Source organism: Diplodia corticola (genome assembly GCF_001883845.1).
Source record: "Diplodia corticola strain CBS 112549 chromosome Unknown scaffold37, whole genome shotgun sequence".
NCBI classification, from domain to species: domain Eukaryota; kingdom Fungi; phylum Ascomycota; class Dothideomycetes; order Botryosphaeriales; family Botryosphaeriaceae; genus Diplodia; species Diplodia corticola.
This window is the reverse complement of record NW_017971516.1, coordinates 136,091-372,543: the sequence shown is the minus strand read 5'-3', so window position 1 is coordinate 372,543 and position 236,453 is coordinate 136,091. Positions and strand designations below refer to the sequence as shown.

At 57.8% G+C, this 236,453-nt stretch overlaps 65 protein-coding genes across 65 annotated transcripts; 34 read left to right on the top strand and 31 right to left on the bottom strand.

Annotated features, from left to right (window-relative positions):
* Positions 1-475: 475 nt before the first annotated feature.
* Positions 476-1,576, top strand: BKCO1_37000112 (uroporphyrinogen-3 synthase; the record flags this gene model as incomplete). Its single annotated transcript, XM_020274989.1, has 1 exon — positions 476-1,576. The coding sequence occupies one exon, from the start codon at positions 476-478 to the stop codon at positions 1,574-1,576; it is 1,101 nt and encodes a 366-aa protein (XP_020128790.1).
* A 679-nt stretch (positions 1,577-2,255) lies between these two features.
* BKCO1_37000111 (uncharacterized protein) lies at positions 2,256-3,612 on the top strand (the record flags this gene model as incomplete). Its single annotated transcript, XM_020274988.1, has 3 exons — positions 2,256-2,631; positions 2,685-3,267; positions 3,321-3,612. 3 exons carry the CDS (start codon positions 2,256-2,258, stop codon positions 3,610-3,612), a joined length of 1,251 nt encoding a protein of 416 aa, XP_020128789.1.
* Positions 3,613-4,993: 1,381 nt separating this feature from the next.
* BKCO1_37000110 (uncharacterized protein) lies at positions 4,994-6,216 on the top strand (the record flags this gene model as incomplete). Its single annotated transcript, XM_020274987.1, has 4 exons — positions 4,994-5,076; positions 5,130-5,592; positions 5,650-5,844; positions 5,902-6,216. 4 exons carry the CDS (start codon positions 4,994-4,996, stop codon positions 6,214-6,216), a joined length of 1,056 nt encoding a protein of 351 aa, XP_020128788.1.
* Positions 6,217-11,452: 5,236 nt separating this feature from the next.
* On the bottom strand, positions 11,453-15,668 carry BKCO1_37000109 (nuclear migration protein; the record flags this gene model as incomplete). Its single annotated transcript, XM_020274985.1, has 2 exons — positions 11,453-12,447; positions 12,494-15,668. 2 exons carry the CDS (start codon positions 15,666-15,668, stop codon positions 11,453-11,455), a joined length of 4,170 nt encoding a protein of 1,389 aa, XP_020128886.1.
* A 2,576-nt stretch (positions 15,669-18,244) lies between these two features.
* On the top strand, positions 18,245-19,671 carry BKCO1_37000108 (tpr repeat protein; the record flags this gene model as incomplete). Its single annotated transcript, XM_020274984.1, has 2 exons — positions 18,245-18,866; positions 18,959-19,671. The coding sequence occupies 2 exons, from the start codon at positions 18,245-18,247 to the stop codon at positions 19,669-19,671; spliced, it is 1,335 nt and encodes a 444-aa protein (XP_020128887.1).
* Positions 19,672-22,410: 2,739 nt separating this feature from the next.
* Positions 22,411-23,765, bottom strand: BKCO1_37000107 (dna-binding protein; the record flags this gene model as incomplete). Its single annotated transcript, XM_020274983.1, has 3 exons — positions 22,411-22,688; positions 22,745-22,811; positions 22,866-23,765. The coding sequence occupies 3 exons, from the start codon at positions 23,763-23,765 to the stop codon at positions 22,411-22,413; spliced, it is 1,245 nt and encodes a 414-aa protein (XP_020128892.1).
* Positions 23,766-24,814: 1,049 nt separating this feature from the next.
* On the top strand, positions 24,815-26,604 carry BKCO1_37000106 (serine hydroxymethyltransferase; the record flags this gene model as incomplete). Its single annotated transcript, XM_020274982.1, has 5 exons — positions 24,815-24,949; positions 25,003-25,059; positions 25,126-25,219; positions 25,270-25,407; positions 25,457-26,604. 5 exons carry the CDS (start codon positions 24,815-24,817, stop codon positions 26,602-26,604), a joined length of 1,572 nt encoding a protein of 523 aa, XP_020128893.1.
* Positions 26,605-27,846: 1,242 nt separating this feature from the next.
* On the bottom strand, positions 27,847-29,796 carry BKCO1_37000105 (uncharacterized protein; the record flags this gene model as incomplete). The annotated part of the gene is made up of 1 exon (XM_020274981.1): positions 27,847-29,796. One exon carries the CDS (start codon positions 29,794-29,796, stop codon positions 27,847-27,849), a length of 1,950 nt encoding a protein of 649 aa, XP_020128894.1.
* Positions 29,797-31,593: 1,797 nt separating this feature from the next.
* On the bottom strand, positions 31,594-32,727 carry BKCO1_37000104 (diaminopropionate ammonia-lyase; the record flags this gene model as incomplete). Its single annotated transcript, XM_020274980.1, has 1 exon — positions 31,594-32,727. The coding sequence occupies one exon, from the start codon at positions 32,725-32,727 to the stop codon at positions 31,594-31,596; it is 1,134 nt and encodes a 377-aa protein (XP_020128895.1).
* Positions 32,728-33,862: 1,135 nt separating this feature from the next.
* BKCO1_37000103 (low temperature essential 1) lies at positions 33,863-39,303 on the top strand (the record flags this gene model as incomplete). Its single annotated transcript, XM_020274979.1, has 2 exons — positions 33,863-34,164; positions 34,275-39,303. The coding sequence occupies 2 exons, from the start codon at positions 33,863-33,865 to the stop codon at positions 39,301-39,303; spliced, it is 5,331 nt and encodes a 1,776-aa protein (XP_020128888.1).
* Positions 39,304-40,616: 1,313 nt separating this feature from the next.
* BKCO1_37000102 (flavin-binding monooxygenase-like family protein) lies at positions 40,617-42,259 on the bottom strand (the record flags this gene model as incomplete). Its single annotated transcript, XM_020274978.1, has 3 exons — positions 40,617-41,444; positions 41,502-41,951; positions 42,005-42,259. The coding sequence occupies 3 exons, from the start codon at positions 42,257-42,259 to the stop codon at positions 40,617-40,619; spliced, it is 1,533 nt and encodes a 510-aa protein (XP_020128889.1).
* Positions 42,260-42,621: 362 nt separating this feature from the next.
* Positions 42,622-44,759, top strand: BKCO1_37000101 (cop9 signalosome complex subunit 12; the record flags this gene model as incomplete). The annotated part of the gene is made up of 2 exons (XM_020274977.1): positions 42,622-43,370; positions 43,427-44,759. 2 exons carry the CDS (start codon positions 42,622-42,624, stop codon positions 44,757-44,759), a joined length of 2,082 nt encoding a protein of 693 aa, XP_020128890.1.
* A 715-nt stretch (positions 44,760-45,474) lies between these two features.
* BKCO1_37000100 (protein bli-3) lies at positions 45,475-46,216 on the top strand (the record flags this gene model as incomplete). The annotated part of the gene is made up of 3 exons (XM_020274976.1): positions 45,475-45,669; positions 45,742-46,144; positions 46,197-46,216. The coding sequence occupies 3 exons, from the start codon at positions 45,475-45,477 to the stop codon at positions 46,214-46,216; spliced, it is 618 nt and encodes a 205-aa protein (XP_020128891.1).
* A 1,272-nt stretch (positions 46,217-47,488) lies between these two features.
* On the top strand, positions 47,489-49,595 carry BKCO1_3700099 (sh3 domain protein; the record flags this gene model as incomplete). The annotated part of the gene is made up of 2 exons (XM_020275198.1): positions 47,489-48,943; positions 49,002-49,595. The coding sequence occupies 2 exons, from the start codon at positions 47,489-47,491 to the stop codon at positions 49,593-49,595; spliced, it is 2,049 nt and encodes a 682-aa protein (XP_020128733.1).
* A 4,902-nt stretch (positions 49,596-54,497) lies between these two features.
* Positions 54,498-56,761, top strand: BKCO1_3700098 (mitochondrial carrier protein; the record flags this gene model as incomplete). Its single annotated transcript, XM_020275197.1, has 5 exons — positions 54,498-54,539; positions 54,590-54,869; positions 55,387-55,762; positions 56,040-56,173; positions 56,295-56,761. 5 exons carry the CDS (start codon positions 54,498-54,500, stop codon positions 56,759-56,761), a joined length of 1,299 nt encoding a protein of 432 aa, XP_020128732.1.
* A 408-nt stretch (positions 56,762-57,169) lies between these two features.
* Positions 57,170-59,202, bottom strand: BKCO1_3700097 (rnp domain-containing protein; the record flags this gene model as incomplete). The annotated part of the gene is made up of 9 exons (XM_020275196.1): positions 57,170-57,303; positions 57,360-57,513; positions 57,564-58,018; positions 58,085-58,136; positions 58,207-58,380; positions 58,463-58,556; positions 58,609-58,616; positions 58,708-58,760; positions 58,821-59,202. 9 exons carry the CDS (start codon positions 59,200-59,202, stop codon positions 57,170-57,172), a joined length of 1,506 nt encoding a protein of 501 aa, XP_020128881.1.
* A 2,604-nt stretch (positions 59,203-61,806) lies between these two features.
* BKCO1_3700096 (mfs multidrug transporter) lies at positions 61,807-63,693 on the top strand (the record flags this gene model as incomplete). Its single annotated transcript, XM_020275195.1, has 4 exons — positions 61,807-62,308; positions 62,367-62,613; positions 62,667-63,023; positions 63,078-63,693. The coding sequence occupies 4 exons, from the start codon at positions 61,807-61,809 to the stop codon at positions 63,691-63,693; spliced, it is 1,722 nt and encodes a 573-aa protein (XP_020128880.1).
* A 1,721-nt stretch (positions 63,694-65,414) lies between these two features.
* BKCO1_3700095 (c6 transcription) lies at positions 65,415-67,749 on the top strand (the record flags this gene model as incomplete). The annotated part of the gene is made up of 2 exons (XM_020275194.1): positions 65,415-65,631; positions 65,696-67,749. The coding sequence occupies 2 exons, from the start codon at positions 65,415-65,417 to the stop codon at positions 67,747-67,749; spliced, it is 2,271 nt and encodes a 756-aa protein (XP_020128731.1).
* Positions 67,750-69,462: 1,713 nt separating this feature from the next.
* BKCO1_3700094 (succinyl-:3-ketoacid-coenzyme a transferase) lies at positions 69,463-71,247 on the top strand (the record flags this gene model as incomplete). Its single annotated transcript, XM_020275193.1, has 3 exons — positions 69,463-69,525; positions 69,622-70,980; positions 71,116-71,247. The coding sequence occupies 3 exons, from the start codon at positions 69,463-69,465 to the stop codon at positions 71,245-71,247; spliced, it is 1,554 nt and encodes a 517-aa protein (XP_020128730.1).
* Positions 71,248-71,486: 239 nt separating this feature from the next.
* On the top strand, positions 71,487-71,771 carry BKCO1_3700093 (uncharacterized protein; the record flags this gene model as incomplete). The annotated part of the gene is made up of 1 exon (XM_020275192.1): positions 71,487-71,771. The coding sequence occupies one exon, from the start codon at positions 71,487-71,489 to the stop codon at positions 71,769-71,771; it is 285 nt and encodes a 94-aa protein (XP_020128883.1).
* Positions 71,772-72,502: 731 nt separating this feature from the next.
* BKCO1_3700092 (uncharacterized protein) lies at positions 72,503-74,198 on the bottom strand (the record flags this gene model as incomplete). Its single annotated transcript, XM_020275191.1, has 3 exons — positions 72,503-72,984; positions 73,038-73,871; positions 73,922-74,198. The coding sequence occupies 3 exons, from the start codon at positions 74,196-74,198 to the stop codon at positions 72,503-72,505; spliced, it is 1,593 nt and encodes a 530-aa protein (XP_020128882.1).
* A 1,262-nt stretch (positions 74,199-75,460) lies between these two features.
* On the bottom strand, positions 75,461-77,794 carry BKCO1_3700091 (alcohol oxidase; the record flags this gene model as incomplete). The annotated part of the gene is made up of 7 exons (XM_020275190.1): positions 75,461-76,430; positions 76,490-76,670; positions 76,727-76,989; positions 77,040-77,220; positions 77,274-77,536; positions 77,594-77,683; positions 77,742-77,794. 7 exons carry the CDS (start codon positions 77,792-77,794, stop codon positions 75,461-75,463), a joined length of 2,001 nt encoding a protein of 666 aa, XP_020128885.1.
* A 3,935-nt stretch (positions 77,795-81,729) lies between these two features.
* On the top strand, positions 81,730-84,979 carry BKCO1_3700090 (ddhd domain-containing protein; the record flags this gene model as incomplete). The annotated part of the gene is made up of 3 exons (XM_020275189.1): positions 81,730-82,384; positions 82,438-84,760; positions 84,826-84,979. The coding sequence occupies 3 exons, from the start codon at positions 81,730-81,732 to the stop codon at positions 84,977-84,979; spliced, it is 3,132 nt and encodes a 1,043-aa protein (XP_020128884.1).
* A 1,069-nt stretch (positions 84,980-86,048) lies between these two features.
* On the bottom strand, positions 86,049-87,569 carry BKCO1_3700089 (alpha-mannosyltransferase; the record flags this gene model as incomplete). The annotated part of the gene is made up of 3 exons (XM_020275187.1): positions 86,049-86,304; positions 86,435-87,233; positions 87,320-87,569. The coding sequence occupies 3 exons, from the start codon at positions 87,567-87,569 to the stop codon at positions 86,049-86,051; spliced, it is 1,305 nt and encodes a 434-aa protein (XP_020128782.1).
* A 437-nt stretch (positions 87,570-88,006) lies between these two features.
* BKCO1_3700088 (glycosyltransferase family 22 protein) lies at positions 88,007-89,914 on the bottom strand (the record flags this gene model as incomplete). Its single annotated transcript, XM_020275186.1, has 4 exons — positions 88,007-88,267; positions 88,315-89,109; positions 89,163-89,829; positions 89,883-89,914. 4 exons carry the CDS (start codon positions 89,912-89,914, stop codon positions 88,007-88,009), a joined length of 1,755 nt encoding a protein of 584 aa, XP_020128783.1.
* A 202-nt stretch (positions 89,915-90,116) lies between these two features.
* BKCO1_3700087 (snornp assembly factor naf1) lies at positions 90,117-92,171 on the top strand (the record flags this gene model as incomplete). The annotated part of the gene is made up of 1 exon (XM_020275185.1): positions 90,117-92,171. The coding sequence occupies one exon, from the start codon at positions 90,117-90,119 to the stop codon at positions 92,169-92,171; it is 2,055 nt and encodes a 684-aa protein (XP_020128780.1).
* A 1,829-nt stretch (positions 92,172-94,000) lies between these two features.
* BKCO1_3700086 (uncharacterized protein) lies at positions 94,001-95,029 on the top strand (the record flags this gene model as incomplete). The annotated part of the gene is made up of 1 exon (XM_020275184.1): positions 94,001-95,029. The coding sequence occupies one exon, from the start codon at positions 94,001-94,003 to the stop codon at positions 95,027-95,029; it is 1,029 nt and encodes a 342-aa protein (XP_020128781.1).
* A 1,855-nt stretch (positions 95,030-96,884) lies between these two features.
* Positions 96,885-98,637, bottom strand: BKCO1_3700085 (fatty acid desaturase; the record flags this gene model as incomplete). The annotated part of the gene is made up of 2 exons (XM_020275183.1): positions 96,885-98,382; positions 98,444-98,637. The coding sequence occupies 2 exons, from the start codon at positions 98,635-98,637 to the stop codon at positions 96,885-96,887; spliced, it is 1,692 nt and encodes a 563-aa protein (XP_020128778.1).
* A 632-nt stretch (positions 98,638-99,269) lies between these two features.
* Positions 99,270-101,030, top strand: BKCO1_3700084 (phosphoglucomutase; the record flags this gene model as incomplete). The annotated part of the gene is made up of 1 exon (XM_020275182.1): positions 99,270-101,030. The coding sequence occupies one exon, from the start codon at positions 99,270-99,272 to the stop codon at positions 101,028-101,030; it is 1,761 nt and encodes a 586-aa protein (XP_020128779.1).
* Positions 101,031-104,147: 3,117 nt separating this feature from the next.
* Positions 104,148-105,475, bottom strand: BKCO1_3700083 (tyrosyl-trna synthetase; the record flags this gene model as incomplete). Its single annotated transcript, XM_020275181.1, has 2 exons — positions 104,148-104,729; positions 104,813-105,475. 2 exons carry the CDS (start codon positions 105,473-105,475, stop codon positions 104,148-104,150), a joined length of 1,245 nt encoding a protein of 414 aa, XP_020128776.1.
* An 880-nt stretch (positions 105,476-106,355) lies between these two features.
* On the bottom strand, positions 106,356-108,360 carry BKCO1_3700082 (cytochrome p450; the record flags this gene model as incomplete). Its single annotated transcript, XM_020275180.1, has 3 exons — positions 106,356-107,287; positions 107,344-107,478; positions 107,547-108,360. 3 exons carry the CDS (start codon positions 108,358-108,360, stop codon positions 106,356-106,358), a joined length of 1,881 nt encoding a protein of 626 aa, XP_020128777.1.
* Positions 108,361-112,324: 3,964 nt separating this feature from the next.
* On the top strand, positions 112,325-115,922 carry BKCO1_3700081 (c6 finger domain protein; the record flags this gene model as incomplete). The annotated part of the gene is made up of 7 exons (XM_020275179.1): positions 112,325-112,978; positions 113,037-113,146; positions 113,220-114,683; positions 114,739-114,891; positions 114,944-115,137; positions 115,187-115,634; positions 115,691-115,922. 7 exons carry the CDS (start codon positions 112,325-112,327, stop codon positions 115,920-115,922), a joined length of 3,255 nt encoding a protein of 1,084 aa, XP_020128774.1.
* A 6,180-nt stretch (positions 115,923-122,102) lies between these two features.
* BKCO1_3700080 (sphingomyelinase family protein) lies at positions 122,103-123,657 on the bottom strand (the record flags this gene model as incomplete). The annotated part of the gene is made up of 2 exons (XM_020275178.1): positions 122,103-123,167; positions 123,217-123,657. The coding sequence occupies 2 exons, from the start codon at positions 123,655-123,657 to the stop codon at positions 122,103-122,105; spliced, it is 1,506 nt and encodes a 501-aa protein (XP_020128775.1).
* A 200-nt stretch (positions 123,658-123,857) lies between these two features.
* BKCO1_3700079 (wd repeat protein) lies at positions 123,858-125,148 on the top strand (the record flags this gene model as incomplete). The annotated part of the gene is made up of 2 exons (XM_020275176.1): positions 123,858-124,618; positions 124,680-125,148. 2 exons carry the CDS (start codon positions 123,858-123,860, stop codon positions 125,146-125,148), a joined length of 1,230 nt encoding a protein of 409 aa, XP_020128897.1.
* Positions 125,149-125,700: 552 nt separating this feature from the next.
* On the bottom strand, positions 125,701-128,061 carry BKCO1_3700078 (uncharacterized protein; the record flags this gene model as incomplete). The annotated part of the gene is made up of 5 exons (XM_020275175.1): positions 125,701-126,447; positions 126,540-126,671; positions 126,763-127,427; positions 127,516-127,828; positions 127,888-128,061. 5 exons carry the CDS (start codon positions 128,059-128,061, stop codon positions 125,701-125,703), a joined length of 2,031 nt encoding a protein of 676 aa, XP_020128896.1.
* A 405-nt stretch (positions 128,062-128,466) lies between these two features.
* BKCO1_3700077 (u3 small nucleolar ribonucleoprotein imp3) lies at positions 128,467-129,083 on the bottom strand (the record flags this gene model as incomplete). Its single annotated transcript, XM_020275174.1, has 2 exons — positions 128,467-128,985; positions 129,039-129,083. The coding sequence occupies 2 exons, from the start codon at positions 129,081-129,083 to the stop codon at positions 128,467-128,469; spliced, it is 564 nt and encodes a 187-aa protein (XP_020128901.1).
* Positions 129,084-130,703: 1,620 nt separating this feature from the next.
* On the bottom strand, positions 130,704-131,769 carry BKCO1_3700076 (adp-ribosylation factor family protein; the record flags this gene model as incomplete). The annotated part of the gene is made up of 6 exons (XM_020275173.1): positions 130,704-130,977; positions 131,029-131,100; positions 131,229-131,291; positions 131,369-131,388; positions 131,475-131,547; positions 131,720-131,769. The coding sequence occupies 6 exons, from the start codon at positions 131,767-131,769 to the stop codon at positions 130,704-130,706; spliced, it is 552 nt and encodes a 183-aa protein (XP_020128900.1).
* A 645-nt stretch (positions 131,770-132,414) lies between these two features.
* On the top strand, positions 132,415-136,703 carry BKCO1_3700075 (dna-directed rna polymerase i subunit rpa2; the record flags this gene model as incomplete). The annotated part of the gene is made up of 8 exons (XM_020275172.1): positions 132,415-133,932; positions 133,988-134,017; positions 134,076-134,133; positions 134,461-134,998; positions 135,058-135,275; positions 135,329-135,817; positions 135,877-135,926; positions 135,984-136,703. The coding sequence occupies 8 exons, from the start codon at positions 132,415-132,417 to the stop codon at positions 136,701-136,703; spliced, it is 3,621 nt and encodes a 1,206-aa protein (XP_020128899.1).
* Positions 136,704-139,030: 2,327 nt separating this feature from the next.
* BKCO1_3700074 (uncharacterized protein) lies at positions 139,031-140,899 on the bottom strand (the record flags this gene model as incomplete). The annotated part of the gene is made up of 1 exon (XM_020275171.1): positions 139,031-140,899. The coding sequence occupies one exon, from the start codon at positions 140,897-140,899 to the stop codon at positions 139,031-139,033; it is 1,869 nt and encodes a 622-aa protein (XP_020128898.1).
* Positions 140,900-143,931: 3,032 nt separating this feature from the next.
* Positions 143,932-145,642, bottom strand: BKCO1_3700073 (vacuolar sorting-associated protein; the record flags this gene model as incomplete). The annotated part of the gene is made up of 2 exons (XM_020275170.1): positions 143,932-144,399; positions 144,479-145,642. The coding sequence occupies 2 exons, from the start codon at positions 145,640-145,642 to the stop codon at positions 143,932-143,934; spliced, it is 1,632 nt and encodes a 543-aa protein (XP_020128905.1).
* Positions 145,643-146,867: 1,225 nt separating this feature from the next.
* On the top strand, positions 146,868-148,477 carry BKCO1_3700072 (transcription factor tfiiic tau55-related protein; the record flags this gene model as incomplete). Its single annotated transcript, XM_020275169.1, has 3 exons — positions 146,868-146,936; positions 146,997-147,999; positions 148,158-148,477. The coding sequence occupies 3 exons, from the start codon at positions 146,868-146,870 to the stop codon at positions 148,475-148,477; spliced, it is 1,392 nt and encodes a 463-aa protein (XP_020128904.1).
* A 1,350-nt stretch (positions 148,478-149,827) lies between these two features.
* Positions 149,828-153,708, bottom strand: BKCO1_3700071 (coatomer protein subunit alpha; the record flags this gene model as incomplete). Its single annotated transcript, XM_020275168.1, has 5 exons — positions 149,828-151,194; positions 151,254-153,152; positions 153,208-153,527; positions 153,580-153,609; positions 153,662-153,708. 5 exons carry the CDS (start codon positions 153,706-153,708, stop codon positions 149,828-149,830), a joined length of 3,663 nt encoding a protein of 1,220 aa, XP_020128903.1.
* Positions 153,709-155,022: 1,314 nt separating this feature from the next.
* BKCO1_3700070 (e3 ubiquitin-protein ligase mgrn1-like) lies at positions 155,023-155,934 on the top strand (the record flags this gene model as incomplete). Its single annotated transcript, XM_020275167.1, has 1 exon — positions 155,023-155,934. The coding sequence occupies one exon, from the start codon at positions 155,023-155,025 to the stop codon at positions 155,932-155,934; it is 912 nt and encodes a 303-aa protein (XP_020128902.1).
* Positions 155,935-156,903: 969 nt separating this feature from the next.
* On the top strand, positions 156,904-157,713 carry BKCO1_3700069 (spherulin-1b precursor; the record flags this gene model as incomplete). Its single annotated transcript, XM_020275165.1, has 1 exon — positions 156,904-157,713. The coding sequence occupies one exon, from the start codon at positions 156,904-156,906 to the stop codon at positions 157,711-157,713; it is 810 nt and encodes a 269-aa protein (XP_020128794.1).
* Positions 157,714-158,396: 683 nt separating this feature from the next.
* On the top strand, positions 158,397-159,505 carry BKCO1_3700068 (prohibitin; the record flags this gene model as incomplete). Its single annotated transcript, XM_020275164.1, has 4 exons — positions 158,397-158,571; positions 158,626-158,694; positions 158,781-159,136; positions 159,188-159,505. The coding sequence occupies 4 exons, from the start codon at positions 158,397-158,399 to the stop codon at positions 159,503-159,505; spliced, it is 918 nt and encodes a 305-aa protein (XP_020128795.1).
* Positions 159,506-160,161: 656 nt separating this feature from the next.
* On the top strand, positions 160,162-161,688 carry BKCO1_3700067 (wd40 repeat-like protein; the record flags this gene model as incomplete). The annotated part of the gene is made up of 2 exons (XM_020275163.1): positions 160,162-160,370; positions 160,524-161,688. The coding sequence occupies 2 exons, from the start codon at positions 160,162-160,164 to the stop codon at positions 161,686-161,688; spliced, it is 1,374 nt and encodes a 457-aa protein (XP_020128796.1).
* Positions 161,689-163,107: 1,419 nt separating this feature from the next.
* BKCO1_3700066 (pre-mrna splicing factor) lies at positions 163,108-164,123 on the bottom strand (the record flags this gene model as incomplete). The annotated part of the gene is made up of 5 exons (XM_020275162.1): positions 163,108-163,160; positions 163,220-163,520; positions 163,570-163,669; positions 163,733-163,789; positions 164,038-164,123. 5 exons carry the CDS (start codon positions 164,121-164,123, stop codon positions 163,108-163,110), a joined length of 597 nt encoding a protein of 198 aa, XP_020128797.1.
* Positions 164,124-164,603: 480 nt separating this feature from the next.
* Positions 164,604-166,190, top strand: BKCO1_3700065 (nuclear polyadenylated rna-binding protein; the record flags this gene model as incomplete). The annotated part of the gene is made up of 2 exons (XM_020275161.1): positions 164,604-164,998; positions 165,059-166,190. The coding sequence occupies 2 exons, from the start codon at positions 164,604-164,606 to the stop codon at positions 166,188-166,190; spliced, it is 1,527 nt and encodes a 508-aa protein (XP_020128798.1).
* A 729-nt stretch (positions 166,191-166,919) lies between these two features.
* On the top strand, positions 166,920-168,855 carry BKCO1_3700064 (protoporphyrinogen oxidase; the record flags this gene model as incomplete). The annotated part of the gene is made up of 3 exons (XM_020275160.1): positions 166,920-167,291; positions 167,363-168,031; positions 168,085-168,855. The coding sequence occupies 3 exons, from the start codon at positions 166,920-166,922 to the stop codon at positions 168,853-168,855; spliced, it is 1,812 nt and encodes a 603-aa protein (XP_020128799.1).
* A 956-nt stretch (positions 168,856-169,811) lies between these two features.
* On the top strand, positions 169,812-170,670 carry BKCO1_3700063 (uncharacterized protein; the record flags this gene model as incomplete). Its single annotated transcript, XM_020275159.1, has 3 exons — positions 169,812-169,834; positions 169,981-170,089; positions 170,287-170,670. 3 exons carry the CDS (start codon positions 169,812-169,814, stop codon positions 170,668-170,670), a joined length of 516 nt encoding a protein of 171 aa, XP_020128800.1.
* Positions 170,671-172,125: 1,455 nt separating this feature from the next.
* Positions 172,126-174,349, bottom strand: BKCO1_3700062 (60s ribosomal protein l10; the record flags this gene model as incomplete). The annotated part of the gene is made up of 6 exons (XM_020275158.1): positions 172,126-172,367; positions 172,427-172,811; positions 172,974-172,995; positions 173,818-173,871; positions 173,977-174,058; positions 174,220-174,349. The coding sequence occupies 6 exons, from the start codon at positions 174,347-174,349 to the stop codon at positions 172,126-172,128; spliced, it is 915 nt and encodes a 304-aa protein (XP_020128801.1).
* Positions 174,350-174,975: 626 nt separating this feature from the next.
* On the top strand, positions 174,976-177,018 carry BKCO1_3700061 (m serotype precursor; the record flags this gene model as incomplete). Its single annotated transcript, XM_020275157.1, has 3 exons — positions 174,976-175,329; positions 175,391-175,700; positions 175,763-177,018. 3 exons carry the CDS (start codon positions 174,976-174,978, stop codon positions 177,016-177,018), a joined length of 1,920 nt encoding a protein of 639 aa, XP_020128802.1.
* A 2,591-nt stretch (positions 177,019-179,609) lies between these two features.
* Positions 179,610-181,302, bottom strand: BKCO1_3700060 (dihydrolipoamide dehydrogenase; the record flags this gene model as incomplete). The annotated part of the gene is made up of 4 exons (XM_020275156.1): positions 179,610-179,658; positions 179,716-180,284; positions 180,337-180,558; positions 180,607-181,302. 4 exons carry the CDS (start codon positions 181,300-181,302, stop codon positions 179,610-179,612), a joined length of 1,536 nt encoding a protein of 511 aa, XP_020128803.1.
* Positions 181,303-181,532: 230 nt separating this feature from the next.
* BKCO1_3700059 (nuclear protein) lies at positions 181,533-184,364 on the bottom strand (the record flags this gene model as incomplete). The annotated part of the gene is made up of 3 exons (XM_020275154.1): positions 181,533-181,838; positions 181,971-184,240; positions 184,304-184,364. The coding sequence occupies 3 exons, from the start codon at positions 184,362-184,364 to the stop codon at positions 181,533-181,535; spliced, it is 2,637 nt and encodes an 878-aa protein (XP_020128916.1).
* Positions 184,365-184,612: 248 nt separating this feature from the next.
* BKCO1_3700058 (signal recognition particle 14kd protein) lies at positions 184,613-185,209 on the top strand (the record flags this gene model as incomplete). The annotated part of the gene is made up of 3 exons (XM_020275153.1): positions 184,613-184,642; positions 184,716-184,794; positions 184,884-185,209. The coding sequence occupies 3 exons, from the start codon at positions 184,613-184,615 to the stop codon at positions 185,207-185,209; spliced, it is 435 nt and encodes a 144-aa protein (XP_020128915.1).
* Positions 185,210-187,140: 1,931 nt separating this feature from the next.
* On the bottom strand, positions 187,141-188,361 carry BKCO1_3700057 (uncharacterized protein; the record flags this gene model as incomplete). The annotated part of the gene is made up of 3 exons (XM_020275152.1): positions 187,141-187,417; positions 187,491-187,974; positions 188,076-188,361. 3 exons carry the CDS (start codon positions 188,359-188,361, stop codon positions 187,141-187,143), a joined length of 1,047 nt encoding a protein of 348 aa, XP_020128922.1.
* Positions 188,362-191,219: 2,858 nt separating this feature from the next.
* BKCO1_3700056 (alternative oxidase) lies at positions 191,220-192,339 on the top strand (the record flags this gene model as incomplete). The annotated part of the gene is made up of 2 exons (XM_020275151.1): positions 191,220-191,488; positions 191,553-192,339. 2 exons carry the CDS (start codon positions 191,220-191,222, stop codon positions 192,337-192,339), a joined length of 1,056 nt encoding a protein of 351 aa, XP_020128921.1.
* A 3,933-nt stretch (positions 192,340-196,272) lies between these two features.
* On the top strand, positions 196,273-197,386 carry BKCO1_3700055 (uncharacterized protein; the record flags this gene model as incomplete). The annotated part of the gene is made up of 4 exons (XM_020275150.1): positions 196,273-196,461; positions 196,524-196,872; positions 196,934-197,043; positions 197,123-197,386. 4 exons carry the CDS (start codon positions 196,273-196,275, stop codon positions 197,384-197,386), a joined length of 912 nt encoding a protein of 303 aa, XP_020128924.1.
* Positions 197,387-201,844: 4,458 nt separating this feature from the next.
* BKCO1_3700054 (sphingolipid long chain base-responsive protein pil1) lies at positions 201,845-203,144 on the bottom strand (the record flags this gene model as incomplete). The annotated part of the gene is made up of 3 exons (XM_020275149.1): positions 201,845-202,339; positions 202,397-202,522; positions 202,602-203,144. 3 exons carry the CDS (start codon positions 203,142-203,144, stop codon positions 201,845-201,847), a joined length of 1,164 nt encoding a protein of 387 aa, XP_020128923.1.
* Positions 203,145-203,851: 707 nt separating this feature from the next.
* BKCO1_3700053 (mrna splicing factor rna helicase) lies at positions 203,852-207,232 on the bottom strand (the record flags this gene model as incomplete). The annotated part of the gene is made up of 1 exon (XM_020275148.1): positions 203,852-207,232. The coding sequence occupies one exon, from the start codon at positions 207,230-207,232 to the stop codon at positions 203,852-203,854; it is 3,381 nt and encodes a 1,126-aa protein (XP_020128918.1).
* Positions 207,233-208,652: 1,420 nt separating this feature from the next.
* BKCO1_3700052 (ornithine decarboxylase antizyme) lies at positions 208,653-209,529 on the bottom strand (the record flags this gene model as incomplete). Its single annotated transcript, XM_020275147.1, has 2 exons — positions 208,653-209,381; positions 209,446-209,529. 2 exons carry the CDS (start codon positions 209,527-209,529, stop codon positions 208,653-208,655), a joined length of 813 nt encoding a protein of 270 aa, XP_020128917.1.
* A 971-nt stretch (positions 209,530-210,500) lies between these two features.
* Positions 210,501-213,476, bottom strand: BKCO1_3700051 (frequency clock protein; the record flags this gene model as incomplete). The annotated part of the gene is made up of 2 exons (XM_020275146.1): positions 210,501-213,142; positions 213,194-213,476. The coding sequence occupies 2 exons, from the start codon at positions 213,474-213,476 to the stop codon at positions 210,501-210,503; spliced, it is 2,925 nt and encodes a 974-aa protein (XP_020128920.1).
* An 8,550-nt stretch (positions 213,477-222,026) lies between these two features.
* BKCO1_3700050 (chromosome segregation atpase family protein) lies at positions 222,027-229,259 on the bottom strand (the record flags this gene model as incomplete). The annotated part of the gene is made up of 1 exon (XM_020275145.1): positions 222,027-229,259. The coding sequence occupies one exon, from the start codon at positions 229,257-229,259 to the stop codon at positions 222,027-222,029; it is 7,233 nt and encodes a 2,410-aa protein (XP_020128919.1).
* A 1,821-nt stretch (positions 229,260-231,080) lies between these two features.
* On the top strand, positions 231,081-231,818 carry BKCO1_3700049 (60s ribosomal protein l27; the record flags this gene model as incomplete). Its single annotated transcript, XM_020275143.1, has 4 exons — positions 231,081-231,087; positions 231,158-231,213; positions 231,383-231,719; positions 231,811-231,818. The coding sequence occupies 4 exons, from the start codon at positions 231,081-231,083 to the stop codon at positions 231,816-231,818; spliced, it is 408 nt and encodes a 135-aa protein (XP_020128848.1).
* A 2,145-nt stretch (positions 231,819-233,963) lies between these two features.
* BKCO1_3700048 (pathogenesis associated protein) lies at positions 233,964-234,559 on the bottom strand (the record flags this gene model as incomplete). Its single annotated transcript, XM_020275142.1, has 2 exons — positions 233,964-234,455; positions 234,509-234,559. 2 exons carry the CDS (start codon positions 234,557-234,559, stop codon positions 233,964-233,966), a joined length of 543 nt encoding a protein of 180 aa, XP_020128849.1.
* Positions 234,560-236,453: the final 1,894 nt, after the last annotated feature.

Sequence of the window (236,453 nt, the reverse complement as noted above, 5' to 3'; positions counted from 1 at the left end):
GCTACAAGAGGTCGGCTGCGAGAGGTCGGCTGCGAAAGGGCTACGAAAGGCCGGCTGCGAGAGGGCTACTACTAGAGGGTGCTATATTAGGTGTTATTAGAAGATTACGGGTAGTGTTACTTAACGACTATTCGTTCTTACCGAGCGTTCTACGCCAATTACCACTTAAGTGGGTCGGGGTGGTACGTTAAGGTTTTGAGGGTGGTACGTTATCGCTTCCCCAAGTCAGTCCTCTTGCGCGCGCGCGCGCGCGGACGGACCAGGGTTGCCCTGGCGGAATGACGCCCGCTGGCTGGCCGGGTGCTGCCGAGCCAGAGATCAGAGCTGAGCTGTGAGCACACCTTGGCGCTGGGGTTTGCTGCGGGTTTCTGCTTCCACTGTCATTGTCGCGCGGGGAGGTTTTCTCTCTTCTCTTCGTTTTCCCCGAGCTAGACAAGGAAGGTATGCCTCCGTCCCTCTTTTCTGTCCTTTCACCATGAGCGTTCCCTCGACTGCTACCGCCGCCGCCGCCGCCGCCGCCGCCGCCGCCGCAATCAATGCCGCGCCCTTGTCCGACCGCAAAATCCCCGTCGTGCTCCTCAAGACCAAATCCACGCCCACGGATGGCTACGAGGAGTTTTTCGCCGCCGCGGGCGACGGCCGCTACGACCCGGTCTTCGTGCCCGTCCTCGAACACCGCTTCCGGTCGGACGCGCTGAAGCAATTGCGCGCAGACATCGCGCACGGCGGCTTCACCGGCAGCGCGCCGCACGCCAAGTATGGCGCCATCATATTCACGTCGCAGCGCGCCGTCGAGGCCTTCACGCAGGTCGTGCAGGACCTGCAGCGCGAGAGCACCGCTCAGCAGCAGCAGCAGCAGCAGCAGCAGCAGCAGCAGCAGCACGACATGGATGCCCTGCTGCCGCCGACGCTGCCGCTCTACGTCGTCGGCCCCGCGACGGCCCGGGGCCTGCGCGCGCTGGGCCTGCAGTGCCCCATCCTCGGCGAGGAGAGCGGCACCGGCGAGGTCCTGGCGCAGATCATACTGGACGATTACAACGGCCGGATGCTCCAGCTCGGCGGCGGTGCGAATAAGCAAAGGGAAGGGCATGGCGGTAAAGATAACAAGCTGCCCGTTCTGTTTCTCGTCGGCGAGCAGCGCCGCGACATCATCCCAAAGACGCTGCAGGCGCCGGACCTCGTGCTGACGGGCCGCTACACGGCCGTCGATGAGGTCGTCGTCTACGAGACGGCGGAGATGCAGTCGTTTCGCCACGACTTTGCAGCCGTCGTTGAGGGAAATAGGCGCGTGGGCGCGGAGCAGCAGTGGGTCGTCGTGTTCTCGCCTACGGGCGGGAAGGCGATGTTGGAGACGTTGGGGAAGGGTGAGGCGGTGGCGGGGGGAAGCTCCGGGAAGATGGCTGCGCCTGCGCTGGAGGGTGAGGGGTTTAGGACGTGGATTGCGACCATCGGACCGACGACGAGAGATTATCTTCTGAAGTGCGGGTATGTACCTGATGTGTGCGCGAAGAAGCCGAGCCCGGAGGGTGTGGGCAATGGCATCGAGGACTTCATGCATGGATTTGCCGCCAATTGAAATCTAGGTGCGGTATGCGGTGGGAAGAACTTTCCCGGTGAGAGCGGTTCCTCATTGTGGTATGCAGGAGCGTTTCGCTCCGCAAAGTATATGCACCTCCTGACAGTCATGTTGTGGGTAATAAGATTGGACTAAAAAGTCAAGATATTCGCAGACAGGTTTAGGTTCGGTTACGCAAAATTTACGCTTTTACGGCATACTAGATACTTTAGAATTACAGTCAACTTCCTCAACATGATGGGCTGGAGTGGTTGAGGAGGCCGAGTGACATGAGTCGACTTGTGAGCGGGGATCGGATAAGCCAGCTACCATGCAGCCATTATAGCTGAGCATCTGGACTTCGTATAGACCCTCACGTGTGTCCATGGATCGAGGCTGGCTGGAACCAGCAGGCGCCCGAGACGCGGGGAGACGCGTTGCGATTGGATGACGTCAGTGACGCGCCAGAGCTAAAATGAGCGCGTCACGGTACAGCTCCTCTTCACACCTCCAACCACTCGTGCTCTCCCAGTCCTCTTCTAAAACCCTTACACCTTCGTCAATCTCATTGCCCCATCACAGTACAGCTTTCAGAAGCTTCAGTTCATCATTGCAACACAAGACCAAGAGGCAATTGAGCCCAGCAACTTTAGCATAGTTCAAATCTCCACTTCCTTGCACGTTACGAAGCTCTGTCGCTATGGTTTCCTCCACAAGGCAGTCTACTCGTCTCGCCGAGAAGGGTGAGAACGAGCCAACGGTCGAACAGGAACAGACTTCACCCAAGGGCACAAAGCGCAAGGCTGACGCCGCGTCGCCCAAAAAGGGCCGTGGCAGCAAGAAGGCTGAGCCGGAGAAAAAGCAAAAGACGCTGGAAGAAACAATCGAGGATGCCGGCGCTCCCGATGACGTCGACATGATTCAGGCTGGAAAGGCAGTCGAGACCACAAACAAGAACGCTGAGAGCAAGGGTGAGGAGGCGGCTCAGGATAGCAAGCAGGAAAGTACAGAGCAAGAATCTGCTCAAAAAGAGGATCAGAAGGTCGAAGAAATAGAGTCAAGCACCACAGACACGGGTAAGTTCACCCTAAGCGGTAGCGAAGCTGTCACAACCTGACAGCATCTCTAGGTGGTGCCGTCAAACACGACTCGGAGCGCGAGCAAAAGGTCCCGACCAACATTGTTGAAAAGGGCGTCATCTACTTCTTCACCCGCAAGCGTGTTGGCGTCGAAGACGCAGAGGGCCCTGAGGACTTGCAGCGGACATTCTTCGTCCTTCGGCCTATTCCCAAGGATGCCAAGCTTGGAGCAGGACCGATGGAAGACAGTGAGAATAACAGACTGTTCGCTCTTCCGAAGAAGGTGCTTCCGAAGAGCCACAGTGATAGGTTCATGGCATTCGTCGAGAAGGGCCAGACGACTATCAAGAGTCTTAAGGATACTTTCTTCGCCGGCTCCACTCACGAGACAAAGACGCAGGGGACTCGTGAGGTTCCGCAAGCCACTCCGATCGGTGAGGGTGTCTACGCGATTACGGAGGCCGGAAGAAGCTCCCACCTCGTCTACATGCTCACAATTCCGACCGAGATGGGTGAAGTTCAGACGGAGATGGGTCTTCGCAACCAGGGCAGCTTTGTCATGAGTGTCAAGAACCCGGCGAGGAAAGGTCCGGCCAGCGCTCGGCTTCCGCAGGGCCCTGACTTGCCAAAGGAGTGGGTGTTGCTTTCCGGGACTTTACGCGAATCGGCACTGACTCAGCTTGTAGAATGATTGATGAGTTCCGTGGCCTTGCGTGGGTTTCTGTGAAGCCGCAGTATCTGAACTACGATAATGTCCAGATCCTGCTCATTGGGGAGGGTGTGGATGACAATCTCGGACAGGCGGTCGAGCCCAGGTCTAAGGACCAGAAGGATGGTAGGGAAGAACCGCAGGAGGAGCTCGAGAAGCTGGAACACGAGGACGAGCTTCGGGTGGAGCATCTTCACGGCAACGACACGGTCTTCGATGACTTGAAGCTCAGCAAGAGCGAGTACCCCCAGGTTCCGACCACTTGGTAAATAACGAATTGCTCCAGCCACTCGATCATCTGGATGGAGCTGGAAGACGGCATTATGACCGACGGTTCGTATAGAAACAGCATATTCATGGAGGCTCGGATCCTGTTTGAGCGATCGGCGTTCAACAGCAGGATCCACACGGGTTGCTTTGGCTGGATGCATGTTCCCAGTCTGAGTATTTGTCAGGGATATGGCTACTCGCAGTCGGTAACCTCACGACAAATATGAAAAACGAAAAAAAAAAATCATTAGATTATTGTGTTGCATCCTGGTGGTCGGATTTCGGATAGCATGAAGTGTTGCCGTAGAAGGCAAGTGGGGAAGTTGCATTTTTTTTCATGTGACTTTTGGTTTCCTTTTTCGGACATGCGACCAGCACTCCCTGCTCCCACGGCAATCGATAAGTTGGGCGGCATGCAAGCTGATAGGCGGCGGGTCGAATGATCAACGGAAGCGTCCGCGTAATCAGCGCATGTGAACAGGTGCTTCGTGCTTGATGCTCTTGCGAGTTTCCCAATCGTTCGGAGGCTGCCAGGCTTGACGTCGGACTTAGCGGGACCGTACGAATGAGAGCACGGTCTAGACGCACGCCGGCCGTCCAGCTCCAAGGCATAAGCCGTTGCACGCATGCCCAAGGGCCCAAGGGTAGAGCTGCACTGCCAAGGATCGTGGCTCCCGTAGCCATCTGTGGTTCTCACACGAGGCGGAAGAGGGGGACGAATGGGAGCCGCATTCTGCCACAAGGCTGAATCCCTGGACCGTCTGTCGACTTTTGCTGGCTCAAAAAAGGGAGGCTGGGGCCAATCGGGCATGCTGGCGACGGCTCTTTTGAAGATCTTGCAGGGGTGACGTGGCAGGGGAGGCCGGTCGCAGGTGCGGACAGTCAGTCGCCATTGACACAGAGACAGTCGTGGGCCATGAGACATGCGGTTTCTCCACCGGCCTGGAGCGCACTATTGTCGCTGGGGATGGGTATCCGCATGCCTACGTCAGCCGGCAAGCAATAGATCGCCCGGCCAGACGGCGGGAATTCCGAGCTACGCGTTTAGGCACGCATGCCGACCCTGCGCTACGGACTTCTTTTTAACTGTTGAGACAGACACCGTCTTTCCTTGTCGCCGCCCTTTACCTGCCGCCTGCGCAGCCACCCGCGCCGTCTCTGGCCTACGCAGGTCCGTCCCTCCACCAGCTGACAGGCAGCTAGCTTTGTTTTTCTCCCAGCGGGCTGGGCCCAGCGCAGCGCAGCGAAAACCACTGGCCTCAGGCGACGCGCCCGCTACTCAGCACTAATAAATAAGCGGATCCCTCGTATCCCGCGCACGTGTTGGCTATATATATCTTTGAGCCCCGGGCGCGCGGCTGCTGGCGCATCGCTCCATCAATGTTCAAACCACAGACGAAGTCGGAGTGGGCCTTTCTGGGCACCGCTGCCGCTCAAGCCGGCGTGAACACCGCGCTCCAGCTGTCAGTCCGCCGCGATCGTCGTTTTCGCCTCCCTTTGCTCACCTCTCTTGCAGCTACGTCCTGGACCGCTACCTGCGCTGGGTGAATCCGAACGTCTATGAGGTCGCGCGGTCCTACACCATCCCAGTCACCTTTGCCATCTTCGTCTTCGGCGTCGTCTACCAGTTTTTGCTGTCGTGGGACTCGCTCACCAGCAAGAACAACATCCAGCTGTTTGCCCAGGCAATCTGTAATGTCTGCCTGTTCGCATCCGCCATCCTGCAGTACGAGCAGGTCCAGGATGTCGTCAAGACCCTGCCCCCGAACCATGACGGGAACAACAAGCCGCTCGTCAAGCTGGACGTCGACATATGGACCCAGATCCACCCCGCCCTGATCGCCTCCATCGCAGTCTTCGCCGCCTGCAGTCTGGCCATGTGTGGTCTGGCCTACAAGCTCCACAAGCAATTTGCCTGGGCGTTGTATAAGGACATCAACGCCGATACGAGTCTGAGGTCCCGTTATTTGATCTATCAGGTATGCTATCCCGACCGCTTGGCCGACTTTCATGCTCACACGGCCACACGGCCGCAGGTATTCCTGGTCATGCTGAAGCTGTCCTTCTACTTCCTTGTTTCGTTCGTCATCATTTACGGTTTCGTGAACGTGCACTACGAACAACCCGAATTCGCCCTCACCATGGCCGTCATTCCCATCGCCATGCTCCAGATCCTCCTCTCCGCCTACGCTGCCAGGAACGAAAACAGGTTTTGGATGCTGCTCACCGTCGTACGTTGCTCAACGCTCCACCCAGGAAAGAGGTTATTTGCTGACCCAACTTCGCAGCTGGTATACGCCGGAGGCGTCGCCTACATAGTCAGCAGGATCGTCCTCCTTCTCGGCAACGGCCTGCGTTCCAAGACCATCATGAAGGACGAGATGCTCTTCTTCGCCTTCGTTTCGCTGGTCCTCATCTCCTTCACCCTCGTCTCGTCCATCCTGACCATGATCAACTTCGGCCACGGCCTGAAGCCGCACCACCTCGGCCAGACGGCCAAGAAGGCCCCGCGCGACCCGGAAGATGCGTATCGGTTCGAAAGGCTGTCCCACACCGCTCCGCCCCCAGAGTTCCTCACCCCTCGCCGCTTCGCCTTGGATTGAAAACGGGGGTAAGTAGGCAGGGTTGCCCCCAACCAACGAGTCTATGGACCAATAAACCGCCCAGCACCAATACGTCTACGAACGCACCTTGGCCCCGAAGAACCTACGCGCCATTCCTCCGACTCGGACCTCGGTTCCTTCTCATCCGTATCTACAATCTTCTCCAAATCCGACCATCGTCCCTTTTCCACCTCTTAACGAGCAGCCTCGCCTCGTTTCCCTCTAGATCAAGACAACAATACAATGCTTTTTCAGCGGGAGAGAAACCCCATCTCCAACCACCCAGCCCCCAATTTGGTTGGCTGTTGTACGCTGTACGCATCACGGCGGCCCCTCGCGCGAAGGAAATCGATGGCACCCCACCCGACGGTCGAGGACGGAGAGCGGAGTTGATGATCATGGGTGTATGGCAGGCCGGTTTGGAGTTGTCATACGCGTGGCCGGTGATGAGGAGGGGGAGGGGCGAGGGAAGAAGAAAAAGTATGTGGAGACGTACAACTTGCCCGGATGTGGTTGCTTGAGAGGCTTGCGATGAGGATGTCAACGCCGCTGGAACGCTCCTGCCTTTGGTTTCCGGGGGTCTTGAGGGGTTTCGACTTCTCTGGCTCCTTGTAGATCTGAAGGGATCAGCGAGGTGAGACGAGGCTGGCCTTGATCATTGGAGAGGATTCGCCTGTTTGATGAGATGTTTTGTTGCTCTACGGTTGAGCCTGACAAGAACATCATTGGTCTTGACGTGGTGGAATACGCACATATATCGTATAGATAGAGATTGCATTTGGCTCTACAAGGCCTTGAAGCGGCTAATACAGCAGCACTTTACTTGTTCAGTTTGCATGCTGCCTTGTGAATAACCTTTCAAAAGAGTTGGGGGGAAAGTAGAAACCATAATAGGGAGATTACAACCCTCTCGACAAACCCGTGGCTGAGCATAATCACCAAAGATACGTATTACAGTATTCTTATGTTGGATGAGACGGTTCCGCATTGCTTGGTAGTGACGGCTCTGTCGGCTGAGAGAGTATACTGTGTCCCGATTAGCTAGTATATGCCCGGGTCCCTCAGAACTATCTTGTTACAATGATGACTTCCCGGCACTATGGTTAATCGAAGGTGCCATCAACCCGCTTTTTCAGAGGAACATGCATCAGGATCGATTCTTTGAGGATAACAGTAGTGCTAATTGCAATTTTCAACGCACTATTTCCGTGGTCATTCGCCCCAGTGAAGCGTACGGAGATCTTCGCTGTATCCGCAGCGTTCGCGACCCGCATACGTCGCCTTCGTCCAAGTTGGAACAGATGGTACAGCATGACACAGAGCGTACCTCGGCCAGATCCACTCGTAAGATCAAACTGGTATGAAGTGAAGGCTAATCTTTTTTACAAATGATGTCTAATCACTTTTCGCTCAGGCTCTCGGCCATCGGTCAGCGCGGCTCAATGTCCGGGAGGAACTGAACTTTCTCAAGAACCGGGCTCTTGCATAAAAGCAAGAGTTCGTGTGCTGCTGCCTGTCTACTGGATTTCAACCATAATCACTTTCCAATTCGACATACCCACTCCCCGTGTCTTCCCTCGACATGGGATATAAATAAAGACACCGACCTCATTTTCCTAGCTGCTTGAATGTTTCATAGTAGACATCTATCTCATGGGCTGGGTCCGAAGTACGATCATGGTGCAAATCCTCAAGTCAAAAGGAATACAAAAAGAAGTACCGCAAACGACTACAACAGGATATTTCTCTTTGACATTTCACCAAATCAACTATGCACAGCTTTCGAGGGTAATTAAATCTACAAACTAAAGATGTTGTAGATTTCTAAAGTCTTCTTCTACGTTTGGTCTTTGCTCCAACTTACCGTGAAAACAAAGTGGGTTTTGTCACGGATGGAACAAGGGTTATAAAACCTTCCGTTACTCAATGCTACCAACAACAGAATCTATAAATGCGAGATAATCCGTAAACACTCCGTAAAAGTGAAAGGTCTCGTGTGGGTTAAGGAGAGAGTCCCGGGCTGTAGTTGTCGAAGCTCGCGAATCCTTATTCCCAACCCTATCATGCGTTGGTTTAAGATCTTCATGAGAGATATTTAAGAATGATAGAATCGCCTGTAATATTTTGTGTGCCACCATCGCCAATATCGGTGGTGCTTGTAACGATTCGAACCTATCCGCTGTATCATCCCGCCGTGTATGCCTCTTGAAGTCTTGATCGATCTCCTGTAGCAAATTCAAGCCGGAAAATCGTCTAAACCTTGTCGCTCGAGACTCACTGAGTGATCGAAATCCAGCCTAGCACGCACACTACAGAAAAATAGAGACGATGAATATGAGTTTTTGCTAATTTTCAGCCCGAGGTTTCCGGACTCGAACCAGCATAATCTGGTCTGGTTGCAACGCTGGCGGCCGTTAGTGACCGCCCGCTCCGCGGCAAGGTTTAGCGCCGTGCATGTCATGAAGCAAGCCGTTCAAACTTAAACACCAGGCAAGCGTCTTGGCATAACCGAGACGGGACGTCGCAAAAGCCCCATGATAGTCCGTCACATTCCCTAAAGCGGTAAGCAACCATTCCATTGCCCTGCGCCCCCAGAAGCCGCTAAAAAAGTATCTATCTACCATCCTGGTTGACGATCCCACCGTTCTCTCGGCCCTCGGTAAGTAGATCTGCTTCTCGAGTCACTACAATCAAATACAAGCCACCAACGACAAGACAGTCCACTTTCCGCGATGAGCCCCTCTTGGGGCCCTTCATTCTCGAGCGCGTGGAGAATAGCGCAAGCGCAGCACTCACGCATACATCACGAGCAAGACCAGCAGCGCTATCTACAAATTAACCTCTAATCGCCCGACCGGCCCACGAAAAAGAGATGTGAAAATGGTACGCCAAAGAAATTTCCAATAGCGCATTGTCTGCTCCACTCTCGCATCGCTCCCTGTCGCCTTACGGAACAAAGCGAGAAGGAAAGAAAAAAAGCAAAAAAAGACGTTAGAAGGAATGAGCGAAAAAAAAAAAAAGGGAAGGAAGAGACAGTGCGTCAAAGGGGGCCCGGCCGGCCATGCATCATGTATGTTGGCACCCACCCGCGCCGCAGGGGGGCAAGCCACATAGACACACCATGGGCGGAGCATCCTCCGCTGCCAACGTTGTTTTCGGATGCTTCCAACCGTCAGTGCGCCTCAGCATCATCCTTCCAGCGGTCAACACCAAAACCCCGGGGCGCTACCTGTGTCCCTCCCTCCAACATTTCCCTCCCCCCCCCCTTTTTTTTTTTTAAATCCCTCGTCACCAATCCAATGCTAGATACTACCGCGGATCAATCCAACCGAGAACGGCGAGGCACAACAACAAACTTCTCCACCCTACGTGCGCGCGCAATTAAAGTGTGTTGGCGGCAACCCCCGTTATGATCAGCTCGGAAGTCGGATCGGAAGGAAAGGGTAGGTAGAGAGAGATACTAGTAAAAAAGCGGGAGGATCATCATCCTTCCCTTCCCTTCCCCCCACCCCCCCAATTTATTATCCTCCTCATATTTCACGGTGAATCGAGACTCGTATAAATAGGACAGGGCACCAAAGAGAAAAGGCACCGTGCGCGGGAGACAAGGTACCTACGCAGCATGCATGTATGCCAACAATACTCTAAAAGGCGCTCCGGTCCGGGCGACGTGATTGGGTGGTTCGTCGTCGGTGTCGTCCAACAAGTACCTACCTACCGCCTCAGCCCCCCCTTCCCCCCATCAGGCACAGCCACATGAGAGTGTGACGACGTGGATACGCGCGGAACGGACGCGGCAGATAGATTGGACGGGCTAACTGATTGCGTTCGCTGCTCCGTCCCCGCAAAATATGGTGTGTGAATCCTCCCCTTAGTGGCCCCCACCCCCTTGGTAGGCCTGAGCGTTCTCCTTTAACATGACATCAGGAAGGCCGGGGGAGGGCAGTGTGGCCGAAATGTGTATGTGTGACAATGTCTCGGATATTGCACCCCATCGTAGGCGCGATGAACGGTTGGCAAAGAAGAAAAAAGCTTTCGCGCGGCTGAGACATGCTGCCGCGGCGGCCCGTTGATGACGACGGCGAATTATTAAGGGTTCAAGAGAACGCGCAAGCGGTCGTTTGAACAATAGTATCATCATGAGAGACAGAAGCCCCTCCTTCTGGACTGTTGCGTATTCCAAATGCCGTAGCACTTCTATTCGGCGGGGTTTGGGGAGAGGAGGCTTTACACACAATGCACAAGACACTCGATAACCAGCCTCATATTCCCGTGTTCTCCGACCCCCAGCCAATCGTTCACCTAATCCCTGCCTTGGGCTCTGTTCCCCGTGCAATCCTTCCGGGGTTCTCCGCTTCCAGTATAGTTCCAAACCTCTGAATAGTAAAAAGAAATTTTTGTGTAAAGAAGCCAACGATAAGGGCCCTTAGGCCACCCCAAGCAAATCAGATAAAGATACAAGTATAGTCTCCGAGTGAGGAAGAAGATCCGCCCCTTAAAGAAACGACAGATAGGAACAAAGGCGCAGATCGAAGAATTAACACTAGACACTAATTGCCTGCTATATCGGTCTGATAAACATTGCGGGTATAGAACGGGCAAGTAAGAGTCGCGAGTAGATAGAAGCGAATTAAGCAAGATGTTCAGACGTATCTGGACAGATCGAATGAGGTTGGAACTGAGACGGCAGTGGTGGAAGGTGTCTGACAGATGAGACATTGAAAGAGCGTGAAGCGGCAAGAAGAAGAAAAATTGAGAAACCCGCCTTGTGGTCTTTTTTCGTTTTTTTGGAGGTGCAAGTTGTGCGATCCATATCGCCATGAAGTCGTCGCATACCGTAGGACAATTGCAGCCGTTTGGCCCCTATTGCAGCCGTCTACGGTCCAGACCAGAGATCAACACTGGTGAGCCGTTCCGAAACTGGGAAAAGAGAGAGAGAGAGAGAGAGAGAGAGAGACAAGATTGAGCGTCAATTGCATCACCGAGCGTCGTTTCAGAGCATTCGGTACGCATGGGATGATATATAGGAGAACATTTGCCGTAAATGAGAGTGGTATGCCGTAATGGTGGTGGAGCCGTCCGATTCATGTCGGTCGCCTGCTGCTGTCCCATTCCTGGATTGTGTAGGCAGTGTTGTTGTCTGCCGAAGTCTACTGTGTAGAGTGGAGTCCATGTAATGAAGATCCAAGACATCGTCGGACATTTCATTCTTTATCAGCCGCAAATAGACTTTTGTTTACTCAAAGCCCCTGAACAGATCGCTTCCGTGTTCGCTCGAGTACTTGCCACTCGCTTGGCTCGGGGCTCTGCTCGCCACGTCCGAACCCGTCATTCCGCTTTTCACGGAATATTGGCTGTTTTTGCGGTACTGTCGCGCAGCGGATTTCTCCCTGAAACTCGGCGCCAGTCCCGGGAACCCGCCACCTGGGATCTGGCTAAGGCTGAGGCGCGGCTCGACGAACGCCTCCATGCGCACCGTGCCTAAGGATGGATCGTAGAGCTCACGGCGCGTTCCGGCCGCTGTGGCCGCACTGCTGCTGGCTTCCGAAGTGCGACGGCTCGGGTTGTAGATGCTGCTTGGCACCGAGGGAGGAATGTTGGTACCTCCTGGCGAGTACAGATCGGACATGCCGACGCTGGAAGCTGCCGACGAGTATGAACCAGTGGGAATCGGCGGTGGCACAGCCGATGTCGAGTGCACGCTTTTCCCAGAGTACACGCTGTTCGCCGAAAAGCTACGCGTGAAAGGGTTGCCAGGAATAGGGGGCGGAATGGCGGCTTGTCTCGGAGATGTCATGCTCCTCTTGCGGCCGTGGCGATGTATGACCGGCGGGGTTGCGGCCTCAGAAACAGGCGACTGAGCGGCCTGGCCCTCGTATATCGGCTCTGCGCGGTTGACATAACCCTTCAACCCCCCTTGATTTTGTTTGGCGAGGCGGACGGAGTTCGTGATCGGGCGGCGGCCTAGAGCTGCGGTGGAGCGCTTGGTTTGCGGAGACTCCTCGGTAGGCGCGGCCGGAAGTTGGTTCAGGTCGGGGACGGCTTGCGAGGAGTGTGCGAGGAATGAGAGGGCGGTAAGCCACAAGTAATGGCGCTCAGCTGAAGTCGCGGTGAACTTCAGAGCTCGCGCAGGAGTTAGGATGAGGATGGATCGGTTAAAGATTGGCTGGGCGCCAACGCCCTTTGGTGCAGGAGTATCGTCCTTGACGTCGAGAACGGATTGGATTTGCACTGAAAAGTCAGTATGGACAAGTCAAGTCTTGCAACGGCCACTTACATTTCCGACCTGTCTTACCCATCAGAGCAGTACCAGAGGTGGGCTGTTTACTGCTCCACATGATAGCACGCTCATAGGGCGAGATCCAAACCCAGCGCTTGTGTCTGACGCTGCTTCCGCCGGTCCCATCATCCTTCCCGAACTCCGGTGTTACAGCATCAGCCACCCCAAAGGATTTGCGACCGCGAACATATTTCCAAAGCCACTCGCCCACCATCGCCCCCGCGATGGCGTCAACGACACTGACCGATTGGACAGAGCTCGCCGATTGGTTGCTGTTGACCGCAGAACTGACCGCCGTGCTGACGGCTGTGCTAACCGACGGGTGGCGGCCATGGTGTCGGGGTGCATATGCCTGGTACGGCGAAGTAACGCGATCCCGAGGCAGCGGCGGCGCATCCGCTGGCTCGTCTGGGGAAGTCAAAGAAGACTGGGGCGGAGGCGGGGATCTACTTCGTTGGCGACCGTCGCGGCGGATGACGGCTGCGGAGCGGACCTTGCGCAGGCTGTCTTGCCTGGCGTGTTGCTGCTGGCGCGAGCGCCGGTTCGTAAACATGTTGCTGCGTGGTGTCGGGCTGCTCGAGCCTTCGCTCTTGCTGAGCGGCGCCTTCCTGGAGCTTGATCTGGTCGGCACAGGGAACGGAGGCGGTTTAGGCTTCGAAAATGGGTTGCTGGAGCTGGCTTCTCCAGGCGCCGTCCGGTCGTGTGCGGTGATGCCACTCTGCAGCAGCGCGGAGCGACGCACGCTCGGCTGCTTGCGAATCGATCCAGCCCTGATGGGTTTTTCCACCTTGGCCGGCTTTTCGTAAGACGACCGTTTCTCGACCGAAGAGCGTTTTTCGTACGAGGACCGTTTGGAGTTGGGTTCCTTCTCCTCTGGCACTGGCGTGGGAGGCTTGTTGAACATGCGACCGTATTTGACTGCTCTGACCACCACTGCGTGACCGCTGTATCCCTCTTCATCGCTCGAGGCGTCTTGGTCGGCTGCAGCATCCTCATCGGAACTTTCTCCGTCAAAGCCAGCGAACAGGCTGCTGGTCCGGAATGGCCGCCTTATGCCGTCAGTGCTCTCCTGTGTGAGGGGACCATTATCGTTATTGCCAGGATATTTGTCTTGAGTGGCCTGGATGGACATGGTCCGCATTGATTTGAGCAACTCCTGTGTGGACGGATGCAAGGGAGATTTCCCTTTCTCTTCAAAGGGCCTAGCGAGCACGGGCTGAGCCTTCGGATCCTCCTTGATGGGCGTTCCTGGCTTCGAAGAGATAGCCGAAGGCAGCAGATGAGGTGGGAGTTTGGAAATCCGCTGCTCGATCAAGATAGGATCGGTCTGTACTTCGGAATCACGCATGTTGCTGGGTAACTCAGAAGTAGTCTGGGAACCAGCGCTCTTGGTATTGGGGGGAAGCACAGCATGTTTAGGAGAACCAGGAGTAGATCCTGGGGGGTGGATGGCGATTTGCGGAATGGGAATCGGCGCAGGAATTTCCGTCCGAGGCGGGGACTGGGGAGGCTCGACTATGACTTCAGGCACCGACGCTGGCTGAGGATCCACCCGCGATTCCGTCTGCGTAGACGTTGAAGCCATTCGCGGCGCATTAACGGAGGCTTCAGACTCAGTCGGGGACTGCGGAAGCACGACCGTTGGCGTTTCAGGCGGGCTCAACGGCTGGCTCAGGGTCTGACACGATGTTGAGACCATCAGTCCGGATTTTCGTTGAGTTGTCGCCAGCTCCTTCTCCCTCATAGCCTCGGAAGGAGGTGCAGAGACACGCTTCTTCCTCTGGTTCGCTTCGACATCCATAGCAGCCATAATATGACCACTGCTTCTTGCAGCCACGATCTGTTGCGCAGTTACTCTGGGAGACGGTGGAGGAGACGGTTGAACCCCGGTATCGACGTATTCGACGCGCCTCCGCTCAACCTTCACTACGTCATCCGGCTCAATCCTCGGCTCGAACTGTGGCGGGACAATAGTGTCGAAAGACTGCTGGTGCCTCGGGCGGTGGATTTCGGGAATGGTGTCGTCAAGACAGTAAGACATATCCCTATCGGGCTCGCTAGGTGTCGGCGTGGTCCTGTCCTTGTCCATCATTATGCCGAGCATCTTGCGCGCCTTTTCGTCAGGAACGGAAGATGCTCTGGCCTCCATCAGCTTGCGAGCGCGAATCTCGTGCTCGGTATAGTCTTCAGAATCGGTTTCCAGGTCTTCGAAATCTTCATCCTCTTCGTCAAAAGAAAGCTCGTCCGCAAGGCTAAGGCCGTTTGAGAGCTTTGCGTGTGCTTCAGAGCCAATGGTGAGGATTGATGCACGGTACCCACGAGGGCCGAAGCTTCGCACACTTCTTGCGCTACCGCTGCTCTGGTTTCGCCTGTGCCGGCCTTTCTTGGGTGAGGATTGGATGCTGGCTGTGTCACTCTCGTGTCCATTTGGCGCGTCCTTGGCACCGGCGAAGTCTCCCGGAGCTTGAGCCTCGACTGCTGCCTGTTGCGTTGCCAGCTCATCAAGCACAACTTTCAATCGAGTCTCAGTGACGTGGAGCCGACGTTCCAGAGATCGCTTGTCGTTGTCCCAGGCCTCTTTGTCCTTCTGCCAGAGGTCTTGTGTACGATCTGATGCGTCAACTTCACTCCTTGCCTTCTTCTGGGACGCTTCGAGTTTGCTTTTCAGATGTTCATTGTCGGACCTGATTTGATCTCGTTCCTTGACCAGCTCTTCGAGAGCGGAAAGCGTTCCAGACTCCAATTGCTGGATTTGGCGCTTGGCGACCCGGCTCTCCCTCAGACTGGTCGACAGCTTGTCATTGAGAAGCTCATTCTCCTCTTGTGTCGAGTGCAAGTTGGTCTCGAGATCCTCAATCACCCGGTGCTTGGAGTCGAGTTCTCGCCGTAAGTTGAGGATCTCGGCCACGAGGTTAGCTTGCAGAGTTGGTGTGAAGCGGCGAGGGTCCAACTGAGAGATGTTCTCATCATTTGCGGAGTCGCCCGAGGTGCAATCGGAAGCTGGCGGCGCCGGTGATGCCTGGGATGCGTCACCGAAGGATGAAGGGGTCCCGTGTCGAGAAGAGCGCCGTGACCTCGACGGCTGTGGAGTCATGAATGGAGTTTCGGTGGGCGTTGACAGCGAACGTGCGGCAGTTGAAGACTCCTGGTCGGAGAAGTATTCGGTCGCCATGACGACCACGGGGTCCTAACACTATCAAGACGACCACGCTCCTCTGTAGGTGAAATTTGAACTTTCCAAAGCTTTAACGAGCCTGAAACATGACTGCTCGCCAGGTTAGCACGGTCAACCCTATACCTCAGGGAGTCCCTGTGGATGAACAATGGCGCCTGCTTCACATACTTTTGCGAGCAAAGCTTATCTGTACAAAAAGCCCTTTCAATGCAAGATGAAACGGCGGGCAGCCAGGATTGAAATTTGCCGGATTGCGGGCGGCTCCTTGCCGTGGTAGACCGGACTCTTTTGAAGTGATATGGCGGCGTTTGCAGCAATGAGTGGAGAGACAGAAGCGCCAATCATGCAGAGCGGAAGTGAATGCTGTGCTACCTCGGGACTGTCAGCAGGCGCCACTGGCAGAGCGGAGATCGGCGGCGGGGTGAGTGGTGTGAGACTCGGCGGGAGAGTTGCACGCGTGAAGATGCGGCGCGGACTTGGTGGGACAGGGCGTACAAGTAACAATCCGTGGCTGTTGCGTACCTATGCGGGCAGACGAGGCTACTGGGCCGGAGCGACTAAACGAAGGGAAACACGCTAAGGACGGCAGTGCATTGGAGCAGGCGCGGAAAGGGACGTGGAGCAGAGGGTTGGCGAGGGAGTGTGACGCAGATGTGAAAGAGAGGGTCGTGCAGGCTTAAGGTCGGATGGCGGCGGCGTGGGAGCGTGAGGAGGACGGCGGGCATGACGGGCATGAGCGGGCTGATCCATGGCGGTTTATTGGGGGTTCCCGGGCGCAGCGCTGGCAGGGCAGGGGAGCTTGCTTCTCGCATCGGCGGACGTGCACGCGCGAATGGGGGGCGTGGCCGAATCGAAATTGCGGCGAGCAGCGCGGCACCCGGTAGGCTGAAGAGCAGTGAGTGAAGATTCCCGTCAGGGGCAGCCTAGCATCCGGCTGCCGCGCCGCCGCAGCACAAGGCAGACCAGCGCCGGACCCCGTCGCTAGCCCCACCAGCCTGGCGGGCGGCGGGCTGGGGGCTCTGCTGCCGCGGTCTAAGACACGGCCGACGGGGCGCGCCGCCGTTGGTGCCTTTCCCCTGTCGACGCGCTCCTCGCGCGCGGTGCTGTGGCGCGCCAGTATCGCGGTGCGTGGCGTGCGGCGAGCGGCGAGCGGGCGTGCGGGCGTGGTGCGTGACGCCGAGGCGATCGCCAGCCCGGCAGCGGAGACGGCGACGGCGATACGACTGCTGCGGTGCCTCTGGCCGAGCACCTGCAGCCGCAGCGCGTCCCAGCCGGCCGGGAGAGCTCGAGCGTTGAGATGGCCGATGCACCTCCGTCACAGTCACTATCAGATGCAAATGCCCTCGCTTGCCCTGCCGCATACTGCTGTCAGTAGCGACGCCGTATTTCCATGAGATTGCGCGCCCACCCGGCCTGCAGATCACGCCAAGTCGCCCGTCCAACCGCCGCTGTCGTGACGAAGCCCCGGCACGCCCGCACAGTCCAGACCTCTCCACGCCCGCCAGTCCTGCCTCCCCGCATTTGCGATGCGGCTGACAAGAACGAAATTGCTCTGTGTCACCATGAGACGCGCCATCTTGGCGCCGCAAGCACCTGGCTGCCGTCTCGCCAAGGCACAGATCCGCGGGCCCCAATTTGCTGTTGACAAATTCTCTAGTTGCTGCCCCGGCTGCGTCGTGGATGCCGTCCCTCCAAGAGCACCGCAAGCCAGCACCCGCGAGCCCGGCACCCGTGCTCTCGCGATCGACCGTAGCGTAATGCAGTGTGCGTTGGCGGGACTGCGACGCGGAGGGTATAACAAGAATCATATGGCCAAAGGGCGCCGGGTGCCTGGGCTGCTGGGAAGCCCTATCGGCATACGCGAGATAGCACGTCGCGCCTAATTTATGCCGCGCGCCCCGTTGGTGCGAGAGAGGCTATGCTGCACACACAATACAGCAATGCTCGAGAATGACGCGTTAGAGTGCCGTGGTCCGCCTCGAAAGCGCACCTCTTCCGGGCCCCTTCCGGGCCCCTTCCGAACCCCCCATGGTGTCTCCAGCAGTAGTGGCCCTTGGGCATCAGATGGATCCACCCGCGGCCCTAGCGGCAGGTTATCCGCTGAGAACGGCGTGACGACAGGGAGCGGCCGTCCAGATCTGTTTGCGCCGGTAGTGAATCCCTAGGGCTCTACCGTCGACGATCAGCCGGACTGACATTGGCACGAGGGAGGATCGAGCGTTGGGGGCATCCTAGGACGTTGTTATGCAGGGGCGGCTGGTGGGTGTTGAAGTCCGGAAAAAAGAAATAACAACGAGCCAATCTTTGCAGCAGGCGCCCTTCCCCGGTCGGATAGCTGCTTCCGGAATCCCTCGCGCGGCATCCGCCGCACAGTGTGACAGGGCCATGGGCGCCCGAGGCCGAAGTGCTATCGATAACGAAATTTCGTCCTCTGGCCCTCTCTGCCCCACCGGCTGCATCCCATCTCTGTCCCTCCTGCGCCTCGTCTGAGCCTGGAGCTGCTGCTGCTTCAGACTACCTTACCGCAATCCCTCGCGCCACCAAATCGCAGCCTTTCCCCCGAGACCGCTACCATGGGCAAGATCGAGGAGCTGCCCGACGACTTCGACGAATCACTCAACCTTAATGACCATGCCGTAAACCCGCCTCCCAAGCCTTCCGACCTTCCCAGTGGCCCCGGTCCAAGCGGAGTACCTTCGCTCGAATCCCTCCTCAACAATGCTACCCAAACCAAGGGCTCGTCTACGGCCGAGGAGCCTTCCGACGGAAAGGCGTCGGCTGCAAAGCCCCCGGCCATGACGGAGACCGCATCCAAGACTGCTGACGAGTTGCTGGCCGAGCTCAATCGCACGCCGCTTTTTATGACATCACTAGACGAGAGCGATGGGCAAGGCGGTGAGAATGCGGCTCTGGAAGGATTGAAGGCGCTCGCATACGAAGGAACCAAGGCTGAGGTCGCCGGTAATTTCCGTGAACAAGGAAATGAGTGCGCCCGCGCAAAGCAGTGGGTTGATGCACGGGAGTTCTATGACAAGGCTCTTGGCGTGCTCAAGGGTGTGGGGAAAGAGCTGAACGAGGATCCGGACATGGATCTTGCGGATGGACAGAAACTGGACCCGGACGAGGAGGCGCGGAAGGAAAGGCAGATCGAGGAAGCCTCTCTCGTCAACAAGGCGTTGTGCAACCTGGAGATGAGTATGTCGGCCCTGTTCGTGATCAAGCCAGCAAATCGATTGCCCCTCTATTGGTGGTACAAGTGACAACAGGCTGACTGCATCTCCGAACAGAGAACTACCGCTCTTGCATACAAAATTGCAAGGCAACTCTTCTTATCAACCCGTTGAATGTGAAGGCCTGGTACCGCAGCGCCACGGCTCTTCTTGCTTTGGACAAGATCCCGGAAGCCGAGGACTCATGTGAGCGTGGTCTGGCAATTGATGCCAGCAATGCCTCCCTCAAGACTCTCAAAAGCAAGATTGCAACACGCAAGAAGCATCTCAAGGAGACCGAACGGAAGCGCGAGGAGCGGGAGACTAAAAAGCGGAATGAGGAGAACGCACTTCAATTAGCCCTCAGAGCACGCAACATCAAGACACGGTCTACTGGCGCAGACCCAGACACTGGTGACGCGAAGATTGCGCTGACAGAGCCTCTGGACCCTTCATCGGTCCTTTCATTTCCCCTCATCCTTCTCTACCCGCTGGACGCACAGAGCGACTTCATTCAGGCGTGCGCCGAGACGGACAGCCTTGGCCAGCACCTCGAGTACATCCTGCCTGTGCCCTGGGACGCGAAGAGCGAATACACACATGCGGGTACTGAGTGCTACTTGGAGACGTCATCCGGTGGCCTGATCAAGGCGGGCAAGAAAGTTCCGCTGGGCAAGCTGTTGGCCGGGGGCACAGTGGAGATCTTGGACGGACTGGTCAAGGTGAATGTTGTGCCCAAAACCAGGGCGCAAGAGTGGATCGCAGAATTCAAGAAGAGAAAAGGTCTCTGAGATGGATAGCACAAATCAGTCCGATGACTCCGGCGAATGGGACAATTCATTTCGTGTTTCTGGGAGGAATGAGGCAATGACGTCCGGCTGAGAAAGCCGAATACAACCGCATCCAAGACGGCCGGCCAATTGCAAGCATCGGGCGGCAAGACATTCAACCACGTCCAAACAAGCCCTTCTCCACACGGTGTCCTGAAACAACGCATCACCATCTCCAAGTCCGCGCGCACCGCGCGCTCGAACCAATTATTCCCCACCGCTGAGGGACAAATCCGATTGCTAGGCTGGAGCTCCACCATGTCACAGACGTCACCCATTTTTTCTCCGCAATCCTGGTCTCAGATCATTCAGCCCAATCACTCCAACCCCCAGAATCACATCGACAAACGCATGCAGGGTCTCCACTTCATGTTCTCCTCCAGACCGTTCTGCCAACCAGCGAAGGCGTAACGACACCGCTCAGCACAACTTCCTAACAGGTGTAGGCGCGCGCGTGCGCAAAACGTGACGGCACCTCCCGCTTATCCCAATTACCACCCACAAGTACCGGTAACCGGTCAAAGCATCACACCATCATCGCCGCCATCCCACGTGCGCAGACCCTATTGCTACACTGATCTCCCACGTAACCTTCACCCACCAGCAACTGCCCCTTCTCCACAGTGAAATTTGCCGAAGCAGCCGGGCCGATTCCGCAATTCACACAGATCTGCCCTTCGACAGCCACGACTCCCAAAGGCCCAAGCGCATGCGCAAGAAATACCCCACCAGAGATCGGATGCTTCATCCGTGGGTCGCCAATAATTGAGATAGACAAAATCCACAAGGGCCACATGATTGGCCACTTCAACACACTCATCAACGATTACTCACCACCATCACCACCCATTTTCCCCACATATCGCCAACCACACCCCTGCCCAGCTGAACAAACAAATGACAAGGAAGAAATCTCGCCCGTATGTTCCGCGCCGAGCACGACTCAAGAAAAAAACAAGAGATTCACGTACGTGTCATTGCACGACCGAATACACAGTACCAACCAAACCATCGACCGCCCTTTACCATTTTCTCACTCGGCGCCTCGTCAACGCACGTGGCCGCCCAGACCAATCGATGAGCCCGACGCCTGTGAGCAGGCCCAAAAACCAACACCAAAATGACCGTGCCGCAAGCGTACAAAAACGGCCAATGCGCCTTCCAACCCATTTCCGAAAGAGGTAGGTGACATTTCAGCCACTTTTCCAACACCGGGCGCCGGGCCCACGGGCCAGCCCTAAGAAAGGGAGGAGCAAGAGCCGCAACGAGGACAGCGACGACGAGCACGGGGTAGTGTGAGCCTAGGTACATACAAGCCATGAATCAGCACCCTGAGAAAAAAAAAGAAAAAAGAATAAAAACAAGGCCAAAGCCAAAGCCAAAGCCAAAGCCGAACGTGCTTGGCCCGAACCCGGCGTCTTTTTTCGATAGTCCAAAAAAAGATGAATCGACGCCGTTATCTGTCATCAATCGTTAGCTAGCGACAGCCTTTTGCCTTGTTTTTTTTAGCCCTCTCGTTCATGGCAGGGCGGGCGGGCGCGGCCCTTCGCGCGCGCGCGCGAGGCGAGGCGGGGGGTGGGAGGAGGAGGAGGACCGAGGATCTCGGACATCATCGCATCATCACTCGACGCACGTCTAGTTCGCGATTCTGATGAGCTCTTTCGTCCGATTCGCGACGACGAGGAGAAGGCGCGCAGATCGATCGGGGGGGGGGGGGCTGCCGTCATGAGCGAGCGTGCCAAAAGTTGGAAGAAGAGTAGAGAAACGAAACAGATCTGGCCTTTTTTCACCTCCATCCCCCAAGTGTGCTGTGCGGCGCATATTCGTTTTGTAGAGCAGAATAGAAAAAGACGTAGCGTCGCTGTTCATCTCTCTCGCTTACATACTAATGTGTGACGTGGAGGAGCTATGTGGTTGAAGTTGGGCCCCTCTTTTTTGTTGTGCGGCGGCGACAGGGCTGACCGAGACGTTATAGTTGCGCTGTGTGTTATAAGTGGTGTTTCATCTGTGTGTACTGGCCTGGTGGTGTACCCCAGGTTTTGAGGTGCATGCAGCAGCCGCTTTATTCATTATCAGCAAGGCCTGTTCGATGTAGGAACGAGCGTAGAAATAGAATGCGTAGTGAGATTAACATGGCGCTCTGTAGACCGGCGATAGAATTTATAGAGGTTTCAACGCGACTGCAATCGATGTCAAAGAGGCTGATTGATCAAGTTATAGGACATATGGCCCATGGGTAGATTCTTGATTTTTCCGTTCAGTTGCTTAGCTGATCTTCGGACTCTAATGCTCATGTATATGGTTTGCTTTTGCTATTTTACAGTGCTTCTCTATTAATCATGCTGGAATTACTTGATCAGACTGTGTCAAAAAGCCATCCGGAATTGTGATATCGAACACAGGTACAACGCTTTCTCCATCTATAGAAAAACTTGTTTTTGAGAAAGGATGCCCGCAGCCAAAGCAATTCTGCTCTTTTTCTTTTACTTTTCCCGATTCTGTTGTGTGATTAATGTCCTTGTTCTTCTTTGTTCCACGCCGAAAGCATCGGACTGAAGATGCAAATGCAGAAATGCCAAGCTCCATGCTCGACAGTATGATGATAAAGGAACCGTGAGCCCCATCAAGTGAGAAAGGTTGCCACAACTACCGGGATTAAGTTGGGGGACTGGATTTTGCTGTCAAAGTATCCGAAGGTGGTCATTCCTTCTTGTAGATCTTGGTAGGGCGGACCATCGAGTCAAGGAGTGCTACCTTCACGAGATAGTCGACCTTTGAAGGATACCAGAGGTGTTCGGGCGGTTCAAAGCGAACCTCATCAGCCTTGATCTCCCTCAAGGCATCAAGAAAACGGTAATCTGTTCGACAGAGGCACTTTCGTCCGTAGAACGAAAGCTCGATATCTTTCAGTTTGCCATGCTTCGAAATCTGGCGAAAGCAGTTGATGATATGCTCATCACGGACAAAGCGACGTCCTTCTGTTATATCTTGTCAGCTTTGCTTGCTACTCAGCAGAGTCTCTGATCCATCTTACCATGGTCCAAGTAAGGAGCACTCGATGGGGACGCGTCAGTGAGTACAATCGAGATGGACCTAAGCAGCTTGATGCTGGTGAGTGAGATATCCAGGCTTACCTGGTCCAATGAACCACTTACAGATATGTTGGTAGGTCCAATTGAGTTGAGGAAGACTCTCATGTCTTGATAGCCGACCTCTCTCTCTTGAGCACTCCAGTAGGGTGCGCGGGAATGGGTGTTTCGTGAGAAGGCGAATCGGTTCTCGGAATAGAGAACACTGCGTCCTTCCTTGTATATCTGTTGGCAGGTTCGCAGCAAAGCTCCAGAGCGGCTAAAGTTCACGGGGCGTGAGAAGCTGACGTCCTCCTTGGTGACAAACAACAGACGGTATATCTGGTTTCGAAGCTCCGCCGGAAGATCAGCGAAGGTCTTCTTCGTGGGATCCTCGCGGGTATCGGAACCAAAGTATCCGCGTTGGCGAATGGATGTCTTGCGAGGGGCAACCGAGATAGTGTTTCCGGTGCTGAGCTTCGACGAATTCACACGGGCACTGGGCAGATGCTGGCGCTTGGCCGGGGGTTCTGACTGTCCGTTTATGAATAAGGCTCGGTCGATCTTCAGAGTCAGAGGACCACTGAAGCCTTTCGGAACGTTGACGGTCAAGTTGATAGAGCCGACCCCCTCATCGTCCAGTGAATGCGGAGTTGGCTCGCGCGATGGAACGTCGTCTGGGTAGAGTGGCAGCGGATCGACATCTGGCAATGGTGGAGAAGGAGTTCGCTTCCTCTTGGGGTGCTTTTTCTTGACGCCTTCCTCGTCCTCTGATCCAGATTCGCTGTCTAGGCCCTCGTCATCGATGACTTCAGTGGTGTCGAGGTACGAAGGGTCAAGCGACTTGCGGCCAGCATTGTCGCGAATGGGTCGTCCCGTGCGGGTGTTGTAGCGGACTTGAAGGTCACCATCACCAAGCTCTGAGCTCGGTTTCTGCGCGCTTGCCGGCTTGGAGGTCCTCGATTTCGGAGGCGCCTTGCGCGCCATGTCGCGAGACCCTAGAGCGCCGAGTGTCTTCGACACCGTGTATGCGGCTTGGTGGCAAGTGACGTAAGCTTGCAGGAGCGGGGTGCTGGTGACCCGTGTGCCTGTGGTGGCGTGGAGTGGAGGAAGAGGTTCAGAGAAGATCTGGCGGTTGGTTTTTCTCAGGGTCGCCGGACGGTGATGTAAGGCGAAGCTTGGTGGGAAAGAGCGACCCGTACCTAAACATGCACCTGCCGAACCAAACGGACAGAAGGGTCCAAACGAAGGGCCTCAGCGACACGTGCCCTAGACGCACATGCGCAATCCTCCGGCACCATTGTCGGACGCCACTCCCTCCAGTCATCACGAGGTTGTATACAAGCTCATGATCGAGCAATGGGCAGCCAAGCGGGTGTTGACAGGCAAGCATCACGTGCCTAGCTGCTACCTGTCAACAGCGTCGACAGTACTCACAAAACTTCGCCAGAGCCATAAAGAAATTAGAGAACTCGGGGAATAGATCGCTTTACCTATATACTTCTATACAAGCTCGGGCTACTCTGCGAACTTCCAACGAGCAGTGAAGCCGACAATTGCATCGGCTGCCACCTTCGAGCTCCTCGAAAGGCCGCACGCCCAAGCTAGACCGCCTCTTTGCCCCCCTTGAACATCTAGCGAGCGCTTTAGTGTATCGTTGAGGAAGAATGCCAACGCCGTCGAAGGGCATTTCATCACACAGGAATCCAATCAGAAAGTTTCAAATTGTTCCTCTAAGGTGGTGAGGTGGGCCCGGAACATCTCAACAGCACCCACGCCGCCGTGCTTGCGCGCGGCAGGTGAGGATGCGCTGCCATGAAGGCCAGCTCATCATCTTGGATTTAGTTGTGTGATGAAGAGGAAAGGAACGAGACGCGTGGCGCGACAGAGGAAAAAAAGGCTGCCTCGCGTGGGTTTCCCAATCCGGCCTAGCTCCTCTTCGGCGACTTCGGCGCATCGATCCATCACCTCACCACCGCGCCGAGATCATCCCAGCTTCTCCGCGCCCCATTGCTGAGTTCCCCAGGCTGGCAATGATGTCGTCTCTCCGCTACACCTGCCGGGCCTCGCGCGCCCTGCTGGCGACCACTGCCCGCCGGCCAATCCTCCAGAGATGCCTGCGGCCTCAAGTGGCGCGAGGCTACGCCGTCTCGCTGGACGACCAGCACAAGGTACGCCGCCGTCTTTCCTGTCGCGCGCGCCGGTTATGCTAATCTGCCCCCAGCTCCTCTCCTCGAACCTTGCCCAAGCCGATCCCGTCGTGTACGATATTGTAGAGAAGGTAATTGCGCCAATGCGCCCTCCGCTCTTGTTCGGCACATTGCTAACGTGCCGATGAAACTTGCAGGAGAAACGGCGGCAAAAGCACTTCATTAACCTGATCCCCTCGGAGAACTTCACCTCCCAGGCCGTCCTCGATGCTCTAGGAAGTGTTATGCAGAGTACGCATGTCGAATCCTCTTGCCGGAGCGAATGCTGAGCCGAACTGCAGACAAGTACTCGGAGGGTTACCCGGGTGCGCGTTACTACGGAGGAAACGAGTTCATTGATGAGGCGGAGAGATTATGCCAGCTGCGTGCTCTGCAGGCCTTCGGATTGAAGGAGAGCGAATGGGGCGTTAATGTCCAGCGTGCGTTGCTTGCGACCCTGATACCTGACATTTGACTCATCCGTTGCAGCTCTTTCCGGCTCGCCCGCCAACCTTTACGCATACTCTGCCCTCCTCAACGCACACGACCGAATCATGGGCCTTGATCTGCCCCACGGCGGTCATCTTTCCCACGGCTACCAGACTCCCACTAAAAAGATCTCGGCCATCTCGAAATACTTTGAGACTCTACCTTACAGGCTGAACGAGAAGACCGGCCTGATCGACTACGACAAGCTGGAAGAACTGGCTCTCCTTTACCGACCGAAGATCATCGTTGCCGGCACTTCCGCCTACAGCAGGCTACTCGATTACGAGCGCTTCAGGGCAATTGCCGACAAGGTTGGCGCCTACCTGCTTGCCGATATGGCCCACATCTCTGGCCTTGTCGCCGCTGGTGTCATCCCTTCTCCGTTCAACGAGTCCGACGTTGTGACGACCACTACTCACAAGTCTCTCCGTGGGCCTCGTGGTGCTATGATTTTCTACCGCAAGGGTACCCGTCGTGTGGACAAGAAGGGCGTTGAGGAGAAATGGGACTTGGAGGAGAAGATCAACGCATCGGTTTTCCCTGGACACCAGGGCGGTCCTCATAACCACACCATCACTGCGCTCGCTGTTGCTCTGCAACAGGCTCAGTCCAACGAGTTCAGGGACTACCAGAGGCAAGTTCTTTCCAACGCCAAGGCCCTGGCCGATAGACTAGGCAACTCCAAGGACAAGGGTGGCCTTGGCTACAACATCGTCTCTGGAGGTACCGACAACCACCTGGTCCTGATCGATTTGAAGGACCGTGGCGTCGACGGCGCCCGTGTCGAGCGTGTCCTTGAACTGGTTGGCGTTGCCAGCAACAAGAACACGGTTCCTGGTGACAAGTCGGCATTGAAGCCCGGCGGTCTTCGTATGGGTACCCCGGCCATGACCACTCGCGGCTTCACGCCCGATGACTTTGTCCGCGTCGCCGACATTGTGCACCGTGCGGTGACCATCACGCAGAAGCTGGACAAATCTGCAAAGGAGGCGGCAGAGTCCAAGGGCAGGAAGAACCCTGGCAGCGTCAATGCGTTCAGGGAACACGTTGGTGAGGGTGAGAACGTGACGGACATCATCCAGCTAAGGAAGGAGGTTGAGGATTGGGTTGGTACTTTCAGTCTTCCCTGGATCAAGAACGGCTCGTGAAGAGCACATGTATAGCGCAGCAATGAAGGGACAGCAACATTGGCCGGGCACGAAGTTTTCGTCCGTAAATATTACTTCATTCATCCATGGGGAGTTGAAGCATGCGTCTGAACGTAGTATTTGTGCCTATTCGTACTTCGCGTCCAGGCGCATGCTTCAGCTCCCCATGCTCTTTCACGATGTGTCCTATGCTTTAGCACGTCATCCCCCTACTATACCCGATATACATTGACTTTCACGCAGCGTGCTTACGACCCACCCTCCAGATTTGTCGCTAAGTCGCGTGCACAACAGCGAGTCAATCTTTTGCAGAATCTGGTGCCCGCATGCTCAAAAGGCGTGGTAGTAGCATCTCACAGCAGATTCCTTGCTCAGCGGTTCACACACGCAAGGGAGCAAACGCCAGAACCCAATCAAACGAGGCTTACGGTATCAGATGGTACATACCAGTCGCCAATGTCCTGCGGAGCACATCTGCAAGGGAAGTTCGGCTTGAGAGGAGGATCGCCAGTGCCACGGCTCCTCGAGTAAAGTTGGGAGGGCCAATCCGGGGCCAGTTTCCCCCTTGCACGCTGACGCAGGGGCCCGTGGGGGCGCCTTTGCGCGGCTGTACAACCTTAACACAACTACATGCTTTCGCTTTTCTCTCCCACCTTCCATCGCGCTAGAGCCCCTGAACGGGTTGCATGCAGTTCGGCCACGAGCCAGTAGTCTTTCATATCACGGTTGAGCATCGCGCCAGACCACACGATCAGTCGATGCGAGCGGGCGGCTAGGTAGGAAAAATGCGCGACCAATATCCTAAACCCCGCGCGTTCTTCTCCGCAGATTGCCCCGTCGGGAAGGCTCCCGACTTTCACTTGCCTGATGCGAGCAGCTGATCCTCCCTGCACGCACGTTGATAGGCCGCTACGGCGAGGGTGCCGACTCTGTTTACAACTTGACTGGACCGAAAGCCTGACCAATGGTTTTGTTCCATTGCTTTGCCGGGGTAGGTATGTACACCAGGAGCGAAGACTTTCAAGAATGAAGATATCTCATTCTTCTGCCTGCCAGCTGCATGAAGTACCCTTTAATGCAAGACCGCAGGTGTCTGGACCGCTAGACCAACAGCCCTATCCTGAAGCAATAAAAATCCAACCATGAATAACCTAACCATTCACGAAACAACCATAACGCCCCCGGTATGATGGAGCCACGCACTTGGAGTTGGCCGGCCTCTCATCAATCTGAACACCATGACTACTCCTCGCCGTGTTTGGCGAACCTGGCCATCCTCTTCTCCCTGACATGATCGAGCGATATGTCCACCGCCTCCATTGCTCTCGTTACTTCAGTCGCTGGGTCCATGATGGTGGATACGTCGTCGTCGTCGTCTTTCTCTTGTTCCTTCTCAACGACGCCTTCGAACGACCATGTCGCCGGGCGATCTGGTTCCGATTCTTCATCCTCGACAGTTGGCGGCGGAGGGTAAGCCCTGCGTTGAGCAGGTGTGTGTACCACATGCCTCCTGGATGCCGGGGTGGGATTCGAGTGAACCCGAGGACTGAAGTCGGCGTACGGCCCCTGAACTGCTCGATCTTCTTCGAAGTGGTTGGATTCCGAAACCAAAGGTGCAGTCCAGGCAGCCGTCTTCTTACCGCATCCAGCATCACAGTCAGAACCAACACCCCGTCCCTGGCGCCTATCCATCTGCCGACGAAGCCCCCAACCCTCAGCCACCCCTCCCCGCCCCGCCTCCCCCCTCACACCTCCTCGCCCCCCACCCTCAACAACAACCTCCTCCCGCTCCTCCCCACTCCCCCGCCCCATCCGCCTCCGCACCTCCTCCCGCCACGTCCCCAAACTCCTCCCCACCACCTCCCTCTGCACCTCCTCCTCCGCCCTCTTCCTTTCCCCCTCCGCCTCGGCCACCGACTCGCCCATCGCCCTCTCCAGCGCCGCGCGCTCCGCCTCCTCACACGCGCGCTCGCACTCATCCGCCGACTCCCGCATCGCCCTCTCCAGCGCCGCGCTCTCCGCCGCCTCCGCCGCCTCCGCGTACTCGCGGGCGCTGCGCTCGAGCGCCGAGCGCAGCTGTTTGGTTTCTTCTTCTTCTTCGTTTTCTTCAAAGGAGGAGGAGGAGGACTCGTTTTCTTCGTCGGCGCTATCACCGCCACCGCCGCGCAAGTGACACACGTTGTGTGGGGAGCGGTAACCTGAGAACTCGGAGGACGACGACGACGGCGGCGGCGGTGGCAACGGCGGCGATGGGGAGTAAGGGCGGAAGCTCGGCAGCGAGGGGTTCCGCGTCGCGCGCGCCGTGGGGTGCTGGCGGAAGCGGCGGCGAAGTGGTGGGTTGTGTCTGGGGGGCCGGGGCTCGCGCCCGAAGCGGCGGCCGGTCGTCGGGCGCTCTACGCGCACGAAGCCGTCGTCGTCCTCTTCGCCGCTCGGCTCCGTGCTGGGAGGTCCGTCGAAGTTGTCGGGGTGGCGGCGGTGGTGGTGGTGATGATGTTCTCGTTCGTCTTCTGCTATGGTGACGAGGGGACCGCCGCGGAATGGGGGAGGAGGAGGAGGTGGTGGCGGTGGGGGCATGCCGCTGTTCCATGCTTCTTCTTCTTCTTGTTGTTGGCGGTGAGCAGCAGCAGCAGCATAGCCGCTGGGGTACTCACCGAGCTGCTGCTGCTGCTGCCACTGCCGCTGCTCCAGAGAGCCGGGCAGTTGTTGCGCGATGGTGTCGATGAGCGGCCAGTCTATGCGCGCGCCGGGGACACCGGTCGGTATGGCAGGTCCAGAGTACGGGGTATCTTCGTGAGTGTGTTCGTCAGTGCCCAGGTACGGTGGGTTCACGGGCCCGGGCAGGATCGTTGGCGGGCGCGGCACGATTGGCGGTGGATAAACGGGAGTCGACGACAGCCCGGAGAGGAGGCGCTGATTGTGAAGGGTGGCGGGGTCAACTTCGTAGTCGTCTTCGACGTCGTTGTCGTGGGTGAGATTGTAGGGGGTGTTGTATGCGGCACGGTCGGCGTAGAAACAGGATTGGCAGGCGGCGCCGGGCATGTGTTGCTCGTAAAACATGTGGCGTGGCGGGCCGGGGGCGCAGACCCGGATGCCCCAGAGATGGGCAGCGTAGCACTGCTCAGTGCGCGTTCGGCGGGTGAGGTGCTCGGCCCGGCAGGCGTGGTCGACGACTGTCAGGATTGTGCGGCACATTGTGGTGGTTGGTTGTTGGAGAAATGGAGTGGTCAGTTGAAAGGTTTGGAGAGGCCCAAATCAGTTGGCGAGGATGGGGGAAGTTTTTGTGCCTGGGCGCCGATGGAGAAGTGGATTGGTTATGGCGCAATAGAAGAGTGTACGCAGAGAAGAGGGGTTTTGGGTTGAGGCAAGAACTTGAAGTGATGGGGATAAGATGCTCGTGTCTGCATATCACAGTTTGGTTGACAGTCGTTACGCAGATTCAAAGCTTCAGCTCGACCATTGTTCTAAGCCGATGCGTTGGCGAGCAGTAGGTGCGACACATGCTCGAATGGTAGTCACGGCGCTCTCACACTCTGCGACTTCCTATTCTGGTCATGAACAAAACAACAACAGCAAGATTCAACGCCTACACGAAAGCATACTCTTTGAGGGCCTTCTATTCATTTTCTATTATACTAATTCAATGGTGCCCCAGCGTTGGCAATGAGACACTCGCAAACACCCCGACTTGGGTGAGTGGGACCGAGCCCTGCAGCCCGACCGGCAGAGAGTTGTCTGTAAGAGCCCATACTGAGCAATCAGTCTAGCTGATTAGATAGCAAGACACCTCTTCCCGGTTCAAGCTCTGAATGTGGCGAATGTTAACCATTTCTCAGCACAATGCGGAGGGCAATAGCCCAGTCACCCTGAAGAAGTTGCGCACCAAAGACATTGTCATAACTCTCGCGTTCACAATGATTGCCTAGGCGTTGACAGTAGGGATTACAGAATAAGTGAGAAGGCGCTAGTTAACAACAGGACGTTTCAGATGTTGGACAAATTTTCCATTGAGATTTTTGCAACCGCCGTCCAATGTCACAGCGTCCACGATAAAAAATATCCACCCATCTTTAAATTGTAGGGAATGGTGTAGGTCGATCGACTGGAAATGACTGCCAAATGCACTTGTGAATGAGCGGGTATTTCATGTTTCCCACATATTAAGTAACTGGGATGGAGCTATGGTGATTGAAAAAGCATAGATTAATGACGCAAGCATTGACGTAAACTTGAATTGAAACTGAGGTGAACAGACACAACTGATGACGGCCAAAAGAACGGTCATTGCAAAGAGACCACCGAACAGCTGAAACATGTACGCAGTGGCCCGAGCCATCACCGACAAGGTTCAGAAGTGCTGAAGCCACGTATTTCCGTCATCTTATATTGCGGAGTTTCCCATGATGCACGCAGGGATAAAGTTAGTAAGATCTCGGAACCTCTGATCCGAGTTCGCTCATAATAACTACTGGTTAGAGTTTTGCTGTTTGAATTCGTATCGCACCGCCCACAACAGTAGCAAGAGTGGAGTAGGGACGTTGTTTGGACTATTCTGTCTGTTGCCTTGGAAATGATAACTTGGGCCACGCGAGCCTAGCGCACAACCTTCGACATCAAAATTGAGCAACTGACATTATAGTAGAACAGTATCACGTCGAAAGCCACGAGAGCTTGGGGGAATGAGGTCGTCTGATGTGATGTAATAAAAGTAGGAGGCATTCCAAATACGGGCAATCGCGACCTTGATATGGGCATGAAGCGTACGATAGCGTCTGGACCAAATCAACGTCTGGGCGATGGTTTCACCTTCCCCAATCTTGATGCAATATCACGCGAACCGAGTCCGTGTTGTGGCGGTACGTACGAAAAGGGGAAAAAAAGGCAAAGGCTTGCCGGAGAAGAAGAAATCTGGACCAACTAAATGGCTTTGCGTTTGGCGGCGAGACGCCGTTGAGCAATCTACTCAACGCAACCAACAGGACCCTGGGGGCTTCATTCGCCTGGGACATCATACGGCCTTGCGCCTTCGGTGCAAAAAAGCACAAGCACAGACCCGGAGCCCAGGCCAAGTGTGCTCTTGATGGTGGAGTCACCGCTCAGCTTACGCAGGGTCGCCAGGGGAGCGGCGCCGCAAGGCCCACCGGCGACTCCACCCGCGCGTAGAGTTTGAACTGCCTCATGGGCTTCCAAATCCGTCACCATCACACTTGCATCAACCCCGTTACGGAGGACCGGCCACGCCAATGATGAGACAGTTCCGCAGTTCATGCCACACATGATCGTGTCTGCCGTCTGGATGGGTACGATCTTGCCGGCTTTGAGACTGGTCTGCAGACACGCGGCTGTGGTGGGTTCGGTTGCTACAACAGTAGCGGAGGGCGTCTTGCTTTTGTAGTGCAGGGTAACCGCCTGCGCCCAGGAGCCTACGCCAACTGAGGCTATCGCGCACGTCGCATGACGGCCTGTAAGCTCAACGACTTGGCGGTCAGTTTCTCGGAGCATTGTATAATAGCCTTCGATTACCCAAGTTGGAATTGTCTCGTAGCCGGGCCATGAGGTGTCCATGACTAGGAGACCGTTGCTCTTCTCCGCTTCTTCCTGCGCGGCCCTGATCGACGCGTCGTAGTCGCCCTGCACCGCAGACACCTCGGCACCTTCGCTTCTGATGTTGTCGCGTGTGGCCTGATCCATGTTCTGAGGGACAAAGATGCGTGCCGGCACGCCGAGGTACCTTGCCATGCGTGCAACTGCCCTGCCCCAATTGCCGTCTGTGCAGGTGACGAAGCGAACGCCGTTGGCCCGGACGGCATCTCCAAGCTCTTCGAGTGGCACGCTGGATGGCAGCTTTGTGCGCGCAGCAGCGGCCCGATACACGGCCCAGGCGGCACCCAGAATCTTAAAGGCGGGCAGGCCGAACCGGTGCGACTCGTCCTTGATCAACACGTGGGCCAGTCCGAGCTCTCTGGCGACGTGTGGCAGAGACACAAGCGGCGTTTCACGGTACTCGGGCAGACGGCGATGGAACGATTCGACCTCGACGGGGTCAGCTGCAACGGGTGAGGTCCAGCTGCTCGCGGAGGGGTTCAGGTAGAGCCAATCGGCAGCAGGGGGGTTGTGCAGGGACATGGCTGGTATTCGTGCCCGAGGAAGTCTCGATGCGGGATCTGACAACGGCGGCCGGCGCGCGGACTCGCTGCTCGACGGCGCTGAGGGGCGGGAAGAGCTGCAGCTGCGCGTTTGGGGCGAGACGATCTGCAGTCCCCCCTTCTCGATGCCCAAACGCCTGGCCCAGCTCCCCCGCGAACGGCCCTTTGGCTAGCGGTGCACCGGTGGTGGGTGTGGGTTGGTCGCAGCGGCAGGAAGCGTGAGGCAGTGTGGCAGCGATGGGAGCAGATCTCGGGCAGCAGTGCTGCAGCCGGGGATCTCAGCGGGCTGGGTCCGGCAGAGCAGCGGTGGGTGATGGTTCGCGCTAGGGGCGATCACGGTGGCGCAAGGAAGAAAGACTTTGGAGGTGACGGGCGGCGGGCTTCTCGAAGGCTGCGGAAAGCCTATCGGCGCCGTCGCCTCCACACGTCGGTCCCAGGCGCGGCCGGCGATGGGCCCGGAAGCAGCAACTGGGCCGCGTCGCACCCATCGAGCCACGTGCGGCAGCGCGCGACGCGGCTGCTAGCCGTGTGGTGGCCTGGAGGGCTGGTGCGCTGGGGCGCTGGTGCGCAGGCTGGCGCTGCAGTCGTTGCTGGAGGGCGATATCAGGGCAGCCAGGCGAGTGCTCGCCGCAGGGAGGGCGCACGGACGCGGTGCATGATGCGTCGACGGCGTCTGTAGCTGCTAGTCCGTTCGTGCAGCCGTGCAGCCGTGCAGCTCTTGCAGCCGGCTCGATTGGGCGGCGGCGGGCTGGCCGGGGTTGCGGACAGGCTTCCACGCTTGCTTTCTCTCACGCACGCACGGCGAGCAGCCCTCCAGCTCCCGCCAGCGCTGCAGGCTCAACGTCCGCGCATGAACGTCGGCCAGATCTGCCGCGCCGTGCTGCCAGCGTAATTGCTCAATTACCGACTGGGCCAGGGCACGGTTCGTATATCTCATCTCGCGCTGGGCAAGCCACCGAACCACGCTCAACCTGGTCCAGACTTCCTTGACGTCGTCGGCCGTGCTTCTCTCTTCGCCCTCCCTCCTCGCCTCTCAGACAACCTTCCGGCGACATGCACGCCCGCTCAGCTCGTCGATAGCTGTCTCCGCCCCTCCTCGACGTGCTCCAGCATGCATGACGATGGCAACGTCCGCGCCAGCGCAGGACGCCGGCCCGCGGTGGCCGGGCCAACCAGCAGCAGCCCATATCCCAGCAGCGCAGAGGCCTCATAGCGCGAAACAGCGGCCGGCGGACTTCCGAAGGAACAGGCAGAACTCGCTGCAGCGCGCAAAGAACAGCACCGAGCAGCTGCGCGCCCGCACCCGTGGCGGCAGCAACAGCAGCACTGTGAGGACCGACGACGGCGCCCAGAGCCGCTCTGGCGGCGGCCGCTTCGCTGTGGGAAACGTCGGCAGCAACGGCCTCATCTACCTACGGTAACGACACACCCACCCTGGCGCCCGAGCAAGCGCCTCCGAATAATTTCTCTGCGCGAGTGAGGCGCCGCGCCGCGACGACTGCCAGCTAACCAATGTCCTCGCTTTAGGCCCGTCGCTCGCACAGGCACGCCGCGGACACGCCCACCGCCCGCGCCCTTCGTCTTCCCGCCCATCACTCCTCCCGACAGCCTTGCGCCCGATGCCCGCGTTCCTCGACGACCCAGCAATGGCTGGCACGACAGCGCTCCCTCTGGATCGCGCACTCCCACTCCAGCACGCACGCCCGCTCGCAGTCCCACCCCGGCGGTGAAGGCCAACGGCGTCACCAAGTCCACGTCGAAGGCCCGCCGCCCCTCGCACCACGCTCGCTCGCATTCCTTCTCCACCATCAATGACCACGCTCGCTCGCAGAGCATCGACTCGAACACGTTCAAGGTCGTCATTGACCGCCCCAAGACGTCGCGACCGCGGACCGCAGACACGTCGTCGTTCCCGGTTTTGGACGTTCCAATTCCCCACTACCGCCTAGGCAATCCCCGATTCAGCACCCAAGGCACCGCCATCCTGCGCAGCTCCGCCTACACTCGCACCTCCGCCACCGACGACTTTCGCTCTTCGCTCTTCTCCAACAAGCTCACCCCGACCCTCGGCACCCTGTTCCCCGCTCCAGGCCCGATGCTGAACCGGAACTCGCAGCGGTACTCCGACATCTCGTCGAGAACACGCTTCTACGACCGACCCATCACGTACATCGAGCCCTCGACCCAGGGCTCCTCGAGTCCCTTGACGCCCATCGTTCCGACGGTACCCATTTCTCCCAAGATTTACGATTCCTTCACGAAGAATGCCGATGAGCCCGCCGTCGTTCGATATGCTATAACCGGCGAAATAACCGCAGCGACCCCGGCTCGACTGATAGCTCATATCACATCCCCCAGCTTCCTGGACTATGAACTTCTGTCTGATTTCTTTCTAACCTTCCGATCTTACCTGACCACCGGCGATCTGGTAGCCTACTTGATAGCTCGCCTTCGATGGGCTGTAGAGCGCTCCGATGATTTTGGACGAATAGTCCGAGTACGCACCTTCGTTGCCCTCCGTCACTGGATTCTCAATTATTTTACCGAGGACTTCCTACCTTTCTTGAATCTCCGGGAACACTTCTGCAAGCTTGTCAACGACCTGTACCATGACCTGCAGATGCGCGAGGATGGAGGAGGTGGAGACTTGAAAATCATCGGGGAACTGAAAAAGTGCTGGAGGAGGACCTGTGCGCTCTTCTGGGACGATATAGAGGCAATCGGCAGGGATACACCGGATGAGGATATCCGTCCAGGCGGCCAGGCTGAACCGGAACCACCCGTGGAACCAGCGAGGCTGTCCGACCTTGCACCAGCAGCACCGGCCCCGGTCGAGACCCATTCCCCAGAACCAACGACTCCGCCAAGGAAGGTAAACCGATACGCTCAGCCTCCCCATGTGCACTCAATCTCTCCGCCCGGAAGGCCTTCGGAACGGACAAAGAGTTCTCGTCACGTCCCTCAGAGCTCAATGACAGCATCACCGGGGGGGATTCATGACAACAGTACCATACCACTCTCCCCCGCTAGCGAGTTTAGCATGCATGTCATGTCTTGCTCGATTCCACTGAAGTCTCTTTATCGCAACGAGAATGCGACAGAAATGCCTCTGTACCCTCACCCTGTACCTGTAGGCTCAGCCACCACCCCTTCCCTTCCGACCTCACAACGTCGACGGCCCATGCTTCATTGCCACAAGCGCAGTGGAAGTTTCTCGGATGCTCTAAGGGATCATCGAGCGCATTCGTCCATGTCGAGAGGACGTCCAGAATCGCAAGATTCAGCTACGAAACAGCTCACCCTTGAGCAGTTCCCTGGGAGCATCATCAGGGGTGCATTGTTCCAGCCAGACTCCCCATACATCAATTTGCGATCGACAGGTGAAATACGACCGATGAAGTCACACTTTGATCTTGTTCTCAACATATCCGGCACACCTCCCGCGACATCGAAATCGAACGTGGCGAATCCGGGAATGAAAAAAATACTCGGCAGCGTGCGGCGAGCGCTGAGTAGCAGGCAAGGTGGTGGATCGCAAGGCCAAAATCCGAGCGAGGCATCAAATCAGACCACGCAAAGAGACTCGCTGAGTACGACAACATTTACGCAAACAACCCACGGAGGCGTTCAGAAGAGGCGACAGATTCGGGCCAGACAGCAGACTCGTGTGGATCTACTTTCCCAGCGTGTTGCTGAGAGCTTCAACAAAGCCCTTGAGCTCGAGCTAGAGAAGGAAAGAAAAAACCGGGAAAGTGGAGTGTCCCCTCTTCATCGAAGCCCGGTGCGTCCCGTGAGCGCGTCCACCAGAGCGGATATGCATCCTGTGAGCGATGGCTCACGAGAGGCTCGTCCTGGCGTCGAGCGAGGTCTCAGCAAGGTTACCATGCGCAGCGGCTCAATCCTCATATTTGACGATACCGGGGCTCCTCCTCCTCCTCTTCCTCTGGTCATGTCTGGCGCCCTCCCTGCCGACGGTAGTGCAGTGTCTGAGCGATCTGTGGCGGCAGCTACCGACACTTCACGTCTTGATGATGCCGTCAGTCAGAGCGGCAACAAGCTCGGAAAGGACAGTTTGGAGGCTGATTCCCGGCGCGGTGAGCCGGTCGTCTCTCTTCCCCCGGTCACTATGCATCCCGACGTCATAATTCAGTCAGCGACCCCAACTGCGAATGCAGTCTCATTCTATCACGATGAAGACGAGTCTTATGAGACGGAAGCGGTACCCAGTCTGCGCCCGTCCTTACTCAGACACTCGAGGTCGATGTATACAGGCCACACACTTTCGGGATCACATTCTTTACGGAAATTTGCATCGTTTCAAAGTGGAATGACCAGACACAGGCCCGGGTACAGCATCGACTCCGACGCCATGACCAGATCGTCTGATAATGATCCATTTCATTTGGATCTTGCACCAGCCCCTGCCCCCGCACGCATGCTTCGTAGACGCCCTGGTGGAGATCTCCGTGGAGCTGCGAACTTGAACGAGCTGGGCCCCAACGATCGTCCTCGATCAACTGGTTCAGTTTCCAATTTCGCCCACTCGGTGACGAACTCTGTGGCATATCCTCCTCTTACAGCTGGCTGGAATGAACTTTGGAGCAATGCACCGGATCCTAATGAAAGCGCTGAAGAATATGAGCGGCGGCCTACCAGCAGGAAGTCTTTGTCACTCATTGGTACAGATTCTACACAGCCAGTGCTTAGGGCCTCTTTTGAGAGAGAAGTCGCACGCCTGGCTGCATTGCCTGATGACGATGACGATGACGGAGGCATTGAGGCTGCCTTGCTAAAGCTTGAGGGCCGGTATGAAAAGAAGAGCCCAGATCCATCGCCGCAGGCTGCGGAGTTTTATATTCCCCAAGGAGCTCCGGGTCGGTCCATGAAACGAGAGGACTCCCACGGGGGACAAGAGGATGCCTCGAGAGGTGTGGGACGCAAGACTCAGTCTACTGGATTACATCGGGAGCAAACGGTATCTGGCGCGTTCGTGGTGTCGCCGTCGTCTGAGCAGCACACATCTCCGACATTCATGCCAGACAGTTCCGTCCCGCAGTCCGAGTACTCGTATTCCGGTGTCCCCCTCCTCGATCGTGGACACAGTGACGTTGCTGCCGCTACGCGCCGAAAAATCAACGAACAGTCCATGGATTCTGCTCGCCCTGCCGCCTTATCGCCACAGGCGTGGCGCGCTGCCCAACTGGATCAACAAAATCCCTCGGCTGGCTCTTCAATAGAGCATATCGAGGAGACAGAAAGCATGCGCAGGATTCCACGTGGTTCAACGTTCCCCAGATCGCCGAAGTCCTCCAAGTCTCCAAACTCGGTGAAAACGCATCAGTCTTTCCTTCTGGACCCTGAAGAGGAATTTGATGACATCTCGTCGGACATCTCGACCAGCGTTCCAAACGACTCTAGGCGCGAGAGCCATGGAGTGAGGAGTTTCTTTGACGATCAGCCTGCGGACCTTGAGTTTGGAGATGAACTAGTCCCTCGTCCACTGCGCCATCCTCCTACGCCACCAACAAGTGACAACGTGCTGGATAGGACGATTCCGAACAACATGGACTCGACGGTTTTCCACAAGGGCCTCCCAACCCCGGGTCTGACGCCTCCTCTGCATGGCCTTCAGACAGTTCCGCTTTCTCAAAACGGTTTCCATCAAGTGCAAGACTTCCAGGCGAACCACCACAGCAAGAAATCAGATTCGCAGATTGATCCGAGCAAGCTAGAGTTGAACGATCGGCCTAGAAAGCAGTCAATTCCGGAGCGGGAGCGACACATCCCCTTCGTTCTGGCTTATGACTCTGAGACTCTTGCTGAGCAGTTGACCATTGTCGAGAAGGATGCGCTCGATGAGATCGATTGGAAGGAGTTGATCGAGCTGCGCTGGAAGCAATCTTCGCCTCAGATCCGTGACTGGGTGGAGTATTTGCGCACGCAAGAACCTCGCGGTGTTGACGTCGTCATTGCTCGCTTCAACATCATGGTCAAATGGGCGGTGTCCGAGATCGTACTCACGGAAGATCTGGAAGAGCGTGTACGATGCATTATCAAATACGTCCACATTGCCGACCACGCTCGTCGTCTGCGCAACTACGCCACGATGTACCAGCTCACAGTCGCACTTCTATCGGCTGACTGCGCACGTCTGACCAAAACCTGGGAACTTGTTCCGGCCGCAGAGCGTTCCACTCTTCGCGAGTTGGAGGGCTTGGTGCAGCCGGTGAAGAACTTTCACAACCTCCGCCTTGAGATGGAAACGATCAACCTCGATGATGGATGCATTCCGTTCATTGGAATCTACACGCGCGACTTGATCTATAACGCACAGAAGCCGGCGACTGTGGCCGCCGGAGAGAACGACAGCCGTGAGCCGCTTATCAACTTTGAGCGTCACCAGACTTCGGCTACGATTGTGAAGAACCTGTTACGACTGCTGGAGGCGAGCACCCATTACGATCTCAAGCCTCATTCGGACATTATCCCCAAGTGCGTCTGGATGGCCGCTCTGACGGATGAGGAGATTTCGACGCGGAGTCGCATGTTGGAGTGAACAACTCCGTTTCCATGTCCTACAGGTTGACCGAGAATTTCTCTTTTTTTCTCGTCTTATCTAACACCACATACGCCTCCATGCGTTGAGACATTTCCTAATCTGTCAACAACATACAGACCCAAAGTCTGTGGAGTTTTGGAAGGTGGAGGACAAACTTTCTCGTGTCCATCCACAATTACCGTTACGATTTGACGACCATATACCTCTTGGGGGACTTGCATTTAACCAACGGAGAGAGCGCATTTTGTGCATACGGATTTACATATTATTTCTTTCTCTCTCTCTCTCACTGTCTCTCCTTCCATACCGATCGGAAACGAGTCAACCCGCTCGTCCTGTCGTGCATGGCCGATAGACCGACCGATGCCACACACACCTCTCGCAGCATTCTCTATATCTCAATCTCGACATATATCTTCTCTTCATCATCATCGTAACATTCGCTGTATATACGATTGTAAATTCTTTTTTCTTTTCTGAAAGAGATTGGATTGTGTACATGTTGGGAAGGAAATTCAGGAACGAGTCAAAGGGAGTGGTAGATTTTTGGTGCGATGAATCGTGTGTTTTGGATGAAAGGGACACACACACCTAGGAGTTAGGTGGCTGTTTTGATGTTTTCCAGCTCTCTCTCTCCGTCTATCTCTTCGTGTGCGCTTTTAGGCGCGCATACACACACATGCACATGCACATACGCATACACGCCATTTGTTTAGCAGTAGGAAATGTGCGACGGATAAGGGATGGTTTGGGATGAAGGGGGAATGTGGGTCTGAGTTGGGTTTTTCTGTACACAGTCTCTCTCCCGTTTGGCTTTGTTTTGGTTTTTTTGCTGTTGGGTTGTTCGTCAAGGTATTGCAGCTATCTTCATGGATGGATGGGCATTGGAGCGGCGATTGTGTAATGCGTTCTACATATTTTTGGGATTTTGCAAGCAAGCGTGGTTGGGTGGTTACCTGGGTTGGTGGGACTCTTTGTTTTTTGGGATCCTGGGATTTGGGTATCTATCTTGCGAATTCAACTACGCATCTAGTTCGAACTGTTTCTGTTTGGCTCCTGAGTGATATCTTGAACATGGTAACGGACTGAGTGGACGACAGGAAGGTTGGTTTCCAAAAGGCAAGTCCCATTCATCTAAGGGTGTTGGCTTTGATATGTGTATGCTATCGGCTCGCTACCTGAGCGAGGATCATAAAGAGACAGGTATGTTTTCTTTTCATCCTTCAAATATTGCAGTGTCCATGTATTTTCCACTTCTGCATAACTGTTTTTTTTTTCAAGTCCGTTGGAAACTTTCGAATACCAGGTTGCTAATTCAAACTCGCCTTCATGCCCAACCCGTTCCTGACCTTGTCCTCCTGGCGCACGACGTGCAGCGGGACGGCCTTGCCGATGCCGAAGAGCACGAAGGCGGCCCATTTCCAGCGGAAGGGGTTGACGACGATGGTGAAGACGAACCAGTAGACGAGCTCGGAGTAGGTGAAGAAGTCGAAGGCGCCGGTGGGGGCGCGGGACTTGATCCAGCGGGTCATGTCGATCCAGCGCTTCATCCAGCGCTCCTGGGGGCGGGTGAGGGGGTCGACGAGGTACATGAGCAGGAAGCGCGTGTAGATGCCGATGTGGTAGTTGCCAACGGAGCCGATGGCGTTGACGTAGGTGCAGTTGTTGGCGCAGATGTCGACGTGGGCGGGAGGGAAGACCTGAAGGTACCAGTTCGGCGGGTCGTACGGCTCGTCGAAGCACTCGTCGGGCAGGAAGGAGAGGGACGGCCGCTGGAAGCCCGTCGCGAGGATGCAAATGTCGGCTTCGATGAGCTTTTCGCGGCCCGGTCCGCCCTTGGGCGTGCCTTGCGAGCGGTGGTTGAAGCGGATGCCGTTCTCTTCGAAGCCGACTATGTCGCCGCGGAGCCAGTCGGCCTTGCCGTCGCGGATGAGATCGAGGACTTCGTCGTTGACCATAGGGGTCTCCTCAAAGACACCCTTGCTGCCCTTGGGAGGGGACAGGTCTTTGAGGTCGCGGTAGAAGAGGAGACGGAGTAGGCTCTCGGGGATCCAGGAAAACATGGTTTCTTGACCGAAGATGTTAAAAGCCAGGAGGATGTCCACGATGGGGTTGCGAGGAATAATCCATTTCTCAGACTGTGTTCAGGTTAGCATCGAAGTACAGTCAAGTTTTGATCCCCAGTATTCACTTACCCTGGCAAGCACGTGTGTTATTTCGGCATTCTCGCCTGCGACAAACTCCAAAGCCTCGACGGCACTTGCTCCTCCGCCGATGACCAGGACCTTCTTGTCCTTGGCTTGCTTGCCGTCCAGATCGGAAGAGTGGTAGATTTCTCCCTTGAACTTCTCCTGGCCGGGGATGTGGGGCACCTTGGGGTCTCCGCAGGTTCCAACGGCGGCAATGACGCCGTCGAAGCGGCCATTTGACGTGTCGTTGATGACCCAGCGACCGTTATTGTCCTTGTAGACCTTGTCGACATGGGTGTTGAATTTGGTCCGCTTCTCCAGGCCGTACGTCTCCCAAAGCTCGGTGATCTGGCTGACAATCTGTTGACGGTCGGGATATCCGCCGCGCCACTTGACGGAGGGGTGAAAGCGGTACATAATGCTGTGGATCTGCAGGCCTGAGGTATTGTTTACTTTCTGGAAGCCGATTAGCTGGAGTTCAGGACGGTGGTAGGCATAGACGAGCTTACACTCCAGATTCCACCAAGACTCTTGCGGTCCCCGGCTTCAAAGATGGTACAGTCGAAGCCATGGCCAACGCAGTGGGATGCGGCGGAGACACCAGTCAGACCAGCACCAATGATGGCGATCTTAGGCCTGCTAAGTTCAGCGTTGGGCGGCGGGGGTGTCGGCGACAGAACTTTGTCAAGGACCCATTGCATAAGCTGGTAGATGAAGATGATGGGGTTGTGGATGAAGTACGAGAGAAGGCCCTGGAGATCCATTGCGGCGGGAGAGCTCTCGCTGAGCGGCTGAAGAAACTGCAATGGTAGCGGGGCCGTGACAAGCTTTTGAGGAGAAGCGCCGTGGCTTGACCTTGGGGGTTAATATGCCGACCCGGGTTGAATCCATGCTGAGCAACGTGCAGACCCGACGCGCTTGCGTCGCGGTGACGTAGCGATTAATGAGCGAGCCGGGCAACTGGAAGCGCGTCTTTTGCATGTGAAAGGGTGCGCTTCGGTTTGCTCCCACGGTCATCACAAGGGCAGCAAACAATGGCAACCGAGCAACAAAGACTGCCGTTCCGTCCGCATCGGCTTGCGGTCTCAGCGATTATGAAGTCGCCATTGCTCGAAAGCTCAACATCATGGCGAACGGTGGGCGCGGCGCGAGGGCCACCAGCGGGCGGCTGAAGATCGGCGGGCCGACGACAGAGCGCGGGCGCGTCAGACTCGCCGCAAACCGACCCTCGTCACCGCCCCAGTCTCCGCACCCCGGCACCACCAACCCTCAATTCGCGGCCTTCCTGCACGACGCCGGCGGAGACCCCGTCGAGGGATTCCTTGCCGTACTTGCTCAGAATCCCCATCTCACTCTCGACCGCGACGGGCTCCGTTCCGTCTTCAATAGCGTCTGGCAGGCCACCGCGCCGGACCATCCCTACGACTGGACCCTTCCTGCCCGCCTGCGCAACGACCTCTTCAAGAGCGTATTGTACCTGGAGACTGGCCAAGAACTTGACTCCGCCTCCATCAGCATGGCCATCACCCCTACCGTCGACCAATTCCTCGCCGAGATCGCCGCTATCCTGCAGGCCAAGGATGGCACGAAGCTGCAAGACTACCTGGTCTTCGAGCCAACCGGCGGCTCGTACCCACCCTTGTACACACAGATGATCATCGAGATCAGAGCGGCGTTTCCGAAGGGTACGGATGACGCGCTGGAGGAAAAGTGCCACCACGCACTTCCCGGCTTGCAGGAGCTCGACGACGGTTCTTCTTGGTCAGCGTTCGTTCGCTTCGTCGCCCAATACTTTGCCTTCTTGAGAGACCTCGACGTTGAGAACCTCTCAACAAAACAATTGGAAGCATACAACCTTCTGGCAGAATTAGCCGCGTGAGCCCGCATCGCCTCCGACAGGGGCCGGAGAATGGCTAACGGACATCTCCCAGAAAATGCAACAGCGCGTTAGCTCACCCATCCATGGGAATAGTCATTCTACCTACCGTCATAAATTGCGCTCGAATGCTGGCCGCGCTCGCAATCATCCTCGACAAGCGTCCGGATCTCATAGTCAATGTTCAACCACAAGGGGGTGACGATGGGGGAGAAAAGCAGACGCTGGGTGAAAAAGCCGTGGAGATTATAAGAAACGCCTTCGTCACCTGCTTGAACGATCGAACAGGGAACTTGTCTGGCGTCCGTGATGGCAGGCCCGATGGGAAGAGAGTGGGAATCTACAAGCTTGCCAACCTCTGTCTCAAGATTCTCTTCCAGGGCAGTAAATCTCGCAGCGCGGATACCATCTTCACCAACATCGACAACGCCTCCCCTCCTTTGGCCATATTCCCCTGGCCGGAGCGAGTAACCTATCTGTATTACCTGGGTCGCTTCCACTTTTCAAACAATCACTTTTACCGCGCTCAGCTGGCCCTCCAGTCTGCGTACGATCAGTGCAACCAGGAGCGCCTCAACCAGCGGCGCTTGATTCTCATTTATCTAGCTGCATCCAACATAATTCTTGGGCGCTTCCCCTCGCAACACCTATACCAGCAACCGGAAGCCGTTGGACTCCGGGAAAGGTTTGGACCAATATGCCGAGCAATCGTGAAGGGAGACCTTGCCAGATTCCGGACGCTGCTGGACGTCGAGAAGGGCGAGCACGTCGAATGGTTCCTTTTCCACCGCATCTTGTTCCAGCTGCGCAACCGTTGCGAAGTCCTGGTTTGGCGCTCTTTGGTGCGCCGGACGTTCCTCATCAATGGAGATCAGGGAGACCCAACGTCAAGGAAAGCACCCACGCTTGGTCTGCAGGATCTCGTTGTCTTGGCGCAGTTCCTGGAGAAAAAGGCGCTATCTCCAGAGGCAGCGACGTACCGTGGCCCGGCGCAAAGGCATCCCAATTGGGCGTTCTTTACGATGGAGCCGTCGAGGAGCCAACTCTACATGGATCCCGACTTCGAGGGCGCGGATGAGGTCGGGCCTGAGTTCGTGGCGCCGGATGTGGATGAGATCGAGAGCATCGTAGCCTCATTGATCGATCAAGGTCTGTTGGGAGGGTTCATCTCGCACAGGCAGCTGCGATTTGCGATTACTGGCGCAAAGCGAAAAGGTGCGTTGGCAGCGGGATTCCCCAAGCCATGGCATGTGATCAGGGCGAAGTTCAGCAACGAGGTTCCTGGTTGGAAGGCGGACGCACCGACAGCGCGGACGGGTGGGGCATTCAGTGCGGGGAGGGTCATCAATCTGAGCGGTGCGAGACCAGTGGGTGCGGCAGGGGCATAGCTGTTGGGCTTGAATCAAAGCAGCAATTGGAGGTTACAGATAGTTGGATGATACCCCGGATAGCACTTGACACATCAAAAGAAGGAATTTGGTCCGTCATCGAAGAACAACGTCATGCGGTGGCAGGGGAGTGATGATGCGGAATGCGCCCGCGGAGGCGAGCATCCCGGCTGCAGGTAAACACGATGAGCAGCTTCTGGACCCGCAGAACCCACCTGCCAAGCCGGGGTAGCGATCGAAGCGCAGCCGGGGCCCTGGCTGATCGTACGCAAGTCCCGCGATCCTATCAAATCGATGTCACAAGTGAGGGGCTTGCAGCGCCGCAATGGACTAAAGAAGGAAGGGGCCGTCGGATGTGGTGGGCATCCGCTGACGGCGAGTCTGGCGCATGTTCATGACGTCAGTATATCCGCACCACTACTAGGTAGGTATTCAAAGGCGGCGCCGCAGCTGTGTGAAAGCTACCCCTCCATCAAACCAATTCCTCGCCCTCACTGTAAGTCGTCCTGCTCCCTTCGCGACCATGTCTGGTGGCATGATGATGCGGCTCGACGCCATTGTCCTGCGGCAGGCGCGTTCGAGACTCTTTCCGAAACCGGCAATTTGTCAAGCAGCAGCACTCACGTCGCGTTACAGCAGCATTGCACCTCCCCGTACCTCAATCAAGCGAACACCTTACCTTCCAACACCTATCCAAAACATAATCACAGCCAACATGTCGACCTTCAGCAACGCCGACACCGGCAGCAAGACCGCCGACCCCTATGTCGCCAAGAATTTGCAGGAGCCTGACCTCAAGACCAAGGTCACGGATCTGCTTAATTTCGCCGACAAGCAGAAGTTCTGCATGATGACTACTGTCACACACAGCGGACTGCTGGCAAGCAGATGCATGGCCCTCGCCGGCAAGGTTGGTGGCAGTCCCATTCCAGCCTGCGTTCCCCTTGCGTCGAAATGATGTGCATGCTGACAGGGATCATAGGAGGCGAACGGTCTCGACCTTCTGTTCCACACAAACACTGAGTCGGGCAAGACGGACGACCTGAAAGACGATGCACACATCAATCTCTCGTTCCTGTCGTCGGCGGGCGAGTGGGCGTCGATCAGTGGCAATGCATCCATCGAGACGGACCGCGCAGTCGTCAAGAAGTACTACTCGGCCGGTCTGAAGGCGTGGCTCGGCGACCTCGGAGACGGCACCCACGACGGCGGCCCGGATGACCCGCGCATTGCTGTCATCCGAGTCAAGGCGGTGACGGCCCAGTACGCCATCTCCAGCAAGACGTCGGTCGGCCAGTTCGTGGAATTCGCCAAGGGCGTTGCCACGGGCGAGACGCCGGCAATCAACAAGCTGAGGAAGCTCGACGAGTCGGAGGTTCAGCAGTGTAAGTTAGGCCGTTGGCGTGATGAAGGAACGTTGTGGCTGACAAGGACCAGGGCGCACGAGTGGGCAGTAGAGGCGGAAAGGCCCGCAGGACGGAGACGATATGGCGATAGGGGGTGATATTGACAGGCGTGGAAGAACTATGGGCTTGTAATACTACTACCTTGGCATGGTCATGAGCAATGAACATTTCCTGCTTCGCATCGGCGACGATGACTGCGTTTGCTCGGTGCCCACGCGTAACTGACGGGCGGCTGGCCGGGGTCGTTTCGAAGTTTTATGACCTGGCCGAGGCGCAGAGGGCACGCGCTCTCAGCCCAGGCTCACGTGCTCATTCCATGCATCCACGGATCCTTCGTGCAGTTGTTGTGGTTGCCACGGCCCCGGGCGGGCACGCTGAAGGCATGGTAGCCGCAGCCACTCCCCTCATGCTAGCGAACAGAGTTGTTTCGGGTTGACTAGAAGTGCGGGCAAGGCTGAGCGGCGGGCGAGAGCGGTGCGAGCGCGCTCCTGCTCGCGGCCACAGCTCCGCTGGCCGGCTTCCGCGGCTCGAGCACAGCGCCCACGCCGATCTTTTTTGATTGCACCGGCCTGGTCGCGCATCATCGACCGCCACTCGCCGAGCAGGCTGCCGCTGCAATGACGCGGGACAGCCAATTGCGCAGGCCAGGCTGGCTCTGGCAGGCGGCTGCCCGGGTCCATTTATAGCGAAGCGACATCGTGCCGCGGCAGTGGTGGTACCTGGCGCGCCTATCGCAGCGGGCAGCGATGTGCAATCCCGCGAGTCCCATCCCCGAGCGGCGGGCTGGTCGCGACCAGGGCTGGCGGGTGCGCGCCAATCAGACGCTCGCCGTCCCTGGCGACCTCATTTCCAACCCCGGCGCCGCTTGGCCATAGCACCACCGCCTCCGCGCCCTGACCCCCATTACCACGCGTGCCGCCCATCTCACGCTGTGCGCCCTTCTTTCCTTCTTCTTCACCACCGTCGCCAAGCCTCGCGACCGTACGGTGCTTCCGCTCTCTTCGCCTCCGCGTGCGACCCGGCAGTCGACGTCCTTCTTTTATCGTCGGCAGGCCCTCACATTCACTCCCTCCGCACCCGCGCCGAACCCGCGCCCAAGCGCAGCGAGCGTCTCCCCAGCATTCCGCACCCACAACAGTCTGGACGACCTCGCATCCCTTCATTCCGACCCTGCCCGCTGCAGCTCTGCAGAAATACCCCGCCGCACGCAATCCCTGTCGTAGCCGTTTTCCGTCTCCGCAAAACGACCGTCGAGCCGACCCGCCTCCCTCGTCGCAGATAGAATATCTTAACCGCTAGACTACCATCGCGATTGTCGCAAGGATGCCGGCCCACCACTTCCACGCCCGCCATCCTCACCCCCAGCCGGACCACCCCGGCATGGAATTGGACGAGCGCGATGCCAGCCCCGAGCTGAAGACGGTCATCTCCGTCGTCTACTACACGGCGCCCAAGACCTTCGATGGCCCCGCCGTTTATGTCACCGACTCACCCAGCGAGGCTTCCGCTACTGAGGACTCCGTCAACGTTGCAGCGAACACTGCCGAAGCCACCAGCGCCACCAGCGACGAAGATGCAACCAGTACCAAGGCGACCGCTAAGAGCACCGGCACCACGCTTGCTACACAGACACGGGCGTCGGCCTCCAGGACCACTGAGGATGCCTCCAGCTCTGCCTCGTCCAGCTCTGCCTCGTCGCAGCTCACCTCTTCCGCCGGCATGTCAAGCTCGGCCTCAATCAAGATCTCCCAGGCCACCGCTTCCATCTCGTCTGTTGCTGCCGCCGCTGCCAGCGCCTCCAGCACCTCTTCGTCAAGTTCCTCTTCTGACAGCGGTGTTTCAAGCGGTGCCAAGGCCGGTATGGCTTTTGCAGTCATTTGCTTCATTGCGCTTGTCGCCTTCCTGGTATTCTTCTGGAGGAAGAGGCAGCAGGATCACAAGAAGGTTCAGCAGGCTGCTATGAACGAGAAGTACGATGAGAAGAGCGTCCCTCCGCAGGCCAGCAACCCCTTCAACGATCCTCCCATCTCGTTCCCTGTTGCCGCCTTGAAGAACGAGAGCAGGAACAGCACCAGCTCTGGAAGACCTGGCACTGCTGCATCCCGTGCACCCAGTGTCAAGGCCGTCAAGACTCCAGGCAACGCTCCCCGCCTGAGTCTGCGCCCGATGAGCCAGTTCAAGCCAATCTCCAAGGGCGAGGGTGATATTCTGGACACGCCTGTTGGTGTTAGCCCTTGGGAGAAGCGCGGTGCTGCCAATGCTGCCAACGATCCCAGCAATCCTTTCGGCAACCATGCCGAAGTCGATACTGCTACCGCTCGTGATGCCGTTGAACTCGGTCCCGAACTTGGTACCCCGACGACTCCGCTCACCCCGGCTCTTGAATTCCCCTTCCCGGCAACAGCCAAGATCGCGCCCACATCTGCTCCCACGTCTGCTCCCACTTCGGCTCCTACTTCGGCTCCCACGTCTGCGCCTACCTCGGCCCCGCCGCCGGCTCTTCGCTCAGTCATTCCGAAACCTATCAACACTACTTCTAACATGACTGACTCCACTGCGGCTGGTGGTGCCCAGGGCCCCAATCCTTTTGCTGACAAGGACGTTCCGATGTCCCCTGGTCCCGCTCCTACCGGTGCTCTCCCGGCTGCCCCTGGTGCCAATGGTAAAGCTTACGCTGTGCACCGCTGCCACATGGACTTCACGCCGTCTATGGCCGACGAACTTGGTGTCAAGAACGGTCAATTGGTCAGGATCATGCACGAGTACGACGATGGATGGGTAAGTTTCCCCCGACTAGGACAAGTTGCTACATATATTGATTTTACAATTTTCACAGGCTCTCTGCCAGAAGATGGATGGTTCCTCGCAGGGTGTCGTGCCGCGGTCCTGCTTGTCTAAGCAGTGCCTCAAGCCTCGTCCCGGTCCTCCCACTGGCAGTCCTCCCGGCGCTCGTGCTCGTGCCGCTTCTAATGCTAGCTCCATCAACGCTCCCGCCCATGGCCAGCCTCGTCCTCTGTCTCCTGCTACCGGTCGCAACTCTCCTGGTCCCCAGCGTCTGCCACCTCAAGGGCCTCCTCCGCAGAGTCCGCTCCCGCAGAGTCCCCCGCAGGGTCGCGCGCGCGCCGGAAGCAATGCCTCCTTCGCTGGTCAGCCCCGTCCGATGTCGCCCGCCGGTGGTCGCAACTCCCCTGGTCCTCGTGCCATGTCGCCCATGAACCCAACCGGTGCTCGTGAGAGGTCTCAGAGCAACGCTTCTTTCTCTGCACCTCGTCCTCAGTTCGCCCAGGATGCCAAGCGCCCTCGCTCGAGCTCTACCGGTGCGGCCGGCCGCGGAAACGCCCCTGGCCCGAGCCCTCTCGCCCCTGCCCCGGCTCCGGTTCTGGCTGTGGATACCCCTCAGCGCAAGCCCGTTCCCGGACAGGCCATGTGATTTGCGAAAACAGCACTCTAGCGATACCGTGAATTGAACTCACCCGATGCTAGGCAACTAGATGGGTGGTGGGGGTTGTACGCTTTCTTACGACGGTCACGGAGTCTGAGTTCATTATTGCTTTTACGTTTGCGCGCAATGCTGGACTGCGAATCAGCTGCCTCCTCGCTTGATGCTGCCTGTACAGCATCGTCGCCCACTTCACCCTCCTCTTACGATTATCATTTCCTTTATGCCTCATTTTCGATATCTGGTCCGACGACGAACAACGTGGCTTACGCATGGCGCTTCTAATGTCTTCGGCAGCATAGTCTCATTTCGACACAGGTTTGACCTGAAACATGGGATAACTTGGGTCGATCTGGCATGCTGCAGCGCGAGGTCATGCGTTTCTCGCCTTCGACGATTGGACCGTCCTGCTCTTTATTCCCCTGTGTCGATACCCCGGCACACAAACTCCATGACTGAGAAAGCCAACACCACCATCCAGTCAATGGACGAGGAGAAGGGAAACCACTCGACCGACAATTATCCAACAATCTTCTCCTCACAACATAACGTAAATAAGTGTATAATGTGTTTGCGGCAGCAGCAGACATTGGGAGGGTCACCTGAGCACTCTTTTTGAAAATTTTTTGCTTTCTATTTGCTAATTTCTTTCTCCTTGATCCTTGGAGTCTGCCATATCCAACTCAGACTCCATGCGGTCGACCCACTCTTTACTTTTCATGCACCTATTTAAACACGGATGTCTCGACAAGGGCCCGAGACTCTGACGATCCCAGCGGGTCGTTGCCAATCTCGACAGAGACAAGATTTTGTCTATTTTGATTCTCGTCTATTATCAACTCTCCGCACCGAGGTGCGGACAAGGCGAACATCGAGAAATATTTCTTCCTTTCTTCTTTTTAGAGGAGAACTCGGGGAAGCTGTGGTGGTATTAGGGGTGCAGGACTAGCCAAGATAGTTTTTTTTCTCTCCCTGCAGCTTTTCCCTCCCATTCGGGGGGTTTTTCCAATCACACAACCATCATCACCATGTCTTCCCCCCACCCCTTTCTTGCGAGCGTGCAAGCGAGCGACACTTTACTGGATTCAAAAGCGAAGTGGGAGGCTAGGGATTCTTGCATCTTTTGCAGAATTCTTCCTTTTTTTTGAGATTTAAACTTGATCCCCCCCCAACTGCGTTTCTTGTTTTCCTCGACTCCTAATTTTTTGCATAGAAAGCCCATGCGTCCGCACGTTCTCTCTTGATATCTCCAACAGGCCCGTGGCTTATCTACGGTGTACTGGAGATGAGAAGGGAGAAAGAAAATCTAAGCACGGGTGTCGTTTTCTTGCGCAGAACTTGTCGTGAATGGTCTTTGGTGATGTAACAGAAAACGCATGTGACCTGTGTCGATGGGTATTTTGGAGGCATAAACTTTGCGGGGATCATCATCACGGGTGCATGAATGATGAACGACATCTGTTACGGCGCTAGCATGGAACCTCCCTCCTCTCTCTCCTTCAATATTGCGTCACTGATGAACAACATGCAACTCCTGATTTTCCACCCGACCCACCGACCCCACCGCTTATGCTTATTCCAACCCAAGCTCATATACCTATTCGGGACTCGCCGAGCTCCCGGCTCCCAGCCACTACTATAGATGGAGCCTTTGCGTGAAAACAACAACGTCATCTTCTACTATTACGATACCTTGGTAACCCAACCACGTAGAACCTTTTTCTTTTTTTTTCCAGATCAAGGACGCTCAAGACATGCTTGTCTTACATAATCTCACGGTGAGGTGGCCGAGTTGGTTATGGCGCCAGGTTAAGGTGTACTCTTAACAACGATTCCTGGTGGGGCAACCCGCGCGAGTTCGAGTCTCGTCCTCATCATTATCTTTTTGTTTTTCCTTTTTTGTTTTGAGTCTACGTCTCTATTGCGGGTGGTGGAGGATGAGATCTTCTCCTTTTTTGTTTTTGGGATGCATGGACGCAGGGTTGGTTGGTCGGTTTGGCCGGCTCGTGGTGCTTTTGGATTGATTCTCTTTCTCAATAATATGTTTTTGTGTGCGTCTGCTGTTTTTTTCTTCTTTCTGGATTGGTTCAGCATCCCCTGGTTCCGTCGTCGGTTGGCTTCGTTGGGACAGGGGGGGAGGGGCGGGAAATGCTGTTTGGCTCCTAGATGGTAGAGAGAGGAGGGAAGACGAGAACGACCACGAGGGCACTGCAAATTGTGGTGCCATCATGGACGGTGATCAGGACTTCGGGGGGCCATTGATTCGCAGGCTCTGTGTGCAAGGGCGATATTGCCGGGGGTGTTGCCCAACAAAAGCTATCTGGAGGGAAACGGGTGATGTCAAGATAGGGACAAGAGCGATCCGTAGCGTCAATTGGGTCGATCTTTTCAAGCAGCTCGATGGTCTGGGGTGCTACATCCTTGTTTATCTCCTGTTCAACGCGTCGATTAGCATCTGATGCCAAGATGGCGATGCAAAAGTCAGGGCCATGCAGGGGAAAAAAACAGGAGGTGCGCGTGCTGCAATGCAGTGTTAGGTCGTGGAGGGGGGACGAGCTGGGAGGAGACGGCTCCGAGTCAGACTCAAGTAGGACCAAAGGGAATTGTGGTGTAAGGAATTAGATTAATTGATCTGCAGCTCGGGCACTTGTAGAATTGTTTTACTCTAAAGGCACCCACGGTAAATTTGGCAGTGAAGCATTAAGGTATTCGCCGCGCAAGTAACGAGAATAAGAGGATCGGACACCTAGCAAAGGTGGCAGAACGACAGCGTCGAGCGGCGTGGCGGATGGTACCCAGGGATACTTTTAATGCGGGGCGTCGCGAGGCATCATCGATCCATGTTCTGACGCACTGACGCCATCATGAATCCTTTGTGCCTCCATAGAGAGGATGGGCGGAGACTCTCCCGCTGCCTGTGTTTTGGTGGTGGGCCTTGGAGGGGCACGTCATGCATGATCGGGGAAGGCGCTCGGCTGCAGGGCCTCATCGGATTCGGCCGATGTGAAAAGGGTCAGCTGCATTGAAAATCCCGGCGGGTGGATGGAAGTGAGCTGTTCTCGCGGTCCTGAGAAATGGCATGCTGGCAGGCCCTTTCGGTGTGGTTGGCTCGATCACCATAAATGATCCGGAATGCGATGCCCCGCACCCCGGTCTGGGGGCTGTGCCCTGCGTCTGGAAACAGCAAAAGGAACGGCGTTCCGGTGCGTTGTCGCTGCAAATTTGACATGCTGTTATGTAGGGTCGTCATCTCCCGCAGCAAGATCAACAATGATGCAGAGGACTTGGCCATGCTCGGTTTAGCCACGCTATCCTACGTCACGGCTTAGAATTGTGGATTCCACCACGTTAACTCGGATAGTATCCGTAGATAAAAGAGGCGGGGCGTATGTAGCTCCAACCAGACAGCTGAATAAAGACGAGGCAAGAAGAATGAGGCGGGCGGCTATTGAACTTCATCAACCGCCTGCAAAATATTGAGAAACACGTCTCCCGTGATAGTAAGTGCGTGATCTATGCTACGGATAAATGGTCATAAAGACGCTCGAATAAAATCCACCGACGCGGTACATCCAGAACACGCAGCACGCATGCTTGAAACTCGACATGGCAAAAGAAATGCCAACTCATTGACGACGGGAAGCAGCCTGTTCCATCTGGCGGAGTAGGGTGAGGGTCTCGCATCCGCGGCACTGGGTACCAGAAACGGAGCTGACATGATCCTTGCGGCTTGCACAGTCGCGGTTATCTGATCCGGACGTGTTGACATGGTGGCAGGGCGTGGATGCAAAGCCATTCGGATGCGCCTTTCCACAGCATGCGTAGACGTAGTGTGTGAACCAGCACATCAACAGGGCACAGGGCAACAGGCAAGTCAACTTTGAGAATGATGTATTGTCGAAGACTGAATTGCTGCAGATTCTGCCTACTGAAAAGGGGAGAAGGGATACCAATCTAGCCGAGGACACTAGACTGACTGTTGAGAATCTGTCTGGGGGTTAGTTGTTAGAGCCTGGGGCATTCGCTTCGACGGGAACCAGCTTACTCGTACCGAGCTCTCTGCGTTCTTTGGGGATGGTGCTGTGTCAAAACTGCTGTCTTGAGTAAAGGGAAGAAATATGGCGGCCAAGTCTATTCTTTTATATGAGAGATGACGGTAAAAGTAATGCGTGTAGGCCCACAGCTAAGACAGCGCCGCAGTGGCACAGCTGCCCCAAAACCAGCGAGGCGGGTCCGATTTGCTTCCCTGACTTGTCGTATCGGCTAATTGGCTGGGCGTGGGAGCAGCGCCTCGGATTCGCCGAATGTATGGAAGAGGAGAAGAGTCCGTGGCGGTTCTCACTGCCTCCCTCCTCAGACAGCCTGGAAGATGGGAAGGCCGACGGATACGGGGGCTTGAGCTAGCGGAAGAGACATGCGCGCCAATCAGAAGAATGTCGCTAGCTCAAGGCGAGATGGATCGGAGACGTGTGTCAGCACAAGGTGTGAACATCTGTCATGGCCGGTCCATTGTAAACAGCGGGCCGTCCAGGGTCTGGGATAGCGGCAGATGACTAGAGACGCATTTCGCCGAGGATGAGTTCCGTGTTTTCGTATTCGAACGAGGCGCCTTGCTCTTTCCTAGAACAACTAGCCGCATGCCCGGGGTTGGACGGACTAGGAAAGGCCGAGTGGGAGACTTTGTTCTCTACACTACTACACACGCGCTTGTCCTGCCGCCCTGCGCTGGTCTTGCACAAGCACAAGCACGTTAGGCCGACGACATGGATAAAGAAGACCAAAATCGCACCCACCGCCAATCTCGACACACCCACGGTCGGAGCACCAGCCTGAGAGCTGCTCCGGCACAATGCACCAAAGTCTCCATGTTTCCCCCCGCAAGTCCAGTGTTCAATGGGGTTGGAGACGATGGGCCGGGATGGGCTCGGAGAAAAGGTACATCAGTCACGTGATGGTTGCCTTTCCCAGGAAAGCCTCGGTCCCAGGGCGGCGGCGCGGGCCAAGGCCACAAGGCTTTCGACGCATCCCGCCATCAGCCCGACTGCACGCCTGTACCACCACCACGTCCGACCATCACGACCACGCCCATGTCTGCCGACTTCTGGGCCGGCTATATCAGCGGTGCCGCTGGAATCATCATTGGCAATCCGTTGGACCTCGTCAAGACCCGGCTGCAAGCAGGTCCTGCAGCTGCCCAAGCCAGCATCAATGCCGCTCCAACCGTCGACGCCATCAATTGGCGCAATGCTGGAAATTACGTACGTGGTATGTATGCCCCTCTACACCGCCCGCTCCGCCGACTCTTGCCTTGGTTCTTTTTTCACCGCCTACACCAAACACTTGCCCGACCAATGACACGCTCCCGATTACATTCCTGCCCATGTCTGAGTATGCATGAACCACGGCGTTGGCTGCGCGTCACACAGCGCAAGCTACGCATTCAAACATGCATGCGCCACCAAGCATACACAATCAGGACTACAGCACCCCGCTACCCCTCCCCGAAGCTCTGTCGAGCCCTAGTATCACCATCATCAAAACCGCCACCTACAATCCATATACCCATGAGCAAAAAAAAGAAGAAAAAAAAGAACAAGACCCCAAACCGTCCACCACACACACACAGCCCCCCCAGAAGAGAAGCAAGACTGACCCCATCGACCAACCGCCGGTGGTGGTGGTGGTGGGGTCTCCTCTCCTCCCCCCTCCCCCATCCTCCCTCCTTCCCCACCACCCCCAAACCAACCCCATGCTGAAACGCCAAATCAATCACACAAAACAGGTGCCACCGCCCCGATCCTCGGCTACGGCGCCCTCAACGCCATCCTCTTCGTCTCCTACAACCGCACCCTCGCCCTCTTGGGCGATCAGCCCGACTCGTCGTCGCAACATCCGCGCACCAGCCTCGCCCGCGTCTTCTGGGCCGGCGCCGTCAGCGGCTTCGCCACCTTCGTCGTCAGCGCCCCGACCGAGCTGGTGAAGTGCCGCGCGCAGGTGTACGACGCGATGCCGGCGCGTGGTGGTAACGGCGGCAGTGGTGGTGGTGGTGTCAGTTCGTGGGCTGTTGCGAGGGAGACGTGGAGGGCCGAGGGGTTGAAGGGCTTCTACCACGGGGGTGTGGTGACGGGCGTGAGGGACGCGGTGGGTTATGCGTTTTAGTATGTGCACGAGTTTTTCTTTTTTTGGGAATTCCCGACTCCCCCGTTTTCTTTTCTTCTCTCTCCTTCCTTTCGTCCTTCTTCTTCCCTCTTACTCTTCGGAAACGGAGGAGGCCTGAGTAGGTATACAAGAAAAAAAAAAAGAGAGAGAGAGAGAGAGAGAGAGAGAGAGAGAGAGAGAGAGAGAGAGAGAGAAGAGGAACGAAGAACGAAGAAGCCCCTCCTAAGGCCAAAACCACTAACCACACGAACCTCTCTCCCTCTCCCGCTCAAACAGTTTCTGGTCCTATGAGCTGAGCAAACGCCTCATCACCTCCCCAGAGGAAGACACGCAGCGCCAAGCCGCCCTCAAGGTCCTTCTCTGCGGCGGCATCGCCGGCGTCGTGACTTGGGCTTCCATTTTCCCTCTAGGTGAGTGAGGCTGCCCTTTATATATATATATATATATATATATATAAATCACCCAACCGACCAACCAACCAACCCCACCAACCAACCAACTAACCACACACCCTCAAACCAAAACAAAAAGACGTCATCAAAACCCGCGTCCAAACCCAACAAGCCTGGACCCCGACCCCCCCTCGATCGAGCAACAACAACAACAATCCCCAATCCCCACTCCTGCCACGTACATCATCGTCATCAACATCATCGTCGTCGTCGTCGGAGCAGACCAGGCAGAGGCAGACCAGGCCGAGCCAGAGCCAGACACGAATGGGAGCGTGGGAAGTCGCCAAGCACGCCTACCGCACCGAAGGCGCCGCCGTCTTCTTCCGCGGCCTGGGCGTCTGCAGCGCGCGCGCCTTCGTCGTCAACGCCGTCCAGTGGGCCGTCTACGAGTGGGTCATGGCGCGCTTGATGATGATGAGGGGGGATGAGAACGAGAACGAGGGGGCTGCTGCTGCTGCTGCTGCTGCTGGGGCTGGGGCTGGGGCTGGGGCTGGGGCTGGGTTGCAATTGGCAGCAGCAGCCCGTCCTGGCAGTATGGCTGCTTAGCGATTGGAAAACGGACATCAAAGCTGGTTTGGGGGGGAGGGGGACCGAGAAATCGAAAGAGAGAAAAAAGCAGAGCATTAGACTAGACGAATCTTCACAGAGCTGTCAACCAAAGTAGAAACGCCTTTTTTGTTGTGATTAGCCTATGGAAAGGAGACGTTATCCTCAGTCTGAGTGGATGATACTACATGGAAACTTTTTTTTGAGTCGAAAATAGCCCGCACCAAGCAGATGGGTATGCTGCCTCTCAATTTCCACGGCCATAGTAAAGTCGTCTGAGGCCTTCGTGAAAGAAACCTTAATCGAAAAAGTCCTGGTCATTTGCCCGACCGTGCTGGCTGAACGCACGCCCGCAATGAAACTGAAAAGCCACCCGCAACCCTAAGCGATAGAACTAGTCCATACCGCTCACATGATCTGGTCCTGAGTGAGGCCCTGGGTCACCTCGGTCTCCATGGCGTCCGTGGGGCCCTGTAGGTTGGTGTACTTGACGAAAGAAAGGCCAAGAGGACGACCACCGTACTGGTAACCGGTGAACTTGGCTACGGGAGAGTCAATCTTCTGTTATACTAGGCCGAGGGGGGGTCCTGAATCTTACAGATAGCAGTCTCAGCGTTCTCAGCGGTGTCGAACTCAACCACGCCGGTGCCACGGGAACGGCCGTTCGGCTCGTACTGGATCTCCGCACGCTCGACCTTTCCGATGGTGGTGAAGAGTTCCACAAGGTCCTCGTTGCTAGTCGACCAGGGCAGCTGAAACAAATTAGTGACGAACCGCCATGACATGGAATTCGCCAACTTACGTTGCGGACGTAGATGACGTTGCTGCGCTCACCACCCGAGGTGGCGTAATCAGTGAACGGGTTGGGAGGGCCAGCGGGAATGGCCTGAGGGAATTCGCCGCCAGCAGCACCAGCACCAGCACCGGCACCGGCACCCATGCCGCCACCGTAGGGAGCACCGCCACCGAATCCGCCGCGGCCGCCATAGCCGAAACCACCCCTGGCGCCAAATCCGCCACGACCGAAACCGCCGCGGCCGCCAAATCCGCCACCAAAACCACCACGACCGTAGCCGGGCGGACCAGCGAAACGGTCCTCCTTCACCTCCAGAATGCGACCTTGCCAATCGTATCCGTTGAATTGCTGGATGGCGGTGCGCGCATCGTCGGGCGTCTCGAAAACGACAATGCCGGATCCCTTCATGCGGCCGTCGGGGGTCTGATGGACGTCGGCGCGGAGAACGGAACCTGCGTGAGCTGTTATTGCAGATGAGCGATAGCTCGTTGAACGAGGCCCAATGGCAGCATTGCTTCTGTACTCACCAGCCTGGCGGAACAGGTCCTTGAGATCCTGCCAGCCAACGTTGTACGGGAGCTAGTGACATGAGTCAACGAACCGATTCCTTGCGTACAGTTAGCAGAAAGCAAAGGTGGGGATAACATACGTTGGAGACGTAGAGCTGGCGTCCACCGCCTCCATAGCCTCCACCACCGCCGCCGGCGCCGGCGCCGGCACCGCCTCCGTAGGCATCAAAGCCGCCGCGGCCTCCGCCCATGGCTCCGTAGCCTCCACGACCGATCGAAGGAGGTGCGGTGAACCGGGGCTCAGCCTCACGGTCCTGTCGTTGCAGGTGATTTATTAGTGTCATACCGTTCTTGCGCAGGAAGAGTGGGATATCAGAAAAATTGTCATGAGCTTACCTCGCGCACGTAGACGAGACGGCCCATAAGGTTCTGGTTCGAAAGGGTCTGAACAGCCTGCTGGGCCTGCTCCCTGGTGGCGTATTCCACAATCCTAGGTGGATTAGCGCATGCTCGGCAGCCGGTGGTGTCGCAGTGTCGCTTACCCGCATCCCTACATCAACCCGAGGACACCGTCCCATCCGTCAATCCAATGTTCCAAAATAACCAGAGAAAACCAGAAAGACCAGCCATAGTCAGCCCACCTTCGACATTCCATTGGGAAGTAAAAGCACATCGGCGAACAGGACCTCTCCGGCTGCGGTGGTGATTTTGCGTTAGCGATGCACGAGGCTGGGGCGGGCGACGGCGCGCTTACCCTGTCTCATGAAGTCCTTGAGGTGATGCCACTTGACATCGTACGACAGGTTGCCGACGTAGACACGACGGTCCTGTTGGGAAGACTCGCGCAGAGATGCCATCATCTGTTCCTTTGCTACTGCCTTTTCCTCAGCGCTGCGAACCGGCGGCGCACCACGCGAAGCAGCGTATGAACCTGAATATCCACCAGCTGCAGAGGCAGCACCAGTCATAGGCGAGCGCGAGCGGCGATCGCTGCGGCGATAGTCGTCACGGCTGCGCGAGCGACTGCGCGGGGAGTAGGAGCGTCGGCTGCGGCGCGGGCTACGCGATCGGCGGCGCGGCGAGCGGGACCTTTCGCGCTGGTGGTTGGGGTAAGCGTCAGTAGTTGCGGCGTCCATGGTGCACGCGAGGCTTGTGTGGCGCTTTGTGTGCGTGCGATAGGCCGCCTGATGTGATCGGTTGGGTGCGCTTGATGGGGGTGCGTGTGTCGTGGGTGAGGCAGGAAGCTGCAGGGCAGGTCGCTCGCGCGCAACGGTCGGCTAGGGGAAGTTCCGTCACTCAACCGCGCGCGCGCCGTGGGCCGTGAGGGCGAAGTGGCCACAGCCAATTCCGACGACACGGTGTCCACGGTTTTGTTGGCGGCGCCGAGACTGCCTGCGAAGGGTGCAACGGTGCAAGGTGGCCTCGGCCGTCGACGATGTACCCTGATGGAGGGGAGGCGTTGGGCAAGCAGAGGGCAATGGGGGAGCACGACTTACCGTGGCAGGGCGGTAGGAATCGGAGGTGTCTGTTCGGGGCGCCGTGAGCAAGTCTGTCTCGCGGCAAGGCTTCGTGTGAAGAATTGGAAGGGTCTGCGGCGAGGAGGGAGACCGCGGGGGTTGAAAAGGCGCAGGCACAGGCAGGCTAACGAGACTTACCCATAATAGCGCTGGATGGATAAGGGCAATTGAATGGGAGCTGCAGCTGGGGGCAGGTATGACAGGGATTCGAGGATAGATTTGGCAAAGCAGCGACCAGTCGGATCGGACGTTCGACGTCAAGTGCGATCGAGCGGGCAGAGCAGAGCAGCTGAGCGTGCGGCAGGCGGGCAGGCGGGTCTCGGGAGCGCGTGGGCACGCGTTGCCTGCTTTTGCCTTGCAGTCACGGTCGAGGCTTGCTCTATCACGCCTGCCAATGGGGCGGAGCGTGCAGCAGCGACTCACGCAGAAAGCGACCGAAGCGGGCAAGAGCGCGTTGCGAGTACGGCGCCCGGGGATGCGGTCGAGGCTTGTCGCTGGGTTTTGCCGTGGGTACGCGATTTTGCACCTTGAAGGACGTGGACCGAAGTTGTCAGATGCTGCCGGTGCGGAGACGGCGACGATGCGACGTTGTCTCAGCCGCCGCGCGCGGGCCCAGCGGCCCAGCTCCAGCGCTGCGCAGGCCTGGCAATCTGCCCGCCCGCGCTGCTTCACGTTGAGGCCCGGCAACAACACGCCCCCGACGGTGGCAGCAGTGGCAGCAGCCTGTTCCCGCTGCCGCCCGCCCGCCGCCCGCCCGCGCCTGGCTAATGCGCGCAACACCTGATAAAGCAGCGCGATCGAGGCAGAGCTGACGGTACGCAGACCAGCCGGCTGGGCGGCCGTCGCACACTGTACAGACGCAGTCAACGCCAGCCAATCCCGCCATCACAGCCTCCTCCGCAGCGCAGCCGACGTCGCCAATATATGCCCGGACAAGGGCGGGCGAGCACCGTTCTGGAGCTCCGTCCAGCGCGCGCGCCTGGAGCCGTGAATCCTCGCGGCCGCGCAGACTCCTATGCCGCTTCCGTCCAAGGGACTGCTCGCATCCTTGCCCCCGGCGTGCGCCAGTACCCGTCGTCGCCGCAGCGGTTTGTGCGGCAATGCACGAACTCCACCCATCGGCTTGGCTGTGCGTATCATGAGCATCGTGGCCGCCGCCATGGCACAATCGCCGCCAGCTCGTGTCAGCGGGGGCCGACCTCGAGCTCTGCCCGCACGGCCGCCGGCGGCGCTCAAGCGCTCAAGCGGGCCTGGCTCCCGGATCCCCGCCGATCTGTCGTGAGGCAGGTGCTGCGTAGCGATGGCACAATGGCTGTGAGGTGACCCCCCGGACGGGCGTTTGTGCGCTGCCCAAGCGATCACATGCGGAACCGAAGGCTTTTATGCACAGCGGCAAGCGTGCATGGCGGTGCGGGTTGCGTTTGGCCAGACCCTATTCCCCGCGTTTTCCCTCGAGGTTCTTCAGGATCACTCATGATTGCACAACCTGCATTGCATGATATCAGCTTGACGCCCGCAGCAACGCGTGCTGCATGACTCGCCTGGGCCCTGCCCCAACGCCGCTCGCTCTTACATCAAAGTCCACCACGTCCACCGCGCCAGGAGCCCACACATTGCACGCGCTGCGCGCTTCCGCGTCTCCGGATCGGCCTGCTACGTCGCTACGTCTTCCTGCCGTGGCTAAGTCATGCGACAGCTCGACAATGGATGGGCGTGCTCAGTCGCCGGGGGCCGCAGGAAACTCGGCCGGGGTCCAAGGAAACATCTGCGACTGCGGAGACGGCTGGGATGGGGAAGCACTCAGCACCCACTGCCTGGAACGTCAGCCGAGCCACGGGGCGGGAGCTAGTAGGAGACTTGGTGCACGTCAGAGCCTGACTTGCGCCGGCCGTCGACTCTTTATCTCTGGGCTGCCATCCAAAACTCGGCGAAAGAGGCTTGGCACGGAGTACGCTCGGGGCCTTGCCACTGGCATGTCCTAGATCGGATCGTTCCTCTTTGCGCAAGTCCCTAAACGCAGCAAAATGTCTCAGGATCAGGGCCTTAAGATTTGTGGCTGCGTCAATTGTTGTCATACGGTCCCGAGAGAAAACCGGTAGCCCGTAGGGCTGTCCGAGCGAACCAGTGCTCTCTGCCCGCATATAAACAACCTTGACCGCTCCTGGGTTCCGTGAACTCAGCACAGATATTTCCAATCAGACTTCCCTAAGACGTCTCAGAATCATGGCAGATGCTGAGAGCAACCACAAGCGTGACTCGAGCTCCGACAGCTCGAGCACCAAGCTGGATGATACCCATGCCCAGGACTTCGCCCAAACGGGCTTCCAGCCCATCGCCATCAGTCACACCAGGACCACATCACACCCCACCGGAGAGGATCTTGTCAACCTTCCTTCCCGTACCTTGAGCCATGATGCCAACCTGGAAGAATACACCCAGGAGACCAATTCAGGACACATTCTCAAGACCGTCAAGTCCAACAAGACGGGAAACTTCGAGCGCTATGAGCTGGTTACGTGGAAGATCAACGACCCCGAGAACCCCAAGAACTGGAGCAAGGCGTACAAGTGGTGGTGCACCATGTGTGTCGCATTTACCTGTTTCGTCGTTGCATTGAACAGTTCGGTCATTACCGCCGATATTGAGGGTCCGGCAAAGGAGTTCGGTGCCTCGAGAGAAGTATCCCTCCTAGCTATCACCCTTTTCGTTGTCGGCTTCGGTATCGGTAAGCAGACCCCTTGCCCGGTAGATGATGGTGGCATGCTAACAGTGGACTACTGTAGGCCCCATGGCTTTCGCTCCCCTTAGTGAGGTCGTCGGCAGGAGGCCAATCTACGCCTCTACCTTGCTCGTTGCCTTCCTATTCGTTCTGCCCGGTGCTCTTTCGAAGAACATGGCAACTCTCCTTGTTGGCCGAGCCATCGACGGAATCGCCTTCAGCGCCCCCATGACCTTGGTCGGTGGTACACTTGCGGATCTGTGGAAGAATGAAGAGAGAGGTGTTCCGATGGCAGCCTTCAGTGCCGCACCGTACGTTGCACCATCCAGATCATGGAAATTAGCAAACTGACACCACTTGGTAGATTCGTTGGCCCCGCAATCGGCCCCTTGATTGGCGGTTTCCTTTCTGACAACCTCGGCTGGAGATGGCTATACTGGATTCAGTTGATCCTCTCCGGCGTAGCTTGGATCCTCATTACGTTCACTGTGCCCGAAACCTACACGCCCAGCCTGCTTTCCAAGCGTGCGAAGAAAATGAGGAAGGAGACTGGCGATGACAAATACGTCACTGAAGAGGATCTGGACAAGCGCTCGTTCACTGAACGCATGTCCATCTTCTTGCTCCGCCCATTCCAACTATTGTTCCTCGAGCCCATTGTGTTCTTCATCTCTCTCTACATGAGTGTCTTGTACGGATTACTGTACATGTTCTTCGTTGCGTAAGTCGTCCTCATTCAAACCAGGGCGAGCCACAGTCGCTAACCATTCTACAGATACCCAATCGTCTTCCAATCGGGCAAGGGCTACAGTGCGTCGACCACCGGTCTTATGTTCATTCCTCTTGCTATTGGTGTCATTGCTAGCGCTGTGTGCTCTCCGCTCGTCAACAAGCACTACCTCTATCTCTCCGCCAAGCACGACGGCAAGCCCCCGGCCGAGGCCCGCTTGTGGCCGATGATGATGTCTTGTTGGCTCATTCCAATTGGACTGTTCATCTTCGCCTGGACCTCGTATCCCCGCATCAGCTGGTGGGGCCCGGCAATGGGCGGCTTCCCCGTCGGCTTCGGTTTCATTTTCTTGTACAACGCCGCCAACAACTACCTCGTCGACTCGTACCAGCACCAAGCCGCCTCTGCGCTGGCTTCCAAGACTTTCATCCGGTCATTCTGGGGCGCGGCTGTCGTTCTGTTCACGGAACAGATGTACGACCGCCTAGGATACCAGTGGGCGTCGACGCTTCTGGCGTTCATCGGTCTCGCTTGCTGCGCTATCCCCTTTGTTTTCTTCTTCAAGGGCGCCGCCATCCGCCGCCATTCGAAGTTCGCGTACAGCGGAGACGACGCGGAAAACCAGAACGAGAAGGGTGCGGCCGTCGACATTGCTCATTAAACGATCCCCCCAAAGCCGCGAATTTCAACAACAATTTCCCCTACAACCTCTCAGCTGATTCTGCTTGTTTCCTTCGGTTTTTTGAAGTGACATCGGTTTCGGGAGCCGCAAAAATCGACCTCGTTTTTTTCCTTTGTTGGAAGAAGACATTTCTTCGAGCTGAGACAAAATAGACCCTAGACTTATACCACTAGACGGTGAGACCTTCAGACAAGGTTTGCATTGGCGCTGGCTGTCAAAAGATTGAGATATCAAAGGGGGCGTTCTTTCTCTCTTTTTTTTTCGGAGGGGGTTTGATCATATTTATGGATTTAATGATGGGCTTAAGATACCAGGCATTGGGCCGTTGAGATGATAAGGATAGGAGATATGCTGTATCAGATAATACGATTGATAAAGTTAGACCAGATGTGCTCGTCCGAAGACCGGTGATAGGGAAATTTGCTTTGATGCAAGCTGTATTGTTGCGAGATATTTCCGTGTCAGCTGGGTAGCTGAAGCTTCCGTCCGGGTGCTCTCGTACACATTTTCAACCCATACCTGCGGCCGTACGCCTGCTTCAACCGCGTACCGTGTAAGGAGCGCAACGTGCCCCGCAGAACAACATGTCAGGGTGAGGTGTTTTGCAACCCACTATGGTCAGGGGTTCAAGTGTCTCCCTAGCAAAGGAGTTTTGGGGGGTGCACAACGAAGTCAACGGGCGGGAGCTTGATGTTGCCGTGCAGTCCCTCGGGTAGGCCAAATGGATCCCGTTGTCCGGCAGCCAGGCTCGGCTCTCCTTTTATACGTGGGTGGTGGTCAATGAGCTGGTATCTACTGAGCGGGCGAGGCATGGCTGCGGGTCGAGCGGAACCGGGCACAACCCCCACAGCGGTGAGGATGCAATTGAAAGGAGGCGCGGTGCGGCTCCGATTCGCGAGGCAAAGCTCGATGCAAAAAGTGCGCATCACGCACTCGTGACAGAGAAGGCTTTTGAGGGTGGCCAAAAATGGAGATGAGCCATTAGACAGTGCGTGATTATGTGCACCATGCGTCCGGCAGCGGCCGGCAGCCAGCCGCGGGCGCCAGGAAGGGGTTCCGAGGGACGACTCGAGGCGGCTGCCGGGTCGGCATGTCATCATGGCATGGTAGATTAATGGCGCTGTAGGGCTGAGGATGACGGTGCGGCGGCGGCGAAGGCCAAGCTCTCCAAGCCGGACGCGATCGCCCGCCTCGGTGGCCAGCGTCGGCCGGTGCGCAGGACTCGAAGCTTCTGCCGCGGCCAGCGCATGGGAAATTTCTCTCGTTGGCGGCGGCGGGTCCGTGCCGGATGGGCGCCCGACGCTCGATGACGGCGCATCAAGCGAGGATTCATCAGCGACGCGCCCCTGCGCTATTTTGTCGCGCTGGCCGGCCGGGTGGCATCCTGGAATCCTGGAGCAGATCTGTGCCGGCACCGCGCGCGGCGGCCTCAGGCGCCCCGGCGTCGATTGCTGCGGGCGCGCACCAATCCGCGCGCGAAACGCGAGAGCTGGAATAAGTGGTTCCGGCCGTTGGTGTTCGTCCCGCGCGGGCAGCGGCTAGCAGCCAGTGACGAAAAGTCACGGCCTGCCGAGCTCCCATTACTCGCGCCTCTCTCTCGCATCACCCTGCCCGCCCGCTCATCAAGACCACCACCGGCTCTCTGCCTGCCGCCGAGTTGCAGCATGCCCGCCGCGCCCCGCTGATCCAGCCGCCGTCCAATGTTCAAGTCAGAGCCCGAGCCCGGCATGGAGTCGCAGAGCCCCAGCACCCAGCACTCGCAGTCGCAGTCGCAGTTCAATCCCGCCGAGGCGTCGCGCTCAGACGTCGACGAGATACTGCGCCGCAAGAGAAAGGCCCGCGAGTACAAGGCCTGCTACCCGTGCCGCCAGCGCAAGGTCAAGTGCGACCAGGCCGTTCCGTGCAAGACGTGCATCGGTACGCTCTCCGCCGCCTCTCCGCTGGCACCCCCGCCCAACGCCGGCATGCTAACTGTCTGCAGCAAGAGAGCATCCCGAGCTTTGCACCTACCACCCGCCTGCTGAGTCGCATCCACCCGCGAAGCGCATGAACCATGGCAGCCAGCCGCCCGAAGCGTCCAACGGCCTCGGCTCCGGCATCCAGTACAACGGCAATGGGACAGTCACCATCGGCCGCGAGGACTGGGAGCGCCTGTGCTCCAAGCTCAACACCGTCGAGCGCTCCCTAATCGACCTCAAGAGCACCATCAAGCAAGCTTCCGAGATCTCGCCTGAGCCGCTGCAGAATGGCCACCATCACCACCACCACGTCATCCCCGACTCCGCCGTGAGCACGCCCTCAAAGCAGCCTGATGGCCAACTCACCGCCCAGGGCATTCACACCACCAACAGCATCACCGGCCAGACGGTCCATCTGGGCAGCAGCTCTGTGCCTGCGTTGGTCATGTCCCTGGGCAAGGGCGAGGGCAGCAGCGCTCCCGTCCAGGAATTGCTCGGCAAGAACGTCCTCCCGCTCTTTGGTTTGGACAACGAATCCGCCACGTACCCGTTCGTTGATCTCTGGGGCTTGCCACATGGTTCGATGAACCGGATCTACGAGCTCTGCAACGCCCTCCCGAATGACTCGGACTGCTGGAACCTGCTCAAGTACCACAAGGAGACGGCCCACACCGTGTTCCCGGCCATCGCGGACATCGAGAAGCTCGAGTCCGAGTTGCTTCGATTTCTCATCGCTCGTGGGGGCTCGCAGACAAGCGAAGATGGTAGCATCAGTGGGGTCACGGAGCAGACTATTTTCGGAAAAGATCTCCATTGGGTTGGCTTGCTCTTCGCCGTCCTGGCCTCGGGCTGCCAGTGTTCAGCTCTACCGCGCAAGGAGCGCGAACTGACTTCACAGGTCTACATCTGCTGCAGCTTCGAGTGTCTCCGGATCACCAACTTTCTGTCTCATTCGAACCTGGAGACGATCCAGACGCTTCTGATTCTCGGCAATGTCATGTCGAACAACATGAATGCTGGCGTCGCCTGGTCGCTCCTCGGCCTGACCATTCGGCTGGCGCAGAGCCAAGGATTGCACCGGACCTGCCCATCGAATGCAACGGAGGAGATGAGGCTCACACGAAAGAAGATATGGTGGTCCGTATTGTGGCAGGACAGCTTACTCTCTATCACGTTTGACCGGGCATCTTCGATGGGCACCAGTGAGCCTGTTCCGTTAAGCCCCGAGTCTAGCCCAGGGAACCGACCGTACATGGAGTGCATGTATCGCCTCTGCAAGGTCGGACTCGACATTGTCAGCGAGCGAGCTCTGAGTCATACCCAACAGGAGACATTAGCAAGGATAGCACAACGACGACAAGAGATTCAGGAAATCATGTTCGATGCGGCCGACTATCTCCGCGACTCCCGCAAGTGCCGATCGATGCGGAACCAGCTCGAGCATTGGGCGCTGTACTTGCACATGTCCTACATTACGTCTGAACTGTGCCGGCCAGCATTAAGTCCTTCAGTGACTGAGCACGATTTGGCCCGGCCTTTGAGAAAAGCATGCATCGACAGCCTGGCCAACACGGTCGAGGCTTTTCTAGGCCTGCAGAACATGACGGTCTTTGCAAGCCGTTCGTGGGCTGCCGTGCACCGTTCCTTGAGCTGCGCCCTTCTCCTGGGCATACTCAAGGAGCCGGAGCGCAACGAGCGCGCCCGCATGCTTCTGGAGAAGTTGATCTCCGTCCTCACTGACATAACGTCCAAGGTCGACCCAACCGAACTGTCCACTCCCGTGACCCGCTCGATGATTGCGCTCAGGAAGCTGCTGAACCTGCAGGACGCGAGGATGCAGCAGCAGGTGGCCAACAGTTCGTCGTCGCAGAGCATAATCCCCAACACGGCAACAGCGTCAAGCACACCGAACATGACGGGCTATAGCATTGACGACATCAACGGCGCATTGATCGGCGATGACGCGATGTTCGGGGTGGGTCAAAGCCCGTTGATGGCGGACTTGGACAGCGAGGCGAGCCCTTACGCGCTGATGGACAGCATCATCTGGGGCGTCAAGAAGTCACCGCCTGGATGAATGATGCGCCGGGGAGGAGGCCATGGCTGATCACGGAGTGATGGTCAGGCCGTGGCCACGACACAGTGGGATACAGGAGATTTGCACACCTACTCACGTGGGTAGCTGAAGACAACATCTGGACGTTGTGATTCTGGTACCGACAGAGCTGTCCGGATGGTTGCTTCATCTACCGATGTGGAATGAGTGGAACGTCTTTCGCGGCATACGCGACGATGAAGTCTCTTGTGCCTCACTGTGACAACGGTAGTTCGTGAGCCAACAGAGCGATTGCGAACATGCAGATGACTTGGAATATAGCACTGTGGTGAGAAAGCAACAGGCGATCAGCAAGGCCACGATGGTGGGGATCGAGGAGAGAGGGTACTACTATCCGGGAGAATTGCGTAGTTCGACGTCGTCCAGAAGTTTGAGGCGCTCGGATAAGGAAAAAGCATTGGCCGTCGGACGGCTTGAAAATGGCTTTGAAAGGTCCGTCCGGAACCAACGGAATAGACAGCGGCGGGAGGGCATAGAGGATTCGGATTTCCATCTCCGGGAAGGATCATTCCGAGGGGACGTAAGCGGGGGAGCGATGGCGGCGTCTCTGGGAGTAACTGGGGCGGGAGGAGTACAGGTCTATGTTTTGCAGATGGCTAGTCTTTTGGCTGTTGAGGAATCATCACTACGGGGCCCGGGAAGGTATTAAAAAGCTAAAAATACTATTGTTGAATGCTCTCAAAATGATTTCATACGCCTCCACTTTACGGGATCTGCGTGGAGACGAACGAGCGACCGCATTCGGACGGTTCTTGGACGGAGTTCGGGTGCGGTGTAGTAGGGCGTAGGTGGTTTCTTTGGTGGAAGGATGCGCCCAACATTCCTTTTCGGGAAGGCAGCTGGCTGGCAGCGATGTCGCAGCTCGTCACGGCTACCAATTGCCCAGCTACGAGGGGCTCGTATAATGGTTCGCGGGGTATGTTGGCCAGACGGGGAACCGGCCGCATCGACCTCGGACGAACGAGAAAGATGCGGGACGAAACGGGCAAGCTTCTGATGAGGAAGAAGGCTCATCAGCCCGTGAGACCGCCTTCTGCTGCTGCTGTGGTCAGAGCCCATCCGCGCTTCGGGCACCGGGTAGCTGCCGGCCGCAATCGGGAGAAGACTTAGCCGAGGATGTGCGCCGGGAGAAGACTATCGCTGCACGCGTCGTGCGTCGTGCAGGCGGCACTTGCCAGCTGCATGTCCACTCCAGACGGTCGTCGCTGCAATCAGCCCAGCATCAAGCCGTGAAGCCGGGGCAGAGTAGGAGAGGAAGGCGACGCGCAGAAGGGGCCGCCGGCCGGCAAAGGTGCGGAAAGCGACGCGACTCCGGCGGTCGAGGGTGGACGTTCCGACGCCTGGCGGGCACAGTTCCGCGGGCGTGTGGGGGATACCCGTCGCTCTTAGCCGAAGACAGCTCCCCAAGCTTGACCCCCCCTCCGCTGGCTACGAGCTTTGCCAGCTGCAGGGTCAAGGCCGCCAATTACCGCGACAGCTTCCGGCGGAGTCAGGCCAAAATACAACGCCGCCGCCCTTTACTTCTTGCTTTTCCCCTTCTTCTTTCCACTTTGATCCTCACTCCCTACCGCCTCTTCCTTGGTCTGCTCCCTCGCGTGCAGAGACCCAAGCCTTGTATACGCTGCGAAGAGCAATTGCTTCGATCCGCCGCTTCCGCCCGCTTCCTCAGCCACGATGCCGTCGATAGCCATGAGCATGCGCACTGCGCGCTTCTTCGCGTCCTCCAATTCCTCCAAGGTGAGTCTTCCCGCGGCCTGCGACAGCCCCGACCATGCAGCAGCAGCAGCAGCAGCAGCAGCTTGCTGACGAAGAGAAAACACACACCCCGCTCAGGCCACTCTCCTCGCACGCACCTTCGCCTCGTCGGCACGGCGCTTCGAGATCAACAAGGTGCTCCCGTCGGCCGAGGCGGCGATCGCGGACATGAAGTCGGACAGCACGCTCCTGTGCGGCGGCTTCGGGCTCTGCGGCGTGCCGGACACGCTGATCAACCAGGTGCACAAGACGCCGACGATCACGGGCATCACGGCGGTGTCGAACAACGCGGGCGTGGTGGGGTCGGGGCTGGGGCTGCTGCTCGAGTCGGGCCAGATCCGCAAGATGATCGCGTCGTACGTGGGCGAGAACAAGGTGTTTGAGCAAAAGTACCTCAAGGGCGAGATCGAGCTGGAGCTCACGCCGCAGGGCACGCTGGCGGAGCGGTGCCGCGCGGGCGGGCACGGCATCCCGGCCTTCTTCACGCCCGCCGCCTTCGGCACCGTCGTGCAGACGGGCGAGCTGCCGCTCAAGTTCAACCCGGACGGCACCATCGCCCAGTACTCGGCCCCGCGCGACGTCAAGACGTTCGACGGCAAGAGCTACGTCATGGAGGAGGCCATCCGCGGCGACTACGCCTTCATCAAGGCGTGGAAGGCCGACAAGCTGGGCAACGTGCAGTTCCGGTTCGCGGCGCAGAACTTCAACGGCGCCATGGCGCGCAACGCAAAGGTGACGATCGTCGAGGCCGAGCACATCGTCGAGCCGGGCGACATCGACCCGGCCGCCGTCCACGTGCCCGGCATCTACGTCAAGCGCGTCATCCAGGCGACGCAGCCCAAGAACATCGAGAAGGTGGTCAACGCCAAGGACCCGGCCGACGCCATGTCGAGCCTGGGCTCGGGCGACGCGGCGGGCAAGCGCGAGCGCATCGTGCGCCGCGCGGCCAAGGAGTTCAAGAACGGCATGTACGCCAACCTGGGCATCGGCATGCCCATGCTGGCGCCGTCGTTCGTCGACGAGTCGGTCGAGGTGCAGCTGCAGTCGGAGAACGGCATCCTCGGGCTGGGCCCGTACCCGGCCAAGGGCCACGAGGACCCGGACCTGATCAACGCGGGCAAGGAGACGGTGACGCTGCGGCCCGGCGCCGCGTGCTTCGGCAGCGACGAGTCGTTCGGCATGATCCGCTCCGGCCGCATCGACCTCACCATCCTCGGCGCCATGCAGGTCTCGGCCAAGGGCGACCTCGCCAACTGGATGCTGCCCGGCAAGATCAAGGGCTTCGGCGGCGCCATGGACCTCGTCAGCAACCCCCAGAACACAAAGGTCGTCGTCACCATGGAGCACACGGACAAGAAGGGCCGCCCCAAGATCCTCAAGCAGTGCGAGTTCCCCCTCACCGGCAGGACTTGCGTCAGCAGGATCATCACTGAACTCGTAAGTCTCCCCCCAACCCCCCTCCCTTTTTAATTTTCCTGTCCATCTTCCCCTCCCTCGCCCTCATCGAAAAAGAAGGGGGTTGATGAAGCTGTGTATGTGTGGCTAACGTGGGATGTCCCTTTTTGCACACAGTGCGTCTTCGACGTCGACTTCACCAACGGCCTGACTCTCATCGAGCTCGCCGACGGCGTCACCGTCGACGAGATCAAGGCCAAGACCGAGGCCCCCTTCGCCGTCGCCGACGACATCAAGCCCATGCTCTAAATCAATCAATCAAAACATTTGGAGAGACGAGAAGAAGAAAAAGACTTGAAAAATGAGGGGATGGGAGAAGAAGGGGGAACGAGTTCCCCCCCTCCCTGTCCAATCACGTTCTCGGGGTAGAAAAGGGAAGATTTTTTTTTTGGAACTGATGAAAAGTGTTCTCAAAACAAGATGTGTGAGTATTATTGAGTACTACGAAGAGGCGGGAAAAAGGAAATCAAGGAGAAGAGAAAGAGCGAATGGAAGTAAACCAACAAGACGATGACCCCCGTCGTTCTCCGGGGGGGGACAAGATTATTATCGTCGATAATGAGAAAGAAGAGACACGCTACCCCGCAGCACCCGCCGCCCTCCCCCCCTCTCATTTGAGTTTTGGGACGCGGCGAGTGGGCGGTGCGGTGAGGCTTGAGGAGGAGGAAGAGGAGGAAGAGGAGAAGGAGGAGAAGGAGAAGAAGGATGAGAAGAAAGGGGAAGAGATGGATGAGAGTGGTGTGAATACCGTGGATTTTTCTGTAATGTTTTGACCATCCGATGTAGATACTGATACCTACGAAATTTGATTGAATTGCTTCATTTTTTTTTTTTTGGTTGATGGGACTCGACGGCGACTACACGGGACTGACTGATCGAGTCGAGACCTAAAATGTAAACATACGCCTCCACTCCATTACGCTGCTTGTACAGTTGGTCCAATTGAACATTCATCGAGTATCATCAATCCGGATGAGAGGCTCTTAGGCGAGAATTACAATCGCTTGAGCTGTATAGTTTTAGCAGGCACAACCGCTGCTGCTAGCATCTCTACTTCTCTACGCGTGAATTAACAAGAAAGAATAACTACACCTCCAGGGTCACTAGGTATGTCTCCTTCTCTCGCCTTTCCATTACCGGCTGATTTTCCTCAGAAGGTTTGTGTGTATGTGCGCGGTGTTCGGTGATCGGATCGGTTCCGTCCGTGTGTATTTAGAAAACTTCCCGCCAAGCGTATATCCACAGGTGATTCCATTCTCCCCCTCCTCTTGTCAATGAATTAGGATAAGTGCGGTAAGAGACGCCGGGTCTCCAATTTCCCCCCTCCTCCCCTTCGTATGGTGACAAATCCCCTCCATCCAACTAATCACATAAACAATCGTCGTGCCAAAACCCCATTAATCGTTATTGAAACAAGAACATCAGAATGAGTCAAACGTAAGCAGAAGCAAAAAAAAAAACCAAAAGACCACGCATGCATCAATCGGCCAAAACGCGCGGACTACTACAATCCCATCCACAGGGCAGCCCCTAGCGCGACGACCAAGCCAAACACACCACTCTTGCTGGGTGCATGCACGGGGCCCGCGGCGGCGCTGTCGCCGTGGATGCCGAGTAGCTCGTCCTGGGTCCCGAAGGTGACGTTCTGCGGGATGGACGCGTTGTAACAGCGGCCGTTCGCGATGTCGAGGTTGGTCAGGTCGTCGGGCACCTTGAAAAACATGTACATCTGCTGGTTGAGGTCCTTGAAGCCCGACGTGTCGTAGGGGAACTTGTCGTCGTCCGTGGCCGACGTGTTGCGCAAGAAGATGCATTGCACCTGGCTCGGGTACTCATGGGCTAGCGCCGGGTAGTCTTTCATGATATCCGAGTTAGACGTGTCGGCCATGAGGATGAACTTGCGCTCCGGGAACGTCTGGAAGATCTTGTCCAGCAGGTATTTGCGGATGCTGAGTGTGGCCGAGACGTCGGAGAAGTTGAGTGGCCCTGGCGCGAATGTTAGTGCGAGCCCATTGACGTGCATTTGTGGATTGACTTACGAGTGTCAAAGCTACCACCTGGGTAGGTCTTGTAGATGAAGTCCATGTAGTTCCTCGTGACCTGCTCTGGAGTAGTGGTCAGGTAGTGGAAATGCATGTCCGGCAGAGACTTGGACCAGTTGGCATAGATGTCCGGCATGTTCATCCACTGCGTAAATGGCCGAGCGAAGGAGTTCAACAGGCCTTCCTTCGGCTGGTAAATCTTGGTGACGCGCAGGATATCGTCAATATCGCTGATGATAGTCAATCCTGTCGGAGGCACCAGATATGCGGTTGCGTTGCCAAGAGTGGCATTGTCGGCATACACATTAAGGCGTTGGATTTTGCTCGTCTCGTTGCCGGCAGCGAGGCCCCCCGTGGTGTTGGCAATGGGCAGGAAGACGTCGAAATCGCCTTCAGCGGTAGTATTGTAGGGCAGGGTAAGCGTCTGATTCCCGCCTGAGGGCGTCACAGCGCCGCCACCGCCAGGTTCGCCATCACCGCCGGCGTTCGGTGCGGGCTCTAGCGACACCTTCACCGTCTTATTCGGTTGCTGCACGATGAATATCTCGGCAGTCAAGTTGCGAGCCTGATCCTGCTGCGAGGCGGGGAGATCCTCGATATCGGTGCCGATGAGGAAGACATTGGCCAAATCGTTCAACTTTTCCGTCGACGTGTTTGGTTGCTTGTAAACATTGCCGTGGAACCGAACGTTCCAGCCCTGGTCGGTCCAGTTTGCATAAGGAGGAATGTTGAGGACTTGGGTCGGCAGCGCGGCCAGCTGGCTGTCGTTTAGACCGAGCGAGCTCTGCACAGCGGAGCCGGAGGGGAAGCCTTGGAAGAAATTGGCGACACCTGCAGCGTTGTCAGTATTGTGCAGATAAGCCAATGGCAGGACAGCGGACCGTCGGTAACATAGCTGGGAATATCGGAGCCCAGGGCAGTGAGAGCCGAGTCTACGCCACTTTTGATATCGTCCAGCAAATTGCGACGCTCGAGATAAGTGCGAGTAGCTTCGTTGAGAGCGGGCGAGGGAGTGATGAGCGGATCGGCGACATCGATTGGCCGCTGGCGTAGGGGAGCGGGTGGCCCTCCAGTAGCGGCCGGGGCTGGGGCTGGGACGGCAGCAGCGAGTGCATACGCGTCCAGGGCGGCGAGCAGCAGGGTTGAAATGCGGATCATGGTGTAAGGCTGGGTGCGCAGGCCAGGCTGCTACGCTTGAATGGAGTAGGGCGGTGGAGATCGTCAAGAAGCGCGCAGCGAGTGCACAGCAAAGGCAGCCGCACGACAGAACCCGCGCTCGACAGCAGCGGAAACGGGAGAATGGCGACAAAGAAAGTGAGATTGCAAACGAGAGGAGTTTGTTGCGCAGGAGGTGCCCGGGCGAGAGCAGCCCGGCGGGTGGCAGGGTCCACAGCAGGCGCCGGCCTCCCCTTCCACGCGCATTCAAAACTGGGCCACCGCAGCTGAAGCCGTGACGTCACCGCAGAGTGGACGCCCTCAACCGTATGCGCCCCCACGCCCATTGGCTGCGCTACTCAGCCCCCGCTGACGGCCTGGCGCAGCTGCCAGCCTGCTCTGGCCCTTCCCGCTCCCTTTGCAGCCTCGAACGGCTGCGGTTCCGCAGCCCTTGGTGAGCCGTCTGCGGCGGGGGTTTGCAGCGCTGGCCGGATCGACGGCCAGAGTGGGGCCACGATCAGCGCTGTTGCCGTTTTGCCCGCCGCTCGACAGCCCCCCGCTGCTTCCCTTGGACTCCGTCGTCTGCTCCTGGTACCCAGTACTGACTGTGCCCTTCCAACTACTGCACCGGACTGCATCCCACTTCGCCCTCTGTTCTATGTCTCGCCCTGTTGCTCCGGGAACTCATCAAGTTGTGCTACAAGCCGACGTTTCAGCCGCCGAAGCTTAATTTATCCCTCACTCTACTTACCGCACGCGGACAAATCTCGCAGCAAGCACTTCGTCGTTGAAGGACATGAGGAGGTCGGCCTTCCAAATCATCGGATCGCTCCGGATTGCAGGGCGACAGTAGCCGCCATCATCGCCCTCGGCTCTCGGAGTTCCCCGCTTCTCCGTCCTGATTGAACGCCCTACGAAACCAAGGCAGCCCGCCAGCAGCCTCTCAGTCCTGGATTTATATCCAGTACTAGCTAAGCACGCAGTACGGTGCTAGCCTCATTAACCAACATGCGTCTGAACACTCGATATATGCTAGACACAGGGTCGTCACAAGTTCTGCAGGAGGCGCATTTCATTTCATTGCATCACCGTTCCATTCCATACTAGATACAAAGAACAGTAACAGAGGGAAAAGACCGATCGGCACTGAGCGTATCAAAAGAGAAACCATTAAGTTAGACAAGCACACACGAATCAACCCGGGGGGCGCAGAACAGACTTCCAGCTCGCCGGAAGAAGAGAAACGAGACATCATCAGTCTCAACTCACAGCCTGGAGAGATGGGTGATCTCCCTCGGGGCGTGGTAGGTTGGCACCTTCATATCGAGGGCGGAGCCACTATAGCCCAGGTCCTCGCCGGTGAGCACGGCGCACTTCTCGCCGATGAGCAGCGCGGTCGAGTAGGTGTTGCAGCCGACGTTGTCCGGGCAGATGGACAGGTCTGCCACCTTGAGGCCGCGCACGCCGTGCACGTTGAGCCGCTCGTCGACGACGCCGTGCTTGATGACGCTGTTGCCGCCGCGGGGGCCCATCGAGCAGGTGCCCAGCGAGTGCCAGGTCGTCTCGACGTGGCGCTTGACCCACTCCTCGATGGCCTCGATGTCCTCCTTGCTGTACTCGAGGTCGTCGCGCAGGCCCTGGCACGCCGAGTTGATGTAGTTGGGCGCCGTTTCTTTCGCCGCCTCGAGCGGACGACTCCACGACCCGTGCTGGATGCCCGCCGAGATGTGGTCCGGCCCCGCGTACGCCTTGGTGTTGGCGAGGTCGAGGTCCTGCGCCCGCGCCGCCGAGTCGTACGCGTAGAACGGGTGCATCGCCGTCACCTCGCCCGCGTATGCCTTCATGCGCCGCGCCGTCTCGCGCGACTTGATGTAGCCCCAGATCATGGGCGCCATGTCGCGCCGGTCGTTCATGAAGCCCGCGTCGAAGTCGGGCGCCTCGTACGCGTTGGGCGACACAATGTGCGTCGACCCTCGCGAGAAGGGGTACTCGAGGAAGTGGAACATGGTGAAGAACTTGCCCGGCGGCATCAGCATGTGGTCGCCGAACCACCCCGAGATGACCGAGTAGTGCATCACCGGCTTGTCCGGCTTGTCCTTGAAGTAGCTCTCCCACCCGGACCGGAACTCCGGGCACGGCCAGGTGTCCATCCATCTGAGCTCCTCCTCTGTGGGCCGAATCTTGACGCCCGCATCGATTCCGTTGGTCGCCAGCGGACCCGTGCCATTGATGTTCCTGGAGACTGTGTTAGTTGCGCGCATGGGGGAGATTGGATGTGCGACCATGAGACGAACCATTGGTCCATGACCTTCTGCTGGACAATGGGATTGCCGCGGATGAAGTCGTCGAACGACTCGGTCTCGGGGGTTGCCCGGTAGGGTGCGAATGTCAAGTAGTGGTCTTGGAAGTTCAGACCCACACCAGGCAGGTTCACGAGGGGCTTGACGCCAGCCTTGCGGAGCTTCTCAGGGTCACCTAATGCACTGTCAGTGGTCTTGGACTCCGGGGAGAGCGAACATGGTATGCATTACCGATGCCAGAGCGCTGCAAGATGAGCGGCGAGCTCAAGGTGCCGCCGCTGATGATGATTTGTTTACGAGCCTTGTAGATCTTGGGCTCGTGCTTCTGCTGGGGGTGCAATGGCTTGGCAGGGAGGGTCTTGACGCCCACTGCCTGGTCCCCATCCAGGATGACCTTGTCGATCTTGGTGTTGCAGACAAGATGCAGGTTCTGGTGGACAGACCGAGTGCTGTGGATGTATGCGTGGGCCGAGTCAGACCGGCGACCAGTGTCACTGCGATCAATCAGTATTGGGTCAAGCTATGAAGTGCGGGGTCATCTTACCGGTTAATCCACTTCAGCCAATGTTCAGCACCGTGGCCGGTCACTAGATCTTGAAGATCGTCGGTGGTAGGAATGCCTTGGGACTCGGTGGCGCGCAGGAAGTCCTGCATGATCGGATAGGTGTAGTTGCCAAAAGAAACCTTGATTGGGCCCTCGAATCCGTGCAGATCCCGGTTCTGGGCTGGGGACGTTGTCAGCACGAGTTTCAACGGGAGGTTCCGGAGGAGACCTTACAAGCTCGCTGGTACGTCTCGTGCTTCTTCATCAACGGAATCAGCTCCTTGGTGGTCCAGCCCTTAGCCTGGAAGTCGTCATAATCCGAGGCGGAGGCACGCGTGTACATCATGAAGTTGATACTGCTGCCGCCACCCAGAATGTTGGCGCAAGGAACGATGGCACGACGGCCAGACAGCCACTCCGAAGGCCGCGAGTAATAGAAAGAAGCATTCTTGCTGTCCAGCTTCATATTCCTCGGGTAAATTCCAGGCCGGAACACCCTGCAGAGGTCAGGAAACTGTTCACAGTTGTACAGGATTGTCAAGTGGAGCACTTACCATGGATCATTTAGATTGCTCTCGCCACCCTCAATCAGCATCACCTGGAGGCCGTGGTCGAGATTGGCCAGACGGCCAGCGACAACACAGCTGTGAGAAGGGTGTCAGCAGTTAAAATCTCCCTCAAAGTACGAAGTCTTCAACGTACCCGCATGAACCACCACCGCACACAATGATATCAACCTCATCGGGAACCGTCATCTTGACCAAAGGGCCAATGGGCCAGTCCGAGAACACAATGTGGAAATAGAGAAAGGCGGGACCACAGACTCAGACGAGGAAGTGTTGGACCCAGCGCCGCAAGATGGTTGTGGAGGACAGTACAGAGGAGAGGACGGTCATATTTATCCCCTCCCTGACCCCGCATCACCAATCTTCGGCACAGTGGAAGGAAGCAGTGGCTGACGAGTCTCCGGTTTCGAGGCTTGTGGATACTTGGGGCCGTTGCCCGCAAGCCCCCAGCGGTCTGGGCAACAGCGCCCGACGCGTGGGGTTCCTGCAAGTGTCATGGGTGCTGATAGTGGTATGGGCAGTGCACTCCCCGCTTGGGATGCAAGGCTAGTGCCGGGTCTAAGCAAGGCGATCCCTAATTGGAGAGGGCTGGGAATAGGAGCAGTCGGATGGCGATACGCTTGAAGTATGACGATACGTACCCGCCGTGAAGTGGCCGGCATGTTGCGGTTGGTGGACGCTGAGTGATTTTCTCAGCGGCTGGCTTGGGGACACAGAGGTGGAGCCGGAACAGGCATCCAGCTGGAAAAATAGCTCCGTCTTGCTCTGTTCCCATGCCGCCCCTTTGGAGGTCCAGGACGGAAAACATGTACATTTCCGCATGGCTTGGCCGCTTTTTCGGAAGGGCCGAGCACGTCAACGGAATGCATGAAACTGGCAAAAAAAGCCCCTAGAGGGCTCAAGGAGAGAGACAGCTGCATGTCTGTGTTTCAGTACCGAGGTGGCGACTGGGGATTCGAGCAGCGCCCAGACAGATAAGACGTGGGGCAATGGTCATGTTGAAGTGGCCAGGGTACCACCCCCGCCCGAGGTACTTACGGGATACATGGCTTCAACCGTGTTATGCAGCGTGCAGTGATGGCCATTCCCGACACGCGTCACTACGTGCTAGTGCGTCAACGTGGGAGGCCGCCGCCAGCCACCCGTCCCCGCTTACTTTATTTCCCCGCAAAACGCTAGGGCCGCCGATACTTGGGTGTCCATTTTTGGAGAACACCAAAAAAAAAGGGCGGCTCGACCTCGTTGTGCCGCCCGTTAGGGTCGATTGGGGGAGCTCTTTGATGGCATCAGGGGAGCGCCTCGCGCGGAGCTTGCAAGTTCGCGGGCGGGACACTCGATACAGTGGCTCGATGCCGAAGTGTGGGGTAGAGGTCAATGCCTGCAGACAACGCGGGGAAGAATCCCTGTAGCTGCGCCCATATCCGCCCGTAGCGGAAGCGCAAAGGCTCCAGCCGCTGCATGCCGCATTGCTTCGAGTCAAGAGGGGGGTGGTCTCCTGCATCTTCCCTACTCCACAGCACACTTGGCGAGAGTAGTCCGCAGATCCCCAAGTCGCACCCGGAAATCGAGATGCTAGAAGAACGCGAGGGTTTGTCAGAGGGCAAGAATCATCCTGGGTTGCCGATCTCGTGATCATCGTCGCTGCCGGGGAACCGGAGGCGCGCGACTAGCCCCTTATGTTGTCCGCTGCTCTTGACTGGCTCTCGGTCAGCGCCGGATATATGAAAAGCCCTGGTTGGGAAGCGCGACTCCTCTCGTTCGTGCCGTACGGAGGCGGCCCCGGATCCAATACGTTCAGCTAGACGCAACCCCCGGATCTTCCGGATTGTACTCCCAGCTTGTCACTTGCGCTATTCGTTGTACATTGGCGGTACAAGTACAGTTGCGAACAATCTCTCCTGGTTTGCTCCGGGGTGGCACGTTGTGTATGCACATTGCCCATGGTAACGGGAACACTTCCTCTCGATCCTGGATGTCGGTCAAAAGCAGCTGTGAGCTTACGTCGACCACATTGCCTCTCTGTTCAACGGTTCTGGGCCTTTAAAGGTCGACAATCTCCACGAGTCGGCACTCTCACGGTGCTCTGCCTCGCGTCGCCTTGTTGACTGGGCTCCTCTCCGATGGCGATGTATGCAGCGATTTCGAGGTCCCCGCCCCTGCAATGAGGCACAGCCACTGTTAGAACTTCAGAAGATTGGCTGCATCCGACTGCTGGGGTATGGTTGATCCATTCACGTCTCCGCACGACACGAGTAAGCCGAGAGTTCAAGCTAGAAAGAGTAGGAGGAGCGAATCCGCGGCCTTGATACGTTCATTGTGCCAGTGATTATTAGCCGTCTTCATCAATGCATAGGTCGTTTCGATGATGTGTGTTGCTGTAAAGAGAAGCCACAATGGCAGCCGCAAATGCATGTTCTTGCAGGTGATGTGAGTATAGTGAACAGCGACGCACTTCAAGCTGAAGAATGTTCTGTGCTGAAGTGGGGCAAGTGCAGATATGGAAATGTTGCAGTGATCGCTATAGGCCTCAAAGCGGCACAAGATCCACCTTCCGGTGATGCGGTGGCTTCTTATTGGCAAGCGGATCGCTGGGCTGGTTTGCAGGCCTTCCTTACAGGAGGAAACATGCAGGCAGCGAGAGTCTCCACAGGCTATTAGGCTGCCGGCCCCATGTCAGGCAGGAGCGGGAGAACATTGTTTGTTACAATCCGGTTCCTGGATACCTGTGAGCTGTAGGGGTCACCTGCGCGAAGATCAAAACCCACTTTGAGCAGGAAAATGCTCTGACGGAGGGCGGGGACGAAGTGGCTAGACTTGGCTGGCCAATTGCCAACTTCATCGGACAACTTAAGAGCCGGGTTAATTTCTGGCCTCATGTGCAGGGCGGCAGTCCGGAAAGTGTGCCAGGCTTCATCCATGTTTGAGGCGCCCAAAGCGTGCCCGTATTCGTTCATACCTTTGTTGAGAGCATTGTATGCCTCAGGCACGCACGCAACAGGGAAATCCGTTCAAGGTTTCGGATGACGGCTACTAGCCTCACTTTCAGTTTCCGCTGTATCTTGGCTCTCGGGATTTTAGCTGCCTACCGCTATAGGCCCGCCGGGTGCCTCTGTAGGGTGTAGATGGCTTGCTGGGAAGCTGCACACACCCAATAATGCTCGCTGAGAGGAGTGCACCGGAGTCCAGATCTGGAGCCGAGACCAAAGATGACATGCACCGTGCTCCGGTAGGTCAAGCGACCATGGAAGGCAATCAAGTTCCGAGGGTGGCCTTCGAGGTATCGGCAGTTGGAGCAACAAAGAAGGGTCCAATCCAGTGTCATTGAAACCGGGGCGTGGTCGGGTCTCTGTGAGCTACACACTTGACGTGTCACGCTAGGAGGGTCCTTGAGGTAAGAGATGGAGAATTTTGGTGGTCAGTGGTTCCTAAGCATCGGCGGTGGCTGCGAGCGGGCCGAAGCAACGAGAGAGTCCAAAGTGTCTTACTCGGGTGAGCCGGGCGGTGGGCGAGTCGCGCACTCGGAGATGACGGCTGGCTTTGGAGCGTGCATCGCGCGAGACGCGGCGGCAGACAGCCGGCCCACCCGGGGCTGTCTCAGGTAGAGCAGGTGCAAACAGGCGGCGGGGAGTCCGCGGAGGCGGGACGCCACCAAGCCAGCAGCAAAGACGCGAACGGCCAGCAGCATTGGGGACGTGTTTGGGTGAAGGGAGAAGGGAGGGCGAAGGAAAGAGCCCAAGCTAAGCGGGGCGTCCAAGCGGTTGCGGCAGCCGGGCCGGGGTCGGCGGTCGGCAACCAAGGGGTCTTTAGGGCTGAGGCGGGGACCGTTTCCTGTGACGTTGATGTTCGGCCTGCCACAGGCCACCCGCATCACCGTCCCTCCTGGCCCGCGCTGAGGCCGCAGTCGTATAGCTGGCTCCTGGCTGGCGCTGCCCTTGTCAGCCGCTCCATTCTTCCACACGACCGCCGTCGAACAAGCCGTGACCTTGGCGCGCAGAGGCTTCCCCGCATACCTCCTCCATCACCTCAAGCGTCAGGCCCCCGCTGGCCCCGCTGACCAACTTGTCAAGCAGTCGCGAGCTTGGGTCGACAAGCTCCAGGGCCGCGCCGGCCCGCTTGGCACCAACATGACCGCGCCGGACGCGAGGCCTTCAGGCTCCTACCTTGCCGCAGGCATCAACGCCATCTCGCCCTGGGGTTCGCGCAACCAGACGCCCCAGACCCATCCCGCCCCCGACTCCGGCGAACCGCAGCCGCCCGAGCTCAACCTCACCCAGCAGAGCAGAGGAGCCGACCACACTGTGACCCACAGGCATCGCCTGAGTCTGAAGAAGTATCCGAGGGACTGCCCGCCGCTGAGCGTGCAGTGGTTTCATGCCGTTGACATCCCCAAGCGGAAAGCCCTGGTCTTTGCCAACAGCGCCAACAAATCGGACAAGCCGCCGCAGCCGAAGAAATGGAACCCCTTCTCGACCGGCGACTCGCGTGCCCTTGAGGCCACCTTTCAGAAAATATGTGACGAGGCCGAGGAGGCTGAGCGCAAGAAGCTGCAAGACCAAGGAGGTGGCCAGGATACCGCTGGGAACGAGGAACCTGAGCAGTGGCAGATCAAGGAGCGCAACGTTCGCTGGGAGAGATCGGAGCCGAACGGCGTGCTCAAGGCCAAAGTCCCCGTAAACGAAGACTTCCTCTTCGACGTGGACGTTGAGGACCGGGAGCTGGCTCCTGCATACTGGATCGGTGCCGTATACGAAGTGCGGAGAGGCACATGGTTCTTCCAAGGTAACGTCTTTTCGGAGAGCTGAGCGCGTGAATGCCCTAACCCTTCTGAGTAGACAGCACCACGTCTCTTCGGCCTTGCGATGAGAACCTAGCAAACCAGCTAGAGGAGGGCTACATCAAGGTAAAACCCTGGCGCTTTGCCAAGCAAGAACGACCACGCTCCGCATCACAGCCCAAATCGCGTCCCACCTCCATGCCACCCGGCGAAGATCCGAATAAGTCTATGAAGGGTATCCAACGGTCCGCGACGACTGCCTCGGCCTCAGGGGACTCCGGGCCAGACTCAGCACCCGAGAGCTCAGCACCTGAGCCCAAGGACCCCCAAGCACCGGAACCGCCCAAGACACACCGGTTGTTTGGAGCTCACATGAACTCTGTTGTCACTTATCAGGACTCTGCTACCGCATGGCTTCTCACCGATGATTTTCTTTCGCGCATGAGCAGCACTATGTACCAACGTTTCGCTGGAGGCGGCCATTTTGCAGGCGTCAAGATCGTCCGCGGTTACGTGGATCTTAAAGCTGAGAAGGAGAAGGAAAGGGAAAAGGCTAAGAAAAAGTCTACCAAGGATGAGAAGGACGACAAAGAGACCAGCGCAGACGCCAAGGCTGAGGCGTCAACCAAACAAGAAGCAAAAGCCGTGGAAACGTCGTCTGGGGAGCAGAGTGAAGTCGAAGAGACTCCTGCTAACGCTCGTCGCCGGACGCTTGAGCGCCAGATGTCGAATTTGATGGCTTCGACTGACCCCCAAGACCTCGAGAAACAAGAGGAAGAGGTCCGAAAACGCGCCGAGAGGGAGATCCGGGAGGATTACAAGGAGCAGGAGGGAGAAGAGCAAGGCCGTGAGATCGAACATCTCTTGCTTGTCACCCACGGCATTGGCCAACGCCTGGGGATGAGGATGGAGTCGGTCAACTTCGTCCACGACGTCAACACTCTTCGCAAGACTCTGAAGTCTGTATATGCCGGCTCGGCAGACCTGCAGGCTTTGAACGGGGAGGTTGATAAACTACCCAAAAACTGCCGCGTGCAGGTCTTGCCAATCGTCTGGCGCCATCTCCTTGACTTTCCCAAGCAAAGTCTGAAACATAACAGGCGGGAGTTCGACCTTGGAGACGCTCATTCGATTGAGGATGATGAGTACCCTAGTCTGGAGAACATCACGGTGGAAGGGGTTCCGGCCGTGCGGAACCTGATAACTGACCTCGCCCTGGATGTCCTTCTTTATCAAAGTCCTGCTTACAAGAGCCACATCTCCAAGATTGTTCTCCAAGAATGTAACAGAATCTACAAGCTCTTCCAAGATCGGAATCCCGAATTCAATGGCAAGGTCAGCCTTGTTGGACATTCTCTTGGATCTGCGATTATGTTCGATCTACTCTGCAACCAGAAGGAGGACAAGGCCCACGGGAAACATTACAAGCACCATCGACGAGCAGAAGACCTGAAGCTAGACTTTGACGTTGAGGATTTCTATGCCCTCGGCTCACCCATTGGTCTTTTCCAGATGCTCCATGGCAAAACCATCGCAGCTCGTATTTCGCAGAGCAAACTGCACCCGGACTCTCAAATGCAGACGGACGATCCTTTCTTAGGGGACCCGGCCCGACCTTCATCTTCAAGCCAGGAAAGCCACTTCGAAATCACTACTTCTTCACCGAAGTGCCAACGCATCTTCAACGTCTTCCATCCCACCGATCCCATCAGTTATCGGCTCGAGCCTCTGATTTCTCCAGCCATGTCGGCCTTGAAGCCTCAGCCGCTTCCTTACACCAAAAAAGGCATCTTTGGCGCTCCTGTCGCGCAGGGTCTGACCGGCATAGGTGCACGCGTGGGACAGAGTGTTTCTGGCTTGTGGTCAAGTCTCAGCTCGGGCATTGCGAGCAGCCTGCTCAACCGAAGTCTTGGGCTTACTGCGGATGATGCATCTAAACTCGGCAACCCGATTGCAAGCCAATCTCGCGGCCCTCTCTCTGCTAACACAGGCAACGGCGCGTCCAACCCAGCCGTCTCCTCAACAGCAGCCGCAGCTTCTCTACAGGAGAACAGTGGCGCCGCCACAGAAGCTGCGAACATAAACGATGACAAGAAACGCAAGTTGGCGCAAAACCAACAGGGCAGCTCTACCGACCCGACGACGACGCCGACCAAAGTCGAAAGCGGGGAAGAGGGCCAGCACCCGCCAACCCTGATCGACTCGGAGCTGGAGACGCTTTACTCGGGCTTCGCAAAGGAGCGCGGCGATGCCGATCCTCGCGATCTTGGCGAGCAGCGCGAATGGCAGGAGATTGAGGAGCGCAGCCGCAAGCTGAGGCGCGAGGAGGCTAAGGTCAGGGCGTTGAACAGCAACGGGCGAGTGGATTACAGCATTCAGGAGTAAGTCAATACATGGCCGAACCGGAACAAAAAAGGGGGACGAAGCGTGACTAACGGAACAATAGGGGCGCCTTCGACATCTCCCTGCTCGCTAGTATCGCCTCTCACCTGTCCTACTACGCCGATGAAGACGTCAGTCACTTCATGATCTCTCAGCTGCTAGCTCGGCATCGTGTGTTGAAGAAGGCGAGGAGCGCGCCGGACTTCAACAAGCAGTGAGACGCTGCCGCCACCATCATACCAAGAGCAGCAAGAGCCAGGTTGACGATCATGTCGTTGATCAGCTATTCCTTTCCCTTGTAAATACTGTATGCGCATATGCGCAAACCCGCTATCCAGATTCTTAAGCGTTCTCCTTTCTTTCCTGTTCTCATCCCTCTCTTCGCGGGATATACTCCCCTCTCCTATCTGAAGGCCGGCTTTTGGTCTGGCGTTCGCAGGTCAATGGGTTTGAAGTAGTTTCCCACTGTCCCTCACAGGATATTTTGTTTCCCCCGCACTGGCGTATTGTGGAGTTTTTAGTATACAACTGGTGTCGTTGATCTCAACTCATTGTTCCCAGCTTGACATATCGGCGTTCTTCGTGTTTCTCGTGGGAAGAGATGGGAGAAGCTCCCCTTTGGGTAATGGAGAAGAAGAAGAAGAAAAAACGAATAAATATAGAATAGACTTTCCGCCCGGGACGCGCTTTCGTTCTGGCTTGATATGCGGAAAAGGAGGTAGGCAGGCTGTTTGTCGTCGCACTGCTGGTTAGATGGCTATAAAGAGACTGGGGTGGAGGCTTGTATGAAGTGTTCGATATGGAGAGAAGACAGTTGTCGGTCGGTAGCTGTGGTTCTGATTTGGATCTAGGAATGGAGCTTTGCATTACAATCTGTTGATGTATTGCAACACAAGATCAAAACACGTCCCTTGTGCCTCAATTCCTTCAAGATTGCTTTGTCCTTCCTACGTGCGTGGGCAGTTGAAATAAATTGATAGGGATTTGGTTGCGAGTCTGAAAAGTGTACAAATACATCCATATTCCGGATTCCACTATCCACGTAAAACTCTAGTGAGCCCAATTCTCTCGCACCCCGATGTGCCGAGACCGCTAGCAAGCAACATGACCCGCTGTTAGAGAAAAAAGATCATGACTGGGTAACAAAAGAAGAAAGAAAGAAAAAAAACCAACACCAGCGTAACACAACCGCTAAAGCCGACAGACACATTTCCGCCCGGCTCCCTCAGCGACGACCATAGCAGCCCAAAAAAAGAAAAAAAACATTTCCTTCAAAAAGATAAACTACTACCACGGATACTGCCTGACCTCGTCCTCCTTGTCCAGCTCCAGGCCGGCGGCCAGCTGCTCCTCGTGGCGCTTGTCGAGGTACTCGAGCAGGACGTTCTCGAAGCGCTCGCGGCCCTTGTACGACGACACCTCGCCGTTCCAGCTGCGGATGGCGGACGCGAGGCGGCCGGGGACGTAGGGCTCGTCGCAGATGTCGGTGATGGGGTGGAAATAGGTGCGGATGGTGAAGACGACGCCGCCGGAGCGGGGGAGTCTGATCGGTTGTCAGTTTTTTGATTTTTTTTTCTTTCTTTCTTGTTTGACTCTGTGTGGAGTAATCGCGAATATGGGGATGGGAGGGAAGAAGAAGAAGGAGAAGGAGAGGAAAGACAAATTTGACGCACCTCCTCAAGCTCTGCCTCTCGCTGCGGAAGAAATGATGCTTGATGGCGCGGTCCTTCTCGGCGGAGAACCAGCCGATGGTGCCCTCCTCGCCGTCCTCGGGCCCGATGCTGTAGCTCCACGCGAGGTCGTCGTCGACCTGGATGAAGTAGTTGTTGCGCACGACGGGGTTCTCGGGCCGGACGCGGCGGAAGAAGTTCATCATGCCCTTCTCCAGCTTCGTCTTGTACTCGGGCACGCTGGCCGACGTGTGGATCTCGCTCAGCGGCATGCCCAGCTTGTCCTCGAGCCGCCAGAAGCCCGCGAGCAGGATGCAGCCCGCGAGCAGGTAGTACTGGCCGTCGGGCCGCTCGAACATGATGGCGAGGTCGTCTTGGATCTGGCGCGCGCACATGACCATCGGGTCTTCCTTGAGCGGGCGTTCGACGATGTTGAGCGACTCGCCCGTCACGACGTTGTCCATGCCGACGGGGGTTTTCTTGAACATGGTGGGGTACCGCTGCGGCAGGTACGAGCACAGCTCCTCGAGCAGCTCGACCGCGCCGTCGTATACCTCGGGCGCGGTGTGGTATAGCTTTGCGGCGCGCGGCGATGCCAGTCGTGCCGCCTTCTTTGCGTGGAAGTCGTGGTAGTGGTTGTCTAGCTCGATCCACTCGTTCCAGTCCATCGTGCGCAGGCCCATGGTCGTGTTGTATTTGGGTCCGTAGCGGAAGGGCCGGTAGGGGCGCGGTTTGCTCGTGTCGACTGACCAGTTCGGGTACGGCTCGGCGGCTGGACGCTTGAAGTCTGATGGAGGCCATACTGTTGTGCGTGGTTGAGTGTCAGTCACGTATATACATAAATGTGCATGGACCGAGGCTGTGTCGTGTAAGCTGAAGGGAACTCACCTCCAGGCGGACGATCGACCTTGAACTTGCTCGGCTTCTCAGGATCCGGTGAACCGCGTCTTGATGGTGTCTTGCTGGGCTTGAAGCGGCGAACAATCAACACTGACGCCCAGATGAAGGTCGCGACGGCGAGGGCGGTATAGATGAGCGATTGCGGGTTGTCCATGACATGATCTTGGAAGGCTTTCGATGCAGCCTGGGCGTGGGCGGACTCGATCGCTTCTCTGGCCCGCAGCTTGAGGGAGTCCATCATCGCACGACTGTGACACGCAAACACGTGCTTGGTGAGGATGGGTGGAGGATGAGAGAGGACAACAAGGCTAGGAATTGGTCCACTGCAAATCACTACGAGACCGGCAGCGGGCTATTTAGCTAACAATATATGGCTGAAGTGTTGCAGGGCCGGCGACCACTCCTACTGGGACTGTCCACTGATGTCGCGCACGATAGTAGAAAATGTTCCCTTGGCCGCAGCGATAACCCACTGTGGGGTTGGGTTTATCTCTATCCTGGAGTCGGGGTTCGTTTGCCCGATGGGGTAAAGTTGGCCCCCGCCAGTGACGTGCGCAGGGATTGGTCAAGTCTCTGGGAACCCCAACTGCTCCGCACCCTCCTAGCACGCCGTCTTGGGCAAAGTTTATACTCCGGCCCGCACCCGTGAAGAGCCTGATGAATCCATCGAGCCCTCTACGCCGAGTCGCCCGATGCTGATTTGCGGCGGAGCAAGCAGTATCTTCCCCACCTTCTGCGGTGGCGTTCTGGAACGAACGGGAGATCTGGCACCCACCCAAGCCGGCCGATAGTGCTCGTCGCCGCTGTATCAAGGAACCTTTCGCATTTCACTGCTTCCCAGGTCGCTGTGTCTCCAACATAGTCCGGCTCCAGCTCAGATGGCGTCGAGCTCGGTAGCGACGAGTCGACCATGAAGGTGCAGTGCTCGATGTCCGTCTGATACGCTGTTAGCTGGAACAACGGGAGGGGGAATCTCTGCTCACGTATTTTCCCGGGTCCTCTTTGTTCTCGTCGTTCATGCCGGACGGGATCAGCCACGCACCCGGGTACAGCCCGAAGCCAACGTTTGCCTCGCTGAACTCGCCAGGAAGAAGTCCGGTGAAAGCGCTCTTGACGAACTTGGCCTTGACACCGTCGGGCAGGAAATAAGAGGACGGAAATCGGTACCACTCTTTCCCAAGACAAACCGTGTCACCCGGCTTGGATCCTCCCGCTTCGTGCAGGGGTCCATATACCTGCAGCGGTGCCGAATACGCAGTACTCAATCCCATCGCGCGCCAGACGCCAATATCAATTGCGCCCACGACGAAGACAACGGCGACGCCCAACTTCAGCTTGGCTGGGATCCTACCGATCAGGCGGTGGGGATCCGAGGATCCAAAATACGTAAGAAGAACATGCAAAGAAATGGCAGAGTTCAACGCCAGGAAAGGGTAGACGGGATACATAAAGCGTTCCTCCTTGTGAGGCTGAAGGGTGAAGATGGTGAGCCACAGGTAGAAGGGTGACACGAAAATAATGCCTCTTAGGATGCTTGACTTGGTCGAGGGCTGCTTGCGGAAGAGCTGGCTGAACGCTTGCAACGGGAGTGCAGCAACCGCCAGAACGAACCAAACATTAAAGTTCAGGATGAGGTTCCGGACGTAGAAGTGCCAGGGCTCGGTTCCGTAGATATCGGGCCCTCTACCCGGGCCGCTGAAGACATTGTAGAGGACTATATTCAGCGGCACGCACACGAGCTTTCGGTAGAAGAACGAGTTAATCGACTCCGACACGACCTGGCAAAGCGTGAGCTAACAGTGCATGATCGATTACGGATGATGTCACGGACCAGGAGGCAGACAGATCGCACGGCTCCATCGAGGAATCTTCTAGCAGTGTCAAAGATGGAGCCGGTCTGCAGGGCAAGGAAAAGCTCCTCGGCAACGAACGGCAGAACCAGGACGGAGGCGAAGGGCCACCCGAGAATGCCGCCTACGGCAAACCAAAAGATGCCTGCAGCCGTCCTGAGGCCGCCTTTCCAGTCCATGAAGGCGGATGCAGCCAGCATGTTTGTGCACATGGCAAAGCTCGAAGGGAGGTACGAGGTCGAGGCATGGAACATGCCCGGGCTAAAGACCATGGCAATGAGGAAGAACACAGCAATGCGGGGGTTCAGGGTCCTTGCGATGGTCGAGAACAGGCGCGTCTCGCAGCAGGCGCAAAAGAAGCCCAGAGCAAGGCGGACAAAGTAGAACTGCGTGGTCTTGGTGCTGCCGGGGAGCAGCCTAGCGACGGCGGCAATGGCGGCGTGGATGCCAGCATACGCCCAGCTCCGGATGGCATATTCGGGCGAGTATTCCCATGTCTGCAGGCCGTGTTTGTGGTCCAGGTAGTGGGTGGGCTCGTAGAAGTTGAAGACCTCGTCACAGTCCTGCACTGGGGCGTAGAGGGCGGAGATGATGTGGGTGCCGCAGAAGAGGTAGAAGGCTACGACGGGGTTGAAGTCGGGCGCGGGCCTGCGCACGGGGTCAGCGGCGTGCCTGGAGCGGGCAATTGCATCGGATCGCACTTCTTGCCCTTGGGCTGAGCTTTTGGCGGCATTGTTGCGGTGGAGTTGTCGCTCTCAGAAGCTCACGCGTGGCATCGCCCAACAAATGCGTGCCGGAGCCCTGCGCCGCGCCTGGTGCCGCGTCGTCATAGGGCTGTCCAGCTCGGATCGCCCCTGCGCCCGCGCGCAAAATTTCCAGACGCTCTTCTTTTGCGCCTACCGTCCGCCGCTTCTTTCCCACACAATCCCCACTGCATGATCATGTCTTTCCAGGGCGGTATTCCTGGCCTCGGCCTACTGAGCTCTGAGCAGCAGCAGCCTGCCGCTCCTTCGCCCTCCATCACCCCCGACCCCCACGCGCAAGCGCCTCCGACCAGCGATGCGCCGCCCGCAGGTGCATCCGCAGACGCGCTGGACGAGAAACCCGCTGTCGTCGACACCAACATTCCTCCCACCGATCGCACCTCAAACATCCAAACACTAGGCCAAAAGCTCGAGGAAAGCTCCCTGCAAGCCGCCGCTCCCGTCAAGGAAGAGGCGCTCTTCATAGAAAAGACTGACCGGCCCCAAGACAAGCCGGTAAATGTCGAAGTGCAGGGCGACACAGCTGTAAATCAGGATGAGAATGGCCAGGATACTTCAATGGCTGAGAGTTCCGGTCCTTCGGCGAGCACCGCTACTGCGAATGGCGACGCTACTATGGCAGACGGCGACGACGGCATGATCGAGCGGAAGCCGAAGGCAGATCCTGAGTTTTTGCAGGCCGCCGAGGCGAACAAGGGCAATCCGAGTGCCGAGTGGCAGTTTGATTCCTCGGATGCCGAGTCGTCCGACGACTCAGACACCTCTAGCGATACATCTTCGGAAGAGGAAAGCGACGATGACGAATACCCAATGCTCGACGCTGCCGAGGCCGCCCGCATCCTGATGCAGGAAGAATATGGCGACGATGAAGGTGGAAAAGGCCCGGCGGCGCAGCTTCGCACCGCGAACGAGGTCGTCGAGGAGAAGATCGAGAAGCCCAAGGTTACTGTGACGCCGGAGATGAAGATTACCGAGCTTGGGGATGTCGAGAGCATAGTCGACAACATGATCCTCATCAGGGCGAACACGACGGGCGAGTACCAGGTGCTTGAGGGCGGGTCGGTATTGTGCAAAGATGACCGGTCCGTCATCGGCGCTGTAGCCGACACCCTTGGCAGAGTGCAAGAACCCCTCTACACTGTGGCCTTCAACAACGGCGAAGAAATCACCGAGGCTGGCCTTGTGAAGGGCCTGACCATTTACTACGTCGACAGTCACTCCACTTACGTCTTCACGCAGCCTCTGAAGAACCTGAAGGGCACGGATGCATCCAACCAGTTTGACGAAGAGGTCGGCGACAATGAGATTGAGTTCTCCGATGACGAAGCTGAGGCCGAGTACAAGCGCCAGCAGAAACAAAAGAAACGCGCTGCACATGAAGAGAAACACGGACCCCGTGGCGGCGGCAAGGCCACTCCTCAACAGGCATACACGGGTGCTTTGAGTTACGACGACGACGGAACGGACATGTACACCCCCATGAAGAGGCCGGACAATCTCCATCACCAGATGATGGACCAAGGTGGTGCTCCAGTGGAGGGACAGCCTGGTTCATACAAACCTCACCGGGGACGTGGAAAGCGTGGCGGACGTGGTGAGCGAGGCGGACGTGGCGGAGGTGGTGGTGGTGGTGCTCGTGGAGGAGGCGGACTTCAAAGCTCCGCTGGTCATCTGAAAACCCAACAGAACCCGCCTCAGACGCAAGCGCCTCCTCAGCAGGCATTCTCTTTCGTTCCGCCTCCACCGCCGCAGGTGAACCCGTCCTATCCCCAGCAGTCCTCTTCACCTTTCCAGTTCAACAGTCCTCAAGCATACGCATGGCCTCAGAGTACCCCCTCACCAGTCACCTTTGGCCAGAATACCTCACAAGCATCTTCCAACTTCCCGGCTGGTGCCTTTGTGAACCCGGCCTTCTTCCAAGGACAGCAACAGCAGCAGCAACAGCAACAGCAGCAGCAGCAGCAGTCTTACGGTACACAGGCACCGTACCAAGCTCCTCAGCAAGCTGCGTACACTTCTCAGTGGAATAACCAGCAAGCTGCCGACGCATGGCGCATGGTCCAAGCGATGGCTGCAGCTCAGGCAAACACTGGCGGCCAAGGCCAGGGCCAGGGCCAGGGCCAGATACAGAATCAAACTCAGCAAAGTTCGGCTAACAGTGCCGCTGCGATCCAGGAGATTCTAAGAAATCTCAGTAACCAAAACAACGGTGCTGGACAGCAGTAGGTTGATGCATGGTATGTATGATGAATTTTGTACAGCGCTTAGGGGCTTTCGGAATACGTCCAGAGGAGTTCTATCTCAACGTGCAGTGAGAGTCTCCTGCATCAGTCTAGTGGCTGTCCCGCAGTTGCACTCTCGACACGCATCGGAATCATCAACATATCATGTTAGCAGACATGATGACAGCGAGCGCATTGTCTGTTCGAGCAGTACTGTCTGTGTACAACCTAGTCCTGGATCTTCCCGCACCGGATCCCCACAAGGACCGTTTGTGGCACAGCTCGATGGCAGGTTCATCACTTGTTCCTAATAGCTGCAAGAGACGCCGTAAAGAGTCGTTTCTCTTGATTGGTTATTACCTATTGGATTGTTTGGGGGAGGCCCAATCCTTGCCCTAAAAGCAAAGCCGAAGGGCTATTCCGGCATTTCACGGCGCTATGGTGTTGGTCTTGGAGGGGGAAAGAGCGCATGTCCTGGAGGGCGTCAAGAGAGCTCGCAGGTATTGCTGCTGGGCGATCGAGTCTGTAACTTTGGTCGATGGCTGGCGGGCAATGCATGGGGCTGCCCTAGCTAGCTCTTTTCGCGGTCAGCAACTACGAATCCTTTGAATGCCCAGATGTTGAGAGTGGATGCAGTGCTACGTGAGCATGCGGAGTTGTAGCACGCAGTCGGACAATGCAACTGGCCGAGCGAGCTCATCACGATGGGATGCAGTGCTGGCGGGAAGCATGGTGCGCACTGCAGGTGAGACGGAGCAGCAAAGACTTTGAGACATGGCGATGGATTTGCTTGGGCGGCGGCTGAGGCTCAGGCGACTGCTGTGCCGGTCACGAGTGTGTTGCATGCAGCAGTGTGGAAGCCAAGCCCAAAGCGCCAGGATGCGAAACGCGAGCGCGAGGAACCAGATGCGGCAGCCAGGTAGGCACGGTGGCACGGCCGAAACAGCAGGGGTGGTTGCACCCGCCGCGCGACGGGGAGGAAGGCGGCCGGCCCTGCGAGCTGCCTCACCTGCTCACCAACTTAAGCTGGACCTCACAACTGCTTCTCCACACCCATCGAGCCTTCGAGCTGACCTTTATTTAGACGAGCGCTTGCCAAGCGCCGAGACCGTTAAGTCCTCCCCAATCTGCTAGCTTTCGCTCGGCGAACGCCCGGCCGGGGTGATAGACCGTGCCTGGCAGGCGCTGACCACTCAGAGGCGCAGGTAGCTGGCCGGACTTTCCATCGCCTTATGCCTCCCAGTATTATTATTATCATCCGTTCCAGTTACTGCTCCGCGTCATGCGCCGCCGACAGGGTTGGCCTCCACGCCTGCCGCTCTTCCGCCCCGCGCCCCAGCGCTGAATGGCCAGTTCTGCCACTTTTAATCTGGCCAGCCGGCGCGGGCTGGTTGGCAACCACGGCTCACGCCCGCCTTCAGCTGGCACCGCCCTGTCACTCTCCTCGCACCCTCTAGTGCTGTTCTTCTCCCACTCTGCTGCTTTTTCTTCTTCCCACCGACGCCTGAATCTGCTGTTCTACCCTCGCTCCAGGATCCCCCGCCATCCTCACGCTTTGCCAGTGTCACAGTCCCTGCATACCGTCACTCGTTTCTGCACGTCTCACTTGCATTCTGCCCATCTGATCCTTCCTGATCGGCGTCTGGCCCGACTGTTCGTTTTCGCTGGCTTTGTGATCGACTCCTCTTGTGTGATACAGACCGGGAGACGCCTCGCTCAGTCTCGTCAGCGGTACCCACCTGCTTCCGAATCTTCAGTGGAGGGGTACACTTGAGCGCTTCGTTCTCGTCCGTCATTCGTTACTTTCTCTACAAACTTCTGGCTGTGTTCAGCATGAAGACCGCCTTCCTTATCGCCAGCTGCACTGCTGCCCTCGCCCACCGCGCTCTGAGCAGCCCTCTCGACCCCTCTCTCCTCGTCACGCGCGAGAAAGAAGACTCCTCCTGCGGCTCCAATTTGCAAGTCTGCAACCCTTCCGGCGCCTCGACCGACAAGCTCCCCCCTCTCGGTCCCGAGCTGTCCGGTCTCTACCTCTCCCTCCTCGATTCCGTCCAAGGCATCAACTTCAAGCGTGACAACAACAACAACAACAGCATCCACCCCCGCGACACCCCCTCCTTCTGCTGCGCGACCGGCACCTCCTGCGTCCTCCTCTCCTCCTACAACATCCCCTTCTGCTACGACAAGTTCACGACCAACTACGTCTTCCCGGACGGCAGCTCCGGCACCATCGCCACCGGCGCCTTCTCCTCCTCCTCCGCCTCGGGCGGCGGCGGCGGCGGCACCGCCAACCTCATCTCGGGCGCCTACGCCGGCGGCAACAAGAACCTCTACGACCCCTCGGACCCGGACGCCGCCGCCGACAGGCCCGACACGGCCACGCTCAGCATCCCCCCGCAGTACACGGCCGCCGGCGTCGGCTCCGCCATCCCCCTCACCGCGCTCGGCGCCACCGGCAGCGCCGTCGTCGTGACCGCCGTCGAGACGACCGTCGTCTCCACCGTGCCCGCCAGCGTCGTCGTCGTGCCTGCGTCCACTCGGCCTGCCAGCACCGTCGTCACCGGGACGACGGTCGATGGCGTGACGACGCGCGCGGATAGCGTCGTGCCCCCGACGACGGTCCCGGCGAGCACGAGCACCGTCGCTGCGGCGCACGAGACGGTCGTGACGGTGTCGTCGGAGTCGACGGCGACGGCGACGGCGACGACGGAGGGGTCTGGTGACGCGTCGGCGTCGGCGGCGGCGTCGGCGTCGGCAACGGGTGGCGCTGGGGCGGCGGCCGAGGTTGGGGGTCGTGGGGGAGTGTTGGGTGCTGCTGCTGCGGCGGTGGCGGCGGCGCTGTTGGTGCTGAGGGGTTTGTGAATGAATGAATGAATGGATGGATGGATGGATGGATGGAGGAGGGAAGACGTTCTTTCTTCTTCTTGTGCAAACGGGGGGAGGTTTTTTTTTCTCGTATATGCTTAATTTTTTTCTTTCCTCCGTCTTTTCTGTGTAAATGTCTAATGATTGGAGAGAGGGAGGAAGAGCTCGTCGTTTCTGGGTATATTCGGAGGGGGATTGATGGAAGGGTAGGAGAGTCGGGCTCATGAAAGAGGACGTGGATGTTGTGACGGAAGGGAACGGAAATTGGAAAACGACGACCTCTTTTGATGGGGGACGGATTGGATGGGGTTCAATGGACATTTGAAAAGAAGGGGGGAAATAGGATGGAGAGCGTGGCAGCAGGATAACTAACCAATCGGGAGGAACTCACTCGTCTGAGCAAAGGCAGCCCCGCACACCAGTATGGTCCAGTTGGAATAACTCCCAACACGTAGTATTGTCTTGCATTCGCGGGTTTGGTTCGGTTTGGTTTGGGGAGGGGGACGTCCCATGACAACGTTTTAATTCAGCGGGCTGTCAAGCAGGTCCTTTGGGTTCCGGGACGCGTGCGCGCCGAAAAGCGGCGCAGGCGGGACCCAAGGCTGGAGATGAACGATCCGCAACACAGCATGCCCATCGGTATCTATCTAGATCATCACGATGTCCGCCGGCGGAGGCGGTAGTAGAGCTTAGCCTCGATTGGGGAGAGACATAATTGTGGTGCTAGCTACTGTATATCGAGACAAAACACATCAGTACCTGTAGAGAAGAGCGATTATCGTAGTATATCCAAATGGCCCCGAAAGGTTCCAGTTTAATGACCATTCCTGTAGCTGCTGCATCGCGTGCGTAGGGGCGCACTTGATAGAGATGGAGAGACCCAACAAGAGAAACAAACCATGGAGCGCGGAAGTAGTGAGGGCGGGGCAAACAGTTCGACACCCCCCTCTTCCTCCTCCCCCTCTTTCTCCTCCTCCTCCTTCTCCTCCTCCTTCTCCTCCTCCCGTACAGATAGCTCTGCGTGAATTGACAAATCTGTCCGCCCACTGAAAGGGAATCTGCACCTGCACCCGCGCTGCTCAGCAGCATTTTAGCTAGCCAGCGAGAGGAAGGAGCGGACGAAGCAGCGCTGCATGGGAGAGCCGAAAGCTGTTGAAGTAGAAAGAGGTGTGCGGTGCTACCATTATCGTTCTTTTGTCGCCGTCATAGAGCGCAGAGGAACGGTCGGTGTCTGGGTAAGAAGGTAAGAAGACGGGGGTGTGTGTGTGTGTGTGTCCCAAGGCCTTCCCTCGTTGGCCGAACTTTACGATGATAGGGTTTGGTGCGGACGTCCTTTCTGATATGAGGTTGTGGATGGCGCGGTTCCCGACGACGACGACGACGGCTTTTGTAGTGGAGAAGATTGTCGTGGGATTGGCCGGTGCGGAAGAGAGATGGAACATTGCTAACTTCTGAAGGAAAGGGAACGGAGGGTCGCGGGGTTAAAAGAAAAAGAAAACGAAACAGCGTTCAACAAGAGATTCTCGAAACCAAGACGACAGCATTGCTGGTACATACAAACACATAAACAGGAGAAGAGAGAGCTGAATTTTCACTCACCTCTACAACTAGTAGTTAGGTCTAAGACCGAAACAGGAGCAAGCTGCGGGCCAATATTCATTACCCAATAATGAGCAACTTCCAAGTGGCTTGGTTCACGCATCTGGGGCGGGGGCGTTGATCGGAAGGGAAAGGGGAGAAAAGTTGCAATTTCGTGACTTTTGATCTATGGCATCATGTCTTCTGCTCTATCGCTCGCTCGCTCGCTGCTATTCTAGCATTTCAAATAAGAATCATCGTACATGCATGTCAATCAGTGCATCCCATAATCTCCACTCTCGATCATGCTCCTCTGGCACGCTGCCAAGATGGTCGCCTGCCTAGCGACGTCGCCCAGACGACCGATGACCTTCCTGTTGCCGGCAGCGAAGCCGTACAGGCCGTAGGGGATGTTCACGTCGTCGCAAAAGTCCATGACGAGGCGCTGTGTGCGGCGCAAGTTGTGGCGGGGGATGCGGGGGTAGAGGTGGTGGATGGCCTGGAACTGGAGGCCGCCGTGGAAAAAGTCGAGCCACTCGGGGCAGTCGACGTCCATGGTGGTGCGCAGCATCTTCTGGGGGAAGCTCTCGTGGGTGCCCAGGTCGGCGGTGCTCATGGCGAAGTGCGAGAGCGTGATTTGCACGTGCACGGGCATCGTCACCATGTGGCTGACCATGACGAAGGCGAAGCGCTCCCAGCCCGTCGGGATGGACTTGGTCACAACCTCGTAGCCGAACCAGTACCAGAAGAAGATCTGGCCGGCGATCTCCAGGTAGCGGTGCCACCAGGCGGGTCCTCGGCTTGGCGCCTGGGTGCTGAGGAGGTATACCCAGCTCAGCCTGTACAGGTTGAAGCGGCCGAAGCAGAGGATGGGGTAGTAGAGCATGTCTTGGAACCTGATGAAGAACCTTGCGGCAGCGTCGTACTGCAGCACTTTGTCGTAATACGTGGACGTGAGCGATTCAAAGAAACGGTGGGAGATGGCAAAGAAAGGCAGGTGTTGGATATCAGGGTCGTGCTCGGTGTGATTCGTGACAATGTGGTGGACGTTGTGGTTGCGCTTCCACCAGCCCAGACTCAGGCCGCCGAGGAAGTCGGCAATGACGATACCGATGACCGAGTCTGTGTGGTAGTCATGGGTGATGCCCATGTGGCCAGCATCATGGGCAGTGAAGACGAGCTGGTGCCAGAAGCAGCCCAGGAAAAGGGCACTGGTGCAATACCAGCCCGCCCGCAGGAAATACAAGAACAGGCCAAAGAAGAGCGAGTATCGGGAGAGCTCGATCAGATATGACGTGTACCTGCATTGGAACAGGCCCTCGGCTTTGATTCGCTCTTCCAACGCACGATACTTGCGGACAATGTCGTCCTGCACGTCGGGCTTCAGCGGCGGGTATTTGTCCAGATCCAGCGAGATTTCCTGCTGCGTCTTGATGTCGAGGAAAGACATCTTGGGTTTCTCCCGGGCGTCGTCGAGCTCGACGGAGGAGACGGAGGTGGGCGAGGATGCGCGGGTGAAGGTGCTGTCGTTCCGGCGGCGTCTCACCGAGTCGTGGTCGGCGGGCTCGAAAATGGGCGAGCCATCAGAGCTTCCCTGGCTCGAGTCGTCGCGCTCGAGCTCTGCGTCGGCAGCGTGGGCTCTCAATGCGTCCAGCTCGGCCTTGGTCCGGAATTTCCCACCTTGGATGGGCGGCACGAAGTTGAGCCAGCGGCCGTCGACGCGGCCGATTTGGAAGGCGTTCATGCGCTGCGCTGCTTCTGGAGAGTGCAGACTGGCGGCGGCGGCGGTCAGCAAGCTCCTCGAAGGGCAATGGGCGTGTCCTGGACGCTTACACATGGACCTCGTCGGTGGCGTCTCTGCCGACCATGTGCTTGATTGCCTTGTCACCGCCGGGGTGGTACTTCATCCAGGCATCGCACTTGAGGACTTTGCCGTCGACAATCACGATATGTCGGCCATCGGCGATCAGCGCCTCGATTTCCGGACGCGTGTAGACGCGGTCCTTGCGGCTTGCGGGCGTCGACATGGAGGCCAGGGAACGCGGAGGAGCTCACGGAAGAAAGAAAACTTCACACAGCGGGCGATTGGGCGGCGGGCATGGCGGTGCGGAGGAGAGACCAGTGTTGAGGGGAGCTCGGGGTCCTTGGAGATGGCAAAGAGGCCGGATTAACGAAAGCCCAGCACAGCTGTCAGGCCATGGTAGTGCGAGCGAACGATCCACTGCAAGCACCTGCACCTGCACCTGCGGCTCCGTCGCCCATCAGCGCAGCCCAGCCCGCCGCCCAGCCCGCCCAGCCAAGCTTTTCCTCCGTTGCGCCTGCCCAGCACCGCCGGCCGGGTCCGCGATCGAGGCAGGCAGCCCACCGCGCACGTTGTGGAAGTTTCGAGCCTGCGCGTGATTGCACGCGGCATGCAACTAGCTATTTATTCGCGCCCACGGGCGACTGCCAGCCGCTATCCACCGTGCCACTGCCACCGCCTGAGGGCCACCCAAAGCTCCAAGCGTGCCCTACCGAAGACCGGCCAAGGACCCACCGTTTCCCCGCGGTCGGGACTGACAAAACACCTCCCATCCCACCCCGCTCCGAGTCCCTGGGGCTGTCGCAAAAAGCTGCGGTTCGAGCAGATCCCGTCTCCCATTCCGACCACGCCCCCGCCATGGCCCAGCCGCCGATAGAAAAGCTCGCCGAGGAGTGGCTCCGCCTGGACAAGGACCCCTCCACACGTGATGAGATTTACAAGCTCCTGGTCCATGGAGACAAGCCGGAGCTCGAGAAGCGCCTGAGGCACCGCATCGCCTTTGGCACCGCCGGCCTGCGCGCCTCGATGCAGGCCGGCTTCTCGCGCCTGAATGCCCTGACCATCATCCAGGCCTCGCAGGGGCTGGCCGCCTACCTCCTGGAGCAGAGCCCGGACGTCAAGCATCGCGGCGTCGTCATTGGCCGGGATGCCCGCCACAACTCGGACAAGTTTGCCAAGCTGACCGCCGCCGCCATGGTCGCCAAGGGCATCCGCGTGTGGTGGTATGAGGAAACTGTCCACACCCCGCTCGTCCCCTTCGGCGTCGGCGAGCTCTCCGCCGCCGCCGGCATCATGATCACCGCGAGCCATAACCCAGCCCAGGACAACGGCTACAAGGTCTACTGGGGGAACGGCTGCCAGATCATCCCTCCCCGCGATGTCGGCATTGCAGCCGCCATCGAGCAGAACCTGGAGCCCATTACCTGGGACACCTCCGTCGTCGATGAGGGGAGCTTGCTGATCGAGGGTGCTCTGGGTCTTGTCAGGGATGCATACTTCAGGGCAGTCAGGCATTCTGCTGTCCCCGAGGATGAACCCCTCCCCGAGTTCGACAGTCTCAAGTTCGTTTACACCCCCATGCACGGCGTCGGCCTGCCATACATGACGCAGGCAGTCAGGGATCTCGGTTTTGGAGACAAGATGCATGTGGTCGAGGCCCAGGCGAAGCCAGACCCAACCTTCCCAACCGTCAAGTTCCCCAATCCCGAGGAGAAGGGCGCTTTGGACCTGGCCCAGAAGAAGGCCGACCAAGTTGGCAGCACGCTCATCATTGCGAGCGACCCAGATGCTGACCGTTTAGCCGCTGCTGAGAAGGTTGACGGCAGGTGGCACCAGTTCACTGGCAACCAGGTCGGTGTGCTACTCGCCTCGCATATCTTTTCGACCTACCCCAAGGACAAGCCGCTCGAGAAGTTGGCCATGCTCGCCTCCGCCGTGTCGTCCCGCATGCTCTCCACCATGGCTGATATCGAGGGCTTCAAATTCGAGGAGACGCTCACCGGCTTCAAGTGGCTTGGCAACGTCGGGCTTGACCTCGGAGAGGATGGCTACGACGTTCGCTTTGCCTACGAGGAGGCCTTGGGCTACGAGATCCCTTCGGTCGTCCGTGACAAGGATTCTGTCAGCGCAACTGCTACCTTCCTGGTCGCCAGCGCCCGCTGGGCGAACGAGGAGGGCCTTACTCCTTACCAGAAACTCCAATCGCTCTACAAGAAATACGGCCACTTTGAAGACGCCAACACCTACCTCGTCTCACCGTCACCCGACACGACCAACACCGTCTTTGCCGCCATCCGGGCCCTGGCGGACCCATACCCCGAGACGCTGGGGTCTCGCAAGATCCTGCGCTGGCGCGATCTTACCGTCGGCTTCGACTCGGCGACGGAGGATGGCGTGCCAACGCTGCCGGTCGACAAGGGCAGCCAAATGATTACATGCGAGTTGGACGGTGATGTGCGCTTCACGGTGCGTGGGTCGGGTACGGAGCCTAAGATCAAGCTCTACATCGAGTGTCGGGCGGCGAGCTCAGAGGAAGCGAAGAAGGGTGCGGATGAGGTTCTACAGGATCTGCTGAAAGAGTGGTTCAAGCCCGAGCAAAACGGGCTGAAGCTGGCGTAGACTTGGGGTCTCTTTTGGGATGCTGGAGCAGAAAAAGGCGAACGGAGTCGTTGAAGAAGGAAGCGGATCGCGTGTTATCGTGTATGGACTCTCTTTTCAGCGCAACATGTTTTAACTGCGGGGTTCTCATCTGGAGCCAATACCCAGAGAAAAGAAGACACATAAATGCTTAGTCGGTTACTCATGCGATGGTTGTCCGATTTTCGTTGTACAATTTCAGATTGTTCCATTTGGCTGTTGCGAGCCATCGGAGCCCGCCGCAGAGACTTCGAGCATGCTTGCACCTAGAATGCATAACCAAGAGACCAATAGATGAATTTTGCCATCGAGTGAGGTCCTGCCCGCGCTTGGTTGGTCGGTGGTTTCATGCCGAAACCTCGCCTTGCTTCGCCTCATTTTCTGCCTCACGTCGTACCCGAAAGTCGCCTTCCTCGTCCCCGGCCGGGCTGTGAATAAGCAATGTCTCAGGTCCGCCGCCTTGCCGCCACCGTCAATGACTCGGCGGGCACTGAGAATAGCCTTTCTTAGCTCAGCGATCGAAACAAGCATCCCCTGATCAGCCGCCGCGCATGGAAGAGGCGGGTAAGACGGAGAGATCTTGTTTATTTTTTTTCTTTCCCATGCTCGGCAACCATATCCTCACACTTGGCAAGCAAGTCAGACGATCCCTCGAAATCGTTATTGCTGAGAAATGCTGGACTTGAAAAAGAAAGCATGACTGGCTAGAAAAAAAAAAGAAGCGGCTCTTTGCTGGGTGTGGCTATACATATCACCACTTTTCAAGCCTTGTAAGAAAAAAGGAAAAGAGGGAGGAGAGAGCACATGCTCCCGTCTTTTCTTCTGGTCCTCAAAAATTAGAGCCAACACCACCGGCTAGGGCGAGACGATTTACCTTCCTCAGTCAAAAAGGGCAGTGAGATGCTCGTCCCAGCCAGCCGGACCTAAGCGATACCGGACTCGTCCGGATGGAGGAGCATTCACCATCATCGTCATCATCATCATCACCCCATCATTGCATGAAGTCAAAAGAGAGTGCAAAAGCACGCCAGTGACGAAGAAAGACGTTAGCCTACCACCTGCCTCTCCCCGCAGCGCCAACCAAAGGAAAGGAAGAATGAAGAAAAAATAAATAAATCAAATCCACGAACTAGAAAAGAGATAAAAGGCCGGAGAGTAGTAGTGAAGCCATAGAAACCGACGGTCCTAACCGCTGATGGTTTTACCTACATTCTGCTAACCCGCTTTTGGCCTCTAGCGACGCGGCCGGCGCGATGCTACGAAAAGTACTTTGCTCACTAGCTGGCAGTCCTACATGATTAGCAGTAACAAGCCCCGGGCCTCGAAGAAGATGAAGACCGGCACCCGCTGGCCTTTCGGATCCTTCCCGGCCACATGCGAATGGGACCTTTACTTTTTAGCAGCATCTTATTTTTTTCTTTGCCGCCGTAACTTGGCGCCACCGAGTGGCTAGTGACGTGCGAGCGAGGGGAAAAAAGCAATTCAACAAAAATCCTAAGCGCGCCAGGCTGCGGCGTCTGCGGCGGCAGCTTCGACTAACAGTTCCAGACAAAACGATGCGAGCACAGAGAGGAGAGAGGTACATCGCGTGCCGCGTCTGTCCGTCCCTTCCGTTCCCCACTTAGGTGCCCTTTTTCCCCCGCTGTGGCTTGGTCATTCTCTCTGTTTGATTCCTTTTGCTGGCGCGCTGCGTGTCTTTGATTTCTTTTTTTTGCTCTGTTTCTTCCTCTTCTTCCTCTTCATAATTAGCCGCGCTGCTGCCGCATGAATTCGGAGTAACGAGGAAGATCCCGCGGCATGGATGGCACAGATGGGGGGAGGGAGAGGGGGGATGGAGACGCTGCCTGTCGTGCGGCGCGTGCGTGGGGGTCTGATCTTTGGGGGGGAAGACGGGGAACGGGGAACGGGGAAAGGGTCCGTAGCGGCCTTTTTTGTGTGGCTCCTCGCGTCTCGAGCAGATCCTTGACACCACTACTGTCCTTTAATCCTTACCCACAGACACACATGCGCGTGGGAGTGTGTGTGTAATCCATGCGAGATCTTGCCACTCCCTCACTCGACCCTGGGAAGAAGCAGCATCAAGAAGCAGAAATGTTGTGTGTGTGTATGTATGGGGTGCATCGTCCAACCACACCAGAAAATAGGAATAACGAAGAGACCGATGCGCTCCACGCGCGCTTGTCACGTCTACATGCATCCGAGACCGAATTGGACCCAAAGAGCATGCAAGACATGCTAACGTCGATAACAGAAACTTCGTCCGCTCCATAACGGCCTGTCTACTGCGGGTGAATCCGACGATGAGCTTTCTCATGTCACCTTTTGGAACCCGCCGATATGAGGCTGAGATGTGCGAGCTACGCGGTGACACCGGCCGCGCTTCTCTCACATTCTCAGCCGGGGGGGATCGGGGTTGAGGAGGAAGGTCTTGCACACGCGCGGTATGCCTATCCTACCAAGCCACGTACCAAAAATGTCTTCCCGTGTTTTGGGTTGCCCGCGCCTCCGCCGGTGCTCTACTTGCGCGTTACCCCTCTCTTTCAACCTGCGGGATACCTACGCGTCTTGGTTGAAGGATTTCCTGTGAATCTTGTCCGAAGCGGAAGGTGGCAGCTTTGTGGAGTGCGCCATCGTGGGAATGGTGCGCAGCAATAGGTCAACACGATAATTTGTCAGGCATTGACAGGAGGGGAGGCTGACGACGTGCCCTGGCTCTAGGATTCGGAGGCAGGGCCGGAGTCTGGACCGGATCTGCCATCATCTGAGCCTCATATGGGATTTACATTTCTGGCCGTTCCGAAATGGCGATGCTGCCTGACGTGCCGCTGGACGCTGCCCAACGTGATTTTGCGGGTAAGTCGCAACGAGATGCTTGTTATTCTTTTCCGTGCGCACCAATGCTGTAGTGACGGGCTGCACGGGAGCTACTGTGGACAGGGGTGTTTCTGTTTGACGTCTAGAATTTGAATCTTGGAGATTTCCCCTCGGCATGTGGGGGAGATCTGCTTTTCCATAACTTTTACCGTATCTGGCGAAGGAATAACGCCTCGTGATGCCCTCGCTTCATACAACCCCAATATACTGGGTATCATTGTACAATCATGCCTTGACCTCCTCCTTGGCGAGGTCGAGCTTTTCCAGAGCCTCCTGCGCGTTCTTACCCACGCTAACCTCCTGGGCATCCTTGCCCTCAACGCTGCCATCAGCTTGAGCCTCAACGTTCTTGGCACCGCCGGGGTAGCGGCTGCCCTTGTTCTTCACCTTCTTTTCCTTCTTCTTCTTTTCCTCAACAACCGGCGGGTAGGCCAGCTTCTCGATCTCCTGCCACTCCGGAGAAGCATTGAAGGCAGCCTGGATGGGGGCAAGCAACGTGCTGATGGCTTCAGAAACACCCGACTTGAGCAGCTGCGGAGTAAGGACATCGGCGGCATAGTCCGCCTTGATCTTCTCGGCATCGGTGTAGACAAGCGGCTCGCCCTCGCGGCGCTGAACGGTGAAGGCGGGCTTGCCACCCTCGAGAGCGCCCGCCGGCAGCAGGACGTACTCAACGAAGGACAGCAGACCGTTGCCCTCAACAGTCTTGGGCTCAGCAAACGCCTTCTTCAGCTTGCGCTTTACCGCATCCGGGCCATCGAGCAGGTCGATCTTCGAGTCCGGGTCCGACGACGACATCTTGTCTCCCTGCATCGCGTTTGTAAGTAACTTTCTGCTGTGGCGCAGGCATCGCCCTGTCAGACGGCCCCCAACGGCAAGCCACTACCCACCTGCAGACCGGGCACCATCCTGTTCATGATGTGCGCCCTCTCCTTGTAGCCCAGCTTCGGCAACGCCTCTTTCGCCAGAGCGAAGATCTTCCGCTGATCCACGCCACCAAACTGAACATCCACATCCAAGTACTGCTCGTCCAGGGCCTGCATGAGCGGGTAGAGCAGACCGGACAGCAGCGGGTTGTCCGTCTGCTTGACGACCTCGGCACCGGCCCTCTTGGCGTCGTGCTCGGTGGTCATGGTGCTCAGGCGCAGCAGGTCCATCATGTAGTCCTCGCCCTTCTGGTAGCTGCTGCCGAGCACGAACTCGAGCCGGTCGACCGACACGCCGACGGCCTTGAGCGACTCGGTGATGACGAACTTGTAGTACTTGGCGCGGTGGTTGACCAGCTCGATGGGCGCCTTGAGGTTGTCCAGGAAGGCGTGGATGTCGGCCAGCAGGATCTTGACGTGGCAGCCCGCCTGCAGGAACTGCGCGATCTTGAGCATGGGCACGAAGTAGCCGCAGTGCGGCCTGCCGGTCGTCGCGGTGCCCCAGTAGATCCTGAGCGGGCGCTCCCCCTTGTTGACCACTGCCTCCATGATCTCCGGGTTCAGCACCTCCTGGAGGTTCTCGTTGATCAGCGCCAACTTCGCCTCTGCACTCATTGTGTCGGCCATGGTGGTGGGCGTGGTGGGGCTCGTTCGACCCCGCGACGCTGCGGTTTTCAGGTGGTTCGGAGCGATTGGTGAGGCGGCGGGGCCCGGCACAGGTGCTGCGAGGAGTCGGGGACAGGAGGAATGCGTGGCAGTCGAGGTGGTGACTGTGAGCTGTGCCGATATTTTCTGGCCGTTGTCGCCGTCGCCCTGCAGCGGCCGCGATGACTGTTCCGTGGCGCGCACGTGACTGCTTTCTAGCCTAAGGCCCGCGCCCAGAGGAAAGTGGCCGCGAATGCACGGAACTGCTCCGCTACATGCTCGAGAAAGTGCTGGCCGGCACCCTGCACTGCAGCACGTCCTGCAACGCTCGCACGCACGCACTGCTTATGGTTGCTGTTGTTGGCAGCGGCGGGTTTGGCTCTGTGCTTGCTCAAGCGGGCTAAAGCTGCCGGCACTGCTTGTCGATAGCAGCTGCCTGCCGTGGAATGCCGCGCTGCTGTCGGCATGGAGCGACGTCTCATCCCTCGCTTAAAACCGTTGATCTACCGCGCATTCCTAGACGCTGCTACGTATTGTACATGCTTAACCTCTTGCGGCCAGACGCTGTGCTGACATCTCCTCCCACGTCCCTTAAACCCACCAATCGCCCCCCCAAGCACTCCAGCTCCGGCACGGGACGGCTCTGGCGCTCGCAACAAGATTCGGATCTTGCATAGAGATCTGATTCCCCTCCCCACTCCTGCTGCCAGGATGCTTGCCGAGACACTATATCCCAAACAACCCCGTGCCGAAACAGCAAGAGCAGAGACGTGTTTGGACGTCTCGCCTGCCATGGGCTGCTGCAATCATCACCTGCACACCCTTATTTTTAGCATCCTCGAGACGAGTCGCTTCACGGCGGCTAATCCCACGAGAAGCGCTCTTCTCCTCGCTTGACGACGCGCAGCGGCACGTGCCCCTTCCGCATCTGGAGGGTGATGATGGTCCCCAGCCCGTTCTTGAGCACATCCGAGCCCTTGTCAGCTGCCTTTTGCCACACCTCCCTGCGCTCCGGCCCACCACGCGGCATGGCTGCGACCGCTTCGTCGTCGGCAAATGCGTCCACCGCAAGTTCGACGCTGTGCGTGTGCATGAGCGCCGCGATGATGCTGATGCTCTCCACCTGAGCGAAACGGCGGCCCATGCAGCTGCGGTGTCCCTCGCTGAATGGGACGAACGCCCCGGGGGCCGGCTTGAACAGCTGCTCTGCCTTGCCGGACACCGCCCCGCCTCCGCCAACGAGCGGTTGGTTGCTCTCATCAACGATCCACCGTTCCGGCTTGAACTGTTCGAGCTCATCCCCAGGCGGTAGGGCCGATATATCGGGCCGAGCTGGCCAGTACCTGGGATTATTGTGGGCTCCTGGAGTGTCAATGGAGATAAGAGTGTCTTCAGGGACCACGTAGTCCTGGCCGTTCACCGTCAACGTCTGCGGGCTGCCCTTCATCGTTCTCTTTGGTATGCCAACAACGGCAGGAATCATGCGGAGCGTCTCGTTGATGACGGCCGCTGGCATCCCGTTCATAAGCTTCGGCAAGTCCTGGTCGTAGTCCCACTGTGAGATCGGACGATCGCCAACCATCTCGGAGATGGCCTTCTGTAGCCGGCGCTGGCTTTGAGGGTTCAATGCCAGCAGCACAAGGGCGAAATGCATTGCGTTCGCCGTCGTTTCATGGCCTGCAAGGATGAAGATGAATGCGTTCCCCAAAATCTCTGAGTCGCTGAGCACCTGGTTCTGGGGCTCGGCGCCACTCAGGGTCTTCTCGGTGATCCCGGCTCCCTTCATGACAGAGCCTGACGCCACAAGTTAGCTGATGGAACAGAGCTGGACGTCACATGCACAATCGTACCGAGCAGATCCAGCCCTTCCGTCGTTCGCCCCTCACGAATGTGGGTCTTCTTCATCTCATACAACTCCTTCATGTACAGGCCCCACTCGTCATACGCGACAGACGCTGTCCGAGGTCCCTCAAAGGGCACGATATCTGATAACAGAGTCAGCCCTGCAATGGAGAGAGCAAGGACCCTGCAGAGCATCGTCCAATGGGCTTACCGCGAAGCCACTTCGGCATAATTGGGATCCAGATGACGTTCTTCATGAGCTTGCTCATGGCTTCTTTGTACGACATAGTGTGACCGGGTGGTGGTTTGCTGCTTGTCAAACGTTCGTCTTGCCCGTCCACCTGCCCTACAGCCTCCTCGTGGGGCCATAGGCAACGCACGCCGAACCCTGCCTTGCTGATGAGGTTCAAGCTCAGACTCATCATGTCGGCGTCCAACTCATGCAAGCTGCCGCTCGAGACATTGCCGGCGGTCCAGTGCGTGAGGATTGCCTCGGTCTGCCTCAAGCTCTCGTCCCAGACCACGCGGTTGTTCTTCTCACTGAACGACGGGGCGGTGATCTTGCGATGCTTGCGCCAAAGCTGTCCCTCGGTGACGACAACATTCTCGCCGTACAGCTGCAGCGTCTTGTACACCTCCAGCGGCTTGGGGAAGTCCAGGCGACGGGTGGCAATGTCGGCTATGGCTTCGGGATTGGCCACGTAGAGGTGCTTCTCGCCAGGCGAGCAGACGAGCAGGATCTCGCTGCCGAAGCGCTTGAATGGCTCGTACTTGGCCTCGTATAACCATTCGATCCGAAGATACGGCAGCCAACTCTTGGTCCAGGCCTTCGGGAGCTTGTCGATGATTGGGTACAAGCGGTTACCAAGTATCAACCAGAAGACGCCGAACTTGTTCCACGGCAGCACAATGTACGGAATGCCTGACTTCTTGGCGGCCTTGACGTTTGCAGCAAGGCATCTATAGAGATTCAAGAAGTAGACAGCTGCAAGGGCGACGACGGTGACGAGGAGGGCTGATGGCATGGTGGCAAGAGAAAGGGGAAGAAAGGATCGTGATGGTGATCGACGCGGGACCAGCCCACGGCGCGCAGGACGGGCAGAGAAGAGGCTAGAGGAAATCAAGAAGGGCACGAGAGCTGGGAGAGAGCGAGTAATCGCGACGTCAACGTATTCGTGGTTGTAGACGAGAGCGCGCAGCTGGACGATCAAACGTCATGGACTGCGGTGCCTTCGTGTGCTGCGCTACTGGTGCCTCCGCGTATTGTAGCGTGCCTGCCCCGCGCTCTACGCGTTCGCGCGCCTCTATTGGGCCTCGCTGCCGACCGAGACGTGGCCTGCGGCTCACTCCAAACACCAGCGGTCATATGAGCGCGCAGCACGCCCCCGTTCGCGCAAGCGACCAGTCGACCTCTTGTAAGTACTCGCAGCGTGGTGATTATTACCTGTGTCATCGGGCTAATGCGCGGCCATGGGACGAACGTCATCCACAGAGCTGCCGCCCACCGCTGGCCCGGCGTGCACCGCGCTAGACGGTCGTACCCTGCACACCTGCACAACCTTGCGCCCCCCCCCCCCCAACCTCGGGTTGCCGGAAAGCATTGACTGGGTTGCTTCCTTCCCTCTCGTCTCAGCGAGATGTCCATGGCCAAAAAGTCGCTGCCCTGCAAGCCCGCCCGCACCCCGACTAGTCCGTTGGGGCCGCAAAACACTATTCTCCGAGGATCGTGGGAAACGTCGATGGAACGCCAACCAAACGTCAGCTCGTTGTTGCCGCCGCCCGGCCACCGGCCGCGTGTTTCGCCGGCCGCGACCACTCAGCAAGCACGGATAGGAACCGCAAGCGAGTGGCAGGCGTGCTGAGGTTGGGGGTTCCGTATCAGCTCTCCCAGGGCGCGGCGGCCGCGCCGCAAGCGACGGCGTGGACGGGAAGCTACGGCGGCATACCACCCTCTGTGACAAAAAGGGTCTGGGGTTGATTTGCTTTTGGCTGCTGGCTGCTTATGGGCGAGGGAAGGTGTGTTCTTATTCAGGACGCACGGTGCTGGCTGCCATGGTGGACCGGGGATCGTTTTGAGCGCCGCCTGCATTATTGACATTCCGACCGGACGGCACAAGCGATTCGCGGCACGCATCATGGCTGGCAGCAGCACGCGGAGGTGGTTGCACGGCGTAGCCTAAGGCAGCGACTGAGGACGTACGCTTCCAGAAACACCGTCTGCTGCTGGCCAGCGCCGACAAGGGTCCCGGCAGAGGGTGAGGCTGCGTGGCTGCGTGCGCTATAGCCGGGAATCTGGCTGCACGCCCCCAGCCTTGAAAAAAAAAAGGAACTAAAAAAACCAAAAAATAAAAAACCAAAAAAAGACCGAAGCAGCCAGAAGGCCGTTGGAAGTTGCCTTGTAGCAGTCCACGGGCCGCAACGTGCTACAGGGCGAGCTGCCGTCCACCCGTCTTCGCTCGGGGCGCACAGCAACGGCCAGCAGCAAGTTTTTCCTCGTACAATTACCGGCCGGCATCGCTGACAGCAAATCAATGACTGCCTCCCAAGCACAGCTGAAGAAGACGGTCAGTGAGCCGATTGCCACACGTAATTGGGTTTTCAAGGCCCTATGGGATCATCGTCTTCGCACGGCAACAAAAGTAAATTGCTCGGAGATAATGCTAGATGCAGCGCCGGGCACGTGACGGAGAGAGCAGGGCACCCTGCGGGCCGCGACTCACGACAGATCTCGAGGGCGCACGCGGGCTCGTCCTCAGCTGCAGCTCGGATCTGGGCGTCGGACGCTGGGGCTCGTTACGCGCGCGACTGGCGCGCAAAGCTCGCGTGGACAGGCAGCTGTCTGACATTGAGCGGCGCTGAGTCGCTGTTTTCTCGCACAATTTGCCGGCAGCTGATTCAATCTGAAGCAAGGAGGAGCGTCTCGTCTATCTGGCCGGCGTTCGCCCTTCCCCACTTCTGAACCGGGTAAGGGCGTTCGCCGAAGAGCCTCACCAGTTACACCGCAGCGCAGCGCAAACATGGCCGACTCGTCGCCCGCGTCGCCACAAAGGCGGTCGCAGCGAGCGTATGCACGGCCAGCTCAGCCGGGACTATCGAGGGTCGTGTGACGGCGGCGAGCCTGTGAAGGCCAGCAGAAGCTCACCGCGCGCGATCTGCAGCACGGCGGCCGTTGTCCATGCAGCGCGCTGTACGACCTCAGGCCGCGGGCGGCGGCGAATCAGCGGCTTGAGCGCGCGCGCGCTGCCGAGGGCGAAGGATGGCAGCGGGCGAGGGGACAACTGGGGGACAACTGGGGGACAACTGAAGGGCGGCGGAGCAGCACTGCTCATTTCTCATCAGATCCGCGTGATGCGGTGCTGCGTGGGTGGCCGCCAAGGCGAACCACAGAGAGCGTAGCTCCTAAGCTTAAGTCAACCCATCAGCTACACGCTAGACCAGCTGTGCAGGCGTGGCAGCCATGGCAGACGGGCACCGGGCCTAGCGGCAGCCGCACGTGGCGTGGCGTTGGCGGCGGCGGCGCGCGCTGCTGGGTCCGCGCCGGCGCTGGCGCTGGAGAGCTGGATCGCTTCTTCCCGAGTCCCGGCTCGCACATCAGCGTGTGGTGGCGGATCGCCTGGCGTTAGATTGTCTGGAGCCAGATGCGACGGGTGGTGATGACGAGGGCAGGCTGAGCGGATCGTCAGAGACCCCTGGAGCGGGCTTGGAGGGGGCGTTGAGCGCGATGGCCTTTGAAACGGCGGGTTTCCCTGCGCGGGCGGGCGTGCGCGGGCGGCGCATGACTGGCGAGCTCCAGGAGCGCTGCATGCAACGGGAATTGACCGGCGACGGGGTGGAGCAGGCTAGCAGCAGACGGGCAAAGGGCGCGCCTACGCCTGACAGCGTCGTGGCGGCCCAACGCGGAGCGCACGAGGGCGCCGCCACGAGACTCGAACTAGAGACGGCGAGCCAGGAACGGGCTGCTCGCCCAAAATCGGCCCGCGCGCTGCGATAGGGGCGCGCTGACCGCCGGAATAGACTTCGAGAGTCGGATGTCGTGCGCGCGTCACCGCTGTTTGCTGCCGACCAGATCCGAGGCGGTGCGGTGCAGCGCACCTGGGGTCCTGGGCAGCGCAGCGCCGCGCAGCGCAGCGACGGCGGTCGGTGTGTGCGAGACTGCCTGCGCGACTGCAAGTGCAAGCGCAGCCTCGCGGCGGGCATCGAAAGGCGAAGGCACGGCCAGCTCCCCAGCCCACGGGTCTGGGCTGGCGCAACGCCGTGCGGCCGGAGATTCGCCCACCGCGGCAGCTCTAGCGAGGCGCGCAGAGGGCCATCGCGAGCTTGAGTCGTGCGCTGCCCGCCCAACTCTCTCGCCCTCCTCACGGCTCGCGTTTGCCTGTTCCTGATCTCCGCACCGCGAGGGCGCGCGTCGTCCGGCGCTTCAGGCTCTCGCTCCCAGAACGCGCCCGCCCACGCCGCCCAGCCCGAGCACAAGCGCCGCCGCCACCCACCACTGCCGGCGCGCGCCTCTAGCTCCGCGCTCTGTCTTCGAGAAAGCCTCTGCCTCAGTTCCATGATCGCCAACCGTCTGATCGCCCCCTTGAAGCAGGCTTTTCCGGCTCCATGGTAAGAGCTGCCTCTCCCGCCTGGCATCCGGCACAACGTCTGGCCCTTCCTCGGCCCTCCCCCCTCCGCCGTTGCCCTCAGTCACACCCTACGCGTCCGCCCGCCCGCCCCAGCACAGCCTCGCCTTGCGAGTAAGAGTGCATGATTTTCTCGCCCTCGTCGCAGCTGCTCCCCTCGCTTGGCGCTGATCGAGCCAGCGCCAGATCCTTGCCCGCGACTTGCTAGCTATGACGCGCATTGGGCCTCTCATTTCCCTTCTCTAGACTGACTTGCTGGAAGCTTTCGGCAGTCTTCCTCCGTCGTCCGCACCATAGATTGTCTCTTGTCGTGTCTATCTGAACATCGGGCCTCAGCGCGCATGGCCACGACGGTTGCGCCAACATAAGCATGGAACCCGATGGTCCAGACGTCAAACGTCCCCGTTTGGATACTACTACTCACTACCCTCCTCCCTCTTCTGTGCCTCATCCACCGCCCTCCCGGTATCACGAACCTGCTCTCCCCCCCGCCTACCCTCCTCACACGCTGCCGCCACCGCCAATCCAGGGCCATCCGCCTTCCGTCCCGGGTACGCCTCTCGGCCCACGCGCTCCGCGCGCCCTGCCTGAGCCCGCAAACTTCGGCCAGCACCCGAACCAACGCCCAGGCAATGCGCCGCCCGTAAACATCCCGTCGAGGTCCTACTCCGTGGAGTCGCTGTCGCGTCCGCCGAGCAATCCCAGCCAGCCTTCGCCCATCGACACCCGGCCGCGCCAGCTCGCCGTCTCTGGCCCTCCACCTGACGGCCCTCACCAGCAACCTCCTCCAATGGACCATGGCGGCCACCATCCTGGCGCATATCCCAATCATGACCCCCACATGAACGGCGGTGCGCCCTACCCTCCCTCGGCCGGCCATCACAATCCCTACGGTGGTGGCCCGCCGCCTCCCATGGGCCCGACCCAGGGCTACCATCCCTCACCTTACGCGCAACCAGGTGTATATGGCCAAGCTGCGGACTATGTGGGCGCCGGCCGCAAGCGCCAAGTGCGCGCTGTGCAGGTATGTGCTCTCGCTCTCGCCCGTGTCGCCCTCTGCCACACTCACACTGCACGCGTAGGCCTGCAACAACTGCCGAAACCGCAAGCAGAAGTGCGACGAAGCACGCCCGTGCCAGTTCTGCCGCGAGTCTGGCTTGAAATGCGAGTACAAAGAGGTGCCACCACCCAAGTAAGCCATTTTTTTTCCCTTCTTCTTCTCGGCCTTCACCGCCCTTTTGGAGGCATGCTCATCGAGATAGCAGACAAGACCGAACGCTGCATGACATCGCGACCAAGGTCAGCGCGCTCATGGATAATTTTGCGTCCATTCCGGGCCGCCTTGAGAGAATAGAGCGGCAGCTCCGGGGCCATCAGAATGGAGAGGGTACGCTTACGACTCCATCGGACCAATTCCCTGCGCCAACACCTGTTGTAGCAGAAGAAGCTGAGGGAAGTGCCTATGATCCAGTTAGGGAGAAAACGTCGTCCGAGCCGCCGTCCACTGCGGCTAAAGCGCTGTCCGGACCCAAGTACTCTCTGCCTCCCGACGCTGGCCAGTCAATCGGCCCGAAAGGACACCCGGCGCAGGTCCCGGACTTTTTCGAGGCCGAGATCACATTACCCGCCGACCACACGACCGCCGCCCACACCATGCTGATGGATTGGTCTGCAATGCAACCGTTTTTCAAAGACGTAATCCCCGGCGGAACGAACTACCCGAGGGAGCAAGAAGAAAATCGAGGGTTGCTTAAGCTTTACGGAAGAGGCGAAGGGGAAGACCTCTATGATGGTGCACACGGAGGCAGCCCTGCGGCAGAGGGCGCCGAAGATGACGTTGTCAGCACTCCCGCGCCTTCACCTGGATCCAACAGCTGGGGCATCGGCTTTACTGCACAGCCCACCGCAGCCGATATCCATCGATCAGATCCGCAACATAACTGGGGCGGTCTGAATCCGGATGGCACCCTTAAACTGGATGTTCGGACTGTGAAGCGCTTACACCATAGCTACTTGAGCCATATGCATCCTTTGCAGCCCTTCTTGGACAAGGAGCGGCTGGCGTCCATGGTTGAGAAGTTTATACAGCGGTACAGCCCGGATGCTAGCAACCACAATGCGAGATCGCCCTTTGCCGTCCCGGACACGTATCCCGCCGTGCCTCTGAAGCGGAAGAGGTCAAATAATGGCCCAATCCCCGGACCGGAGCCCGGCACTCCGCCTACCAGAGGCAACTACATAGAGCGTACCATTGGGAACGCGATAGTCCTTCTGGTGCTCGGCCTTGGGAGAATTTGCGAACACAAGACCCACTTGCCTGGTCCTCTTGGTGGCCCGAACACGGTTGTTGGAAGCTCTCTACAGATGCCCTCCATGGATTCGCCACCCGCCACCATCAAGCCCTCGCCAGCTTCATCGCATTCAACTCTTGCTAGCATCCCATCACCAGGCATCGACGGAGCACGCCTCATGAGTAGGAGACCGTCGACAGAGCACATGCCCACATCGGATAGAAGGGACACCGCGGCACGGAACATGGACATCACGCCAGGTCTTGCCTACTATGCATATGCCGTTGAAATACTCGGTGCGGTCCATGGAGGAAACGATCTCTCCCACGGTCAAGCAGGTGTCTTGGCATGTCTTTACATGGGCCAGTTGGCTCGCGTTTTGGAGAGCTGGGGCTGGATCTGCTATGCGTGCAGAGTGTGCGGTGTCCTCATCGACAAGTAAGAAGCATTCCCGCTTCAGGCAAACCAACCCACGATGCTGACACCAGAGCAGGGACAAGGAGTCGCTTTTCCCCAACGCCCCGGAGCCCGACGTTTCGGATAGCATGGATCTGAGAAAGGTGGCCCCAGGCGTGTCCAGTGGCGTCGACAGGCGCAAGACGAACCTGATCAAGTTTCTGTACTGGACATGCTTACAGCTTGAAAGGTTGGTTCAAGGATTTATTTGGATGGCTCGGGGTAAGATGCTAATTCTTTAGTGACATCCTTGCGGAAATGAGCCACCTTAGGCCGAGCGGCATCTCCAAGGACGAAGAACGCATAGGTCTCCCGAGCCAGATATACCCCGAGCTGCCATTGGATCCGCCCGAGGAGATGAACTGGCTGTACTACTCAGCCCAGATTCAACTCCGCAAGATCCTCAACAGAACCCATCTGGCTCTGTACAGTAAACGTAGGATGCACATGTTGCCGACAAAGAGATCACAGCTGACGGGCCACAGAAGGGCGAAAAAAGAATTTCTGGGCTGCTTTGCGCGATGACATGTTGGAAGAACAGCTTCAGGGCTGGCGGGAGACGCTTCCGGCATGGCTGGGATGGGACGATTCGGACGAACCGTCTGATGATATCAACAAGGCCCGCATGCGCGCCAAATACTACGGTGCCAGGTACATCATCACGCGGCCGATCCTCCACTGGGCGATTCACACCAACCCGGCGCCAACGTTCCTGATGAAGCAGTACGGCTTCACGCCGGTGGACGAAAACGACTCGCCGGACCCGTCGGTCAACCTGGTGTCGGACTCGCTGTCCAAGGCCAGCTGGCACAAGGTGATGATGGCGAGCAAGCGCTGCGTCGAGTCGGCCATCCAGAGCACCATCGCCTTCGACGGCATCGAGAACACCAACCAGCGGCTGATTGTCACCAACATCTTCGGCACAGCTCACGCGTAAGTACAGGCCCGGCGAGTGGTGCAGGTGGAATGCTGACGTAGCGGACGGGCAGGCAATTCGGCAACTGCCTCGTGTTGGCGGCGGTGCGCAAGTCGTGGATGCGCGACCTCATCCCGCACGCGCGCGTCATCGCGCTTGTCGAGCGCACAATCAGGTTCCTGCGGCGGCTGGTGCCCATCTCGCCAACGCTGCGCGTGGACGTCGCGATTCTCGAGAACACGCTGAAGTGCTTGAATGGCGAGAAGTCGGACCCCGCGTCGGTGGACGCCTCGTTCGGGACATAGTCTAATTCTGCAATCGGAAGAGAGCGACCTTGAGGCTGTCTCCGGCCATGCTTATCTTTTTCTGAGGCAGGGGCACGCGAAGACGATCAGTAAAGAGACTGCTGCCGTGGCGTTCCCCCGCCTCGCCTCGCCTCGCCTTCGCTCCCGTCCGGACGCCCTGCTGGGGCAACCCTGCCGCAGTTCGGGGCGCGTGCAGCCGTTGGCCGTCTGTCTGTTTCTTTTTGATGCACGCCATCATGTTCAGCAACATATACCCGATCTCCGTTCCCCAGGGGCCCCGTCGCGGCCTTCACGATCGCGCCTCGTCGTCGTCTTCAGCCTGCATAGTCGCGTGGCGCCTGGTTCCTTCTCGGCCTGTTTTGCTTTTTCGTCATTTCCATTCTGATCGCATCGTTCATGCGCCTCGTCTTTTTCACCAGCATCATTGTCCTTTTTTGTGATCTATATTCTGGGCGGGTAGCGCTGTCTTGGCATTTACTTCGGTGTTAAGTATTTTCGTCACCACTTTCCTCTCAGGGTCTCTCCTCTCGCCGTCTCCTTGGAAAAGAAACGTTTTGCGCAGCCTCTGCTGCCTCTTGCTTACTTCTGCGCCGCAACCGCGCGCCCGGGCGCCCTGTCCTGGGGCTGCCCGCATCTGCCCCGCCGTCACCGCCGCTTCAAAACGCCCATTCGACTTTTTTTCGAGCCCCCAACACAAATGCGGGTCACGGGCGACCCAGATGCAAGGGCTCGTCAGGATCCACGTGGAGAATTTTCGGACGGACATAACCCAGCCCCGGCATGTCCGGCTCATCACCTCGATCGCTGTACTGACGGCCTCTATTCGACGCATCGCTGCTACCATGACCCCGGTCCGGGCGAGGGCTTACGCACGCCCCGGCACACACACGGTACCGGATACGCCTTCTCGGCCCTCGCCGGCCGTCACTTGGACGCATCCGGGCACCGCCACCTTTGGGCAACGGTCGTCCGGCCTGCAAAACCGCGCGGCGGGACCCGTGTGTGGGGGGGAGGGAGGGCAGGACGGCGCAAAAGCAAGCGAGGCAGCAGCAGACTGCGGGACGACATTCCAGGTGAAACGGCACAGTCTGATGCAATTCCACGAAACGGCCGACAGAGACACGAAGGAGTGGAAAAAATTAAAAAGGGTCCAAGTGTGGCACAGGGGACGGGTGGCAAAAAATGGCCTCATTATACGTCGATATTCCTTTTCAGCTCTGGTCTTTATTTGGTTCCGACGGCCCTGCGTCCTATCGATTAGACGAGCGTGGCTGGGCTGCAAGAGGCTGGTTGGCCAGCTCGATTGCTGCTACATACGTGTTTGGATGCCTTGTGATTTTTTGGTTGGCAGGATGGAATGGAAATGCGTCCATGTGTTCGGATCAGGTTTACGTATCAAATGGAGAGAAAAGAACAACAACTATACGTGTATTTGGTATCCCACCTCCTGGCCACCATGTTGCGACCACCCCACGCCAATCCGTGTGAGCATTCCTCTCTCCACGGGTCATTTTTGAGAAGTTGCTGCTGCTGCTGCTGCTGCTGCTGCTGCCGCCGCCGCCGCCGCTGCTCTTGCTGCCCCGAGACAGCAGCAGCTGGCGCAATTCGACGCAGACCGCTTCGCGGTACACGCTACTGCACGCTCTTTGAGCGGCCGGTCCATCATTACACACAGTGGAGTCTTGCCTCCCGTCGGACTTGACACCGCTATCCAATAATTCGCGCACTCGGAGGGTACCTGCGCTCGTCGGAAGTTGATCGCACTCTCTTTTCCGCAAACAGGCTGACGCCGAAGTGACGATGGGAGGGGAAAAGGCAGGCAAAGGCGGTGTCCCGGGCACCAGGTTTCGGGTCCATGTCACTCTCTCTCATCAGCTCTCCGATCCTCAAGAGAACATGGCACGCATGTGGAGAGCGAGCAATAACACCAAGGAAACCACGACACGGGCTGCTATAGCTAGGCATGAAGAGAGCTGGCGCGCTGATAGGGCCCAGCTCCCCTCGCCTGCTTGGGGAGCTGGCTGCCAGCGCACGCACTATTATCATTGCTACATACCGTCCTTTCTTGCCGCACCCTCCCTCGTCGCCATACTGCCCGCGGACGGATCGAAAGCGCGGCCACCCCTCCCCCTACCTACCTACATAGGTACATGCCGACCGGCCGATTAGACCGACTGACCGACCGGCCGGCCGACCGACCGAATCGAACGACCGAATCGAGCGAACGAGCGAACGGACAAAGAGCACACGAGCCCGCCTACGTGTCTCCGATCGCCCTTCGTATAGACGCACGTCAGCAACCACTCTGCATGTCATTCTCTTAAAGGGCGACACGGACCAACCATCTCCCATCTTCTTGTTTAGGGGGAGTGGGTAGTGGGTACAAAAGAGAGGACGCTTTGGCTCCATGCCGGCTCCCTCCCCCCGCACTGGTTGCTTGTGGTACTAGTCAGTAGGACCTATTTACCCGACGACGACACCGCTCATCATGACAGGACGATGCCGATGCCGACGCCGACGCCGACGACGACTGCAACGCCGTTTTGGGGAGAAGGAATGAAAAGATAAAACACGGGACAGACACGCACGTACGCACGAACGCACGCACGAACGCACGCACGCAAGCGAGGCAAGGCGAGGTAAGGCAAGGCGAGGCGAGACGAGACGACGAGCCGGGGGGTGGTGGAGGGCAGGCAGGCTGGCTGGCAGGGACGGGCACGGCTCGTAGATACCGAACTCGAGAGGCAGGCAAATTGTACGTACACACACACGTTGCATGTGCGGGCTGCTGCAAGACGGGAGGCCGGGAAGAAGGTGAGTGAGTGAGCTGGACGGTGCTTGCTTGCTTTCTCTCAAACGCAGCGTGCGCCGCCGGAGGTGGCAGGTGGCTGACAACGCATAATCGCAGGCAGGCATGCATGAGCAACAGGTGGCAGTCACGATGTTATGGTGCTTTTCTCTCACGACTGCTGCAACCAGGGGGGGAAGGGGAGGGGTGGGGTGGGGTGAAGTGGACAGTCAGAGTCATCACGTCGATTATCTACATGTAGGTCGGTTGCTTGGGGAAGGCCAACGGGCCGGGCCGAAGAGGTAAGGGACTACTGACGATGAAGGAGGGCAGATGAGAGTGAGCACGATATCATAGTGGAGAGGGGGGATTCCCCCCGGTCGAGCATCAAGCACGCAAAGCAAAGCAAGCAAAGCAAGCAAGGTCCCCACCAGCTATCGTGGAAGAGAAAGAGAGGGAAAGAGAGGGAAAGGAAGTGCGGTGTAGGCAGCTGATGCTTGCAGGCGCGCCCGTCTCGGCCTCTCCTCCGCCACCGGCAGTAGCTGCCGCTTCCTTTGCGTTCCTGGTTTTTTGTTGCAAAGGCAAGGCGACATGGCAGAGGGGGGGCGAGGGGGAGGGGATTTGCACATGCTGCAGTAGAGAGGCCTGGCTGGTGGCAGGGAGGGAAAAGGCCGCCCACCGGGGGGAGGCCGAGCTGAGAGCGCAAAGAAGGAACAAAGGTAAGAGGAGCAAAAAAAAAGGGACTGGGGGCGGATGCTGCATTAGCTCGCGCTACCCGTCGGGCTGGAACTCGTCCGCACAGACGACGACGGCAGCCTGGATGGGGACCATGTCCCCTCCCGTACGGCAGTGCAGGACGGCTTGCTCTGTGGAACAACAGGTTGGTCGTTCTTTTCGACATGTACGTCTTTCTATTTCCCCTCGTAGCTTCGCTTGCCATGCAGCTCGGCGCGGGCTGTTTTTTCTGATGCCCTTTGACGTTGGACGGGATCCCGGCTCGAGTGTTTGATTTATTCGTTTTAATGGCCTGTCGCTTCTGACCCGTGGACAGGGGGAGGAACGGGCAACCGATTGTGCGCGACCTTCTCAGCCACAATGCCGGCGCGGCCTCCGGCGTCGAAGAACATGCTCATAGACACGAAAACATCCCTCCCCCTTTGCAAAATGCTGCCCGCGAGTAATGTCCAGAGGCCAGGCCCGGACCCAACCGCCGGCGACCGCTGAGAAAATATTGGACATGTGCCTACTTTGGGACGGTGCCATTCAAGGGGAGAGGGGCCACGTTGGTGTGCACAAGAACATGTATGTACATACATCTACGGTCGCTGTCCTCGCAAGAAAAGAAAAGCCTTGGCCGGGAGACGATAATAGAACGAAAGAGTGGTAGGCACACACGTACACATCGCTGGTTCAGAAGGAAGGAAAGAAAAAAAAAGATCACCCACAGCCAACAGTTGGCTACTCCTTATTTTCAGCGTCTCCCTTCTCCAAAGCATGATCCCCTCCACGATAAGCCGAATGAATCAGGGAAAAGAAGCAGAGAACGGAAGAGGGTACACAACAGTCCCGCTTTAGGTGGCTGCGCCGCAAGCACATACACCCGATCCCACACACGCACACACGCACACACGCACACATCCACCAAGGCACCCCGGCCCCCCCGGTCAGTCACTCCCTTCCCATCCTACGTACGGACAACACACAGGCCTTGCCTTGCCGCTGTCAACGGTTTCGTTCCCACCCCTCCCTCCCTGCCAACGCACATCCTCATCACGCATGCAACATCGGGGGCCTATCCCGGTTCAGGGCGTCAGCAAGCGGGCGGGCGCCGCGGGCGGGTGTGCAACGGCGCGGGGCGGCGTGGGGCGCGCGGCGCAGCCAAGAGAGAGAGAGAGAGAGAGAGAGAGAGATGTGCGTGCAAACAGGAAAGAAGCCCAAAAAAAAAGCAAAAATAAATAAACTAAAATCAGAGAGAGAGAGAGAGAGAGAGGGAAAAAAAAAAGACAGAGACCGGAAATCATGGCATCCGAGTGGCAGTTGGCTAATGAGCATCTTTCTCTATTGGCCGAGGTTTTTTCGCTACATATGCGGAAAAGGATCATCGTACATCGCGGTGAGATCTATCTAATTCTCCTCTAGCAACGGGAGGATGTGGGGCTGGGAGACGGAACGTAGGGCTGGATTTGGGAGGGCGGGAGAGAGCAGCAAGAGGATGGAGGAGAACGACGGGACGGGGCAGACGGGAGCGACGGCGGGGGGGGGGGGGGGGGGGGGGGGCCGGCCGCGTCAGAAGCGGGCGGCGAGTTGTCGAAGCAGGTGGTGTGGCGGCCGTCATGTCTCTCTCGTTCTCTTCACACAGCAGCGGCATGCAGTGCTCAGGAGGAGAAAGCAGGCTGACTTGCAGGTGACAATCCGATGAGCATCAGCTGTCGAGTATTGGAAGGATGGAAAAGTGGCCCGGAGATTGTCATTTGACCATGGCCGATCGGCGCCATCAGTCGTATACGAGGCTGCATGTGCGCGGGCAGGGGCGGGTGCAGGGGCGGGGCTCGCACACGGCCATCCACATCTGGTTCATCGATCTAATCTCGACGAATGCATGGAACTCGTCATAAAAATAAAACGCGGTTGAAGACGCGGCGCTACGGCCGACCGGTGGTGGGCCGGGCGTGGGCCGGGCGTGGGCCGGACGTGGGCCGGGGGCGCTAAGCAGCGGGCGGCCCGGGGCGGGAAGTCAATCTTGCGCAAACCACAACTCTACCCTTCTTTTCTCGACATGTCCGCCCGCCAGCCAGCCCGCCAGCCCGCCCACACCACGCACGCGCGCGCATGCGCTTCTCGTATGCCGCCCGCGCAGCCAAAGCCCCGCCGCAACGCTATCAGCGGCACGGCTCGCAACGCTGCCCGGACCTTTCGCCCGCTTCCTGCTCGACCGCCGGCCGCACCTTGCGATCGCGGCACTTGATCACTGCTGCATGTCCCGCATGTCCCGCATCACAATCGCCCGCCGTCTCGAGCCCTGCACCTGCCTGCCGCCCACCCTGCCCCTCCCTGCCACACTGAACTCCCCGCCCCGCCCCTCGCATTCCCCTTTCCCTTCTCTGCTACACTCCGAGCGCAGCCTCCTCGTCCGATGGATGTCGTGGCCGGAGCCGCCTGTACCCCTCTCGCAACCGTCGCGGCAGTAGCGTCGCAGCTGCTGCATGCAGAGCAGCGCCTCGTCCCGTGTGCAACCGTCCCAACTGTAGGTAAAACAAGGCCAGCGTGTTGGCAAAACGTCATCTTCAATGAATCAATCGAGTCGGAGCCATCTCCATAAGTCGGGGCCGCCTCCACAAAAAATGGAGAGAGAGAGAGAGAAAGAAGGGTCGGGGAAAAACTGGAAACTTCGCTCATACCCCATCGCCCGTGTCGTCCCCCTGCTCCTCGTCCTCCGCCACCGCTGTCTCTGCCTCTGCGCCCGCCCCGTGCTCAGCTTCGTCGTCGTGTGCCTTGGTCAGGTCCGCGCCTTGCCCCTCGGCCGCCGCCCTGGCGTTCCTGATCTCCCATTCGAATTCTCTCAGCGCGCGCAGCTCGCTTCCGACAAAGAGCCCGCCGATCAGCCCGTCGATTACGCCGGCGGCAAGACCTAGCGTGCTCACCAGCATTAAGATGAACGATACGAAGTTGCGGGGGCTCCACCAGACTGCGATGAGACATCCGATGGCCACAAGCAGCTGCCCGGCAAAATGCCCCAGCCGCAGGCGCCGCTGCCGGTACTCCCGAGCCGTATACTTGTGAATCATGGCAAGGATCTCGTCGTAAGTAGAAATAGGCAATGCCGATGTCCCCGTGTACAGGGATTGACTCGTCGACGAGCGCGGCGACGGGCCGCCAGCGCGCCTGATGGTCACTTCCACGGAAAAGTGGTCGCTAAGCGAGCAACGCAGCTCCGGGTGCCGCTGTGTCATGCCTACATCCACTTTGTCGAGCACCCAATCTGTGTCGTTGTTGGCCGAGGGGCTGTTCTCACCGCAAGAAAAGAAAACGTAATCCAGACGCTTTGCACGAGGGTCCTCAACAGTGTCCTCGACCGTCACGGGCAGACCCTTCTCCAGACGCTTCTGGTGTGCCTCGTTCCACCTCCAAGTGTTCAGCGCGCTGTCGCACGTAGCCCCGTTCTCCGTGATGTTGAACCTCGCATTCGGCATCGGTCGTCCACGAGCCTGCTCAACCGCATCACGGTGGGCACCAATCGAAGAGTCGGGATGGTGGATCCGCCAGACGTCCCGAGCAGGAGAGTGTGCCTCGATCAGGCGGTGAGCGAGTGACAGCGGGATCATGTTGAAGTCGCCCAAGCCGATGACCAGGTGGTCCCGCTCGGCGGCTCCACGCATGAGCTTCGTGATCTCCCAGGCCTGAGCAGTACGATGGCAGATGTAGGAGTCGTTGGGCTCGCTTTCGTACGGGGCGTGAAGCTGTGCGTGTCAAACCGGGCAACTGGCGGTATGGTGGCGATGAACTCACATGCGTGCAAAACACTTCGGCAACGTCCTTCTTGCCCTTGCCAAACCGAATCCTGGCACAAGCAACGCCCTTGCCGACGAACCAGTCTCCGCGGAAGAAGGCAGTGGGCCGGCCGTTCAGCGGGTAGCGGACCATGCTGGCTTCTTCGATGGGCCATCGGGAGATGATGGCCAGCCCGCCGCCGAAAATGCCACTGTTGTAGAACTTGCTGTACTGCAGCCCGATCCTCTCACGCAGAGTGTCGCGGATGGACTCGTAGTCCTGCTTGGTCCAGCACTCTTGCAGGCCAATGATGTCCGGGGGTGGAGAAATAGCAGCGAGCTGGCGGCCGATTTCAGAGAGGCGCTCGTGGCGGTACTTTGCGAGGAATTTCAGCCCCCAGCAGTTGAGGCTGACAATGCGGATCTCCTGGGGAGCATCGTGTGAGATGCGGGCGTCCATTGCGGCTTGGGTGGCGGTTGTTGAGAAGTGCAAAGGTTGACGGTGAGGGGACAGCTGGAGGGGAGCACGGAGCTCTCGCGGCTCGGTGATGTCAGGGCGGAATTGCCAGCGCGCGTGCGGACTTTCGCTCGCCTCCTCCGACCCTTTGTCCTGCGCCGTCTCGCGTCTTCCGCTCCTGCACACAACGCCGCTGCCGCAAAATGGCCGACCTCAATGGCCGCTCGCCCAAAAGGCGCCGCTCCGACGACGGCTACATCGAGTCTCCGCGCGACCGCTCGCCCTTTCCCGACGCGTCGCCCACCTACCAGCTCACCGAGCGCCCGGCCGCACATCGCTACAGAGACGACGACAGCCTCGATGCCACCCCCAGAGACCGCTTGCGAGACCGGTCGCGCTCACCACGCTCTGGCTCCCGCTCGCCCGTCGGAGACCGTTCGCCCAGCATGGACCTGCCCGAAAAGCCCGCCGAGCTGCGCTACAAGGCGAAGCTCAAGCTCTGCGGCCACAAGAAAGGCGTCTCATGCGTCAGGTTTTCGCCCGACGGCCGCTGGATCGCAAGCTCCTCCGCAGACGCCACCATCAAGATCTGGGACGCGCGGACCGGCAAGATTCAGCATACCCTCGAGGGCCACATGGCCGGCATCTCGACCTTGGCATGGGCCCCAGACTCGCGCATCCTGGCTTCAGGCTCTGACGACAAGTACATTCGACTGTGGGACGCCATCACCGGTAAAGACCTCTCGGTGCCGTTTGAGGGCCACCACAATTACATCTACTCGCTTGCCATTTCCCCCAAAGGAAACATAATCGTGAGCGGTTCTTATGACGAAGCTGTATTTTTGTGGGACATCCGTACCGCGCGCGTCATGAAATCGCTCCCTGCGCATTCGGACCCAGTTGGCGGCGTGGATTTCGTGCGGGACGGCACAATGGTCGTCAGCTGCTCCAGCGACGGGCTGATGTAAGCCACTCTCCATTCCTCGTAGCTTACCCCATGCCTTGGTATGCTGACCGTTCCACAGCCGTGTTTGGGACACCGCCACCGGCCAGTGCCTCCGCACGCTCGTTCACGAAGACAACGCCCCCGTGACCTCCGTCCGCTTCTCTCCCAACGGAAAATACATCCTTGCCTGGACCCTTGATTCCTGCATCAGGCTTTGGGACTACGTGACCGGCAAGGGCAGATGCGTCAAGACATACCAAGGACACAAGAACAGCCAGTACAGCCTGAGCGGCGCCTTTGGCGTCTACGGCACCGCCCCATACCAGTCGGCCTTTATCGCAAGCGGTAGCGAGGACGGCAGCATTTACCTTTGGGACTGTAGCAGCAAGAACGTCATGCAAAAGCTGGATGGCCACAAGGAGCCGGTCCTATGCGTTGATACGCACCCCAGTGAGCCTTGGATGGTGAGCGGGAGTCTCGACAAGACGATCATCATCTGGAGGATGGAGGACGAGCAGCCCGCTCAGAGTATCAAGCCCGAAGGTTGAAGGGGGGAAACGATGGAGTAGCCGAAAAAATTCAGGTGTTGAGCCGGTCAAAAAAAATGTGCATGGACGTCCGTTGACGGAATATGCAAGAAACAGATGAGGACGAGAGGACACTACGATACCCCATATAACTAATCTTCTACACCACGAACCCTTGGTCCTTGAAAAGAAGAACAAAGTAGACTCAGGCTTCCTAGATGTACCCAGTTTGGTCCTTAGGCGGGCCTCGCATCCGCACCAGACGAGAATGGGGTAGGTAAGTCCGAGAAATAGGATCTAAAGCAATGTCCTCGAAGAAGAAGCAGGACGATGACAAGCATTTATGAAAGATCGCCAGCTCCTCCAATCATGTGAAAATGATTATTGTTATCCAACGCAACGCTATCTATGACCAAATCTACAATCGCCGCAGCAGAGCTGCCCAATACCATTAAGTGATACCAAAGCAGGGTATATGCGAGAAACGAAGAAACACACAAAAAACGACGCCAGCACCCATCCGAAGCTCCAGGCCTCGAAACATTGGACATCAAGTCCCTCTCCCTCTCTCTCTCAAACCAACCTCCCCACATCCTCCTCCCACCCCCTCCCCTTCCCCTTCCGCCCCGCCGCCATCATCGTCATCTCCGGCGCCGACACCCCCGACACCCCCGTCGGCCCCCTCGGCCACATACTCATGCTACTCGCCGGCCGCTCATCCGCCGTCCGCGACGCGGACGACGCCGACGCCGACGGCATCAGCAGCGCCGCCGAGACGCGCGAGCGTACGCCGCCGCCGCCGCGTTGTTCGCGCACGCGGCCGTCGTCTTGGACGTCGACGTCGATGTAGGCGTCTGCTGCCCCGCGGTGGTGGTGGTGGTACTGGTGGTGGTTTCCGAACGCGCTGTTCGGCGCGGCGTGTTGTGCTGTGGTTCGCGAGGTGGTGGAGGGCTGGGACTGCGGCTGCGGCTGCGGCGGCGGCGGGGGTGTCGACGATGACGACGACGACGATGAAGAAAAAAGAGAAGACGACGTCTTTGCCGGTTGTTGTTGTTGCTGCTGCGGTCGGGCGGTAGTGGCGGCGGCGATGACGGGGTCCTCGCCGCGCTGGATGGCGGCGTAGTCGGCTTGGAAGAGGCGGGTGGCGCGGTGGCGCCAGATGAGCCAGGAGAGGAGGAGGAGGACGGTGAGGGGGATGGTGGTGGCCCAGTAGGTGCGCAGGTTTTTGGAGAGGAGGGGGTTGTTGTTGTTGTTGTTGTTTCCAGTTGTGGTGGTCGTGCCGTTGGTGTGGGTGGAGCAGGCGAATGTTGTTATGAGGGTCTTGTTGGGTTTTGTTAATCAGGTCGGTCTGATTGATGGTGGGGTTGTGGTTGGGAGGAGGAGGCGGTGGTGGTTGGTGGTGGGGGACTTACGGCTACGAAGATTGCGGGGAGGAAGAGCGTGTTGAGGAGTGCGATGGACTTGACGGAGGCGCCGTCGCGGGTGGCGGTTGCGGCGAGCTGGGCGGTGAGGAGGTTGTTTGTTTGGGTGACGGAGGTGTTGAGCTGGTGCGCAGGTCAGTCAGTCCATCATAGCCATCCCACCTTGAGGGATACAAAAGTCATAGCGGGGAAGAGGGAAGAGAGCAGAGCCTACCATATCGACCAACCACCCGGCCTTCGCCCTCAGCCTCCTAGCCTCCTCGACACCGCTCTCGGCCGCCGTCCTCAACTGCTCCACCATCTCCCTCACCTCCCAGCTCCCACCATCACCACAACCCCCATCCCCATCCCACTCCCCTCGCACCATCAACAGTCCCTCCGTCCGCTCCGCCACATCCCCCAACCACGCCGCGATCCGACTCTCCCACGCACACAGCCCCTCGACGCCGACCGCCTCATCCGCCACGGCACCGACCTCGCCCATGGTCGCCTCGACGCCGCCGGCGCCGCCGCGCTTCGCGCAACAAGACCGCAGCTCCTCGTCGGCGGCGGCGACGCGCGCAGCCAGCTCGTGCGCGCAAAACGCCTGCGTGCGCTCGACGGCGTTGGCGAGCAGCGCCGTCGGGAGGAGCAGCGGGTGCGTCCACAGCGCGTCGCTGCCGGCGCAGGCGTCGAGCAGGTCGCGCAGCTGCGGGATCAGCGGGACGGGCCGCGCGCACCACGACGTGGCGGGGCCGGAGACGGTGACGCCGGCGGGCGGCGCGGAGAGGAGGTGCGGCCCGTAGAGGAGGGCGGTCGTGATGGAGGTGTTGAGGTCGTGGCTGAGGGATAGGCGGACGCCGGAGATGGGAGAGTTTGCGGGAGGTGACGTTATGAGGACTGTGTTTTGAGGTTTTGAGGTTAGTACTTGGGTGTTGCTTCTTTTGGTGTATGAGATCGGTGGTTGGTGCAATGGATGAGAATTTACCGAGTTCGTTGCGGCCTCCAGTGGTAACGTGCCGCCAGTTATGGCTGTATCCGCTGTTCTTGAAGTACGGAAGGGTTGCAGGAGACAGGTGAAAGTGTTTCTCCACACGCAAGTAGGAATCCCGGCTGATGGGAAACGTCAGAGGATCACTTTCCCGCTGCTCGCAGATGAGAATCCTTATTCCGCCGATGACATTGTGCTCAGGACTGGGTTTTCTCAAAGCGAAGGGACCTTGTTGGTGTAACCAGTCCGAGACGTGCCCATCATGAATGATGCCGGCAAAGCAGTTGACTCCTGGTTGCGCGGCGTCGAGCTAGATGGTCGCACGTGAGCATGGAAGCGGCACAGCTGGCAGGGGCATTGAAGGCCTACATTTTCGTACTTCCAGTATTCCAAGAATTGTATATCCTCCTGTCGGGTCGATAGCTGCTCGTGTTTGATGGACTGGAGCGAAGGCAACACGTTCTCATGCTCCTTAGACCTCACAGGCTTCCACGGCTTCCAGACAGCCTCCCTGATGATCTGTTTCCTCTGTGTAGTAAACATTGCAGGTCACTTGGTTGCACACACGAGAACTGGAACGAAATGCCCTCAGAGTTAAAGGATTGCATTTGTACTATAATGCAACGTCTCAGGTTGCGAAAGGAGAGCCGAAATAGATGGTTTTCCGTGGCTTAGGCGGCAAGCAGATCAAACATGATGGCTTGACGGAGGATCCTTGCATTCATGAATTGCGGCGTACTGTTTAAGCGACGTGTCGGAGCACGCCGCGCCGCTTGGCGTGGTGGTGTGAGGATTGCGTGAAGCAGCCATGATCACGTTCCATATCGGGTTAAACGATCAGCCCCAACATGAAACAACACCACATGTTTCTCGCATCAGGCGGTTACCAAGCATTCAGCGCTGCTTGATCGGCGGCAGGGGATGGCGTTTAGTGTCCCAGCAGCCAGACTATGCCATGTCCAGGTCGAAGTCGTCCAACTGGTCGCGGTACTTGAGGATGTTGCGCTTGATCTTGGATGAGTCGACCCAAGTCACAAAGTCTTCTAGGTTCCTTGAGACCAGGAACGCTGGGTCGGTGATGACCTCGGGGCCTACGCGGACATGGCCTTGCTCGATAAATTTAATAGCGGCCTGGACTGTATCGGCCATGTGCAGGCGGGTCATAACGACGCCTAGACGGCGGCGGGCGAAGGCGGAGACGGTAACCTTTTCGACGTCGCTAAGCTTGCGCGAGCCGGTGCCAGTACTGAGAATACCTAGGTCCTCGAGCTTCTCTAATAACAACTTCTCGTGTTTTAAGCGGACGGGATCGGCGGGGTCGAGATCTGAGAGGCGGTGGGCGAGCTGGCGCAGGCTGCCGCATAGGCGGTTATACTTGGTGTAGTCTTCGGGCTTCTGGATGGCATAGCGACGGATTACGGCGGCATCGCGGTGGTTGTTGTCGGACTTGTAGGTCGTGAAATCGACCTTGTGGAACAGGTCAGATTGAGGCTGCCCAGTCCGCAACGCAAGCTGCCTACCTTTCTCAAAAGCTTGCTCTCGTGGTGCTTCAAGCGTCTGACCATGGTGGCGGTGGGCGCGACGGGCGAGCTGCGCACTCTGCGCAACCTGAAGGGCGATGAGACGAGGAGCGGCGATGATCGGGGGTGGAAGCGGAAGACGGGTTGGAGGCTGCTGCCGCGGCTGCGCAAAAGTTCTGGCGGTCCTTATCGATAAGGCCACTGCCCAAAAAGGAAACGCAGCCGCAATAAAAGAGCGAGCAACTCCGTGCCTAACTCCCAAGCAATGCCCGCTTCCGCAAATTTGCAGTATCCGAATCTCTCCATTGACCAATGCCTCAGTGTGGATCTAAGCAAGTGTCTCGGCAGCAGCAGTGCAAATGATCAGGCTAACTCGGCAGCAGTCTTGTACCGCGTGGGGGGTTGGCGAGGTTGACGAGGCTAGCTTGACGATAGGGGCCTATTTGCCGAAAGCCAGATGCCAAAACATGCAAGAGGAGGCAATCGCAAGCGGCTCAGAGATGTCGTCGCGGGGCACGACATGTCTTCCCTGTCCTGCCGAACGACGTCAGTCAGCGAGGCCGCGGCCTAGGTTAACCAGAGTTCCGCGCCGGCAAACGCACTTCATTCGTCCGGGGAAGCCCATGGCCTGGTCCCGTACGGTCGCCCGGTCGCCGGCGTCGCAGGCGTCGCAGGCGTCGCAGGCGTCGCAGGAAATCCTCGCACTGCGCACTACTGCGTACCACGGCGCTCTCCTCGCCGCTGACTGGGCGCATCGGCACGTCCATCAGCCAGCCTCGCGCGTGCACGCCCGGCTGCCGCTGCGGAAAGGCAGTAAGGGAGGGAGAGCGTGAGCAGCTACGACGAGAGCGTGACTCCCAGGCTGCGCAGGTGTTTCAGCCGCCTTGACGTGTCCGTGTCAGCGCAAGCAGCTGCCTTGAGCCTTCCGCAGGAGTTGGCTGCTGGGCACGCCGCGAGCTCGTGGCCACTGGCGGTCCGCTAAGCCTCTTCGGGGTGATGCGCTGGCATTGCATGAGGCCCTGGAGCTCTGGGCTGAAATATGTTCAATTCGTCGCGCACTGCTGCTAGCTTGGCCCACGCGATTTTTTTGCGTCTCAACACTCGCCGGCTTGCAATTGTCGTGCTGCCAATTGCCCGCTCGACTCGGCGACTGCACTGCCTTCTGGAAGCAAAAGGACCCTGTCATTCCGCGACTATGGATATCCTCGAGCTGGGAAACGGGCCCCTCCCATGACCGGCGCGCCACAGCGCCCCCCCTTTGGCTGTTTGAGCTGCCCTCTTTCGCGGAGCCGTTGCAAGAAACCATATGGAAGACATACGCAAACACACCGCTACCGAAGGCGCCTCCAGTCCTCTCGTCCCGTCGCCAGCCCCCCAGAAATAGACCAGCCGTCGGCGAGGTCGCCCTCGCAACGCGCCAAAGAAGAAAAGGTAAATAGGCGGGCAAGAAAGAAGGCAGATTTTACGCTGCTTTGCTAGGAAAAGAGCAAGAGAAGAAAATTTGGGGCGGCCATTGCTAGCCTTTGCTTTCGTCTTTCCATCATGTCGTGTCTCGTTAACGCATATCGTATAAAACTGACTGCCGTATTGATGGTAGCATAGGCATGAGGAGAATCGTCGTCATCGTCGTCAGCATCCAGCAAACGGTACCGTGGCACTGGGGGGTTATTTGCTCGACCGCGCAATCAGCCACTGCAGAACAGCGTCCAGATTGGTCTCCTCTTTTGCACTGATGCCGTAGCAGCTCACCTCCCGGTGCGACACGGAGCGCAGGTTCAGCGTCTCAATCAGCTCGTCGACCGAGACCTTGTCGGGCAGGTCTGACTTGTTGCCAAGCACGAGCAGCGGAATGCCCTCCAACGCCGGCTTTTCCAGCAGCAACTGGAGCTCCTCGCGGGCAACGGGAAGCGCCTCCTTGTCGGCCGAGTCCACGATGAATCTGCAGCCGATAAGCAAAGCGCGTGCGAAATGCGACCGACGAAGAGCCTACACGATGGCGTTTACGCCGCGGCAGTACCGCTCCCACATCGACCGAAACCTGGGCTGACCACCAAGATCCCAACTGAGGACGGCGAGAACAATCAGCAAATGGTGCCCCACGGTGCTATCTCGCGTTCGCACTGCCGCCCACACGGATGCTTTTGGGGACTGGCACATGACGATCTAAGGGAGGATCCCTGCGATACATACCACTTCAGGGTCACATGGCCCTTCTGGACTCGCTTCATGTTGAACCCCACGGTGGGAATTGAGCTGGACACACAACTGGTCAGTGCAAAATTCGCGCAAATGGACGCATCCTCGTGCGCGATGGAAAAGGCAGGACGCACTCGATGGTAAATTCGCCGCCCTGGTTACGTCAGTGTCAAGCCAGCCAGCAGGCCCAGGACTCCAGCGCGACGTTGCACGGCCGGTGCCGGAAGGGTAGAGACTCACCGCCAGAACTCGCAACAACGACGTCTTGCCGGCGTTCTGCAAGCCGATCATGGTGATGTCCATCTCGGTCGCCCTGCGGAGGCCGACACGGCCGGGTCAGCAGGGTGCTCGGCGGGTGCGCAGGAGCCGTCTCGCGCGTGAGGCAGCGGCGGAGGGGGCCGAGGCCAACAACACGCGATGCAGGCGGCGATGGTTGATGGCAGCGGGAGGGTGGAGGATGCCGGGCCCAGAGGTCGCGCACTCACCAGAACAGGCGCAACAGCCAATCGTAGATACGCCTGAAGAAGCCAGCCATGGTCGGGAGGAAGTCGTGCTGCTGCGTCCGGGTGCAAGGTGGGAGGGAGAGGGCGCTATGGATGGGCAGTGAATAGCTGCGGAAGGGCCCGAGGCGCGTGAAGAGCTCAGTCTAGGGTTCCTGGGATGCGGGGCCTTGTCTGCCTTGCGGCCGGGGCGGTTAAGCTAGGTAGAAATCAACGCGAGCAGGACCTTTGCACCGCGCACGCAGGCGAGTGGTGAGAAGCTTTGCGGCGATGGCTGCCGGGCGGGCGATGGAGGATACAAGGGCAAAAACCACGGCGCCGCATGTGCACGAGAGAGGTGGTGCAGCGCCTGGCACTCTTCTTGCGGGAAGCCGATCTGCTAGCCCGCTTCGGGCGGGCGGTCGCCCTGCGACGCCAATCCCTGCCGCCGCCGTCGGGCAGAGCTGCAGCGCCAAAGACCCGGTCCGAGCGCTGCTACCACATTTTTTCTGAGGCCTGCTCTGCCATCCTCTGCCAAACCTGCACGCCAACCTTGCTTTTGTGCTGTCGCCGCCCGTCCCGAAGCGCACGCCTCTGTGTGATGCGCACCTGCGCCCTGCAGTAGTCTCGACACGGCCCGCCCCCATTGCCCGCGCCGACAGCCGACACGCCGCCGCCGCCGCGCCCAGTACACGCCCGCCATGGCGCCCTCGCATTCCAAGAGACGGGCGAAGACCGATACCGCCTGGAGCACCGAGTTCGACACCCTGCGCCGGGAGCACCTGTTCCGGAACCCGCCCACCGACCACACCGCGTACCCCACCCTGGCCGCCGCCATCGAGCCGCACGTCAATTCGTTCAATGCCATTTTCGCGAAGAACGGAATACTGGAGCATGGGCTCAAGGACATTGGCATCAAGACCTTCCTGGACGGCGACAACCTCACCGTCGGGCCCCGCAATCGCCTTAGCGTGCGCGTCCGCGATGTCTACCTCGAGAAATCCATCCTCCCGACGAGCAACAAGTTTGCTCTGACCAACCGGAACATCCTGCCCTCGGAATGCCGTGAGAGGCATGCCACATACAGAGGGAAAATGCGCGCGCGATTGGAGTGGCGCGTCAACAATGGCGACTGGAAGGAGACGGTCCGCGAGCTGGGCCAAGTCCCAATCATGCTGAGAACGAGCAAATGTCATCTTGAAGGCCTCACGCCAGCTCAGCTGGTCAACGCCAAGGAAGAAACCGAAGAGCTGGGGGGCTACTTCATTGTGAACGGCAATGAGAAGCTCATCCGTATGCTCATTGTCGGCAAGCGGAATTTCCCCATGGCCATCATTCGGCCCTCTTTCCAAAACCGTGGACAGTCGTACACCAAGTTCGGTATCCAAACTCGCTCCGTCCGCCCTGACCAAACCTCGCAAACCAACGTGCTTCACTATCTCAGCGATGGAAACGTCACTTTCCGTTTCTCGTGGCGCAAGAACGAGTACCTCATTCCAGTCATGATGATTATCAAGGCACTCGTGGAGACTAACGACCGCGAAATCTTTGAGGGACTCGTCGGCGCTGTCGGTTCCAAAGGTCTGGCCGATAAGCAGTTCGTCACCGACCGCGTAGAACTGCTCCTCAGGACATACAAGGCGTACAACATCCACAGCAAGGCGAAGACTCGGGCATACCTGGGCAAAAAGTTCAAGGTCGTCCTGTCTCTGCCAGACGATACGCCTGACGAGGATGCTGGTACCGAGTTTTTGCGCAGAATCGTGCTTCCCCATCTGGGATCGTTTGACGTCACCGAGAGTCAGGATGCCGATAAATTCAAGATGCTTCTGTTCATGATTAGGAAACTGTATGCACTCGTTGAGGGGGAGTGCACCATTGACAACCCCGATGCGATTCAGAACCAGGAAGTCCTTCTCGGAGGCTTTCTTTACGGCATGATCATCAAGGAGAAGATCGAGGACTGGCTGATGTCAATCCGCCCCGTTGCATCCGAATGGTGCAGGAGCACTCAACAGCGCTTCACCGACCCGGACTTCGAGAAGGACTTTCTGCCAAGGATCGTTCGCCGCACAACTGAAAATATAGGAAACGCCATGGAATATTTCCTTTCTACGGGAAACCTCGTCAGTTCGTCGGGTCTCGACCTGCAACAGACCTCCGGCTATACAGTGGTCGCTGAGAAGATCAATTTCTGGAGATTCATAAGCCATTTCCGAGTAAGTTCTCACTCACCATAGCTAGATTATATTTACGCTAACATTACCTTTCTAGATGGTGCACCGCGGTAGTTTCTTTGCTGAGGTTCGTATTAAAAACCGGTCATCGTGCGAAACTAGAGCTAAAGAGTTAACCCACGTAGTTGAAAACCACGACAGTCAGAAAGCTTCTTCCTGAATCTTGGGGTTTCCTTTGTCCTAGTGAGTCTATCAACCCGAATACATTTCTGAAATATATTACTAACCTGATTGACCTACAGTGTGAGTCTGCTGCTGCCCCCAAACCCTCAGGCCTGGGCTCCCAGCCCTCAGCCGCCGCCGCCGCCGCCGCCCCCACCCCCCCTGCAACCTCACTTTCCCCCATGCGCTTTTGAGACCGTTTACTAACATGATTTACTTGCCAGTCGTACGTGATTCCACCAGCAACTGCCCGGGGATCAAGCATGCTGTGCTTCACCTCAAACAGACAACCCCGACCTACCATACTCTCCTCTTATCCATCATAGATCATTAACTGACTGTTCGCAGACACCCCTGATGGTTCGCCGTGTGGCTTGCTGAATCACTTAGCCCATAAATGCAAAATTGCTACTTCGGACGCGGATTCCTCTGCGATCCCCGGTCTTGTTGCTGAGCTTGGAATCTCAAGTGTCTCTTCAGCACAGCTCGAGGACAGCGTGGTCATCCAGCTCGACGGCCGGATCCTCGGCTATTGCTCTCCCAAGCAAGCCAAGGTAATCGCCGACACGCTTCGTTATTGGAAGGTTGAGGGCACGCACAATGTCCCGAAGGAGCTAGAGCTTGGTTATATCCCGGGCTCCAACGGCGGCCAGTATCCTGGTGTCTATATGTTCACCCAGGCCGCCAGGATGTACAGGCCTGTCAAGTACCTTCCTCTAGGCGGCCTTGATTATGTCGGCCCTCTCGAGCAACCCTACATGTCGATCGCCTGTTCCGAACCCGAAATCGCTTCGGGTGACTCTACGCACGTCGAGTTCGATGCTACCCACACCTTAAGCATATTGGCAAACCAAACACCCTTCTTCAACATGAACCAAAGTCCTAGGTGCGCCTTTTCCTGACATTCCTGTATCAATTTTGATTGAGACCTAACGGCATTTAAAGGTCCATGTACCAGTGCCAAATGGCCAAGCAGACACTGGGCTCTGCAGGAACAGCCGCTGCATACCGGACCGACAATAAGTCGTACAGGTTACAAACTGGGCAAACACCAGTTGTCCGTCCACCTCTGCACAATGTATATGGCTCCGACAACTTCCCCAACGGCACGAATGCCATTGTTGCGGTCCTCAGCTACAGCGCGTACGACATGGATGACGGCAGTAAGTTTGGTTTTGATGAAATGAGTCCTCTGGATGAAGCTGATGGAATATAGTGATCATCAATTCTCGCGCTTTGCAATACGGATTCGGGCATGGAACCATCTACAAGACCAAGAAGGTTGAGCTGAATGAGGGTTCCAGAAGCAAGGGTGCTAAGAAAGTGTCGAAGCTCTTTGGCTTCGCACCTGATGGTCTTATCAAGGCAGACTGGCGTCTCAAGCTTGATGACGATGGATTGCCGCACATTGGAACTCTGATGCAGAAGGGTGACATTCTCTGTGCGTACCACAACGTTACTTACGATGCCGCCAGAGGAGAGTACATCAACAAGGACGGCCAAACCCACTTCGAGAAGTACAAGGATGACGAAACGGGGTTCATCGAGGAGGTCCGTATCATTGGATCCGAGACGGGTGCTGAGCCGCTCCAGGCAGTCAGCATCAAGATCCGTATCCCGCGTTCTCCTGTTATTGGCGACAAGTTTTCTTCGCGTCACGGGCAGAAGGGCGTTATGTCCATGAAGATGCCAGCAGTCGATATGGGTAAGTCGCCGCCAAGTCTTCTTTCGCTCAAGGACGCGCGGACCTGACAAGAAACGTAGTTTTCAGCGAATCGGGAATCCAGCCCGATGTGCTGATCAACCCCCACGCGGTACGTTAGCTCTCTCTTCACATGGGAGCACAAATATGCTGACAAGCTCTGCCTTAGTTCCCGTCTCGTATGACGATTGGTATGTTCGTGGAGTCGCTGGCGGGTAAGGCCGGTGCAATGCACGGTCTCGCCCAGGACAGTACTCCATTCAAATTCGACGAGCGCGACACTGCCGTCGACTACTTTGGCCACCAGCTCGCGAAGGCTGGCTACAACTACTACGGAAACGAACCCATGTACTCTGGCATCACTGGCGAGGAGCTCCAAGCCGACATCTACATCGGCGTCGTCTACTACCAGCGCCTGCGTCACATGGTCAACGACAAGTACCAAGTCCGTACCACGGGTCCCAACAACGCGCTCACGGGCCAGCCCATCAAGGGTCGTAAGAAGGGCGGTGGTATCCGTATCGGAGAGATGGAGCGCGACGCCCTGCTCGCTCACGGCACCGCCCACCTGCTCCAGGACCGTCTCATGAACTGCTCCGACTACACGAAGGCCTGGATTTGCCGCGAGTGCGGTTCCTTCCTCAGCACGGCGCCGACGGTCAACGGCTACGGCCGCGGCAAGCGCGGTGGAAGCATCACCAGGTGCAGACGCTGTGCCAAGCCGGCGGAAGGGTGGGAGCCGAAGAGCGAGGTCTGGGAGGACGGTCAGGGCATGAGGTTCACCGGTGGTGACTCGTGCGGGGTCGTGGCCATCCCGGGTGTCTTGAAGTATCTGGACGTGGAACTCGCGTCAATGGGCATCAAGCTCAAGTTCAACACGGAACCGTAAGTCTGGCCTTGTGCTGGACGAATCGAACGTGGTATCTCGTCATTCGCTTTCTCATCTTGGTTGGATGATCTGGAGTTGGGGGGTCTGGGAAGTCTCAAAAGGACGGAAAAAAGTTCAAGTCGTTCCTGTGCGTGAAAGGTGGCAGTGTATATCAACAGAGGAACAAAGCTTCCAAGGTGGAGGGATTTGCATTGTTGGGCGTTGGGCTTTTCCCCTTTCCAAGAGAGTACTACTCAATACACTATGTTTTCCATCTACCTGCCGGGTTCACTATGATCTCCTAGTGACGATGTCTTCTATGAATTTTGCCTACGATGTGTCGGCAATCGCTCTTAGCTAGCTTGCCCTCAAGTTACATGAAAATATTGTCAAATGACCGCACATATAAATGTGTTGGCGTAGTGGAAGGTATGTGGACATGACACTGTTGACCCATGGTTCAGTGGCTTGGCCCTTCGATACGGCCGGCTCTCATACATTTCAGAACGAGGAATCTCTCTGAAAACACACCAGGAGCATCCGCGTAAGTAAGGGATTGGTGCGACGTGAGAGCAGGCAAGACCCTGTCGTTATTCTTACCGCCAGCCACTGCTTCCATATCGTTCGGAGCACGAAGAAAGTTTTCGAAGTTGTTACGCCCATGCTTAACACATGATGAAGCCTTGAGATTTTGTTCCCGATATACCACGAGAGGCACGAATCGCTCGGGAAACCGGACAGTTTCTTTTCTCTTTTTTCCATTTTCTTTTTCTACTTCTTTTCTTTTGTTTTGTTTTAGATATAGTGTAGCGAGTTGTTTTCTTTCTTTTTTTTTTCTCTGGGGGGACACGAGACGAGGTCAATTAATCCGAGTGTTTTCCTTCGTTTCTTTTTTTTTGCTTCGAACAGATCAAAGATGATCAAAGCGGCAACTCGGCCTGGAGAGAATTACCTTCCCTCCGTAAAATCGGTGTTCTGAAACAAATGCCGAGACAATGTCTCTGGCTTTCTCGGAGGTCCACGCCGAAATGTGCTCGGGCCGAATCGAATGCGTATAGGTATCATTCATGCCAGAAAAGGCAAGGATCCGGACCCTACGTCTCGTCATTAGATGATCGATAATCACGTTGGTGGCGGTTACGGAGTCATGTAAACGTCATTCAAACCAACTCCTACGCTAGAATCCCACCGTCCCAAGTCGCCGAAGCAAGAGTGTGAAAAAAGGGAACTAAACAAGAAACGTGAGAGTGATGAGATAGATTGAGGCTCGGCCCAGTAAGCCCCAGGTCGTGCGTCACGCTGTTATGCAGAAGTCAACATCAAGACGTGACAAGTGGATCAGGAACTGAAAATCATAATGAGAATACCTTGAGAGATATCAAAGGGAAAAAGCAAGACGAATAGGTTAACATCATCCTGGATCCTAGCTAGTTTGCGGGGGGGCGTGATCCATGACGCATAACTGCACAGACAGGATGCGCAGTGGTGAGCAGGTGGCGCCCTGTTCCAGCCACACGACCCAGGACCCCCGTCGCAACAGCTGAGACAATCAATCCTCCGGGGTCAAACGCCCAGACGCCCGTTGTGCTTTGATGTTCCGAGATAGCAGCCACGATGAGTTGAGCAGACAGCCTCTTTCGGTAACGCACTCAACGACGATAGAGATCAAGGTCCTGGTTCGCAGGTGGCGAAATCCAATGCAATGTGTATGAATCTTTGGCGGAAAAGAGAGTCAAGCTCCTCCTAGTGCCTCTGAAGAAAGAAAGGATGTTGATGAGGGCGATGCATGCCTGCTTCTATTTCATCGTGACATCGGCCACGACCAAAGGGGTATCCAACAACCCGTCCCGGACCTTTAAAAAGCACCGACGCGGGAAACCATAGCAACAGAAAAGTCATCCGAATGAGACCTCTGGATCCAAACCAACGGCGAAAACAAATAGTGCCGTAACAGATGTTAAGAGTGGGTTATCCGAAAGAAAAAAAAAAGACCAACAAGTGTAACCAAATCCAGATGATCCATTGGATTAAAAGTAGGAGGTGTGAGACTAAACATAATTGCGCTTGCCCGTTCGTCTATGTAAATAAAGGGTAATTCAATCCACGCGCCCTGGAAAAACGATTCGGGGAAACAGCTGGAAATCCTACACAAACCGCCAATCGTTGCTCTATGGGAGGTGAGATAACCAATGCTCACCCCATCCGCTCTATAGTTACCGCTCTCGCGCACAAACACACGTACGAGATACAGACAAAAAGAAACCCATCATCACGTAAGATAAGAATAAAGGAGATCTTCGTGTCTACTCTTCCTCTTGCACAGCGGCGCTAAAACATGGGGGGTGTCTTCAAACTTCGCCCCAGGTGGCGGCACTGGGCGCGCCGGCGGGCCCGCTTCCGACGCTACCGCCGAGATCCCAGTAGTTCTTACTGCTCCCGCTGCGCTTGCTCCGACGGGTGCTCTGACTCGCGCAGCTAGACCCGGCGTTCCTGTTGCTCAGGCGAGAGCGCTGCAAATTCGCCCTGCTCACGGGCACGGGGACGGGAACGGTGATGGTGGTGGTCGTCGCCGTGGCGTTCGGTGCCGGCCGCGACGACGACGACGCGAGCTGCTCCGAGTGCGCCTGTGCGGACGACGTGGGCAGGTTGCGGCTGACGAGCGGGTGGTGCTGGCGGATCAGGGCCGCGCGCTCCTGGCTGCCGGCGGTGCTGTCGGCGCCTTTCGGCTGAAAGGGATTCGCGCTGTCTCTCCGGTTGGGAGGACTCCCGTTGACCGGCGACGTCGGTCTAGAGGAGAATCGCTCCTTGAGAAAGTTGAACACCATCTTCACGTCGAGATCGCGTTCCCAGTATTCCCGCTCGTGCTGGGCTTGTGCCGAGGCTTCAGAGGCAGCAGGTTCCGGCTCGGGCTCCTCCTCGATACCCCAAAGAGAGGCCTCGCTGTAAGATGGTTGAGGAGGAACGGTAGGCGCGAAGTTGATATTAGAAATGGATTGGGATTGAGTGACGTCGGGCGTAGCGCTGGAAGAGGCGTGAAGACTTAATCGCCGGGGAGTGGTGCTGTCGGCCGATGTCGCAAGGCCAGCATAAGCCGGGGCTTCTTGCGTCCGAAGGTAGGTTGAAAACGCCCCAGGATGTTCGGAAAGCTGGTTAACTAGAACTCCAAGTTCTCGTGATATCCGCTCGAGCAACCGCTGCTCCCAGGAGTCGTGGGTAGACATATTGTCTGCGGATTCAGTGGCCGCGGCGGCCAGGACATCTTTCGGATCCGGCCCGGAAGTTGTTGAACTGGCGTCTGCCGGTAAAGATTGACCCAAAATGACGGAAAGGAGGTTCTCATCGATACCCATGAGGTCGCGGATGACGCGGCGGGTGAAGCGCTGCCAGAACGATTCACCATCTGAAGAATCGGCGGGGGAGGTGCCAAGCGGGGAGGCATCAGCCGCGGATGGTTCAGCTTCGGCAGCAGGCCTGCTGCTCTCTGCTATAGTACTGCCAGCAGTCGACTTCGCGATGGTGACGCGACTCATCCGTCTCCGCCTCCTAGTTTCTCTTTCTATCTCATCCAGCAGGGCGCGGCTTTGCTCGAGTCGCCACCGCTCAATGCGTTCTCTCCTCTCGTCGTGCTCAAGTGTTTCCCTCTCTTCAAGTACGTCTAACCTTCGCTGCACACTAGACCTCCGTCTTGCCGCCTTCGTCTTCCTGGGGCTCGCATTATATCTCTCGAATTGCCACAGCTGTTCCTGCACCGCTGCACTGCTCGATGGGAAGGTACCAAGGCCGTCGTGGGTGGGAAACACAGTTTGACTGCTCTCTCCGACTTGTGGAGCGCTCAACGACGGCTCATGGAACGCATGTAAGCCGTCATCCAAGCTGTCCAGCTCTTCGGTATCAGCCTCGTCCTCGGGGTTTGTGCCCTGGCACGTCAGATTGTCCTCATCGTCGCGCTCTTCATAGTTCTCGGATCTTGCTGCGGTGTCGAGGGAGCCAAAGTCGCTCAGCTGCGAGATTCCGACTGTGCGAGGGGTGCGCTCGGTGGAGGTGGTGTGGGTGCGACCATCAACGGAAGGCGAGAAGAGGACCCATTCCTCGGACTCGACGACGGAGTGCTTGCGGTGGGGCGAGACGGCGACGCGCTGTACGGGTTGCTGCTGGGCGGGCTGGGAGAAGGAAAGCGGGCGAGAGGGCCGCGGCCGCTGCGGCTGCTGGAAGGCCATGGGACGGTACGGGCGGGGCGAGTAGGAAGGGCGCAGGCGGCAGGCTCAGAGGTAGCGGGGCTGATGGGTGGGAGAAAAAAGTCGGTCGCGCGTAGGTGAGCAGCAGGAGGCTGAGTAGTGGAGGGCTGAATAGGGAAAGGTTGGGTGATAGTGGTATAGCAGCGGAATCGGAACAGATGAGCAAGAGATGAGTAAGGCTGAGGGGCCTCCAGGCCCAATGCGGACACAGGTGCGGCGGCAGTGGGCGGCGACAAGCAAGAGGGTGACTAGGGTGGCTGGTCGCGAGAGGATGGTGAGAGTTGGTATCCGGTGACCTGGCGGGAGCTTGCCTGGTGCACAGCTCGGGGCTAGCGACGCTAGGTCCGGCGGGAGGAGATGTAGATCTTGGTGGGACACAGAGCGAGCGCGCGGTGCGCAGGGCGGCGCTGGGCGGCGCTGGAAGATTGCGGCGCGGGGGTCAGGGTCGCGTTTCGTCGAGAGCAGCACTGGAGGGTTGGGAGCAGACAAGGCCACAGGCGGGAGGGCGAGGGTGATATGCAGCTAGCTGGACATGTCGTTGGCCTCCCTAGCATGGCGCCGCGATAATGGATAATGATGACGATAAGGCCGAGCGGCGGGCGTGCGCAATCCTGCGGCGGCCCGACCTGATCACCATCTCTCCGACCTCGCCGCCGACCACTGTGTCTGTATGACTCTCACTCGCGCGGTACGTACTTCTGCACGAGCTTTTCGCGCCAGCCGTGTCGCCGGCGCCCAGAACCACCAGCAACCCGCGCCGCAGCCGGCTCCAACGACCGGACACGCGCGCTGCCCTCTTCGCCCCGTCGCCAGTCGCCAGTTGCCAGTCGCCAGTCGCCAGTCGCCAGTTTACCCCGCATTCCAGCGCGCATCGCCTTCGCTCCCAGGGGTTTTCCATTCTTGCTTCGATGCGGCGACTGCCCGCCCCCACCGCAGCATCCCTTACTTGGAGCAAGGCGAAGCCGCCCCACTGCCGCGTTGCACGAAAATGGCACGGGTGTCGTGGTGTGAGCGGCGAATCTCTCACGACCACATAGCAAGCAACGGGCACGCGCGCCCACGGCCTGAACCCCGTCGGTCATTGCGCGTGCACCCGTGCCAGCAGGGCTGATGATGGCTCCGGCGTACGCTGCTGCCCTTCAGGGTCTGCTCTGCCCAAGGGGCCAGGCCTGCCAGCGCAACCGTTTTGAAACCGTCTCGCGCAGCCAGTGTCGCGTGCTCCTACCCTCCCTGTGTTCGCTCTCCTCGCCCTGCTACGCAATGATTGTCGGGAGCTAAGCATCGGCCGCCGAAAACGGACAGCCTGCCTTACCGCTGCTCATCAACCCCCGCCGTCGCCGCACCACCCTCGGTCGGTGGAGCTTGGTGGCCTCGTGAGTGGCGTAAAAAGACAAGCGTGGCCGGGGAAAAATTAAAACAAATAAAACGGCAACGCCTACGCAGCAATAATAAATCCGGATGCCAACGCCGGCGCCGTCAGTGCGGCTTTGCGCTGGCCTTCCGCTACGTCCACCCGCCACTATCAATTACCTAAGTCGGCGGCACGTCTCGCCTCACGCCTTCTCATCCTGCCGCCCGGCCCTGCTGCAGACTACCCCTCGCTCTGCGCCCCCCCTTCCCTTCGAAGCTTTCTCGGAGACAGGCCGGGGCTACTGCATTCTGCTCACGCAATCGCCTTGCCGCGACATGTAATATGCAGGCTGCACTTAGCTGAGTCAAGCGCTTGCGCCTTTCTGGGCCACGGTTGCATAAGCACGTGTCAAGTCACTGCGTGCCCTTCATCCGACTCCTTCCTCGCCCAACGGCGAGCTCGGCTATCTCCAATCCGTAGACTACCTAAACCCAAAGACAAACCTTATCACGCCGTGACTTCCTGTTGCTAGCTCGTCGGAGTTACTTTCTCCCCTCTCCCCGCCCGCTCGGGAATTAACGGACGGCGTCATCTCGCGCCAAGTGATGCGAATACGAAAAGAGTAGGAGCCTATTATTTCCCGGCGCGTCTTGACTTCAGAAGTAGCAAGTAAATGAACAGAAACGACTGACATCATCCTATGTCGAGACAACACCCTATTTGTCGTCCCCCCGGTCGCTCGCACTTCTTCCCGAGCGACATCGCAACACCGTCTTCACTACTGCCGCGACCACCGCAAAGCTTTTTTGCACCGGCCAAGCGGAATGGAAAGAGGAGGGAAACCAAAGTCCTAGGTGCGCAAGCGGGACTATTGGAGGCAGATGCAAGAGAAAGGCGGCAGCAGTAGTAGGAGTCATGGTGGCTTGAGAAGTGCCATATGGCTCTTGCTCGCTCGCCTGCTTTAGTCCATTTCCCCGCACGACGTAGATGCGACATACATACAACTTGCACGTCTGTAGCTGCCGCGCGCTATCATCTCTACCTGCCACGGCAATAGCCGAACCAAGGTAGTCTGGCATGTCAGACACGGAACGGTACTACTTCCACTGCTCGGTATTCGCTACCATGGATGGTCGCACCGGTACGCTAACCAAATCCTTTTACCGCACGATCTTGTCCCAGCCTGACGTACTTTTCTTCTCATGGCCATTGACTTCTAATCTGTATGTATATGTATCTCAAAGTTTCGCATCTGTAGTAATCTTATATCCATGGGACCTTATTGGTCTCTAGGTCTGACAAGTATTCGAAACGTGCTCATTCCGTATGGAAAAGGGAGAGGAGGTACCGTCCACTATTGGTGTGGCGCGAGATCCCGTCCAATAATGGCATCCCGTCAACGGGATCATCTTTCGTGTCTCCGCGAGCAGAGATTCCCCAAAGGTGACAGTGTGATCCAAAAACCTGCTTACCCAAACTCCGACCGTTTCCAAGGTCAATCCCCAAAAAAATCTGCAAAGGAGTGGCTGTGGTATCTGTGCAGGGAACGACAAATGTGCGTATTTCGTGACCGTCATCATCTCATCTTACCTTCCAACAAAGAGGCGGGGCCATCTCTTTCAGTTTTTCACCCTCTTCTTTATCTTCGTTCAAAGACCGGCGCCTATTCCAGTCCAAGCCGGGCAATATCCTCAGGGCTTATCTCCTCCCCCTCGCCAGCGCCCGTCCACCTCTTGGCCCTCCTTCCGCCAACAAATTCCTTAATGATGCAATCCCCGTTGCCCTGGCAAACCTTCTTCCGCCCCAGATTCTTGAATCTCGGTCCATACGGGCCATTGACATAGTGATACTGACCAGCAAAACGGTATTGACGCGGGTCAGACAGAGGGTAAAATTTGTCACCCCAATGGCCGACAAAGTAAAACCATTCAATCGGCGCATGCGGCGTCTTCGTGGATGATCTAAGAGTGTCGTTCTGGTAATCATAAGTGTAGCTGTGGACGTTCAACGCCGGATCCCAAAGTGGACCACGATCCGTGATGTCGTGTAGGAGGCCCCAAGGAAGGATGTATGAGTGGGTCCCCGGAGTAGCGTACATGGCATGAGTGCCTGTTGCAATGTAGCCGACAGGCTGCTCAGTGGTCAGCATCAGTGGCCGACCTAAGGGGACGTAATGATACGTCACTACAGGAAGTATAGGAGTCACTTACCCTTTTACCAATCTTCTCAACTGCATCCCACGCGTACGCCTCGCCAAAGCTATGCTCACTGAAGAACACTGCCTTCGGCTTTCCGTGATGGAAACGGACGACAGTGTGCTCCCAATCACCGACGTGATTGCCAAAGCGCACGTTGAGTACAACGTTGCCAAGATTGTAGCTGTAGAAAAAGAACCAGAACGCATCGACAACCCCATCGCCTTTGTCAATCGTGACCAATACAGCCGGAGCATCGCTACGTCCACCAGGGCTGTGGTGCTTTTTACCTGCAGTCCAGTCCAGCGTACGTCGAATCATACGAGGCTCATGATCGATCGGTGCTCCGGATCCATCTTCGTAAACGACCTCTTCTCCCTCTGGCGTATCGGTAGGAGTAGCGTCCACAAGAGCCGTTGGATCGGGTCGTTCACCGCCCTTCTCCTTGATGTCACCAATGCCCGCTTCATACCAAGTGTCATAGTCATCCGTTGGGTCGTCATCTATGCTCCCATCTCCACCAGGGTGCTGTTCCCAGCCATCGTCATCATAACGCCCACCTGACTTTGTGGGGACGTTGGATTCCCCACTGAGCCATGCTGGGCGCTCTTCCACGTTATCGTCGCTCTGGAGGTACACAGAGTAACCAAACTCGTTGAGCTCGTCAAGATCGGTAAGGTTAGGGTGATCCGATTTGGCCTGAATCGGAGTGTAGTTGAGGTGCGGAGTTGTGTGAATGAGGTGGTCGGCGATATCACACGGCCAGAACTTTTCACCAGAGAAAAGGTGCATCAACGGCGCATGGTCGAGCACGTACTTGGGAATCTCGCGGAGAGCGCGTTCGTCGTCGGACCAATCCTCTGGCCTCGACTTGCCGCTTGTCCAAAACTCGCTGAAATCAAGGAGATGTTCGTCGGTGAGAGCTGCCTGAGCTGCATCACCATCTTTTCTGTGGGATTTGTTCACCCACTTGGAGCGGTTTAGATGTGTTATGCCGCAGAAGCCAAACCACTGGCAGGTTTTCCGCTCAATCCACGACCGTGAGCTGGCAATCCATTCGGCTTCCTCCAATCCCTCGGCGCCAGCTTGGTGATGGGTATTTTGGTACAGTTGAGAAATCGAGAAGAGACTGAGGAAAGTCGAGGCAAGCGCAACGGAGATGCGTTTGCCCCTCTTCATTTGTGTCTCGGTGGTTTCTACGAGCTCTTTACTGCTCGTAGTGGACAGGTCGGGAGGATGGCAAGCTTCAGATATGGGGGTGTTTGTATCTTCGTGGGGAGGAGAATGGCAACGCTGTTGCGGAACGTCTACCAGAGGCGTGGGAATATCAACAAAAGGCGCGGTAGGGCTGGCTACCGACTGTGGGCTGAACGAGTGGAAGGCGGCGGAAGAGTGAGGAACGAGAGGGAGGGCAGGCGGCAAGGCATGATGAAGTACGAGCGGTGCCTGGCCGGCATGGTCTAAAAGCACGGGCACTAAGAGAGAAGACACACTTGTGTTAGCCGTTTCTGGAGCGAGAGTGCAAGTGACGATGGGCTGTCTTACTGGTGTGAGGTCAGAGATCCGGCTTGGCGTGATGCTTCTCGGGCGTCCGAAGATGCCGGACGACGGTTACCAGCTCGGGGCTGGATCGGACGGTAGGCTGCGGGACCAGTTGCGATGCTAATGGAAGGCTTCGGATGATCGGCAGCAAGCATGGCCAGCAGGCCACAATGTGAGTGGGCAGCGGGGCGCGTGAGGTGAGCGCGGCGGACTTAAGCAGGCGGCGGGGGTGCGATGGCGGGACTCAGGGCCGAGAGCGAGAGGGGCAGGAAGGCGGATGGCTGTGCTGACACATCAACTCAGGCGCTGCTTATCGCGGCCGGGCCGGCTGGGAAGGGACGGTGGACGGTAATGCGGGGCAAAGGGCGACGGAGGATGGGAGGGCAGCCGCGAGCATCCGCAGCGCAGCGCCGGAGCAGGAGGGGGCATGCATGACCAGCGGGCGGATGAGACGGATCAGCCCTACCCTACTCCCCGGGCTACGTCACGGCGGCGGCGTGCGGCTCTGGCCCGCTCCCGGCCTCTGCTCGAGCCACTGGCGATCGGCGCTAAGCACTTGGTCGTAGCTTGTCGCGACTTGCAACCACCACGCGCCTCCGCGATCCACTCTCCGCGCGGCTTTGCATCGCCCAGAGTACAGCCTGTGTTTGTCGCGAGCGGTCGCTGCCCAAGCCGCCGCAGCCTCGAGCATCGCGCCTCGACGGGGAGCACTTGCATCGGCGCGTTGACGGCGCGTTGACAGCTCGCCTTGTAAATTTTCCGACCGCGCCGTGCCGGCCGCGCATGATGAGTAACAGCCGCACACTCACATCTGCCCACGATCCTGCTTTACCGTCGTGAACCACCGGCCACAGCACCCGCCATGGCGCCCGCGCAGAACGGCGCCGACCCGGATGAGTGGGAGTACGAATACAGCACCACCGAGACCCAGGTGTGAATCCAGAAAAGCCATGTGGCACCGTTGGACCGGCTCCTGACATGTCTGCTGCAGGACTTTTTCGTGACGCTCGATCTCACCTCACGCATCATGTCCATGCAGTCCAAGAAGGGCTACGTCCGCTTGGAGCACGACATTTTTGCTGCCGACGACGCGGACAAGGACGGGGAGCACGAGCAAGACGACGCCGCCGATCCGGCCGAAGGAAACGCTACCCCACACAAGCCGCCGTCACCCGAGCCCGGAGAGTACGACCGCATTCAGATAGTGGGGCTTGAAGACGACAATCCCATTGTATCCTACCAGGGCCATATATACAGCTGCCAATGGGCATCGACAATCGGCACCGACCTTCTCTTCACCAGAGCCGTCGCGCCAGAAGACGGCGAAGACCAGGCCGCAGAGCCGTTGCGCAAGCTTGGCACCTTCGACCTGCTGGGAGCAAGTTCAGCACGCCTCGTTGCTACCACGGCAAGACTGAGGCCAAGGATCGGTCCAAGGGGGCCAACGCAACCCCAGCCTGCTCCCGCCGCCCACCCTTTCGCACCTATCGAGAATACAGACAGCACAGAGGTCGTCAAGTTCCCCCTCCCGGAATATGCGACACGCGCGCAAAGGCGTCAGGCAACTTTCCTCGAGCAGCTGAGTGCTATCAAAACCCGGCTCGGGGAGAAAGACAAGGTAAAGCCGTCGGCATATACAAGCCGCGGAGCCAACATCAAGCCCGGCGAGGACGATGGCACCCAGGGTCAGCGCATTTTCGTCACTTCCCCAAGCCCTCCTCGTGTTGGCGATTTCACCTTCATCACTGAAGATGGAAGCGACCCACCAAGCCCGAAAAGTCCACGGCAGAGCCCCAAGCGGAAACCGTCCCCAGCCCAGGATCGGTCTCCGAACAAGCGAGCGCGTCGTGGAGGGGCTAGATTGGGCTCGCCTTCCCGTGCAAGAGCAGCACATGCGCTACAGGAAACCAGCCCCTTGAGGAATGAGCTATCTGGCGCTGCTGGTCTCAGTGCGGAAAGAGCCACACCTGCTACCTGGGACGAGCTCGACCTAGGTAACGACGCAGCCTGAACCTCTTCATCTCTACACATTCAAGTGACACTACACTCTATGAGCGCTGACGATTCTCGGTTTCCGTGTTCGGTAAGGCAGCGCTCCCGCATCCTGATCCCCGCCTAGACTTTCCCCAGGGCTGATGACGAGCCGTAACAGGCCCTTACCTGAACCTCACTTCCAACCGCCATCTCTCACGCATCCGCCACCCCAATATCACCATGCCCGAGCCGTCGGCCTTCAGAGCCTTCCTCATCGTCATCGCCGCTCTGATGTGCCTCCGCAACATCGACGACCACCCTCACTCCGACGACGAGTCTATTTCCAGCTACGACTCCTGCTCCGACGACGACACCACCCGCTCGCTGGCCGACTACCCCCGTCATGGATCCTCACGCGTCCACCACCACCACCGCCAGCACCACCACGAAGACCACATTCCGTACGCTCCCCGACTCATCTCTCGGCACATTGCGTGAGAGACGGCGGACCATGATCCTCTGACCTTTCCCCGAGAAACAACATCTTGGCCTGCGACTGGGACGGGGCCTGTGCATTTCAAAATCATCAGATATGGCGCATGGAGTCTGGGCAAATTTGATCATGTGCTTGCTACCGAACCGGGCTCTCCTTCGTCCCTACCTCGCTATCCAGAAGATTGGCAAATTGTGTTCATCGAAACAAAGGGCCGCGGTAACCCGCCGGAAGCTTTTGGTTGGCGAAGGCTGTTGCAAATCAGCAAGCAAGGCGGCTTTTGCAAGTGACTTCGTAGTGGGTAGCTAAATACCCTGACTTTTTTTTTTCTTTCATCTTATCTCTGACTCTACGGCATGTTGCATACGTCTCTTGGTGACCAATGGTGAAAAAAAGAAAAAAGAGCGAGGATCTGACGAGATATATCATGTTTGACGTCTCTCAGCACCCCGCACCCCCCAAGCAGTTGGCCCAATTAATGAATCCAAGAGTAGTTTGGCGTAGCCCACAGCCCTCACAAGTGCCACACTCCGTGTAGGCCATTAGAGAGAGGACAATCCATTGAGTTCAAACGTCAAGAACATCTCGAGACATCTCACTCGTGCACGCGCGGAAAGCTCAACACGGATAAGGTTCCAAAACGAAACCCCCTTCCAACACCAAGACTTTGTCACACATGAGCTTGTAGAAGGCTTCTGAAGAGGACTAAGGGCCTTCTAGATTGCGGTAGAAAACGGTTTCTTGATGGCAAAGCATGCCTCGCAGCCTGGGCTTGCCTACTGTTGTAGTACACTTCACCCAACTGAGGTTCTACCACTTCCCGCACGACCCACATGTGCCTCGGTTTGCAGACGTAGTCCACGCGAGGTCTCGGTTGCAGATACATACATAATACGTACGTACCTTCGAAAAATACGTCCCTCAAACAGCAGCGCGGGCTTCCTCATAGAGAATGTAGCCAAACTTGAAGCATCATCATCTCCAGTAGCGCAACAATCCTAAATTTTGTGTCTCATACGCTCCATGCAAGGGCAAAAAAACAAGTTCAAAAAAACAAAAAGACGATCGAAGAAAAAAAACATGAATCCTATCTTTTTCTACCTCACGAAGATAAGAGACTCTCCCCTCTCCCCTACCCTCCCCTTCACAGCGCACACACAAAAGTACGAGCTTTCAACACCAGCAACGCGGCCATGTGCAGCGCCCGCCTCCAGAGTCATTGCGTCATTTCTTCGAGACCGTCGTCCGCTCAATCCCTTAAAAAACCCACCCCCGCCACCATAACCGCCCACCCACCTCCATTACTCTTTTTGTACCAAACATGGATAGCTTACTTCACCTCCCCCCCTCCCACTTCACAAACACAGCCTCAGGCCGCTCGCCGGCGCACCGAGCTGGCACACCTCGCAGACCTTGCAGACGGTGCCCTTGAACTTGGCCTGGTACTTGACGCCGCAGTACTGGCAAGCGACGCTGGGCGAGCCCGTGTAGATGGGCGTGTAGCTCGCCGCGCAGATCTCAAAGTCGGCGAACGTGTCGAAGTCGATTTCGACCGCGTCGTTGGGGTTGCGCTCGCAGACGGCCTTGATCTTGCGCGCGCTCTCCTTGAACCTGGCGTTCGTCGACCCGCGGTCCAGCAGGGTGTTGGCGAACGACAGCGCGCTGTTGTGCTGCCTGTTCTTGTGGGAGAAGTTCATCGCGGCGAAGAGGGCCAGCGCCTTGTGCGCCGGCTCGATTTCCGGCACGGTGAAGTAGGCGGCCAGCTCGAACGCGCGTTTTCTTGCCTCTTCGTCGAGTGCCGAAATGTCCTGGCTGCTGTTGGTCAGACGGCGGCGCTCGAGCTCGATGCTCATGGCCAGTGTGTACTGGCCAGCAGTTGCGATGAGCCTCTTGGCCTCTGCAACCTCGGCCTGAGTGGTGACGGCATTGAGCAGCATCAAGTGCAGGATCTTCTTCCAGGTCTGGACACCATCTTCCAGCTTGTTGGTGCGCATCGCGTTCTTGCCCGCAGCAAACTCCGCAGCAGTGATGGATTCCAGGTCCCGAGGAATAATGGGAAGAACCTTTCTGGAGTCGGTCTCATCAACTGTCCTTCGCACGTAGTTCACAAGCGGAGGCAGGCCAACGCTTGCAGGCAAGAATGTCCTTGAGGCCTGGTAAATCTCCTGGAATCTCCACTCGATCGGCTTGAAGTTGACGGCGCCGACTTGCCTGTTGAGAAGCTGCATTGCGCTCTCAAACGAACCACCAGCAACGTGATCGGCCGCAATGGGGGAATTCCTTGTCCACATATCGGCCTCGCTGCTGCCAGCACCAGCCTCGACACTTTCGACATTAACGAAGTCGTCTTCGACCTCAATGTCATCGTCGCCTCCCATATCCCAGCCAGCCGCGTCTTCATCTTCCTCAGCATCCTCAAATCCACCATCGCGCTGAGCGTCTTCAGTCTCGATGAGATCCTCGTCACCATAGCCGTTGGTGGCTGGCGCCAATTCGTCCGCATCCAGCTCCTCACCCATCAATGCCTTCTCGAAGACGGAAGCGCCAGAGCTCTTGACAGGCCAGTTGGCGGTGTAAGTAGGGACGACAGGCTTAGGAGGGGCCAGGGGCTGGCCAATCTCCGGAACAGAAATTTGGTCCTCGGTCAACCCGCTGGCTTCGAGAATATTTTGGCATTCTTCCTCCAGCCCATTTGACTTGGCCAGCATGTACGCCAGGGGGTCTAAAATGCAATCAGTCTCATCGAATACAGATACATGATCTCTCCCGAGCGGTACTCACATTGGTCAATCTCCTTGAACATCTCGATCCGGCTCTCGACGTCGCCAAGATAGATAGCGTTCTGGAATCGAGAAGTCATGTCACCCCGGTGCTCCGCAATCTTGGCCATGCGGGTGAGCTTTTCTCTGTCACCTGTGGAGAGGTACAAGAAGGAGAGTTTGTCGAATGTGCGCAGCTTTTGGTAGGTCATCTCGACGACCTTGTGGTTTCCATGAGCGAGAGCCTCGGCGCTGAGACGGGTCCACAGCTTGGGCCTGTCAAGCTGCTTGGCCATCTCGACCGCAACATCGAGGTTGCCGCACTCAATCGCGAGCTCGAACCTAGTTTGTGGGTCCTGGACGAACTGAAGTGCGATCTCCGGGTAGCCCTTCTTCTGCAGGTAGGCGATAATGCTCTGGCCAACGAGACTGGAGGTCTTGATGATGTTGAGCATCTCGTCATAGTTGCGCTTGATCAGAGCGAGCTTGAAGCGGTATTCGGTCGGGTCAATCTGGAGAATCTTGGGCTTGGCGGAGCGGTCCAAGCAGTAGACGTTGCGGCCCTTGACTCTAACGAGGTAAACAGTATGCTCCAGAGTACGTACGATACCGTTGTCACCGTTCATGAGCGTGTACTTGATGTGGTTCAAGGTGGAGTAGAGAAGGACGCCGGCATCATCCCACGTGGCACTCTTAATCCTGATGGTCTCGTGCAGAGTGCTGACCTGCTCGAGGCTCTTCGTGACAATCGTGACATTGTGTTTGCTCAGGAGCGCAGCATGAAGGCCATCGTTGGACCAAACGACGTACTTGACGCCGTTGACGGAGAGTTCGGCGAGGTGCTTCTTCTGCTGAATGTCGTAGAGAACCACAGAAGTGGGAGTGATCAGAAGAAGGCAGCCGGTACCACCAAAGTAAATGTCAGTAGTGCCGTGAGGCGGCTTGATCGTCTTAGTCGTAGAGTTGGCCAGATCCTTAATGTCGATTTGCTGGTTGGCCTGGTTGAAGACGGCGAACCTGTTGCGAGCAACGAATACCGCAGAGTTGCCGGATCCACGCTTGGTGTCCGTTGGCTCAACGGCACCGCTAGCATCGCGGGGCAAGCTAATGAGCTCGTAACAACCTCCATCGGCGGGTGAGGTTACCAGAATCGCGCGTTCGGCAGGATTGTATGATAACGTTCTCGGAGGGACCCATGGGCTGCCCAGCTTCTTCAGCGACAGCATCGACGGCGATTCAAGGTTCTTGGTGAAATCGTAAGAGCGCACGTGTTTCTCCTTGGTGATGTAGAAGAGCTGGTTCTGGTAGACGGCAGAAGCAGGCCTTTCACGTTCGAGCTTGAAAACCATCACACCGTTGTCGTGGCCAGCAGCGAACAGGTTGATCTCCGGGTGGGCGGCAATGACCCAGAAGCGGTCATTTTCCCTCTTGAAAGACTGCACAGAGGTGCGCTTGTTCAAATCCCAAACCCGAATGGACTTGTCCTCGCCGACGGAAAGAATCAGGTCCTGGTGCGGGTGGAACAAGCAGGCAGAGACGTTCTGGAAATGCCCTCTGCAGGTGTCCACCTCCCAAGCCTTGGTTTCGCTCATCCTCCACAACTTGACCAGCCTGTCATCGCCGGCAGAGACGATCAATGGAAGCGTGGGGTGGAACGAAACCCAATTGACACCACGGTCGTGTCCCTCCAGCACAAACTTCACAACGGCATCAGTGTTGCCAAACATGTCCGCTTGGTTCGCATTGGCGCGTGCCATCTGGTCTTCGAACGTCATCGAGGTCGGCGCAGAGTGTTTCTTGCGGAGGCCGGAAATGTCCCAGACGCGGACGGACTGATCGAGCGAGGCGGAGACGACGAGATCGTCCTTGGGATGGAACTGCGCGCACATTGTATAATGGTTGTGGCCAGTCATGGTGCAAACTGGAGAGCTTTGTCAGTCTCACAATTACGTGGCTTCAGCGCAATGGCGACGTACTGAGAGAGCGGTTCTGCCAGTTCCATATCCTGATGGTCTGGTCATCCGAGGAGGACAGAATCCACGGGAGTTCATGGTGGAAGAAGACGGTGCGCACATAGTCCAAGTGGCCGTTGAGGGTAAACAGGCAGCGGCGCGTCTGATACGACCACACCTTGATCTTGTAGTCGTCTCCTCCTGAGACGAAGAGGGGCTGGGTCTTGTGGAAGTCGATGCCGCGGACAGGACCATCGTGTTCCTCGAATCGGTCGATGAGGGTGCCCATGCGGTAGTCCCAGAGCTGGATCGTGGACGAATGCAGGGAGACGAGGATCCATGGCCTGTCAGACGTCAGTGGGCAGCGGGACGGCGGGACAGTGTTGCAAAGCGCACCGCTTGGGGTGGAAGGCAATGCCCTTCGCCCTGGACGACTTGGACTCGAACTGAGAGGCAGTCAGCGCAGCTGTTGGGGGACGACGGCGCAGCGCGACTTGCCTTGGTTAGCATGTTCGGGGTGGACATGATGGGCGTTCAGGGAGAAGCCGCAGCTTCACGCAAGGCAGAGGAAGTCGCGCAGGGCCAATCGGTTCGCAGGCAGCCGGCGAGAGGTAGAGAGCGACGGCGGGGGGCGGAGGAGGGAAAGGAGAGCTGGCGTTGAGGGTATGGGGAGGTTCGGCACCCGGCCAGCTTGAGCTTCGCCAGAACACAATGCGTGCCTACCGTGGACGGTGAAGTGTCCAGTATGCTGCGGCGCCGCCGATGTTTTTCCGGAGCCCTGCCAAGGCCGCCGCGGAGGAGGAGGAAGCGGCCGCGCAAGACACACGTGCCCCGCCCGGCGGACACGGCTGCGGCCTGAGGGCTGAGGGCTGATGAGGCGCTGTGCTTGCGCCTCCGCCGCCGGGTCATTGCGCCTCGCGTGACGGCATCGCAGCGCCAGCCCAGCGCCCCCCGCACGTGCAAGCTCGCCGCTGCAGCGCCTGGACGACGCAGCCCCGCCAAAAAAAATAAGAGCGATCATCCATTGACCAGGCATGGGCATCCCTGACGTCTGCGGTGCGGCAGATCCACTTGCGGCTTTCACACGGCGTTGAGGGCAGCCCGGCGTGCTGATCGTGGCTCTTGATGGCGGCGAGCAGGACCTCTTCGTCATGCATGCGCAGACTGCATCTAGCCACCGTCCAGCCTGTGATACCCCAATCCGCTCCTGTCGCCGCCTGTCGCCGCCTGTCCAGCCCTGTTCCTCAGCGGCTGCCGCCCCGCCAGCTGGTCTACAAAAGCAGCTCCCCGCCATTGCGCCCTCCTCGCAAGAGACGAGAAGCGCTCTGCCTGCTCAACCCGCCTCCGACGTCCCGGCCTGCGACCGAGAGCGGCCAATTCCAGCCCCCTTGCTCTATCCCGCCGTCAGCGACGAAGTACCTCAGCGCCACTGCTCCTCCCGTCCGAGCCGGCCTGTTCTGACCGGTTCTCTCCCGCGCACACAAACGGCTTGCCCCTCTAGTGCCCTCTACCCCTCGTCCGCCTAGTCTTGGGAGGAAGCTGCCTCTGCTGCCTGGCGCTCGGTGCCGCTGCCATCCCACGATAAGAGGGGCCGGCGCATTGCCCGTCAGTCAATGAGGCGCATCGGCTTTCCCGCTCTGCCATCGTCGCCCTAGCAGTGCAGTCCTCCGCATCGTATCGCCTGGAGAAGATGGTCCTATCGCGAGTCCCACTCCACATCGGAAAAGGGCCTTGCAGCATAGCTCGAACGTCCAAGTGCAAAGCTACGTCATTGCTGCGGGAAAAAAGCCAAGATCGTCGACCACGCGTGGGCTCATTGTGAGCGGAGCGGTGGAGATTATGGAGGGACCGAGATATCCTCCGGTGTTTGATGCGCCGCTGAACCCACCAGCCAGTCCTCCAACCCCGCGTTGCCCGTACTTGGCTGCGTCCCACTACATACATCTCCACGACCCGCCACCACCGTACGAGCAGCACGTCGACTCGGCACATCCGGCGCCCTCGCCGCCGCAGGAAAGCGCTGAGCGAAAGGCTCCCGCTTACAAATTTTTTTTTCCTCAGACCCAAGGCTACACCTCCTCGGCCGACTCGTCCGATATCTCGAGCCCGTCCGCAATGGAGGACGATTCGTCGGCAGACGACTCAGACTCACTACTGAGCGAGCTGCCGCACCAGGAAGACAAGCCCATCATCACCGTCAAGGATGGTGATTTCGATGTTGAGGAAATCACCGAGGACGACATCGGATATGACAGCGACGTCGAAGTCGTCCGTCCCGATGGGTTTGAGGAGGCAACCGGAGCAAAGAATTTAGCTGGATGCACCGGCGACGACGCCGGTATCTCGGAGAGCTTCGAAGAACTCAACTGTGACGATGAGTCTGTCAACACCGACGAGGAACTGCGCCGGCGGATGGAGCGTAAGAAGCGGCGTTGGAGCACTCGGCCATTCAAGCGCACACACAGTCAGATCGTTGGCAGCGATACCGACGACGCTGATCTCGACGGACTTGGCACCTATGGCGCAGGATCTGGGGCGCGTCGATTGAGACGCAAACTGAACGGTGGACGGCGGGAGAGGTCATCGCTAATATTCGAAGACGTCGGCGAAGGAGATGACGAAGAAGAGCACGCCAGCAGCGCGTCGATGCCACCCGACACAGAAGGACTACAGTCCCTTCCCTTTTGGGTGCTGCAAGAGAATCGCATGGAGCTAGATTCCGGCTCCAGCGGGCCGCCTTCGGTGGCATAAGCGTCGTTGAAGAGTGAGTTTCGAGCGTTTGGTTGGGCGGTTGTGCTCAGCCGCCGCCGTCCACCACAGCCTCGATTTGGCGCCCAATCACAACGCCGGCCAGCATTCCACCCTGGCTTCGGCATCTGCGCATCCGAGAAACGCTCTGTTTCGGCACCCAGGCATTCCTGCGAGTTGGACGCCCGCTTCTGGCTGGTCGCAAGAGCTGGCGCACCGAAGGCGTTTCCAGGGCTTTGTTCCATGTTTCCCACGACTGTAACGACAGCGCATAGAATCCCGTCCTTTCAGCACTGCTATTGGCTTAATTGTGGTTGGTTACGAATCTCGTTTCGTCTCGGTGTGGCAGTCTACGGCGAATTTGGAATTTGGAGAGGGTTCGTACTATTTCTAGACCTGCTTACAATGTATCGTCGAGCGAACGACCCGCTTATGCGGTTGTGGCTGCCATCTAGCTTGTCCCGCAACTATATTCGACATCGCGTCCTGCGCAGCATCCTGCGCAGCTGTGCCACACTGTTCGCGCTGCCCTTTGGCCATTCATGTCCTCAGCTATGTCTAGACCGCTGCCGATACCAACGCCCAGTATAAGCTTATGATTTTGAGTGCGAATCTGAGTAGAGCGCTAGCTCCACTGCCCTCGTACTTACCCTGTCCGGAAGATGGAGCATCCGAAAAGGCTGCAGCTCGTGCGCAGCATTGTGGCTGGCACCACGAGGGCGTTTCGTGCGCGGAGGTGGTTAGTATGCTGGAAGGGCCGTGAGCGCAGGTGATATAAAGCTGCCGGGTGGTACGCAAGCAATGTCCTTTTCATCATCAACAACAACAACAGCAACACGAAAGTGAACTAAGAACGTTTTCTTTTTCTTTATTTCCATCATCTTTTTATCTCCTCCTCTTGTCTCCTTGAGTCTTTCTCTAACCAGCAATCCGTACACATCAAGAGCGATCCACCACCGCGACATATCAAAAATGCCTTCCAACATCTCCAAGATCCTCGTCGCTGCCCTCGCTGCCGGCGTCTCCGCCCTCCCCTACGACTCTAATTCCTCAAGCTGGGCCACTTCGACCACATCCGCCGTCGCCGCGGCTGCGACGGTCGATAACACTGCCCTGATCGAGAAGCTCAAGGACGCGCCTCGTGCCATCGACCGCTTCAAGCTCCTGCTCACCAAAGACGGGGCAGGCAACGAGCTGCTGCCGGCGGACGAGCTGCAGAAGGTCATCGCCTTCGACTTCACGGCCGACGTCGACCCGGGCCAGGGCAAGGGCGGCGCGGCCAAGGCGGCGCAGATCAACAACTTCCCCATCCTCACCGACCTGGGCATCTCGACGACCGTCGGCTTCCTGGGACCGTGCGGGCTCAACACGCCGCACACCCACCCGCGCGCGACCGAGTTCCTCACGCTGGTCGAGGGCTCGAAGCTGGACTTCGGCTTCATCGTCGAGAACGGGCTCGTCGCCGAGGGCAACAACGCCGAGGTCGCGGGGACCCTGGACAGGCTCGCCGGCGCCGTGTTCCCCATCGGCTCCATCCACTACCAGTTCAACCCCACGTGCGACAACGCCACCTTCGTCGCCACCCTCAACAGCGTGGACCCCGGCACCAGCCAGGTTGCGCAGAACTTTTTTGGCTTGAACGGCGACATCGTCCAGGCCACGCTTGGCTTCCCGGAGCAGCTGGACGGCGCGGACCTCGAGGCTTTCAAGGCGAAGATCCCGGCGAATGTGGCTCTCGGCGTAGAGCAGTGCCTGCAGACCTGCAACATCCCTAAGAACTAAGTGAACCGGAACGGCAATGTATATAGATAGACGGGAGTGTTTGTATATGTCGATACGGGGACTGTTATAGATCGAGATGCTGGTTTGTCTGGCTGGCTTCTTTCTTTTGCTTTCTTTTTCTTCCACCTAAATGATGCTAGAATCACGATTGATACACTCGGTATATAGACCTGTCGTTACTGTTTGCAAATAGATGAATAATGGCCAAACCCCTTTTTGAGACCTTTGAGTCCCATGGCTTTCGAGGTCCAGTATGTCCCACGAAGTTCTCAAAGATAAGATGTTGGGCGGCGCCGCTGTGGGTAGTGTTAGTACGGTGGGACAACGCTACTCTGCGTATTAACTTAGACAGAAAGCGAGCGCTTCGAAATGGGATCAAGGCATACTGCTAAGCGATGAAAAGTATGCTATTCTCATGGACGCTTCTGCCAAGCCCAGCGTCGATGAAGTTGTGAAGAGTGGTGATGGTGGTGGTGAGGGAGTAGCGATCGGCCACTTTTTTGTTCCGAGCGCACAGACCATGTCGTCCGGGCAGCGACTCCATCGCAGCCGTCACCATTCGCTCGACACCATTGCTTGCCAATCGCTGTCCACCTCTGCACCGCCCGCTCCTCGCCGTCGCCGACAGCTCCTCCGCACTCGTTCATACCCGTCCTACTCCGCTCGTCCCCGCTCGTTCCGCAATGGCCGACCCGCAAGAGACGTGGCGCAACCTGCAGCGCCGCCTGGTGCAGGCACAGCAACAAGGTCGCCGGTTCGGCGGCAGTGGCGGCCCTGGTAAGGGCGCCTTCGCTGGCATGGGCCTGTTGCTCACCCTCGGCGGTGCTGCCGTGGTCATCAACAACTCGCTGTTCAACGGTGCGCGCTCTTCCCACCAGGTCATTGCGTCGTGAAGCTGACGCCTGCATTCAGTCGACGGAGGTCACCGCGCGATCAAGTATACCAGAATAGGAGGTGTCAGCAAGGAGATCTACAACGAAGGTACATACAGCAGCTCTTTCCCAGCAGACTATTTGCTGCGTCAATGTTGCAACAAAGCTGATCGGTTGTTTGCCGCCGTCTCACAGGCACCCACTTCCGCATTCCGTGGTTCGAGACGCCCATCACCTACGACGTCCGCGCAAAGCCGCGCAATGTTGCCTCCTTGACCGGCACCAAGGACCTGCAGATGGTCAATATCACCTGCCGTGTGCTATCGAGACCCCGCGTCGACGCTCTGCCCCAGATCTACCGCACGCTGGGTTCCGACTACGACGAGCGCGTGCTGCCTTCGATCGTGAACGAGGTGCTCAAGAGCGTCGTCGCTCAGTTCAATGCCAGCCAGCTCATCACCCAGCGTGAGAATGTCAGCAGGCTCGTGAGGGACAACCTGGTGCGGAGAGCGGCGCGGTTCAACATCATGCTGGACGATGTGTCGTTGACGGTAAGCATGTGACCTTGGATGCATGCTCAGATGCTAACGATGGCACCGTAGCACCTTGCCTTCTCTCCCGAATTCACCGCCGCCGTTGAGGCCAAGCAGGTCGCCCAGCAGGAGGCTCAGCGTGCCGCCTTCGTCGTTGACAAGGCCCGCCAGGAGAAGCAGGCTGCCATTGTCCGCGCCCAGGGTGAGGCTCGCTCTGCTGAGCTCATTGGTGATGCTATCAAGAAGTCGCGCAGCTACGTCGACCTGAGGGAGTTCGAGAACGCCAGGACGGTTGCCGGCATTCTGCAGAACAGCGCCAACAAGGTCTACCTCGACTCGGCTGGCCTCGGCCTGAACGTCACTAAGACTGGTCCGGACTCGAAGTAAACGGTTTGATGCATGGGAATTCAGAAAAAGAAAAGAAAATGGAGTGGAGTGAATTATACGGCATAATCTCCTTTCAAGGCTATTGTATAAAAGAATCTTTTTGTGTGGACTAAGTCGGAGCTGGTTTATTTTATTCTTTTCGTGGCGGGGATTCAGCTTTCCCTGCTCACAGTACGGGACCATTCCGCTCTTAGCCAATTTCTTGTGGCATAAAAGGCACGTATTCCATGCATGATCAGTCACGAGCATGTCGATGAAATATAAATAATTGAACGATGGCCACACGCGCACTGCACACTTGTATCCGTGACTGTCTGTTTGTTACTTGTGTATGGTTCAGGAGGGCTAGAATCAACCCGTCTGATGGATATACTGGCCTCCAGGTGCAGGAACGGGACATAACTGCGTAGTGTTGAAACGGCACCGTAAAGACTTAGTGCAGATCGGGCGGGGTTGAGGTGTCGTTGCAATAGACACCGTCAAAGCACCAAGCGAGCGACAGCCGCTAAACTGGTTGAGGGAATGGTAGAAATTTGAGGAAACGAGCAACAACAACCGTCGTATCCGCCGTCCGTGATCGACATTACAACACACAACGTCGGAACCGACAAGGACAAAAGCGATATCGACGTTGCTGGCTGCTTGCTTGGAAATAAATGGCGTCCATCAAGTCAATCCGCTCTCTGACTCTGGACATCCCGCCGAGCTGCATAGAGTTTGTGCCTGGCCATCCCGAGCTTTTCGTGGTTGGCACCTACTATCTCGAGAAAAAGCAAGACGAAGAAGCTACCGCGGAATCGACCAACGGCCAGCCGCAGCAGAGAACAGGAAGCCTGCTGCTTTTTAGACTCGACGGTGATGAAGTGTAAGAAACCCTGATTTGCTCGACTGGCTACATAACTTCGTAACATTGCGTTACTCCTTCTAATCTCGGCCACTGCACACACTATCTCCAGTTTGGCTGCATGATCTATTCCTCGTCTCTGTGACGAAGTGGACCGCCCTGACATTCTCGCAGAACGCTCAAACACACGCTCTCGACCCCCTTCGCCATTTTCGACATCCACTTTGCCCCTCCATCAACAGCAGCATCCACCCTCCCTCTCCTCGGCGCCGCCACATCCACCGGATCGCTCGCCCTGTACCAAGTCTCCGCCTCCACCCTCTCCATCGCGACGCTCTCCGTCCTCCAAATCTTCCCCACCACCTCCCTCATCACCCACTTCACCTGGCACCCATCCATCCCCTCCCTGGCCGCGCTCGCCCTCTCCTCGGGCTCCATCTACCTCTGCGACACCGCCGCCAGCAACACGGACCCAATCGACGACGGCGACACGACGCCCACCGCCGCGTACCTGCACGCTCACTCCCTCGAGGCCTGGTTCGTCGCCTTCACCCCCGACGGCACCGGCCTCCTCTCCGGCGGCGACGACAGCACCCTCGCGTCGCTGGCCCTGCCATTCCTTCCCTCCTCCACCACCACCACCTCCTCCTCCACCACCTCGCCACCACCTTCAGCGCAGAAGCTACTACTCCTCTCCGCCATCGCAGACGACCACCCGCCCCCGCCCCAATGGCAAGACCGACGGACGCACCAAGCGGGCGTGACAGCCCTCCTGCCGCTATCGCCACCTCCACCACCATCCAACCAGGACAAGAAGAAGGAGCCGCCGCTCCTCCTCCTCACCGGCAGCTACGACGACCGCATCCGCCTCCTCGCTCTACCGACGCCTGCGTCGTCGTTTCGCCGCCCTAAACTCCTCGCCGAGCTGGACCTCGGCGGCGGCGTGTGGCGGCTGAAGGACATCACCGACATCACCGCCGTTCCCGCTCACGACACTGGAAGGACTGGCAGTGAAGGGCGGGCGCGGCGGGCGCGGCGTGAATACATCATCCTCGCCAGCTGCATGCACGCGGGTGCGCGGGTGCTGCGGCTTGAGGGTCGGCGGGCGTCGGCCGAGGAGGAGGAAGAAGGAGGAGAAGGAGGAGACGAAGGAGAAGGAGAAAGCGAAGACGAAGAAGACTTGGAGTGGTCGTTCGACGTGCTGGCTGCCTTCGAGGAGCACGAGAGCATGAACTACGCGAGCGACGTGCGGCCCGGCGGCGTCGAGGGAGGGAAGGGGCGGGGGACGGTGGTCAGCACGAGCTTCTATGACCGGCTGTTGGCCGTGTGGAGGTGGTGAGATGGAGGGGTACGGAGGGAAAGGGAAGGGATGAGAGGCGGACAAACGGGCAACAGCTGCTGAGAGGCAGAAAGCAACAACGGTATGTATGTACACATAGGAACCGGACGGACAATGCAGTATCATCATCACTGTAAGCGATTGCGGGCGAATAAATTTGTCTGTCTTTCACTACTTCTTCTACTGATATTATCTGGTTAACTATCACCCATATCTAAGCGCCTACCCGGCCGGGCAATTGGTCCGCCGGATTTGTGCCCATGCACGAGAACCATGGCCTTTGAACACTCAGTACTAGGGAAAACAACCAAATGAACAGTCTGAACGCGAATCCGAGAGACGGACGCAACGGGCCATCTTGCGTGCATTGACAAGAGGCCGGGGCCGTAAGAAGCATGTTCTTGTGGCATGGCAGAACTCATGTTTTGCGCCTCGTGCTCAGGCTGGGTCGAGAGGCCAGTCTACAACTGGGTACACCTTGAGCTCGAATTGAGTGCGCACCCGGAGGTCGAGTGAATGGGCATAGGTTGCTCTTCGCTTATCGTGAGCACACGAGGCGTAGTGACGTGTACACACTCGACTAGATGTTCCTAAGAGCGCCAAAATGAAACAAAAGGCTTGACAAAGCCCTTCGGTGATGCATTCCCACTGCTATAGGGGGCGTGGAAACGGCGGCCTGTGGAAATTTACTTGAATGTTAGCACGTGTAGGGAGGACCCACCAGAAGCAGAGCGTAAGCTGATGACCGGGTACGAAGGGCGCAATTTGTGGGACGAGATCTTAAAAATAGCGTAGGGTGGTGAGGTGGGGTGCTCGTGAACCCGGATAGATAGCGGTGGACGGGGCGTAGGCACAGGAGCTGCGGGTAGGTGTATGTCGGGACAAAGGCGTATCGGACGGTGAAAGGAAATTGGCGGTCACACGGGCTGAATCGAATCGAAGTTTTGGGCTTTCCAGATACGCAGACATGGAGGAGGTTAAGGAGGGTCTCAGGATCGCGAAGCGGAGCCTGTATAATCATGAGTGATCACATCCATTTTGGGCACCGAGGTCAGAACATGGAAGATCTCATATCACTCTGTAGTTACTAGCAGGTATTGCCAACGGGAAATAGGATCGGTCAACTCGCATCGTATGGCGCCGGGGTGCTGAGTGTTTTGAAGCAGGCAAAAAGAAACCCGGGTCGTCCGCCGAGGGCGATTCCGTTCAGGACAGTCGGTGAACCGTAAATTCCGTACCGCTCGATCGAAACTAAGGTGCATCAATTTTGAGGGGACGCCGTAGATTGTGATAAGGAAAAGCCAACGGCCGCAGTTTCCCGCAAACGAGACCTGAAAAAATTATCAGGTAGAACTTTTCAACCCACCCATAGAAATTGCCAAAAGTTAGTTACCGGGGTATAACCGATGCTTGATCTGTTTACTCGGCAGTGTCGAGGTCGTCGTGGGCAGGAGGGGGAGGCGTCTCCTCGCCTACTGAGTACGTTAGCGGTTTCGCTCGAATTGAGCCGTCTTCACTATAGGTGCCTTACGCTTCTCGCCGCCATTGGTACCATTCTCGCGGTCGCGGTCGCGCTCACGGTCGCGGTCCTCCTCCTCGCGGTCGCGGATGTCCTTCATGTCGCGGTCACGGTCATCGGGGCTGCGAGAGCGGTCGCGGTCGCGGCGGTCGTAGTCGCGGTCACGACGGTCATCCTTACGGGGGGAGTAGTCACCACGGCTGCGGCGGGGAGGGCTGACGCTGCGACCACGGCGGGGCGAGGCATCGCGCCTGCGGGGGCGGTCACGACCGGAGTCGAAGCGCCACGAAGCGGACGGTGGGGTGCGGGCCCACTACAGCTTGGTTAGTCGTGGACGACATGGGTGGTGGCGGTGGACATACCTCGATCTTCAGAAGGTCATCGCGGCCGATGCGCTTGTTGTGCATCTCGTGGTAGGCGTCGTCAGCATCACGGCGAGACTCATACTCAACGAACGCGAAGCTATGACGTTATTAGCTTCGAACCAAATGCATCATCCCTGGGAGCTCTCTATGGGATACTTACAGACGGCTGGAGGCCGAACGCGGAGCAGGAATGTCACAGCGAACAAGACGACCATACCTTCGGGTGGATGTTAGACTGGCTATTCATTGTCGTGTCGCGGAGGAACGAAAAGCAGAACGAGGTCGATGGTCCGACGGCGCCGGGGGTAGAGCGAGGGCTATCTACAGGAGGGCACGGTGCAGGATCGGTCGATCGACTCGGTTCGTAGGGGCATACGGGAGGAAGGATGCTGAAGCCGAGGAACCGATACGCTCGAGGGGCGGGCGACGATGACCGGTCGAGTTCACGGATCGTGGTAGACGTACCGTTCGAATTCGTAGGCAAGGTCGCGGGCGCGCGTGCCGTGGCCGAAGCCAGTGACGTAGAGGGTGGTGCCGCCGCGGCCAGACATCTTGGGCAAGCTCGAGCGGTGTCGAATACAGCAGGAGAGCGGTGCGCGCAGATGCAGTCGATGTGGCGTCGGGGGTACCGGCAGTTGGATGACGAGGGTGATGAGGCGGTTGAACAGGAATCGAAGGGCTGGAGGAAACGCGAAGCGCTTATGTAACCCGCACTAGCGCGTGCCAAGCCCCCGTCGCCGTGCCCCAGGCGCAGCTTTGTCTGCCGCGCCTGCCCGTTGCTGCACTTCACGCCCGCAAGCTCACCTCAAGGCAACGCCGTCGCTGCCCCCCACCACCCTCGCGCCGCTGCTGGTCCCGCTTCGACACTGCGGACGACGCAATTTTCTCTGCTGCTATAGCTGCGACAAGCTTTCCCGCCTGCGCCGCCACGTCCCCCCGCCCGTACGTCACCTCTACCTACGCCCGCCACCCCAGTGAAGCCGCGGCGCCCTCGACGTCCTTTGTCTCACCCGCCTCACCCGCCGCCCGCAATGACCGCAGAAGTCCAGATGGGCACGCCTCTGGCAGAGGCCATCCAGAGCGTCGTCCAGCCCAAGCTCGCGGAAGTGGGCTGGTCGACCGGAGGCTCTGACGACACCGCTCTGTCGGAATACATCATCCTCATGCTGGTGAACGGCAAGACCCAGGAACAGATCGCATCCGAGCTCGCCAGTGACCTTCTGAGTCTGTCTCCCGACGACCCTGCACCAAGGGACTTCTCGCGATGGCTTTTTGAGCAAGTCGATGCGCTCAACGCCCAGATCAACGGCGTTGGTTCCGCGCAAGGCACCGGCCAGGCTGTCTCATCGCAGGCAATGGATGCTCAAGGGTCGACAGAAATGATGGGGATGGACGCTGAAATGGGTGACGCTTCGCAGTCCACAATGTTGGTGTTCACCTAAACCTTGAGTTCTTTACATCGTACATTGCTAACGTTCTTACTCAGACCCACTGGCCCAAAAGCCATGCGCAACGGTCATCAGAATCCGCGCGACAAGCGCATGCTTGGCCACCTCAACAAGGCCATGGACCGCTCAACTGACGCCGCTCTACACCGCGTAAGAGGAGGTGGAGGTGTTGGTCGTGCCAACGCGCATGGCGGTCGTGAACCGCCCAAGGGACCTCGTCATCAACAGAACCGCAGCATGGCCATCATGAACGGCCTGAACGGCATGCAACACAACGGCATGGGCATGCCGCCCGGCTCGGGCAACATGAACATGACAGGAAACCCGAATCAGATGATGGACGCCTTCAAAATGTATGAGAACATGTCTGCACAAATGGCGCAGATGAGCCAGATGCTAGCGACGGCGGGATACGCTCAGCCACAGCAACCCTTCATCAACCCGGCATTCCAGAAGAACCAGCGCGGAAATGGCAAGTCGCTGTTTGACCGCGTAGACAACTCGGGACGCAGGAATAACAGGCCTCAGCAAAGCAAGAGGCCACAACCGCAAGACATGGAGATGGGAGGTGGCGAACAATCGGCTGCGAACGGCGAAGGAGGCGATTCCATGGATGTGGAGAACAAATCCGAGACCAAGGCCGCGTGGGACACGATGTGCAAATTCAACACTTATTGCAAGAACCCGGAGTGCCCCTACGCGCACCAGACGCCGGCTGGTAACCCGGGCATCACGGTCGACCTCAGCGATGAATGCACCTTCGACGTCAGCTGCAAAAACCACAAGTGCACAGCCAAGCACCATTCCCCGGCGAGGAAGGCAGCGTTCCAGTCAGAGGTGCCATGCCGATTTGGTGTCAACTGCAAGAACCCTCACTGTGCCTTCCAGCACCCGCCGCCTCCTTGCCGTTTCGGCGATAACTGCAAGAACCCAGAATGCAAGTTCACGCACTTGGAAGTCAAGTGCAAGTTCAACCCGTGCAAGAACCCTCACTGCGCCTACAAGCATGATGAGGGCCAGAGGGCAGTCAACGGATCCGGGAATGAGCACGTTAGTGAGAGGAAATTTGTTGATGAGACCGAGGAGGAAGAGCTCATCGTTCCCGGGAAGTCGGATGGAATGTCCGAAGGGCAGGAGACTCAGTCTCAGGACGTCGATGTGGTGACGTAAGGGGGTCAAAACTGGAGAAGGGTTTCTTTTCACGAGTTAATTGGATGGGTTTGATGGCCATTGAAAAACGGGGATAGGGTTCAAGGCGTGGCAGCAGCGACGAGACCATGGCACAACGACTCAAGGTTTTGGGCTTAGTGGCGATTGAGTTCAGGAGATACCGCTGTGGGTGCATAGAGCACTACGGTTGCTAAACGGCGTTTTGGGTAATGCTGAGGCTGGCGGCAGGCTGCTGCTTTCCAGAAATGCGGTCGGATCATGTTAGTTGTAAAATAAGATCACTTTTCTTGCGGACAGGAGTGCTTCTCCGGTCCTAGTTCATACAGCTGCTCCGGCTTAACCAGTGACAATCAAATCGTGTGGGATGTCAGCAAAACGATGTCGGCTAAGATGTCAGCCCTAGCCTTGGACGATCTGCGGGGGCGTCACGGCGACTGCTCATGCCTCTCTTATCCGACCTGCGACGCTCATACTACCCGTTCCTGGATGCCATTTCCAAGCCTCGGGGTCTGCAGCGCTGGCAGAGCTGGGTCGGACCCATGACCTTTCAGATAATGTAATTGAAGGTAAATTGGCTGCGTATCAAATTGCAAAAAAAACTGGCGGCTCGTCCGAGCATCACGTCACTACTTTCGGCGTCGGCAGGGTCCAACACCATCAAACTTCCGGCGGGTTCGCTCGCAAGAGCACCCCCTCCCACTCCGCATCACGGCTGCTGCTCCCAAAGCAATGCAATTCCGAAGCCATGCGCTCCCCCGTCGCTTCCACGCCCTGCGCGCTCCATTGAGCCCCGCCGCCGTACATGCGTGCCCCGTCAGCGCTTCTTACAGCCCGCCGCGTCGCCTCTACTCGCGCCGTCTCGACTCCCTCGGAGAGCAACAGAACATCGCCATCCTCGGCGGCGGCATCACCGGACTCGCCAGCGCGCATTACCTAAGGAAGACGCTACGCAATGCCAAAATAACAGTATACGAGGCGAGCCCGCGGCTGGGCGGCTGGCTGCAATCCCAGCGTGTCGAGGTGCCTGGCGGGAGCGTGCTGTTTGAGCAGGGCCCGCGCACGATTCGCCAGGCCAACAGCTCGTTAGTGACCACACACCTGGTAAATACACCGTTGCCCTGCCGTCTGGCGACGTACGGCCATCGCCTGCTAACGTGCGGGCAAACTCGCAGGTCCAAGACCTCGGTCTCATCGATGAAGTCGTGTACACGTCGAATACGTCCGCCGCCGCCAGGAACCGCTATGTATATTACCCAGACCACCTCGTGAAGATGCCAGGCCCGGGAATGGGTCTCTTCGAGCTGCTCCGCACCGTGCTCTTCGAACCAGCCATGGCCGGCGCTATCCCCGCCTTCATGGGCGAGATTTTCCGCCCGCCACGCGACAGCGACGTCACCGACGAGAGCTTGGGCACGTTCCTGGAGCGCCGTCTGGGCTCGCGCCAGGTTGCTGACAACCTGGCCTCGGCCGTGATGCATGGGATCTACGCCGGTGACATCTACCAGCTGAGCGCCAAGTCTTTAATGCCTTTCCAATGGTATATGGAAGGCAAGTACGGGAGTGTCCTGAAGGGGCTTTACGTCGTCCAACAGGATAGCTCCGGCACCGTTCCAGTCCCTCAGAGGGAAGCCGATTTCATTAAAAGCTTCATGGATGCGCCGGCCCTAGAGCGCGACTTTTTGCAGAAGCTTCGCTCAGCCAGCGTCTTTTCTTTCAGGAATGGAATCCAAACGCTTGTGAACAGACTCCATGACAGCTTGCTAGACAAGGAAAACGTCGAGATCAAGACAGCGACCGAGATCACTCGATTGGAGAAGGATGAGGAGACAGGAAAGATCAGGGTCAGTTGGTTCTCACCCGGCCGGCAGGGGGTTTCTAATCATCTTCCCTGCAGATTCACAACCAAAACGACTCGTCCCCTCAAACGAGCGATCTGGTTATCTCTGCCCTGCCTGCCAAGGCTTTGGCGAAGATTGCAACGGCTGGCCAAACATCGACCAATCCTACCAGCTTCTCGGCTTTGTCTAGCATATCGTCTGTCAACGTAATGGTGGTGAATCTCTTCTTCTCAGACCCGCACATCCTTCCCACCTCTGGTTTTGGCTACCTGCTTCCCCGCAGCATACCGTTCGAGCAGAACCCAGAGCGTGCGCTGGGCGTCATCTTCGACTCAGACGCGGTAGGAGGGCAGGACACAGCCAACGGAACCAAGGTCACGGTGATGCTTGGCGGCCATTGGTGGGATGGATGGGCGCCCGAAGATTTGTGCAGCCCGGCAGAAGGCGTGGAGATGGCGCGCACCGTGCTGGCACGGCACCTGGGCATCGTGGCCGAGCCGACGGCGACGAACGTCCGCTTGCATCGGGACGCGATCCCGCAGTATAAGGTGGGCCACGAGCAGCGCATGAAGGACACCCACTACGCGCTCAAGCGCGCGTTCGGCGGCCGGGTGCGCGCGGTGGGCAACTCGTACACGGGCGTTGGCGTCAACGACTGCCTCCGCGCAGCACGGGATATAGCGCGCCAGCTGGGCGATGAGGGGATCATGAATGATAAGACGGGTCTTGAGCAGTTTGTGGAGCCGACAAAGTGGGTGAGGATGGGTACGACGGTCCAGTTGGGGCAAAAGAAACAGCTCAACACGGAAGACGAGGGCAAAAGGTAGAAGATGGACGAATAAAGACGAAGTATATAGACTTGGCCTGCTCCAGATCCGAGTCAACGCTGGCTTCAGGTGAAGAGTAATGATGCAGCAAACGCTTGGAGGCGCAGGTGGATTACACGTGATGATGGAGCAGCTGCAGTGGGAAGAGGATGATGGGGCTCTTGCCGAAGTCAGGCACGCTGGCGTTTGTTGGCTTACGGGGCCGTCCGCAGCGTTGGCCGAAAGACCAACAGAGCACAGAGTCCGAGAGGCACAGCACGGGAACATCGGACAGCGGACAGCAGACAGCGGACAGCCACCGTAGCGAGCGCGAGAGTTCTAGGTCGCAAGCCTATACGCGGATTCGGCCGATGGTAAGCAGAACGTGACGTCTGGTGGGATGGCCGGATGGCAGTCTCGCGACGGGACGCGCGCCCAAGGGAGCTCGCATGCGCCGGCGCCAGCTCAGCCACGCTTGGCCGCCGCCGCCGCCAGCAGCGTCTTTGTGCCGCGCTTCCTGGCGACGTCCTGAGGGTGCAAACGTCGCGGCGACCGGGAGCCAGCCAAGGGTTTGGCCTGCGTGCTCGACGGAAATAATGCTCACGGACGGGTCGACAGCTGCGGGCGTCTGGGGAACGAGGCGGGGCGGACGTCACGTCTCGAGCGCTGGCCATGTCGCCGCCGCGCCGCGGCCAAGCCGTCCGTCGCTGCGCCTCGCCCGTGCGTCATGCACGCCTGGCCTTCGCCTGCCGCCGCCGCTTTCCTGTCTGGCGAGGCACGGGTACTACTTACATGGACTGACGCCTGCTTCACACGCTGCTCCGTTTGCAACACTGTGCCTCAACAAGGCTTGGCTCCAATTCCTAGCATTCGCGCCCGCATCCTAAAAGCCACCAACCTCAACTGCTCACCCACGCCCAACAACTCCTCGCCCGCGCCTGCATCAGCCGCGACTCTCTGCACTCCTCCATAGCAACATGCCCGTCATATTCAAGCGCGAGTAAGTTCGACCGCTCTCCCCGCCCGCCCGTGTACCTATTTCGCCGCACACGTCAGTCCGCATGCGTGCACTCCTCCCTACCCTTTCCCCACAATCCCCAGATGCGCCCGCCCGCCTACTACTTCGGAAACTAATGCCGTCTCCAGTTGCTGGCGCGAAAATGGCTACCAGTACTGCACCCGCTCGCCCTGGAAAGACTGGGTGCGCTGGGTAGTCGCCGTCATCATCGTCGTCCTTTTCTTCCTCCTCTTCGTCGTAAGTAGTCACCCACCATGATCGTTCCCGCTCGCGCTTCGGTGGCCTTGCCTCATGCTTGCCTTTGTTGCTTTCTGTTCTCTACATCCCAAGTTTCAACTGGCGCCATCCAAGTCCCCACCGCCCTGTCTTGACAAAGACCGCAACCCGTTCAATCCTCAAACAAAGCACCATCTAACCACGCACCTCTTTACCAGTTCTGCGCCTGCGTCACCGCACGTCGCCGCCGCCGCGCCGGCCAGCGACCCATGTGGGGAACGGGCTGGGCGACACGCAACGGCCACGGCGAGCCCCAGTTCTACGGTTCTCAACCAGGCGGCCAGCATCAGCAGCAGCAGCCTCCCTACCAGACCGCCGCGCCGTACTACTACCCGCAGCAGGGCGGCGCAGCCCCCGCTCCGCCCTACACGCCGCCGCCCGCCGGCGGCTACTACGCCAACGCCGGTTACGACCCGAGCTCGCCATACCCGCAGCAGCCCCAGCCGGCGTACACGCACGACAACTCGCGCGCCGCGGAGAACGTGTACGAGCCGCCGCCTGGACCGCCTCCTGGAAAGGTGGAGAATGGCGTCATCCGGTAAAGAAAATTGGAAACCTCGAGAAAAAAAAATTGAACGACCGGAATGCGGAGGGAGGTTGGAGCTAATGATGCGCGACCTTACGGGATACGAATGGAATTGTTTCCCTGCGGGTTCTTTCGACCACGCTTTTGAACGACAACTTTTTATTGGAATATTTTCTCTTCTTTTTCTCCCTCTGGCTTTTGGTACCCATACGTTCTCCTTGTTTCCTTCTTCTGGGGCTTCTCAAAACCGGAATGGTGGAGGCGTTTTATTCTCTTGCCTCTTTTCTATGGGGTCGGTGGGGGGATATACCAGAAAGGCTCTACGCCACTATTATTGCTGATTGGTTTTTGGTTGTTTTCCCCGGAAGGAACGGAGAACCTTCCGAACGTTAAGAACAGACGTCTTCTGCCTCTAGGGGGGTCAATGTATAAGATACTTGATTTTTCCTTGTCGTGAACACTTTCCCCATTCGTGTTGGCCTGATCTTTGCTTGATACCTACGACATGGAACTGTGATGTCATTCTGTAAGGGTCTGTCTTCGACTAGGTAATAATGTTCGCATGCGTCCGTCTATCGTGGGCGGGATCTCTTGTTCCGATTATTGATAGCGATGATGATGATGGCGACGGTGCTCACAGCTATAGATCATATCCATTATCCAAATTTCCTCTAACACATACATACATAGAGCTCCCCAAACCAGCGTGCAACATCCCACTAGAGAGGGTGGTCCTGCAGGATACATTGTCGAGCACAGGCCTGAACTTGCAACCCTTCAAGCCTAGAGGCTGAGTGACTGCGGGGTTGGCTCCTCCAAAGCCGGTTCCACTCAGATTGGGCCATTCTCTACTTCACTTTGCTCATGGCAATGTTGGAAATCCCATGTCCAGCGTGTCATTTCAGCATGTTTGATGTTCATGAAAGCTGATGCCACTGGCTGGACGAGAGTGAAAGTAGTATGGATTTTAGTCAAGTCAATAAACTTACGCACCGTAATGAGCAACAGCATTGGCCATCACTGTGAGAAGGGACTGCTTTGAGGCTAAGCGCAGATCTTATTCAGGCAGGGTTCTTTAGGGTCGATGGAGCAGCAGCTAAGCTTGTACATACAAATGGATTTAAGGATCTAAGTCCGGGTAACCCGGAAAGCTACGGATGTGTTTTTGATAATGGGAAGATGCCCATAAGTTCACGTCATCGGTGTTTCCGTGATCAGAATGACGCCCGGCATAGAAAGCGTTCACTGCTGGTTTCTTGCCGTGTGATACTGCTAGTCACATTTGCTCATGCACTTCTCGACATTTTGGGCTGCCAGGGAGAGTCTCATGCCTCAGATTCTTGCTCTACAGTACGGCCTGTTACGCTAGCAGGCCACCAGAGCTGGAAAAAGACCAGATTTGAACGCCCGGAGCCCATGAAGATATCCCTTTTCCCTTTTCATCCATCCATCACCGGAACTGAGAGGACATCTAAGCCTCGGTCTCCTGCGAGAAGGCGGTAGGGAAGCGGCGAATGTTGTCCGCGATCTTGCCGTGCTTGCTGAGGAACTGGACGTAGGCACCATCGACCTTGACCTCGCCGGCCTGGCGCTTGGCGATGTACTCATCGCGGCGGAGGGGAGTGAAGCCCCAGTTCTTGGAGACGATGATCTTCTGGCGACCAGGGAACTTGTACTGGGAGCGGCGGAGAGCCTCGATGGCGGTAGCACGGTCTGTAGAACGCTGGTCAGCGGATGTTCTTCTCAAACCAAAAGGACCGGGGCGAACGTACTGTTGTCCTTGGTGCGGACGGACAGAAGGATCTGGCCGATGTTGACACGGGCAACGGTACCGTTGGGCTTGCCGAAGGCACCACGCATACCGGTCTGGAGACGATCGGCACCAGCGCACGACAACATCTTGTTGATACGGATGACGTGGTAGGGGTGGGCGCGGACACGGAGATGGAAGGACTCCTTGCCACCGGTCTTGACCATGTACTTGTTGGCGCAAATACGGGCGGCCTCGAGGGCCTCGGAGCTCAGCTGCTCATACTCGTTGGAGACGAGGTGAACGCAGCAGGGGAACTCGTCGACGTTCGCACGCTTACGGCCAAGATCGAAGATGCGAATCTTGGGGTCGGGGACACCACGGTTGAAGCGCGACTTAGGGTACGGCTGTAGGCGCAAATTAGTCCATGTTCCTTCGCACAAAAGCACCCGCTGGCAGGCCGCTGCCCCAGCATCCACTCAGTTCGTTTTTCGCGCGAAAATGCTGGTGCGCGCTGAGGATGCAGGGAGCGCTGTCGGTCGGTCGTGGTGCGGGCAAAGTCGACGAACCTTGTTCTTGCAGTAGCGGTAACTGCTCTTCAGTATTAGCAATCGTACACTCATTTCGTGGAAGACAAAACTCAACATCTGGCGGGACGACGAGCCATGATCCTTGTGTTGCTGGCGTTGCCGCGAAATACCGTAGGATGGGGTGTTATGGATTGTCGTGGGGTGGTGTGCCAATGTCGCGGTCGGGGGGGTCGAGGTTTTGAGGTGACCAAGTTGAATTTCTAAGCAGCGGAGATTCGCTAAGCGAGCGCTTTGTGCGCTTTGCCACAATCGTCACAGCCTCAGCCTCAGGCACGAGACAATCACCATAGATGCGTCGAAAGTTCAATGTCTCAGCTTTCTAATCGTTTCCAACATTTGTATTGCTAATACTCATTGTTTTGTCAGCTCGTCGTTGCTGTTGCAGTTGCTGCCGCATCGTTGCCACTTCGACTGCCTGAGCAAAGGAGGCAGTGCATCTGTCGAGAGCAAGACTGACGCCATTGCTAACCAGTAACCAGCTCCTCACGCATCTTGCAGTTTGCAGAGATAATTCCCAACCATAGAACGTGCATTACTATCTGGCGTACATCACGTTCCCAGATTGCTCCGCTCCACGCCTCCGCGACCTTTTGACATTTCGACTCTCGCCATACGCACTTCAGCGTTGGCGTTGGAGGCTAGGATGTCGGAATCGCCGGTGTCCAAAATGGCCATAGTAGAGCAACGGAAAAGCTTGCCGCAAGCCAAGTTCGACCAGAATTAATTAGCATAGAGTTGTCCCTCCAAAGCCCTCCATAGGGGCTTTTTCACAGGGAGCGCTCTCAAACGAGAGCCGATTCACGAAAGAAAAACAAAACCAAACCCGGGTTGGTCACTGTTGTGGCCGCTGAAGTGGTGCACGTTGAGCTTGACCAGCCTGTTTCGTAGTCAGCAAGTGTCAAAAAAGAATCGGTTGGTAGCTATCCGGCGCCAGGAAGGTGCTCCAAAGATCCGTCGCTGCGTCGCAGAAAAGTTGACTTACATGGCGACGTACTCTAGCTCAGACTTGCGGAGGAGAGGGGTGTTAATGCCGACAATGGTGACGAGGTTCGCCTTGGCAGATTCTGTACTTACCCTTGCCGGACTCCATAGCAAGTGCCAGGCGCGACTTCAATAAAATGGCACAGGAGGATCGTGGAGCCCAATCGAGAGGTGTGTGGGCGAAGACGGGCGAAATAAATGTACGTACGTTAATGGATCTTGTTCTTCTTGAGTTTTCTCGAACGCAGGGGCGCCACGGGCGTGCGGGCCTCCGGGGCTAGGCCGAGAGCGGCGAGATAGGCGATCGAATCGGAGAGCGACAGGTCGACCTGGGCACAATCGGGGCTGCACGCCTCGCACGCCCCCGCCAGCATGACCGCTCTTTGCGATGGGGCCAGGGTGCGCAGCCCCGGGCGGCGGCTTGGACCCAGTCGCTGCCAGCAATTGCGGGCTTCGCGCGGCGATGATGCAGCTGCGCGGCCGCAGGGCCAGTCGTGCAGGCGGGCGATGACGAAAGCGAGGCTGGCGATGGAGGCCCCGCGGCGCTTTCGGCTCCTCCGCGTTCCAGCCCTACCACGGCAGCGTGCCCTTTGCGATCCGCCGGTGAGCGCGTGCGCAGGGGCTCAGGCTCGGTGCAGGTGGGCGTGAAGAGGTCCCCGTCTCCATGGCAGCAGCGCTACCCAGGCTGCCGACTATGCTCTCTATATTATGAAACGCCCGAGCATCGCTCCCTAAATCTTGCTGGATCTGCCGTTATTTCCCGCCCGACTCCTGGAGTCAAAGCACGCCCAAAAGTCGCCAGTCAACACCGCGCCGCCGCCCGCCTGCTTCCATAGGCTCTACTGCGCCGATCCGCAGCACCGCAGCACCGCATAGCCTCAGACAGCCACAGCCACTATCTTTAGCACCCGCCCGACGGCAACCTTGCTCACGCCCGCCACGCCGTCGTTTTTGTGCCCTGCAGCCCGGCGCCGGCCAGCTCCTCCGACCCACGTCAGCCATGTCGACCGCCGTCAAGAAACCCTCCCCGCCCGGCCACGCCCAGCGCCCGTCGGCCACGTCCTCGCCATCAGGAACCAATCGCACGCCCTCGAGGTCGTCCACCTCCATTCCCACCGTCGCCAGCAGCACGAGACGACCGACCTCCACCCGCACAAACTCCACTGGCAGTCCGCTGTCTGCCCGCGCCTCTGTCAGGAGGCCCACTCACTCCTCGTCCATGAGCAGGGACATGTCCGCGTCCGCACCCGTCGATAACAGCGCCGAGGAGGATGCGAAGGCCGAGACTGCCGCTCTGATCAAGGAGCTCAAAGAGCAGCTGCAGAAGGCCGAGACCAGCGGCGAGGACTTCAAGGTGCGTTGTCGCACGCCATCTAGATCCACAGTCAGAATGCCATTGCTAATCGCTCCCGCAGAAACAAGTTGAAGTGCTCAAGACACGGCTCGACGATGCGCTCAAGGACCAGGCCAAGCTCGAGGAGCGCACCCACGAAGAAGAGGAACGCGTGGAAATTCTCGAGAATGAGAAGCGCGAGACCGTTCGGCAGCGCCGCGAGCTCGAGGCCATCTACGAGGCGGAGCGCGCCGCGGCCATGAAGGAGAAGGAGCAGGCCCAAGCCCGCGAGGACGAGCTGCAGGAGGTCATTCGGAGACTCAAGGACACAATGGCCGAGCGCGAGCGCGAAGGCGTGAGCGCTGTTGAGGAGCGCCGGAATTCTAAGATCTGTATGTGCTCACCCTCTACTCATCTGCTGTCGATGCCCCTTGACCCCTAACCAGCATTACAGCTTTTCCCAACTCGCGGTCGAACTCGTCGCAGAACCTCGAGAATGGCCATTTCGCTCCGCCATCCTCGCTGCAGCGCAGCAATTCGCAGAATAGCTCCAAGCTACTCCTTCAGAAGGACAAGCTCATCGAATCGCTACGTCTGGAGCTTGCCGAGGCACAGATCAAGGCTATTGAGATGGAGAATGCCGGTGGCGGACGCATGCAAGAGCTTGAGAAGGTCCTCTTGGAGACCAGGATGGCCAATGCCCGTTTGATGGAGGACAACGAAAGCTTCCAGCTTTTGCTTAGCGAGAAGACGCTGAACGGCGACTTTATGCGCAGCCTTGGTGCAGGCGCTTCCCGTCCGCCCTCGCAGGGTGAGAGACCCAGTACCAGTCTCGCGGACGAACTTGGTGCCGCTGCCGACGAAGAATCCAACGAGCGCCGCCTGGAATCTGAGATCAACTCGCTCAAGGACCAGAACAAAGCTCTCACCTTGTACATCAACAAGATTATCGAGCGTCTTCTGCAGCACCAGGGTTTCGAAGCCGTTCTGAGCCACGATCAAGAGCCGCCACCGAAGCCTCCTGTTGCTAAGGAGAACGCTCCCGCCCCGCCGCCCAAGGACAAGTCTCAAGGACAGTCTTTCCTGCAGCGGGCCAAGTCTGTTGCTCTCAGCTCTGGTCCTTCTAACCAACCGCAAGAGAAGCGGCCCCGGCCTATGAGCGTGATGCCCCCTCCTCCGCCTAAGCCGGAAGAGAACAGCATCACCTCCGATCCCTCGACTGCTCCGAGCATTCCCCTCCGTCACAGTTCTGGCCAGCACCGTCGCGCCAACTCTGAGTGGAGCAATGGTGCGGCTACCGTGGTCAACAACATGTATCGGAACTCGGCCAGATCCCCCGGGATTGTCTCTCCGCGCAACTCGGTCTTCCACTTCCCGCCCAGCGAAGGACCCGCATCGAACCGTAGCTCCCGCGTCGTGTCTGGCAGCAGCATGCCACGCCAGAGCGTTGACGGCAATGGCGACGCTTCCGCCCAGGACACCATCAGCAACACTGACAGTGGTGTTGCCGTCGACACGCCTTCTCCTCCCCGGAGCATTGCCAGCAGCTTCGACCGTCCCAGCGGCAACGTCATGACCGGTAACAAGCCACGTCCTCTCAGACTTGTGCAGGAATCCGAGGAGGCGGAGAAGGAACGCAAGGCCGCAAACCGGCAGAGCTGGATCGGCGCCTGGTTCTCCAAGAGCCCTAACCCGAACGGCGAGAACTAAATGCTTTCTGGCAATGTCCATGACTCAGTATTCGATGCGCATTCTACTCGACAAACGAGATTCACCAGCTTGCCCGGCATGGTACTTGACAATAATTTTAACGCGTGCGAAGCTCCCCAGCTATTGGCGCGTCTTTGAAAGACGGCCATGTATCAACTTCGCTTTACGCCAGACATGGGTTAAAGCATGAATGAAATGGAATGCCAGTAACGATGAGGCCAAGGTGGTCAAGTTTTTTTTTGTTGTTTTCATTGCTTTTTGGTTTATTTTTTCTTCTCTTCCTTTGGCTTCTGAGTTACTCTGACAGCCCCCCTCGCCCATGACTCAATGAGAAGAAGGCGAAGAAGAATATCTCTCAACGATTGCAAGCAATACCCCAAAGACCGTTTGTTTGGTTAGGCAGGCACACACGGTTTTCCTCTCGGTTCGATATGACCATTATGGAGTCCAATGCGGATAGGGCCTCAAAGATTGAAGGACGAGGTTGACATATCACCAGCCTACGTCGTCAGCTCACCGTGTATGCTTAGAAGTTTTGTCTTTGTTGGGCCTTAACCCTGACAAGTTTTCCTTATTTCCGTTCCGATGTAACTTTCTTCATGTATTGATTTCTCTCGCACTTTCTACATCCAGAAACCATGTGAAAAGGATCTCATACTCAATAGATGGATCGGCGTTATGTTGGCCACGCTGCCGCTTGGAATTTCAAATACCCTTTCCTCACGAAGTTTCGACTTCTTTTCCCCCTTTTTTTCTCCCGCCGCTTTTTACCGCAGGCGGGATTCACGCATTCTCTTTCCGGAACCCAGTCACTCACGGATGAGCCGGCAAACTGTAGGCTAGCTAGCGACGTATGTAGCATCGACAAACATAGGTTGCCTTACAACCACTTCCGTGATGGGGATCGTCATCCCTTTTCCTTTCTCCCCAGCCTCCGGAATGAGATCTTCTCCACGCGGCCCGCATCAGAAAGGCCTTGGAGTACGTACTACTTCCGCATGACCCTCTGTACTTTCTGCACGGGTGGCATCTCCTTGTTCTTGAATCGACCAATGACGGAAACAAATCGAGTCCGCAACTCTTTTCCAAGAGCAACCAACCCCTGACATGGATGGGAGTCACGAGCAAAAAGAAAGGTGAACAGATTGGCCGAAAACGCGCAAGCTTCACTGATAAACATTCACTTGGAAATCACCATCAAAAAAAAAGAAAAAGAAAAAAAAGAAAAGGCGACCTTTTTCCGGACCACCCAGCAAAGGGCCCCGCTCCGCCCCGCCCTGCCCCCCGCCCCCGGGGCGTGTAGGTTGGTTGGTTGGTACCTAGACCTGGCCCGCCCCAGCCAACAACCACCAACTCGCTCCGGCGAACGGTCTTTCCCGTCAAGAAGACGGCCAGCCAGTCATCAGCCAGCCAGCCAGCCAGCTAGCTAGTCAGCCCAAATAAAACATAAAAAGGTCATGGCAGCTTCCCCTCGCTTTTTTTTTTTTTACCACCAATCGCCTTCGACCAACCGTTATCGCCACAGGCAGTACAACATACACTTCTGTTTAAGAAATTTTATTTGAGGCCGGAAGAAAGGATCAACAATGGCAGAGAAGGATGGGAGGGGTGAAGGATGAGGCGGTGGCGCGGTTAACGGTGGCGGCGGCGGCGGGGCTCCGGCGCCGTTGCTGTCTCTTCCATCCATGGGCGGCGCGGGCGCCGGCGCGGGGCTGTGCGGCCGGACCGTAGAGAGAGAAAAAGCGCCACAAGTGTGCGTGGATGTGTGTCTACTACTATGTGTAGCGGCGGCCGCCATTAGTGGCCGGCGGGGGGCTGTGGGCGGCGACGACGGACGGACAGACGGACGGACGGCTACGCCTCGAACTAGTGACTAGTTGCTTGCGACGGCGGCGACGACGACGACGACTTCCCTGAGGGCGGTAACGAAATGGAGAGAGTGTGTGTGGTCGCGGAAAGAGGTAGGTGGGTAGGTAGGTCCGTCGTGGGACGTATGTACCTTGTACGAGGAGGTCAAGGATGCCGAAACGTTCAATGTCCAGTGACCGAGAAGAGTGGAAGAGAGTCTTGTTGGAGGGGGAGAAATCCGCCTCTTTGTCGCATAATCTGCGTCGTGCAACGCATACTAGTTTATGGATACCGTCTCAGCTCATTCGATCCTCCGCGAAAAGAATCGATTGGGTTGTATTGGCAAAGAGACACGAGTGACAGGTAGACGAAAAGACGAGCAAAGAGAAATGATAATGAGTCTATACCTCCCATCTTCCACCCCATCAAACATCGTCCTCCGTATCCTACATAAGAAAATATGCACAAGTGGTAGTCGCGGCTTATCATTATGTGTTTTCTGCATCTTCTTTTTTTCTCAATTCTTCGAACGCCATTCGTTCATCGACGCCACCAAGACGGAGGAGACTAGACATCCAATCACCAATGGATTGGCGATGTGGCTCTGAAACTCGCACCCTCTCGCTCGCTCGCTCACTCATGCCAAGTAGACCAGAGAGGAAGAAACCCACCATTTTCCCACTGCACCATTGTCCCTACCGTTGATGAACCCAATGGTGCATGCCGCCCACGCCGCGACTCGTCTAGTAGTGGATAGCCTTGTCGTAGGTGTTGAGAGCGGCCTCCTTGAAGCTGTCGTCGAAGTTAGCAATGAAGACGAATAGTCCTAAATTAACAAGGGTAACTTACGCTTCGCTGAGCGTCGGGTGAGCGTGGCACACCCGCGCAACATCTTCGGACGAGGCGCCGTATTCGATAGCAAGACCGGCCTCGGCAATCATCTCACCGGCGTTGGGGCCGATGATGTGGACACCGAGGACGCGGTCGGTCTCGGCGTCGGCGATGAACTTGACCAGACCCTCGGTGTCGAGGTTGGTCTTCGCACGCGAGTTGGCCGAGAAGGGGAAGGTGCCGACCTTGTACTTGATGTTGGAGGCCTTCAGCTCAGACTCGTTCTGGCCAACCCAGGCGACCTCGGGGTGGGTGTACATGACCGAGGGAATGACGCCGTAGTTGACGTGACCGTAGCCCTTGGAGATGTACTCGATAGCAGCAACGGCCTCCTCCTCAGCCTTGTGGGCAAGCATAGGGCCGAAGGTGCAGTCACCAATCACACGGATGTGGGGGATCTTGGTGCGGTACTCGTGGTCGATGATCAGACGTCCCTTGTCGTCGGTCTCGAGGCCAATGTTCTCGACGCCGAGGCCGGCGGTGTAAGGACGACGGCCAATGGCGACGAGGACAACGTCGGCGTCAAGCTGAGGGTCGGGGTTAGCAGTGGCCAGTAAGCGGGAAAGGAGTGAAGCCTACAGTCTCCTCCTTGCCACCCTTGGCAGCCTCCACGGCAACCTTGACACCCTCACCCGCGGCATCGCCGCTCGAGACCTTGGTGCCGGTCTTGAACTTGATGCCCTGCTTCGAGAGGATCTTCTGGATGCCCTTGGCGATCTCGGCGTCCATGCCGGGGCCACCAATCTGGCCCAGGAACTCGACGACGGTAACCTCGGACCCCAGACGCGACCAAACGGAAGCCTACTCCAGTTATTACGTGCAGCTCGCAGCAATTGCAATCGGACCCACCATCTCAAGACCAATGATACCACCGCCAATGACCACCATCTTGTTGGGGACCTGCTTGAGGGCAATGGCGCCGGTCGAGGTGATGACCTTCTCCTCGTCAATGGTCATGCCGGGGAAGGGCGTGGCCTCGGAACCGGTGGCGATGATGATGTTCTTGCCGCGGACGGAGGTCTCGCCGCCGTCGATGAGGTTGACCTTGACCGTGTGCTCGTCGGCGAAGGCGCCGGTGCCCTTGATGTACTCGACGTTGTTCTTCTTGAACAGGAACTCGATGCCCTTGGTCAGGCCGGAGACGGACGTCTCCTTGGCCTTCATCATCTGCTCGAGGTTGAGCTTGACATCGCCGACCTCGATGCCGCGGTTCTTGGTGTCGTGGAGGATCTGGTGGTAGAGGTGCGAGTTGTTGAGCAGCGACTTGGAGGGGATGCAGCCGACGTTCAGACAGGTGCCGCCCAGGGAGCCGCGCTTCTCGATGCAGGCGACGTTCAGGCCGGCCTGGCCGGCCTTGATGGCGGCAACGTAGCCAGCGACACCGCCGCCGATGATGACCAGGTCCTTCTCCGCCGCCTCGGTGGCATATGTCCGCAGTGACCGGTCAACGAGCGGGAATGTTGAGGAGACGGGGCGGAAGGCGCTGCGGCGCGCAGCGAGGGCGAACGGCCGGGCGGACGTCTTGGGTATCAGTTGCTTGAACATGGCGGCGACGCGGGATGCACGCGGAGGGTGGGGGAGTGGGAGGTGAGGGCTTTGCAGCTGGCGATGTCTGACAATGGGCGGCAGGCGAAAACACTCGGGGCGTCGGAGCGCGAGGCGGCAAAATGCGGCAATTCGCGCGCTTGGCACGTGTGGGTGATATCAGCACCCGACTGACTGGTTAATCGCGCAGCACCATGTCTCCTATTATTCTACCTCCTACAAAACCACGCCTATTCCGCTGCAATGCGCTGCGTCGCCAGCACCGTGAGCCCGTCCGCCGCCACGCTTGCGCCCCAGCGCACCGTCTCCCGCTCCGACTTGCTCCCCGCCGCCTCTGCCCGCCGCACCACTTTCTTGAAGAAGTACTGCAGGCCCCGTGCCATTTGGGGCGCGTCCTTTGCCAGCATGACCACGTCTAGCAGCGCCTCTTCGTTCCGTTGATCTGCCGTCTTCTTCTGAGACCGCAGAATTGCCGTCGACAACAGCACTTCGACAAAAGCCTCAGTCTTTGGTTGAAGGAAGCCGAAATTGAGCGTCTGCAGTAGTACGTTAGCCAATTGCCCCGCCATCAGCAGCTTTCGTGCTGCCGATTTCGTCGAGTGGAGAGCGTTATCCGAAAGTGTCGGGAACAGACGGCGGCTTTCACTTCATGATAATCATCGACGTACCTTGAGCACAGCAATGGAGAGCCCGCCCTCCGCGATCAACGTGCCGAACATCTTTGCCAGATTGACAATCGAACGCGTTGTTAGACCCTCTTCCCCATCTTCTTCGTCAAAGTCCGCATCATCCATTTCGTCCTTCTCGCCCATGCGCTTGAAGAGGTCCCAGAGGCTGAACTGGAACGCCTTTTTCAGCGGCTTGTCCGAGCACAAGCGCTTGGCAATCAATGTGTAGTACGGATTGTAGCTTTGCTCGGCACCTGCGCAACGGATAAGCACCCGTGGGATCTCGAGCTCCTGGGTTTTCTTCAGCCGAAGCTTCATCAGCCGCAAATGTGCGTCCTTGAAATCAGACGCAGACATAATGCTAATGAAAATGGAACGCCGAATGTCCGTATTCATGCGCTGCTCCTTTGCCAGCTGCAGCAAATCGGTAGTGCCGCTCACGATGAATTCCTCGGCCGTTACCTCCTTGCCCTTCGTAGTCTTCAACGTTTTCTCTTGCGCCGCTGGCTCGTCTGCCATGTCGTTTCGCCAGCTTGCACCAACAAGCCACCATTTTCCTTTCTTCTCCGTATCCTGCAGATCCTTGAGACCAATACGCAGAGGCTCGCTTGCCTTGATCGATCTCGAGTTCAGAGAACCAAGTGTCTTCTTCATGCGAGTCGTATGCTCCGAGGTGATGGCCGACGCAGCCACGCCCGTCTTCATCCGGTTGTTCTTGAGGTTCTGGATGGTCTCCATCATGAATTTTGTCCGAACTGATAGCGCCTCGCCAGCCTTCACGACCGACTTCTGGAGGAGAGCGACGATATCCTTCAAGGCTGTCGGATCGTCCTGCCGCAGCTGAGGGCCGGACATTCGAACAATGCGGAGCAGCAGCTCGGTATTGATCTCTTTGAGCTCCTCCAGGAAAATCCGAATATAGTCAAAGACAAGATTGCAGCCGACGACCTGGAAGTTGTACATTTGTGCCAACAGCGAGATCAAGTTGGTGGTCTCTTTCCCGCTCGAGCCATCGTTGTAGCTGCCGTAGAACTTGTCGAATTCCGTAGCGAAGCGTTCGACAATCTGTGCTCCAAAGTCCATGCCCACGACCTTGTAGACTGCTGCTATGAAACCAGCGTGAAGGATCAAAAAGGTATCCTGAAGGCTTGATGGATCGCATGCAAGCCCGAGGAGGAGGTCTATAAGAGTTGTTGTGACGTATTGGCGTGGGTTGGTTTGGTACAGCTTCTCAATGTCCTTGAGAATGGAAAGGAGGTTTGCTTCGGATAGACGATTGAGAAGACCTTGCGTCTGCCGTTTTAATCTTGTCATGGCCTCTGCATCGGAGGATGGCGGGCCCCGTAATGAAGGTGGGATGTACTTTCCGGCCGGCGCTGCGTCTGCGGACACGGGAGGCTTATACGGGTTTTCTCGAACCCTTGGCTGCTCCACTTCCTGCTCGGACTCATCTTCATCGAAGTCATCTTCCTCGAGCCCATCCAAATCATCCTCGAAACCCTCCGCATCCTCATCTTCTGAGAAGCCACCAAAGCCATCGTCTGCACCTTCTACCTCCTCTTCCCCGTCCGACTGTTCCAGCTCTTCGTCGTCTTCCTCGCCATCAGATCCCAAGGACTCGTCATCCTCCCAGCCTTCTTCCCCCTCCTCACTATCGTCTTCGCTGAAGCTCTCCTCCGCCGTCAGACCCGTAGCTTTCCGCCGCTTGCTGTCCAGCCACGCCTGATCCTCCGACGACCGTTTCCGCTTTCCTGTCACAGCGAAGTCGAGTTCATCATCCAGGCCGTCCAGAAGGTCCGCCAGGCCATCTTCGTCGAAGGCCTTTGGCAACTTCTTCTTGTCCTTCATGCCCAGCTTCTTCTCCAGCGCCGCAATCTCCGCGTCGTCGTCGTCAAGCCGCGCCTGTACCTTTTTCGGTACCGCCGGTGGCGGCGACGGAGACGGGGTCCGCTTCCTCTTTTCCTTCTTCTTGGACTCCTTCGCCTTCTCCTTGGCCTCTTTGTCCTTGGCGGCGCTTTTCTTCGGCGCGGTTTCTGCGGGCACATCGGCGCGCTTGGGCGCAGACTTCAACGGCTTTTCCGGTTTCGCGGGCGGAGGAGAAACCGCATCTTCGTCGTCGCTCTCGAAATCGTCCTGCGGAGCAGTGCGCTGCTGGAATTTCCGGGGCTGTGAGCGATGCGACCTTTTCTGCTCGCGCTCGGCCTTGCGGCGGTCTTTGCGACCTAGAACCCGTCCGCGAGCACGACCATTGCCTTGAGAAGCGCCAGAGGCTGTGAAGAAGAAAAGATCGAATTAGCAAAGCGCGAGACGAGAGCGCAGAAAGGTGAGATTACCCCCAAGCTGGTCAAGGAGGTCGCGGGGCAGTTTTGGCCCTCCATGATTATTTTGGCGCATGGTTGCGAGACAGCGCTTGGTTTCCCGTTCGCAAAGGGCAAAAAAAAATGTCGAGAACAAAAAAGAAAAGGCACTGGACCCCGGAATGATTTACGGGCGGTAAAGCGTTAGTGGCCGCGGGCAACTGGCTGCAGGGCGGTGAGGAATGACTCGCGTCGACACACCCCCGGCCGCGCGCCGCACTCGACCCGCGACGTCAGTCCAAAGCCAACGAAAGAACCACCCGATGCCCGCGGCTCCTCGACAACATGGCTGACAAGCACCTCAGCAATGAGGAGGTGCGCAATCACCCTTTCCGCTGCGCCCTCTCACCGGGTGCGACGGTGCTAACTCGTGCTCCCATTCACACAGTTCTTCGCGCAGCTCAAAGAGCTGTTCGATGCGCGGCGCACCAAAGACCACGGCACCGTCTACCTGACGCAAAAACGCCGTACGTCTCCTCCCAAAAAAGCCAAAACGGGCCCCCATCCCTCGAGAAATAATCCATCCCGAGAAAAGAGCTCACGCCCCGCCACGCAGTGACCTTCGACCTCGAGTCGCGCGCGTCGACGCCGGCCAAGGTCGCCGACGACCCGCTGTGGGACACGCATCCGCCCAGCCCGCTCCCCATCATCGTGCGCGCCACCAACGGCAAGTCCAAGGACAAGCGCGACCGCAAGGTCAAGCTGTCGACCGTCGTCCCGCCCGACCGCCTCGAGGGCTTCTACGCCCGCTACGCCGACGTCTGCAAGGCCGGCATGGCCGCGCTGAAGCCGCGCGATCGCAGCAAGCGGAAGAAGGACAAGCGGAACAAGAAGAAGAATGCCGCCACCGCCGGTGGTGCTGAGGGTGAGAAGAAGGCGTGAGCGAGGGCGGCGGCGGCTTGGGCTCCGAGCGAGAAAATGAAATAAAATCGTAAATGGCAGGAATTCGCGATGCGGAAAATGCGAAAAGAGTACGTCGATGCTGAACGAGAAATGAACGTATCTTGTGGGTTTCATGAGATTGTGACTGTGTTATTGTACGGTGAAAAGCTATGGTACTATCATCCAATGATACCGGGAGGTCACATTGGCGATCCTCATGGGAAAGTCTAGATTGTGTTGCTGATTGCAATCATGAACGACAGTACCTCTAGCTAAATCTCAGCCGAATGTTCGGGCTCACGCTTGCGCCCACTTTAGTCTATTCTCACATGCATCTTGGATACATCGCTGCCTTCACGCGCCGTAGAATGTAGAGAAAAAGTGGATCATACAGTCATCGTATCAGGATGCAGTTTTTCCCTTCTCTAAAAGCCCTACCTTCCCAAACCACGCAACGGTTATGGTCTCTTGATCGGGGAACCACAGTATCGCAATGTCGTTATCCCTCGGTTGAGTTACCCCGAAGAATTTCTAGTCTGCTTGGTTGTTGGTACTCTATTTTCATATGCCAAGCCCACTTCCTTGGGTATCCGATATCCCTGGACTCCACTAGTAGCCTGTGACGGTTTGCGATCTTTATCACGTATCACAACATCCGGAGCAGCAGGTAGACAGGGCATGAAACAGAAGGCAATGCAGCATGGATAGACTATTCCCGAGGCGACCAATAAAATATCCCAGTGCCCCTCCTACATGCCGGAGCCCTGGGATGCGGATGCACGGGAGTGCCTGCGAGTGATTGGCTAATATATCGGACTTGGTTAATTGGCAAGGATCCACGGCAGACGAAGCTGTGATCAACAGCACAGGTTTAAACCTGGCCGTCACAGTGGGTGACGAAAGAAATTGACCCGCCTACATGGGCAGCGGAATCCCATATCTCGATGCATTTGTATTGTTTTAATCCTCGCATCTGCGTCCGGACATCTGATTCAGCTACCGATGAAGAAAGGTCGTTCAACTTACATCTACGTCGGCATACTTGCTTCAACTGCCGACACGAAGGATCGCCGCAGGTCAACTTCTTTTGTCGTCCACTGTGCCGGGAGACCTGGTGTTTGAAGATATGATAAGCTTCATGTGATTGGCTCTTACGACAATGCAGTATGCACCTGTTCATCTGACGTCTACGTGTTGTCTGCTCGAACGATCTACAACATCTGTTTGCTTGATACTGCAACTAGATCGACGAAATCGGAATTGATGTCAGGATGACCTTGCCCACCGACATGTTGTGCTTCCATGTCCGGATGGGTGCTTCAACCGCCCATCGTCTTCGCAGCAGCACTAAGCGAGGTAACCGTGTACCTTGCAACCCGGTCCTCTGGGTATTCCTGCCCAACGGCCCTGTCTGAGCTAGCAGGCGATAGCGGGCAATTGGCGATCAGGGCGTGAACCAATGTTGAATGATGCATGTTCCTCCCGAAGGCATTCTCCGCCTAAGAAACCGAGGCAACCAAGGCCCGTAAAGCACGCCCCAGACCAACCGCAGACCAGAAGCGAACGACCTCACAGAGTTTGGCATTCGCTGAGTCAGCTTGCCCAGCCTATACAAACTATCGAAGAGCATGGGTATGCGGAGGAACCGAGAAGGCAGCTGGTAATCCAATCCGGTTGCGCCAGTCCCGCCAAATTCAAGGAAGTGATCTAGCTCCACCGCCAAAGAGAGCCAAAGATTTTTGCATGAAGATTATAAAACGGGATTTTTCTCGCCAGCGCCTTCTTTTGATGAAGCAAATCAATGTGAACCTCCTCTCGAACGAACCCCGGAGAAAAAAGAAAAAGACCGAATCCAAGCATAATTATCACGAAGAGGAAACCAAAGGAGAGCCCGACACAACTCGTACAGAGAGAACCTACATGGTAGCAACTCAGCCCTGGGGGTGAGCCTGCGGGGACTGTTGCTGCTGCTGAGGCATGCCTGGTCTTTGCGGGCTGCCCTGGCCGGGAGCGCCGCCGGGCTTCAGCAGTTGGCCCTTCCAGCCGGGGAAGAGGGCCTGAAGCCTCGTGTACATCTCACTCAGCGCCGGCGGGGCGGCCGGGACGGTCATTATGGCGGGTCCGGGTGGTACTTGCTTATTCGGGTTGGTGTTGCGGTCGGCAAAGGTTGCGAGGTACGACAAATTGGCCTGCAACCGGCGCATGCAGCTGTTGGAAGCAGAAATCTCAGTCAGCAAACAGGAAACGGCGGCGCGCCAAGAATCGCACATGTATCACGTACTCGATGTACTCCTTCGACGCCACCTGCTTAGGCGCGTCGCCCTCTTTATTGCCGTCCTGGCCGGGGGCAGGCTGGTTGCCCATGATGCCGCCCTTCCCTTGCTCCTGTAGGCGCAGCGTCTCCTGGAGCAGCTCGCGGTTGATGTCGAGCAGCAGCGTGACCTGCTCGCGCTCGCGCTGCAGCTGGCCGGGCGACGAAGGCGTGGCGGCCATGCTCTTTTGCGGCTGGCCCTGGGGCTGGGGCTTGGGCGCGGCGGAATGCGACGGCAGGCTCACGGGGGCAGCCATGGGCTGGGATGAGTCTGGCAACGACTGGGCTTGGTGGCTCGGGAAGTGGTGCTGCTTCGTCGGGGTGGCCGCATACGGCGAGACGTGGCGGGAGGGCGAAATGTTCTGGTTGAAGGATTGGAAGTGGTGGGCCTGGGACTGGTGGGGGGCTTGGACGGGGGTGGAGAAGGGCGCGGTGGTGAAGGGACTCTGCGGGACTGCGGGCCAGACGTCAATCTCTGAGCTTGTTGGGTTTGGGGCGTGTGAGACAGGCAGCGCGACGGATTAGGCGAAGGCAGAAGGGGGTGCGTCCACTCACCTCGCGGCGACTGCTGCTGCTGCATCGCGCCTGGCTGCATCATGACCCCACCGGCGCTGGCTTGGGCGCTACCCATGCCCATGCTCGAGGCCAGCGGGAAGCCACCGCCGCCCGCTGCAGCGGCGCCATTGCTGAAGGCCGGATGGTGAGGCGGCTGGATGCCCTGTGCAAACTGCGGGGGCGGCGGGCCGTGGGCGGGCTGGGCATGGGCGGGCGAGCTGCCGAACTGCTGGCGAGCACTGGTCTGATTAAAGAAGGACGGGTTATAGGAGTCCATCTGATTCATGGCTGCGTTCGGGGTGGTCGTCGCCTGGGTATGGTTGAGATGCGATCTTCAGCGCAGCCGCAGCGCTAATTCGGGCCCGCGCCACCGGGGCCCCAGTGCTCTAGGGCGCCGCCGGGCAGCGCTCGCGCTCAGCAGCAGCGCAGCAGCATCCAGCACAGCATTCAGCGCCGCGCCGCGAGCAGTCTGCGCGACGGCCATCCAGCAGCCGCGCAGAGCAGCCACGCAGCAGGCCCGCCCACCGCCTGCGCGTGTCGACGGAGCAGCCGCGCGCGCGGCCAGGGCCGGGATTGGGTGACGCATGGCCGTGGCCCACCGCCCTGGCTCTGCCTTGGTCCGTCCTCTGGATCTTAGTGTCACAACGACGGGTAGAGCGCATGCCGCCACGGCACGGCGGGTAACGGCTAGAGCAGCCTTGCGTGCCCGCGGCCGGGGTCCGCTGGACGAGGATGGACGAGAGGAGGGCCAATCCGCGCCGCGTGGGAGGCCAGAGCCCGCCATCCACGGCGCCGGACGCGCGACTGAGGCTGGCTAACGCAGGGCGCGCATCAATGTGGTAATCCCCGAGAGCGTATCCATGCTGATCGAAGCCATCACGCGCTGCGCCAGATTGGGCTCCCGCAAACCATGGAGATGAGGCTAATAAGAGCGCGCCCACGCCGTCCACGCCGCTGACATGCTGCCCGTCTCCGCCAGCCCTCGAGACCCGGCCACGGGCTCCCCCAGGCATGCGTGGCGGCAGCGCTCCATTTCCCGCCAGTCAAGACTGCGCTGCAGGCAGGCACAGCATCTCCAGAGGCCAGAGGCCAGGCCCCCCAGCTAACGGTCCGACGCGAAGTGGATCCGCCCATTCAGCGCGCACCTGGGCGGGCCTCATGTGACTGCTGCGGCCCGCCTCCAACGACAACTCATGTCTCCAGCCAAGCCGTCAGCGCCAGCTTCTCCAGACGCTCCTCGTCGAGCTGAGCCAGCCCGCATGTAGTGCCACGCCGCCAAAGCCACTGGCGCCGCGCCAGCCTCTTATCTGCAGCTCGGCCCGCCAGCTGGATGCAAGCGAGCGTCCGATGCTATGTTGATCTGGAAGGTTGATCGAGGTTGGAACGTACGAGGGTCCAGCAACATCACGGCAGCATGACTCGCCGCCCTTTCCATCCGGACATGGCGACAGAAACGGAAGCCGGACACCGCCTCGGACAAGCCGGGCGACGTGCAGCCCATGCGGCTAAGGACCGCCTCCATATTGCTCGCGTATAAAGAGTGAACTCAGGATACAGATTGCAGCAGTGGCGCCAAACTCGGGTTCCTGGCTGGGGAGTGGGGGGCATCCGCCTACGACGTCGCACGGCTGTGCTTTGCGTCTCCGGCCGGCTCGCCCCTCGCAAACGAACTCACTCTTCTTCTTCTTCTTGTTTCTCGGCAAGCGCCGAGCCTCAGTCAAAATCTCGTCGCCCTTGGCTAAGCAGTCAGTGTCGTACCTGGCATACCGTGTCCGAAAGCGATATTCTCCAGACGGCAGTCTGCCCGGTCAGCCTTGCAAGGAAATTCGCCGCGAGAATACGACCTCACTCAAAGACAAGGTCGACAGAAGACATCAGGCTGAGTACAGGACCGACCTCGCGTCAGCGGTGACATTTTATTCAGGCTTGACGTGGATACGAGAATCTAGGTTAATAAGCCAAGACTAGCGTGAAGAGCGGTACCTGGCCAAGGCGAGACTTTTTCCATCCTACATCCGTCCAGATAACGGCCAAATGGTAGACGTGGCCATTTTTCGGGGTGCCTCGTCTCCGTGGAGCCAAAGCCCGGCGCAAATCTCAAGTTCTTGTGAGCGGCTGCGCAGATGCAGAAAAGCAGCTGTGTCCATGGCTTCCGAGGATATTAGAGCGATCTGTGAGGAGTCTCGGGCGTCTAATTTGCAAGATTGTGTGGTCGGGAAGCGGAGGGGCATACCTGACGAGAAGCATTGACGAAAGACAGTGGACCGTAAACCATTCCCGTTTAGGGGCTACGATGGCTCATCATTGCGGAGGATCGATGCGACCAAGGCCAACCAGCAAACACCAAGGGCTGCAGGGTGACGCAAAAAATAGAGCGATTCGGAGGAGCCGCAGCCGCGTTGGATCACCGGCGGAGCCTGGCGCGTCGCGAAGCAACGGCAGGCAATTTTTGCATGGCAGCTGACGCAGGAGAAACGGGGCTGCGAGCAATTTTCATTCAGCTGTTGTCAGCGGCTGAGGCAGCGAAGGGGCGGCCTGCCGGCTTGTTCTCGTCGCCGACCTCGCCCCGTTCCGACTCTTTCTCTTGCGCCCGCACCCGACCAATCCCCGCGCCAAGGCCCGGCCCAGCCCTATGGCTCAGACCTCTGTCCGACCTGGCCCTCCGCCGCAGCGTTGCCGTCGCAGCGTTGCCGTCGCAGCGTTGCCGTCGCAGTGGCTGACGAAAGAAACTCGGCTACGGCCATGGTGCTTTGTGTAGGCAAACGTCGAAGCAGACAGCCCGACGCAAATGTGGTTGCTGAAACCATACAAATGCATCCGGATATAGGATCCTACTCCGTATGTGAGATGGATGTAGGATGTAGGCAGGGCCAATTTCTTTCGGCACCCATTAGGCCTGGCATGGGCGGATGACTGTTGGGAGGCTGTGCGCATGCACTGCCGTGGCTAGCGCACCTGCCTGCGACCCGTTCTTTGGCTCCTTTCTGGGCTAGTCACACTTCCGGCTTGAATTCGTGCCAGCTGCTCTTTCATCCATCCATCCATATATAACATTTGCTGTCATCGTGTGTGCCTGGCGGCAGTCCACATCAATCCACAACACTTGACAACAACTCCACCCTTCACGGCCTGTCGTCTCTCCCCATGTACACCACCAGAACCGCCACTGCTTGCTCCAGGACCACCGGCCGGAGCGCCGCCCAGGCTCTCAAGGCTCTCAAGGCTCTCAATGGCTTGCCACACCAGGCAGTCATTGTGAGCCTCAGGCCCGGCCTCGTCTCCATCCAGCAGCAGCCATGGCCCGTCTCGAAGAGGACCTTCTCTTCGACCCCCACCACCCGTATCAAGGAATTCTTCCCCGAAAAGGAAACAGAGAGCATCCGAAAGACGCCTGCCTCGTGGGAACACCCATTGTAAGCAATGCACTCTCCAGCCCCCCCTTGGTCCGAGAACAGCGAGCACTGACAGCACGAGCAGTTACACCTATGAACAGATGAACGCAGTCAAGGTTGCCCATCGAGAGGCAAAGACATGGTCGGACTGGACGGCGCTGGCCATGACGAGAGTGCTTCGCTGGGGACTGGACCTGGCTTCGGGCTACAAGCACGCCAAACCTGGCGAGAAGACCATGACGGAGCGCAAGTACATGATCAGGAACGTCTTCCTCGAGAGCGTGGCCGGCGTGCCCGGCATGGTCGCCGCCGTCATCCGCCATCTGCACTCGATGCGGCGCATGAAGCGCGACAACGGCTGGATCGAGACGCTCCTCGAGGAGTCGTACAACGAGCGCATGCACCTGCTCACCTTCCTCAAGATGGCCGAGCCGGGCTGGTTCATGCGCCTGATGGTGCTCGGCGCCCAGGGCGTCTTCTTCAACGCCATGTTCATCTCCTACCTCATCTCGCCCCGCATCTGCCACCGCTTCGTGGGATACCTGGAGGAAGAGGCCGTCATGACGTACACGCGCGAGATCGAGGACCTCGACGCCGGCCGCCTGCCCATGTGGGAGAACATGCAGGCCCCGGACATCGCCGTCGACTACTGGAAGATGCCCGAGGACCGCCGCTCCATGCGCGACCTGCTCCTGTACATCCGCGCCGACGAGTCCAAGCACCGCGAGGTCAACCACACGCTGGGCAACCTCGACCAGAAGCAGGACCCGAACCCCTACGTCAGCCAGTACAAGGACGCGACCAAGCCGCACCCCACCAAAGGCATTGAGTGGCAGCGCCCTGCTGGCTGGGAGCGCAGCGAGATCGTTTGATCGCATTCACTGAAAACATTTGTTGTCCCACGGCACTGTACTATCACATGTATTACTACTCCCCTCAGATCGGCGTTGGTATTGGGATTTTGGCGTTTTGTTCTATTTGAGAAGATACCTTAGACATGCACTTTGCAACAAGAGCGCACATCCATAATCGATGATTCTTGGCATTTATATCGCGGAGGTGTTTGCGTTGGTCGCCTGTGAGTATGACGGCTGTGAGACAGTGAATCGCAGGGAAAAATAATGGTATTCGCAACCAAAAGTCAGTCGAATCTATGGGGATGAAGGCTTCGGCTACCCTTCGCACAAAGTGTTTTATCCTCGTCGTCCTCCTGGCTGACACCTCTGACCTCCGTACCGTACAAATTGGTGTATAAGCCATATGGCTTATGGCGGTTTTGCTGGCAGAGGGGGTGGTGCAGGGTATGGCTTATACGCGGGTATGGCTTATACGCGGGTATGGCTTATGTCATGGGTATGGCTTATACACCAATTTGTACGGTATGCTATCTACTAGTGAGTGGCGTATGACAACGGCACTGACCACCAAAGATAGACGGCAGGATTGGAGAGATGTCCGGCCCGGTGTTCGCTCAAGCTCGGCTTGTTTCGGTATGGCGAACATCGATCGGTAGGGTCGTGTCGGCAAGCTGCATACCGAAAACGACCGGCACGGGAACATGCCTGCCGTACTTGCCCATGACTACCCATTTCGCCTTCAGGTCAGGATATACGAAGTTGCATAGGGCGTAAAATAGGAACGAGGTCACATGGATCTTGGACATGGGAGACTCAAGATTTACGGACTCCGTGATATCAGTCCGATCAAACCCCTTTCGCCCCCCGGATCTTGTTCCTGAACAGTGTCCAGCGCAATAGTCCCAAAGCATACCTTGCGTTGATCTGCTCTCGCATGTAATTGAGATCAGGCTGAAGCAAACCCCCTAAACTGTTCCACAATGCCGAGGGAGCTTGAGGCGAAACTGTACGATCAAGTCGTACAGAAAGTCCGGGCTCTCGTAGAGGCTGTCCCTCATGCCATCTAGTAGACGATCGTAAAGCCTTGGGATCAGTATCCTCACCAGGTCGGTGAGAAATTGGCTTCCCTCAGTAGTGGAATCATAGACGGTCACGATCAGCTGCAGCAGCGGGGCACCGAACGGCAGCCAGTCTTCGATGGGGCAGGAGGGGAATGACAGCTGTCATCTTGACACGGTAGACGTACGAACAGTACATATATCCGACCATGGCGGCTATGGTATCCCGGCCATCGTCGTGCAGCTCGATCCTGTCAGTGACAGTTTCTAGATAGGGCTGCAGGAACACCCCCTTGAACTAGTTGGACCTGAATATGTGTAAATCTTTGTGGACCTTGAGAAATATTCGCGTGGGCTCTCGGATTCAAATTTGCGTTTTGTCTTGTTCTCACCTTGAAATCACGTCCTGCACAGTGGATAGTGAAGTTCCTGGATGAACGGCTCTTGTTTTCTATGTGCAGTGTCAGCCCCTGGCAAGATTGTGAATACCCTCGTTGATCTGTACATACATACTTAGCCGATACTCACACGTGCAGAGATGCGCAGCCGTGGCCATAGATTCCTCCACTCCGACAACGTTGACAACCACACATGTGTATCTTCACCAGCCATCAAAAGATCAACATCAACAGACTTCAACCTACTCGGCTTATAACGGACGCCAGCCTCCAGGCCGCTACACCACGAGCCGCAACACAAGGGCAGATTCACACCGAGACGGTTCATAGAAGACAAAAACAAAAACGTCGTCAGCGCGCGTGCCTCATCAGCCACGCACGCGGCTGCGGCTGCGGCTGCGTCACGCACGCACGCACATAGCACCCATGAGATATGCACATGGCCCTAGGCATGTACATACATACATACTTACGGCCGCTCCCGCAGCCGCCAACAAGGAGGCGCGATGGCGCACCCTCCACCCGATGCCCCCCGCGCGCCGGTGCGATCGAGGCGCACTTTTCCGGGCATCAAACCGCCTCCCCCCCCCTCTGATCTCCCACGTGCAGGCCCACCACCGACAGCAAAAAAAAAAAAAAAAAACCAAAACATTGCAGCCCCACCTCGCGGGTCCATCCGAGCGCGCGCGCGCGCGCGCGCAGTCCAGACGGGCGCACTTGAGACGGAGGAGCTGGTTGGGCGGCGATCAGGATCACGGACGCGTGGAATATTGTGTAGGTTGCAGTGCAGGCGGGCAGGCGCGCGCGCGTCGACGACGTAGAATATGGCAGGACCGCGCGCGGGTTGTAGCAGGCCACGCGTGCGGGTGTGGGTGCGGGTGCAGCTGCTGCTGCAGCGGCGTGCGGCGACGAGAGGGTCCTACGGCGGAGAAAAGGTGGTGTTGGCGTTTGTTTGATCACCGGGATTTTTGTTTTGAGCATGTGTAGGGAGTAGCTATGGGTCGGCTAAACAACAGTGGTTTCAATGGGGAAGCGGGGCAGATCCCAATCAGAAAGCAGCAAGGCGCGGGCGCCGGGAGCATCGAGTGCCTTATACATGGCAGAGGGAGCGACGCTGGGTTTCAAGGGATCGCGCGCGAACGGCCGTAAAACGAAACGGACGCGTCGACGTCCGATTGGAGCGAAGCGCAGGGGTGGATTAGTATACAGGTGCTGTGAGACATGAAGGGGAGATCCAGGCCGTCTCAGCAAAGCAGACGGAGCCGGTAGCCGCGCGCGACCCGGGCTTCGAGAAGGGGCCCGCACCGTTAACGCCGGCGTGTCGTAGGGCTGAAGGCTCAAACGCCCGAGGCCGCGTCCGACGCGACGGGCGTCCGAGGTGTGCGGTCAGGTGAGGCAAGGCAGACGGGCGGCTGGGCGGTTCCATGGCGGTTGCTTTTTGCGTGCCATGACGTCGGGCGACGGCTTTTGGTGTGCATGCGGTTGCAGCGGAGGCCTGTAGTCATCTAGCAGGAAGCGCGGGCCGACGCAGAGGCTGGACGGAGGCTGGAGGGGTTCTTCGGCAGCCGGGCCGAGCGAGTGTGCGACGGCTGCAAGCTTTACTTGGCGCGGCGCCGTCGCCCGCCAGGACGTTTGTCGCCCGCCCGCGCTAGCAGCTACAACGTCGTCCAACAACAATATACAGACCACGCCCGCCGGTGAGTGAGGTTGGACGACTGCCCGACTGCCCGACCGGCCGACCCACCGACCCGTCCGCCGGGAGCCGCAGCCACGTGAGCCACGTGAGCCCCGGCGGCGGGGTGATTCGGCGGCTGGGCTGCAGGCTGCATGAGGCATGCGGCTGCAGGTGCAGGTGCAGGCGCAGGTTGAGCTGCACGGGCGGGCGGCGGCGGGCGGCGGCGGGCGGCGGCGGGCGGCACTCTATATTGCAGCCTATAACGGAGGCGGCAGGAAATAGAAGGCGGCTCGGGCCTGGTCTCGGATTCGGCCATGGCAGTCGTCTCTGGCAGTGCGACCCAAGGCGCGGCAGCCGTGCGCCGGCACTTGCAGCTGGCGCAAACACACATGTTTCCCGCTAGGATGCCGGCATGTTTCAGGCCTACCCCATTCGGTCGCCGTTTCCGCCCACTCAGCTTGGCCGGTCTGCGCCACCGCCAGCAGCTCGCTTAGCCATCCCGGCCCAAGTTACGCACTGAGACAGGGCCACCTGGGACTACCACCATGCTGCCAGGCCCGCGATCCACCTCAGTCTCGACGCACCCCCGGACCTGGTGCGACAAGGCCGGCCCTCCGCCCAGTCTCCAGGAGGCCTCATTTCCCATTGGCGGCATTGTTCTTCCTCGTCTCACCACGCCTTTTGAACCCGTCGCTTCCCCGCAAGGATGCACGCCTTTTCGCTTCCTCGCCCTCCAAACTTCTCCCTTCTGAGCGGCCGGCCGCATTTATCTTAAACGCTGCTGCCCCCGTCTGTCGCCCTTGCCCAGAATGTGAAGATGATCCTCCCGCGCATCCACGAAGACCCCGACGTCCACCACGACTACGTCAACCCCGAAAAGGAGCTCAATGCTGGCCTCTGGTCCCTCTACGCCGGCGCGACCGCCTTCCTCGCCCTGCGCATCTGGATCAAAGTCACCCGCCGCCACGGCCTGTGGTGGGATGACCACATCCTGCTGATTTCCTGGGTGAGCTCCGGCCGACCGCCTGCCTCCACCAATCCCGCCACTTGCTCACCGTCGTCCGACAGCTCGTCCTGACCGCCAACAACGCCATCATCACCGTCGAATACGCCACCGGCTACGTCACCGACACCTGGGACGACCGCATGCACATCCTCATCAACATTACCTCGTGCGGCACCGTCATCGGCCAGGCCTTGACCAAGACGGCCTTTGCCGTCACCCTGCTGAAGCTGACCAAGGGCTACCAGCAGTGGGGCCTGTGGTTCTGCATGGGCACCATGAATCTCTGGATGATCTTCCGCTGCATCTTCCAATGGGCCAAGGTCTGCGGCAAGTCGAGCTACGACGTGTGGTACCGCCTCAACTTCTGCCTCAACTGGACCTTTCGCGACAACTTCAAAGAGGGCGGCAACGGTGCGTCGTGCTCCCAACCCCCCCGGCTTTGGCGCCTTTAGCTGATCGACTACGTTGCCAGTGTACAACATCATCATGGACTTTGTCTTCGCAGTCTTCCCGTGGTTCATCACGTGGAACCTGGACATGCGCAAGGGCGAGAAGATCGGGCTGTGCCTGACCATGAGTCTGGTAAGCGACATCAGGCCCCCCCATCCTCGCTATCTGACTCGGGACGTGCACGACTAATTTTGGCACTCCTGCCGCACAGGGCATGATCGTCGCCGTTGTATCAGCCGTCAGGACGGGCTGGAAAGACGAGGGCAACCAGAAGGACGCCTACTACTTCGAGCGCAACGCCCACTCCAACGTCTGGTACTCGTCCGAGGTCGTCGGCACCATCATCGTGCAGTGCATCCCCATCATGCGCCCGCTGCTGCGCGACATCCACACGACACTGACGTCCAAAAAGCTGACGTCGGAGAGTGAGGAGCTGGCGCTGAACAGACTGGCGGTAAGAGCGAGTAAGCAGTAGTCGATGCAGCGTTTTTGTGTTTAATTGTAAATATTCATGACCCAAACTTAAATAAATCTTCACGGCCTCATTCCACACAAGCACAAGCACGACTGCCTGCGATCTGCGAACGGCGACCAACAAGGCAAGAAGCTTTATGTCCGCACAGACTGCAGAGCAGCACCCGGACAACGACCATGACAGAGACGACGACGACGACGACGCCGACGCCGACGACGACGCCGACGTCAGCCATCACCCCGTCTGCCATTTCCCAAACGCCCGAGGGTTCCTCCGTGAACACCCACTGACATGGAAAACCCATGCATTATTATGCGCCTTGTCGAGATTGGGCAAGTGTCATCGCCCTACGCACATGTCGGCTGGTAACTACTCGAACAGGAAAAAGATGATCTTCCCTGCCCCTCCCCCTCCTCTTCACCGGCGTTGCGGGCCTTCGGGGGCGATTGGCTCAACGACGCGGCGGCCCGATTAAACATGGTCGGCCGGTCGGTAAAAAACGGTTGCTTCCGTCGGATCTGCAAGCCCTTCCTAACCGTTAGAACCAAAAAAGAAAAGAAAAAAAAAGCTAAAGAACTAATGAAGCGGCGAAAAACGCAAAACGTACAACAGCCGGGATTCCCCAATGGTCACCCACTTGAGTACTAATCGGCCGGTTCGCAGCTTGAGTACGGCTGAGCGGACGGGAAGCCCTATATTCTGCGACCTATGGTCGTACGTGCTGAGGCCGCTTGTGGTGTTGCAATATCTAGTAGTGTGTGTGTGTAGCCCCGCACGCCCTGAGAGGGCCGCCACCCCCCCAAGAAACCGACCCCCCCGCAAAGCTTTTCCGCCAATCTCCAGGTCCCGTAACCCCACTTGACCTTTTTTCTAGTGCCACGCGCGAAGCGAGATATTCCGTTACTGTCAGAAGTGATGTCACTTTCGCATTCCGCCTCACTCTCTACTGGCCAATGCAAATCCGGAGAATTGGAAAGTGCGCCAATGGATGTACTACAACTTGCCCTTCTATCTCCTGGCAGGATATTCCATAGGATATGTTCAGACCCTGCGGTGGGCGGCCGCGTCGTGGTATCGTAACGGCGATCAAAGCCTTATAGACGTTTCCCGGATTGTCTTCCCCCCCTCCCGCGGCTATATTCTCAGGCCCTAATCTTGATCTGTCGTCCAATCTTCGTCCACATTTCCCACCAGCTCGGCGCCTACCTCAGTTGGAAAGTGTCTGTGCCACCATACTCCAAGGTCTATGCCAGTCCGGTCTCCTATCTTGCGGAGTGATGTGGTGATCTGAGCAACTCTTTGAAGGATCATTGCCTTGCCGAGGGTACGATCATCCTTAAAGACGCATATACCAGTATCTCCTTAAGGCAATACTATGAAGTACAGTTCCTTTGCGGTGGCTGACACGACAATGGCAGAGGGCGTTGGGAGAGGTTCCTGCACGTCTGTTGCAACGATCACCGATACCCCCTGCACCATGCCACTGCAAATCTCCTTGAGGTATTAAGTCTGGATGAGAACTCATCGGCGTGTAGAGTATACATATCTGTATTCGTTGACAATTATCCTTACAGACAACCTGCAAACTTCTCGACCGTCAAATAGTAGGCACTCAACACTCTTCTTGTAGCCTTTGTACCCTTCTTCTATAGGTTTTAAAGCAAAGAGAAGACGACCAGTTCGAGCATAGTCACGAAAGAGCCGGGCAAATAAGAAATTTAATAACCGGTGGCTGCGAGGTGGCACTTAGCACTGTCATGATACTGCATATCAGCTGAGTCGTGAGGCATTGGGCCAGCTGCAGGCTGCATAACCAGGCAAAAATAACATCAGTTCACGCTAAAAGGCTTGTGAAACCATGGGTAGGCATTGCCAATTCAGCCTCGCCACCGGCGCTAATCAATTCTTTCCTTGGTACTCGCTTCACTACTCTTCTCCGTCAACCTTGTAAACGCAAGCTAAAAACTCCACGTCAAGGCGATAGAACACTTCGTTACACTTGTCGCATTGAAGAACAAAACATGACTTCTATCACTCCACCAACTCTTTCGGGCTCAAATGAGGTTCCCTCCATTGCTTTTCGGCTCCTGACACTGCTGCGGAGCGGCAACGATAGCGATCGGACAAAAAGAAGTTAGACCCCGTTACGAGAATATTTCAAATTCTTCGTCGTTGACGAGTCATGGCAACAGGTCTTCCGGCCCTTGCCGCTACCTACCCAGTCATGTCCGTGTCAAGGAACCCTTCCTCGCATTCCTGCGGAGTCGCGGACTACTCTCCCTCGCTTCCGTCATCCTGTTTCTATCGAAAGCGGATTTGGAGTAAGGGAGTAACAGAAATCGGCCAAGCGCCATGGATTGAGGAAGGCGCTTGTCGAATTAATGGGCATGGATCTCATACTATTCACTACATGCACCATCCCGATTATCCTCAACATCCAGACACAATACGCGGGTACATCCGTATCCACCTCTTCAATTCTTGGCGAAGCTCTTGGAACCACTCACACCAGTGCACAGAGTTCAATTGGCCCGCCTCGAACAGCTCAATAGTGCCTGAGAACGCCTTAGACTGCGGCCATTCGAAAATCTCCCTGGACTCCCTTGAAATCCCAGCATTTGGGAAGAATCCTACCCGTGGACAATCACCAGCTGGTTTGACGCCCCCGAAGGTGCTCCGCAAGCATCGCTGAACGCAGTCATGGTTCCTTCGATACACCTGCTTAAAAAATCCACGATCGATTGCATCAATCAAACGGAGTCTCCGGTCGACTACGCGAACGAGACGTTAAAGCCAAAGCCTGCTCCATTGCCATGGGTTGGGCGACCGGCAACGTCTGGAAAAACCACAGCAATAGCAGTCCCGATCTTCTGAGTCCTGTCACGACGACTACGATGACGAAACTTCCAGAACGAACCATCAGAAGCTCCAAGGGCTGGGTATCTGCGCTCATAAACGGATGGCAAGGCGTCGAGGGAGAATCTGCTCTCAATTTTGCTATATGCGGAGTTCTTGCCTACACTCCGCGAAGGGAGTACGGCTGTCAGGGTACAAATCAGAGTTTATTCTGGCATGTCTGGCTAATATACCCGTGCACCCTGACATTGGCCTTGCTAGTAAACATCCCAACGCACGCAATGTCTCGCGTATCAGTTGATCACTGCTGGCCTCCCCTCAGCGAGTGGACATCAGAGGAAGACTTCAGGGGAACAGTGCAGGAGAAGTCCCTGGCACCCATGAACGGTCAGCGTCACCTAGATTACTACTTCCATGTCGAAGGGCTGTCATACTCTCCCGAAAGCCTCCCTGTGATTGTCTCTCCGGTGATCCTGTTCATATACCACCTTTACGTAGTACTCTTCATCACTGTCATCGCAATCAAACCCCTGGGCCCTAGCGCGTGGGAATCCATCGCCGAGTTGACGACACTAGCGATACTCTCAGCCCCAACTGACAGACTGCGCAACACAAGCGCCGGGACAGAGTCGTTGCGAACGTTTCGAGAGCCGGTCAACATCCGAGCCGCTGGGTACGATTACTCGGAGATTGCATTCCATGGCATTCCATGGCGACGAACAGAGGCGGGTCACAGACATAGTAAGGAGCAACAATGAATATTGACCTCAGAATTTTCTCCCCCACAATAGCTATGAGTGGGTCCCACCGCAGTGCATTGAAAGAAGCGGAACAAAACCAACCGGCACCTCCGAGGCAAGCATCCTCTATCTCCCTTTTCCCTTCCCTTTTTCCGGCCCCTCCCCTCTTCACATAGCATCTGCCACTATGTAAGACGTACTATGCTGTGTGTGCTGGGGATCAGCATATATCTATACTCGATCACACAGGTCACAGATTCAACCTTCTCAACTCAACCGTCTTGACAATGCTTTCTCGTATAGTGCATGTAAAAGATATCACTCACTCGCCCGAAAACCTCAAATAATATGGCAAGAAAGCGTGACACAAGCTTGCAACTCCAAAAAAAAAAAACTTTGCCATTGGTTCTACTCTAGTTTTGCTGGAACGAGAGACCCCATTCCATCGACATCAGGAGGGAAAACGGAGAAAGATGGGGAAAAAAAAGAGAGAGAGAGAACACGCTTGTCCATTAACTCATAATCCAGCCCCTAAGCAGAAAGGTATCATATCAAACATCATTACCACCCCAACTTCCTCTTCATCAACAGTGACAAGCATCCGCTTCGAGCCCGAACAGAAAGAGGCAGGCACCATGACCACCTCCCCCCACCCTCAGCTCCATCGACATGTGAAAACAGAACCACCCCCCACCCCCTCACAACTACAAACAAGAAAAAAAAAGGAAGAGAGACCGCTCTTGCCATCTTCCTGTATCCAATACCGAATCGTACACGTCAATTTCCAAGGGACATCATCGAAGCAGCAGCCCTTTTCAAAGATTCATATCCGGCTCGCCTGAAAAAAAAAAGGGACATAAGCCTACGCCGCAACGCTCGATTCCGCCTCGCTGATGGGATACGGCGGGTTCTGCTTTCTCTCGCCGCCGCCGGCCGAGCTGCCACTCACGCTACGCACCTGACTCCTATAAGCCGGATGCACGTCACCCTCGACAGGACTCTGCTGGACCTCACCGCCAGCAGCAGCATACTCCGAAGCGGTGCTGCCGATACCGATACCGCCGCCGCCGACGCTGCTGGTGGTGGGCATGGCGTTGGAGCCCAGGCTGGTGGCGTTGGAGGTGATGGGCTCGTAGCGCGGCTGCCACGCGCGCAGCTCGTCCTCGGCGTCGTTCAGGATGTCGCGGCCCGCGGATTCGCTGCCGTACGTCGGGTGCGTCTCGCCCGGCACGATGGGGCTGTCGTCGAGCAGGTTGAGTACGCGGCGCGCGTGCTTGGCTAGCATCGCCTGCTTCTCCGCGCGCTCGATGACGGCGGCGAGGTGGATGTCGTAGGCTTCCTTGAACTTCTGGCGGGTCTGGAGAAGAGAGTCAGGGGATGGTTCGGAAAAGGGGCTTTTAGGATAAAAACGTACGATGTTGGTGAGCTGGGCCTCGGCGACAAGGGACTGAGCTTCGGCACGGACGAGCTCCTGCTCCAGCTGCACGATCTTGGTGTTGGACGGCTCTTTGTACTTGAGCTTCGCGATCTCATCCGCAACCTGGCATTTTACTTCGGGTCAGCTTGCGATTCAAACACCTCCTCCAAAAAGGCTTAGCAAAAATAAAATGAGAACGCACCTTCGCCTTGTGATCGCGACTCGGCTGCACCGAACTCTCGGTGTTCCGAATCTGCTTCAAGACGCCCCTGTAATCCTCCAGGTTCTGGGCGAACATGTCCTCTTGCTCGGCCATCTCGGCCATCAGTACGCCCAGCTTGTCACTGACGTCGGACACGGCATCGTCGCCCGTGGCCTCGCCCCACTCGCTCAGCTGACCGGCGACGCTCGAGCGCTCGCGGCCGGCCGTCTCGTGGGCGCTGATGGCGTGGTTTTCCGACTTGATCAGCTTGTACAGCCGCTTGGACAGCTCGGGCTGCTGCATCCCCCGCAGCGAGGCCATGGTGAAGCGATGCTTGGGCGCGGCCGCCTTGGAAGCGCTGGCGTACGAGTCCCCGCTGCCATCCTTGTTCTTGGATGAGCGGATGGAGAGAGAGCGATTCCTGTGGCGGACCGGGAGCGGGTTCAGCGAGCGGGATCGCGAAGGGGCACGGACGGTGGAGGGCGGGGAGGAAGCATTGGTGTAGGGCGGGGGCGGGGGCGCCGAGTAGGCAAAAATAGCCATTATGTCGATGCAGCGGTGGAAAACGGCGGGAAATGACGTAGACAAGGATGCAGGAACAGAGAAAACAGCACGAAGAGGCTAGGAAAGGCGCGACAGGGCTCCTGCAGGCTGGAAACGGACGAGAGAGGAAAACGGAAGGCCAGCTTACATGTTCGCAAATGGGAGGGCGGAACGTGGCGGGCTTTTGAATGCTTCAGCGTCTGCGGTGGTGGGCGGCAGCGGTTAGCAGGGGGGCCCGGTAGGCGCCAAGGGCAGATGATGTGCATGCAGCATGCGGAGCGAGAACTGACATTCGAGGTCACAGGCGGCTGGGCAGATTGCGAGGCGTAGGGCGGTAGCACGGACGGCGAAGCTGGAGAGATGGAGGGAGCCAGAGGGAGCTGCAGGCGCTGGGGGTCGGGGGGCGCTGGAGGTGAGGTCTGGGTTATTTGAGCTGGGCAGGCGCGATTGGCAAGAAACCCTTGTCGCACACCCTGCAAGCGCCCGAGACGTCATAGCTCCCTCCGCACCCGCCAACGCCACGCTACTCCTGGCCGTGTGAATTGCATGATTCCATTGTTTTTTTTTGGTGCTACACTCCCCTTCCGCCGCCCTGCTCTGATTCTGCCGCCGCCCCCGTGGCCGTCTGTTTCACCCTCGCCGCCGCCCCGCGCCCATCCACCCTGTCAAAATACAAAATACATGCGAGCTGCACCCGCTCAACAACACTACAGCTTCTGTCCCTTTGGCATCTTCTTGTTCTCCGCCCCCAGGCCCTCCAGGTCCTTCACCTTGTGGTAGTGCGGCGCCACCTCGTTGAGCCACGCCGGCGTCGGGATGGGCATGACGTTGCGCATGTACTCTTTGCTGGTCAGCACGAGCTCGTAGTACATGACGAACCGGTGCGGGCTGTCACCCGTCTTGGTCAGCACCGACGACGGGTGTATGTACGTCGTCATGCCGTTCTTCACCGTGCGGTAGCTGTCGCCGCCGCGCTGCAGCCGCGCCGTGTTGGGGAAGAAGCCCGCCACCAGCGACTTCATGATCGGCTGCAAGTCGTTGGCCCCGCACGACGAGATGGTCACCTCGACCCGGTCGCAGAGACGCGCCAGCTGGTCCCGCACGTCGCGCGCTCGAGACAGGGACTTCTGCTGCAGGAAGTTCTCCTTGGCCCACACGAAGCTGAAGTCCGAGTCCACCCACTGGTTCCAGATGTTGAGCAGCGTGAGGTGGTCGCCGCCCTCTTTGATCGTGAAGCGTGCCCGCGCCGAATCCGCATGGATCTTCTGCTGCTTGGGTCGGAAGAAGAGCGCCGCAGATTCGCCGAGCATCGACACAATGCTCAACACCTCTTCCACGCATTGCAGCTGGTCCGCCTTGAGAATTGCCGCAGACACCATTGGATCCACCGGGAATTCTGCCATCTGTCTGCCCCTCTTCGTGAGCTCGCCCTTGTCGTTTAGAGCACCCAACGCATACAGAAGCTCCAATGACCGGATCAGCGTGTCAGCCGGAGGTGCGTCCATGAAGTCGAATCCGACCAAGTCGTTGATGCCCAAACTCTTCAACAACAGCACCGTGCTGGAGAGGTTGGTTCTCTGGATTTCCGGCGTAGTGTTGGCGTCCATCTCTGTGTGAAATCCGTAGCGCGTAAATAGACGGAAACAAAATCCGGGTCCGACTCTGCCTGCACGCCCAGCCCGCTGGTTGGCCGAAGCCCTGCTACACGGGGTGATAACGAGGGACTCCATGCCAGTCCGAGGGTTGTATACATTCTCCTTGACGTACCCAGGGTCGATGACATACACGATGCCATCAATGGTCAAGGACGTCTCAGCAATGTTGGTAGCGAGCACCACCTTCCTGGCCTTGCCCGGCGGCGTGGGCTCGAAGATTTTGGCCTGTTCTTCCTGAGGTAGGTTGGCATAAATCGGGCAGATGATAAGCTCCGGCGCAGAAGAGCCGAGCTTCCTACTTGTTTCCGCCAGATCTTCCGCCATGGTCTCAATCTCGTCCTGGCCTGTCAAGAAGACGAGCACATCACCGCGCGGTTGACTCAGGTGGATCTGGAAGACCGTGGTGACGGCTGCAGCCAGGTAGTTCGCCTCCGGCTGTGGGGTGTAGTAGATGCTGACGGGGAATCGTCGGCCGGGCACGTTGAAGATGGGAGCATCGTCAAAGTACTCGCTGAACTTTTGAGCGTCGACCGTAGCCGAAGAAATGATCAGCTTCAGATCCGGCCGGAATCTAGCAATATCCTTGAGCAGGCCAAAGAGGATGTCGGTAGCCAAGGTTCTCTCGTGGGCCTCGTCCAAGATGATGGCGCTGTAGCTCTCGAGAGACGGGTCCGTCAGGAACTCCCGCAAAAGCATACCATCCGTCATGAACTTCACAATCGTGTTCTTCGGATCTGTGTTGTCTTCGAACCGAATGCTGTAGCCCACTTCCTTGCCAAGTTTGACCCCCATTTCTTCAGCCACACGCGCGGCAACGGACATGGCGGCAACTCTTCGCGGCTGCGTGCATGCAACCATCTTCTTGGGCTTCCCGTTCTCCTCTTTTGACGTGTACCCGGCTTCGTGCAGGAACTGCGGAATCTGTGTCGTCTTTCCAGATCCGGTTTCTGCAACGACCACGACGCACTGGTAGTTTGCAATTGCGTCCATCAAACCTTCTTTCCATGTGTAGATGGGCAGACTCTTTCGAGTCTCTTCGATCGACTTGGCCTTTGCCTCAGCAACACTGATCTGCGCCGCTAGCCGTTGCTGCTCCTTGCTCATCTTTCCGGGAAGAGGTTGGTCCATGACAAAGTTGATCTTCTGTGTGTCATCAAAGACAAACTCGTAATCGCCTTCATTGACACGCTCCGGACGCAATATTTGGGCTTTGGCCTTTGCAGCCTGTTCTCGTTCCCATTCTTCTTGTTCCGTGACGTACTTCTCCCGGCCGTACTCGTCGCGGTCGACGTAGCGCTTGTAGAGAGCCTCTTCCTTTTTTTTCCGGTCGATCTTGCCCTTCTCCGTGATGTAGTCCTCGGGAAGCGCGTACCCGTCGGTATGCTCGTCGACGCGAAGCCGCTCTTCGGCCAAGCGTAAGGTTTCTCTGTTCCTCGCGAATTCGTCGAGTTCCGTCTGGGTCAACTCGCCAGGGGCCGCTCTCTGCTGTTCCTGCTCCTCCTCGGCAACCTGCTTCCTGAGCAACGCAAGCTGCTCCGCCTCTCTCTTCTTGAGGTACTCCTGCCGCGAGCGCAGCCGCAAATCACCCAGGGCGGCCTCCCTGGCCTGCTCATCGTCCGCCAGCGCTCTCCTCCGCGCCGCGTCCTTTGCCTGTGTGCGGTCCTCGACGACCTTCTTCGTATCCTTGTCATCTCTCTGCCTTAACCGCTTCTCAAACTCCTCCCTCTCCCTCTTGTCCCTCTCAGCCTCGTCAAGCTCCTCCTCCTCCTCCTGCTCCGCCGGGGGCGCGGGCGACGCTCTCCCATCATCCAGCCTCACGCGCTTCTGACTCGACTCCTCGAGCGGCTCGTCCTCTTCATAGTACTCCTCATCGCCCCACCTATCCTCCCACTCGCCGTCGCCCTTCCTCCGCACCTTCTTCTCCCTCCCTGCACCACCCCGCTCCCGACTCCTCTCCCTCTTCTCCCCCCTCTCCCTGCTCCTCTCCCTCTTCCTCTCCTTCCTCCGCTCCGACCTATCCTTCTTCTCTCCCGTCTTCGCAGACACAGGCGCCGACGGCCCACCCTCATCCTCATCCTCCATCTCCACCAACGCATATTTCTTCTTCTTCCCCACCGCCTTCCCACCCGACCCAACCGCATCCCGCGTCTCCGCACCACCGGCACCACCTGCACCACTACCACCCGATCCCTTCTTCTTCCCGGCCGTCCCCCCAGCCGTCCGCGCAAACAGCTCGTCCGCAAACCGCTGCAGCTCCGCCGGCGCCACCGCGTCCTCGAGCAGGTCGGCCAGCCTGTCGCGCAGCTGCGCGGGGCCGCGCGCCGACGTCGCCGCCGACGCCGCCGTCGCCGCGACAAAGTCGACCAGCGTCGCGTCCGTCGCGCCCGTCATGCGGATGAGCCCGTCGGAGATCCATGTGCGGTCGGCGGCCATTGTTGCGGTATGTGCGGTGGGTGGGTTTTTTCTTTCTCGCTTTCCCTTGTGTGGTGGGTAGGTTGCCTCCTCCCCCCGGACCCGATCGGTCGCGGTGTGTGGGTGTGGGCGTGGGCGTGGGCGTGGGTTTGCCGGTAAGGAAAAGAAACGGGAGGATTGAGGCGCTGGATGATGCGGCGGGTGGGGTTGGTTGGCTGGTTGGTTTGGTTTGGTTGGGTTCGTGGGGGGTCAAAACGTTGATCAGGCAGACGTGTGGTGACCGAGTTCGGCGCGTGCTGCTTTGCCTCGCGGTGCGGCGGCAGAGCGTTGAGGTGTGTGTGTGTGGATGCGGCGCTGGGGCAGGGGCGTTTGCTTGCGTGTGTGTGTGTGTGTGCGCGCGCGCAACAATCTGCCGTCTCGAGTGAAAAGTCGAGGGCGGCCAAGCCAAGCCGACGGCTGCGGGTGTCCGTCCGTGTGAAGTAGTGGGCTTGGTAGGGTGCGGTTGATGGCGACACGCGCACGCTCTCTCTCTCTCTCTCAGCGGGCGAGAGGGAAAAAGAAAGAGAAGGCAGCTGTGGCCTGGGCGGATTGCGTGTTGGCTGATTGGCTGGAGGATGACTGTGTGTCGCTCTCTCTCTCCGTCGTTGTCGGCGGCGGCGGGCGACTGGGGAGATGCAAGTAGCTTGACTAGCTCCATGCACTTTGTGCCGCCGCAGCTAGAGCCCGTTGCGGATGAACGCCGGCTAATAATCCCAGCCGCGGCTCCACCCCACGCGCCTCTCACGAAGCTAGCGGGCATTATTGTTTCTGCCACGCTCCTCTTGCCTGTTTGGTGTGATGATTCACGACTAGCTTCGGCATCAGGACGTTGTGCGCCTGTATTCCAAACTAAACCGCAATCGTGATGTCGAAAAAGCTTGACTTGCGATCGTCGCGCATTATGTAGCGTTATATCACAGGCATCAATGGGTCACACAAGACATTGTCTCAGCAAATGAACGATGACCATTCCAATCGAATTGACTCCGCGAATCCTGACTGACCGTACTTGCTCAACTCTCTTGACAAGGGCGCCGTTTCCTCCCTTCCGAATCGCAGAACGGCCACGCCAGAAAACACCAAAGCTTCAAATGCACACACAGCACCAACACCTGCGAAATCAAACCAGAAAGACAAAGAGCAAAGAACACGACCGCATCGGACAAAGCATTTTTGTACCTTTTCAGATGACCATCCCCGAGAACCCCGAACGCAAGAATGCCAAGAAATTGCAGATGCTCGCAGAGGTACAAGTACAGGATGCAAATCGAAGGAACGAAAGTCGAGAAGAGACTTTGTGAATGCAGTGGTCCCCCGAGGGAGTAGCCGGAAAGAATGACTCGAGCAATGTAAAACCTCAACTGGTAGTTTCAACTCAAGAGAAGTGAACCCGCTGGCTCAATCAAACCTCCATACCCAGGAAGACCCACGCGTCGCTGACGATGGGCGGCTTCTCGGCCCACTCGGCAAGCGTGATGGGCTCGAAGCCGATCCAGCCGAGGTCCTTCATGAAGCCCTTCATGTCCTCGGTCGGCGCCTTGCGGTCCAGGCACACGTTGAGGCGCGCGCACTCGAAGTCGTCGAGGCCACACAGCTCAATCAGCGCCATCAGGCCCGGCTTGAGGTCGCGCACCGTGGCCTCGGCGTCGAAGAAGACGAACATGGCCTTTTCGTCGCCGGTGCCGGCCACGAAGCCGCGGAAGCGCGCGCCGCCGACATAGTCCCACACCTCGATCCACTGGCCGACCTGGCCGCGCTGCTGCTGCTGCTGCGGGAAGCCGTAGTCGACAGCCAACGAGGCGCCGCTGGGCGGCGACGGCATGCCGATGCCGCTGTCGTAGGAGCCGTCCATCCTCTTCGCGTCGTCGTCGTCCATGGCGGTGGAGTAGTCGTGGTTGTTCGTGTTGTACATGCCCATTGCTAGCGAGTCCTGACGAGACATGTTCCCCTCACCAAGGAACACAGTCCGCAGCGTCTCACAGAAGAGTCTCTCACATTCTTCCGCAATGGTGCATGCTGCCCCCCCTCGGCGCGCCGCGCCGACACGACGCTTGCTTTGCGTCATGCTCAGCTCGTCACTGGTGACGGCATAGGCGGCGAGGGGGGGACTTTGTGGAGGCGATGGCATTCCCTGGAGAGCGACCGTCAGTACCTGCGCCCCGTCTGCACCACCGTTGCAAGCCTGCTGCACATACCGAGCTGACCTCAGGAACGCCACTCGGCCCCGCCGGCCCCGGTAGTGGAGTAGTGGAAGCCCTGGAGCTGCATGGAAGCAGCATCCACGGCGTAGCAGCTCGCCTTCATGGCGGCCCAATTACTACTACTACTAGATGATGTACTGGATCGTTTCGCCATAGCTGATGTCGGCCACGGTTGTTGACTTGATTGGGTTGCAGGGGGCGGACGAGGTGACGTGGTTTGGGCGGCAACGAAGGCGGAGGTTCGCAGCTTGGTGATTGTTCGGGCGACGAGGTGTGGGTGGCACACGGCGGTGACAGCGACTGGCGACGAGGTGGGAGGTGTTGGTGTGATGGATTGGCGGAGTCAGAGTCGGTACAGGAGGTGGTTGTGGACGGCTGAGGCGGAAGGAAATGAGGAGATTCTTTAGCTCGGTCGGCTACCATAGGTCGAACGCGGACCGTGTCAGGATCCGCGACGACAGAGGCTGTGTTCGCATCACGTGGTCGCCGCCATCCCAATTCCGTGGGTCGCGACTCCCTTGTCAGCCTCTCGGAAACTCGCCACCCAAGGGGCAGGCGTTTCAGGACAATCACGGCTTCTACGTGGTTCCCAGGCCATTGCCTGATGCCAATATGCACGGGCGGGAACTGTGCGCCATGTGCAGGGATGCAACACAAGTCCATTGGAATCGGTGGCAAATTTAGGCGCGATTTGCACAACACCACGAGAGCGGCACAGGGGCGTGGCGATCTGAACCGGCACTGATCCTTATCGATCGGCTCTGTTTTCATGCTCGCTTACCGCACGCTAGACGGATGCTTGAAAGGATAACTCTCGCTATTTCCGTGCTTTGCCCAAGCTTTACCAAACTATCTGATTCCATAGAAGAGCGATCGGGTATCTTCATAAACGCTAAATAAAACCCGTCATTCCTGAGTGCAACTGACCAGAACAAATGGTATAATACGACAACGCCCATGCAAACCCCCCAAAACACAGTCCTTGGCAGGTCCATCCAATCCCGTTTTTGGCCTGCTCCAAATGCTCCCAGTTTGATTCAAATCCCTAATCACTGTGACGCCTTCCCATGCACAATCATGCTGTCGCTCGTTCTCGATCTTTTCAAGCTCCCCCGGTGGATGCTGTGGCTTCCTCGACTGCTGGGTCTTCGATCTGTGCCAGCATCGTCACCGTCTCCCTTTAGAGATGCGGGGCTGTTGAATCCGCTGCCACCGCCGGCAGTGGCCGCTGAGGATCCAGCTGGAATCTCCTCAGCCAGCCTGTCCGCAATGTTGGCGTCATATTCGCGTTCCTGTACCCGGATCATCTCGGGGTCAATCTCTCTTGCCTGGGCCAGGAAGTCCAACGACCCTTCATCCTCTTCGACGTAGTCCTCGCCATCCTCTTCCTGGTCGCCACTCTCCCCAGCTTCGTCATCAGGCGTCGACATGTCGACCAGACGAGGGGCCGCCGTGGGTGGCTCGTCAAACTCGTCAAACTCGTCGTCCATCTCCGACACGTCACTCATGTCCGTATCTACATCTCCAGATGATGATTCGAACGGAAGGAGGGACGGTGGTGGTAGTGTCGACGGCGGAAGGCGCATTTGCTGCGCCGAGATGATCTCGCCGTTAACAATCGGTGTCCTCACCCGTGTGAGGCCCGACTGATCGACCTTATCCTTGGCTTTCAGAGCGCGCATGATGTTGCTTGGATAATTGACATATCGAGGAGTGTGAGATGCGTAATGAGTGGCCGGGGCAGACTCGCTCCTCACTTGCCTACACTCGACATCGATGGCAAAGTTATCCTCTGGCACTATTCCGCCAATGCCCGATGCTTCGAAATCAAGATAGGCCTTTGGAATGACATCCCCGTCCGTTGACGATGACTTGGAGAACTCCAAGTCAACGTCACTCGGATCCATGTCCATGTCGGCATCCATTTCATGGAGAGCAGCACGAGCCAAAGGGCCACGGCAATCATCATACATGGGCGGAGTCTTCTCCCTTTCCTTCTCTGGTGTAGCACCCAGAGGCATATCGATGTAGTGATTGTAGTTGGTGTAGCCTGGAGAATCATGCGTGCTACTATCACCACTCAAGTCGGTGCAGAACTTGGCCTTGTTGTAGAAGATGATGGGGCCATCATCCCGCTTCCTCTTCGACGACGAGGTCCGCATTCCAGAGCTGGCGAATCCCGAGGATGTGTTGCCGGTGGCATGAGCCGGGAGGGGAGACGCCTCTTCTTCGGAATTACGGTCCAAATTGGAACCGTCGTAATCCTCGGTGGATTCCTTGCGATAGAAAAGCGGGGTGTAGGCTAGATGGTTGGTACTTCGCTGTAGCTCGGATGATTGACCAGTGGTTTCGCTCGAAGTGTTGGTACTGCTCGGACCAAGCTTCTGTCGCTTCTTACCAATCTTGTTGACGTTTGACTTGATCAATTCCATTTGATGCTCAGGCGAGCTGTCAGTGCTGTTGAGCGAGGTGTCCTGACCGCCTTTCCAGCGAATCTTGCGTCCGTCTGGGGACAACTCCAACATGGAACTATAGTCTTCAAGTGCCTTCTTGACGAAGTCGGTCGTAACGTTGATGGTGTGCAACTGAGCCATGTTGACGAGAAGGTTGAGATAAATCCACCCGTGGTTATCGACTGGGGGTATTTCGGGGTCTGGGGGCGAAAATCCGAGGTGGCGAATGTAGTTGATGTTTTCAGTCGGAACCTGTGCTCTCTGAGGATCAAGATCCAAAGGACGTGTAGGACGCTGCTCAGGTGAGTGTTTCCCAGTAGGCTTAGCAAAGTCGTGATTCGACACGGTCTTCAGGGGTGCAGCAGCCTTGCATGCTTCGGCGCGCTCTCTGCTTCGCCCGTGGCGCTGATCAGATTTGGAATACATGATGCGCGCTTCTCTTAGACCTTCTATGCGAGCTTCTTGGCCAGTCTCCTCTTCTATTGCTGCCCTGTCAGCCTGGGCAGCAGACTGTGCAACTTCCTGCTGCTGGATTGGCTGCTGGTGGCCACCGGTGCCAGCTCCCTTGCCGGTAAAGATCTGTTCCATCCGTCGAACGACTAGTTTCTTCTTCGCAGACTCTGTCATGGCAATGGTCTTTGGCATCAAGCCTGCAGGGATGTCATGCAGATAGGATTGAATGCTGTCATGTTGGCGGTGGTAATGGGACTTGCTCTTCGGAGGGGGGTTGGCTTCGGCTTGGCCGTTGCTGCCGGAAGCGGTATTTGAATTCTGCCCCGAAGCTGACATGTAGGCCGAATCGCCAAACTGGGTGGAGGTGTAGGATGACAGGGTAGGGCGAACATGGAGGCCAGTAGCCCGGGGGTCATGAGGTCTGGCCGGCTCGTTCGCAATGCTATCCTCTAGCTCCATGGCAAACTTCCTCAGAGTCTCCTCAAGTTCCCGTTTCTTGTCTGGAGCCAGTCGGTGCACGCGCACCTCAAAGAGCTTTTCGTTTTGCAGGTGGGCATCATGCATCTTCTCGTACTTCCTCAGCTTCTTCTTCAGCTTCTTGTTCTCGATGGTAAGATCATCAATCACACTGCGGAACTCCTCGGTACTGCTGCCATCGGTGCGCATGTGCATCAAGGCAGGTCGATGAGGCATCGAAGACTGGCCCTGGATGTGCATTTGCATAGGGTTCGTCATGTCAGGGGAGGTGGAAGACGATGAGTTGCGCAAGAAGAAGGGGGGGTCATCTGCTGCGAGGGTCAGCATTGGTTACGGGTGCTGGACCCGGACAGACTTACTGTCAACGAAGCCGGTGCTGTTCTGCGAAATGTTGTTGTTGGACGTCTCAAACCACTTGCCGGCATCGCTCACTTCGCCCGAGCTTTCCTTCTTCGTGCCCGGCCTCGACGAGCCAGGCGACGAGGGGTTGGCACGATCGCTCGAAGGCACATTGGAGGAGGTGCGAGACAAGCGTGCCTCGGCGGAGTCGTCGACGAACTTGCGCTTTCCGGGAGAGTGGAGGAGAGAGACAGACTTGTGGGCGGGCGGTCTCCGGGGGTGGTTGCTCTGCGGATCCGACATGGCGGCGCGCAGGCGTCTTGGACGCGAGCGGGGTGGAGATGATACAGCGACGGCAAGTGTCGAGGGGTGTGTTCAGTTGGAACCCGGATCGGCCATGGGTGGAGATCAGGGAGCGTCCAGGGAGTTGGAGTGGGATGTGGGCTCGTGGTGTTTTCGGAGCGGGTGCAGGCGGTGGCAAAAAAACAGGAGTAGGTGGTAGGCACGGTGGGGAGCTGCGATGCGGCGTGCGATGCGGCGCAATGGAGGCTCGATGGTCGTGGCGGGTGGGGGTGCAGTTGTGGTGGTTGGTGAGTGGCGTTTGCAAGCAGATGGGCCGGTGCATCAGAGGGTAACCAGGCCGCGAGGGTCGTGTATAAGGCAGAGGCGACCGCCATGGTGGGTGCGGGTGGATGGCGATGGGCAGGTTGAACCTTTCGATCTGAGGTCACTTCGCCAGGGTCGCGGAGATCGGGCAACGCTGTATGGTTTGCAGCTCGCTTGCGCCGCCCGCCGGCGCGCCGATCGCTGCTGCAGTGCCCTCACGTGTGCCCGCAGCACCGCCGGCTCTAGACCGCACCATCGCGATTTCGCTTCCCGCCGCAACCAGGAGCGGGCTGCCAGCCGCGCCTGCGCAGCCCGCGCAGCCCGCAATCGACGATTTGGCAGCGGCGCACCCGTCTGCCGTGCACCCTCAGGCTGCGGCCGGGGCGGCACGCGGGCGGCGGGCAGCGCGCAGCGCGCAGCAGAGGCGGCGCGTGCTTGCGTCGGCAGCCGCCCGCTCGCGGCCGCAGCAGCACGGAGCAGCGCGGGCAGCGAAAGGCGGCGGCAGCAGGTGTGGCCTGACGGCGCGCGCTTCCCCAGTGCCTGGTTCTGGATTGGTGAGCCCTGCAGCTGCGCTGCATCCCTGTCGGCTTAACAGCCCGGGTAGAGCCGAGCTAGCGCGAGCCCTGCGATCTCCTTCTGTGAGCAGCATCGGTGCTTGGCGCGGGGGTTGACATCATACCCGCGCAGCCGCAACACTTCAACCTGTCCCTCTCCTGCGCCCGGAGTCATCTCCACCACGTCACCACCACTGCCCATCGAGATTGCCCACGCCGAATCCCTTCGCCTGCTGCTTCGAGCCTCTGCCCGCCGCTGCCCGCGAAACCCTGCGGCACCCCCCGCCGTGCCGCCCAGCCCCCGATCACGCCGCGTCGCCGCCTCGCTCGCCCGCCCCGTCGTCACCGCAAAGCCTCGCACCGCGCCCACACGCTGCCCGTACATATCGCTCTTGTGTGCCTGCCATGCACCTCCCGTTCGCTTCGAGGCTCCTCCAGGCTCCAGGCTCCAGGCTCCGCCCCTCTCACCTCGCCGACATGAAACGCACGCCCGCTGACCTGGATACCGCGCACGCCCCTGGTGAGATTCGCCACCCTCGACCGACGCAGACCACACTAGACCCGACACAGCCCCCTGCCAGCCAGTTACATCCGTTGGGCTGCCCGCGCGCAGTGCGGCCGTTGAGTCTTCAGGCCTTCCGAAGCATCCGATCCCGATCACGCCTTCCCTTTTCAAGCACACCTGGGACGCTGTCCCTCGCTCACCGCGCGCCCACGCACACTGATGAGCCCTCTGCCACGCGAAATCCGCACCGCTGACTGTTCGCCCATGACAGGATTCCTGCCGCCGAGGCGTGTCTCGCGCGCCGTTTGCGTGCCCCAGCTTTGTCGTGGTAGGTATACTGACAAGTATATTTCCGCCCAGGCCCAGTCACCGACGCCGCCAATTGGTCCGTTTACTCTCATCGCCGATTGCATGCCTGCGCGGCCCGAAAATCGCCCTTGTTCCGGTCTTGGCCCTACCGCTCACTCATCTCCCACGGCACCAGCCTTCATGCAGGTGGCTGCGAACGACGGCTGCGCGTTTCTTATCGAGGACGTTCCGTCTCAGGGTCTGGAGCCGCCGAAGCCTGGCCAGGCCCGAGCCTTCGACTGTGTGTAGCGTGTCGCCGCTCTCTCCCTCAGCCACCAAAGGACACCCGGGCCTACACACGATCAGCTGGTGGCGAAGATCCGAATGATGAAGGGTCTCATGCCTTCACACCGCAGCGCCTGTATACCCACTTCTCTGGCCATTCTTCGCTAAGCGCCCAAAACTACGTCACTAAGCATGAAACTCCGCTCGTCAGCGCACCGGAATCGTTCGTATTGATCCGTTGCTGGCGAACACGCCCGGAGGACCCCGTCCTACCACCCGTCCGTCCGGGTCTTTCACCATTGCCGCCCAAGCCCCTATAGCAAAACCCTGCCTACCGCTCTGGCCTGTCTGCTGCGTGGTCCCCTCTGTGTTATTGCCATAAATCTGGGTCAAGTGCTAGGCTGAAGTTAGCACATGCTTCATGGTTGCTGGGCACCCTAGGACCTGTCAACTCGGACCCGTTGGATCTGCTGAAACAGGTTCTTCTCAGCTGGCCCCACTCAGGCACCACCGGAATCTTCACCGGGCGTACGGAGTGCATCCAAGTTTTCTCAAGCACTTCGTCGCGGACTGCCTACCTTGGGTTAGCCGGCCTTGGCAGATCGAAACTGAGTGATTGGATGGACGCTGCTCTGGCCCGTTGGCGAAGGTATGCGGCGAAGTCCGAGCCCCGTGCCTTGGGGCTGGGTAAGAGCACGAGCGTGGGCGCTGCGAGGATGGCTCCGTATCACTTGAAGGTGGGACATTGAAGTGAAGCTTCCACAGATTGCTCACGTGGCACCTTTTCATTGTTGGACGCTCCATGCGGCGGACGACCTCTACCAGAATGGGTCAACGCAAGTCAGTGCCATGGCAGGCGAGAGTCAGCTACCGAGTCAGGAGGGCGCAAAGCCCCGCTCCTGGTGATGGGTCGGCTTGAAAGAGTCGTCAGCGTCCTAGCCCGGGCACGAGGGCCCATGCATCCAAACCCGCGACAAATTCTGCTTGAAGATGGCGGAAGGCAAGGAGCCTAGACCAATCTCTCGGGGCAGGCTCAGGAGCGTGAGCAAGCCGAGCACCGACACAGTGTGGTAGGTGATGAATGTTGGATGGGACCCCTAATGGAAGAGGTGTCTTAGGAGCACATTGGAACAATGCTCGGTCTCATCGGGGAATCTCCTTGATATTTCCGGGATGCGTCTCGGCAAAGCGTGAGCTAGGCTACAGCTAACACTGCAGACTGCCTGGAATGCAGCTCGAAAAAAGGGCTTTGCCCGTTCACACGACAGGGCAGCTCTCTGGCGGAGTAATTAACTCCAAAAAGTCTAGTACGTTTCTGTTCACAGCAGGATCCTCACTAGCCATCTCTTGTTGGGAATCCAGGAATCCAGCCACCAACAGACCCAAGACCGGCGGAATACTTCACTGTCCCCTTGGGCAGCCGTCCATGTCGTGTGAAGTCTGGCGACTCGAGCTTCCTCTGGGCTGGACCTGGACCCTTCAGAGGATAAGTCAAAGTCAGGACCATGAAGGTAGGTCTGTTCATTTTTCGCGTCGTGTCGGGGCAGCAGAGCAAAGTCGGTGCATCCCTTCCTCATTAGACTCTGCCCACTCTTCCCACTAGTGGAGTCTGTCGTATTGGTTTATGTCACTTTAAGCGTAAGCACCCCCGAGGCTCGTTCAATAATGCAGCAACAAGGGAGGTCATGTGAGCCGAGCGTCATGAGGCCCCGCATTCCCTGTGCAGCGTCTCAGTTCCAGCCGCACAGCATGCACAGTACACACAGCTAGTGGTTACACCAGTGTGGCTGGCTGGCGTGAGAGATCAACAGGGTCTGGAGCACCGGCTGCAGCATCCTGCCGCCTCATTCCCTCTCACTTCGACTTTTGTCGGCGCATCCCGTCCGTCGACTTTGGCGCGTTGCGCTCCCAGATTGTGCGAACATGTCAGAGATTGCAGAGCTTGGCCTTTGAGACACGGCGACTCGACGGTCCGTGGGGGCGGCGGTTGGTGACCGGGGTGCCAGTGAAGCAATCGCTGATGAATTGATTTTTTTTATTCTTCGGGTTTGGGGCCGGGATGGCGAGGGACCCTTGTAGTTGGGCATGGAAAGGCTGTTGCCGGGAGGGGGGCCTCCTGTATAGGGAGGGCATCGGGTGTTGGTGTGCCCGGCTGTCGTCACAGTTCAGCTCTTCCGGCGTGTATTGTGGGGTGAGATCGGAGATCGGTGCTGGAAGTGTGACGTTATCCGAACACTTGTCGTCACCGGGCTTCCTTTCCACCCGCCCCGTGTGCCTCATCTGCCCACTCGCCGTATCAGCCTCGATTGTTTGCTGCTCGACCCTGCGCTGACTGCGTCTCGGCCGCAGTGCCGAAGGCCGCTAAGTCCTGCCCTGCGTCTGCCTATGACGTATGCGGGAAGATCGTTGGCTGCGATCTTCATCTCGGCGGTGAGAGATAAAATGTGCCTCTGACTTGAGCATGCTGTCGACCTGGCCACTCTACAGCGAGTGCTCGTTTACGGTGCTGTGTGTTGTCAAGCAGCATCTGCTCCTCGAACTGGCCCTCCGTCGCAATAGGGGCGTCGACCGAGTACGGCGGGATGGCTGGAGCTGCTGCTACATGTCTGCGCTCTGGGGATACTTTTAGCTCACGATGGTCGAAGAACACAACCGCCTTCGCGTTCGGTTCCTTTCGGCTCGCATGCTCCCACGCGCAGCAGATGGCCTAATAAGCCCAGATCTACGAGGTAGAAGATCACATCTGATCTCTCATCTCGCATCTGAACCTCCAAGCTCCTCCGCAGTCGAGCATCATTGCTGGAACAACCGGTTGCTCAAGTGAGCACCACGTGGCGGCGTCTGTATCCCCTGAGATTTGGTTTTTGCTCGATCGCTGGAGAAAGAGTGGCACCACCGTGCCACCATCGGGGCCATCTCCGACTCAAAAACTCGGCACTACTACTACTGCTGGTTGGAAATGAGCACTCTCCCAGTAGTTAACTACTAGTAGATGGGCTTGCGCCGCGGAGCGCGCATGACAACCGGCAGTTGCGCCTTCGATCCCGCCCAAAGGAACAAGTGCAACCGTCTCCGGCATCGAAGATGGGCGGGGGGACTCGTTGTTGTCGGTGGACGTCTCACATATCGGCAGATCGAAATCCATCAACATGAGCGGCGGCGAATTTACGTCAGCCCGACGTATTCGCCTCCCTCCTCCTCCCAGCGACTTCTCTCAACCCCCCTATCCGCCCTCGCCTGAATCGTGCAATCGGTGTTCTGTTCAGAAGCAGCTCGTTCAGGTCGGTCGGTCGGTCAGTCGGTCGGCTGATGGGGAGAGAGCTTCTCGAAGCCTTCCAGCTGAATGAACTTGGCGATCTCTGAGGCCTGTGTCCCTTTTTCCCCTTCCCCCCCAACCGCGCTTCTGGGACCCCGCGTTTTGGCAAAGGATTCGAAAGCTCTGGAATAGGCATGACGCAGGCGAATGGTTAGCGGAATCCTTCTGAACTGCCGTTGACTTGGGCACTACTAGGTTAGGCAGCGTACGCCGCGACGCCATGGCCATGACCATCTGAAGATGAGGTGCAGGTGTTCCAGCGGCTAGTGTTCGGTTACAGGCCGTCCTGTTGAGAGCGCAGTATTGAGTATCCCGTTTATGCGTTCTAGCGTCTACCGATGATAGTGACGCAGGCAAGAGATCTCTTTAAGTTTCGGATTGTTGCGACGACCCGAAGGCCAACACCGCTTGCTGGGGCGCGAGGGACAGGAGGGGACGACGGTGTAAGCACTTGTCGTCACAGGCAATCGTGATTACAGCAGGTCGAAGTGGATCTTGAGACTACATATGTAGGTAAATCTAATATCTGTACGTATTTGGTCCGCATTCGAAACTCACATCTTCGTGAAGACTTCGGGTTCTACTACACATGTTGAGCTTAACTTTGCGGTCATCACTGCTTCACCTCCTCATGAAGACAGGCTTACGGTGATCCTTTGTGAAAATACAGACGTAGATGTAAGTTTAAACAACCTTTCTTCATAAGAAGGTAAAGTAAATATCCAGACATGGATGTAACTTTCATTCTTTCTCTTAAGAATGGTTTTACCACGGCATAGGGTCAACGGTAGCGAGCAGCGAACCGAATGCAAACTAGCACAGCTGTGCGTCTGAAAGGTTGATGGCGAGGGTTGTCGAGGGACTTCGTCATCGTCGTCGTTGTAGCGAAGGCGTGGTTGTCTTTTTTGGGCTGCTGTATTGGCGTTTTGCTGCTGGCTTCCGCGGCGGTATCTGTCAGTGCGTCTCTAAGGCGTCGAAGTTCCATGCGCTGTATTCATCTTCGCTATTCTCTTGGTCTTCTAGATGTACGTTTGATGAGATGTCGGTCATATCCTCCTTTACTTGCTCTTCTGCCGATAGCGTGGGGTAGATCTTCCTTCCCGATCGATATTGTGTCAGATACCTCCATAAGTACCGGAGAGCTCTAGTTGCCGGTACGTCTCACACTTTGCGTATGGTATGCGTTCGATATTGTACGTTAGTGCGGGCCGTTTCATCCATCGGCTCATGCGTTCTCCTTTTTTCAGGCAAGACGAGGACAAGAAGTTGGTGGTAATACTTATGGCCTTATTTGTATCACTTGCATCACGAAGTAAAGGTATTGGGGGGGTTTCCCAAGTCGTGGGCACTATTCGTTTCTTCTAGCGGTCTTTCACTTTGTCCCGAAAGCCCTTCGAGTTCTCCGCCAGTGATTGTTCATCCAAATGCCCAATCCTTTGGTAAGCCACGCTAAGTAGTGCCCGAGGAATATGGCTCCTCCTGACTACAACTACCAACTCCGTCAGCTTAAACTGAGTGTTTTTCAGCGGTCGTTTCCCACATCTTAGTGCTTTTCCGCGTAGTGCGGCCAACCCCTAAAGATGCTCTCCCCCTTGGGCCATGCGCGAACCCAAAAAATCAAGCAGCGTGTAGGCGGTGCAACTCATATCGAATGACTTACAACCACGCCATACTCATTGAAATGTCTATCAACAAACACGAGGAAGACCAAAACAAACTATGGCTAGGAACTTAGTAGGCTGCATGATTACGGTCCTGATAACTTCCGACCAGTACTTGATATTACGTAGTGTAACCCATCCTGCTTGGAGGTTGGTGGGATTGTGGTGGTGTAAGGAATCTCGGCCACCCGTTGAGCGAATCTTTTCTACGCCAGGGAGATACCTGCAGTTGCTCCTGCTCACTCTCCGACTGTCTTCCGCGAATATGCTCTTATCAGATTGTGTTAAGCACCTACAACTCTAATAAAAGCGCAGGGGAAGAGGGAAAGCCGTGCAACAGGTTGTCTTCCTCCTCGACTCTACAACTGTCCAGTGTCCGATGAGGAAGTCACTGATGGAAAAGCTGTAAACTTCCTGTGTATCTCTGGGGACTGCTTAACTGCATATGGCAGCGTATCTATAGAGTTCTGATTTTGATCGTGTAGTCTTAACGCCGCCAATCAGACCGAGGGAAAATCACGGTTAAACGGGAGCAAAATTTTCTTTTTGAAGTAACAAGCATTGCCGTTACCTCATTCGTATACACCACTTCCAATGATACATTGACTGAGATCCAAAAAGCGAGCGGTGTACCACCGCCATTTCCAAGATAGACTTGGTGTCGCACCGCACTTCTCAGCCCCCACCCCCAACACCAACTCACTCCATTCATATGCAACACCAACAAAAAGAAAATGCAAAAGAATCAGATGGTCACTACGAGGGTCGAACTCGCGACCTTGGCGTTATCATTGAATCCTCTGGGAGGATTGCCAATATTAGCACCACGCTCTAACCAACTGAGCTAAGCGACCTGATGAATTGTGAGACTCGGAAGTCTGCTGTCAATAAGATGTTAGAAAGACAAATTGTAATATATATATTAAATTACCTACTTGCAAAGGTAATTCCTCTATCTCGAGCATAGAAAAGGGTCAATTCTACGGGCAGCGATCTGTGGCGGGCCTGGAAAGTCAGTGCGGAGGTGGGAAACTATGCGCACTTGATAGAAATGTAATTGGCAAGACGTCCGAGCTGCCCGACTATACAACCAAGGCATGGGAGATGACTAGTAAGAAGACTTCCATGACCGAGGTAGACAATGGGAGACGTATGTAATATGAGGCCTGGTTCGAGAAAGGCGAGGAAAAGTACGAAGGTTGTGATAATGTATATAGACTCCTCGTGAGGAGAAATGGTACACTTCTGCATTTTGTTCAGCGCATACTTTGTTTGAATCTTCTTAATGCATTTCTTTCCGCATGCCAGCCTAAAATGCTAATGCTACCGATCCCAATGAATGGAAAAGAAAGGGAGAGGAAAAGAAAACCTAAAGCCCATGACTTCGTGAGAGCCATCCCGCCCTATCTCGTGATTAAACCGAGTAAGAAAAGTGTCTAACAAAAGAAAAACATCAACATCATTACAAAGAGTGGCCGTAGCCAGTGTCCATCCGCTGAGAAAACCCCAAAACAAACCAAAAAACCCTCCGTGTTCCACCCAAGTACCCCCCCAATACCCAAACCATCTCATCAGTCGTAATTCCATCCCTTTCCCAAGCTCAACACCAAATGAAAACTCCAATCACAAACCTCTGCCTCACTGCAAGGCAGAACTGACCTGGCTCGCCTCTTCCTCAGCCACACGCCTGAAGTAATCCGCACCCTCCATTGCCTCCAGCTGCGCAGTCGGGAGATCGGATCCCAGAGCACTGTCATTGGGCGTGCCTGGGCCGAAGATTTCCTTGGTAGCAGGAGGCGCCGCTAGAGGCGACAGAACGTCTTCTGCTTCCTGCAGCTCTGAAGGCGCCGGGGGCGTGGCGTCGATCTCCGTGGTGGGGGGCTCCACGTCCTTGGTACCAGCGTCTGAAACAAGATCACTCTGTTGCTGCTCGTCAATTCCAGTTGAAACCTCGCTGTCGGTCGGAGCCTCAGCGCCAGTCGCGGCCTCGCTAGCCTCCAGACCCTCAGTGACAGTCGAGTCCTCAGTAACAGTCGAGTCCTCAGTGACAGCGGAAACCTCACTAGCAGTGGGAGCCTCACTAGCAGTGGGAGCCTCGCTAGCAGTGGGAGCCTCGCTAGCAGTGGGAGCCTCGCTAGCAGTGGGGGCCTCACTAGCAGCCGGACCTTCGCCAGCAGCGGGAGCCTCACTGGCGGTGGGAGCCTCGCTGATGGTGCCGCTAGCGACCGAGCTACCAGAAACCGACTCGGCGTAGCGCGGGATCTCAGTGGCCTCGCCCTCGTCCTCCTCAGCGGCTTCGCTGTAATGGCTCTCGCCATCCTCCTCATCCGAGATGTCGTCCTCGTGGACTGTAGCCGTGCCATTGCCCATGGTGCCGATGCTGGTGCGGCGATCGGCGTGGCTGACCGTGCCGTTCAGATAGGAACCCGTGCCGTAGGTATACTCAGAGCCAGCATCCGAGCCTCTGTCGTCGTAGGTCGAGGCGAACTCCTCGCCATCGCTACCGTGCCCGCTGACGATGCTGTGGTGGCGCTCGGTACCGGCGTCGCTCATCTCATCAATCTCTTCTTCCTCGGACTCCTCGCCCAGAATATCGTTCTCCTTGTTGGCGTCGGAAACAGTGCGCTTAGAGCTCCAGGAAGGCTTCTGGTAGCCGTAGTTAGTCTTGACCGAGTGACTGCGCTTAAGGCCTGTGTTCGGCGCGCCAGCAAAGCTCTGCGTGCCTGTCGGCGTGTTTCCACTGATCTGGCTGAGGGAAAGGATGCGGCGCGATTGCGGGTTTGCCTGGGCAGCTCCGTTACGCTTGGCAGCTGCGCGAGCACCTAAAGCCATGTTGACACCCTTGGCCATAGCGCTGGGAGGCGCCATAGAAGAGGGATCCGGAGAAGCGTTGCTGGGAGCACGGGAGATCCTGGGTGCCTTGACTCCCTTCTGGAGTAGTAGAGCACGAGAGTGGTCCATGATTCCGTTGAGAATACGGCGCTCCAACGAGTCCGCCTTGTGCTCCATGTGCTGGAGCTCCTCGCGACGGATGTTCAAAGCCATTTCAAGAGCAGACACATCTGCATGCAGACGCATCTTCTGGTTTGTGAGCATCTCTTTTTCGTGGCGAAGAGTCTCCACCTGCTGGCGGAGAGTGTCCTTCTCGTCATTGAGGTTGAGGATGTCGTTCTCAATGTTTTCCTTCTGGACAAGGCGGCGCTCAAGTAGGATAGCGGCCTCTTCGGCCTCCTTCTCCTTGTTCTCATGACCTTCGGTGATGAGCTTGGTCTGGAACTGGACAAACTCTGTGACCTCTGTTGCGGTGGCCATGACCTGCTGGTGAATCTCATCAAGGCGTTCGAGCTGAGCTGCGGACTTCTCGGCATCAGCCGCGTGACCCAGCAGCTGGTCAAGCTTTTCCTTGACCGGAGAGTCGTCGTACTTCTCGACCGGTTCTGGGGGAGGAGGGAGAAGGGCGGGAAGACCGGAGAAGAAGCTCTCCTTGAGCTCCTCTGCACGGCCCCTTGCCTCTGCGGCGGCGGCCTCAGCAGCAGCCTTGGACTCCTCTTGAGCGGCCTTTGCAGCCTCTTCCGTAGCCTTAGATTGCTCGTAATGCTGGGTGACAAGGGCAAGCACCTCTTGAAGGGTCATCATGAACTTAGGATGATTCTCAGTCAGGTCGTCTTGCATGACGGTGAGGGAGGTGATGGCCTTTGCAACCTCGTCGCGGGTCAGTTGATGTTCGACCTTGTTGTCCTCATGCTTCTCATCCATCTTGGCCGTGGCGTCATCGATCTTCGTGAAGACAGTGGCCGAGTCACCAGTCAACTTCTCCGTAGTCTCGGCGAAGGTCGTGTTCATGCCAGTGATGGTAGTGCCGAGGGTGTCTATCGTAACCTTGAGCTCTTCCGAAATGGTCTTGGTGCCGGTCATGAGTTCCTCTTGGGCGGTTGTTTTCTCGTCCATCTTCTGAGCCGACGCTTCCGCGAGCAAAAGCAGGTCGTCATACTTGGAAGTCATCTCGGTGAACTTCTCGTCGAGCTTCTCGACCAAGCCAGCGATGACAGCATCCTTGACTGCATCATGTTTCTCGTTGGCGGCCGTAGCCTTCTCTTCCGCATCAGTCTTGAGGCCCTCAATAGAACCAGTCGTGCGCTCGAACTCGCGGTTGACGGTCTCCATCAATTCCTTGACGTCGGCGGTGATGTTGAAGTTGTTACTGATAGTCTCCTCGAGGGTCTTGAGGGTCTCCTTAACACTTTCGACACCCTCACCGCCCTCCTGGAGCTTGGCCTTGATCTCTTCCTTGACAGCATCGAGGAACTCCTTGACTTCACCAACTTTGGTGATGATGGTGTCAGCCTCGTTCTTACGGTCGTCGAAAGCCTTGGCGGTGACGCCAATGTCGCTTTCGTAGCTTTCCTTCATCTTGTCGTGGCTGTCGCGGAAGTCATGGATCAAGCCAACCACTTGCTCGATGTCGGCCTTCGAAGGAACAGCCTCCGGCTCCGGGAGGGTCGCAAGCTTTTCTTTTATGTCGGTAATCAGGACTCCAAGAGCGTCGGTATCCTCCCTGGTGACCTTCTTGGCCTCTTCTTCCTCAGAAGGCTTGGTGTTCTTGAGCTCATCCAACGCTGTCTTCAAATCCTGAACGAGCACCTCAACAACGGCGACATCACCCTTCGAAGCAACCTCCTCGCCATCAATTTTTGCGACCAGCTTGTCAATGGCCTCATTTGTGACCAAGACTGCGGCTTCAACAACATCCAAATGCTCCTTCTTGACCGAAGTCTCAGGGTCCGGGAGGACCATCTCGTCGAGCTGAGCCTTGGCGTTTTGGAGAAGGGTCTCAATGGCGTCGGTATCCTCTTTCCGGGCCAAGCCTTCCACGATTTCTGTATCTCTGCGCTTGTCCTCGGAAAGAACGGTGATTGCAGCCTGGACATCCTTCAAGAGCTCCTCGACGTTGATCAAGTCCTCCTTAAGGGCGATTCCAGCAAGATCTTCCTTCTGAGCGATGCCATCAAAGTCTTCCTTCATGGCGACACCCGGAGCAGCCTCATTAGGAGGGGCAGGGGCAGGGGCAGGGATATTCTGAATGTTGGAGTCGATTGCTTCAATCTTGATTTGAAGTTGAGTCATCAAAACCTCCAGCTCTTTCAAGTCATCGCGCTTGAGACCCATTTCCGTCTCGGCCTCCGCAGGGACGTCACGGGAGAGCGCCTTATCGGGATCATCAGCCAGGACGACCTCGTTGCCGACGGCCGAAATGTCGTCCTCGACCGTGGCCTGCTTATCGCCTTTCAGGCGGGTGATCTCGGTAGTGATGGTCTGGATGCCCTCCTTGAGAGTCTCAAGGATCTCGTAATTGACGGACATGTCAATAGCTGCGCCAGCGCCAGTGGCAGTCTTGATGTCGGTCCGCAGACTTTCGACGCCATCGTTGATCGCATCCAGAATCTCTCCGGTAGCGGCCATTTGACGCTCCGGATTGTCAATCTTCTTGGAGAGATCGGAGCAAAGGTCGTCCAAGCCCAAACGCACCGTCTCCAGGACTTCTTCTGTGTCGGCGCGAGATGCAACATTGCCAAGGAGGCTCTTGCGAAGGTTCTCAAGCTGCTCACAAAGTGCTTGGAGAGCTTCTTCGCCAAGTCCATGGCCAGCGTTCTGTGATTGCGCCTCTTTGACGCCTTCCAGGCCAACACGGAGAGCTTCGAGGATCTCCTCCTTATCCTCCGGAGCACCACCGCTCTTGACCAGGCTACCACCTAGAGTCTCCTGAAGACGATCGAGCTCTTCTTTGATAGCCCCGAGGCTCTCCTTGGACGACTCGCTTTGATCAACCATCAGTTGATCCCGAAGGGCATCCATGTTCTCACGGACAGCGTCAATGATGTCATCTTTGTCCCCTGCTGCACCCGACTTGACCAGAGTTGTTGCCAGAATCTCCCGAAGGTGCTCAAACTCATCCTTCATCGATTTGATAACCTCTTCGCTCGAGTTAGCGGATCCAGCTGCCTCGTCCCGGGATTCAAGCTTGACGTGGAGGTTTTCAAGGCTGGCATGGATAGTATCGAGGACTTCGTCACGGTGGGAGGCGCTTCCATGGATAACGGCTTCGCGAAGCTGATCGAATTCGACCTTCATGGCCTCCTCCATCTCTTCCTTGATAGTATCCTCTTCGTCGCGCTTCTGCATGTACGTCTTGAGGCCATCGAATCCCTCGTTCAATGTTTGTAGAAGCTCGGTCTTGTCTCCGTTTGCAGTGGGCACTATCTGGCTCGTCAAAGTCTCGTGAAGATGCTCAAACTCCGATCGAATGTAGTCCAGCATTTCAGAGCGGTTGATGGCCTGATCCCCCTGGGGACCGGCAGCGACATAACCCTGTACGTCAGAGCGAAGAGTGTCCAATCCACCGCGGAGTGAGTCGATGATCTCGTCTTTGCCGGTGACATCCTGAGCGCGGTCCACATAGGCCTCAACCTCTGCACGAAGTGATTCCAGGCCATCCTTGAGAGCGTCGAGGACTTGTTCAGTGTCGCGTCCATTGGCAGAGGAGTATGCCTTGAATTCAGTCCGCATGTCCTCAACCAAACCCTGCAACCTGTTCATGACTTGCTCGCCATAGCCACCAAGAGGGGTCTTGGTATCTTGAAGGCCAGCCTTGATAGCCTCAAACAGGTCTTCACGGGAGATCTCGAGCTCACGAGGAGCAGTGTCGAGACCCGCTTTAACGGCATCAAACAAGTCATCTCGGGAGATTTCGAGTTCACGCGCAGCAGCCCCCCCGTGCGTTTCAAACCCATCCCGGACGGCCTCCAGGATGATACCACGTGTGATTTCCGGATCCAGGTGATTGGAGGGTGCGGCAACCTGCATTGACGGCCTGATTTCATCCAGGCACTCATGCACAGCGGAAAGAACTTCCTCGCGAATCTCGTGGGCGTTGCTAGGGGGTTGAGGGAACTCAACGTGGGTCAAAGCCTCCATGACAGCGTCCATCATGTCGTCACGGCTGATCGATTCCGGAGCTGGGGCGGAGGAGCGGTACTGAGTGAGGCCTTCCCGAAGGCATTCGAGAATTTCATCGCGCTCAAGACCGAATTGCTGGAGTTCAATCTCAGGCTTGTAAGCTTCGTAAGCCTCCTTGACTGCTTCGAGTATAGCATCCTTATCGAGCTGTGGACCTGACGGTTGGGCAGCTTGGCTGATACCCTGCTCGGCAAGAGCGTGCTTGACGACAGCATAGACCTCTTGGTTGTCGACTGAGGAGTCCATGGACGCGCCGGAGCCTCGCCTCCTTGACCTCAAGGCATAGTCCATGTGCTCCTTGAGCTCGGCCAAACCTTCCTGCACTATACGTGCAACGTCTTCCTTCTCGCCACCGCTCTCCAGAGCCAGCGCACCACTGGCGTTGGGTGTGATCTCGTCAATCTTGCGGCCAAGCTCACGTCCCATACCAAGCACCTCACCTCTCAGATCTCTCACGAAAGCCTTCGTTTCTGATGTGATGCCACCCGATTCCTGCACGCTGTCCTTGATCTTTTTCAATAGCTTCAGCATGTCGGCACTGACGAAGTCGGCTGCCTTTGGACTGGAGTAGGGCTTCGATGTGTTTGCATCATTTGAAAGACCAAGAGCCGCGTTGATGTCTCGAGTCGCCCTGGTCACCTGACTCTCGGGGCTCGATGCACGATACCTCTCGGAAGGTACATCCATAAGCGCGAGCGCGCGGCTCTCCGAACCCTGCTTGATGAACTCGACCAGCTCGCCGACCTTCTTGGAAGTCTCATTAGATTCTTGATTCGACTTCTCGAACAGGCCGTTTAGTGTGTTGACCAGGCGCTCCTGTCCCTCCTTGGTAACCATTTCCCGCACGATTTTCTCGAGCATTGCGACGCTTGCAGCTCCCTCGATGGAGTAAGGATTGGGGCTTCCTATCCTATCATCCATAAAAGACGAAGCCATGCGGGGAAGACGGAAGCCGTGTTTGTCCGATGCATCAGGAGTGCCAGGCACACCACTCATACCGCCGAAGCTGTTCGATCTTGTGTGCAATCCGATGGGCGGAGGGGGAGCGAACATGGCAGGGCCATTTATGTTGCTGACAAGCTCCTTCAGGCTCTTTCTGATGTCCTCGTCACGGGCATTGGTTGCTTCCTTCAAGCTGATGAGGTCCGTCGCGTTGTCCTTGCTGCGCCGGCTCAACTGTGCCATCTCGCGCTGCAAGTTAGTGGCTATGGTGGCAATCTCTCTGATTTGGTTAGAGAGGCCATCCGCATCTTGCGGCCTCGCGCGAGGCATGGCACCGTTTGCGGCATCGTGCAGAGGGGACTCGAAGTCTCGTAGAGGCATCGACTGAAGAGCCATGTAGGTGGCTGAGGGCGGCGTGTTTTCACCCAGGATGGCCTTGTGGTGGGGTGGTCTGCTTCCTGTTCGCAAAGGCGGCGTGTCTCGCATGAGTTCGCGTTGAGCGGGCGTAGGTGTGCTGGAACGAGTCTTCTCCGGGGATGCAGGAGGAGAGTTCAAGGGTTCGGGGACGGCAGACGACGTGCCATGCCTGCTTCCAGGCCTTTCCGGCGACTTTTCTGGCGAGCGGTTCGGGCTGAGTATGCTTCTGAAGTCACGAAGATTTGCGTCCTGGAAAGACTGTATCCGCTTGTGGGCAGCACCCTTGATGAGTGACCTCTCCGGCATGGGATTCGTGGTGTAGTTGGGCGCATTTTCACGGGCCTTCTCCTCAAGAGCCTTTGCAGCATTTGCGATGGTAGCAGAGGTGTTTGGGCGAGTGAGCAGGGGAGAGCCGGGGTTCAGAGGCAGCGGAGGAGGGGCACGTTCCGGATCTGAGCTGTCCCACCTAGAGAAACGGAGACGAGAAGTCAGTGGCATAACGTTCCTTGGGCAGGCGTTGCAGCGCCCGGGGCATGTGCGGATCGCGTGGAGTCAATCGGGCAGAAACGTGGGACGGGCGACGGGCAAAGCAAAAGAGTGGAGAGTGGGCTCACATGGGGATGTTGGACATGCGGCTGGAGTCGGACGAGAAGGAATGCTGGTGCTTGACCAGAGCGTCAGGCTCGACGGAGCTCTCTCGGCGACTGGACGGCATTGTCTTGTGATGCTAGAAGGACGCAAAAGGGTATCTGAAAATCGAGGAATGCTAAAGGCGACAATTCGGTGGAATGCGCGGATCGCTGCGAGCGCGACGCGGGGAGGCGGTCAGCGGCGCTGGGCGTGGGCGACGACGCGTTCTGGAGGGCCGGCTCAGCGCTCCAACGCGTTTGGAGGGGAGGATCGGTGCGGAGGGCGTTGCAATGCGGAGAACGAGGTTGGGCTCGCGGCAGGATGGTGGTGGGTTAAGAAAGCAGGGAAGAGCATGCGGTGCATGGGTGGTTGCTGTGGTCGTAAACAGCAGGTAAACAGAGCACTGACCGGGAGATCAGGCGGCTGCGACGCAAATCGCTCGCGAGTCCTCCACGTCACTGCCGGCCTGGGATCTGGGGCTGCGACCGCGCGCCTTGGTTTGGGCACCACTGCCTTGGCACCAGCCAATCGCAGCCCGCCGCTCGGGCACCACAGCAACCGCCTGCGCTCCCACTCTGCGCTGACAGCCAGGACTTTCTGCTCGACGCGCCGAGTCTGAGGCGCGCAATAAATCGCGCGCGCAGCCCGTCCCCAAGCACGCGTTGGATGCGCGCCAGCGGAGCCAACGCAGCTCGCATCGTTCCGTCCATTCGATCCATCGCGTGCCGCAGGCCTATTGCCCCACAGCTTGCGCGATTCTTTGAATCCCCATAGCGCCCGCCTGCCACGACGTGCGCTTGCCGCCTGCGCCGACTCTCTCCGCGGCGCAGCACGCAGTGCCTCGCAGAAGCGCTTAGAACACGGTACGAACTTGGCGACGACGCACAAGGCTGAATCGCTCCCGCCAGGGTCCGGGGCCTATCATCTTGGCCGGTGTTCCTTTTTTACTTTGGGCCAAAGCAGACAGCACGTGGACGTGCGGGCCAGCGCGCATCGGACCCGGCGGAGCCGCATGGTGTATCTTTCTCAACCAGAGATATCACGCGCATTGTCGCCCCAATTCTTTGCTTCGTCCAGCAGCGGTGGCATGGCCGCCGTTCTGCCAAACCGCACACCGCCCATGGCCATCACAATCTCCATGTGCCTACTAGGGCACGTCTTGTGACGGCGCCGCCGACGGCGGTAGCGCTGTCCAGGAAGGGGGCGCAGCATTGAAGCGGACGAAGATGGATTTCACGAGATAGCGGTAAAGTCGCAGGAGACGACGGAACCGTCGAAGACACTAGATTACCTCGCGGCGTGCCTTTGTTAAGGGAAGATAAAGTGACAGGCTCGCCGTCCGGGCTGAGCGCATGGACAAACGAGGCCGCCGCATCCCGCAGTCCGCATGTCCTGCATCGAAGTCCTCGCTGTGCTCAAGACCGTCTTCTGTCGTTGCTGCATCCCGAGCAGACGTCGCCACAGAAGAGGCAACAGACACAAGGCGAGCAAGGGCCACGAACGCGCGCGCTCATTGGACAGCGACACGCGATCGTATCTCGGGCCGCCGGTGGGCGGATTAACCTAAACGCCGAGGGTCCTCGCTTCCGGGCACCGCACGATAGCGGAGCCGGATTTTTACCCTCGCAACGACGACGACGACCTATATCACGCCCATCTCCGATCGCTCAACTGACGACAGCAGGCAAGATGAAGTGTACGTCGCCGCCCGCCGCCGTCTCCCCGTACTGCCCAACTGGCTCGCTGACACTCCGCGCTGTGTACAGTCCTTAAGGTCGGCCGTGTCGCCATCATCACCCGGGGCCGCTATGCAGGCAAGAAGGTACGACGAAAACCATCCACACACTCTGCGACCGATCACCGCCGACCGCTGCGTTTGGGAGGAGCCGGCCGGGCACACGAGACGGGAGATCGGAATCGCATGTTGGAGGAAATCGGCAGCCATTGGGGATCGCAAAGAACAGAACGTTGACTCGGGCGCGGAACTACAGGTCGTGATCATCCAGCCCCAGGACAACGGCTCCAAGTCGCACCCCTTCCCCCACGCTCTCGTCGCCGGCATTGAGCGCTACCCCTCCAAGGTTACCCGCCGCATGTCGAAGGGCCGCCAGGCCAAGAGGTCCAAGGTCAAGCCGTTCATCAAGACGGTCAACTACAACCACTTGATGCCTACCCGTTACACCCTGGAGCTCGAGGGCCTCAAGGGTGTCGTCAGCAACGACACCTTCAAGGAGGTCTCGCAGCGCGAGGAGGCCAAGAAGACCGTCAAGAAGGCTCTTGAGGAGAGGTACCAGAGCGGCAAGAACAGGTGGTTCTTCACTCCTCTCCGTACGTCTCTACCCCGTCCAAGAACCGGCCTTCAGCTGGCCCGGCGTGAACGAAGAGCGCAAAGGCTGACACATGTTTTTCCCGCGAACAGGTTTCTAGGCGTCTCGTTTCTCTCGGATATGTGGCATTGCGGTGGGGCGCGGCTTGCTTGAATGATCCGGCGTCAAAAAGATGTAGCTGGATCCCAAAAAACAATCGAAATTCCCACACTGCATAGGCTCCACCATCCCGCGCAGCACATCCTACACATTGAGCCGTGATTGTCGGATTTTCTACGGGACTTATGAATACCTGGGGTGGAAGGGAAAGGATGGCACGGAAGAAGCAAAATGGGGCGTTTTCTTTCGCGGCCAACAGTCACCTTGAGCTTTTAATAGACTCTACGACAGTCTAATCGGAATGAGAAAAAAGCTTGCTGCCGTCAATGTTTCAAAGGAAAGAGTCCTTTGCAGCTGCACTGTGTTTCTCCAGTGTCCACATACCCACACCGAGAGCGATAATTCCCGAAAAGCCTCGGCCGGAACAAAACTTGAGAGCTCACAATTTAGATTCATCACACAAATATGCTGAAGAAGCTTCTCATGTCGCCCTGCAAGGGTGTGTGCGGTGCAGTGCAGCAGTTACGCAAGCCCTCTGCCAGAAGAGCGGACCCCCACCAGCCCTGTCGCCCAGCGCAATCACAAGCCTGGCTGCTCATCGATCGCGCAATGACATACTGCACCCCCACCCAACTCAACCGTCTCCTATCGTCGCATTTTGCACATTGCCGCACCCGCACCATCCTAGCACAAACGTCTTTGCCTCCTCCGTCTCCGCAATTCCGCACACCGTCTCACACCACAATCACGCCGTCAGGACCACCGGTCCGAAGCGAAAACAGGGCGGGCGGAGCGGCCGGGGCAAAGGCAAAGCCCTACACGGCAGAGACACGAGACGACCGCCCACGTCAATGCCGCGGCAACAAATCTGCCATTGAGGAGTGTCCCCATGCGCGGAGCAGAAGAAAGTCTAAGGAACGAACAAGCCCGCGCCACCTTGCTGTCCAGATTGAGCGGTACGTAGTCCAGCTCGTGGATTTTTACTTTTCGTGGCCCTCGAGCAAAGGACTTTGGGAATGATTACGTCGTCGTTGCTCAGCAGCCAACAGCTAACATACCACAGAACCAGTTCTATACGAAGCGCGTTCAAGGCCCTTAAGATGGGGAGAAGATTGGGAGTAAAGAATACTTCGTGACTACTGGAAACGTTGACGACTCTCATAAGATACGGATTAAATGAAAGACTCGTCATCAAACTTGACGCCCAACATAACGCCCTAGGAAAGGGAGGTGAGGCACTCACGAAATGCAAAACTCAGTATGCTTCGCTCCTTTGCCACCTTGTTTTCCTGAGGCGCAGTCCTCCTCTTTCCTGTCTTTTTTCTTCTTCTCTTCTGAGTCTGGAAATCGGTTCCTTCCTTTGTAAAGATAAGGTAATTCATCAACGTGGGGAAAAGAAAGAGCCCGAGCTTAGTTGTACCGGTATTGAACTTTCTTACCGTCAATGTTTCCTGCTCATGACAGGACGAGCCCGGTGCGATGGGAAGTAAGTGTTTAAAGGTGACGTCTGCGTCGACATGTCATGCACGAAAGTGGAAGCCGCAGCTCAACAAAAACTCCCGAAACGTGACGAGACAGCCAACCAACAGGGAATTGGAAAGAAGGGCGTCGGCCCAAGGAGAGCAGAACAAGTCAAAGTAGAAGTCTATTAGTCCACGCACGCGGCCGTGAATACGATACAGTCCAAACGAAGTTGCGGGCAGAATAGAAGATATAGTCGATGCAAACAAAAAGCCGATATGCAACATGCCCCGCATCCCCCGCATCCCGGCCCGAACCATGAAACGTCAATTCCCAACAGTCGTAGAATAATGTGAACATAAGAAAACCCCCATACCGACTTCACAGAAAACGATGACGGAGAGTAGAGAAGGGGCCAGTGTGTTTGTGTTTTTCAAGTTGACAAGACCTCGTAGCCAGTGCACTCGCCGCGTAGAAAGGGAGGGGTGATCAACCATGCCCGTGGGGGTGTGATCGTGTACGGTCAATTGGGGAGTTGCGGATGGTGGGGGAGGGAGAAAAGCTCGTGGGCGCAAGGGAAGGGATGGTGACGCCATCGCGGGGCTCGCCGCGCGACTCAACCTAAACCAGCCGGCCGACGCCACTTGGAGCTACTCTCCCCCCAGCCGCGTCAAAAGAGTTTAGTTTAGTTGTTGACCTTTTCTTGCGCATACTTCTTCGCCTCCTCTTTCTTGGGGCCCAGGTAGTCGGCGATCAACTGCAGCACATCGGATGTAATCTTGAGCTCGGTGCTGAGGATGGCCTTGGCGGTGGTGATGACGCCGTTGCCACCCGTCTTCTGGTACTCGTCACTGTAAGTGTTGTAAAGATAGTCCTTGCCGTGTCCGGCAATGCGCAGCGGGAAGAAGGCGACGTCGACAACCCTGTCCTTGATGGTCGACGTGTTCTCCTTGACGATGGGGAAGCGCTTCTCAACCTCGCTCAGGCCGTTGTCGGCCAGGCTGTCGGCGCGCTGGACGTAGGGCGCGACGAAGCCATAGGGCTTGGACAGGTAGGGCACAATGGGCTTGCCGAAGCGGTCATAGGCGGCATTGCTGAGGTCGAGCGACTTCTGGCCGTACGGGTTGGACTTGTAGGTGCTGATAAGATCCGAGACGACGGGGTACGACGACAGGTGCTGGATTGGCAGTGTCAGACGGGCGCAGCAGGGCAATTGCGGGGGGCGCTTACAGAAACGAAGTGCGAGGAAGGCTTCTCGCCGTTGGTCAAGGGCTCGCCCATTTTTGCGATGGTTGTAGCGTGGGGCACGAATCTGCTGTGTGCTGTCAGCGGGTGAGTTGGCAATGAGGGGCAGAGCGGGCCATTGGGAAGGGCCACGCACCGAGAGCTGGATGAGAGGAAGCGACGGATTTGCAGCGGCAGTGCTATCGGGCAGCGCGGGCTCAGAGATATCTGGCAGCGACGGGACGAAGGTCAGTGTCGGAATGGCGAGGGCATTCCACAATCCTCGACTCACCAAAGGCGGCAGTGGGCTGGCACGGCAGGAGAGGCGTCAAGTATTGGAGCTGGTGCGGAGTGGGAAGGGGGGCCGACGGGTGGTTGTCTGCGGACGAGGACGGAGTTGGGTGATGGTGGACAGAGCAAAGGACTGGTAGAAAGCTTGCACGGGATGGCTTGAAGGCGCAGGCTGGGACGCAATTGACATGTGAAGGCGCACGGACGCGTGGTTACGTATGGGGGCGCTCCAAGCGACCAGCGATAAGGCGGGCCAGGGCGACGCTTCCGGCGGCGCATCCCTGCCCCAGGGCCTGCATCGAGCTGCCCGTGAGCGGCGTTGGGTGCTGCCGGTGCTGCTGCTGGTGCTGCTGGTGCTGCGCTGCCTGCGCTGCTGCGGCGCCGCCTGCTGCTGGCACACTGGGCGGCGGGGGCCAATCCAGGACGCGCGCATGCCGGAGCGGCCATCATGATGGCGGCGTGCGCCGCTGCTGCTAGCCGTTGGCAAATTCCCGCAGCCCAGCGCGCCCTTGAGCAGCCCGCCAACGGCCGCCGCCAGATGCTCGCCCGAGCCGGGAGCCGTGGACGCCCTGCGGCCCGGGGCGTGCAAGGCCTCGCAGTCGCATCCAATGTCACTCGACGCTCGACGCTCGTCAGCTCATCACCGGGCTGGGCTGCCGGCAATGGGGGCAGTGCGGCCGGCAGCGCGTCTGCGGCTGGGCTGCGGCGCCGGCCGGAGCAGGATGGCGCGAGGGACGCCGGCGGAGAAGTCGTGGCCTCCTGCCGCTGCTTCTGTGGTTGACGCGAGTGCGAGGGCGGCGGAGGCTGACATGTGAAGTCGGCTGCTTCCCTGTCGCGCCCACTGCTGCACCCCGAGAAGGCCTCTGCTCCGGGCCTCTGCTCCGGTCCTCGTCGAACTGGCCTCACGCCGCCCTCCCGAGCCTGGCCCAGGCCTCGAACCGCAGGCGCCGTCGCCGTTGGCGCTGCCGCCGCCCCTCTCCGCCCGGCCTCTGTGCATCTCCACGGCAGAGCCCGCAGAGGCGCGCGCGTGGCCAGGCAGTCATGTACCGGCGCTGCTGCCTCTCCGTCGTGCGCCTCGCTGCATCTCCATGCGCCGTGCCAATCAGGAACACGGCGTCCCCGTCGTCGCGCAGCCAGCCCGTCCCGTGTGCCGTGCCAGTCGCGCGCATCCCGGGCGAGCCTCCCCACTTAATCCTCATCGTATTCTCCAGGCATTCTCACATGCTGCCATCGGCTCTTCACGTGCGTGCCGCTGCTCCAGCTCCGCTCATCATCACTGCCCGCGAAGCTGGGAAAAGGAGACGATGCGTGCCGCTCCCTCCCAATCCATCACGGCCTCGAGCAGCTTGCCGGCGATCTGCGAGGGCTGATCCCGTTCCATCCCGCTCGCGTCGGTTGCAGGGAATCAAGCCCCCAAGCCATGAGGAGCCATGAGGGTGCCGCCGACTGCCAACGAACTGGCTCGGGGACAGGGTACCCTTGCCCTGCTGCTCCTCAACATCATGCTCCCGCCTTGCTGGGGAGGAATGGACTCCAACATCGCATCGCTAACCCAGCACCTACCCGATGGCGACTGGCCTTCGTGTGCCTTTTCAGCGCCGTGCCCGTTTTCGCAGCCCATGGCTGCGGCGCTGGTCGCGAGCTTAATTCTGGACCCTGA